At 36.2% G+C, this 214,571-nt stretch overlaps 7 protein-coding genes across 17 annotated transcripts; 3 read left to right on the forward strand and 4 right to left on the reverse strand.

Moving 5' to 3' along the window:
- Positions 1-2,777: 2,777 nt before the first annotated feature.
- Positions 2,778-21,302, forward strand: LOC117242264. The gene is made up of 12 exons (XM_033508800.1): positions 2,778-3,142; positions 6,829-7,110; positions 12,037-12,644; positions 13,462-13,588; positions 13,674-13,859; positions 14,832-15,010; positions 15,414-15,499; positions 15,577-15,796; positions 16,260-16,562; positions 16,939-17,121; positions 17,272-20,155; positions 20,730-21,302. The coding sequence occupies exons 1-12, from the start codon at positions 2,778-2,780 to the stop codon at positions 20,863-20,865; spliced, it is 5,559 nt and encodes a 1,852-aa protein (XP_033364691.1). The 3' UTR covers positions 20,866-21,302.
- A 4,670-nt stretch (positions 21,303-25,972) lies between these two features.
- LOC117242658 (prominin-like protein) lies at positions 25,973-91,745 on the forward strand. Of its 9 annotated transcripts, XM_033509524.1 has the most exons (17): positions 25,973-26,393; positions 79,749-80,016; positions 80,571-80,923; positions 81,685-81,806; positions 81,892-81,915; positions 82,373-82,381; positions 83,026-83,318; positions 83,555-83,704; positions 83,787-84,002; positions 84,150-84,705; positions 85,127-85,285; positions 85,376-85,497; positions 86,736-86,786; positions 88,224-88,388; positions 89,193-89,282; positions 91,011-91,130; positions 91,711-91,745. In XM_033509524.1, exons 1-17 carry the CDS (start codon positions 25,988-25,990, stop codon positions 91,721-91,723), a joined length of 3,117 nt encoding a protein of 1,038 aa, XP_033365415.1. In that variant the 5' UTR covers positions 25,973-25,987; the 3' UTR covers positions 91,724-91,745. The 9 variants fall into 9 exon arrangements, 8 of the variants coding, with proteins under 8 accessions (XP_033365415.1, XP_033365452.1, XP_033365443.1 ...); XR_004495314.1 differs by lacking the exons at positions 89,193-89,282; positions 91,711-91,745 and adding an exon at positions 90,376-90,432; XM_033509561.1 differs by lacking the exon at positions 89,193-89,282.
- Positions 91,746-96,679: 4,934 nt separating this feature from the next.
- On the reverse strand, positions 96,680-99,752 carry LOC117242268 (intraflagellar transport protein 56). Its single transcript, XM_033508811.1, has 7 exons — positions 99,717-99,752; positions 98,995-99,521; positions 98,452-98,701; positions 98,088-98,297; positions 97,720-98,026; positions 97,063-97,303; positions 96,680-96,968 (listed from the first exon to the last, which is right to left on the reverse strand). Exons 1-7 carry the CDS (start codon positions 99,750-99,752, stop codon positions 96,857-96,859), a joined length of 1,683 nt encoding a protein of 560 aa, XP_033364702.1. The 3' UTR covers positions 96,680-96,856.
- LOC117242794 (cytosolic Fe-S cluster assembly factor NUBP2 homolog) lies at positions 98,201-101,737 on the forward strand. Its single transcript, XM_033509730.1, has 6 exons — positions 98,201-98,320; positions 100,152-100,399; positions 100,461-100,549; positions 100,700-100,921; positions 101,241-101,394; positions 101,468-101,737. The coding sequence occupies exons 2-6, from the start codon at positions 100,289-100,291 to the stop codon at positions 101,672-101,674; spliced, it is 783 nt and encodes a 260-aa protein (XP_033365621.1). The 5' UTR covers positions 98,201-98,320; positions 100,152-100,288; the 3' UTR covers positions 101,675-101,737.
- Positions 101,738-101,907: 170 nt separating this feature from the next.
- Positions 101,908-104,146, reverse strand: LOC117242782 (uridine 5'-monophosphate synthase). 2 transcript variants are annotated; one of them, XM_033509710.1, is made up of 3 exons: positions 103,739-104,146; positions 103,134-103,614; positions 101,908-103,067 (listed from the first exon to the last, which is right to left on the reverse strand). In XM_033509710.1, the coding sequence occupies exons 1-3, from the start codon at positions 103,877-103,879 to the stop codon at positions 102,286-102,288; spliced, it is 1,404 nt and encodes a 467-aa protein (XP_033365601.1). In that variant the 5' UTR covers positions 103,880-104,146; the 3' UTR covers positions 101,908-102,285. The 2 variants fall into 2 exon arrangements, with proteins under 2 accessions (XP_033365601.1, XP_033365608.1); XM_033509717.1 differs by having other exon boundaries at positions 103,134-103,580; positions 103,739-103,878.
- Positions 104,147-104,785: 639 nt separating this feature from the next.
- Positions 104,786-107,092, reverse strand: LOC117242773 (signal recognition particle subunit SRP68). The gene is made up of 3 exons (XM_033509700.1): positions 106,889-107,092; positions 106,226-106,563; positions 104,786-106,164 (listed from the first exon to the last, which is right to left on the reverse strand). Exons 1-3 carry the CDS (start codon positions 106,980-106,982, stop codon positions 104,869-104,871), a joined length of 1,728 nt encoding a protein of 575 aa, XP_033365591.1. The 5' UTR covers positions 106,983-107,092; the 3' UTR covers positions 104,786-104,868.
- Positions 107,093-118,971: 11,879 nt separating this feature from the next.
- Positions 118,972-212,011, reverse strand: LOC117242970 (extracellular serine/threonine protein CG31145). Of its 2 annotated transcripts, none has more exons than XM_033510043.1 (7): positions 209,710-212,011; positions 147,541-147,665; positions 141,440-141,515; positions 130,334-130,426; positions 129,865-130,169; positions 126,557-126,830; positions 118,972-120,176 (listed from the first exon to the last, which is right to left on the reverse strand). In XM_033510043.1, the coding sequence occupies exons 1-7, from the start codon at positions 210,171-210,173 to the stop codon at positions 119,975-119,977; spliced, it is 1,539 nt and encodes a 512-aa protein (XP_033365934.1). In that variant the 5' UTR covers positions 210,174-212,011; the 3' UTR covers positions 118,972-119,974. The 2 variants fall into 2 exon arrangements, with proteins under 2 accessions (XP_033365934.1, XP_033365935.1); XM_033510044.1 differs by lacking the exon at positions 118,972-120,176 and adding an exon at positions 122,965-123,350.
- Between the last annotated feature and the right edge of the window lie 2,560 nt (positions 212,012-214,571).

Below are 214,571 nucleotides of genomic sequence, written 5' to 3' on the forward strand. Positions count from 1 at the left end.
AATTGAACCTACGCATTATACACGACGATAGCTCTGACTTTCTACGTTACTCGATCGAAGCTAACAGAAGCTAAAATGCGACAATTAGTAGAATCGCGAGAAGAGAGATTGGATCGACGCACCATATGCGTCAGTAGCAACGAATACGTTAAAGTCAAAAGATTAAGAAGGCGAGAGAGAAAATTTTGGAAATAAACGGTGTCGTGGATGTTGGGATACGACGAGGTATAATACGACGGACGATGTTAATAAGAAACAGTAGGTCAACTTGTGTAGAACGAGGCTAGAAGCTCCTGGCAAATCCGGTGTCAATGAGATCGATTCACCCGGCATCGTCGCTCCAGTTATTGACAGGGAACTGGACCGTCTAGTTCTTTCTCGACGACGCTTCTTGCATCCACTGCAACAACGTGGACTACGAACAGAGGATGTGTAACAATTCGTTCTGGAAAGGATATCCAGTTGCCTGGATCTCGAAGCCGGGTTATACTTCGCCGAACACTTCAGATTTTTTGTTACCAGCTAAGGAGTGGTGCTTGGAACACTTACATTTTTAACGTGTTTTTTCTACTTCCGTAACTAACCGATGATTTAACTTCTTACGGCTAAAAGAATCTCCGACAGTTTGTACCAATATGTTGGATCGAAGTATATATTTCGATTCGAAGAACGTAATTTATTGTACATAAATCATAGCACATAGATTACGTAGTTATATACGTATTTTATCGAAGGCCATTTCAGCCTCTCGGAAGACAAATTCATTAACTTTACTCCGTCAATTTTTTCCTTTCATCGCACAGCTATATGATTAATATTCGATTCTCAAGGAAGAAGGAAATTTATTTCATTTTATCTATAGTAATCACCTCGTCTTTTGGCTTAGGATGGCTCCCGGCCTCGTGTCATAAATGCGTAATATTTCGTCTAATATTCTAAGAAAGAAATATATACAAACCAAACAATCGTTTTTACAAAATACGTATGTTTAACGTAGCTGTATATATATCGTCAAATAGCAACGCTATGCATCAAAGGGTTAATAGGATCTCTCCAACTTGAGGGTTGAATTTAGAAATCATTCAACGCTTCTAAGCAATTTTATTTTCCTGTACACCTACTCTATGCTCCTCATTCTCGTATTCTATGCTTCGAGTTCAATTATTCAATTCTCCAATATATTTGTATTTGATTGTGATTCAATAATCACAGCGGAACGTTTGTTCTTATGCTGTTGGAAATACAAAAACCAGCATCGCTAAAGGACAACTTGAGCGAGGCCAGCACAAAGAACCACTTCGAGTTCTTAAGGGGAAACAGATCTACTAAGAGTAGTATAACAGACTCTATAGTCGATACAACTACGAATATAATTAAAGACAATTTTCCAAGAATGAGAAGGATGTGGATGAAAGGAAAAATATAGAGATTGGGTAGTGGGATGGGCCCTAAGATTGGCAAAGGGCCTGATTTTACACGGATCTTTCAGGCTCCCGCGCACGTGTGCCAACTATATTGCGAAAGACTTATACGGGGCACAAGGTCCAGCCATTCGCCGGTCGAATTTTTACCGATCGAAGGTTAGGTTTCGCAGTTGGGTCTGCGTACCGATCTGTGGCCCCTGTAAGCCCTCTCTCTCCTTCACCAATGTCCCCGTATCACGTCAGTACAGTCAGTTCTGCTATCACGCTACTTCTCCTTGAACAATCCTGCCTTCGTCTGTCCTGCTTTCTTCCTTTTTTTTTTTCTTTTTTTAATTTCGTCGTCTCTTGAGTTCTCCTGTCTCTCGTAAGTCGTAGGATTCGCTTTTTTAATTATGGAAATTGACGACGTCCAGTACAATGCATAGACCTACATAACGTGGAATAACTGAGAAAAACTATAAAAATGAAACCTCTCTACGGACATAATTCTTAATCTCATATTCAAGATCCCGTATAAAGATTGCCTGTCCGTATATTCCCATCATAACTTTAATAGCATAATCTCCGTGGATAATGCTAATAATATGGTTCGCAGGCTTTTAACAACCGCGATCACCTCAATCTCTACAAAACCCAAGAAAATAAGACGTTGATTAACAGAGGCAGAGGAGAACCATCCGAACAAAGACGCGCTGTCTCAGCTCCACGAACAAAGAGGAATTTCGTGAACCTACACTGGCTCACGAAGATATCTGTATGCGTTATACAATATGTTACACATATATTTTACGTGTTACATAACATTTTGAAATTCCGTTATCGCCGTATGTGTTACACGAGTAGTTCTGCAACTTCATTAACGCTATAATGAGACGCAACAGTCGTGATTATATCGGTCAAATTTGAAACCAATCTGAAATTGTATATGGAAGCTGCAAGACGTTTATTGCGAAGATATATTTACGATAGTAAAAAATTAATACGCGGCATGAATAGTCATCATCAGCTAAACTGATTATTTACCTTAAAGATATATGTAGTAAAACTTAATATACGCCAAGCATGTATAGCCATATGAAACATAATATGTGTCAAGCGTGATTCCATCTCTGTAATTACCTCAGTAGTCTTGTAATTTCCACACGTAAGACCTCAGTAAGTTTCGTGTCAAACTTTACCAACGCGGTACGTACAACTCGAGTCTCGTCAGAGAGCCAGTGAAATTTGAAAACGTTCCGTACAACTCACAAAATGCGTTCGTAGAAGGTGTAATGCACACTTTCGTGAACCCACGTACGAGAAGACAAAAAGATAGAGCAAGAAGAATACAGAATAACGACAGCGTTCTGTAGAATGGAGCAAGAATCCTGCATTGTTCGAAGAGGCTGGAAGACGACGGAGAAGCTCTTATCAGAGCAATTCGTGCGGCGTGTGGTGTTATCAGGAACGACTGTACCTGAGGATCGTGAGTCAGAACAAGGCAAAAGCGGCTCAGAGTGGAGGCCACTTCTCCGGGTTGTCCCCTCCTGGCGGGGACACGTCGCGTTCTCGGAGGACAACGACGACGACGAAGGAGAGATCGCCAGTCAAGACCCCGGCGAAGAAGAAAAGAGAGACGAGTGCGGCCGTGGCGAGGCTTACCACGAGGCCGTCGCGAGCGATCAGTTCGGTGGACGTGCAGAACCGGCACGGACGTCGTCGCCGATTGTGAACCGGCAGTGAGCTACCATAGAGTACCACGGATAGAGAGCATTAGCCGGAGGATGCCTCTTCCCTTCACTGGATAACGTCACCCGATTCCTCGTGTACGTTTTCAATTCGACCTACACTGCCGGCCATAAATATTAGGACAGCCGCTTTATCGAAAAGTTCCAATAAATTTTACTCGGAACTCTTAACACTCTTCGGGTAAAATTACGCGAACAAAATGCCAGATTTATAATCACAGCGCGGCTTTTTACGCAAACTCCAATCTTTCAGAGTATAATTAAAAAAGTACAGACTCGGTAGAAAATTGTGTTACACATCAAATATCGCGTAGGAAGTTGTATACTTTTGATGTTTTACTCGACGTGCCCCATGTAGTTTTGTTTGTCTAGTTTCGAGTTTCCTGCGAATACGTGAAAATTTTGAGTAACCCGGTATATTCGGAGTAACTGGAAAACAAATACTATCAGATGTCCTAATACTTTTGGTCGGCACTGTGTGTATTTTCATAGCTTTTTATTACCGAGTCCTTGGCTATTGTGAGTTCTTTTTTGTTTGTTCATTGAGTTTCGTTCCGGTTGTTTTTTCTTCTTTTTTCTTTCTGGTTTGTTTTATTTGTTGGTGAACGTGTGGTCGAGGTGGAGGCTCAGATTGCGTTGAGGATGGTTTTTTTTTGCTAGACTTTAGAAGGTATCAAATTTGAACGGCGACCGGGGGGAATAGCGCCAGTCGGGATTGTAAGGCAGTGGGTTAAAAGACCGGATGTAACTGTTCGCGACTTCGTGCTGCAGAGATCGCTTTTAGTTTTATTTCTCTGTCTTTCGATGTTTAGTTCAGTCAGCAATGTTCTTACAGGGTTTGTGGATTTTTTAGAAGCATTAAGTGATACAGTGAATTAATTTTATTTTTCTACAAGCTGTTAAATGAACGCAGCATTTTTTTTATCGTATCGCTTTAAAATTCTTCTCTCAAAATGTTAAGGGTAGTCGACTGCCGCGAAAACAATTTTTGAAGATGTTTTTAGTCTTCCATTTAACACCTTCGCTACTCTAATGGAACGAAACATTTGCTATAAATCATATTCTGTTTCTTGTACTTTTTTTACAAAATATTCAGTGATATAACACGGTATATCTTTATTATATTTTTATATTATTATACATATTTAATAATCTCGGTAATCTCTAATAAATAGATACGGTTCCGAGATTCTTTTACTATTTTCTACCAATCGTTCATTTATTTCGTAGCTGAAAATTAAACGAGAATAGATAAAGAAATAGCTACAACCATTTCAGACAATTCAACCGGGATTATATGGTTGTTTATACACGTAAAATACATTCTTGTTGAAACACTATGCGTTCTCTGAGTCTTCTTTGCAATTTGCCACATATTACGAACATATTACTTATACAGGGTGTAACAGAACATGTACGACCCTTTGCGGCAGCTTATTGTGCACGCAAAAACAATGAAAAAGGAAACGTATGTTGTACGTGTTTTTGTTTACGATATACGACGAATTTTCTGTTTTAATTTCCTTTGTCCAATTTCCTTTACAGAACATTCGGTTGCACTCTGAAGAGTTGCCAATGTCGTTTACCAAATTTATTAAGAAGCTTGTTCTATTCTGAACGCTAGTATTTCAACATTTTCGATACATGTTGCATATCCTTACACGATAAATTCATCGTATTTCATAAACCAAAACAGATAAAGAATACTGTTTTACATTGTTTTTTGGTGTACAGTCAGCTGCCGAAGTGGGTCCCATATATTCTGTCACACCTTGTATAACGAACACACATTACGAAAACGAAATGTTCCCATTTGTACGCTGGCGAACGTGTTAAAGGAGTCTCGTACGTCTTATTATTAATTGCGAACGACTATGAAAATTAGATTCTCTTGTTTAGTGTCCTCCGCTAATTTTTCCTGGAAAACGGCCCCTCGTTCGGGAAGACAAATTCACCGAGCGTGGAAAAATTCCTGAACGTTACTTTCGCGTTTTTTTACTTCATTATTTTTTTCCTTATTCCACGAAACGGAGCAGTTTAGAAAATCGAGGAATATCGTCGCATTAAGAACGAATTCTTCTTGCTTCGCATCGTAAAATTCGCTTTAACGATCGCGCCAGGGAAGTTACCGGGGTCTCGCCTTTTTCCGGTAAGGTCATCGGTAGGAAAGCTCGCCTTATACTGCCATTAGTATAATTAACCCAGATTTTCCCGGATTTATGGTGAACGGCGTGCGGGTCAGAGCCGTGCTCACTGTATTGTAGTGCCTCGTCCACTTCGTTGTTTCTTCACTTCTTCGGTCGAAGAAGGAGCAGCATTTCTGTCGGTTGGCATAGCGAAAAATATAGCAAATTAGCCGGTGAAAAACGATGATGTAAAAAAAGAAGAGCTGGGTTTTGTACTTACAGCCTGAGATCGATAGTCGATTTTCTTCATTTTCATGTATCGCGAATTAGAAGCTAAATATAAGAAACTAAGGAATGAAAGAGGTGGAAATGAAAGAAAATTTTAAACCTAGGATCTAAGGTTGATAAACGATTTTCCTAAATTTATAATAACTATTGAATTAATATTAACGCAACTGTGAGTGGAAAAATAGATTCTGTTGTCTCTGTTCATTCTTTGAATCGGAGAAGAAATACGATTTTTCGTGGTTGGAGTCGAAATAGAAGATCAAAAAGTAATTGTGAGAAATTTAAATTCTGAGTTTACGATGATTTAGAAGACTCGTCAGTTTCAGGGCAGTAAATAGAAATCATTACGATTGAAATGTGCGAATTAGAGAATTAAGGAACGAAAAAGAAGCGCAATATTAAATTTAGAGACTGCCATGACGGATTTATTTTTGCCATTTCTCAAAACTACTAAACGTAAAATTAGACGCTAATAATATTCCTTCAACTACTGATAAAACCAGTCGAGCAATTAGAGAAAGATCGCGGGGTATCGGTTAGTAATAACGAGACATTGTACAATATTAATTCGCGTTCTTCTCGGGTAATTACCATGGAACGCGTCGACGTATTGATTGATTGCATTCGGTGGACGAAGGAGCAAACAGGGAAGTCGAGTGTGAATATTTAAGTATCATCCGAGTTGATAATTTCAATCAGCCTTCGACTGTGTTTAAAATAGGAAACGTTAATTATTATTTATGACCGTGGCGAATGAGTAATAACTTTGCATTCTCATCGAAGGTAGTAAATGATGGAAAGAAAAGTTATAAGGTCAAGATTAGAGTATTCGAAAATTAAGAGATATAATATAAGAATAAATGTTGTACAATTTTGTATTTAAACCTGATTATAATTATCTAGAAACTGGAAATTAATAGAAAATAAAATTAATTAGAAATGAAAATATCGAAACATTGAGAAAGTTAAGAATTAAAGTTATAAAATTGCATTTCAAGTTTTTCCTAAAATCAAGTATACGAAATTACAACATGAAAAAATCGAATGGTTAAGAATTGAAGCTATCAAATTTCCATTTCAAATTTCCCTAAAATTAATCATATCGATGTAAGATCAGAACATCGGAAGAATTTGCTGAGATGGAAAATTGAAAGGTTAGAGAATGAAAACTATAAACGTTGTTTGTTTCAAATTTTATTAAAATTAATTATATAAAATTTGTAATAAAACGATGAGTTTCGTTGGCTATTGCAACGATTGTAGGGTGTACTTTCGTTCAGGAGAGACATTCGCATTTAACACGAACGGGTATTCAGGAAGCCAGAATGTCGGAGGGCTGTACGAGTTGCAGGGGTGCGAATTATGCAGGCACCACGCTGCAGTTAAGCTCGGCTTCCGGTGGCGGGTCCGGAAGCGGCTCCTCCGGATCAGGAAGCTCCTGCACAACTACAAGAAGAGTACAGGTACGCGCCAAGGTGCTGTACGGCTCTGGCAAGGCGATCGCCAGCTTGCAAGCTCAAGAGAAAGCCGCCAGGCACTGATAAGGTTCGTATCACTTAATTTTCAAAGCAACAATAATATAAATCAATCATTAGACGAATTTTTTACATGTAATCCATCCACTTTCCAAACAATTCTAACTCGTTCTGTCAACATTTCCATTATTATTTTATGATATTTAGTGCATTAAAATCATGAAAACGTCACATTCAACATGATTAGTTGCTATGTTCTGGAAATGGAATATTGACACATGTATATGCATATGACAGCTGTACAAGAAAGAAATATTTTCTTAATGGAAATTTGATTTTCATGAACAAAAATTAAATATATTATTTCTACCGTTTATTCGATGGGATAAAAAATATATTTTTTCTAATGAAGAATGCAGTAACGTGAAGATAGAGATTCCGGTGATGAATCTATTTTCTAAACATTTTCTAAACTCACGAAGAAAAATTCAATATAAGAAATCAACTGTTTATATATCGAGATAAAGTATTATGTTTTCGATTAGGATGGAGGAAACGTAAAGGTAAAGATTCAGAAGATCAAGAGAATGATATTGTTTATCAAGACGATAGAAAATATCTTGAACGACGATAAGCAAAGATTTCAAATCATCCGCTGATCCTATCATCTTAGAAAGAACAGAGCAGAAACCTCGAGCGATGTTAAAAAGAATATCTGAGAAACAACAACAAAGTAACACAGACTCTCCGCCCTTAATCTTACTTATCTTAACAAAACCCATCTTCCATTACCATCGATCAACCACCAACACCCGCTAATACCGCTCAACATCATTCATCAACTATTATCGATCTCGCCTTGGTTCCGACAAATCTTCATTAAAATTCCCTGTCAGCCAATCGAACGTACGAAAGAACCAATCATATCGCGAGGAAAGATTAAAGACCATGCATATAGTACAAGCCACGAATTACCATAGTATCGATCTCCTCTGCAAACGGCTGTCCTAACTGGAATCGGGCACGACGTCTCCTCGAGGCGTTAATCCGAGTCGGATTCGATGCTTCTCTCTTTTCGTTTCATTTCTACTCGGACAGCTATCGTTATGGTGTAAATACACGGAGGAGAGAGAGAGAGAGAGAGAGAGAGAGAAAGAGGATTCACGATCTGCCGGCAGTATATCGCGAAACATTCGATCGAAATCAAAGAGGTGAGGCCCGGAGGGCAGCCTGAGTAACAGTAAAAATCCAAGAAAAAGGTGCACGACCGGCCGATCTGGTAAAAAGAGTAAAAAGCCGGTCAATCGGCCTCCACGAGGCTTAGTACTTGGTGAACCGTCCTCGAGAAGGCCACGTATCACGAAGGACACCTCCTGCGCGCCAGTTCGATCCACGGGGAAGGGTTGAAGCGTGATCTAGGTCGAAGTGCACCCTCACAGGGATCCTTCTTCTTGACATGAATCCTACAGCTTTGTGAGTTTCTGGATTTTTATCTGGATATCTGAATCTTCCAGTCTCGTTAATCGATCGATCGTTCAGCAAATTCGCTAGTTCTAAGTCTTCTCAATATGAATTCTCTCACTCTGTCAATTTCTGCATCTCAGTCTGTCTCAATAATTTTAGATCATTCTATGACTAGTTTTAAATCTTCTTTATATGTATCCTTCCACTTTGGGAGTTTCTAAATTTTTGTTCGGATATTTAAAATTTTCTATCTGATTAATTGACATTGTTTAATGAATTCCTGATATTCGTCCTTCCACTTTCTGAGTTTCTGTACCTTTGTACCTCATTAATTCATCGTTGCGTAGTTAATTCCGTTTACGAACCACTGTTTTTTGGTTTGTAAAGAAGTATTGCTGTAGTGTATTTTCAGAGTATTTTTATAGAGGAAACGTAATACTTTAAAATTAGGAATAATTTAAAACAAATATGTACGTTCGTTATTCAACTAATTGATGGTCTATTACAGCAACGTAATAAAGTAGTAAAAGGATTAAGTGGATTTTTAGAATCGTCACTTTCCCAATTAGGATCTTATGATATTTCTATATTTTCATTCCCTTGCAACTAATTTGATATCCTAATTTTCATCATGGAAATATTTCGTTCACAATCTTTTGCTAAAATTCTGGTTCGTTTAGGTGTATTTCCCATTTAAACGTCTATGTTCCTTATCCTTGTTAATTCAACAAATTTTCTGTACATCCTTTCCTACATCCAGTAAACAAGGAAAACATGTTATGATTTTATGTTCTTCAGCATCTTACAATCTGTGGTCCCGTTACATCTCTCCGCATTCCAAATAAAGATTTGTGTTACTTGGTCATAGTACCTGGAATTTCGCCTCGTCGTTATTCACCATTGAATTAATTCCCATCAATACTACGTACTACTTACTCAGTAGTTCTTATACTTTAGCGTCGATTACATCTTGTCGTATATTTCCGTCATTTCCAGTTCTAAGTTTTACGCCCCAGTTGCTCAATACTCTCCTCATCGTCTAATGTTGATTATCCTCCACTTTCTAATTTCCTTTTTATTCATAAACACAGACATATTTTATTTTCATCTCAACCGTTCGGGAATACTTTTTACATTTTCCTTCTATAAACGTAAATACTTCATTTTCGTCGCATTTACTATAATTTTTTATTGTAATTCGATTAAATAGATATTTCAGTTTCGTTTAAACTATGATTACATACTATCGGCTTTACGCATTGCAGTCATCGTATTAGCATTACAATCAACAAGTAGAAGACTATTATGATTTCTGTAATATCAAATATCAATCTTCTCATCGAACTCTAATAGAGTAGCTCCAACTCCGATAAACTCTTCGTATTGCAAAATCAAATCGTCACTTTCGATTCCATCGATGCCATCGACTGTCAAGCGAAGTTACAAACTCGCCAAGGTATTCTACACACAGACAAATCTCTGCTCGTCCACGAAGAAAGTTCGTTTCTCGCTTGTTTACCATTCTGTATTCACTCGTATTCTCGCCGAGTAATTGACTAGAAAAATTCTGCTAACGGTTATTTGCATATTACGAATGCGTACGTACGCATCGGTGATCGATGATCCAGTTCGATTTCACCGTGACGAGAATGACGAGGCCGTTTAGAACAGAACGGGCAACCGGTATCGTCGATCGGGAGTCGATCGGTCTACCGCGATCAGTGCAATTAAATGCGGCTAACGCGATGGAATGCAAATGCGGTGGCTGCACGTGCTGCAACGAACGGCATTCAAACGCGTGCCAGAAACACAACCATTCACGTTCTGCTCTTTTGTGCGATTTATCCCGTGAGAAAGTTAATGTCACGGCCGAGAAAATGCGAAACTGAACATCACGTCGTCGTGGAACGTTTTGTGGCAATTGCAATGGAAGATCGTAGATAAAAGAGCGAAACATATTCATACGGAAGCTTCTTCATTTTCGCGTAAAAGTTTCCAATCTCGCCTAGTGAAATTCCTGAAATTTTATTCAGGGATTCACGTCGTGGCGCATGAATTCCATTCGAAGATTACCGAAAGGATGAAAAAGATTTTCAACGGTTCGCGAAAGTACACTTTTACAAACTTTCCGTGTCCAAATTGTATGAAACATTTTGAAATCTCGCGAGACACGTATATTGTGGTTATATTGCTAAAATTTGCTAAATTTACACGAGATGATTATTGGAAGCATACACGGATCACAGACAATTGTTTACTGTGCTAATAAGTCAGAATATGTAGCCAGACCATCTTTGGCACTAATTGCATGATCAATCCTCGGTAGGCTAATCGTGAGATTGATACGACAGATACGTGTAAAATCTAATTCTAAATATTTTGAAGTTCATTTGGTAATTAAATCAGTAAATGAGGATTTCCTGTGGACAACATTGTAAGCGGAAAAATGTTCAAACGTTGTTTTCTTTATCGTGTAATGTCCTACTGCTAATGTTAATGCTAATGCTGTCCTAATACTAATGGGAACACTGTAGTACAGAATTTAAAAGCTGTCTCCGTTTGTAAATAATTGCTAATAGTGTTAAAATGTGATAATCGCCGATATGTCCAACATCGCTTATCCACGTAAGACAATGTACGTGTCATTAAGCGATAGATATGCTCGAACACATGCACGTTAAATATCACCGATTTTATAATAATTTTTACTCGGGAACGTTCTAAAATATACTTTTGTGATAAAAGTAAAAAGAACATGTTGAAAAAATGTGTTTTTTATACGAGGTATAAATAGGTAAAAATAAATAGGTAATAAATAAATAAATAAATACGAGGTATAAATAAATAGGTAAATGGCACATTTAGTTTTCTCGGAATTTTCACTATGTTTAGCAAAAAAAAGGATAGTTTTGGATAGACTGAAGTAGGATTAGATGGGAAAATAGATTGAAATAGAAGATAAAAAATTTCGTGACGAATTTGCATTATCGTACGCTTCAGATCAAATAATATAAATATATAAATATATAAATAATCAGATAATAATATAATATAATCAGATAAATAATAATAATTAAGGCAAATGAATTTTGAAAATAATTTTAAGTCGCAGAAACTTCTTCTCTATCTTTAAAAATTGGATATTTCGTACTCGCAATGTTGTCTGCGACACGTCTTTAATTATACAGTTTATATGTATATACTGTAAATATAACTATATATTATATTTTGTATCTTAGTACAATTAAAGACTTTTCATGTACTTCTCGCAAAAATTCGTTGCAGCATAGATTTGAAGTTACTGTATAAGGCTAAGATTATTCGTGTTGCATACTAACTTTCCACTAAGTATACGTTTGCGATAGATCTCTTGTAACCTGTATACACGTGTCCTCATTGCTTCGCAATTTTACTATCGAAGAACCAGGACATTTTGTTGCCAACGAGATTTCAAAAAGTTGTAATATCACGAAGCAAATGGTTCTTCGAATATCATTCAGGGGTCGAATTTCAATTGAATTTTACCTTCCAGCGTCCTCCTCGTCCTTCTTTCCTCCGGTTTGTCGAAGTCAGCGACGAACCATGAGACTCTGCGATCATCTTCCGCGAAAGTATCTTCGACTCTTCGACCAACAAACGAATCCACGTTCGACGACCGATCCAATCGAGACGATGATAATTCCGAGGCGATAGAAACTTTATTTATTCCCGAGAATCTGAGTCAATACGAACAGATTCTGCTCTACGTGCGAGAATTATTTCAAGGAGTGGAACAATCTGCCGATTTGTACGATCAAGAAGTTCCGGCGAGTCTTGAGAGAAACGTAACTGATAGTACGAGCGACGAGGATCGATTTTCGAAGCTGGAAGAGCGAGTCCGAGAGTGGAATTCGCCATCAGACAGAGAAGAGGACGAGGAAAAGTATCCGCAGAGAAATCCCGAGGGAGGAGTTTCATTGGGAACGACCGTGCAGGATAATAGAATGGATGACGTAATTTCGACAGAAAGAAATAACTATGACGCTGGCTACAAAGGGAAAACCGAGCCCGACGAGGAAGACTTGTTGGAGGCGGCTAATTTTGGGCTCGATGCCATGAAGGATCTGTATACTGTTAAGGAACCGAAGCTTTACTCGATGGGTGAGATTTTTCATAGTTCTTGAACAATCGCTTTTCCATTTGAAAAGGCATAATTCTTGCACGAGATTTTAAAAAGATTCGACAATAATTGGGAAGATTTTTCGAGAGTGCAAGAGAGATAGTTTATTCATGAAATTTATGGAAATTAGGAATGTTAGAGATAATTGGACGAATTGTTGGTATTAAATATTGTTAGAAAGAAAATTATTGATTTGAATATTAACTATTACTGAAAGTTTTAGTTATATTCATTTTTATTATATATATACAATATACAGTTAATATATATATACAATATTATTTACATAATATATATTGTTTTAGTTATATGCGTTTTATTATTATATATATATACAATATGCAGTTAATATATAATATTTTCAATATATAGTTGAACAAAATAATGGAAACAACTCTTATATGTCTTTATCATGTACATGTATGTATATCCCTTTATGTTATGTATAAGTATATGACGTATAAGAAGTGTCTCCATTATTTGTCCAACCTCTGTATAATAATTAAAACACAATTATTAATTTAAATAATAGAGGTCGTTGCAAAATGTTCCAAACTCTACTTTCACATTTACTCTTATGTTTCTCATACGATTCTCACAATTTCTTCATCTATGCCCATGAACCATCTATCTTGAAAAAATTTGCAGGAAAACTGAAACACGCTGTATAAATGTCAGTTCCAATAAAATCGCCATATAAACACAAATCAAACCCACAAACTATACAAACAACGATCGACAACATCTAATTGCCTAATTACAAGGTACAAAATTGATCTTTAAATACAACTTGAACAGGTCTTTACCTGGACTCGGACAATCCTGCGAGGCACGTGGCAGTTTTTAACGAACAAACAGAAGAAGCAAGGTTCCTCGCCAAGTACGGATACGCGGTTCTTCAGGGCACCACGTTGTTCAGAAGAAAGTAAGAACACCGTCTTTTACATCTTGCCTTCCGCAACTTTGCACTCTTATTTAATCTCGAAATTTCGACGACTCGTTTGCTCAAGATTCCCAAATACTCCGGCAGACTCGCTTCTGTCTCGTCGCAGTCAAAGCAATCCACTTCAACGTGGCTGCCCAAACAGAGGAGTTCCCAACTGTCCGGCGGCCAGTTTGAGATACAGAACGTCTGATGGAAGCTGCAATAACCTGCATCATCTATGGTGGGGCTCCGCCATGTCCACTATGCAAAGGTAATTCACTAAATGAAAATCACGGGAGTAATAGTAGTAAAAAGAAGTAGGAACGTTATAAATTATATCCTTTCGTGTTTCATAGACGAGCAATCTTAAAATACAATGATACAAAATTGATTGGCTATTATACGTTACTGTATCAATCTATTTTACATCGTTGTATTTTAGGATTGTTCTTCTATAAGACATGAAATATACAGGGTGGTTGGTAACTGGTGGTACAAGCGGAAATTCTACGCGAAAAAAGAAGTCGAAAATATAGAATAAAAATTTTTCGTTTGAGGTTTTGTTTTCGAGAAAATCGACTTTGAATTTTCGCTCGGTACGCGTGCGGCACGTTATAACGGATCTCACTGTAGATCGTTGTCTCGATGGAAAAATTAAAAAAAAAAAATTTTTATTCTATATTTTCGACTTCTTTTTGTATAACGTACCACATCCCTATTTCTCTTTTTATATTATTATTTGGAATATATATATAGTGTATATACTATTGGCAGTTTTATATCTATATCTAATACAAAATAATATAAAATTGTCAATTATATCACTCATCATACGTACAGATTATTGTATAATTGCACAGATATATCATTGTACAGATTATATATTATTATACAAAATTGTTTGGTAATTTATGTTATATTCATTAGTAATTTATATTAATTTCTCTCTTCTTACTTGATGTTTGTCACTTTCCTGGACGTTTCGAAGATGCCATTGGCTTGTCACGAAATTTCATAAGTTTATCGACTATTTCTAAAAGAGTTGCATCTTCATCGCAATTAGCGATATTCTCTTCTGGCTGTAAACTAGTACAAAAATTAGGGAATGAAGAAAATTGGGTCTGCGAATATCGTGTTTCCTGCCTGTGGTATATAAATGCAGTGACTTTAATTGAACGAATAATCTAAGCTTCAGGATTAATTTGACTAGGGAAAGATAATGAATTTGATGGATGTTCGTCAGGTTCCTGCCTTCGGTTTACGATGATGGCATTCAGAGTATCAGGAAATCGGTGACAGGAAGACCACTTCCTAGCGCAAGACTAGTGACCACGGTGATTCACGAGGACAAAGATGTCCCCTTGGAAGCTGTTACTCACATGCTCATGCAGTGGGGACAGTTTGTCGATCATGATTTAACAGGTGGGAATTTTCAGCAATTTTTGACAATGATAGTTCCGTACGATTAATTATAATTACGTTTCCACAAGACTTCCTTAAAAAGTTCTACAATTTTACCTAATAAAATTCGTGCAAATCAAAGAATGATAAGGACTTGAAACTTGAGAGGAAACCAAATACATAAATTTAACGTTCCATTTTTCCAATGTGACTTTATTTAAAACGTTTTAGGAAATTAATTTGAGAATCTATTTAAATCAAAAAACGATAATCAGCGAACATTCAGAAGGAAACTAGAACTCTGTCGATTGAAACGTAATTATAGATTTCTATAAATTTAATATCTGATTTTCCTAGTCAGAATTACTAAACAATATTGGAACCATCAAGATAGAAATTTTCTCATTTCATGTGCTCCCTTTAGCCACCGGGCAAGGCAGAGGATTTAATGGCTCTATACCACAATGTTGTCTGAAATTCGGATCCGGTTTCCAACCACCGGAATTCATGGTACATAATTGCACTTATAACTCGATCCTCCACCGCTCATTAATTGATTTTTCTAAGAGTAAAATATATCTCCACAGCATCCAGAATGTTTGCCAATATCAGTAAGCAAACACGATAATTTCTTCGGTCCTCTGGATGTTAAATGTTTAGAGTTCGTTCGAAGCGGCTCAGCACCGAAAGAAGATTGTGAATTTGGCCCTAGAGAGCAATTATCACAGGTGACAAGTTATCTAGATGCTTCTGTGGTATACAGCAACAGCGCCTTTCAAACAGACTCCTTACGATTATTTCGGAATGGTGAGACTTTATTATAAATTTAATTTATCTAAAAATTCACTCAAGAACGATACTTTATATATATATTTTTTTTTCCTTTTATATTTTATATTATAAAATTTGGAAGAAGCCTAAGGCACCCAAAGCGAATTAAAATTTTAAAAGAGGACCAGTGTTGTGTATTTTTAATTATATTTAATTAATTGATTTAATAATTCGTTTCCTTAAATTCACAGGTACAATGTTTCTCGCCCTTTTTTCCTTTTTTTTTTTTTAAATCAAGCAACGAAAGTGAATTAAAACTTTGAAGAAGATCAAAATAAGTTTAATGTTAGGCTTGTTCAATTAGTATTCGTAGAAAATAATTTCATCCCGTTCATTTTGAAAATTTTTATTTATATCAATTTTAAAAATACCCAATAAGAATAAGTTTCTTAACTTCGATTAATATGTAATATTTTTATATGTAATATTATGTTCACAGGTTTATTGCAATATGGGAGGATTCAGTCGCAGAGACCGGTGCTACCTAAACTCGATGCCGATCTCTGTAGACGCGGATCATTATCCACGAATTGCTTCAAAGCTGGCGATGGTCGTCTCGGCGAGCAACCTGCCCTCACGTCTCTTCACGTAGCGTTTTTAAGGCTTCACAATAGAATCGCGACGAAACTTGCCGCGTTGAATGCTCATTGGAGCGACGAGAAACTATTTCAAGAATCCCGGAGAATCGTCGCGTCCATTGTCCAGCACATCACCTACAGAGAATTCCTGCCTATTGTTCTTGGTAAATTGAACGTTCAAATGGAAATCGAATTACTCGAACGATCCTGGTTCTTCTGATATCTATAACACTACGACGATTGGCTAACTCCGCCAAGAATTAACATCGAAATATAGTTTTGTTATTTTCGAAGAAAATTTTCTAATGTTATTTATGCATCGTCAAATAATAAATCCATAAGAGAACTCTTCACAATGATAGTTGTGACGAGGATTCTCTTCGTGATTAAAATGTCCTATTTATCGTTTGATAGTTTCAATGTTAATCGGCTATTATCGAATATAAGGAACTTGATCGGTTAGTTATTATCGGATATCAGAATTGAGCATAGTTGAAAAAGGATGTAGAGATAGAAGTAACGGTGATCGAAACATTCCAGGTCAAGACGTGATGAAAATATTCGACCTCGAACTCTTAAAGAAAGGCTATTACGAAGGTTACGACCCAACAGTGAAACCAACTGTCGCGAATGCGTTTTCTACGGCTGCCTATCGCTTTGGTCACTCTCTGGTTCAACAGAGCTTCGTCCGATTTAACAGCGATCATCAGCCAATTTTCAACAGTCAGTATTCTATCTTGGAAAATCTTCTATCAAGAAATACAATGTACAAGGAATTTCCTAATTAAAATATAAAAATTGCTACATTAGAATGCTAGAAAATCACGATATAACATAAAGTACCAAAAGTTTCATAATTTCTTCAATTTACAGATGTTTCCATCCACAACGAGTTCATGAATCCAGCAAACCTGGAAACAGCCGGCTCAGTGGATCGTCTTCTTCTTGGTCTGATCAATCAAAACGCCCAAAGAAGAGACGAGCATATAAGCGAAGAGTTAACCAACCATCTGTTTCAAACTCCAAGATTTCCCTTTGGAATGGATCTAGCTTCGATCAACATCCAACGAGGCAGAGATCATGGAATTCCCCCATATGTACGATGGCGAGAGCCCTGTGCTCTATCGCCGATAAAAAACTTTGACGATTTAGAGAGAGTTATGCCACCATCCACGGCTAGAAAGTTCAAATTAGTCTACTCGTCTGTCGAAGATATTGATTTATTCACTGGAGGACTTGCAGAGAAATCAGTGAAGAGCGGTTTAGTTGGACCCACGTTTGCTTGTATAATTGGCCAGCAGTTTAATAATATACGTAGAGGAGACAGATTCTGGTATGAGAATTCAAAGCAGGAAGGCAGTTTCACACCTGGACAGCTCCAACAAATCAGGAGAGTCACTCTAGCTCAAGTTCTTTGCTCAACTATGGATAGTATAGAGACTATACAACCATTTGTGTTCTTGACACAGGATACTCTGAAGAATCAACGTAGGCCTTGCAACGATTCTATTATTGGACAATTGAATTTAGAATCATGGGCAGAGAGAGGTCCAAAATTTAGAAGAGAAGGTATCATTGATAAAATAAAGAAGTACGCTTCAGTCAGTGCAACCACTTCAAAATCTACAGATTTATACTCTCATAACTTAAACCCTGCAAAAACAAGCGTTCAACAGCAGAACAGGATTGTCGTGAAGAAGCCTTTTGGTCCTGCAGATAATCTAACCATAGTTGTACAAAATAATGCAATTAATTCGCCTGTCTTTGTGAATGATGCTATCTATGGGTCCAATATAAAAGTGAATCCCTCGTTGGTCCAGGAAGTACAACAGAGACCAGTTTCTGAAGGATCTATGCCTATTCCAACTTATCTTCCAGCAAAACCTGTGATAATAGCGCATCCTCTAGGAAATCCTGCTTACCCTTATGTTCCATATGCTTTCAATGATCCCAATAATCCTAACCCTTTGAGCCAAGGATATAGACCTAGCTACTCTAGCGATGTTGTGTTTGATAGTTTCCCTGGAACCAGTCCAAGACCAACTTTGTACACTTATTATACCAACTTCCAAAAATTGACTACTCAGAAACCTTCTCAAGATGTGGATGCTTATATTACAAATTATAAAACTCAGGACCATGGATCTAAACCAAGCTCGTGGACTAATTTACAATATCAGAGTCAACCATCGTCCAAACCAGTTTACAGTTCTACTCAGAGACCTCAAGATGTGGACGCATATATTACAAATTATAAACCTCAGGACCATGGATCTAAACCAAGCTCATGGCCTAATTCACAATATCAGAGTCAATCATCGTCCAAACCAGTTTACAGTTCTACTCAGAGACCTCAAGATGTGGACGCATATATTACAAATTATAAACCTCAGGACCATGGATCTAAACCAAGCTCATGGCCTAATTCACAATATCAGAGTCAATCATCGTCCAAACCAGTTTACAGTTCTACTCAGAGACCTCAAGATGTGGACGCATATATTACAAATTATAAACCTCAGGACCATGGATCTAAACCAAGCTCGTGGCCTAATTCACAGTATCAAAGTCAACCATCGTCCAAACCAGTTTACAGTTCTACTCAGAGACCTCAAGATGTGGACGCACATGTTGCTAATTATAAGCCACATGATCATGGACCTGAATTGAATTCGTGGCCTAATTCACAGTATCAGAGTCAACCATCGGCCAAGCCTGTTTATGATTCGCCGGAGCACAATAATCAAGGACATGGAATCAATATTTGGCAGAAATTGCAATATAAGCCTGTGGTTTTGGTCGGTCAAACAGATTCTGGTAATTTACAGAGCTATGCACAAACTTCGAACCACCCACAGAGTTATCTAAAAGATTCTGAAGATACGTACATCAAACCTGCAAATAGCCAACATGATTACGTAAAAGATTTCGAAAATAGGTATACCACGTGGTCTACCATCTCTTCTGATAAGAAGACTGAGGATACAGTAGTAAATGATCCGCACTATAGACCTTATCAAGAACCAAATAGGAAGCCAATACAGAGTAGTTATGGATCAAGTTATCAAATTGATTTCCCTGGCAGACCTACCGCAAGCTTAAACGACAAAGGAACCACCGTCCATCCTAACGCTTTCTATTTAAGTTCCTCTGCAAGACCAATTTCGAATAACGAATATAATAAAGAGTTCAGTAGCTGGCCTGCCAGTCAGAACGATTATGATATAGCGACTCACTCGACTCCTGTTTACAGACCAGCGCAGCATGTTAGCGATTATCAGACGAGTAAACCCGAGAACTCTTATCAGAATGTGCAACCTAAACCGTCGAAAATTCACAGCGTGACGATTATCACGGCGAGTCAAAGCGGAAACGAGGTCGACAGACTCGAGAATCGAGTTACCAGTGAAGTTCCAAGACCGTTGAATACCCAAATAGCCAACGACAGAGCGAAAAGGCCTGGGCAGTATTATTACGAGAAGAACGTGCTACATCGGTATCCGGATAAGATGGAGGATCAGCCAACGTATAACGCTGAACAGAGACATAAATCAACGAGCGACGAGGTGTCGATCGATGATACTCTTATCGTGGCTTCCGTGAGGAATCAGCTTATCGATGGAAATGGCAACAATACAGACGTAAAGACAATGAGTCAGACGAGAAATGAATCGTCCGATAGCACAACAAGCGATGATGTGGATTACGGTCTCGGCGATGCTTTCTCAGAAGAGACTGAAATTCCGCCAAGCTACAGGTATACATTTTATTGTCTTTGCGTATGTTGTCTTCCTATTACGATAACGGCTATTTACAGTCGACAAAATGCTCGCAAAATTCTCTCTATTGTCACCGCTTCGTAAGATTCTTATCTTAATCGGTGTAGATAGAAGATAACGAACATTTATTGTAGGTGCTTGCGCGTGTGATTTTACAAGGTTTTCTCATTTCCCTGTTCCCTTTTTGATAGAGCAATGTAACACAGTTTCAATTTTTCGTACTTTGGAAACGTTTCGTTCTTGGATCATCAAATGGGTTTCGAAATTGCAGTTCGAGTTTCTTACCAATTTTTCAGATACTCCGGCATATGAACAAGGTCTCTTCTCGATGCATCGAGGTGATCGATAGAATAGTGCGAAGTAATTGAATCTCTGTAATCTTATCTTTATCTTTATAATACTTCGTTCAAAATTACAGTCCGGAATTTCTTGGAATTTTGAAGATTTTATGAAATACGAACGAAACTTCTCTTCGACGTAATTCAACGATTTATCGAAGCGTTGGTTCATAAAATTAGAAGAACACGATTTACATTTTTCTCGTGATTTCAGAACGAGTCATTGGCTGAACCCACATGAGGACACCAGCCTACCGTCAGCTCTGGAAATGCCAAAAATCCCGTCAGACAAAACCAGCGCCGCCAAGGAACTACCAAAACCTATGAAGCTGAGAAATTACGCCGCGTAACAATAAGTCCTCTTCCTATCTTCATTTTTACATTCGCTGAACGGTCGTTCCACTTGGTTCGCCACTGCGTAATTCTCGCGAATTAGAGAACGTGTAATTAATTTAATTCTAGACGTAGATCGTTCGCAACGTTAGTATTTATTGTTCTTTTAGAATGATCTTCACTGCGTGAAATGATCGATGGCTTTTAATTTAGCTTGTAAGTGCCGGCATTCAATCCATTGAGGATCAACATTTCATTTATAATTTCGTATTTTAGTCAATTCCAACAAGAAAGTTGTAAAACTCTATTGAATCCGTATTGTGGATCCTCAAAAATATTCTATAAATTTGCAGAAAAACTTTCTTGCTACTATCTCCTCTTCCACTTAAAAACGTTGTATCTCATTCTAAATGTTACGATATTAATTCATCTCATCTCAATTTTATACAGTTTGATTTGACGATACAATTGGACTATTTTGCAGCACTATGATGAACTAGCTTCTTTTCTCTGAATTATAGAAGTTCATTTCGTGTCTATAATTTATGGCGGGCTTGTGTAATATTATTCTATAATATTTGTTATTCTAACATATTTTTTGTATCTTGATGAAACGACGATAGTTTTATCTTTTAATTTAGATTACTACACTGTTTATCCTTAATGGGTTAATGATCATTAGACGTTGATAGTCGCGCGAGACGCGCGTTATTTATGTAGAGGAATAATACACACGACGAGGGAGTATTGCACAATGATTGCATGCGCTTAGAACGTTTCTCAAGGGTCGGATGGAATGTGTAGCCTAGTTTTATGCCAATTTTAAACCGTCTCAATGCGCCGCCTGGAACTACTCCGGACTATTTTCAGATGCAGTTCCCGTGTCACTGCGTTTCATATGCCGCCTCTCTACACCAGTAATTTTAATTACACCTTTAGCAACCTCCCTATGTTTCATCCTAACGAACCGTTCTTTAGAGTAACGAAGCATTCTCTTCGAATAGTATCGGTCGACACCGCCGTCGTTTCTCAATTAACACCGGTATAGTATTATGAAATTATGGTACTTGATCAGCGTCGATTTAATAAGCGAATCGAATTAGCCTACATTCGTCTTCTTCTTTTCGATTGTAAAACACGCTTAAATTGTAGATGATGATTATTAAATTCGATCAAAACGTTATTTTCCTCCACGTTCAACTGTGACAGTCATTGGAAATTGAACATCGATCGATCAATGGTACGGCTAAACACAGTGGGTTTCAGATCTTTGGTTTTTCATATATTCGTTAAAATATACAAACAATTTCGTTAAAACGCTTTTTTTCTTTAATTCGAACCGATAGCCGCTAGAGCGATGGATTTCACTTTTCCTCTCTTTTTTTTTTTGGTTTTTATATTAGTCCAAAGTGGCGAGTGATTTTGACGAAAGTTCAGTTCGAATAGATCGCCGTTGGAACTACGAAACTCGTTAAAATAGTGGATTTTAAACCTTCTAGTTTCTATATGAATGGAAACACGAAAGTGCTTTTAACAATTGCCTACACGGTAGAATCTCGATTACGAGAACTAATAGTGACGCATACTGATGGAATAACAGCGTTCTTTAGGTAATTGAATGACTTTGTTCTCGTACGATTTTAGATATTGAAAACGTTTCTAACAAGGAATCATCCGCAATTTTGACGTTGTTCGAAGTAAAATTAAATCGTTCGATTAAATCACGATTTGATAATCAAAATCCATTTTACATTTATTATCATCGTGTCTTAATTTCAATCATTCATGTATTACAGGAGCAGATTCACCAGTCATCTATTGCATATTTAGGTACAAATCAGAAATTTAGTATTAAATTTAATTTAATCGAAGCTTTCTGCAGATCCGAAGGAATTTCATGGTTGTTCGTTAGAGATAGAAGTTTCAGGAAACTGGCGGCAAATAAAGCTCACCAGCTACGTTACTCCCGAAGAGTAGAGCCGGTGTTTCGCATCTCGAAGAAAATTCGGTCTTTAACATGCCATTAAATGAAACGTCGAAGGCTGCCTCAATGGCTATTCAACTTGTAAGCCCCGCTTGGAAAGTTCTTACTTTGAACAGTCTGGTACTCACTGCTATAAATTATAAACCTTCCTGGAAGATACATTCCATACTTTTACTGAATCTTAGCGGAGTGCAAAGTTGGAATTTCCTTCGTCGATGGGGAAACAAAAAATCAATATTTTCTGATTCCACAACGTGCACATGAAATATTGCAGATTCCTGAAGTAACCGTTAACAAAAGAGTCAATGGGTTTATAATATTAATATCGACGATCAAGACGTTTTCTTCGAAAAGAATAGATTGGTACGTTGCATGGAAGAATTCCAATTTTTACAAAATTCGGAATTTTTCGTTCTGACTGGTATAAAATCAAATATTCTAACGATTAATTCTAAACTAAATATTCTCAGTATTCTAAACTTCAGTTTCCGTAATAAACAGGTATAGTAAATATTCTAAACTTTGATTCCCATAAAATTGAAAATTTTTAATTTCAATTCTCACAAAATTAAATATTGCGAATTGCAGTTCCCACAAAGTTAAAAATTTTATATTCTAATTGTATAAAATTAAATATTCTAAATTCCAAAAGATTCTAAGATTGAATAAGACAAATAGTAGAGCATAAATACATAAAACAAAAGAATATATTCTCATCTCGATAAAAATTTCTTTCCTCTTCCAAGAATAAGTGGCGATCCTGGTCGTATATTGCGGAAAAACAGATGCTCGATCTAAGTGATCGCTAGGCGGTGGTTTTCGGGTCATCAGAGAGCAGAGGCAACAGTCGATCGAAATGCAGTTTTCGATGTCACGACCTGGATCCGCTGTTTCTGCGGTTTGCTACGTGTTAACCGGGCTCGATGATGAGAAGCGATAGAAACTCGGAGTTTGGCCAAACCAGTTCGTCCGAAGCGACTCGTTTCAATCGTTCGCGCTGTACTTTATTGCAACACCGTTACGATATGCAATAAAACGTCACTCTTTATACTCGGTAACAATAAAAAGGTCTGCATAAAAATTGAAATAACATTTCCAGCAATCGTTTCACGCGACAAATGGCTTGCTTAAAAGCAGTTGTTACCGGACTCGATTTGCCAATTCCGCGAGACTTTCTTCTTAATTACAGGGAATGACCTTTTCCACGACTTCTTTCCCTTTTCTTTATTTCTCTTTTTTGGTTGTTCGATCAAACTAGTCCACAAAAGTGGATCTCTTCGTGAAAGCTTGGCCAGACTGGTATGGATTGGCACCAATGAAAACAGCCAATTGCAGCTATACCCGTTTCCAACATTCTGCTTCTTCGACATCTCATGGAAAATCTTTTTTTTTTTTCGATAAATGCAGAACGTGAAATTCCGGTTTAATATAGGTTACATACACTGGCAGATATAAATAAGTATTAGGTCACTTATCAGTATGTATTACGAATTGAATATTTTTCACTGCTTTCATTTTCTAGTTATTTTATTATAAATGTGTCATTCTATTCGCACTACGTGCGAAATACTAGATAAAATAAAATTTATTAGAAAAATACTTGTAAAGTATAAAAATGCAACGAGTATGTGTTCTAATATTTGTGATAAGCAGTGTATACCGATCATATTAAAGATTAGAATCTATGGAGCAAAGTGATTCTAAATATCAGCTAACGATATTCAATCCAAATATGAAATCTACAGATCATAAACGTGTCAACGATGCTTATCAGCGACTCGAAATTGAACGTCTTTAATTGCCATGATAACTTTTCGTAACACTTTGTGCCAACTGGTTTCTGCACGAAACAAATTCGCGGTGCTTATCTTTTAAGTGGATTATCGAACGATTATACAACAAGTTAAATTATTCGAAGGCAAATTGAATAGATTGATCACTTATCAAACACGGAAAAATATTCAGGAAATTCAGACTGAATTAGTCGACAAGAATTATAAAATTGTGTAATATTTATTTTACGTCACAGAATATGTATTTAAAATTACTGGAATGGAAAAAGATGGTTCACGAAGTGAAAGAAATTTTTTGAAATTAATTTCATATTAATTATGAATTTATTTTGCTGAATACAAGATGTTTCGGTGCAGTGTCAACACAAGATTCTTTTAAGTAAAGCTCTTCTGGAAAGTTGCATCAAGTCAATTAAATGACGTAAGAAACATCATTGCATCTTTCGCCACGATTCTCACGTTAATTTGCCGTTGCTCCTCCTTTTGTCTTTGCAATTACCGCAGAAAAACAATCCTTCTATCATGCCCATGACACTACAATTAATTAAAACACAATCTTTCGCGCTTCAGGAACAAGGACGCGTGTTTCAAACTTGCGGGAAAAGTCACGCCCTCTGATTGGTCCGTTCTCCAGACTATCGAGCCTCCACCAATCGCGTGAGACCGCGAAAATCAATCCTTATAACCGGTAAAAGAACCTCTATCACGTTACTCCAGAATTTAAAAATACTCAAATGGCATTCTTCAAATTACATTTAACATTATATCAATAAGAACAATGCCAAAGTAGGTTACAAATCTAAATTAATTCGCAGAACATCATACACTCCTTTTCAACAGTAAAATCTGAAAACAAGTATTCCTTATAAAATATTCTTTATACATAATTATTATGCAGAAAGCGATACAAAGTTACCGATGAAAAAAAGTATAAAGAAGATACAGAAAATTCGCGAGAGTGAACAGTAATAGTTGGGAACATAAAATATTTATTATCTATAATTATTATACAAAAAGCAATAGAAGGTAGGCGATAAAAATATATAAAGGAAATAAAAAAATGCGCGAGGATGCGTTAACAGTAAAAGCTAAGAACAAATGGATCAAGCATGTCAAAGGAACTTTTTATTACAGGAAAAAAGACATCAAATATTCCTTACAAAACACTCATTATACATATTTATTACATAGAAATTACTACACAAGACTACAATTATTACAATACGAAATCATCGATAAAGAGAGTACATAAATATAAAAAAGGTAAAGAAAATACGCCACGGGTCGTTGAACGATAGGAACGAGCGGACACGAACTACGTACGAAGCTTTGCTTCGGCTCGAGTGTGGCGGAGGAGTGGGGATGGTTCGGTTCCGCGTGCCTGCGAGACGAGCCGAGGCATCAGTTCGTAGCGACGCGTCCCTGGCGCAAGTCGCTGTCATGTTTTTCGTACTGTTCGGTGGTTTTCGGCCGAGTGCCGTGGTGCATTATGGATTCGCGGTTTTCGGTCTGCTCTCTGTTCTTCTGGTGTCGTGTCCAGTTAACTGCCAGGAGACACTGACCAATCGGATGCGGGTGATCAGCGAGGATCTGGACCGGCAGCTGAACGGGATCATGGCATCGCAGGGTATCAACTATACGAGAACGAACACGACCGGGCTGCTCTACAACGCCACCACGTATTTCAACCCCAAGGGCATGGGCCAGCTGTACAACGTGACCAACATGTTCATCGACTTCGTGCAAAGCAAGCAAGCCTATCCCGAGGGTGAGTGATAACATCGTTGGAGAATTTTGTTGCAATGGTTTATATGGTTTTATAGGTTATAGGTTATAGGGCTAGGGACAGGTTTTACGCGGCTTTGGTTACGCCCTGTACCGCGCGCTCGAAAATGGCCGGCTGCTTGTTGGTAAACAGATCGCTGTCAGAAAAAATATTACAATTGTGTAATTCCATGCTAGATGAAATTAAATTGGATTCATTCTCGAGATCTGTCGAGATTTTAAGGATAATTCGATATAGGTTTGGGTATATTATAACGTGGAAGGTTGTTAGTGGATTTTTGTGCTTAAGTACACCGTGGATAGGGTATAGAATACACTGCTGGGTAATATTGTAAGTTTATTTAGTTTTATGGAGATTTGTGTGATTTATAAATAAAGGTAGATATGAATTGTTTTGTGCAACTCGATTTACGTATTGCACCTTATTTTGAATATATTGCTGCATCTTTAAATTGCTATAACATAAAACTACTTGCAAATAACGGCAATTAATTGTACGTACAAATAGTACAAAACGTACTTTATTTCGTAGCGTATATTTTCCGAATTTTTATGCGATGAGTTGTTGAACGAAAAAGAACAAATAGCTGCAGCAATAAATGTATAAAAATTCGTAGCCTAGCTATAATACACACAGGCATGTAATACAAAACTCAGTTTCAAAGTATAGTCCTAGCAATAAATCATTGAAAACGCTAAAAATTACATCGAACGTATAATCCTATCTTGCAGTGTAAACGCGTAATTTCTTTTGAAAACACAAGTGTACTCCGAAAAGACATTTTTCTTCTGGTTGAGTTTATGTTGTTATGAGAGATTCCGAGATTGCTTTTACAAGAGAGGAACATCCTGTGATCTTCTGTTATCAATAAGCTCATTCACTCCAGTTATATTTATCACCAAGGATTTTATAGACCCCTGTATTTACGTGTTTGACCGATGAGAAGCTATATTCTCCGAAAAGTGAAAGGAAAACACGGTCGTATTATTATTATTATTATTGTCTCTGTTACTCAAATATTATTGGATTTCTCGGAGCACATATTTTTGAGATTCTTGTTAATCGATTCATTCCATTACATTCATTACATTGTACGCATGCATTTCCATTATTTTCTCTGTTACTACAAGATTCTTGTATTCTTAACGTTCCCGACAATCGATTTATTCCATTGTACTCCGAAAAATCTTAAAAAATCCAATAAGTACGTTCTTTAACCGAACAATTTTACCTCAATTTTCATCGATTATTATAACTTTCCAGGAATGAAATAACATGTTATATCTCGATGAGAAAAATAAGTCAAGAATACTTAAACAAACACAATGTATCATCTAACACAACGTTAGGCTTCAAGAAATTTCAAAAGCCGAAATTCCGAAATTCCAGAAACGATACAATGCGTTCGTCAACTCGACAGTTTTTCCTCAATTTTCATCGCGACGATATCAATCTCTACCTGTTTCGCCTTTCGATTGATCTCGAATTGGCCAGAAAAATTCCGTCCTTTTTTTTTTCACAACTCGTCGGCGTTTCCATCGGATCCGACATTTCAGGAATTCCCACGCGAAACACAGCGTCGATCGTTGGGGAAAAAAAGGCGATAACTTGCTGAACTATCCGGATCAACGACCCTTTCGTCGCGTTTAACGTAGTAGGAACAGAGGGCCCGCGCATCTATATCAATTCTAGCAGGAAGTTGATAGCGAGCGTTCGTCATCGTCCAACCGACCTGACATCGTGTCGTCTACCATACTCGTTTCACCTCTTTCCGCCTCTTCTTTGCCAGTAATGCATTACTTCACCTCTTCCTCCCTCCCTTCCTTCCTTCCTTCCTGCTATCGTTCTTCATCCAATTCTGAAGAGCATTGACAATCGAAGGAGCTTCGTCGGTGATCTATTTATTTGCCAGCGGTCTCAGTGGCTCTCAATCTCTTACTCCATTTGGCTAAAAGAAGCCAAGGAAACGTGTATCGATTAACACACGCTTCGTGGTTGCTGATGAGACAGCGTTTCCTTGTAGGAACTTTAAATCTCAGAACTTTCGGTTAGCGCGACCATTGCCATGAATTCTGTGTAATCTGATTAAGATATATTTTAATACACTATTATATATAGGTATATTAATTGATATGCGTTATACTTAAAATATATTGCTATATTAATACACTATTATACTGTATACTACTATATAAGTATGTTAATATATTCTAAGTATAACGTGCAACGTATTGTATTATTTATTATATTGTTACATATTATTGTGTATGTATTGTAATATTTAAGTACTATCAAGTATATTGTTTAGAATTATTTATTTTGCCTTTTTGTATGGTATATATTATTTATTATTGAGTATACTATCAAGTATATTAATATTGTATTAGTATTAGTATTAATATGAAATCGACTATAGTATTTAATTGTAGAATAATATACTGCACCTGCACACTTTATCTTTGACAATGTTTGTTCTATATTCGCTATGGATTTTTACAAATTTTTATGTTTTCATCAACGTGACTGAAGAATTTTGAATGCAAATGGGTTTCATGTACTAAATATTATTGTAAATACTCTATTACGTACAGATTGCCATTAAGAATAATTCTATCTGAAATAATTCTCGTTACCCATTGGTCTTATCGAAGAACTTTTCAAGCGCGAGTGCAATGAAACGTCGAATATAGAGAAAATATTTGAAAAATTCATGTCGCAAAAGTTTCACAAGATATTGCATGCGCAATAAATGCTGCGATTGCTGAATGAGTCGATAGAACTACTTACATGTATATCTACAAACTACTTCAATATCGATAAGATTTGCGTGAACAGTAAACGATCGAACGATCAATGAAAGGGACAAAAATGGTAGTTGATTCGAAAGAAATTGTTGTCGTGGACTGCCAAGCGGAAAATCGGCTTCTTACAAGAATTCATGCGAAAACGATCCGAGCGTGGATCCGCTCTCGTAATTTCGAACCATTCGAGCAACGAATTGCGGCGTCGTATGTTCGCATACTTTGTACTCACGTAGGGAAACACGCGTCTCTTTTGGCAAATAGAAAGTCGATTAATCGACAAATCAATTTTTTAATTAAATTAAATCGATTAATTGCTATCTGTACAATGATACGTTGTAGATAAGGTGGAATTACAGCTTATCTAATGTGATAGAGAATCGCGGGAAAATATTAACATAACCATATATATATGTAGCTTGAAATAATGAGACTACGTAAATACATTTATCTTCTCGTTTGTTCGTTCTATTCTAGAATTTTTTTATACAGTCGTTATCGTAATTAATCTTTTGTGTCGTGGATTTCTATGCGTTCGTATAGGAAACTTAACATACACAGAATGCGCACGATTTGCCAAAATGTACAAAATATCCGAAATATAGCACTCTGTATAATTTTTGATGGATAAAACGATCTTCTACCTAAGCTTCGTTTCTTCGATTATTCTTATAAAAATATGAATTTCGCATAAAGAGTCATCGATATCCACCTTCTTCTTATATTTATAATATCCACAAAAGTATGAATTTCTCGACTATTTATAAATGTGAAAAATATGAATTTCGCATAAATATGCACACTGTACTAATTATATTAGTCAAAAGTCGATATCCACCTTCTTCTTATATTTACTGTATCCACAAAAATATGAATTTCTCGAGTGTTTATAAATAGGAAAGATGTGCATGTTCATTGGATTCATAAAAATATGAATTTCGCATAAATATGCACACTGTACTAATTATATTAGTCAAAAGTCGATATCCATCTTCTTCTTATATTTACTGTATCCACAAAAATATGAATTTCTCGAGTGTTTATAAATAGGAAAGATGTGCATGTTCATTAGATTCATAAAAATATGGATTTTCCATACATATGCACACTGTACTAATTATATTAGTCAAAAGTTGATATCCACCTTCTTCTTATATTTAAAATATCCACAAAAGTATGAATTTCTCGAGTGTTTATAAACATGAAAGATATGAATGTTCATTGGATTCATAAAAATATGGATTTTGTATAAATATGGCAGAGTCCGATAATTATATTAACGTAGAGTCGGCAGCGACAGATGGAACTGAGAAGTTTTATTAGGCTCTCGGAGTTGCTTCTATTACTTCCGTGGTACGAACAATTGCGTCTTATTAGCAGTTATTGTTTTATGAGGCGAGCAAGCGTCGTTTCGCTTCGTTTCTTTTTCCTTTGTGTCTTCTTCGTGTTATATACGACTTCGCGTCTTGTGTTAGATCTGAACGCCTGCTAAAGTGTTACATACTGCGTTATAGATAACGATCGAATCTCGGAAGATGGTATGAATCGGTCGTTTATCACGCAGCGGTGTAGCAATGTTGCTTCCAGATTGTGCAAAATGATCATTAAGATCTGTATATCGATTGTTCGAGGTTGCGTTTCTTGATAACAGTTGGCGTGAATAAGAGAACGACGCTATCGATAAAGTGATCGACTTGAGAAAATTGCGACAACCTCGATCATTTGTGTGTCACATTATGTATATGGATGATAATAGAGTCTATCTGTGTTCTCTTTTCTTGTTTCAATAACGTGTAATATTCTGTACGTTCATCGATATGAACTCATATATGAAAACTAAGTTTTTAGTAAGAAAATTAATATGTAATAGAAAAATCCGAGTTGTTTCTGGCCGCTAAAATATATAGATATTATTTTGCAATATCATTCTTTTTGTATATTTTCCCCTTCTTATGCAAAAGATGCCATTGTTTCATTTTTCCACTTGTGAGACTTCTAATTGATATTGTATGTTTCAATTGATAGACATCAAGATATGTACATAATTATAGAGATTAGATCACAAGTCACAAAGAAAGACTTGGTAATATCTTTCTTTCTTATACATTTCCCTCCTTATGGAAATGATGCAGTTGTTTCACTTTTCCATTTGCGAGGCTTTTAATTGATGTTACAATTGTATGTTTTAATTGATAAATATCGAAACATATACATTATTATAAATATTAAATATTCTCGATGTTAGACATTCAGAAGGATTTGGTAATATTTCTCATACTTCTTCGTTCTTGTGGAAAAGTGCACTTGTTCCACTTTTTCGCTGACTGCGCCGCCTCTAATTGATATTATTTAAATCGTCTGAATGAAATTAGAAAGCCGTGGCATTACATCAAACAGAAATCGAGAAGTTTAAGGTTAGGCTCGAGTTATCTCAAGAGTAAAAATTCCAGGAGATTTATATCTACCTTATTAACGTGATTCCCCCCCCCCCCTCTCCCTCTGAACGCTTGAATTAATTATCTAAATTGTTTGGATGAAATAGAAAACTAACTTACACGATATTACATAAAGCAGAACCTAGAACGCTCAAAGTTAGAGTCGAACTATTTTAAGAGTAAAAATTTCAGCAAGTTTATTTGATCCATTTTTACATCGGAGAATTTAATAACAACTTTGACAAGACTACATTTTTTTCTCTTTCTTTTTCATCTTTATCTTTGGAATTTGAACATGATTATACTTTTTTTTATCAGAAATTAATACACAGTTCTGAAAGAATTTCCAGTGCCTGTAACTCTATCATCGGGACGCCGTAAAATCCATGAAAAAGTTGATCAAATTTAATACCTTTCTCGCGTCCCATTGACGCTCCGCTTTCTCGCTCGATTTTATTAGCGTTTTCCACGAAGAATCGTTACGTAGTGGCTATTGAATTCGAACGATCGTTCTGAATGGCGACAGTACACGCGTTATCGATCCAGCTTCTCGCACAAAAGCATCGTCAATCTGGTGTTTCCTGTACGGGCGAAGAGCTCACGTGGCATTCGAACGATGACGACGGTCTGACAGTGAATTTTCCGTCACGCTCGATATTCTCCAATCAAAAAAAGAAAAAAAAAAAAAGACTAAATTTTGTAATATCAGAAAAACCTCGGTTCTCTTGCGTAATAATTTACCAACTAAATGGCCTGCAAATTATTTGTCTCTGTGATAAAACATTCTCGTACTCTAACGAATGCCGTACACCTATTTTTCTGTCGGACTTTCAGCTCTGTTTTTAGTTCTCTATCGAACTTCGAGTTTCTGAAAAAACGCAGCGCCGCTTTTGAAAATAACATTCAATTGTTTATAGTATATTGTTGTAAATTCCATTGATTTGGAAAACAGGATTCGGTTATTTTTACTCTCTGCTCCGAGGCGAATAGCGCCCATTGTAAATTTCTAGAGAACAAACTTTGGAAATCTGGAACAAAAATTGACAAATTATTATTATTATTATTATTCACGGGTATATAACGCGCTCTGGTATACAATTCGGTTACAAGTCGTCTGCGCGTGACAATACTCTATTAATATTATACCCGTTGGAAGATTATGAGCACAAATGCGTTTCGAACGACATGATTTATTGGCGTTGCTATAAACTACGATTTCTTCCGTGTAACGTAAAAAGACGATTTTAGCTTAAGAAGAGACGGTACTTCGGGGCACATGATCGTGCTATTTAGTATTTTTTACGTGCCATCAGAGTAGGTCAGGCGTAATCCAGCTACGCGATCAAACAGCTGTAAATTTAACTGATCTTTACACGCAATAAGAACAAAGTTAGACGACTTTTGAACGAGGAAGCCACTTACGAGCCACCCTGTACTTTTCTCAAAATTGGGCAAGCGTGTTAACGACAGGGAAGAAAGCGCGATTGCGCGTAAAATGATTGAAGGAACACGGCGAGGTCAATTCGAAGATCGGCATCGTAGAAGAATCAGCTTTTCCGAAGGAAATTCCATGGAAACGCGGGAATATCTGGCTTGAGATTTGGCAAGGCAGTAAATTTCTATTTCTCGACGCATAGCGAAAGCGGATCGAAGCTCCGTCACGTCGGCAAATAAATCACGCCGACAACTTTTAATTCCGGTCCCGTTGCGAATTTTCAAACGAACCGGCCACACTTCTTTCATCTTTGCTTAATTGAAATCTGCTGCTGGACAAACGGCTGGAAAAACGCGAGGAATTTCATCAGATGGCTTATCGGAGATACATCGCAAGCGATCGAGATTCTAAATTAAAATTCGAACAAGGAGAAACTAATAAATAAAAAGGAAGATTGCAGTAATTAAAAGAGAAGATCGAAGCATCGCAATTTAATTCTTCTTTCGTTCTCTACACTTTGGATGCTTGCATCCCTTTTTTTCGCTCTTCACGCCGGCTTTAATTTATTCTTCGATTCTTAATGCCGTACTTTTCTCTTTTCTTGGCGTCCCTTCGTAGGTCTTTTCGTTGTTGCAATCCTCTTTTCTATTCTTCCTGATATCAAAACATCAGTTTTTGTTCGTCAAAATTCTATTTCTCGGTACACCACCGTCGTTCTCTTTGATATTTTTCCACTGCTCTTCCTGTCGCTGGCGTATTTTCCTTTTCTTAAATACGCTCTCAGATGTGCACTATCCGCTGCATTAAAATGAGTTTTCACGTTAAAACAAACATCCATATTTAAAAGAAAAATTCACTATTCATTAAGATATTATAATTACTACGGGTATAATTTTATACAAATTTATTCAAATGTCATGCAGATCTAATCTTTCGTCTAATTATAATTGAAACAGTGGAAGCTGAATAAAAGTTCGTTTGATTTTCTAAATAATGTAATAAGATGTTTGTACGCTTTGTATCGCTGCTTCGAATCGACAACGGCCTAACTTAAAACATGCTAATTTTAGACGAAAGGCTTTCTAAAATTTATATTTTTCTTTAAATATTAAAAACAGGCCTTGTTAGTACAACTGTCCTTTGACGCACAACCGATGGATATAAACGTACCGTTTGACACGATAAAAATAGAAACATAATGTGGAACTCGCACTCAATGAAAGCAAATTGGTCATTTTTTATTTTTTTTTTTTTTTTTTTTTTATAGATTTGTCACTGTCAATGCCAAGCAGCGATATATTTTTGCATATTGCAGATTTCTCTCTAGATCTTTCTACGCGATGACCGAAACGATTATGTTTGGACTAGACTATTTAATTTGGAGATTTTTAATGTCAATTTGTTGTTCATATTTCATGGAACAACAATAATTTCTGTTCAGTAATACAAAGTAACGTGACGTATTTTGAATTGATTATTCTGCTCACTTATAATCCATCTGTACACCAGCTGACGATTAAATTTCCCATAAACGCGTGATCATCAGTGTATAGTTAGAACATTACGATAATTCTCAGCGAACGATGATTCTCTCGCGAAACTAAAAATTCGATAATCTCAAAAGTATTATAATACCGTAATAATTATTCATAAATCACACTTTGTTTAATCTACACATCGTACGATAATCATTCGTTGCCGGACCTCGAATGACGTTTGAAACGAAATATGCATAATCTTAGTACGCATCCGACAGCCACGAAGAGACAATGCGATACGGTTGCACCGAAAAACAGAGTTTGCTTAGCAAACAAATTTCAACGGCAGACACTTGCCAGTCGCTCGTTTACTTATCGCGATAAGATTGGTGGAAAAGGTTTGGCGAGAATCGCGTGTGCTGCTAATCGTAGAAAGTAACTGATGATAATGGAAGAAAATAGCCGATAATACTACGTGCTTCAGCTTAAAAGTTTCCTATCGGTACAGTAGCTTTTTATCTTTCAAGACGATATTAAAATATTTAGTTCCCCGTTTATTTTATTCTTTTTTTCTAATTAGTTTCTAAAGTTCTTTTGTTGTGTTTCTTTTTAGTTAACGTGTCCTGTTTGTACAGCAGTTTTTTTATTTTCAAAACGACATCGAAATGATGTAAGGAAGGCGAAACAGTCCAACGAGAAGAGAATATTTTACATCGAATAAATAGGCACGAGGATGGAGTAAAGAAACGAAGAACATGAGATTTCTCGGATTCTCGATTTTCCTAAAATCGTAGATAGAACATTTCCACGAAGAAAAAGAAAATATCTGTGGCCATTGTATATTCAGATATTTCAAGTTTCTCGCGTTTCTCATTTTTTACACGGCTAAGAAATCGTAGCTAAATATTCTATATTGAACAAAGACGCGCAAAGATGAAGTAAAAAAATGAAAAACCGCGAGGGTTCTCGGATCTTGGACTTTTTTTAAAATTGTAAATAGGACGTTTCGACTGAGAAAGGCGAAATAGTCTAATGAAAAGCAAATAGTCTAAACTGTCTGTTTCGTCGGACAAAAATCTGAATAATACATGCGTGTTAAGAGAAAGCTGGCAAGTTGATATGCTGATAGGGCGCTATATACATACGTACGCTACACACGTAGTTTCTGGAAGTTTGCTTATCTCTCTGTGCCTCTTGTGCAGCAGAACGCATTAATCTGGTTTACTCAGTGAATCACTCGGGAAGTTTCGTAAGAAAGTGAGTATCTTCAGCATCCAACGTGATCCATTTCTCTCGATACATGATCGTGGATCACACTGTCTTTCTTCTCGTATAAACCGAAGATCGTAATGAACTTTTGTCGTGGACACTTTTTTAATTGTCGTTCGTATCGAAGGAAACATATTGTTGATCGTATGTAACGATATCGTACTATAGTGATACGTATTATAAATGGAGGACTATGAATCAGAAAGCTGATTTCGCAACACTGTTCCTTAAAAGTATGTAAGTCGCTATCTGAATAGATAGACGAAGTGCGACATTTCCTGAACGATAGTGAAGATACAGAGCAGAAAATTTAAAAAGTCACTCTCCTTTATCGTGATCGAGGTACTGAAAAGTTTCCAGAGAATTGTACTATCTGGATTAAAGATTCGAATAATATAAAAGGTAAAGATACCATTTGTTGTATGAAAGAGAAAATTAAAAGAAAATGTCAAATAGATAAAAGTACATTTATTTGAATAGAGGGAAAGCAACGGTGAAGAACTGTGGGTGATCAGAAAATATAGAGCACTTAGAAACACATTAGTTACAAATAGATTGGCACGATAAAAATTCATGAGAATATGAAACAAAAAGACATAGCCATATCGAGGACATTGATAAATACAAGGATGCAATATCGTGCAATAACTTAATCTAAACTTCAGCCGATGATTTATTGTGGCGTAAGTTAAAGGCAATTGCACTTGATGATTTACCGTGGTATAATTGATTCAAGGTGATGCCACAAGATATTTTATTCGAGACTCTATGATTGCGTTCACGTTTAAAGATAGTTCGTAGACAAATTGCAGGAACTCGGAATGTAAATTGTAGAATCTCGGTCGTCTAATCCTTTCGCTGCGGAATATGTGTGTATTTTATTATTATTTCGTGCGGTTATGTAAAACCCGATCGATTTAAGCTGCGTCCCAGTTGAATATTTAATTAACACAGTGGAAAACAATAGCAACTCGTCGTTAGCACGTTGACCTCGTTTGCATCTACAATGATAACGTTATATCATGATCTACCTTAATATCTGTACAGGTAAATATATGGAGGACAGAGGAAGAGATAATAATTTTTTATTTCTCAGTTTACCAGACAGGTAATATTGGAAAATATTTACCAATGTCTGAGGAAAAGCAATGTACACATTACGCGACTACGTTTTTTTTTTACTATTGTACGTGAATTAAGTCTCTTATTGTGTTCAATTATATTCCATATGATGCGATCGTATCGTCAGATTGATATAACCTTGTTGTATTGTACCTGATCGAAACCTGGTCTTTTTTTAGCTTTAATCGACGTGAATGAATTTGTCAGTAGATTTAGGTTGAAAATAGAGGCAATCGTAATTGTATATAAACATTTAGAAACATTATAAGGGCGTTAAACGATGTCTCATCTTCATTTTGAAAGTGACATACAATTCAGAAACGCTAGCTTTCCATAAAATGCAGAGGAGCATTTTTCAATTTAATAATTAGATTGCAAATATTTATGCAAGCTAATGTTTTTGTAAACGCTGTTCACAAAACGAAGCTAAACAGAATTTTGTTTCAGTATGTCTATTATTAAATTAATATTATATCTGTTACTATTATATTAAACAACATTAAATTAATATTTAAGGGTATCTGACATAAAATTTCTGCTTACATTGACAGTCTAATTATTGTATTAATATTCCATTATAATTATAAATATCAGTATAATACGTTAATATTTAATACATATCTAAACTAAATTTCTGCTTTGCCTCTATTTAGAAATATTGATATTAGAATTTACAAATACATTAACATTTATAATACGCATGTAAACTAAATTTTCGTTTTACCTTCACTTACGAAATATCAACATATTTTACATATTTGTATCATTTTACATATGGTATCTTGCATACACAACTATGAAATAGCAGTTGAAATAATAAAAAAATTGCAACACCATAAAGAGTTAAACATGGAATTTTCCACAAATCTCGTACAGTTAATAGTTGAAAATGACACGGCTACGCTTTTAATTAGACACAGGATATTTTACTGGCTACACAGTCGTTAAGCAAAATTTAATCTCGTTCAGGCTGGCGACTCGGTAATTAGTGAATTTCAGGCAGACGTTAAAAGTTCACGGGACGAATTCAGCGTCGCTTGGGAAGATGAAAGGGAGTAACGAACGTTAATTCCGAATGACAAAGTGTTGGCGAAAAGAACGTGGAAAAAGTACGACGAATTTGATTCTTCGTACGGCAAATCGAATTTTTTTCGACGTTGCAACATTTCCGTCCGTGGAAATCGCTTATCAAAAGGATTTCTGGCGCGATCCAAGGCTCCTCTCTGCTTACAAACAACATCAATCAAAAGGCTGATGTCCCCGTGACATAAAATCGGCGGTTCAAGGCTATTTATGCGAACTACACGCGTTAATTTTTTATACCTGTCAATTTAATATCCGACTTTGGAAATTTCCTCTTGTTCTTTCGCAAGAACAAACGTCTATAATTTCTATCATTTTTCTAACGTACATTTAAGGATATAAAGTTCAGATATTCGAATTTTTCGTAGAGTTGCGGCGATAGGCGAAGAAATTTATATGTCGAACTCTTTCCATAGAATTGATACGAGTTTTGTAATAAAGAGAACCAAACCATAGAACCAAATTCCAGAACTGGCCCAACCAGGAAACGAAAACAAATAGGAATTCTGAGTGAATTTATTCGAAAGTTCTTTGCATATAAAGTGCAGGAAATCTAAAGCTTCGTCCGTACGTAGCTTTGTCTCTCTGTGTTTCGAATCTTCTGCATTCACAGAGCGAGTGATCTGGCGATAGCATCCAGTTCGCAGCAATTGCAGAACGATGGTTCTTCAGAACGCGGTCACTGCGCCGACTTCTGTAAGGACACATTTCTATTTGGTGGTAAACGAAAGTTCGTGGTGACAAAAAAAGTCCATCGGGGACAAATAGACCTCATGATGGATTTTCCTATTAGGCGGTATGGGACAACAGTGTCCAATAGCAATTTTGATCGAATGGCCATAATGTCGTTTCCTATTTAGCGGTACGAGACTACCGTAACTCCGTACTCATTTCGACATACGTTTCATATTGCACTTTCATGTTGGGAAGATTTATGAAGTATATTGCAACATAATGAATCGTACGATGTTTATTTCAATCTGCGCTTATTTCAGTTCCATAATAAATAAGTAATTATACAATATAATAATATAATGTATAATAAAAACATAAAAATATAAAGTGGTCATCTTTGATAACGAGGAGTGTTGTTCTATTTTTAACGCCATAAATAAGCCCCGTACCATAAATCGTCACATTTTTGCCACTGCGGGACAAATGACCCGTAGGATTTTTCTTTATATTATGCCACTTTACCATGCAAACACGCGATTAACATTCCTTTCGTTGAGAAATATTTGATTTAATTGAGATCTTTGCTGTTGATAAACGTTCGCGAACTGAGATTCCGTAGAATCATTTCGTAGCCATGAAAATTTTTCGTACAAACATTCTCGATGGATTTTTGTTTTATATGGAAACGCGATGGCTATCGTTGCTAGTTAATATGGGAACATATACACCGTTTTGACGATACGTAAATACTTCTTGCGATTCTTACGCAGCTCTGACCACGTTCCCCGCGTTAAAAATCACCCAGCCAGAACTTATATATTTATACTCGCACGAATGAAACAAAACTCGTTTGTTAGCCGAGAAAGAAACACGACCACGTAAAAAAAGCACGGATTTAACGAACGTTGAGAAAAATGGATATTTTTGCTCGCTCTGTTCCTCGGCTGAAGTTGAGAGAAAATACTACAATGCAAGTCTTGGTTTTTGCTATTTTATTTCCTTTAAAAGACAAAGCGTAACACTTTTTTTTTAAGACTTTGTAATATTTCTAGGAATTCTACGAAAATTAACGTTTTTATTATTTTATTGCATAATCGCGTTTTATTAATTTTGCGAGAATTCCGTTTAACACACCCAGTAATTTTTAATTAGTATCTTCCGGTCCGTTATAAATGATCCAAAAAATATATTGTTGGAAAAATTGCTGCTTATGAAATTCGAACAGTATCACAATCTTCTGAATCTTTTTTTTTTTTTAATCTACCCAGAAAACTCGAAAAGTATCAAACAATGAAAACAATTGAAGATTCAATCGAAAATTATAGATGACACAGTTGGAGAATTATAATTATTATTATAGTCATTACTGTGAGTGCCTTTTTTTTGTCGTGCTACAAATTCTACTTTTATTGCAACTGCGATAATTTCAAATCCTAAGATTTCGGAGATAAGCATAAGAGCAAACAAGATACCAATTATGGTCTTTAATGTATCTTCCTTCTTAAGAAAAAAACAAAATATAATTCCTTTTTACAACTTCCTAATATTTTTAAGACTTCCATATAAAAATTAATATTTTTATAATTATTGCCAGTAATCAAAGAAAGGAAAGTATTGTCATTTTTTTATTTCGACGTGCTACAGATTCTTTCCACTGCAATTGCAACAACTGCAAATCGTAAATTTCAGAGATACGCGCAAGCTCAAAGATATTTTCTTGTCTCATTTCAAGTATCATCATACCGTTTTGCCAGCTTCTATTAAATATTCCTTGACAGATTTTTTAACATTCGTAGCTCTTCTCAACAACTCTAAATGTTCCAATTGAAAATTCGTCTTTTCAGAACGAGGCGCAATCAGAGAAAAAGACAAACGAAAAGTATGAAAAGAAATGACCTGAATGTATGCGAAGAGTATTAAGAAAGGATTTTATTTTTCTTAATTTTCGAGTACACAATTTCGATCTTTTACGATCGTAATAACAGCAGATTGGAAATTTCACTGGCCAGCAGAACAAGAAACGTTCGACAGGATTTCATGGCAATTTGTCGTTGAAGGAAAGTTCGTTTGAGCGCTTTGCGCGGCGTCGAATTCAATTCCAGCGTCGTCTGGCTCATTAACGTCCCTCTTTGTCGCCACTGTCTCGCTTCGTTACTTTCGGTCCTTCCACTCCTGTTGCACTTTGCTACGGAATACGGCCGATGAAATTGTCATTGTCGTGTCACGAATCTCGTGAAAACGACGTCTAGCCCTTTACATCGATCTCTGTTTGAACGATATCATCCCATCGCCAAGTTTATAGCTTCCTATGGTTCCAATTATTTGCTAATAGTGGATGGTCGATCGTTGGAGTTGTATTGCTAAAGAGAAGAAGAGAAGTACACAGCGATTTTAATTATAACGATTAAATCAATATCATAAATTACATTAATAATAAATTGAGTCGTAATTCATTTATATCTTGTTAAACGTAATAAAATCTATTTTATCTTATTCTTCTAACAAAAAATTCAGGCAGGCGTAGCTTTACATTCTTCGAGTAATTTTTATAACATTTTTCGAAATTCATACGCTGATGAAAGATGAACTTCAAGATGATATTTATATACCAATATTATAATTATTATACTTACATATATGTACAAATATTTGTATAATAATTTACAATTAATTTGTATAATAATTACATATTATAAAGCTAAGGGGATGGAATTAGAACCATTTTTTTTAACAACTATAAAAGGCATCCTTTTACATGAACACTTTTTACCCTATTTGCATGAACTTTTGTAAACCATCGGCTTCAAACCTTCGTTACTAAGTTGTCGAGGTAATTGTACAAACTTTTTCCGATTAGTTAACATTAGATAAATGTTAAAAAAGCTCTCGGGCTACAAAATTTGCACACCATACCCTATATTCGATTCTTTTACACGGCACGCAACAGCGTATACATCCGAATTTTTCACCGAGATTTGTCTTTCAGCAGCGTACGTCGTCCATAAAAATACCTCGACCTTATCCTCCAGGTAATAACAGGACGAAGTAACGCGAAAGAAATCGGTTTACAACAGGTAGCGTAATACCTGTATTCGTTCCTTCAGTAAAAACACCATCGATCCGTTCTATTTTCGTTTACCGCATCCCCTATCGGTGTCACGTATCAAGTGCACTCGTGTGCACGCTATACAAAAATTAATGAACGTGACACTTGGCGTACGTGCCGGTGGAAAAATACAGCGAATTGTGCGTGTCTCGATAACCAACCCTACGTCGATATGTAGTTCGATAGCGTACACGTATCGAATTCAACGAAATAAAATATCGCTTATCATTGGATGATATATTACGTACAAAAGGAAAAATCTATCGTAACGGAACGACAGCTAATAATTCATTCGCAGTAGCTTTAAATGATTTGAATGAAAATTGAAATATTTTTTCGGAGAGGTTCTAGCAATTCACTCGTCATATTTCAAATTAATTTAGTTGTTGTCGAATAGATTCTAAGGTTAGATTCATCGAATCTGTTAATAACACGATACAGTGATAACAAAATCCTCGAGGATAGGGAATAGGAAATTTGCAAAATTTGGAATATTTCTTTTTATATGTAACCTTAATTTTGTACCTTTTTGGTGTTTATAGTGGCGGCTGCTAAGCAGGGAAAATTTATTGTATTACTTACCACTAGCAATTTGGTGTATAATTATTACTCGAAATAAGAATATATTAGAAAAGTGAGATTTTGCATTCTGCATATCACAGAATGACAATTTAATGTCCTATATATTTATAGTGCCTTGAAGCACAGCAGCTTTCAAATTCGAGAAATAAAATTTGAAATTCTATATATTGCAACGTTAGAACCTCAAATCCTACATACAAGAAAAGTGCAATTTCCAATTCCACATATCAAAAACTTAAAATCTAAAATTATATAATATACAGCAAAAAAAAAGAAAAAATTGAAAAATAAATCTTTTCTCTATTTATATGGACGTCTGATTTCTGTAAAAGCGTCCCTTTCAGTATTCGTTGGATTGTAATTCCTTCAGGATCGGACATTTCATATATCACAGGCAAATACTAACATAGCCATCCAGTACATTTCGCCAAAAAATTCTGGTATCGACATACGAAACGTCTACCAGGAAATTTCTTTCACGGATGCTGGCGGAAATTTAGTCGAGGTGGAGAGACCGTTCCCATCTTCTCCGTCTGGAAACCAGTGCACAACATGTGTCTTGCAGGTGCATACAAGCAAACGAGACACTCTACACACATTGCAGCGTGTCTGTCATGCACTTGGCTCTTCTCTCCTCACTGCACTCGACTGCAGTTTGCGCGGTCCCTGTTTGAATATCCGAGGTTCAACGTGCCTCTTGATCGCCGATTAAGCGACATGAGGCGGAAAAGCTTCGTCTATACAGTCTGTAGTGTCTATAACACGTGCTGTGAAATTTTCTTCAAGCCAGAGCTCGAATTTCATCTCGAATTTTTTGACTCGAGCAACGATTGGGTGGTTTTCAAAGGGTAGTTTTCGTTTGAGCAATCGACATCAATTAAGAAACGTTGCTTCACGCAACATTTCAGTTTCAAGTCTCTTTCCCAGGTTCTTTCGTTCCTATCATTTATTTTATCATTTAGAAATTTTAGAATCTATAATTTGCAGATTCGCAAATTTTAGGATTTTTAAATCCTCAGACTTGCGAATTTTAGAATCTTTTAATTTTCAGATTTACGAAATTCAGGATCTTTCAATTTTCAGATTTTCGAAACTTGGGATTTTTTAATTTCCAAGTTTCTATATTTTGGAATTTGTTAACTTTCAGATTTGCAAATTTTCGAATTTTTTAATTGCCAGATTTCCAAATTTCCCAATCTCACATGTTAAACCTACCTAAATTTTCGGACTTGCAAATCTTTTACCGTGCATTAATATTGAAACGCGCGTAAGAGGCAAAAATCTTTTTCTAGAATATCCGTAGCGTACGCCACGAAATTTTCTTTCAGTCAGAATCTCGTCGAATTTTATTCCCCAGTTCCTTGGCTTGGGAAAAAATTCCTAAGGGGTTGTTTCATTTCGTGGTTCGATGTCTTACTTTCTATGTGTATAAGAGTCTAGGACTTGATTCCATCGCGCGTGCGTGGATTTTTGCGTAGTTTTCAAGAATACGGTTCCACTGAGTTCAGGCAGACAAGTGAAATTATACAATGGAACGACGATTCAACAGAGTTCTGATGCAATTATTTTTCCTCGACTTTTTTTATAGTAATTTCACGGAATAGTAGTTTTAAACTTACCTTAAAATTACGCAATCTAACTTGAACTCTTTTGGTCTTGTATTATTATCCAACATATTTTAAACATATATAACCACAAGAAAATAGTTATACACGTAATTTAACCAGAAGCCTCAACAATTTTTCTTTATCAAAACCGTTCAAGCAATGGCGTGTAACAATAACTGACAGTAGAAACAAAAGATTGCTTTGAAAGCTACGAAAACGAACGAACCAACGAATATACAATATGCAATGGCTGCACAAGATATTTGTACGTACATACTCTTATTTTCCAATGAAGCGATTTTCTTTTTTTGTCACATTCCACATTTCTTTTCTCGTTTGCATCATACGAGTTGTACAGTGGTCGTATAATGAATTCTAATATAAATTCATCCCGTTTTTATTATTCATTACTAACGTTATTTTTTATTAATTTTTTACTAGTTTTACTAGTTAGTTTTTGATTAATTTTTTATTAGTTTTTATTCATTTATTACTAATACATATAGCAATACATATGAATAAAAAGAGGACGGACGTACGTTGCAACTGGATATAAAAATTGTATAATTATATTACATGAAAGTACTACCGAATAATATATCAAACATAATACGCTCGAACTTAGTTAATTATTAATAAGCGCTGCAATAAATATAACGATGAACAAATGTTTGCTGTGGCCACTATAAATCTTCGTACCATCTCGATGCAACGTAATCGATATCGTGCGAGTCGTCGGGAAGAAAAATCGAGCGGCGTAAAAAAATAGCAGCCGATTAAATATGTAAGTTAGCAAAGTAAGCGACCGAATAAATGGATAAGTGTCCTAAGAAAAATACCGGCAATAAAGACAATAGTCTTAATAAAGAGAGTCGGAGAGTGCCTGATCGTTCCAGTTCTCCCCAGTGGCAAGCATCGTGTGCAGCTGTCGAGAAGAGAAAAAGGGGGAAAAAAGAAAGAGCAAAAGAGAAAAAGACCCGCACAGAGACTTTACATACTACTTATTTAATGAATGTGAGAATACGTGAGTCAGTGTCGGCGACTAACTAGGGTGTAGACGCACAATCACACGCACCACGCACATGGAGGCTGGCTGTGCGTAGCCGTGTGTAACAATATAACATACACACGAGGGCGGAAAAGATTCGAGCGAGAAACGATTCGAGGGAGAGAGAGAGAGAGAGAGAATGTCAGAGCTGCTCGAAAGGCTCGATGCGAGCCGACGAATGTTGTTTCCCTTCGTGTGACTCACGCGAGTACACGCGAGTGCACGCGTACGACCGCGTAAAATTCAATAATAAAGCGGGCAAACTTTGACCAGTGTGTTTGCCACGGGGTGACAATACGGGGGCGAGTTGTGCGTAGAATGCGGTGCAATTGTAACAGGATTAATTTCTTTTACGAGAGAGATATGAGTTTCGGATAAGGGAAGCGCAATTATAATTGACTAATAATAAACTAAACTATTAATTAGTAAGATTCATTTATTTTAGGAAAGTTGTATGGTTTATGGATAGGGGAGATTCTATAGCTTGTGGCTAAAGAAAGTCCAGTTGGAATAGGATTAAGTTATTTAAGGGAAATTTCAGAGAGTTTTTGGACGAGGGAAGTGCAATTGTAATAGGATTAATTTATCTAAGGAAAATTGTATGGTTCATGGATAGGCCAGGTTCTATAGCTTGTAGCTAAGCAAGGTGCAATTGTAATAAGATTAAATTATTTAAGGGAAATTTCAGAGAGTTTTTGGATAAGGGAGGTACAATTACAATGAGATTAATTTTACTCAGAGAAAAATACGAGCGTTTATTGGCACTGAAGAGTTGGATAGAAATCCGACAAGATTTTAATATGTGAAACGTTCAGAAGTTAAACTCATTAGCTTCGCTTTTTATGAAGCTTCAAATTTTATTACACAGACAGAGTATAATCAATATTCCATTAGATTGTAAACGCGAATAAATCAAATTCACACATATGAAAGACGAAATTCTCAGTTTTAAGGCGACATATAAAATGATGTAAAAAGACGCGAAGATACTCGTAGCTATTGATTCAAACAGAAATAGATAGAATCTGATTCACCTCAAAAAATAAACTTATTTTCTTCTCCAGCATATCAGAAAGCAGCATATATGCATGTATAGTAGCAACACCGTTCCAAATGGCCACTTTGCTGGTGAATCACCATATTTGCCCCTTACGTACATTCTTTGTAGTTCCTCAACCAGGCTCATCCACTCAGTTCCCTATTGACTCGTTTCTCATCTATGAATTCACATTCCAATTCCTTTCTCCAGGCGGACATTCGTGAAATCCACTCGGTTCTTCACGCCTTATCTTTTCACATTTCTGTTTAATCCGACCTTCTCTCCGGTTTTTTCGCGATTTTTCGTGGCACAATAACGCGCGTTTCACTCCGCGCCGACGGCCATTGTTTTTATCGTGTCATTTCCGCCGCGCTCGCGCTTTTTTCCACCCCTTTCCATGTCTTCTTTCGCGTTTTTCTTTCCCGTCTACGTCCGTCTGCCTCGTTTTTTTTCCGCATGGAAAATAGAAATTTCGGTGAATGCGCCACCAGGGAGGGGGGGCGGGGGTAACATCCGGTTTAGGGGATGCCGTCGACGTTGGCCCACGTTTTTACGTCCTACCATAAATACGACGCATCGCTCGAAACCACGCTAAGATAAAACACGAGAAATTGCAACTACGACGGAAAGTTTTATGGCGAAAAATAGAAATTTACGGTTACCTTCTTCCTACGAAATTGTTCTCCTTTGAAATTTTAATGCTTTGATACGCTATACCACATAAATGACGCGTTTTTAAAATTCACGCGTTATGCAAATTTGGACAGGTCCAGTTGCATTTTTTTTTTTTATCGAATCAATTCTATTTTTAATTTTACGATCTCTCGGATGAGAAAGAGTACATTGATATTGTTTGAAGAAAACTTTGGAACGGAATTAATTTTATCTTAAATACTACCGTGCTGTTGAGCTTGTAAAACTTGTACGAGGGACATGAAATCGTAAGATGTAGGAAAACATAGTCGATTGAACATCTGTCAAGGAAAGCAATTAGGCTAGCACTTTTTAGAAAATTGCTTTTTGTAAAATTTCTTCTCCATAACTCATTCCTTCGTCAATTCGAGCAAGGTATCTACCAAACCCTTCTTTAAACTTATCTTCCTTTTCCTCCAACGTCCTCTTTATCTTTGGAACAAATCTTCTCATCCGACATATCCATTATTTCTTTTCGAATATTTAATACTACAGAATCGAAAAGGAAAATATTCTTCTTCGATAATTATTTTCTATCTTCGATTTTATATTAATTCAATTTATTCATCGTATTAATTCAATATATTCGAATTTATATTAATCCGCTTGCTGTACAATACAATACAGTCTGAAGCTATTAATTATTTTGGAGTCCCTGAGCTATGTCAAACTTGAAAGAGTTTAGCCTGTCTAAGTCAATGTTCGTCAAACCGATAGGGAAATTAATAATTAACATCTACGTTTAGATATCCTCAGACTAATCTGTCGGAATCTGAGATCCACTTAGACGAATATTTAAAATCAACCTCGTGTGTAACAATCGAAATAAGCACGATGCGATGGCCAGTCGAAAATTGCCTTGAAAAATTCGATAGTAAATGTACTTCCACAGTCTCGTTAGAGGATTCAGTCATTTTTCACGGATTCTGGAAAACTCTAAAAACAAGAATCCTCCAGTACACTTCAGAATAGGCGTGGAATATTCGAACGATTATACCTGTTGATTCAACAAACATCGTCTTTTTTTAGTAGCCAAGCTGAAGTTCGTATCATTGTAGTCTTTGCGTACTAACAAACGTATTTTACGTAATTCCGATGATCGTTCAGTAATCTTTCCGACGAACACTTTTAAACAGCATTCATCGATTAGGCTCCACGTTTCTAGCGTCATTGTAGCAGATAAATCAACGTGATCAATGCAGTTGTCGTTTCATTTCAAAGTAAATTGTAAACTCGATAAGCAATGGAAATTGACGTACGTCCTTCTTCTCTTTTAATAAATCGGAAAATTCACACTTGCTTTTTCCAAATGGATAATAAAGAAAGGAATTTGACGTACGTTCTGAGAATTAATAGAAGAGATTAGCACTGTGAAAGAGCGGTTTCTGACGCGACTGTACCGATCGTTTAAACCCGTCCATCACCCTTCATGCTTTCCTTCGTTCTCGCAGCTAGTTCTGCACGGAGAAAAAGTCTGGAGGATGATCTCTTTGAAAGAAAGAAGGGCTGCCGATTATTTCAACGTGCGCGAATGTGGATCCGGCAACTGGAGAAAAGGGAGGCAAGCGTGAAAGCGTGCGCGTCGAGCTTTTCTCTCAGTGCAGGGTTCAAGTTTGTTTGAAGAACCTTGGATTTCTGGGTGGCGCGAGCTCCGCTTTTCATCCCCTTTTCGACAGTTAAAAAAAACAAAGAAAGAAAAAGAAGATGGAAGAAAAGAGGAAAGGAGTGAAAGAAAACGTCACGACATTCGACGTCTCTCTTTCAATTCGTTCATTGATTCGAAGTAAGAAAAGAAGAAGATGAACGAAGGTTTCGGTAGATGAAACACTATCCACTTGGATTTTCCGTTAGGATTACAATGGATCAAAGTGTTTGATGGCTTATCATAAGAAGACTTTCACGCGTAGATCGTGTGCGTTGTAGAAAACATTTAGAAACTTTATTTAACCTGTGCTGAGACGTTGATTATATTGGCGAAATTTGAAATGCATATACGACTTGCCAGTGTACTACAAAATCGGTGGACTCTATTGTATTTAGTACAACTTTTACAGATTAAGTAATTAGATCCAAGTGTATTATAAATTTGTGGTATATTATGATTACAAAAATTTGATTGATTATGAAACTAAACTGTAGAACTTGGTAAAAAAGAAACACTTCATTGGATGTACATATGCCAATGAGTTAATAATTTCTGTAGCCAGTGTATTTGTTAAGAAAGATAGTGTATAGCTATGTTAAACATATAATAAGACGAAGCCACAGAATATTCAGTCTTCTTAATATAATAAATAGTCGAGTGCTTAAACACTTTGCGATTTCTGCTTATTAAATATATACTTAAATATATACTAAATATCTTTGCAGCTTCTATGTACATCTTCAGGTTTGCTTCGTGAAATTTCAAAATGTTTCGTATGAGACACACGACATATTCATCAAATGTCTCTACAAATATTTCGACATGTTCGTAATCAACTGTATAATTCGTTTCTTCCTTGTGAAGTTTGTAGCCAACAGGGTGGCAGAAGTTAATAATTCCAGGGTTAAGTCTCACAGAGGCGAATTCGTTAGCGTGGAAAGGTGTTTTTGAAAAAGTTTAGCATCCCTCGCCGGCTCATCCTCTTTGCCCTTTCTTCTCGCGCGCAAACGGAGAATTCCATGGAGCGGAAGGCTCGAGGACATTCCCTTTTCAAAGCAGAAAAGCTTCGGATTACTTGAGCATGCACGGATCCAACCTGCTAAATCGGCAAGAAAAAGATTTATGCCGCTGCACGCCTACGTGTACTTCTTCACTTGTTGACTCGCGCTGTTTTATTCGATATCTAACGAAGATTTAATACCAGGCTTGGAATAACCTTCTCCGAGCGTATCTTTAAACTGAACGTGAGTTACTATAGCTGGAAGATTTATGGAATTTTAATTGCTCAGATTATTCATATGTTTTCGAATACTGAATATAAAAAGTGTAACTATGGCAGTGCTTGCTTATGGCAACGTGTTAAAGAACGTTAATAAATAAAAATCTGTCTCAAGCTCGGCGTGGTTTGGCTGAAAAGTAACTGACACGCTTAATTATTGTAGCGAGAAGATTTATGGAATTTTCATTATCCGGATTATTCATGTATTTTCGAATACTGAAGATGAAAAGTGTTAATGATGCTTCGTCTTAGAGAACGTTAACAATGATAAAGGAAAATCTGCTTCGAGGTTAATGTAGTTCGTCCTCGGCATAACTGATATGCTTGGTTTAAACAGAAACTCATCTGAAAATCAGACAGTCGTCAATTGTAGTAAAAGTGCATTTACAAATGAATAAGCCAAGTTTTTCAATGGAACTCAACATTTATTTCAAGAGAAAATACAGTAAATTGTTCGATCGAGATGTTAGTTGCTTTGTCTATGCGAAGGTTTAAGGGAGATTCTCGTGTAACAACAATAGAAGCAAGTGATTTTCCCGAATTTTCTTAGACTAATTACCAGCGTTATATGGGACTAGATCTGTCTGGGATGCAAATATAGTCTTAAAATACGAATGTAATATTTTTTAATCTAAAAAAAAAGGAAAGATTTCTAAAAATCACTTGATTTTGTTATGTTGTCACACTACAATCTTGCCCTAAAATTGCAGAAAGCAAGGGCGGATATCTCGACGAAACAAGTCGCGATATTTTTTAAAAATAAACTTTCAGTCTCGCTGGGAAGTTTGAATTATTCATTCGTACGCTTAATATAGCGCACAAAAATACAAGAAGCAGAGTACGGCCGGTAATGAACAACTCTGTTGTAACTTGATGTAATAACGAACGTGTTGAATATAAAATTAGAGTATAATTTGAGCACCTTTAAAAAGTATAACGGTACAGGTTAATAGTCTGAGAAAAATGTAAGGAACGAGATAAGAACGTTAATGGTCTTGCAAGAGTATCGTAAAACTGCCTAATTGAGATCCTGTATCTACGAACGGTTTCATCGAGTTCCTCGCACTAAAATTACCCGTTGCAAGACATAAAATTGTGTTTCGCTATCCGAATGGAATCCTCAGGATTTTGTAGCTCGAATAACTACCTCCTACGCTTATCTCTATGCAAGGACACGCTGAACCTTCATCCCGCCAGAGACGAGGGGTACGTATTAATTTCCTGCCATTGTGCGCATGAAGAGCATGGAAAAGGATAGACGAGACGTGAATGCAAAACGTCGTGAATAAGTGAAAAGACGGATTCATCGGCAACGTCCGACGAATACTCGAAATAAACGTCGTTGGTTGTTCGAGTCCAAAACAGTTTGCTCCCTTGTTTATCAAGAGCACGTAAATTAATTAAATGTGCGTTACGTTACCTCGTCTGTGGAAAATTATATCTTTCCAACGTTAAGAAACGTATCTTCGTATTGCGACGAAATACGAAAACAGTTTTGACAGTCTAGAAAATACGAAAGATTTTTAAAGAAACGTTATAAAATTCTTTTTGCTTGCTAAGACGAGAGCTAAATGGAAACGTAGGAATTCGAAGATTCTAGGATTTAATCGAGAAATAAAATTTTAAATAATTATTGTTAACGCAGAAATGGGTTGATAATATCGCGGCTTAAGAAAGCTCCGAGTATGCTCGTTTCAAGGTTAATTCGTTATCAATCTCGGAATGGTATCGCGAAAATTATTCAACGTTAAAATCGTCGAATTCGTCTCGAGGAAAGATTCTTTCGAATAACTGTCAGACCGAAACTTGGCAACTCGATGCGAAGAGAGACTAGAAAATGGAATTCGTTACGCTTCGTTTGGTCGATCTTGAGGAACTTTTTAACGACGTTCTTTTGCTATTCGCAGCCACTTAGTTTACTTTCGTAGATTGTCCGATAGCCACGTTATCAGGAGAAAGGTTTCGGTCGAAAGGAATTTCTATCGGTATCGGTCCAAAGTAATTAACGAAAGGATAAATGACAGACGAGCTGACGAAACGTTTCTTGCTAAAAGGAAAGATAAATAGATGGCAGAAAATCATAAGCAACGTGGAATATTATATCGAAGATGAATAACAAGAAAATTCGATTATGAAACGATTAATTCCGCTGAAAAAGAAGAGAAAAGCAAAAAAGAACATGAATAAATGGAAGAAGACTGTAATTAACATAGAATATTACATGAAAGACTAATAAGTAGGAAAGTCGGTTATAAAACAACTACTAATTCCTTTGCTTCTAAAAAACAAAGAAGAAACACGAAGAGATGAAAGATAAATGAGAGAAGATTGTAAGTAACATCGAAAACAAAAAAGTAAAAACAAAAGAGACACGTGAATAGATGGGAGAAGATGATAACGAGCAACAAATATATCGATGACCAATTACCAGGGAACTCGATTATGAAACAACTAATTCCTTTCGAAAGAAAAAGAGAACAAGAAAGAGACAAGGATAGATGAAAGCTGTTATAAATAGATAAACGGAAGATACATAAGAGGAAATCATAAGAAGCAACAAATATTACGTCCACGATGATTTACCGGGGAACTCGATTATGAAATATTAACGTGTTTCAGAAGAAGAAGAAACAGGGGTAGATAAATGAAGATTGTAAGTAACAATGAATACTATATCGAGGATCAGTAACCAGAAAAAATTGTTTATAAAACAATTAGTTCTCTTCCCTCCAAAAAATAAATATACATACATACATACATACATACGTAAATAAATACATGTTGAATTGAGATATCTTCCTTCTATTCCGAAGTCGGTATAAAAAAGACATCAACACTTTGCGACCAACCCAATAAATAAATACTACACCACCGAGATAGAATAACTCGCAAGCATTCCTTTCTCGACTAGCGGCAACCAACGCCAATTCACGCAGCATGCCGCACAGTCATCGATTAATTCAGCTGTCGAGAAACTAGATCAGAGAACGATGTGTTAAACACTCGTTGAATTCAATCGTTCGTCTAATCGTTTGGCCGATTGCAGCTCGCAAAGAGCCGATTCGGCCGCAAGTTATAAACACCTCGCCAAAAGGAGTAAAAGAAACGAGACGAGGAGACACTGTATTCGCTGGCCAAGGCTCCTTGGATTATAATTGCTCGTGAACCTTATACGGGGCGTGTTGCGATCGGAATCCGGTTCGAAGAGAGCCGACGAAGAGCCTGGTTCTAGTTTTTTACGAGGATTTACGTGCGCCGCATTCTCATTCGAGATCAAGTTCTGCTGAAGCGGCGGATACCAGGTCGTTCTGTCGTAAAACCATGAGGAGGGTGGGCCACCCTTCTTCTCCTTCTTCGCGAGAACGACTACCCATAAATTTGTCCGGCATTGTTCTCGCCGTTTCGAGAAAACTTCGCTCCAGGAACTTCTCGCCGCAATTTATGATCTCTCCTTCACCGTCGATAAGCTTTTCCAGACATGCTCCAACGTCCAGACCAACGATCTTCTTCTTCTTCCTCTTCTTCTTCTTCTTCTTCTTCTTCTTCTTTCTCTTCGTCTGTTTCTTCGTTTTTCCTTTCTGGCTCGCTTTTTTGCGCTTTTCGGTTTGGTGCAATTGATACCAAAGTCGTGGAAGTTGTGTAACACGTTGGAAGTTGGATCCTTCTGTTACAGTTTTTGCTCCAGTTTTATCGTTGTGGTTTATTCGCTTCTGTGTTTGGACAAGATGGCTGTGATGATGGAGTAGTAAAACAAGACGCGCGTAAATATGGAAAAATATATAGAATATTCAGACTATAGCGCTTTCTGCGATACTTGTTAGGTAAAACAATTTTTTAAAATGATACGAATCCGCATAAAAGTGTTCTGTCTAATTATAATTCCCCACTTTGCTTCCATTGTCTATTGGTGATTAACTATGCCAATTTTAAGCGTAACATTATACAACTCGACTTTCAAAACTAAAATAAATTAACTGAACTAACATAGAACGTTGAATATTTATCGCTCGATCAATAATCTTAGATCTATTTTTCCCATAAGTCAAACAGAGAAGCGAATTCATTGACATAAAAAAAAACAAATTGGAGTTGGAGTGAAAGAATTATCGTTTACCCAATTGAAGGACTAAAATCAAACTTTTCAACGCGAGATATCACATCTCTTATTCATAAAAGCAGAGGAACATGGAATTTTTCCGGAGATCGTGTTCGAATTATTTAAAAGTAGAGAAGAATGGCCGCCTAAAAGGGAGTCATTCCACTTGAATAGAAGAGGTTCATTATAATTAACGACTTTCATACACCGGTTACTGTACTGTGGCCTTGCCCGACATCAAGTAACCGTGTCAGCTATTTATAACGGGAAAGAATTATAATTATTGTTCCTCCTCAGTTATGAATCACAAGTGTGTTCTGTTCCTTGATGAATTTATTGTTCTACGAAGATTTGCCACCTAAGACAATTTTACAACGCATCTTATCGCGACGCACTAATGAATTTATTGCGCCGCGCAGCTTCGTCATCTATGACAATTTTTACAATAAGGAAAGAAAACGAAGAAGAACTGGATGAAAGGAGGATGTTAAAAATAGGCGGTAAAAATTGGCGAAAAATAGAAAACTTCCTTTACTGCGTGATTCTACACACACACACACACACACACTAGAGAGTAAAAAAGTGCAATTGTCATTTTTCCTGGAAACGTTGAGAAAGTTATAAAGAATGTAGTTTAAGATAAAAGCACGACCATACTTGTAAGCTCATTTAGTTGCAATTTTTCCGCCATGTTCTCCGGTTAATTAACTAGAAACTCATATTGAGTATTATTTGCAGAGATCGTTGCACGCTGGTTTGATAATCCCGAAAATCATCGGAACACGGCAATTCTTTCGTGATACAATGATTATAATCTAAGCAATTAGAAATCAGTAATTACTTATTCTACGAGTAATAAATAAACGTTAGAGCAAACTATCTTGCTATCTAATGTTAACATAAAGGAACCACAAGTTAATGTTAGGATTTTGATATTATAGAGCGAAAGAATGGAAAATTTGAATTTCGTTGTACGGATTTTTCACGAAGTTGGAATGTGTAAAGGATGCGTAAATGTTTGTTTCCACGGTCGTCAATCCCAATTCGACGAGAGAGCTAATTTTGCATACCGATCGAGAGCACGTTTGCTAATTAAATGCACAATTTATCAGGGCACATGATAACGCTTGGTTAAAACCCCACGATAGCAACAATCTCGTTTGACGTAGCAAGAAATTGCTTTGAACAGTGTAAACAGTGGTCGTACGATTTCTGGGAATACGATCAATGGACACGTACATGCACGTTAATGTATGGTAGAGCGCGATAGAAACGCGTTTGAACGGTATTTCTGAGTTATCACTAACTTTGGAACCATTCAAACGCTCTGAATTGAAAATTATTGGAAAAGTCAATTTGAAAAATTCCTACAATTTTAATTGAAAAGAATTACTTACGCTTCTGCGATTATATTTACACGATAAATTAAGAATTGAAGATTTCTTCTAGACTATACTGTAAGTGCAAAAATTAAAAGATGTTGCGTTTTTATCGTATAATGTCGTACACGCTAATGGGAACACTGTAGTATAGAATTTAACCCCATAACCTAGGATTTACGTTCGAGAATTTTGGGCCGAAAACGTTAACAAGCTATTATACAGGGTGGTTGGTAACTGTTGGTACAAGCGGAAAGGGGGTGATTCTACGCGAAAAAAGAAGTCGAAAATATAGAATAAAAATTTTTCGTTTGAAGCTTTGTTTTCGAGAAAATCGACTTTGAATTTTCGCTCGGTACGCGTGCACTTTATCACGTCTCGTTATAACGAATCTCACTGTAGATAGTTGTCTCGATGGAAAAATTAAAAAAAAAAATTCGACTTCTTTTTTCGCGTAGAATCACCCCCTTTCCGGCTTGTACTACCAGTTACCAACCACCCTGTATATTATATTATATATTATATATTATATATTATATATTATATTATATATTATATATTATATATTATATATTATATATTATATATTATATATTATATATTATATATATTATATATTATATATTATATATTATATATTATATATTATATATTATATATTATATATTATATATTATATATTATATATTATATATATATTATATTATATATATTATATATTATATTTGGGCTATGGGCTGTGCCCATAATATTTACGTTTGGTCCGATCATCTGCTGCGGGCTATGCCCGTAATATTTACGTTTGGTCCGATCATCTACTACGGGCTATGCCCGTAGTTGTAGGTTAAGGAGTTAAGACCTGTTTCCATTTAGAAATAATTACTAACAGCGTTGAAAGCAGATGCCATGAAAACTACACAATGGCAAAGTACGTATTATCTTGCTTTAAGTTGAACTTACTTAGCTCGTAAATTAGAAAATCTGTGAAACAACAAGTATGTAAATAATTGCTAATTGTAAGTGACCGAGGAAGGTTTAACTATAATTGACTATTGACTAAACTTATATAGCATTGTTAGGGTCAATCGTTGGCGATTACTGCGTGATTAATATTTATGTTGCACGTGCAAATACGTTTCATTCGGTTGCCATGCATATTATGGTAGTTGCTGCGTGTATGCACGTGGCAGGAATTCTTTCGCACGTGCCTCGAATAAATTGCTTTCCTTGAATTTCGTGGAAACCCGGAAGAAACGGAAACGAATCGCACATCCGCCATGACGTAAGAGATTTAGTGCTAATCGCACTTGCAGAAAAGATATTTCTACCGAATCAGGTTATCGGATGACGTTGGACTCGTGTACATCTACAGCAAGTCACAGTTATCTAATTAACTTTTTGGATAATCGAGAATGTATGGGATTAGTATGAAATAGGAAATGTATGTAAGTAAGCGAAATTAAAAATGTATGAAACAGTATGAAGAAGGAAATAGTATACGAGATAGTATGGTGAAATAATAGGAGGTAAAAAATGTGCGAAAAAATAAAACAATAAAAACTCTGAAACAGTAAAATCGTAGAACAAAACTGGAAAAATTGTAACTTACAGTTACGAGAAAGTAGGTTATGATAATTCTTCGTACGTTCTCACGCTACAAGATTATCGGTACATTTTATAAAACTTATCACCAGACTGCGGATTTTTAGACGCATTCATATCGTTGAAAATATAATTAAAAAGATAGGACCTCGATGGAAAATTGGTTTGCCTACCAACTATTATACAAAGCACCGTACTTTATACGTCGTATATATTTTTCCGTATTTATATGCGTTTTCGTTTACTATGATCGCGCAATTTCGCACTTGCAAATACTCTATAAATGCATCACGATCTAGTTATCACGCTGATAAAACATCTGATAAGATATCCTTCCGCCTCAATAACTTCGGCAAATTCTTTCGATGATTGTCGAAAAAATGATCGCGACACGTAACTTATTTTTTCGTAGATGGTCCACCATAAATTTCCGCGTTTCTTTTATAGTCTTCTTGTCACGCGGTCTTAACTATTTTTCAACAAAAAGTTTTATCTTTGCCTTGTCTCTTCCAACAAACTTTTTGCAAATAATTCTACGGTCCACTACATAGAACAGTCGTTTTTTGCAAAAACACGAAACTCTCGTTCCATCAGGATAGCAAGCGAGTTGTACGAGATTCTGAAGTCGCAAAGTATCATCGTTGCTATACTGCAGCACGAATCGAGGAAAATCGCGATTTTATCTCGGCGCTCGCGGTTTTCGTTTCCAAGTGTTTGCGAACATTTATGCCTCGGTGGCAAGAACAACACCGTTTTAACTGCTGGTGCAGGTGCTGCGATCGGTGAAAAGCGTTGCAGCTGGCACGTTGCCCCCGAAGAACGACGATTGCCAACGTAAGATCGTAATTGCCATCTGAAAAGGTTACTCTCGTCGACACGTTTTCGGAAATCGATTCGCGGAAAACAAACGCGCTCGAAACTCGAAACTTTCGCAATATATCGCGCGATCGACGAATTTTTATCGAATTCACCAGGAGAGTTGCAGGCAATTAGCAACTTTTTTTTTAACGAATTCACCAGGAGAACTCCAGGCAATTAACAACTTTTTTCACGCTCGACTTTTCAACTGTACTTCGTACAGAAATTTCATTTTTACGGTTCATTCGTAATTTTTGTTTTTCAACGGAGGTCGGTTGCTTCGGCGTTTCCCTCTCTCTGTTTTTTTTTTTTTTTTTTTTTTTATCAAAGGAGGTACGGAGCTTTCCTCGTTTGATAACCGACGATGAATTTTTCCCATTTCCTCTTCCTCTCTTCCGTCGTGAAACGCATCGGAAATCCCGACCCGCTGCGAACCCATAACGGTCAGGAATTCCAACTTAAATTTTCCGCAGTTTAATACCTCGCTTTTATTCGAACGATCCTGTCTCGGTGACCCTACGTGTCAAAAGTTTTTCAGCGATAGATATCATTCTAGTGCGCCAATTACCAAGCTGTGACTTCTTCTTCCTTTGAAATTCGCAGATTATTTTGCAATGAATTCGGCATAACGTCGTCTATCGAAGTAGATCGATCGGAGCGTGGGTCGTCGACTAGCTTGGAATTTTTCAAATCATTTTTTTTTTTCGCTTTACGAAGAACTGCCGCTTGGTAATCCTTGTGAATATTTTTTACGCCAGTTACCACCGTTACACCTCTGCGGAACTCGTAGAGCATGACACGACGCGAATGAGTCCTTTTCCCATTTATTTTCAAAATTCTTTCTGATACGAAAACTATAATATAAAAATATAACGTAAAAACTGTCAGAATGCGAAAATCTGCCGCCGAAATGACAATCGAATGTCGCTCTTCTTATGCGCTACGAAGTTTACGCGTGCATCAACAGGTGTGACCCACAGACAAATAATTTTCACGATGTACGATATTCTTTTACCATTTTTTACCATTTTTACTTTTACCATTTCACATTACTCGACTAACTTGCTAACGAGTAGCTTTAGTTTCTACAATTGTTGGCACGTTATTGTCGTAGCACGATGCTTGGCGCGAGCGTAGCTCCCGAAAAATCCAGACGACGCGACACAATTTCGCGAACACGCGACCGCGAAACTTTCGGGAAGCGAATGGCAGGCGACGAAATTGTGGATCGCCGTTCTCATGAACTTTTTCTTCGGCCACACGCACCAGATCATCGTTGACCACAGAGTAGACGGTTGGTCGCCTCGCCGATTTTCACGATCGTTATTAACGTTTCTACGCCGTCTTTTGATCATTGAATCACTCGTCGCGTGACGTTCTTCGCAAAGTTGATGATGTATGTCCGCCTGTTTTACATTTCTCGTTTTCGAGAGACGGTTAACAGGGCGCGTTTCACAGGCGTTAAAAAACGAACAAACACCAGTAAACGCGTCTGATTGTTTCAAATTGACATTTGTGGATTTTCAGTGAATAAAAGAACTGCGCGTAATATTTGTTGACACAACTCACTTTATGGAAACGACTCGCATATCGATATGCGTCTAGGAAAGGAACAATTCCGATAGAAAAAATTGAAGAGCATTTGTTGTAGGAAAAATGTTGCAAATATGAAGAAGTTTTCCAGGAGGAAAAGGTGACTCGTGTATCGATGTAGAACAGATTAACGAAAAAGAAAAATGTATCTGTAGAAAAGTCCGCATGTGCCACCTATTAACTGTAAAGAAAACTCAATGGTTTTTATTCCTTTAGATAAATAGCGTAGATAAAAGCCAAGAAACAGTTGTCTAATGTTTATTGGCAATTATTTTTTTATGATTGGATGTTTATGACACCTAGCATTATTAATAACTATTTAGAAAGGGAAATTGCACGTAAATTCTATATTGTAGTATTCTCATTAGCACGTGGAACATTTTCCAATAAAAAATCGAAATTCTTGAATTTCAACATTTAGCCAGTTTTCTTCAAGCTCCCTTCGATCGTGCGTCTTTAATCGATTAGGTCGAAGAAAATGGAAATAATAAGCTGAACCATTACGTTTCTCAAAGTACTGTCGCTCAATATGTACAAGTTTCCCTGTATATTACAATTACATTCGATTAATTGATGATATTTGATCGAAAAAATGATTTTCTTCTCTTTAATACGTTTTTACATACAAACCATTCTTCTTACTTTTCTTCCCTTCTTTTATATTTACATATTTTTTGGCACCTACTTCAATTTGAAGCTCGAAAGAGGCCACGCTAGAAACTTGCTCGAGAAAAGAAGCACTCTTCTTCAAATATTTGCACGAAGCATCGGGAATTTCTCTGACATGGTTGACGATCGTAGAAGGAGCAAAAGAGAATTCTGCCTGCTACTACCGTAAACCGCATCTCGGTCAAAGCTGAAAGTCCATCAACCTCGAGGCTGTCTCTGCAAGGGGCCTCTCGAATACGACGATATATTTTTTCTCTTTATTTTTTTTCCCCCCTCTTTCCTTTTCTTGAGCGCGGGCCAACTCCCGAATGAGCCGAGAGAAGTCCGAATTAACACCCGGCTAGCAATTAAAGCGACCGACATTCCCCGATGCACGAGTCACGAAGAGGTAGCAGTTCTTCATGTAGTAGAAGAAACTCACGCTACCGACACAAACGACGAATAATGAGACCGACCGTACGAGAGTCGAAATTTAATATAACGACACGGTGCATTGACTCGAGGGATACTTGGAATATTTTAAGAAAAAGATATCACTGGATAATTAAGGTAGTAGGTTACTTATAAAGGTATTAATATTGCGGAGGATATCATGGAAATTAAGTACGAATGGAGATTTTGTTCGTGAATACCTGGAATATTTGAAGAAAAATATATCTTGCGATAATTAAGACAGTAGGAGGCTACGTATGAATGACATTAAAATGCATAACGTAATTCGGGATGGAATGAAAATTGACGTGAATAGGGTTTTCTTCGTGAATATTTAAAAGATTTAAAGATCGACGTTGGTAGCTGGTGGTAATGAAATTTGTTAAACGATAGGGAAAATATTTATGGAATAAAAATGGATAATCGGAGTCATTGTATGAAAGTCGAAGCTTAATGCAGCGACGCGATGGTTCTTTGACACGAGGAATATTTGAAATATTTTAACAAAAGGGTACCTCGCGATAATCAAGACGTGAGGTTACTTGGAATGGTATTAATAGTGTAATCTGGGGATATAATGAAAATTGATGGGATTTTGTTGGAATAGTTGGAATATTTGAAGACAGAAATATGTGTGCTGATATTCAGAGTATTAGATTTTCTATAAAATATGCCGATAATATGAACGTTCGAAGGTTGGTGATAAGAAATGGTGTCAATGGAATTTTGTAGATGATAGGAAAAATATTTATTTGGAAAAGTGAAATAATGGGGCTGAGGATGCGATACCTCTAAGAATTTAATATAATGGTAGAGCGTTAATACGAAGAATATTTAGAATATTTCAAAAGAAAAAATATCGATTAAGCATTAAGGTGATTAATGTTCAAAATCGGTAGTAATGGCATTAGATAGATAATGGAAAAGCTGTTTAAAAAAGAAACAATAAGATCGATTATGTTATTCAGATCGAAACTTGATAAAACGATGGTGCATCGACACGAAGAATATTTTCGAAAAATAATCATTTCTAGATGGATTTGTCCGGAATTTAGTACGAAGACAGTAAATTTCATGAATAGAATAGACGTAAAGTTAGAACAAGAAATATCCTCAACGTGAAAAATCGTCGGGTTAATACGATATTGCTGAGCATAAAAACCATGAAAGAAAGATAATCTTCTTAGAATTTTGCAGGCCATGAAAATCATGAAAGCAAAATAATCTTTTCGAAGTCACCGGTTTAATACAGTTTCGCAGAACATCAGAACCATGAACAAGAAACAATCTTGCTGGCATCGCGGGGCTAATAGAATTTTACAGGCCATCAAAATCATGGAAGGAAAACAATCTTTTCGAAATTACCGGGCTAATACAATTTTGCATATCATCAGAGCCATGAAGGAAAAATAATCTTTTCGAAATGGGTAAGGATAATAGAATTTTGCGGATCATTAAAACCATGAAAGAGAAATAATCTCTTTAGAATCGTAGAGTTAATACAATTTTGCAGATCATTAAAAACATAAACGAGAAATAATTTTCCTAGCATCGTAGGGTTAATAGAATTTTCCGAGTGACTAAAAACACGAACGGAAGAGAAGCTTCCTGACATCGTAGGATTGATAGGACTTCGCAGATCATCAAATTCATGAAAAAAAAGTTTCTTTACAATCGTAAGGTTAATACAATTTTGCAGATCATTAAAAACATAAACGAGAAATAATATTCCTAGCATCGTATGTTTAATAGAATTTTCCGAGTGACTAAAAACACGAGCAGAAGATAAGCTTCCTGACATCGTAGGGTCGACAGGACTTTGCAGATCATCAAATTCACGAAAGAGAAATAATTTTTGTTATATTCGTAGGGTTAATAGAATTTGAAGGATCATTAAAAACACGAACAGCAAAATAATCTTCCTGGCATCGCGGAGTAAATACAACTTTGCGGAGCATTGAAAACACGAACGAAGAATAATCCTTTTGAAATAATAATATTTGTCACGAGGATGTTACCGCAGCGAGTATCGCAGTCACCGCGTTCCTATGCATACGCAACTCTGGTATAATGATGCCTGGAACGAGGCGCAACGTGACCGTAGCAGTTACCAGCTACGATTACAGCACGAAATTAACTTTCCACTCGGGACATTGGTCGTTAAAGTAATTAGGAACATGAGAAAGACAACCTACCACTAATCCACGAAACGCATACGAAATTCGTTCTTTCTTGTTCTGTTTTCCTATTCACGCGTCTATACGTCGCTGTTTACTTACTGTGCCTGTCCATAGCGAATCCTATCACACGTCTTATTTCTGAAACGTTCGAAGGAACAATTTATGAGAGAAGAAGCTCTCGGGAAGTTTCTCTCGCAGAGATTAGATTTGCAGCAGTTTTATCTTCTTCAAATAACTTCTACGAATCGCTCGATCAGTATTGTGTATCTACGCGCGCAGCTTGGAATCGCAACGTTGCAGATGCTCGCGAGCTTCTTGCTCTTTTCTATCATTCTAAAGCCATTTAGTCTTCTCGTTATTGTATCTGGACCGTAAGAAAAATTCTTTTATCGCAGACCGGTAAAAGAAATATTAAAGCCATTTATTTTCTTCGTTATTAACCTTCCGCTGGCAATATGGTTTTTCACTAACGCGCTGCGTATAACGGTTCTCTCATTCCGTGACCCGATTTCTTATTGTTTTCGGCTATAAAAAAGCTTGGAAAAAAATACACGCACGCTTATTACACTCCTTAATTTATTATACGAGCGATACTTTAGCCAGATGTTTAAGTTTTCCAGCAATACAAATAAAGGTTTTATTAATTAATCTCGAAAAATCTGAGAAAGAGTTCAGTGCCATTAGGTACAAATTCTTCGAATTTTCCAATAAATTATGCACCATTCATGAAACTGGTTTGTTAACGACCGTTCGAAATTATCAACGTAGCAGCCTTGCGTTCTTATCTCTCGCAAGTGGGCCTATCACGGAACGAACAAGTCAGCTCTGTGCAAGTAACGCTGGAACAGCGAACCAATTAGCTCGGTCTATTGTTTAACATGCAACTGTTTAATACGAAGAAAGGGGAAGATTCGCTTCATTAAATTGTTGCGAGATGAAAACGGCTCTTCGAGATCAACGAAACTACAGACAATGCATTTGGCACGCTGACTGTCTCATTTCTGGAACGTCACCGAAACTTGCAACCGTGTTACAGGTTGCTGCGGAACTTTCTTTTCTCAACCTTTCCTCTCGTCCTTTCAGCAACTGTACTTTTGCGAAAGTATTTTACGTTTCAAGTTTTCTTAGGAAAGATGATCTTTACAAAAACATTTTCGCACAGACTTATAGGTCTCAAGACACGGTGTAACGTTTATTTCAGCCAGCTTTTGATATCTTTTGTCGTTTACGATATATAAACACTCGCGTAAAAGGGCCGACTCGGATAAAAGGGTCGATTTATCCCTTGAAGTAAAGAACTGGCACGTACAAATTACGGCTACGCTCTTAGGTAGGTCTAACGAATATGTATTAGTATTGTTTCATCAATAATCGGTGTTCACCGGGATTCGCTTGTTAAAGAAGAGACTATTTTTTATCGCGTTTCATATCTTTTTTTCTTTTATGGACTATCTGCTGCGTGGTATTTTATCCATAGAACACACTGACAAAATTCATAAATATTAAAATGGACACTCTGTATATTTACGATAATTAGAAGCGTTCAAATCCTCGCGGACTTACGAGCGTAGGGAGCAACACCATCGCTTCTTTTTTTCTCTCATTTTCTCCTCTTTAGTCGCTCGCGTTATGGTTCCTTTTGTGCCTGGTTGAATGCAGCCGTGCACTGCCGCCTCCACGACAAAGGAACGGGCCACTCAGAACGTCATAAATATTGAAATCGAAAGGAGTCGAAGAGTTTGTTGGCCGCCCCGCGATCAACCCGCCTCCTCTTACGATCTACTCTCGTTTAGACCGCTGATATACAATCGGTTAATATTCATTACAGCATTACGCTGACGCGAAAATTTCGTCGTTCGTTGGCTTCATCGTCGAGCTCTTAGCCTGTGTATTTTGCAAGATCGATATGAAAAGCAAATTTCGAAACGTGTAGCCAAGTTTCGACATCGCAGATATTTCTTGCGAGTTTTTAATTCTGAATTACGATCGGCTTATGTTTGTTTTGCTTACTAATTATTCGCTAAGAATATTATAAAGCTAAAGGAGTATAGAAAGTAAGGAAATTGAGCCATTTAAAAGTTACATTAAACCGAATTCCGACATTGGAAAGTTGGAATTAGCGAGAACGTAATAAGTATTGCTTTTTAACATATATAACATATGAAATTTATATTTTATATTCATTTTCGTCTATGTCACTTTTTCCGACGAACGAATTTATAGAAACACGTTGTCTGTTTCTTGGAGAATCGAATATTTATTGGATATCTAGATAATACAATTGAGAAATTTACAAAAAGTGCACCTGACTAGCTTGAATTTCGAATTTCCGAAAACTTCAATTGCCAGCTTTATTGAATTATCAATTCATAGCGTTTCATAGAAATTTTCTACATTTTTAATGTTTCACTTTTCGGAAATTTTATTGACTTTTTTATAAAATGCGTGGTTGAAGATTCAATCTTTCTTCGTATTATTACGTTTATTTTCCACGTTTTATGTCGATTCGGTCCATTGTATTAATAATAATCAATACAATTTGACGAACCAATGTTCATTTAACATATCAAGAATTCAAAGAAGAATTGAAGGCTCGGTAGAATTCCAACACAATTTACAATTTCTTTGTCTACAAACAGCACTGTATTATTTTCAGTTCAGCAATTGGGAACGAGCATAATCGAGCAGTTAGGAAGATTAATCGCGTAACGAGTTGACCCGCGCGTGAGTCGGCGGCGCAGTTGCAATTTTCCCCGCGTGTACGATCGATCCTTTCCACGAGCACAGAATTCCTCCCTCCGGCGACGCAGGATTTTCGAGGACGCTCTTGTTCTATACGCGTTCCATCTACCCTTCCATTGCCAGTGCTCGATTTTTATTTCCTACTCTCTTTTTGTCTCTCCTTCTCATACGGTTTCAGCTTTTTTTTTAATACGCGACCCGTGCGCGTGCCCGGTGCTCGTGCACGAGCCGAGGTCGTTAATTTCTCGAGTGGTGCCGTTAGGATCCTGCAGAAGCCCGCTACTCGTAGTGTTGGACTGATACCGCGTTCATACCTATCGATAATACCTTACGGATCTCGTATTTATATCGTATCGTATGAAAAACGTGGATCAATTTACTATTTGAATAATTAGCATAGGAAAACTTTAATGCACATATCGTGTATTGTATAGGAAGTAATTTTAAATTTCGTTATCACCTTGAAACCTCATTAAAATCGCAGTGAAATGGAATTTTCATTATTATATCGGTAAAAATTGGAAGCGATAGATAGCATAGAACATTTTTATGTACATATTGTACGTGTTATGCAGAGTATTTTGAAATTTCACTAACGCTATGTATTATGCGAAACATTTTGAAATTTCATTGGCATTATAATGTCATGATTATATTGGCAAAGTTTGCAAGCAATTTGGAAATGTATAGAAAGATTGCAAGATGTAGTACGTTACAAACGTATAAGATAAATGAATAAAAGGTATTCGAACGCCTATAGAAATCATTTATGAATGTATCATGTGTTTTGTACGAGACATTTGGAAATTTCATTCGCATCATAGTGCAATACGGTCGTTGTGATAATATTGATAAAATTTGAAACCAATCCGAAGATGTATGTAGAAGTTATAGGATACATATTGCATGCATGTACAAGGCACTTAATAAAAATCATAAAATAAATGAATGAAAAGTATTATGACACTCACAGAAATCTCTTATGAATATGTCATATATGAGTGTGATACGAAACATTTTGAAATTGCACTGTCATTACAACGAGACTCGACAATCATGATTAACATTGATAAATCTCAAATTAAATAAAACAATGTATACTCCGTAATCTCCAAAATCAATAATGTATTTAAAACAGTCAATTATCCATATATACGTTAGCAGTAAATATTTCATATCTTCTATATATATATATTTTCATATTTGTTTCAAGCTTTATAAACAGCGTAATCATGATCGCTCGAGTGTATACCATTGCGATGATAGTGAATTTTGAAAATGTTTTACATAACACATACAACACATACACAAAAGTCTTCTATAACAAAGTGTCCAAATACTTTCGTGAGTCACTGTAGCATATCAAATTGTTTGAGTATCATCAATTCAGTCCCATCACTAGGTACACGAGTCGCTGATTCATCCGTGCTCTCGCAGGTGATCTCATCGTCTTCTTTCATCGTCGAGTCCACTGAACCGGTGTTTGTTCGTCTCCCTCCATTTTTTTTCTCCCTGGTCTGTTCCCTTTCGTTTTGTCTAGGTGTTAGGGGAACCCCCAGCTTCCGGTAGAATAACGTTCTCGCAACTCTGGCTGCGGTTTTGTTCCACGAAGGAGAGATACTTTCTGTCCTGTGTTTTGCGGACTTCTCGGTTACTTTCATTCCGCGCGTAGGTTTTCTCATCTGGTCTCGATGTCGTAACCTATGGAAATTATCGTTCATCTGGATATAAGTCGCAGTCTTTTGCGACGTCCGATATCTGATAGTTTCCTCTGGTCGTTGCAGATTTCAGCCAATCTTTTTGGAAATTCTTTTTAAGTAATTTTTCATATTTAATGTGACCGATAGATAGAAGCGCGATTAATTTTGTAAGAGAGATGGAAACGAGAGATTTTCCACGTTTCGATTTTCGAACCAAATTTAATTTTTGTAGTGTTCAAGTTTTAGTAAGCAAGTTGCGACTTTTTCATGCAAACTTCGAAGAGATCGAGAAAGTAAGAGAAAAATGGTAACTGGAACTTTAAATAAGCAATATGCAAAGTGAAATAAAGAATATATAAACGAAAAATTTTCAGGATTTCGAATATTAGGCTGTCTCATAAATTTTTACTTTGTTCTCTAACTTTTTTCTCTGACTTCGTTCTTATTTTTACCAAACCTTAGTATTTGTTAGTTACCCACTTTCGTAGTTACCAAGTTTTAACGAGCGAGTGTAATTTTCTAATGCGAACTTCAAAGAGATTGAGAAAGTAAGGGTAGAATAGAAACCTTGAATAAAGAACATACATGCACATATACGTGGATCTGTATGTTTCGTGAATTTCAATAAAAAGAAGAAGGAAGCAACTATGGCAACTGAATATATTAATTTAAAGTCATCGATGCAAGAAATCGTTCTAAAATTTTCGTTTCAAAAACAAAAAAAAAAAAGGGCCACGAAGATTTTGTAAATTAGAAACAGAAGCTTTGCATTTCTCAGGAAACGGAAATTTATTTTTCCATATATAACGTCACAACTTCATATTTTCTCATAAATATTATATCATAAACATGTTATTATGAATAAAACATGTCATTATTCTCTCTATTCTGCATCATGTTCAACTTTTTCCTTATAATTTTTAGTAATATATAACACTGCCCGTTATCACTCACTATGCCAGTACTAATTTGAATTAAAATTTCCTGAGTTTTACAATAATTATAGAAAATTGAGGTGTACAGCGAACTTTTCATTTTTACAGTCTAATAAACTGTAAAAGTTCGTAGTACCTCGATTTCTTGTAACTACTGTGAAGCACGAGAAATTTTTATTTGAATTAATACTGACATAGTCAGCGATAAAAAGTGCACATAGGAGCATACGAAAAAGAGTTAAATTCAAAATTTGATATTGTGAAACACAACTGCCCTAAATGAGCAATAATAGAAAACGAAAGAGAAAATGTTTTGCTGCAATTCCAATTTTCTTTTTTTTTTTTTTTTTTTGTTGAGTTAAAAAACGATTCAGTTCTTTATTCTTTCATCCTTTCAAACATTATTTATTTCTAACTCACAAGACACAGTACGATATTCCTTCCAGATTATCTTTTTCCTTAAATACACGTCATTCCAATGAAACTTGTCGAGGTTGAAATCAGTCCCGTTACTTCTCGTCGTTACATCCTTGATCCACGTTTCTCTTACTAATCGCGTTAAATATTACGTCTGTCTCGATCTACGAAACTTCCATACAAAAAGAATTCCGAAAGGAAATCAAATATCTACATCGTTACTTGTATGACTCACTGTATCAGCTTCTCAGAAGTTGAAACGATTCAACGCCACTTTTGATCACTTTCGCGATTTCATCGAGCACCAACGTGATTAACGTTCGATTTTCAGGAAATAAGTGACTCGCTCTTTTGTTCATCGACAAACAAACAGAGAAAAGAGAAGCACACGGTATCAGTAATAGTAAATTCGGAGACAAATTTTGAAAGATAGAAATTGTAAAGTGTGATCGCTTTTCTCCGTTTTCCAGTTTTGAATTTGACCAGTTGCTTCGTTGCCTCTGAATGATTTACCTACGTAACAGCATGAATGAAAAAGCACACGTAATCTGTTTGCCGGGCAAAACTTTCGAATATATGCTCGATGATTGGCGTTGCATGTTTATTTCTTGCATTATGTTGCATTCGTATCTCGTTACATTCATCGATAAATACGAGTCTATGGCGCATTGTGCAAGCAGCGGAGCCGCGTGGGAAGCGTTAATGACTTTCTAAGCGCTTACATATTCCTAGACGAAGGACAGTGGTGGACGGCCGCGATTACCGGAATGGCCTCGCGGTGATTTTACCTCGTTCCAACCGGAGAAAGCCGTATTCCACTATTAGGCCTCGTTCCGAGACTCTGACTTATAACCGCGTTACGTGTTAGGTACCGTAATATCGCCTGCCCTTCCTATCTGCATAACTGCCTCCCTAAATTATTCGCCTTTCCACGTGTAAGACCATTTTTCATTCCTTATTTGGACGTTAGAAGGAGAATGGTTAGGTGGAATTCGCGATGTACGCATTGCGGTCGCGCAAATTGCAAAATTTTTATCCTCGAGCTGTCGAATTCGCAAACACTTGAATTTTCAAGCTGTCAGATTTTTAAATCTCCAAACGTTTAAATCTTATCGTAGAATCGTGCGGTTTGCAAAGTTTCGGAATTTGAGATTTCCTGACTCCCAAGTCGTCTGATTAAGAACTTTCGAACCTTCCGAATCTTAAAATATCCAAAATTCCAAGCTTTCGAATCTACGAAACCTCGAGGTTTCGCGTTTACAAGCTGCGAAATGTCGAGCTTTCAAAACCTACAATTTTTCAAGAACTGCGGATCTCCTTAAAACGCGTCATCTTCGGAATATCTGAGATTGCTTTTCCATCACCTCGCCGTTCAGAATCTGCATAAATCTAATATCAACTGCCATTTGAAGTTCTATAAATACGCAAAGTTATATTCGATCGAACGTTTGTGATTCTATAGATACACGCATTTACGTTGGAAGGTAGCGAGAAATCATGTCTCTGAAATACGTAGACACGTTGTATTTCGTTATCGCATAAGAGAATGGTAAAAGAATGCTTTTCCACATGGTCTGCTAGATGACAGATAACATTAGACAATTCTAAACTTGGATTTATCGTCTTACAGCGTTATGCAATACTTGTAGCACTTCACCTGGAGCTTTATTGGCTTCCTTGATACAAGTACACCCCTTTTTTCCTATATGTATCACGCTTCCCTGATCGTGTAACAGAAAACCATTGCCTTTGTCTCGTTCTCCAATTCAATCTCTTTATATCCACGATTAAAAAAAGAAACGCTAAAAATAATTAATTACAAGAAAGAATAGAATCCTGAGTTTATAGCTTCCTTTCTTTACTTTTTTCCGTTGTTTTTCTTTTCATTTAAACTTGCCACAACTCACCGACTACTCGAACGTTCCTCCACGTCCTAGGATCACGTTTCCTTTTCGGACAATATACCGGAAGCTTGGACCAGACCTCTTCGTAACATGTCAGTCTCGCCTCAAACCTTGCCGTGTATTCAACAACCGAAACAACGTGGAATTTCGAACATCGTCAGCTAACACATTTACTTTATCTACAAAATGATAGAAATTTATTGACAGAATGTGAGAAACTAATTTGCTTCTTATCATTTCATTAAGAAGGCAATCGTTCGTCTTTTTTTAACTATTTTTTATTACCTTTTAAGTTTATTTAAAAAATCATTAGAATTTCGCAATTTGTTTGATGCTCAAAATTTGCCAAAGAAGTTGGACCAGGCTAGCGTTATGAAACGAATTAATTTTTTCAAACCTGTTCGAGCGACCGAAAGAGCTTTCGTCGTCTAAGAATGTTTGCAAATATTTAATCCATCCTTTTTGGTAAATTTTAATCTAAGCTATGTTGAGAAGAATTATACTTTTGAAAAAAAGTGTAAAAATGTTTCGTAAAAAAGTATTGCTGTCTCTCGTAGATTGAGAACCACTGTATTTCGATTTCTGCTACGAATTATTGCAACATCTTCACATTTCCACGATTGTTTAAAATACTCGAAACGAAAGTTCGGGAGAAAGATTGCAGTTCTAACAAAAAATGATGAATTGCAAATGTATCGATTGTTCCACTAATTATCTCCGATTTCTCATCTTCTCCATTTGTTCACGCCTTCCCTAAAAGCGTACATCTTAAAGCTTCCTTTCGATTTATTCGACATTCATCGATCGATAATGTCGCTTAATCGCGAGTCGCGAGAAGAATAATTTGCAAGAAATTAAGCGGCGATTTACTTTAATCGCAACGTCGATAAAGATTTCTCCTAACGACTCGAGCACCCGTTTGCACGTTGAATAGTCTTGTTTCACAAACGAAGGCGCGCCGCGGAAAAACAAAACGAAAAGGGGGCGAAAGCTGCGTGACAAGACTAGAAGCGGAAGTGTCTTGGGGTTTTTAGTCAGGGAGGAAAGCGCGAACCACTTTGTCCTCGAAAATAATGAGATGTGTGTCTAGCGGACCTTGGAAAAACGAAGCAAAGGGAAAAGAACGACGCGAACTCGAGTTACAAATCATGTGGATCCTCTTCAATGGACTTTTTTCTTCACTGCCGTCCCTCGTAATTTATCACAAAGGTATTTCGTTACCCTGGTATATCGAATTTCTTGTCTGTAAATGAAAAACGCTATCGTTAAATGAAAAAGTAATTGAAGCAGCAATTTTTATATCACCAGACTTGTTTTTTATTTAGTTTCTGGATTAAGTACACAGTGACTGAAAAAAGTGTTGGAACACTTGTAGAAACATTTTACAAATATACCAAGTGCGTTTTATGGTACATTTTGAAATTATACTGGGAGACTCGAGTAACATGATTATCTTGGTACAGTTTAAAACAAATCGGAAAGTTTATAAAATGTATGAAGGTATATAAAGGTTTCGCGGGAATGTCAAATTCTGAGTTTAACATTTTTTTTATATGCTCCTGCGTGTGCTCTTTATCACTGATGAAATTTTCTGATTTTCTATTGAAAATTACAATTCATAAAATTACAAATTAATAAACGTAATATTCAGTGGAATCACGTTTAACATTCATTATATGTTCTAGATAACTATTCATGCTGTATTTTCATTTTTTATTACATATATTAGTAATATTTGTCTATTAAAAATTTCATAATTTTTATATACATTTTCAGATTCGTTTCATATTATACCAACATAATCATAACAAGTGTATTTCGTTATGATGCTGATGAAACTTGAAAATGTTTAGTATAAGAGACATGATATATTCATAAAGGTCTACATGCCATAATACTTTTTATTCCTTTATTTTACGTGTTTTTTTTTATTTTATTTTCGCAACATAATCACGACAGTGCTAGTGAGATTCAAAATGTTTCTCACAGCACATATACGTGTAATATGAACATAAAAGTTTCCTATGGTAAGTGTTCAAATACTTTCGATAGCCGGTGTATAATTCTTTGTAAGTTTGCGATGAGCTAATAAATCGATAACATCGCGTATCAACGAGCAACCAAGTGGAAATATTCGATGAAAATACATGCTGTACCAATATTTACCGTACTGAAAGTTAATGGATTTCTTCATTACAGTAATAGCGATCGCCTCCTTTGGGATTACAGGAAAGAAGGTTCGGATAATAACGTGAAAAGCGACTCGGTTGGGCGGATTTAAAACCGTTTCCCCTTGTTTTTCGTTGCTTCTTTAATACACTGTGAAACAGCCTTGACTCTTAATTGTACTGGAAACCTTCATACCTCAATCGTTTTCTTGGTACGGTAGAACTTCAGCTACCAAAACATAGATTAATACAACAGTGTGTTATCTTTTTCTATTTCATCGAAAATCTTTCTTTCAAAACTGCTCGTGCCATGATCTTAGAATAGAATTTCCAACGATATTTGAAAAAAGGATACGCGTGGACGACCAAACATACCATGGACTTTATTTTAAACTATCAATTTTTGTAAATTATTACGTTTCAGATATTAAGCTACTCGGATAAGCTCCACAGTATCAATGTTCGTAAAATATCAATTTCATCTAACACTGAAATATCAATTTAACAAAATTAAGTTGAAAATAAACGAATTCATTCGAAATCCAGGTTATTATCTATCAATGTTTATTATTTAAACAGCGCGCGTTAAGATTAGCTCGCAGAATTTTATGCAAATTATGTTTCAGAACGTAATTAAGAAAATAGAACCTAGATGGAAAATCGTTTTACATACAATTCCTCGCTCTAGTTATAATTAATTTAATCTACTTGCGTTGATTTTAAGATAAAAAGTAAATATTCAAGATAAGAAGTTTCGCTTTCGAAACTTTCGTCAAGATAAAGAAGATAAGTTGATTATTAAAATGCGAGGAATACTTTGATTAGATATTTGAATTAGATTTCTTAATTAGATTATCTTCGTCGTTTACGTGTTCAAGCGTTTCATCAGAAAGCTGATCTTCCGCTAACGTTGCTGGTTAGTCCTCGTGCATCGTTGTGAACCGGAAATCGACTGAGCACGGAGGTCGAGGTTTTCTCGTGTTACAAAGCCATGGTTACGGCATCGTGTAATGGTATTAAGTACACGAGAAATGACAAATAAAAATTATCAACCACAAACAATCGAACATTTTTCCGATTTCTCAAACAAAAATATCAAATTCAAACGTTAATATATTTCATCATTACCAGATTTGGAGTTGTCGAAATAAATATTTTTTTAGTAGTATAATTGTAAAACGAATTCATCGTTTATTATAGAAATCTTAATTGTGTAATTTTAACCTTATTCGTCATTATCTTAATTTATAAATATCCTTCGTACACATAATTAGTATTTGATTGATATAAAATCGATAATCTATCGTTATTGAAGGAGAGCAAATTCTTGTTTATCGCAAGAATTTCATTTCGCTAATTTTAATCTTCCTCGTTGTTTTTCCAATATAAAAATATCCCACGTGTATATAATTGGCAAATGATTAATATAAAAATCTATTGTAGTGAATAATAAAGAAGATGGGTCAAAGAACTGCGGTTGGAAAATCCTTTGAATAATTAAGGAAGGGCATTACAGTCAGGTGAACGCTCGTTGCACCGGTGCAACAGACTCACTGTCGTCCAGGGTTTCGATCGATTTCCCAGTCATTGACCTCCACCGTGATTATGCTAATACCCTATCGTAGGTTCCTATCGTGATCTTTTATAACATCTACATTACCAACCATAAGCATGAAAACAAAAAACAATTTAATCTTTTTCCACAGCTTTTATCTTCTGGTTATTATTTTGCAATTTTTCAAATGTTTTTCTAGTTATTATTATAAATCAAGTGTTTCAAAAGTATCATAGCTCGGTGTAACTGAGCTGTCTATTAGAATTTTCTGTTTTTCCTTTGTTTTCCCTTTTTTCTTCGTGTTTCTCTTTATTTCGAAATAATCAACGAAGGAAACATTTGTACAAATTTACGGCAAATAGTATTTTTCTTTTATCTTCGTTTCTTCTTAATTCGCTGAGTTTAAGATGTTTCGATAAATTAAAAATTTTATGCGAAGTGGATTTCGTCGAAGCAAGCGTCTTCTGGTGGAAACTGGACTTCCTTTAAATTCACTCTGCTTCCTTTCGCCAGTGAAGAGGATTTCAATGCGGTTTTGCTTAACAGATTACACAGGAGCCTTCGAGAGACGTACTAATTTATCAAACAGCTCGGCTTTTTCGAAAGTTGGTGGATAGCGGACAGCAAAAGTATGAAAAGGATCCACAGGCGATACAAATGTCCACTATCTTGGAAGTTACGGCGATACCGGTAACACAGCCAAAACACGCGAAGGGAAAAGTAGCTAAAACGTGTCGTGAATAAACACCGCTTTCGTACAACTTTTCCTTTAGGAAAAGGAAGGATGAGAAATATTAAAGGAATCCATTCTTTATGTCTTAAGAGATGAATTTTGGTATTTCTATCTCGCGAATCGTGTAGAAAAGGAAGTATTTGTGGAGGAACGTAGAAAAATAGACTTCAGAAGTGGATGTGCAATGTTGCCCATAAACAAAGCTGAGTCAAGACACTTACTCGTTACATTTGTTTGAAAACTGGAAGGAATTTTATTTTATTTTATGTTTTAGATCATACAGGTACATTGTTACAAATAACAGACATGCATTTCAAAAGTGATACTATTCAAAGAATTTTTTTAGAAATATTGAGGAACTATTTGGTAATGTGCAAAAAATTATTTGCTGAATATATAATGTTAGGAAATAAAGGAATAAATCCTGGAAAACAAATATTAGTTGTGTAATTTTTCATTTAGATTTTTAAAAAACCTATCACAAGATGTATTTGTTTCAGTGAAATTTTCTTTACAAAAAATCTTGTATTTATCGATAGATATTAAACTCTGCTCGGGGCATAAATGTTTTAAATTTTATAATTTCACACATTTTTTAAATATTTATCAAAATACCTTATCAAGATTTTATCAAGATTTATCAAGATCCTTATCAAAATACCATGAACTCTATTTAGGAATTAACAAAGAAAAAAGAGGATACTAATTGCTGTAAGTTTCTTAATGTTTAAAAATGCGTTCATTTATGATGGTTTTACACGTCGCAAACTTTCAACGGAAACACACATCGTCGACTATTCCCCCAGGAACGATTGCAAGAACAAGCACTTCCCTGCGTTCCCCTGATACAAACTCGCATATAAAAGCGTTAACGACGCTCTTACTGCTCGCGCTATTATCACTCACTATCACTGACTAGCTCTCTGTCCCACAATTCGTAGAATTGGTTCGCACTGACCTCCACTAAATTGCCCTGTTCACCACTGAATCTCTTTTCCGTCAGACGTTGAAACAATCTAACCGAGGTTTTTCAATTTTCGTAGATGAAAATCATCGTGAAAAATACGTATAAAAGACGTATGGATAATTTAACCAAAAGAATTATTCAACCAGGAAAAAGCGAACACGTAGTAACAGTGGTTGCAAGCTTTCATTCCAACATTTGTTCGCTAAATAGGATTAACAGAACCGTAAAAAATTAATCAAAAGTTTGTCGCAAAATATCTACAGCGGTGTGAACAATTTTTCGCAACTTCTCTTTACGTTACGACAGATAAAGAAATAAAAAGACATTTGCATACGTTCAGGGCTTTTTCATGTACGATTATGTTAATTATCATGTATGATATATCATCATAGAAAATACTATTCCTCGGTAACTTTGAGCTTCTCGACATCATTAACAGGATGTGAAAAAATTTTCAGAAATAATTCGATTGGTGGATATATTGGTAGACAGCTCACAATTGGTTCTATTTGGCCTTTGATGCAGGATAATTCTCTACCATACAGTGGAAGTAGAAAGCAGATCATTCTCATTGTTATTGTTGAGAAAATACAAAGTATAGCTAACATGAGGAAAAACAGAAAAAATACGAATATTAGTGTTCGCATTTTAATGACTTCTCATCGATAAAAAGGCAGAACACTGCAATCACTACTATGTATATTTCTCTAGCTATGGTAACACGAAGAGAAGTATACTTTTTTGCATCGCTGTAGGGATTTTAGGAAAAAATTTTGTTTAATCTTTTACGGCCCGGTTAATTTTATTTAGCGTTTAAATATTGGAATGGAAGCTCGCAACGAGTGTAACTGTGTTTATTTTTTTCCAGTTGAATAATTCTTTTGGATAAATTTCCCCGATTGGATGCACCGCAGTGGAAAATATTTCGTTGCGACCGATTAAGCTTCGAGTTCGACTCTGTAAATTAAAATCAACTAGCCGCAGAATGAAAAAATGGATGAACTGCTGCTCGAGCCACGAATTACGTGGCTCGTTTCGATCTGACAAAATGCCCCACTTTTCAAGATATTTAAACATTACCCTCCTGTATCGATATTGTTACTATATCGCAGGGATAATATTTCTTCGAATAAAATACCAAATTTTTTATTCCCACAGTGCATCACGCGTGCAAATAATACAGAGCTGTAGCTGTTTTTTTTATTTTTAATTTCATCGCAAATAAAATATATAAAATGTTAGATACGAGTATTATTAACGTTTTACTAGGCTGCCGAGTTTTATATAAATTCATATTTTTGCGAATACAGTGTCCATACGAGCGTATGAATAATACAGGAAATTCAATTTAACATAGTAACATATAAATATTATAAAATATAGATAATAATAGTATGATATAATATAATAATATCGTTTTAATTGACATGATACTTTAAGCATATCCGTCGTCGTTGTTAGGGACATGTTACACGGCGAATTATTGCCTTTCATATCTGAATCAAAAAGATAATTTTTCAACAAGACAATGCTCCTATTCATCTAGCTGCCACGATAAATATGTAGTTTCAAGATTTCGGAATAAAACCACTACCATGGTCAGCATTAAGTCCTAATCTGAGCCCAAACGAGAATCCGTGGGGAATTCTAGCAAAAAATGCTTCACGGATCGAGAGAAGCCAGCTACAGAAAATATCGTTGAATCTAAAAAAAGGATAAAATCCGTGTGGGCGGATATTCAACACGAAGCTTCACATAAGTTTGTGTATAGTATACCTGACAGATGTAATCAAAAGTAAAGGAAAATCCAAGAATCTATTTTTCAGAGGAAATTTAATTTTTTCCACACTTTGAAAGAGGAACATTCTTGTTCCTTGTATCTTCGGTTTTGTTCTATAATATGAAATTGCATAAACCATTTCGTCAACTTTTGTTTCAATATTACGAAAAATCTAAAATATACAAATATAATGATATAAAAATCTAAGAATAGAGTTGAGTTTATATTTATTCGCTATGTGTGTGTGTGTGTGTGTGTGTGTGTTGTACGTAATATTTTACAATATTAATTTCGTTGGTCGGAAATAGAAAAAGTGAAACGAAGATTTATATTTGGTATGGAGATTCGAGGTAATCGGCTAGTAAAACGCCAGGAACAATTCGTATGCAAAAGGAACCCTTATCAATACGTCGGTACTAGTTTCTAAACGTAGTGCATCGCAAAGTTACTGGTGCAAGCTGCCGCTTGGCATATCGAGGAATCACGCGAATTCATGTGCACCGGTGGATTTATTGCGGTCGTAGTCTCCGCAAAAGCTGCATGAAACGGTTTAACCTGACCATGCCGTGCATTCGATTCTAACAGTACATGTCGTTCAAGGCGACATGTCGTAGTAACTGGACGATTGCATTCGTGACAGATTATCTTTCTTATTTTTACGAATGCAACTGGAGAAATGAAAATAAAAATAGAGATTTATTTCACTCAGTGAACATATCATAATGACCGCTTTATTTGGAATATTTTATATGTTTTTATGTAATAATATGCATTCTCTTCATATGTGCAGCCTCAAGTTTCCTGTAATTACATAAACATTCGCCAAGATGCTTGTCAATTGTGTCGTGGAAAATTTTCTTCCTATTCCTCGTCTTTCTTCAAAATTTGAAAATATTTCAAACTCGCAGAAACACATTTCTAGAATATCCACTTGCGGAATCTTTTCACGAATTTACTGTATTTACTTATATGAAACATTTTTAAATTTCGCTAGCATCGTAACGAGATGCGACTATCGTGATTATATATCGATAGTATTTGAAACCAATCTGAAAATATACGGACAAATACACAAGATATGAAATGCTAAATCGAATAGATAAAAAATAGTAAAATAAAGCTACATTCCACAAAATTCACAAGTTTCCCCTTTCCTTCGAAATTGATTTTTTAAAGACAAGCTTAGAGAAACAAGCTTAGAGACAGATTTTTTATTAACAAAAGCTAAGCTTCTAGGGATACATGGATTTCTTTCGAACGGTTATACTAATCGTTTGACGAATGCGTGTTGCGCAGGATAACCTTGACGGTCATGTGTGTCCTGTAGAATGTCTACCGCATGGCGCATCGGAAAATCAATGCAGCGGTCCACGGGTCTTAATCCATCGCCGACCGGTCATCGACGTTTGATCCATTTTTCCCAGGAGTAACTAGGAAATAAATTTCCCTCCCTCCGTTCTCATTACGTTCACCCTTCGACCTGGCAACCCTTCCTGACCTACGTCCTACATCCGACCGTGTCCTCGTTTTCTCCGTTGTTCTCGCCCTAAAAAGCGGTATCGGGGTTGCAGATGGAAAATATGCTCTTTAATGTCTGTTCTCCGCTGCTCCTCCTGCTCCTCTTCTCTTCCCTTTCACCGATTGTTCGCTCCTTCCGTGCTTCACCTTTTCTGTTTTTTTTCTTCGTCAATGACGCGCTATTTTTAAAAAAATAATTTTAAGTATATAACCGGGTGTCCTATTTAACTCTGCCATGCCTGATTACTCTGTTATTTGAGATGATAGAAAAAATATATTTGCGACAGAAATCGTACGGTATCGAAAGGGCATACCGTGCCTTTTTTCTTTTTTTAATCTCGCTATGATCTTAAAATATCCTGTACAGGTGACATTTAAAAATTTTTTATTACATATTCTTGTAGCTGACATTCAGCCTTTTTCGAAACAAATTCGTGTCTTCTACCTTATCCACTATCGACATATAAATTTTAAGATTCTCTGTTAAAGTCATCAGTCTTTGAAATTCTAAACTTTTAAATAATTAGAAATAACAACTTTTAAAATATTTTTAATCGTTAAGTAACAATAACTCTACTTGTTACTCTCCGTACTTCAATTTTCCTTCCCTAAAAATATTTATACAGAATACCAAGAACAAATTTCCAGCTGGGTTTCCATTTTTCCAACTGTATTTATAAAAATAAGGAATTGCAGAAATGAATACTCGGTCTAATGATCTTCTTTATAAAAAATTATTATATATGATGTTTTGAAACAAATTAATGGATATTTAGCTCTACCAGCGTGACAATGATCTTCCTTTGTTGCAGGAATGTTCACTGTTGTGGATGGTGTACCAACGTTCCAGTATTCTTTGGCCCAATGGAAAATAATCGCGACACATTACGGTGGATTGGCTGGCCTAACGTTCGTTGGACTTCTCCTGGCTGCGATTTTACCCTGCGTAGGCTTGTTCTTCTGTTGCTGCAGGTGTGCTGGTCATTGTGGCGCCAGAAGTCAACCCTTTGACAAGAAACACGATCATTGTAGGAAAGTGATGCTGAGCATGGTGCTCATTGCGGTCGCTACTATTATTCTGTAAGTACTTCCTTTTCTTACGATTTATTTTAATCAGACTATATATTCAGAAAAAGTTTCTACACATAAAAATATTCAAGATATAGTCTTCACGATACTTAATGGATGAAATAAACCTTAGTAAAAATATGGATTTCCACGAATATCCACGATTTAATTTCAATTACTTCCCATTTTCAAATAATATCGCATTACACGGTAACAAACATTAAATAAGTTAAATGGATTTTCGATAATGAGAATTACTCTCGAGTTTTCAGTTAATCATTGACCCAAATAAATAGTCGAACGATATTTCCTCTCATTAATCCCTCTCCAATTTACAAATTTAAAATAAACTGATATATATACTTATTTCCTTTTATATTTGGCCAATATGCATTTCAAAGGAATGTTCAAAGGAATATCCGTATCAATAAATAATGTATCGACAAAAAGATAAATACATCCAATCAAGAGTAATGGAAGCGAACCCAATCGAGAGAGCTTTCCAATTTGTTTATTCCCTCGATAAAAGACAACACGACGAAGCCACGGTTCGATGTAACTTTCAGGTTTGGCGTGGTTTGCGCCTTTGTAACAAACGAGTACATGCAGGATGGGACCAAGGAGTTTCCTAACAATGTGAAAATCAGCCTGAAAGACGTGAAGCTGTATCTGAGCAACACAAAGGAGGCGATCGATAATCTTCTCAAGACTAATTTCGATGAGCTGGAAATTAATCTGAACAACATCCTTCAGGCCAGCGGTAGAATCGTCACTGAACAACTCGCTGAATACTCCCACGCGGTCTCGTTGACTAATCTAAGCGACATTGTCGCTGGCCTGGAGTCCATTAAAGAGGATCTGAAGATCATGCAGACCATCACCCGCGATCTAAGGACCAACGCTAGTCAACTGGACATCGGTACGGATTCCTCTGATATCATAGATATTAGAGAAATCTCAATAAAGAATTCTATTGTTGATATTTAATTTTTTGTAGTATTCTAGGAAATTCGTGTTGGAAATTTCATTTATATGTTTTTGGTGCCAGAGATCTTCTCGATTTTTAATGACCTTGCCGTTCTAGGGAACTATTACTCGAGATATTGTTTATTTTCTTGATGTGAGAAGTTTCCTCGATTCTTATCTGAATAATGACTTTTCAGAAATTTTTATTCAAAAATTGTAATCTTGATACCGGACGTTTTTTTTTATCTTTATCTAATCGTTGGAATATCGATAATATCCCGAGTACTTCAATTACAATCGTACAATCCTATTTATAAATATTAAAATATCTGTTGACCTCGTTTAAAACATGATGATTGATCCAAATTGTATTTGTACAAGATAACGAATTTAAATTGGAATTGTAAGAATTGAAGATGAACGAAATAGCCAAGTTTATAATCATTTGCAACGTGCGTTTAAATAACAATATATAAAATATGATAGATTATACAAATTCTAAATATTTCAATACTTCCCGGGTAATTTATTCGGATCATATGAAATTCTATACAATCTAAACTTCCAAATGAATCGACAATTCTCAAAGATTTTAATAATTTCCTATTAATATGGTCAGATCTGCCCTTGTTTCCCTATAAGCGTTTCAATACTTAACAAAGGTGTGAATATTTTAATAGAACGATATCTTAGCAAACTTTGTATTCGTTCCAGTTGTACGAGGTGTTAAAAACAATCTCCTTCACACGCTCGCGGCTTGCAAGACGCAAAATTGCAAACAGGTGCTGCATGATTACAAAGTGAATCAAATGTCGGTTCAAGTGGAGTTCGACAAGGTATTCTCCGCTTTTGTTGCATCTGTTCGTCAATCGTTATTGTTCGTCATGCATCTAATTTTCTTTTTCCTTTACATGCATACAGTACATGGACCGATACTTCCCGAAGGTATGATGATTATTATAAAATCCACTATTACTCGTTCGGTTTATTCACATTAAACCGCGATAGAAGTTGTGACATCATTTCTGCATCAATTCGATAGTAATACACTACTTTCTTTTGTCTTTTACTTTCTAATTTATTTATTTACCTATTTATTTATTTATCTTTTGTCTCACTGATACTGTAACTTTATACAAGAAGGAAAATGAATCTTAATAAACCTGTCCGATTTGCTTGTGTTTCTGTACTAATCAAGTAGTAGACCAATGGAAATTAGACAATCATTTTTCTGTTTTCATATAATAATAATTTTAGTAAAAGTAAAACTGAGCGATGTTACTATACATTTAGCGGTCTAGCAGACGTAGTTTGTTTTCTTAATCTTATGGATGTCCAGCCATTGGTTTACGAATAGAATTATTGTGTAAACTTATCTGATTCCATGCTTACCACCAAATAGCTTCAGTCTGTAAGTCATAAGCTAAAGCATGATCAACTTTCGATTATGTGTAAACGTTCGATATGTGTATCGTTAATTGACAACCTCTGTTAAGTGTGTGACGTCTAGAATGATTTCGAATTATTGTCCTTACTTTAAACCTAGCCACGAGGAAAGGAGACTTACATTTTTTAGAAACAACTCATATTTAATTAAGCGTGTAACACACACGGAAAATGTCTAGAAGGAATGAAACGTTTCCTATTTTGCACTGAGTTTTCTCTTACTACGTTTTTCTGAATTGAAACCTGTCGAACACATCTTAAACGTACTTTGTTTCCAGCTGAGCACTTTATGCATTCCGTCAGTCTGCTACAAAGAGCTTTTAAGAGACTTGATACATTTCAATGCACTTTTCAGTTACACACTCTCTTTCTCTCTTTCTCTGTTTCTCTCTCTTTTTCTCTAACATACCGTTAACATTAACATACCTGGGGATTGGCCATTTAAATAGACACAAGCATGACACTCTCCATATCGATACTCTGACTGTTCTACAATGTTCTCATTTAATGTGTCATCTCAGGCGTAATCGTTCTTTTTCCGATAGATACGAACAATCTTATTTTTATTTTGATCATTTATATCGAACGATCGTACATGATTTTTTCCAGTTGCCAAACGTCACATCCGCTTTGAACAACATCACGATGCTGATGAAAGGCAACATCGTGTCGGAAGTGAGCCAGGGCAAAGAGTCGTTCTTGAAGATTCAGAAAGACATTCAACACGCTGTGAACCAGACCATTCCTGTCGTGAGCGCGAGCATTAGAAGAGTCAGCGTACATATGGATGCTTTGGCGAAGAATATGACAGTGCTCCTTGATAGGATAGGTGTTGAGATAAACGAGGACATGAAGGGTGTAGATCATGCATGGAAGCACGTGGATCAGTATATACCGTACAGGTGAGAAACAATGAAAAACATTTTATTTGTATTGTACATTTCGTCCGAATCGTTTCTGCCCTCCTCGAATATTTGCATATTTCTGTTCTATTTTGTTCGAGTATTTGAACATTTCTATTATATCTTATCCCAATATCTGAATATTTCTCTCTGAAAAATACTCAAATATTCCGTATAGATTATTTGTCCCCCCCCCCTCTCTCTCTCTCTCTTTCTAACATGTGTATTTTTTCCAGATACTATCTTGGTCTTGGAATATCAGGAATTCTACTAACAGTTTTAATGTGTCTGACTTTCGGTCTCTTCTGTGGCATTTGCGGAAAGCGACCTGATGGATATGGGGACGATTGCTGTAACAAAGGATCTGGGGCACGATTTCTTATGATGTAAGCTTTTAAAAACGTTGCTAAAATTGTTGTATCATTTGGTGATTCGAGATATCGGTAACATTTTGCGGAATTTTTCCAGGGCTGTTTGGATAATTTTCCTCTTAACGAGCGTTCTAATGGTGATAACCGTAGCACACATGGTCATTGGTGTTCTTGTTCAAAGAGCTGTATGTGAACCTTTGAAGAATCCGCAGGATAATAGGATGTTCGCCCTAGTTGATGAAATTGTGCAAATCAAAAAGAAGCTGTATCCACAGAATCCTAATGCTGACGTGAATATGAGCTACATAATCACGTAAGTGTATAGTAAAAAATTATTAAAAAATTATGAAGATTATAAAAGATTATCTACGATCGAAGATGCTTATTAACCGCTATTTGCATTTCCCCGTCTCTCACATTATCAAAGATAAAAAACAGTTCCATTGTTTCTTCATGACAGACACTGCCATCGAAACGAAACATTGTACAATGTACTGAAGGTAGGCAACATCTTCGACATAGGCTCGTTACGCGAATACGCCGGCCGTTACGACATCAACAACACAATCCAACAATTACGACGCAAAATCAGTCTCTCACCTGGTGTGGTGATCCTCACGGATAGTGCAAAGTCGAAATTAAACGATCTTGCGCAAAGTGGTCTCAGTGACATCAAGTTCTATCAGTATGTGGAGATCCTCGCTGATAATATCACGAACATCAACCTGGAACATCTAGCGAAACAACTATTGGATGTGTCAGCTGAATTGCCCAAGGGGCAAGAGGACATTCGTGTCAGTTTGGAGAAAAACGCAATGGATCTGGCATATTATCATGACCAGTTGGTGAAACCCATGGGAATGCTTAGCGAACAGTTGGTTACAAAGGCTGTGACACTCGAGGAGAAGATAAAGTTTAACCACAGTTCGATGGCAGAAGCTATTCATAATCTGGTTAACGAAGTGACGAAGGCGCAGCAGTTTTTAAATAAAGACGGGCCAGAATACGTGCAACAAGTAGGTTTTAAATATCTCTTCGTCAATTATAATTGCTAACAATATTTGGAAAGACATTAAAGTTGACGGATATCCGCGAAAAAATATGGAAGAATATCATTCAGCTTTAGAATAAGCTCATGGAAAGAGAAAGTATTGAAGCATTTTTCATTAAAAGATGGATAGACTTCTAAATTTATAATCACATATTGTCCATCATCAAATACTAAAGTTTTTTACTTTGTTAAAAGTAGACATCTTAAGAATCTTAAGCATTTTCAGAATAATCACAGTGATAGTGTAGGAAATGAAAGTACACAGTATAACTGAACAATTATTTATTTTTATCTTTTAAGTTACAATCAAATGTAGGAAATATTTCAGAATATTTAGATAGTAATTTCAAAGTAACTGCGTCACAATTCGCTTTTTTTTATTATAGCTGGCAACCAAATTTGGAAACGCTTTCCTTCGTCAAGTTGACGACTTCCTCGAGCTAGTTATCCATCACGCGCTGATGGACGTAGGAAGATGTGCTCCAGTCTCCAACGCGTATAATGCAACGCTAGTCGCAGGATGCAACCGGGTTCTAGATCCATTCGTAAGCAATTGATCAACTTTCTTCTGTATATAATCATTCTTATAAATTGCAAAAATTACAATGTATCATACTTCTACTCGTAATCCACAGAATGGTTTCTGGGTGAGTGTGGGCTGGTGTCTAATTCTCTTCATCCCAACCATAGTACTTTGCGTGAAACTGAGCGCGCTGTACCAAAAATCGGATCCCTATCCAGGACCTCTAGTCGAAGCGTAAGTTTCTCTCATTCTATATCGTTCAAACCCAATTGATAGATTCAACGCTATTAAATGTTTCCAAAATATAATTAGATATCCGGTGCATGACGATTTTAAATTCCCAAACTGTCCTTTGTTGTGAGATCGGGATTATTTCATATCATTCGTTAAATCGAAAAGGAACAGAAGAAATTGCAGTTCGTTCAAAAATTTAGTTTAGGGATAACCAATTGGCTTGATTATTCCGAAGAAATATTAGGAAAATTAGAAACAACAATACATCCACTTGAAAACAATCGCTTCTATGATTTTCTTCGCTAATTTCTGGCCAGCAGATTCTGAGCACCCTCTATGTAGAAAGTGTTGACAGCCTTCTGTCTCAGTCTGGTAGTTAATCGAGCTTCCATATTATCCTCAGCATGCACATATTCGCGCTTGCGATATCTTTCTTATCGATATTTTCTACTCGGCATGAATCATCCTATCACTTTGTTTAGCGAGTCTCAAAATTGCATCGCCAATTCTCAAATCGATGAACGCGTTATTCCTTGTAAGCTCACCGCCTTTATTCTCAATTCTATCTCGGTGTGCCGTGAGCTATCAACTAATCGTTTTCTGATTTTTGTCGCGTTTATCGTACATGTCTTCTTTTCGCAAGAACGTATCACGAAAGAGGAGAATAATAATGTTTGGCTCGAAAACTCTGTCCTTCGTGAAAATTATTCGATCGTCCGATATCTTCAATATATTTCTAAATTTATTGTTCTATATTTTTCTGACTAATTACCTACATAAAAAAGTCTAGATTTACCTTGCAAATTAACTAAATACATAAAAAGTTTGAAGTTTATGGATTCTTAGGCCGATAATTTCAATTTATACGTCGAAGAGCTAAGAATCGCTGTGATGTACTTAAGTGAGTCCATCTGCATTTATTATTATAAAAAATTATATATATTTTGTCGAAAATTATATATATTTTGTTTGAAAACATATCGAGTAATTGTTAGACTAATGGGATAATATTTTCAAAATTTGAAATACATAACTAAGTACGAATTCTCAAAATCTTGACTTGCACCTTACATCACTATGATTTTCAGCCCGCGCACTTCCATGTTAATTTGTAAATTTATATAAGACGATCGAATTTTCTTCATTGTACCAATGCAGTAGTTCATATTAAATTAAAAGTAGCTGTCTAATGTGTGGAATGGTTGTTGGAATCTAACCGCTAACACGCTCCGTTCCAGTGAATATTTGTATGACGCGTACGCAGACAGGGATAACATACCCCTTACTCAGTAAGTATACAACAAGAACAGCCAAGTTGCTCGCATGTTGAATTATGTTGATCGTATAGCACGTGAATCCTTCATTAACGCTGTGAACACAATATATTTGTTCATTTCACGTTCCACTACTCTTCACTCCCCAACTTAAGATATTTCGCGATCAGAAAGACACAGTGTACCGGGGGAAATCGTGTAGTGATTTGATTGATTAGAACGATTTTACCCTTTGTCTGCATGATTAGTTCTAACACGACGAGCACTCTAGCTAACGTATTGTGGAATCAGAATTACTTCCTTGAAGAAACTAATTGTAGAGGGAAAAGGAAAATTTAGAACCTTTCTAAAAAACGGTTCTATATATATGTGATAAATATATATATTTCAAATGATCTTTCTACTCAATTACTATCTATTTAAAATTTTTCAAGGGTCATTATAATTATTAATTTAAACGTTGCTAATGTTAAAACGTTAGAACTGAAACTTGTAATACAATTTACTCAATTCGTTATTCCCTCTTGTGGATCCTTTTTCCAGAAAGTTTCTCAATTGTTAAAACAACAAAATTCTGTGATCTATACGCAGTATGACACTAAATGCAGATCCCACAATATCGTTTCAATTACATAGGTATAAAATCTTTAAAATATATAGTTAATCATCTGCTACTTGAACTTTGATACCTTCTCGACTTTCTTGTATCACATGTATTATATTACGTAATATGTAAACTGAACATGTTTGTGCATTTATAGGAAAATTAACAGATGTAGAAATACACAGATTACTTATGACATGCAAAAATACATATATAGAATATCCAGAGTACGAATATATGAAATATTCAGAAAGATACAACATTCAAAGTACATTAGATATTATAAATATACACATAAAACTTATCCAAAGGATATCAAAGGTATCCTCTGCTTAACTTCTATCTTTACAATTGCATTCACAAATGAAATTTGCATATAAGCATGTACATTATTAAGCATGTACAAACATTGAAGTATATACAATTTGCATATACATCTGCAGTCTACTAAACAAACATGTAAGTCAGTGATTCAACATTTTATCATCCCTAATATATTATGTGAATCAGTCAAGAAGGTGTTAAACATTTAATGTATCTTAATATACTAACGCTCTCGCGTTTTTCGGAGCTTTTAACTAGTCGTGTGAAAGATGGAATTTTTCTTTCTTACACACAAACACATACGCACACACACACGCGCATACATACATACACACAGGAACACATGTACGAGTTTAGTGGCGTGGCAGCTAGCCCTTTGTCTCGTGTACCAAAGCTACTTAGGAGATTAATGATACACGTAACACGCAGAAACAGCTTAGCAAAATAGTACACTCTCTAACTCGCATGACGAGTGCCCCGGAGACCCGTGATTTATTCTACTGAAACGTTCATTTTCCTTGCAGTGTTCACGACAAGAAATACGTGTCACACAGCAGAGACCCTTACGCAAAGTACGAAAGCTACGATGGTCCAGCAGGTGGATACAGCGAACGAGAGAGAGTCCCGGAAGCGCATCAGAGCACGTCCCACTATCATCATTATTCCAGATACTCTGACGTAGCGCCGAAGTAAGTGTTGGAACAAGTCACTTCGGATCTGTCGGTCGTAAACTTCTTGAAGCGAGAGCATTATTCCTCCTTCGTGAGATAAAGCACCTCGAAAGAAATTATATTGAGAGATAGCTTGGCTGAATCATAGCGTCGTTTTGGGAACACACTGAATGTGTGATTTATTTCTTTATCGTATGAGGATCACAGCAGGAAAGCGTGATAAGTATATTTTTGTTGGTTTTTTAATTTTATCCGTTAAGTTCAACGACGCGAGTCTTCTAAAAATAAGCGATGAATTAGCAGAATTTCATGGAAGCCAAACACACGTTTATTAAGTCAAAAAATATTTCTGTCCATTTTCTGATTTTACCTGGTAGGTTCAAGCATGCAAAGCTTTTTAAAAATAGCTGGTAAATTGGCCGAATTCGTTAGAGTTCTTTAGAGAGACGCTGTGTTCCAAAACGAAGTTCAGTCTACGGCTTTATCAGGGAATATTTCGAAGACAGGCGCTTGTTTGAAAGAATAGTGCTGCCGCTTTAAGGTTCTCTTTTTCTATTCATTTCGGATCGTCATCTTGCATTATTTGAATGAAGATGGAATGGAAAAGAAAATAAAAGTCTGTTAGTGTTGTCCATATCTAGCGAAGCGAAGAATGCGTTCTTGGGGGTTGTCAGAAACCTCTAGGGGTTGTTTCTCGCGAGTATCGCGAGCTACCACGCTCTTGAACGATTCTAGATTCAATAGGTGTCTTTTTGTTTGAGATCGACGATTTTCTCCTTTCATTTCTCCGGTTCACTAGTTCATCTCTGGTTTATTTTACAGTTCCACCCCCACGTGGCGAAGCCACGAACATACCGCCCCCTCCAAAACAGAACCTCACAATAAAGTCTTTAGCATATCCGTAGAAACGCAGTAAGTCTTGCAAAACATCCAATTTGGACCGAGCAAAAATCTTAAACACAGCTTTCTGTGACACGTTACGCAATTTTCTTCTTATTTTACTTACAAACTTATTGTTCTCTCGGTTCCTGTATCTCGGCGCCTGATCTCTCACCATCACCGATCTTTCATTTATCTCTCTTTCTTTCGTTTCCTTTTTCTCGTTTCCCTACATCGGTGAGCAGGGTTCCCACTCATCGCGCGAAATTCTTTTTCTCACCTTTTTTGTTTTCACCGATTCTTCCGAACCGCTCGATTTAACTCGAGGATGGGATCAAGCTCTCTGTATAGAAACTCGCACGATACTTGTTCAGGTCAGTGGCGATATTTCAAATTTCAACAGTCCCAATGTAGTTGTTTGTAAGTACTTGTCGAGCCACGTACGACTCGAATTGTATATTCCCTATTTCTCTCCCTACTTGTAAATCGAAACGGACAAAGAAAACATTTTACCGATGTCCCGTCTCTTGTACTTTGTATGATAACCTAATTATAGATAAAGTATCTCGTCTTTTCCCGCATCGTATTTCTCTACCACCAACCATCGAAGATGTATGAATTGCATGATCTACCTTGTACAGTATTTATCATTGATGAATCGAACATCTTGAAAGGGTCAAGTAGCTTCATATGAATGTAAAAAATTGAGTATTTAAAATCACTTAGAATCACTTGGAATTATCCAGTTTAGAAATTATTAGAAGTATCTACTTGATTCATTCAATAACTCTGGTAAATTAAAATAAACGAATAAAATAAATTTTATTCATCCATTTATGTTGCTATAAATTTTACTTTTATCGAATAAAATATATCGTTCACTCTTGTTGAGTATTTGTAAAGGGTTCGAGCGTATCTTGTTAGATTCAGCGCGGTCCGATCCATATCATAAATAATGATACTGTTATCGAAATGAAAAAAAAAAAAAAAGAAAGAAGGACAGAAACCTATAAAAGTATCGTTGTGAGGTGCAGAATGTTGTTGACACCATGCAAGTTATTCTTGATCCCGTCCATACATCTCATGCAACCCCGTTGGTCACGCTTTTTTTCCCGGTTATTTCCAGGTGAGTGGGAACCTTGCGGGGGGGCAACTTCTCGCGTCTCTCGATACGCCTCTGCACGTAAGTCGCAAGACAGATTGTTATCAATTGTGTCTCCGTACTTCTCGTTTTCCTTAGTTCGTTCTTTTTGTTCAACTTGTTTGCGTCGCAAGCAAATAGCTTCGCTAGAGCTTTTGCAGGAATAAATAAAGAAAAAAAAAAAAAAGAAATTGTGTCAGGTTGTTGGTGATCGTGATGATCGAATAAAGTGACTCGCGTGGTATCAGTGTTATACCTACACCGCCATTGCCACAATCAGTCCAATCGTGTTCGATAAAACATACGTATACAAGGATTTTTAAACGAGCATGCGTAAAAGTATTATTACGAATTCGAGTCACTTTTCTTTTCTTTATTTCACAGGAGAATCACGGTATATAAAATTTACTTTGATTTCGCTTCAGCAGCTTCGTCATTCGTTTGTTCGCTAAGGCATACGTACGCTATGGCAAAAGATAACTCTCTTCGAGAATATCTTTTATTTTTCCTTTTTTTTTTTTGTGCTCGTTATTCGACACGTTTGACGAAGAATAGAGAGTAAGCTACATTATTCAAATTTCTCCTGCGTGGTTTTGCTGATCGAAGAGGTATTTTTTCAGAAATTGTGACTTCCCTAATGGTGGTCCTCCTGGATACCAACCAGCTGCTGCTGCCGCTCCTCCTCCGCTTAGCACGGAATACGAGCGACCGCCTCCCTATTATTATTATCCTGGGCCAGGGTGAGTTGTGCTGCAGTTTTTAGTACTTCAATATTCACAGACGTGCGTTTCAAATAATCCATACTAATTGGTACGCCATGAATGTTCATGCAGATTCATAATTTTCTGAACATGACTAAAGAAATCGAGTCTAGATAGAAATTTACAAACACGCACTTTACTTTGGATATATATGAAGGCCACAGGTAAAGAATATGATCAATCGCATTTCCTGTCTTCTATGAAAGCGCAATTTTAAAATTCAATATATGTTGTGAACCAATAAAAACTACCTTCCCTCTTGACTTTGGCATTATATGTATTTTTATCATCTTCCTAAACATTTAGAAAAATGAATCTATCATATTTTTCCTGTGTGGTCTTCACATATTTTTACGTACTATGTGTATTGCGTGCATGTTTTCTATATGCGTTTGAGTACTTCGAATCGCTGTATATCGTATTAGTCACTCGCATAATGACAGAAAGCAAAATTTATGATATACTCGATATTAAATTTATATTAAATCGACATCAATGTAAGAATGCTAAACCTTCTACTAAGAAAGTGTATAAAAGATGCTTTCCTAATGATTTTCAGGGACACAAATTAGGAAACAAGTGCCGTGGCATGCACAAAAGTAGCGCTGAGTAGCGTGGCTACCCACAGTCTCACCCGCAGTTACAAAAGGACACTCAAAAAGAAAGAGAAATCCGGATGCAAGCGAGACTATGTCTAATTTGTAGCGTTCCTGTTTGAGCGTGCCACGGACCGTGCGAACGGCGAAATCAATTAAAGACCAAGTTTGATACACAGACTGAGGTAGGCTAAATGGATCCTTCGGCGAGCCGCAAGTAGTGTGATCAATGTGTGCGATTCGTTTCGTTTAGTATTATTTTTTAGACATCGTGCGTATCACGAGAAAAACGTTACATTATATCCAATACTACTCTTTTTTTCTTTTTGCCGTCTGCAGTTTCTCTCTTTTTTGTTTTGATAGCGCTTGGACGTTTTTTTCCTACCTTCTTTCTCGTTTTCTTTTTTTATTTCATTACTCGCTTTATCTTTGTATTATTATTATTTTTTTCTTTTTTTTTTTATTACGAGACGAACTGTAATGAAGCGATGATTTTCATCGTATGTGCTGTGTTAATCGTTGGACAATCGATTTCTAACACGACTGATTATATATCGTTTACCACCGTTCTTTTTGTTTTTTTCTGCGATATTTCTTCCATCAAATGCCATCGTGACCAAGGTCTTTTCTACTATTATCATCGATCCGCCTTCGAGATTCGCGCGTGTTGTGTCACACGCCGAAATTAATCCTTAACTCTCGAAAGCGCATCGATTATTATACGTTTTATCGTTGCTTGAGAGGAATCCTGAAACTCTGCAAGGAAATTTTTCTGTGAAACCCTTAGTTCACCTCGGATGTTCAGTTCCTAATTATAAATACACAGGATTGAAATCATCGTCTGCATTAACCAGTATTAATATTAAAAAAAAAAAACGTTCATTATCGTGCCTCCCTTGTTGACCCACTGGCGTACGCTTCTCTTTCACTGAACAATCTCTCTTCGTTCAGAAATTAGCGAACGTGTATATAACATTCAGCCGCTTGTGTCTTATGAATTTTCACCGTCTTTTACGTGAACTGCCTACCAAGGAACAACAACTAAGTACACAGAATGACTATGATGACAAATGGCCCTGCGCCAACACGTGGATGAGCCGTCGTATAAAAAGGAACACGTGCGATCGATTCGAGCATGAGTCACTTATTTCTACGTTTATTATAATTAATCATATTATTATATAAAATTATGAAGATATCATAAGTTCGATTAACTAATTTCTCCAAAGCAAGCACAAGTTAGAGTATATTGCACGAGATATTACTGTACTCGACGACTTCCAAACTGTATTAGATCATTTGCAGCAAGGAGCGTACATGGAGATTCGTTCATGAAATTCTGTTCGACTCTGAACGACACACTGCCCACTTGAACGAGTCGCGTTCAACAAGAAACTTCACGTAGAACATCGAATCCTCGGGTTACATCGATCGCACACTTTCCTTGTAACGAAATATTCGCGAAGATTTCTCGCAATCTCGAGCACTTAACAACGCCATATTTAAATGCCAAACGACACTCTTTAAAACGTGGACCGTGGATATCGAACGTATACGCTGCTGGTTCGAATTCTACGGCCCGCGTGTCCTCGATCTTGCTGGATCGTTCGTAGATATAAGAAAATTCCGGAACCAACTTCCTCTTGGTCACACGCCGGAACCGCTCGTTCCACGATGACGGAAGTTAGTTTCATTGCAAGATCACCGCTGCAAAATACTCTATGTACATGGTTCTTAAGTAGACGTTTTTTCTTACTATTAACTTTACCGTGTAATTTACCGATCTAAGCTCCTAGACATTTCCACGTCGCATAGAGAGGTTGTACGCGTGTTCATTCATGTGTCTACGCGACGACGAAATGTCTTGACGAACATATGCAACATCCGTACAGTACTTCGATCGTGAAGGATGAACCTTTCTTCGTGGAAGTTGTCACTCCCATTTTAGAGAAGCTCGTTCTTCTACTCTGTAAGTTAGAGGCTGCTTAGGGGACGGTGAAACCTCCCGCCAAATGAAAGTCTTTTTGAAAGCTCTGTAGTACGATTAGAATAATTAACTCTTTGCAGTTCAGTAATCTCTAGACTACAGATATTTATACATTTATGAGATATTCGAAGATATCCGGAATTTGGAATTTAAAAATGTTCGGAATGCATGTTCATAGTCTGTAGAGATACACAGAATATCGAAAGGCTTCCATTGCGACTAAAATTTCTTCCTCAGAACTCGTCAACGCGAAAACTGAGAACTACACGTGACGCCATCAGCGCGGCGTCATCAGTGGTCAACGTGTCGACACTTGTCACGTGAAACGAGCCTCTCTGCTCGTTTCTCCAATCGTATTCGCAAACTCAAGAAATCTGCGGTAAATATCTACAGTCTAGTGGTTACGTTTCATCTAGGAATATAAGTAAAGCGACAAATGCGACAAACATCTAGTTTTTAAAAACCGTGAATCAATGTACAAGCTCAATCTGTAAACGACTGCAAAGGGCTAAGCGGAAGTTAAGCGTTTGAAATTTCGAATTTAGATACTTTAGGAATTGAAATACCCATTGGTACAAGCTCATAAGAATAGAATAGAAGAGTCTGAGGTGAATTTGTACCAATCGGTGTGCGGAGTCTCTTGTTCGTAGGTCGATGATTTCGACGATAAGTTTCTAAGTGTTTCTCACCACTTTAGAATCCAATGAATTACTGTACCGCAAATGGGAGGCATCAGGATGTTGCATTATCCGTAGAGAACCTGTTTCACATAGTCGTTGCTATTGCGTGCAGCGAGTTTTAACGTTAACATTATACGGTAGATTACGCCGCCCATGCGACGGTCTTTGGTTCGGCCGTTAGCAGATTGCCAAAAAGAAAAAAAAAGAAGAAAAAGAAATATGAAAAAAAAACGCAAAAAAAAGAACAAAAGGATACTTTCCTCGTACGTTGTATGAAGGCGTGAGAAAGTGGGAGCACAAAATCTTAGAATCTTTTAAAGAAAATAAAAACAGCGTAGATAAGAGAAGAGAGAGTAAGTGAGGATCGCGTGAAAGGTAGATCCATACCTCTGTATGATTGTCGTATAAAAATAGGGAGAAAGAGGAACGAGAGAAGGAAGCTGGCGTGAGGAGAACACGATTTTTCCCGCTCTATCATTAACTGTATTAACATACACATTTAGCATAGTGGAAAGTAAGCTACGTTTTTAGCGTAATATCGACGGAAACACAGATATCATCGTTGTTGTATGTATGGGAAATTGAGGAACCGTGATGTCCTTTTCCTTCCTCCTTTTTTTTTTCATTGTCTAAGAATGTTAAAGAAACACGTAATAATCGATTGCTGTGTGTGGACACGCAAGACTATTTTATCCGGTTGACTATATTAACCATGTCTCGTAACGAAAAATAAACAGAGTCGCATGAAAACGAGCCCGGAGAACGAGTGCCGTGTGTAGAGATTCGTGTCAATCGGTCGCGAATCATTGAAAATGATAAATTACGATTGTCGCGTGCCGTCGAAAGGCACCGCGGAAACCAATTTTTCTGGTGCTATTTTTATATGGGATACGTAGCGACGATTTCATGTCGGGCACTCCTTCTCTACATTTTTCTGAACGTGTCGTATAAAATATGACATGGGGACTTTGAACCGTTGTGAAGAAGGAACACTCTTTTTACCGCCTTCTAGAAACCACGGGACATAAATTGAGAGTTTTCTATCATTCTTGCGGTCAGTTTACCTTTCGATAATCTACGTTCTCATTTTTGTTGGATCGTGTCTGTTATTACAAAATTTCAGCAATATCTTAGGAATATTTAGAAATGTCTGCCTCTTATTCATAGTAGTCGAATTTATACGGTACAATATTTTTGTAGAAATTTATTCCAGAACAATATTTTTTAGAAATTTATTCCAGGCTAATATTTTTTAGAAATTTACCCCTAACATTTGGTACAGTTCTAGTAATAATAAAAATAATGTGTATATTTTCGATAGTAAGTTCGTATGCATTGCATTAATAACATAATCCTGTTGAATCACACACTGCTGCAAAATCGCAAATAGTGAATGGAAATCTTTAAATTTAATTCAAAGATTTAACAAAAGTTGTCTCATTAATTTATAGATTTCTTACATGATTTTAAATGAATTTATGTCATTCAAATAGCAATATACGAGCTTTAAACTCATTAAACACTAGTGAATTATTGCCTTCTATACAACTAAAATTTATTACAATTAATATAGACTAAAATAATTAATTTTCTATACTTTGATTTGTTTCAACATATCAAAATATATTAAAAAAATTAATTATTTTAGCTTACGATTTCGATTTCGAGCATATATCGTCTGCATCAAGCCTAAATATTTCGATAGAAGAATAAAGATCGATTTAATAAATACGTAGTTCTCTAAGTAGTATGAGAATTTAAATGACAGATACGGCTTACACTTGAAGACGTAGATTATCATCAGGTGATATACGCGTTTGAAATGATTTATTATATAATTAAAGATATTTATACTTTGAAAAGGTATCGTTCAAGAGTTTCCTTGCATTTTCTTATCTGCTCAATATCTTCGAAACGCCCATAACGTTGAGACATGGGTGTTCTTTTTCGTTTCTTTTGCTGAACTTCAGCAGCCATTCCATCGGAATTGTTTCATAGAAAACCACGTAAGGAATCAAAGATATTGTTGGATTCTCCGTGACTCTCTAAAAAACGTATTCCGTTCCGAAGAATGTCGAATCTTTGATCGGAGATGTGCAAGTATGCGTATGTGGTGTATGCCATCAACTATGGTGTTTTTACGATTCACCGATTGTGTTTGTTAAAATTAATTATTATTATTATTATTACTATTACAATGATTATTATTATTATTATTATATTATAAAATGAGTGTATCACAGTTTAAATATATCTATTTTATATTAAATCATCAACACCGTGGTATCTTTTGCCTGTGGTCTTGAATTAGCATATACATAGTTTACACAGGCATATTACAAGATGCATTAACATTCCATAGCTGTTCAACGTGTTTCAGATAAGGCTTAACGTTTCAGGCTTAACGATAACGATCAGTCACTGTCCACTCGATTCCTATCATCAACAATTAATTCTGTTATCTTTACCCCATTTACGCATCACTCGAATGATCTGTTCCACTTGTGAGTTCGAGGTATTCTTCAAAACCTGTACGACCTCAGGTAAGAGCTCTCTAAAAATGACATTAAAAAGGAATTATATATTTGCAAAATAACGAGATGCTTTTTTATGGAAAAAAAATGATTCTTCAAAGTAAGAGCGCTCACTTTGGTTGCCTTTCAGCTACAATATATTGAAAAGTGCCGCAACAAGCACCACGTTTCCCTTCCCAATTTTCTGGACTTGGATCCATTCGTTCCAACATGTCGAACGCTTTTGCCGCATACCAAAATTCACCGACTTTGTAACAATCATTCGCGATCAATTGAAGCAAATTAAACGACTCCGTCGTCGTGTCCATTTTTAGATACAAGTCCCAGGCTAACTGAGGTTTCTTGTTCATTATGTCTAAATCAGAATAAGAAAGAATAATATAGAAATAATCGACTCGATTTTCATTGAGGAATTAAAGAAGGATTGAACAATTAAAGCAGACTTTTTGTTATAAATGAGACATCAAGAGCAAAAGTGTAAATGACTAATCTTTCCTAAATATGAACTTCTCCTGTTAGTCTGACTTAAGAATTTGCACTAGTCATACAAAACGAAGCCAGTCGTTGCACTAAGTATTTTGTACTCGTGTCTAATTTAGGTAATGAATTACTTAATTTGCCAAATATCGAAGTTCACTTTTGCTATCAATACCTCAAGTACGATATAATTTGCCTTCACCAAAGTGGAATTATTATCTATGCCTTGAGTACGACTCGATATTACGTACAAGGCAAGGTATTAAGATTAAACATTATTTCTCGATCACTCACAGCAGTGCGCCAATAGGCTGATATAAATGTAATCATTCTTGTATTTCTCATTTCTTATGTTTAAAAACGCCTCTTCCGCCTCTTTGAAATAACCCGCCGCGGCCTGTGCCTGAGCGTAATTGAAGTTGAAGTTGTCTTCGTTGGAGAAGTAAGTTTTTATCGAATTCAAATACACCAGGACTTCCTCGAACTGACGATAGAGGAAGAAACAGGAGGCCATGCATTGTCTGCCAGGTATGGTATCGCATTCTGACGCCGAAGAGCCCACTAATTGAAAGTATTGTTGCGCCGTCTTTACGTTATCGCGCTAAAAACAATTTTCATAATTAGCTCACATAGTTTGCATTTTAGTTGCCGCAGAAACTTACGGAATTCGTTTCCTGACCCATTACCGCGTTGACTATCCCTTTCAAGATGTACTCCTGTGGGACAGCTGGTTCAAGATCTTTGATTAATTCGAACGCTTCTTGCACGTTGTCTTGTCTCAAGTAATAAATTACCAGATTCAGTCTGGCTTCCGGTATAACGTCCACTAAATTCGGCAAAATTTGCAACGCACCTTCTCCGCCCTTAAATACCTAAGATAAATTAATTCTTTTACGTATGTATTAATTATAAATTTATTTTACTCGAATCCATAAAGATGTCCACGATTTGGAAAAATTCTGTGATGTTACGTACGATTGTATTGTGATGTATAAAATGGTTCGAATATTTTCTAACGTTACGTACGACTGTGTTGTGACGTATGAGATCGTGACTGAAGCTGAGAGAGTTGGACATCTTATCTATCAGCTGCTTCATCTCATTTTGCGCGGCGTTACCATTGTACAGGCGGAAATGATTGCAGGCTTTTAAGTTTATGGCGATCGCACTATCAGGATACTTTTGTAAATAAACCTGAAGAACTTCTTGCGCCACATCATAGTAATCCAATTTGTAGTAGCACAAGGCAACGTATACATTTAACGCGAAGTAATCTCTGTAAAAGGAACATGGTCGAGTAAAGCTTTCGAAGATAAATCGTATAGAATTGTCTTCGGTTAGAAAGAATTATTCATATTATGGGAATAACAGGAAAAGGATGGAGGAAGTGGGTACCTGGAACTTCTTAACTCTCTGATCAAATGCACATCGGAACTTTTATCGCCTAGATTTTCGTTAATGCTACATATACTCGAATCGTCACTATCAAAGTCCCTAAAGATAATTTTAATTTGAAATATCGATATTCCAATTACTTATCAAATAGAATAAAGACAGTTGGATAACAACCTGTTCTCCAGTAGGATCTTTTTATAAACATCGATAGCCTCTTGATAATGAGCCCGTAAGTAATGAATAGAAGCCAAACTAAGTTGATCTTCGATCATATCCTCCAACATATGATGGTATTCCATCAATTTAGCTTCATTTCCCATCTTGTGCGCTAAGTGAAACAACAATCTGTTCTTCAATTTACTGTGTGGAGCATCTTCGAGAATTTGTTGAGACTCAGGGTACATGCCAAGGTAGAAATAACAACATGCTAAGTTCGTCGACGTATCCGCCGGTGCTTGATCTTTCCTTTTTAAATTCTCGTAAATTTTTGATGCACGTTTGTAGTCTCCTAAGTGAAAAGCGCAGTAGCCCATCCATAATTCGGAATTTACAGTAGTTTCTGAGGTATTGTTAAACTCCAAAAGTGTCAAAGCGCCGGTGTAATCGCGCTTTTCCAAAAATTCCTCTAATTTTGGTGTTCTTTTGTCTGATGCGGACTTTCTCACTCCTTCGGAAGCAGCTGGCTTCGCTCTTGATAGTATCTGTTACGAGTATTCAGTGTGAAAAAAGTTAAAATACTTTCGTTGTAGGAAAATTTATAGAGTGAATAAAATATAAATAGTGTAAAGGGTTGAATGTGTATATGAAAGTGATTTTTAAAACACTGACGAATAATATATTTTAAAAAGAAAAAAGAAAATACGATGCACGATGCAATGTTTACCATTTTTAGTCACCGTTGCTAATAGATACGGAAATTTATTGATTACCATATGGTTGTAAAAGCGAATACAGACGCTTTGTTTAGATATAAATCTCTTTTTTGCACAAAAAACTAATTTACTAGATAAAATGAAATTTTTATGTTACAAAAATTGTAATTGCGTAATTTAAAAATTTGAAACTAAAATTTTTAATTCTTTTACCTACAGGTGTCAGTTCAGTGGCGATAGAATTCCCGAACTTTTACTTAACAGTTAATGGTTCCTTTATTTTTAGAAATGTATTCATACAAAAACAGATAAATTTTGCAACTCAAAATGTTTGCATTATCGTCAAACTTAAATGCATGATTACTAAAAAATAAATATTTTATATCTATGAGATGTATGAACGAAATAGAAAAATTTTTGATCTTTAGTGTGTATGAATTTGAATGGACTGCATTTTAGACAAGAAAAATTGGTAGTTGAAAAAATTCTCGTTTGACTGGAACCACGTCAAATTGATAGAAAACAAAAATTGTCAGAACGCGACCGACTGTCGTGGAGGTTACATCGCCGGTGGTGTTTGCGTATTTCTTTTCGTAATGTTGGAAGGTGTCAAACATGTTTTATTAGTGCTTTCTGGTAAAGGTGGTGTTGGAAAATCAACAATCAGCACACAATTGGCACTTGCGCTCAAAGAGTCGGGTTTTCGAGTAAGTTTGAAAAATTTTTTGAATTGTAGGTTAGATTGCTTACATATCAAAAATTTTATAGGTTGGTTTGTTAGACGTTGATCTCTGCGGACCTAGTGTGCCTTATCTGTTGAATTTGGAAGGCAGAGATGTTCATCAATCATCCGATGGGTATTAAATATAATTACCATTTATTATTATAAAAATTGGAAAATTTTTTGTAAATTTTTTAAAAAGATTGTTACGTATTTTCTTCGTGTTTGAATATATTTTTCACAAAATATTATTATCTACTTATGTTATTGTTATTTTATTACATAGATGGATACCAGTATTTGCAGATAAAGAGCAAAAACTGGCTGTCATGTCGATAGGATTTTTATTAAAAAATCAAGATGAGAGTATTGTTTGGAGAGGTCCAAAAAAAACTGGAATGATTAAACAATTTTTGACTGATGTTGTTTGGCAAGATATTGATTATTTAATTATTGATACACCACCAGGAACTTCGGATGAACATATTACAGTGATGGAAAACTTAAGGTAAGATTTCTTACTTACTTAAGTATTAGTGAGATAGTTAAATACTTAAATGTTATGTGTCATATTAATTGTGAAAAGAATTTCAAAAATATTCCATAGATTTGTAATACTCCTGTCATGTGCTTTTGGACTCTCACATGTGACTATGATTAATCATCATGTGACATTCAAATGAAGTGTATTTCTTGTTAGATAAGCATTAGTCATGAGATTGATAAGCTTATACACACACTCTGTTTGAATGCATGTTAATGAGGATATAACATATAATGATGTATCAGAATGAGAATTAATTATATTCTGCTTTTTGTGCTTTCAGAAATGTGAAATGCGATGGTGCACTGATAGTAACCACCCCACAAGCAGTTGCAGTAGATGATGTTTTACGAGAAATAACATTTTGTAGGAAAACTGGAATCCATATATTTGGGATTATTGAAAATATGAGTGGCTTTGTCTGTCCATCATGTTCAGTTAGTATAAACTATTGTCATACATTATAAAAGCAAGTTTTTTATTTCAATTTACAAGGAATGCTAATTCTAGGAATGTACAAATATATTTTCCGCGGGTGGAGGAATAGCTCTTTCAAAAATGGTGAATGTTCCATTCTTAGCAAAAGTGCCTATAGATCCACAAGTTGGGAAATTAGCAGCAACTGGCCAAAGTGTTCTGGTAACATTACCTGATAGCCAGGTAGCGCAAGTATTCCGAAAACTAGTCGAAGAACTTACTCAGAGCAAGGAGGCATGAAAAATTTGATCTCGTATGCACGGCATTCCCAGTGAAATACAGTACTTGCTCGTGATGACAAAATTAAGTTTGGCCCTCTGCAAACTATCGCATTTTTTATTTCCTATTAAGACTAAATAAGGTAAATTGATTTGAAGACAAGAACACTTAAGTTTTGATGAAAAATATAATTTCATGACATTATAATAGATATACGAAAATGTAAAATATCTGCATTACATACAAATAATATATAGGATCGCAAGGGGTTCATTTAATTGCATTTTGTACAAAAGAGGTAAAGTGAACATGTATAAATATAACGATTTTTATATGGCAGCATTTATAGGAAATATAAAGAGTTTCTTGCACATTGCAAAGGATATACATATATGTACATGTAATCCTGTATCATTGTTAATGGGAACAAGTAAATACACTTTAAAGCTTTTGTACAAAAATGTGAATAGATTAATGTACTATTATATAATGTATATACATCGAAATTTGTGCATCGCTCTATTTACTTATCTTTTTTTTAAAGTCGGTGTTACTCAATTATTTACGGTTTTTAACTGTTGTATACATATTCGAAAATAAAAAAATATATTTTTCCCCTAGTCTGATGTTTATTACGAAGTTATTCGTTTTATGTAAGCTGTCCAAAGTTCTTCCTTGTATTTTAATGTGGCAGCCAATTTATCTTCCGCTTCGGTAATACCTCTACCCACTACAGCTAAGTCAGCTCCAGAATTAACAACAGATTCTGGAGTGTTGTATTGCTGTCCCAAGTCATCGGAACTTTTCAATATTTTTACACCAGGTGTCAATTGAATAAGTCCCGGACTCGAGAAAATATCCGATTGACAAACAACTCCAACTACTATATCCGAATTTTGCGCAATATTTATAGCATTCTGCACATATTCACCAATCGTCAGTGCTCCTTTGGAGGACATTTCTGCTAAGATAAATAGACCACGAGGTTCGCTTATGTTTTTTAAACTATTTTTGAAGCCATCTATGATACTTTGACCTGCGATCGCGTGCACCGTAACGACATCTGCCCATTGGGCAATCTTGTAAATCCCTTTTTCATACTGTAAACATACAGTATTGCCGATATCAGCAAATTTTCTATCCTCCATCAATAAAAAGTCATGCTTTTTAGCTAATTCTTTTAAACGCTTGATGAAATTATCACTAAAATCTTCTAATATATCTACATGAGTTTTTAACAACACTATATGTGGTCCTACTAAATCAGCCAACTCTATAACAGCATCTGCTTTAGTTAGATCTGCTGCTAAACATATAGTGGATTGCTTTGATTCCATTAGATTAAATAACTTAGAACCAATTGCATTTTTGCACCTACTGGCACGAATATGAAATGGCATCATCAATCGTGTGTCTGAAATTTTTTAAGGTGAAGTACTCAAATTATTTAATACTTAAAATATATTAAATATCTTTTTACCTGGAGAAATGATTGGTGCTTGGGATATTAATAAGTAATCAGTCACATCTTTAACAATTTTGGGAGAAATTTTATTAGCTTTCAAGAGGTATGTCATCAGTTTTGTGGTTGTATAGAGACTCCTCATCAAAATACCATGACTCTCTATATTTTTTTTACCATTTTGTTCTCTGTCAATTACCACAAAAGCTTCTGTTACTTTTAGACCTTCCCTTCTTAAGATATCTGCTGTCTCTAAAATACTGCTACCACTTGTAACTACATCCTCGATAATTACACAACTATCTCCTGGCTTAAAATTCCCTTCTATAATTTTCTTTGTACCATATGTCTTTGCTTCCTTTCTCTTAATTAACATGGGCACATTAGAATCTATAGAAATCAATGTTGCTAATGGTAAAGCTGCATAAGGAACACCACAAATTCGTGCTACGTTTGGACATTCTTCTACAAATAGCAATAACATTCTAGCCAAACGAGTCTGCAGATAGCAAATGTAAATATAACAAATATAAATTATTACATTTAGATGCATACAAATAATTGTAATTACTATAACAATAGTACTTACCATTATTAGATTAGATTATTAGATTAGAACTTACCATTATTTTTGGATGAGAGACTAATACTCTTAAATCAAAGTATATTGGTGTTTTTAGACCAACTTTGGTCACAAATTCTCCAAACTTAAACGCTCCTATATCAAAAAGATTTATAGCCAATTGTTCTAATTCAATATCCATGTTATTATGAGTTCTGTTATTAGTTATTCAACTAATCTTGGGGAAAAACAGGATAACACGAGATTATTTAGTAATTAAGGTTAATCATATAACTTAATGTTATAGAACTTTTTAGTTTGTATTTTATTTCTAATGTATTTCTAATTTCGCTTAATATAAAAATAAATTCAAAAGGCGTACAGAATAATTACGTTTAATATAAAATAGTAATCTCGTGATTCGTAATTATCACGTTCTCACTTTACTTCACGATATGCGTATCAACAAATGAACAAACAATATTTGGTACTGGTATTAAATAATTTTCTGGAAATCCAAACTTTAACGCGCGCGGATTTGATGTTAATCTTATTTTTTCAAAATAAATTATTTCAAATTAATTATTATTCAAAATAAAATATTTATAAAATATTGTCTCAAAAATAAGTAAAATGTAGGGATTTTTTGTCATTTATAGCGGTCGCGGAAACTTTGGGATTTTAAGAGAGGTAAAATGACTTAAGAGAAACCGTTTACGATGTAGTGAATTTTTAGATTAACTAATTGCCGGTATGAGTTGCTTTAATAGTAATCGATGCATCGTAAACCCTATCATGTTGGTCTAAATCTTCAAGTAAGTCGGTGAAAGTAAGTCTCATTCTGTTAATTTTGTCTATTTGAATCGTGAAAGTATTTAATCAGTTTCTTAAACTAAAGGTCCCTTATTCTGTCATACAAAAAATTCTATCCTGTTCAATTAAATGAAAAATATTTTAAAAGAATATAAAATTGTTCAAATAATGAACAAATGATTAGAATAAAGGAATTAAACATTAATAAAAAATCAAGCACATATTAATAATATCTTTTTTATTTTCGTTATTCAATATTGCTGTTGTTATAAGAGAAAACTCGGTTTTTGTCAAGCCGATTGAATATGGTAAAAATACATTATCGTACTATGTGCGATAATATCCAAAATTGAATGTTTCTTGAATGTTTCCCCTGTTTTATTTGTTACCCCAACCCCAAAGGCCTTTAACAAATCCTGTAAGACCAGCTTGACCTCCTTTTTTAGTTTGGTTACCAAGTTTCTCACTCAGATCAGGGAATTCAACCATATTGAAGGCTAAATCAAAGAACAGTGGTTTGCAGGAGATAGGTTGCATAGATGGTGGCAATTTGTAAACATTAGGTTGTTTTGTAAGAAGCGCACTATCTTCTCTGTACTCGTGTAAACGTTCATGCAGCGGTTTCTTTGTTTTTGTATATTTATTAACACCAGATTCCTCTTCTTGTCCATCTTCTAGAACGCTATGTGCATGTGCTGTATACTTGGCACCTTCTATAGAAATTTCTAGCTTTTCAAGAGCTTCTTTCAATGATTCCGGAAGTATTTTACCATATTCTAGCGCATCTTTTGCATGTTGTGTAGATCTTTGATACAGGGTCATGGCTTCTCTCCATCTGTGAAGATTTGCTAGTGATTGTGCCATGTAATAACATTTAAAAGCTCTGTATCCCTTTGTTTTAGCTTCTTGCTCGCGCACAAACTCTTCATCATCCTGTAGCTGTGATATTTCAACAAGATTGTGAAGTGCTGCCTCATATAACCGCACGATATCTTGTGGTTTTGTTTTAGCAGATTCTGCTGCTGCATTGATCAATGCTAAGTTTCTTTCTAGTGTACGAGACAGTCTGATGTATTGCAAATATGTAATTAAATGCTGTGGAGGAGATAGCTTGTCATTGTCCTTATTTTTTAGCTCATTTTTGAATAAGTCTCTTACAGCTGAAATAGCATCTTTGCAATCTATCAAGTGCGCTTCCAGTAAATCAATCTTAGCTTGATTCGTAGCTGCTTTCTCCAATGTCTGGTTTAGTCTAGAATCGGCGATTAGAAGACCAGCTGCTCTTGGTGGAACTACACCGCAGGACTGGCCCCGCCAGGTCACTTCTTCGGCGTTTATTTGTTTCTCTCGAGTTTGAGCTATCAATGAATCTAAACTAGCTAACAACTCGCCACTTAGTTGTCCTCTCATTTGCATTAAATCATCTATAGCAGTGGTATCTCCTATGTTATAGGCACAGTATCTAAGACTGGGAGCAAGCTCCTCGACGCGAGCATTGTACATTACTTGCTCAGATTCTGGTAGTGCAGATGCCAACTTCCCATATACCACCTGAGCCTTTTTCAGATTCTCCATTGCTTTCTTCCATAGTTGCAATTCAAAGTGTAGGGACCCATGTATCCATGCTACATATGCTTGAGCTTCTAATTTTGTCCTTGCATCGCAATTGACACTCTGAAAAGTATATTTACCATTGAGAAATCAATCTGTTTTAACATAGGAAAATTTAAGTTACCTCTATCAGTTCTTGCAACTGTAAAGAATATGTAGCAGCTTTCCTCAGTCTTGATATCAGGTGAAACTTCTTTCTTGGCTCTGTATTAGACTCTTGACGCAATTGCATAGCATAACTCCAAGCACGTTCAGCCATCATTAGGGGAACTTGTAAAAATTTATCATCTGTAACCATCATAGCTGTTATGTCTCTTCTCTTAAAGTGACGCTTGTCTCCTTGTGGGACTTTTAGAACTTTTCTAAGGCGTCTCAGCCTTCTTGAGCAATATCCACGGTATCGTTGATAGTCACCATGCCTCAACCCATGTTGTTGCTGTGCTTCTTTTATTATTTTTAGAACTATTCAATCATTAAGTAACAACATATAATTCACGGATGATATATAAATGTAGTAATTGCTACATCATGCTTCATTAACACAAATATGTCAAAAAGAAATCAATAATATAATAAACATAAATAAAGACAATCTGTATATGGAAAAAAGATAACTTTTACAGCTTTTTATTTGTAAATTTATGAAAGTTATTATTTTAATGTAATTCGTAACAATGACATATATTCGCAAGTAAAAAAGACAGGAAATGACAAATATAGGTTAGGAAATAACATATGGCGTTGACAGAACTACTTTTGTGAATAAAAAGCTTTTTGGAAAGGATACTTTCCATCGAATACGTCTTCTGCTCCGTCGGTGTCGTGTCATCGTTTATTTGATTTTTCTTAAACGAATCACTACTTTTTTCTTCGACGACCATCGTATAACCACGTACCCAATTTTCACCAAGTTTTTCAACCGCAAATTCAACAATCACAAAATAACTATAGCTGTTGCTTGGTAGAAATGGTACAATTCACATCTGAACATTATTTTATCCGGCGGCGATTTCGAATCTATGGCAATATAATAATAATGAATATAAATTAACCAAATATGAAATTATATATATTTAATATTATGAAACTTTTATTTTTATTATTACTATTGTAATATCGTAGAATAGATTTGAATTGGAGATCGATTGAAAATAGAAAAAACCGTGTACGTCGTCCTTCTGTGGTTCGTTTACATTTAAGAGCGCCTATGTGACTAAAGTCACCTAGTTCTTACAGAGATATGAGAAAAACAAGAAACAACGTTAGAGCAGAAGGACGGTTTCGTGTTTCAAGGGCGGATGACCGAGAGGTCAGAGTATGCGAGTCGAAAAGCGAGTGTGTTGCGAGAGTCAGAGCTAATTGAGTCGTTGAAGAGTAGAGTCGTTAGAGGTTTCGAGTTGTCGAAGAGTAGAGTCGTTAGAGGTTTCGAGTCGTCGAAGAGTAGAGTCCTGAGAATTGATAGAGTTGTTAGAGAGAGAGAGTGTGTGTGTTAGATTCGTTGTGACGAGAGTGATCAAATAACTGTAAAGTTATTTGATATAGATACGAGTATTGCATTTAGTTTCCGTTAAATAAATATCGTTCTCTGTCCAATTTATATCTGTATATTCAGTTTAATATTAATAAATTGTAAGTAATCGAAAAAAATTTCTATCCTTATTTTTCGATATTACACTATTGTTATTATTTTTGTAATAATTAAAATATATTAGTAACTGTAATTATTCTTCGCATTATCTTACACTATTAATATTTTATACCATTCTTGTTGTATAACCGGCATTTCTGTTTGTAACAGGTAAAATATTGGAAAGTCAGTACATCCCAGAGCATCACAGAGAATAATTATAGGACGACTGCTGATAGGACTAAAAATTTCTTCAACCCGCAAACACTACTTTCAAGCGTGACATAGTTCTCAGTAAAAGAAATGTAAATATTATATTATATTCTTTATATCATATTGCATATCTGTATGTAACAACTTATTATATACACAATATATACGTTATTATACAATAATATACACATTTAAAGGAGTTATACATCCAATACAGCATAGCTTACAAATAACACATACTACTACACTATAAAAATAAACATAATGTAAATCACTGCGTATTTTCTGAATTTCATTGAATAATACAATACGTCAAAGAGAATTTTACTGTCTCGTCATTTACCCTCGACTGTTATCGTATCCAATCTCCCTCTCTTTCTGTTGTCATTTCTGCAGCCAATTCTCATAGAACACTGCCCTACCTGTTTGTATAGCTGCTCGCATCCTCAATCTTTGTCGCACACAGTCTCTGTCTCTTTCTAGCGCCCATTGAATAATCCATTCATGCTGTTTATTACCGTCGTCTTTGTTCAATGCTGTGTACGTACGTGTATATTATATCCCTGTCCTTGTTGCACACTCATGCCTTCGTCGTCCCACTTGCAGCTAGCGTCTGTCCTTGTCACACACTGATGCTATCCTTGTCTACGAACGTCTATTGTGTCGCCATCTACTATCCGTTGCACCAACTTAGGGTTTCGACATCTCCCACCAGATGGCGAAAAACATACTGGTATATACCTGTCCTTGTCGCACACTGGTGCTCTCCTTGTCTAAGGATGATCTACGTGCTGTCATCTAACAAGAGCGGTAGGAACTGCAACTTGGTATACCCGATAATAGATGACAGCACATGGATTGTTCGTAGACAAGGAGAGCACCAGTGTGCGACAAGGACAGGTATATACCAGTATGTTTTTCGCCATCTGGCGGGAGATGTCGAAATCCTAAGTTGGTGCAACGGATAGTAGATGGCGACACAATAGACGTTCGTAGACAAGGATAGCATCAGTGTGTGACAAGGACAGACGCTAGCTGCAAGTGGGACGACGAAGGCATGAGTGTGCAACAAGGACAGGGATATACACGTATGTTCATAGGATTGGACAAAGACGGCGGTATTATACAGCAAGGAAGAATTATTCAATGGGCGCTAGAAAGAGACAGAGACTGTGTGCGACAAGGATAGACGATGCGAGCGGTCATACAAATAGGTAGGGCAGTGTTCTGTGAGAATTGGCTGCACGGATGACAGTAGAAAGAGAGGGGGATAGTGCTCAATAAGGATAGACAATGCAGAGGGCCATAGAAATAGATGGCGACAGCTATGTTCCAGGAGAATGGGCTGCATGAGCGTCAATAGAAAGAGACATTGATTGTGTTTGACAAAGATAGACGATACGGGCGGCAACAGAAAGAGATAGGTAAAGTGTATAACAAGGACAAACGTCCGGAGTATAGTTTCTCTGTTTAATTAAGCTGATTTTTATAATTATCCTTGGTCATTTCTCGCTATTTCCGAATCTTTCGTATTGTTTAGAAAATTTATTTGTTTATTTATTCGATGGTTATTTCCATCGATGATGTGAACATGAACGAAACTTTTCTAGTCCCTCGTATATGTATTTGTGAAGATGGCGAAGAAGAAGAAGGATTGGATGCGATAATAATCGAGGGTAAGTGACTGTAAAATTCTCTTCGACGTATTGATTCATTCAATGAAATTCAGAAAATATGCAATAATTTACGTTACGTTTAATTTTATAGCTTAGTAGTATGTGTTACTTATAACCTTTGCCACATTACACGTGTAACTCCTTTAAATGTGTACATTATTTAATAGTAACGTATATATTGTGTATATGACAAGTTATTACATACATATGAGCAATGTGATATAAAGAATATAATATAAAATTTACAGTAGCATTACTGAGAACTATGTCACGCTACTAATACTACCAACATATTCTTCATTATAAACCATTTAATTCTACCTTATGACCTTTCTTTTTATTTATGGTATAACTATTTTAAAAACATAGCTAGACGCAGCTGCATGATCACGCGATGTATATAAAAGTATTTTCTAAGGGATACTTGCACGAGAACGTGTCCATTCGAAGAAGAAACATCGTTTGCTTTCTGCCAGTGCTTGCTGATTATGTAAACGACGCGTTAGAATGCATTCCATCCAAATGTTCGACATTCCTGTGGAAACTGCACCTTTCAAATGTTTCGTGCGCTGCTGCGTACAATCCTTACGATCTTTCAGATCCTTTTTTAATATATCGTCCTTTTAGACGATCATCGTTGCCTGCAAGAAATTAGCATTTTCTTTCTGTGAAAAGGAAATGGAATCCGCGTGAAATTACGTAAAAATGTAATTTTCACCATAAAAAGCGAAAGTATTGTTAGATTATAACGAGTATCATAATCGTTGTTGAATTAGTTAAGTTTAAAATACCTGATTGTATTTTGTATCTAACATTTTTTTGATTTTGATTTTCAATAGAACGAAATTGAATAGAAGTTTCAAAAATTAAACAATTTAACCCAAAATTACTATGGTTCCCATGGTGTAAGGGGCAAGAGGAACCAGAGCGCTGGGAAACATAAAGGAAAAGTTTTATCTTTAAGGGAACTTCGGAGAGGAATAAAGATTGACAGAAATTGTAATTTAGAGTTGGTGAGGAATTCTGGATTTTTTATCGTTCGTTTTATCGGTAAATTTAATTTTGTTAACGTTCGAGACTCTGGGAGGAAGTAAAACTTGACAGGGGCTATAATTTATAGTTAGAAGAAATATTTATTCGAGATATAATTGATAGATTTAGTTAAACTTTGTTGAGATTTCATTGTCAAGAGATTCAAACACTCTATGGTAAGGTTTAGTGAACTAATTGGAGAATATTTAAAAGGGGAGAAATTTTCTCATTTAATTTAATAAATTTGTTAATTCATAAAACATTACAGTTTTTAAAAGGGGAACCTAAAAGATTGTAAAATAATTTTACAAAGATTTCTGATTTTTCCAATATCGTACATAATATAATATTTGCGTGGAAAAGATTTAAACGATACGCCATTTTGCAAAAAGAGGCAGATGGAAATAAAGTTCTTTTAAGCGTTTTACGAATTTGAATTTGATATTTTTCCTTTGACTTCTGATTCCAAACTAGAACTGTATTACCCACTTTTATAACGTGTACATTAATGGTTAATGAGGGACTTGATATCTCGCTGCTCCTATTTCTTTCCATCTACGAAATAATATATCGTCCATCTAAAGTTTTGATCAGAAGTTACTTTCAGCTGCTGTTTGACATTTTATTCTGACACGACAATGACTTTTCAAGTTTTAGAAAAGACGAAGAAAAATTCGACACTTCAGCTGTATGTATGTGTGTGTGTGTGTATTATTTTTAGAGTAACATCAACATTTTTCGATTTTTGGATAAAAAACATTTCTATACGTGAACAATGACAAATTTATTATTTTCACTGGTACTTTCTGGTATTTAATTAACATTCGAAAGAATGAATTTATTAAAACAACAACAGAACACCATATCACTATTTTGTACCTTTCCGAGGAAAATAATTTATGCACACTGCTTGTCACGAGTACTAGAACATCTACTAGTCGCACGCACTTGCTGACGAATTAGAATAAATTGTATTTTATTTAGCATTTTACATTGTAAACCGCGCATGATGCGTTTAAAATAATTAGAAAATAAAATCCGAGAAAACCGTACGATATATACCAAATATCATAGCGTATTGTAATGCTCGTAATCGACAGTGTACGCACTGAATATCGAAAGATTTATACTCGTGAAAATATTCTATACATCTTGGAATATTTATTCACAATGATTAATGTCTTTTAAAATTATTCTGAAATTGAAGAAAAACTAATCATACGCCCGTATACGTCAATATACCTCAAGAGGTTCAGGTAAAAGAATTCGATAAAACCATGAAAATGTATGCTTTGTTACGATATTGGAACTTCAACGTTTTACTATATGATATTTCAATTTCCAGAACGTCAAGAGGAAAGAACGAAGAATTTAATTAAAAATATTATCCATGTAACATACCGTAGAATATTATCTATATCGAATATTCAATATCAAATATTTTGGAAAAATTGTTAACTGTACGGTATCGATGGACGAAACTCGATGGGATGGATCTAAAGGGTAGATTAGTAGTAGAGGTTCGTTCTACCGGAAGTTATTATTTGCAAGGCGTCGCGAGATCTCAATGATCCTCCCTGGAGATGAAAGTTTGCTGGATTTTCGAAAGACTAACGGGAGAGGTGTGTTCCGCCCGAGTATTCCTCAATTTTCGAAAAGTTTTCGGCGCCGTGCTGCGTGGAAATTCGCCAGCTTGCTGCCTGCAGCGAGGACAAACCTGAAACACCTCGAAATCGTGGCGAAATCATTCCAACGAATTGCTGGAACGTTAACATAAACGCCGTGTGTCTTTGAACGAAATCGCGCAAGTTTGTTTCCTCGTGACTCGACGTCTGATCAGCGCCTGACCTTATCTACTTAACTTTATACTAAGTAGCTACTTGCAATTGAACGAAAACTGGAATTGTAAGCTTAGTCGAAAGTGAAGACTTGCATGACCGTATTTCTTGCAAAAAATAGAGCAAATACAGTACTTGTATTTATTTAGAGGATTTTCTTATAAATTTGATTAAGCTAAACAAAACATTTACGACTAGTAAAATGTTTGAATATGAAAGCAGACTATTCCTAATTGAAGTGAAACTGGAATAGGTGATGACAGCGAAGAATTGACTGATTGTACTTTTTATACAAGTAAAGCAAATAGAATACTTGAATTTATCTAGAGGATTTTCTTATGAATTTAATTAAGCTAAATTTTGGATATTTGAATATTCAATAAGAGGGGAACAAATTATTTTTTAAACGAAATGCTAGATTATTCTGGAATAGGATTTTCTGATAGTAAACAAGATTTCTGTTTAGTTACTAGCGTGGGATATCAATATGGTAACGTCTTCATAAATGATTTGATGTATTTGAATATGCAAAGTTCGAATGTGGTAGATCAATCGATCACGGTAATCAGATTGAAGGGAAAGCTGTTTGGAATAGGAATTTGCGAAGAACAAAATGTTTCTAAAGCCGTAAGTATATTTTCTTTCTATCGAGTTGAGATTCTCAAGCTGAACTTTCAACATTCTTCTTTGGAAATTCCCCGTCTCGATTCAAGTTTAAAATATTATATTATTCCAGTTATTATTGTTAATATTATAGAATAATTTTATTAACATTATATATGATTTATTGCAGTATCATAGAATAATTTAATGTTCACGTTTCAAATGCTTCATTATGTTAGCTGTCATTATTGATGTTATAGAATGTTTTAATATTCAGACGTTATTAATAATATTTAATATTCTATTATTTATCATTTGGAACAACTATATCTCCTAAATGTTATTGGTTCCAAAAATATGAAATATTCTATTATTTAGTAATTATTTAATATTATTTGGTAAGTAGATAGAACAATATTCTACCGAAGTTTTACTCGTTTAATCATGTCTTCAATGATATGAACTTGTATAAAAGTTCGCAGTCCAATCATTATTATACTATTACAGTATTGTAGGATACTTTAATATTTCTTTAATATCTCATTTCAAAACTAGTTGAAAAATCGTGAAGTATCGTTCGATACAATTACATCTCTGTATCGTAGACATTGTTGACTCCAAGGGTATGAAATGAAATAGTAGTTAGTTATCCAGGGGCGACTTTTCTTCCCTCGGACAAATAAAAATCTATATCAGAGTGTAAAAAAGAGAGAAGGAAGAAAGCAGAAAGTTTGTTGGACTAACATTTCTCCCAGTGAGAAGAAAGTTGAGAACGTCGTCGAAGATCACAAAGGGACGAACATTAAGGGGTTGATTTATGGGGAGCAGCGAAAAACTCACGGTCCAATGCGCCCTGATAAACATTATCCACGTTTCTCTTCGATTCTTTTTTCTCTTTTTTCTTCGATTTCTTCTTCGTCTGCAACCTCTTGCCCTGAGGATTCAATTTGTAGTTTAACAAATTTCAAAATTTCCTGATTAATTTCGAGAGAGTGATGATACCAGGTTAACGTGGATATAATTGAACTTTCGAAAAATTGAGTTTATTATGCGGGGAATATTAAACGACGTGTCAAAATAACCGATTTATGATTGGAATGCTTATTAAAAAGAAAAAAAGAAAAAAAACACTGTGCCAAAAAATTTTTCAAGAGGAAAAGAAAACTTATGCATTAATGTAGTGTAAATTTAGGAAAAAAATTAATAATACAGTGTTTTCTACAAGCATTGTTCAATTCTTCACAGAAATTTTATAGATTTATATTTATACACCTTGCTATCCTTCTATATATGTATTCAATATTTTCCTGTACCATTATCTATCCCGAATTTAACAATTTCTTCTTAATTATTAACGTATCTTAATTATTTATTAACATATCCTACACGTTGTAACCAATATCACTGTACAATTATTCTTCATGTATCTTCAATTTTAATCTCTTTTTACTCGAGTTTTCACACTATCGATCCTTGATGATTTATAGTCTTGAAAAAAAAATTCCAATTGGGAAAAATTGGAATGGAATGAAAATTAATTTGGAAATACAATAATATAATATAACGATATAACTGTGTACTTTTAGAACAACAGAAAGCAAGATTTATTCATCGAATAAATATTATATTTGAATATTATATTTGAGTATTTCTGTCTTTATCAGAAGAACGATTAGAGAATCGTCGAGTTGAACGATATAGAGATATCTACATTCGTCTAGATGGGAAGTTCGAGCTGTCAGGAAACAGACGTTCTGGCCAGGACGTTTAACGTCATAGGCAAAGCCGAGATTGCGTAATTAACAGGATATATCCTTCCCAATCCAGCCCTATGTCGGTGGCAAGGGGTTCCACGTCTTGCAAAGGGGGATTGAGATCGTGTTACGGTCCTGTCGGTTACAGGAACCACTTGCTAAAGCCGCCTAAGACGACTACCAAGATTGATTGGAATCCCGAGTTCCACACGAGCTCCTTTGGCCACAGAATCGATTGTTTTTGAATTGTAATCCCTTTGATACCCTGCCAGTGCAGTTGCTGCAGATTTGATAAGGTGGCTTCCAAGTTAAACGAAAGAAACTGGTACAAACGACCAATTATCATACGTAACGTTTTATATATTAGTCGCCTGTAAGTGGAGTTTTCTTTGCTTACGACGACATGAAATTATGATACAAATTATGGTTTACTCTTATTGTTGTTGTAACGTGAGGAATAGTAATTGTAATGAATATAATGATATAATATGATACAATGATAATGATAAGATATGTGTGTTAATTAAGTACAGAAAATGGAATTTGAGAAATATTGTAGATATATGCTTACTTATGAATATACGAATATTAATGTTGAATATCGAAAGAATAAACGGATGACTTAATTTCACAAGCTCCTTTTTCGCGAGAACACAGCGAGTTCCAAGATGTGTTTACAACTCTAGTTGTAAGCAAATATTTTCATGCTAAAGATTGCATTAAATATTACGTATATCGACAACTGATCGTCGAAATATTCTTTCAGCATTTACAAAATGTCTTGTAACTTCCATGAATGTAAACGTTTTTAAATATATCGTTATGATTATCGTTATGATTATTATTACGATTATCGCGTTTCATTGCAATTAGAACGAAGTTTGAAGGAGTTTTGTATGACATAAATAAAATATGCATAAAAGCTCTCTATAAAAATATGTTCCAATACATTCGTCAGCTACTCTACGTAATTATAAAGTTAAAACGAACAGAGAATAGCGAATTTCTATATTAAATGCGTCATTAAATTTTGTTACCTAATTCTTTGAAGGTCCACAGGCTCCTCCAAATATTTTCGAACTCTCTGGAAATATTTTCAAACCCTACAACAGCGTCGTTTCCTCGTCTTACCATTGAACGAAGTAAAACTTCCGACACGATTATCTAATAATCCGTTCTCGTAAATGCATCTTGATTAAAAGCACGGACAGCGTAAGAAATGGAAAGTTTCGAATGGATGCAGTTCTACTCGCGCGGTTTTATTGATCTTCCGCGAAAATTCGCCGTTTACCTTTGCACGTGAAGGCGGAAACTTCGTTCGTGGAGGGCGAACTTTCGTAGGAATAAGGGTAGCAGCATTGTGAATAAAGTGCCAGCTTCCTAGAACTTACACGAGTCGACCTGTATCGCCACGTGGAACGATCTCGAGGAGAATACTCGCAGAAAAATAATATTTCCAGCGAAGATCATCGTCGTAAAGAAAGTTCCATCGGAGATATCTTCATGGATGGGTTGATTCACGCCATAGAAATCGACGGAAGTGACATTATCTTTTTATTGTACTTGGACTTTGGTCGATTATGATTTACAAGTTTTCTTCATTCTTGATGAAAAATCGATAGCATGACAATTGATAAAATGATTTTTGTATCTTTTGCTACTTGAAGATTGGTCTATGGTGATTCACAAGTCTTCTTCGTTGTTAACGGGTAAATCGAAGGCGTAATTAAATTATTATACTTAAAAAATAAGAAGGTTAAACATTAATAAGACGATAAAGTAAATAATTTTTGAGAAAATGATAATTCGACGAGCAAACGCTGTTCTTCAAATTTTTAATTTCTGCAAAAAATGAAGAAAAATGAAGTAAATTCGATTCCTAGATCGCGGATATTTATGCAAATTCATATTTTTATGTAGATAGTTAAAAAAAAAAGAAACTTAGTTAGAAAATTGTTTTAACTGGTGTATATTGTATGTATACGTCGAGGTAGCGAAATCATTTAACAAATTACACTTTGTAGCTCAATTTTTAATTATTTTCTTGAAGACTACATCTCTCTTGTTCTGTTTATTATTATTATTACTTACTTTCTTAATCTTTAGATTATTTTGCACAGATTACTTATCACTTTAGATTATTTCCACAATTTTTTAGATCGACCAAAAGTTATTAAGAATATCTTGTACCAATTTCCTCAAACGTCGCTTCCCATTTTTTCTGACAACTTCCACAAGTGTTTCGTTTCGTGTCATCATTTTTAATTGCTCTATTTAATATCGTGCCGCTCGTTCCACAAACTATTTTTGCGGCTTAGTTTAAATTAGTCACACTGCCAAGTATCTTTTGTCCTTGAAAATCTCTCTGGAAATATTCGTGAACGTTTTACGTTCCTTCGTCGTCAATGAAGAAGAAATTGAAACCGATTGGTCGATGAGTTTTGTGAAAAGAGGGACTGAAAATTCGATGGAGAGTCGAGTCATGGTGTAGCACGAAAACAAAACGTTTCAGAGAACGTGGTTAATAATGGAGGCTGCCAGGCCGGATAGCCTGGAAACTCTTAAATTCTGGCTCACGACGTAATTAAAAGACCTCCTGAATCTTTCAGATTCGCTTAATGAAACTCCGGGAAAAATTGATTTTTACCCGGTTGCTTTGTTTTCCTTTCATTACCGGTGTCTCTTTCCCGAACGATGGAATATCGGTTAATGCACTTTAATCTGAAATCCAATAATTCGAATACTGCTAATACGTAGAAAATCGCCGAGTTAACGGAAAAATGATCAGGCGTTTCTTCCTTTTAATTTCAACGATCTTTCGTATCTATCGTAGTAAAAATTGTAATAGCGTAAGTACGCTGTTATTTAAAAATTTATATAGACACTTTGGATGGTTTGTAGTAGCAATATATGGACATTGATAGAATATATAATGTATGAATATATAAACGGATTGCATAAATATATAAAAGATATAAATTGAGCAATCGATAGATGGATACACTACTTGTTAAATTTAAATTTTAATGATTCAATTAATTAAGGTATCTCGTTAAAGTTCCGTAAATATTAAGCTTCGTTAGGATTTTCCTACATATTGATGATTGAATTATAAAGTTGAAAGATTAATGACTATTATTTATAAATGTGGAACAAGTATCTTCTTTATCGTATCTGTACCTTAGAGACCCAGATAGTCTGGGAATGAAGAAACTTCACAGAATTTTATTATAAATTTTGTTGGAAAATTGTTCCGTAATTTGTTTAACTTTCACAAATGGCAGTATTTCAACGGTTAAAATCAATATTATTGCGTTATAATATAATAATAAAATAAGAATACATCATTTTACCAACAGATAATTCTTACTTATGATTCTGTTGTTAAATTGCTAATAAACATAAGCAAGTGCCCAGGTACTTTTAGTAGTATACTTAAAGGAAAGTACTTGAATTTATAATATCTTCCTGCCGAGAATTCTGTACTTCTTCTAAGCGTGATGAAGAGCGAGGAAGTCATAGTTTGATCGGTAACGTTGTTAAAACGGCAAGTTCAACATGATATTTAAGGTCCTGGACAGAAGTTTCGGAACTTTCCAGGACATTATAATATTAAATTGTGCATAATTAATATCGGAAAACTTTTTATATTTATCTTAGTTTGTTTAAGACGAAGTTTAATCTGCAGAGTTACCAAAAGTGGGTAGAAATGAAATTGTATCAAGCACATATTTTGTTAATAGACTGCGGATTTTTATGCATTTATGGAATATTTCATGATGCGGAAATTGTACAGAATGCAATATGTAATAAAAATATATAAAATACCTGAAGCACATTTAGGTTCCATTTTTTATCGATATTCACAAAAATATGAATTTCCATAAAAATTTCGAATGAAGGATTTTGTGTTTATAGCAATGAGAGAAAAATTGCAAGTTTAAAAATGGTCTAATGATACTCGGATAAAATTTTAATAATTACGTCAAATTCTTCGTCAAAATTCTTTCAATGAAAGTTATGTAGAAGATCCACAGTACGAATTACTACTTGAAACGAAGGAAGGAAGTAACGAGGAGGGGATTTCCATGGTTCTGAAGACTGATGCTAATGAAAATACATCGAGGGTTAGTTCAACAGAGCTTTTTTTCTTTTCCTCATAGCCCAAGAAAGAAAGAAAAAAAATAAACACTTACAAGTTACAGGTGCACTTTGGGAACATTCACAGTAGTACATGCGTACGAAAAGCACACTTTAAAAAAGGCTGCTTCCACGCACACGCATAGCGTTCGCCACGGATAAAACACACTCTCTCTTCACGCAATTTTCTGTTCGCAGGTGAAAACTGGATTCTCGTAAAAAAGTCCGACGCTAGATCGCCGAGCAGGAATTGCGTTGTGTCATCGCGAGGAACTGTGGCTCAGAAAATCGTTCGTCTCGTCCAGGTAAACGACAAACTCAGCGATAAATCGTCAACCCTTGGACCTCATCGTTGAGCGAATGATCCACGAATCCTAAGGAAACCAATTTCTCAGCCGACCGAAATAACACGTCCGTCGACATGAGCGATGAAAACGCAGATTTTGTAAAATATCCACGGCCCTGACAAAAGCGATATCGATTTCCTTCCTTAATCTTATATACACAGAAAGCAGAGCGTTTTTATTTTTTGATCTTAACTCTCTTTCACGTGCGTCGCTTATAATACATACACTATGTACAACCTCTTTGTACAAGTTTCTCTCAAATAAAAATAGAAGGATAGAATAAAAGAAAGTAACATTATTCTGCATTAGAAGACAACAAGAGTAACAATTTCGTAAAAATCTACCAAATCAAATCGAAGCACAATATTTGATAATTAACGTTGATCGATAAACAACAAAGTATCTTGTCAAAGATAAGATTCACTTGACAAGAAGCGTCTTCCAAAACCATAAAATATATCGTCTTCGATCTTGCTATCGTTCGATTGTTCACTAATCGTTTCTTTCCTTTTTCTTTGTTTTTACACATGTCCTCTTTACAATAAACTACACTCTATCAGCGTTAAAAATTTCTTAGCTAGTTCTTTTTTTCTTATTCGTATCTGTTAATAAGAAGTTTCTTTTTCACTGGCACACGAAACGGCTAGGACCCAGTGTCTTCGGTTTTCTCGTGGACGACTTGACTCGAGTCTTCGCGATTCACACAGTCTCTTATCGCTTGGAGAATCACACGCACCCTCCTGTCCAGGGCTGCGAAATGGGGTTCCCATAGAACTGGCGCCACGGGATCCTTCGCCATGCTTCTTCGCAACGCTTCGCTCAAGGGGTCTGGCCCGTTGTGAAATCTGAGAAACAAAAAGAAAGGAATGTTTCAATTTCTGGCGATAAAAGGATTTAGTTCTCTCCTCTTATTCCTCGTTGATATGAACTCCTATGTTACAATGAAAACATTCAAGCACGTGTTACAGCCAGACTGTGGATGTTTAGGCAAACAAACAACATGTGGATGTTTATATCTTTCTGCCGAAATAATTAAAAAATAAAATCTACATAGAGATTTGTTTCATCTATTCAATAAATATTACTTTCTCGTTTTTGAGTTTATTTAAATGATAACAGTTTAATGATAATCACGATGTTCGAATATTTTAGTGAGCTAATGTATATTAACGAACAATGAAGCATTATTATTAATCGCCAACTTCTGCTCTAATTTCTCTTCTATAATCGTTCACTACCTTTCTGTTGAATTTTCAGTTCCACGTTTATCATACTTTTATCATAATGAATTTTATCATTTTAATAAACCGCATTACTTATCGGATCGTTTCACATTAATAGAAATTTGTTATTTATATAAGATTTCATTATACTAAAACACAGATTCCATTAAGTATGATAATATAATTTCATAAATATAGAACTCTAAACTCTATTTGATAATTTAATTTTAATACGAAGTATGAAGAATAGAATTTAGAAGGAACGGTATTAGATCGTAACATGAAATATTCAACTTCGAACGAACCGTGCTTCACTAAATCCCAAAAAAGGATTCTAGAAAGTAAAAAATAATTCTAGAATACGCAAAAGAAAAGGGCTTAAAATTATATATGAAGCAAAGAATTCTTTGTTTTATCTACAGAAAGATAACGAATTCTTTGGCCTAGAAGGAAAAAAAGAGAAAGAAGCATTTAGAAAATACATAAACGACCTAATAGAAATGGATTGCCAACGCAAGAGTTAAATAATACACGATAAATTGCAACGTTGCGGAGCAAAGACCCAGAGCAAATTTGAAAACCCTTACGGGACTACCTTAACGCTCTAGGTCTCAAACTGCTTAAAATAAAATCCCAAAGATAAATCTTTTCTCTCTGGACGGAGGTGGTAGAATATTTGAACAATTCGTTCATGGTCTGTCGCCGAAATTCTCTTTCAAAAGACCACGCCACTGTTCTCTCCCTTCCTCTCTCAAGAAAGACCCGGTTGATCCTCGGTTTTCAATATTCACGGGGAATCAAAGTAATTCGATCGTTTTTAATAAACATGCAAATCCACGGACGTAGAAGTCGTCGGAACTCGAAAGATTAAAAACGTGACCCCTTCCTCTCTCCTTCTTTCGTCTCGTCACTGTCTGGCACATTGATCAGCGTGCTCGAGCGTGAGGCGGCAGAAATTTTTCAATAAAAATGCAAATGCCCGTAATTAGAAGTTGGTTCGGCGGTAAGACACGTATCTTACTATCTATCATCGAGAGAACTTCCCACCTTCGTTTTGCCGCGACACCTTCTCTCTTTTTCTTTCTTCCTATCTTTTCCTTCCTGTCCCATGTTGGAAAAATTATTTTTCCGGTTTGAAATTTTCCACATTGCTGGAACCATCCTGCGAGATTTCGAGACGCGGTCCGATAATAGAGGATCTGGCTCTTCCTTGCGGAACAGGCAATGAATAAAGTATCGACTAAGCAAACGGCTCGTAGATGATACTTATGGCGTATGTACAGGGTGAACTATTTGATTTTCAGGCTTCTTCAGCAGGAATGTCTCGGATTAGATACATTTTTGCGGTGTTTGATCGATGATCTTTCGTGGATCTTTCGAAATCTTTCGAGACTTGTTTTCTTCTAACTCTCATTCGTTCCTCGTGTCAATCTGACTCGCTTTTCCGATAAAAGATCGTATTATTCGGCTACATTTATAGAACAATTTTCCTGAAACTTATTGGCTCTGACGTGCGAATGAAGCGTCATATTTCTAAAGGAGAGTCAGTGTGAATGTATGTGAAAGACAAAGAGTAAAATTAGTTATTGATCTTTTCATTTTATTGATGTGTTACCACTGTGTCGATTTGACACAACAACAAATATACATTTTGATTTCTTTGAGGAATGAAATTACATTATTAATATTCTTACGCGTGTTCACGATTTTGTTGATACTGTTTTTTATTTTTAATTGTTTTTAATTTCTTCTAAGTGGTCGCCATCGAAGAGAATGTGTTTCATTGCAAGATTTTGGTTACATAGGGTACATCCAGCTACAGATTCTTTTGAAAGTAGATAAGTCGAGTAGATAAGTAGATAAGAATCTGGTGTGGCTAATTATCGCACGTGTAATAACCACTTGGTCTCGTTTGTTCGGGAAACTGGTGTCCGGTTTGTATTTATATTTATACCCTTCTGCGTTTCCTCTACGTTTTGCTGCTGTGAGAGTTCGTAGTATAATCGAGCTTCTCTGAAATAGTCGAGAGTATTTTTATCTCTGTATCTATTTAATCTTCAGCACTACTAGAAATATCAAATGATTTGTCAATAGCATCTGATTGCAGCAGTTGCAGAACTGGTTCTGATTCCTTCGACAGATATTCATGGCTAGTTCTTCAATGTCTAAGTCTGTATCTTATCAAAATTATTCTCTCTTACCTGTTTATGTAGAGAATGGAGATTTTTTGGTACAAGTTTTGTATCATATTGTGGAACTTGGGTCGGTTGGTCGAGTTCTATATCCCACTTTATTCTTCTCTTTCATTGTTGTGGATCGACCTAAAAACGTCTTAAAGTCTTTTTTTCTTCAGCCTTCTTATCGACTTCTCCGTGTCATTAAATTTTAATGTTAGATAGTAGAATTTTTTTCACACTTGGAGATTGAATTATCGACGATTTACAGAAAAGCGAAGAGAAGCACAAGTAAAGAAAATGTTGGGTGATTACATATGATCGATTGATATAATGGTTTTCCAACGGGACACCCCGTATATGTGGGTTTGTGTGTATACTTAAGGGCATATTCTGGAAGAAGCACGCGGATAAAAGTATTTTTCTGGCTGGCTACTTCTCGATGTCACAGGGGAACGTAGAAAAGCACGCTGCTCTTCGCCGAGAGAAGGATAAAGACTTGATCGAACAGCTTTTATACCATTTGAACGATTATGGTCTTCGAGGGTATTGATGATCCTGAACGACAGATCCTTTTAATATTTACCGAATCGAAACTCCAACAGAATCCCATCTTCTGAAACTTTAACATATACTTTTTAAACAATTTTTTAAAATACAATTACATTATAATTCACACTTTCACTGCTATTCAGTTATTGCAATAATTTTGCTTTGAAACAGCTATTGTATTGTTGGTTTTATTTACTACTACAACATTATGTAGTGATAACTATTCGGTATTGTTATTCACTGATTTGATTGATTGATTATTATTATTATATAATTGGATTGAATATTAAATAGTATTGGATTAGTCTAAAAATTGGAAACTTTTGATATTTGGTGAGATTAAGGAAAAGTAAAAAGATTCTGGAAAGAAAATTCGTAAAGCTATTCGATATATACATATACCGTAGTATATCTGCACATACTGTTTAATAAAAATTTTTTTTAAACCAATAGAAATGAATAACCTTCAGTTTTTTTTAATTTCTCTATGAAGGTAACTTTTCAAGGTAACTTAATAATTATTAATGAAGCTAGGAGATAGCAATGCTATTTTTAATCAAAGAAACATAGAATGAAAAATAATGAACGTAACGATATATGTAAGAGTGTATCGCTTCTGGGGACGGAAAATTAGATTTCAATAGTAGTGAAAGTGTCAAACGATTAAATTTTATCTTTCTCAAACCATTTACAAGCGAAAGAAAAAATGGTGTACTTATACTACTATAAAAGCTGTTTCGTTTTTTCTTCGCCTACATTGTTATTACAGCGCATAAAAAGGTAATAGAGAAATCCTATGCTCGATAATATGAGAAGAAATTACGAACACGATCCTCGACAAACTGTTATTCCAGCTAATCAAACATCATGTTACGTTATAAATGCAACGATTTCGTGAAATATATTTGATAAGAAGGATACAGTATAGCCCTATATGTGTTTCGTATTAACGCAGGTTGGAATAGTTGAATGGGAACTAAATGAAAACGAAATCATAATGAAAGAGAAGTAACCATGACTGACACGATGAAGTAGCTGCAATGAAGTACCCACAGGATGCAATTATCCTATGATATCAGGTTTAATGGACAACGTGTGGGCTTCTTCAATGCGTCTTGAACGACCAGCACAATTTCATTCAAGAAGATACTCTCTGTTAGCTATGTTCTACGATAATAAGCAACTAGATCAAACTAATACGAAATTAACGATACTCTGGGTTCGATTTGCTCGTATTATTACACGATTATTAAGAGAAAAATAGTTAACATAATTACTAGTCTACGTGAAGATGAAAAGTCACGAGACATACAAAATACTGTAGCCACGCGAAGAGTAAAAAGCAAAATACGATGATTCACTTTCACGAATAGAAACATTCTGTGTGTCTTGTTTCTAGTAGGTTTGTTAAGTTATTTTCAGAAGTGAAATATTCGAGACACGCGTGCTAGTAAATACACCAAAACCCAAATCAAACCCAAAGAAACATCAAAGAATCTAATAGTTGAAATTATCTTGACATTTTCACTGTTTTCATAAAGAATTCAACAAACGGATTCCGAGCGGCAGCATATATACATAATAGCTCAAGATGAACAGCTGAGCGAAAACGAGAAGGATAACTGGAGGCCGTAAAGGTTTAAAGAAATCAGCGAATCCTGGGAACCGAGATCCAGATTACCGCGTGGAATTCAATCTGCGAAACGAGTTATCTCGATTTTTATCGAGACAGTGGCAGGTGTCGTGCTTGTAGAGAAACACGCGTGCCGGAGATTCTGGCGAAGAAGATATCGGCTACCGGTTTCGACCTAGCGGACACGTAACGACGGCCTAAGCAGCGTGTCGGACAGATCGATAATCGTTTGCTGTTATCGTGCATCGGTCATTTGGTGCACGTACATCTACACGTACGCTCGCGGACACACACAAAAATCCAGGTACACATTCGTGGAGATGTGTGCACGCGTGTGTAGCTACGCGTGTCGACGAAATCCGCTCTCGTTGAATTTATCGCGGCCGTAAAAAGCCTGGTCCCCGTGAATTCGCATCAAAGCGGAGATTCACGAGCGATGCTGGCGACGGCCAATTCTGGTAAAACGTTTCACTCCGAAATCCGCCTTATCCAGCCCCCCGGGGCCACGGCTCGTAAAGTTTCCCCAGCGTTTCCCTTTTTCGAAATCCGCCGAGAGGCCATCCAGAGAGGGGAAGGGAGCCCCGCTCTGAATTGTAAATTCGACCCAGATCGATCCTCTACGCTCTCGCGACACCAGCCCTCGATACGATCGTACCCACAGCGTCGAATTAGAGCCACGTCCAGATCCACGATCTTGCCTTCGTTCTATCTCCTGTTCCCTGTGGCATTGTGTCGATTGGAGAAATTAATAGGAGATCGGATAGACTGATTTATGGGTGGAGATGTGCAGGCGAAAATCGAAATATTTGATGGATTTGTTAGAAAGAGTAGAGGTTTCTGTCTATACAGTGGCTAAGGCCAGTATTTTTACCATCCTTGTGTTTATTATAGCGATTATACTATCAATAATTAGTACACGCTGGTAAAATCGAGATACATATTGTTATTATAAATTTTCTTCTTCGTCTTCTTTTACGTTTCAAGCAGCATCTATATTGTGGTCATTAGCGACGATGTTTGAGTTGTGTGAGTTAGATTTTGTTGAACATATTGATTTCCTTAAGGTAGCTTATTGTATTTCTTATATAGTCTCGTGATGTTAGAGCTTTGTCTGGTTTCGTGTTGTATTTTTGTCTTTGGTGCTTTGTTCTTCTACACTCATAATTAAGTGATTAATGGTTGGTCTTGACAAGGGGATAGTGTGGTGGAACTGTTTTTTTGATTAACTATTCGTGCGTTACTTTTGAGCATCCGGTACGCCAGGCCAGTACATTGCTTCTATTCGTATCGTTGAATGGAATTTTGTTGCTAGAAATGTTATACTACGTTGTAAACCGTTGCTCCTTCGGTTAAAGTTCAGATTTTCTCCCATCCTTCTTTTATTGCTGTTTTTGTTATTTTCATAATATATGCACACACACCCACACATATACACACGTATATATATTATAAATAGGAGTATATAAAACTTCAAGTATTCTACTTATGAGGAGGAATGTCAAGCAAATCCTACAAAACAATAGAGTTTCCCTACGTAAAGAACGTGTTCGCAATAAAACGAATTTGATACAATAATAGGAACTGGAGCGAAATTATCCGAATCCAAGTTACGGAAGAATTTCTATAATACTGAAAGAACTTACTTTAAAAGGGTGCTTAGAGTTGTTTGTCTGATCATGCAGCACTGTAAGATGGGGGCCAAGATAGAGATCTCATCATGGAAAGCTCTGCCAAAACCTCTACCGTGATCCAAGTGCAAGGGGAACGTGTTGTTGCCGAAAATCTTGAACGTCTCGTAATGGTGTCTGTCCATGTTTCCCATAAGGAAGTCTAAGACGGCCATGTCCATTAGATCCAGCAGCCTGCGACCCTCGTGATATGGTGGAATTTCTTTTACCAGGGAACAGTAATCGGAATCTGAAAGCATACAAAAATAAAATATTACTAAGTTTTAAGTTGTATTTATTTTACAGAATATTAAAATGGTACTATAGCGTGGGAGGTTGGTATTAAACGAAGATTCAACTAAACTTAATGAAAATCAATTATAACTTAAGAGTATTTCAAACTATCGCTTTTCATCGTGAAATTTTAATGTTTGATGGATATATATATATATTATGTAACCAGGTTATACATGGGTTATGAGAGCTACGGAACTTTTACATTTTTAAAGCTTCAGACTATCAAATATTCAGCGATCCGCTCGATAATATACCCTTAACGATAGTAGTTTCTTTAAAGCTCTAGGTTTCAATTTATAGCTTAGTATTTAATTAATATATAATTAATTATTGATAGCAAGAACTACTTTGAAACAAATGCTGCAGTAAATATTGTATAAAATATACGTATAGAGTGACTCGGGAATCCATTTGAATACTTACAGAAAAATATAAATACTTACAATAAAACATTTCGAAATTATCACTGTAAGCATCACACGTTTGTTACGATCATACTTCTCGAATTTCAGACCAATACGAACATGTATCCTCTATTTTTATGAGATTTCTATTTGTAAAGCAATTTGTTCAAAATGAAAAAATTAAAACAACTGGACTCGTCATGTTCTTTCCATGTGCATTTCGAAGTCTGTAAAACGAAGTCTATAAAAAGTTATCGTTAGAAGCAGAGAACTCACCACCTTAAACCAGTTTTTGTTTTATCTCGGTACAACACCTGGTTCCCGAGATATCGCCGTGCGAAGCAAGTATAATTTTTAATAATTCGATATCCCTGTCTCTGTCGCACTCACACGCCGACCTACCGCAATCCAGATATCGGTGCAGCGAACAGTGAATGATGCTGATTTAGCGTTTTTTCACTGCTACTATTAAATCGTTACGTACACAATCCTTCGAAAAAAGTAGGTCACGGCGATTTCCACGAATTTTGACCGTCATGCATCTTATCGCTGAACTATCGACTCGCGATATCCCGGGAACCATTGAACGTATGTATCGACTTCAAACAAAGTGCATTATAAAAAGAGCGTGCTCTGCTATGTACCGAGTATACCCAGTGGAAAATTGGTTGGATATTCCGGATGGATTTTGCAACCGGTTAAGACGGAGGGATGTCATGATTTTGATCGAAAAACAATAAATGTAAAATTGTTTTAGAAAATAGACTATTTTAAATTGATAATGAAATTATAATTTATATTAAGACGTCTTGAGCTAGTCACGAAAAATTATCTATGTTTATTTGTGCACAACCGTGTATACATGTATATAAAATTATTCAGAAAATAACACTAAACTGACGTAGCTAATATTCAGGAAACTACACTAATAATTGGTGACTAGCATTTAACCTTAGGAAAGAACTGACGTTTAGATGAAAGAAGCGGTTGCGCCAGTAAAACTTCAGAAAAAGATGTAATAACAAACATGACGTAAAATCGTGGTCGTAGTAAAATGCACAAAACTCGTCGTAAATATGAAGAAAAACATTGCCGAACTATACCAGCGACAGATTATAGATTTTGAAATAACGTAGAACTACATCGCCGGCAACCAGCCAAAAACTTATAAATGACGTAGAACTACGTCAGTGGCAACCAGTTATAGATTTTGAAGTGACGTAGAACTACATCGCTAGCAACTACGGTGGCGAACAAAAGAATGTTTATAAAATAAGAAATATAAAGACAACATAATTTTGTGAATTAAAACGATGAATATATGTGATATATATATCATAGAATAAATGACTGTTATCAATATTGAAAAATATTTTGGTGAGTATGTGGAAAAGGATACACCTCACCGGTTTCGATAATCTTGAAATATATTGCCAAGGTCAACATACTTAAATTAAAAAAAACTTCAATACAATTTATGTTACGACTATACTTCACTCTGGAGTAGGTGGGCGCGTTTTTATATAGTCCAACCTAAACTTAACTCATTGACGAGAAATACGACTATTTTTAATATCGTATAAATAAAAAAGAAGAAACGAACGTGCTATAGATTAGGCCAAAGTGATATACTTTTTAATGAGTCTATTGCTATATGAAACGTTGCACTATGTCTTCGCCTGCCTATTCGTCACTTACATACAAATAATAATTAGAGTCAGCAGATATATACACATCGCTATTTGGCACCTATACCGGTACAACTTAAAAAATGTAAACCTTAGAGGAGGGTTTTTTTTCTTTTTTAGACAAATACACAAATTGCATGAATTGAAATAAATAAAACTAAATTTTTTACAAAGAAATCTACGTGAGTCATCTCAATGACATTACAAGACCGACACTTGTAGCGTCACAAAACAACTGAAGATGAGTCAGTGTCGCTGTAAAACCAAGATCAGGTTGATAGCGACATAAGTAATAATTTTCCCTTCTAACGCAAAATTGAGGGAGTTATACCGTTTCATATGATAAAAGCAGAAACATAATGTAGGCTTTCTTTTTGATAAAAGAAAATATGAAATTTGTCAAGTTGTTCCATTATCGTTGTCAAGCAGCGACATGTCCTCCACACGTAACCTAATGACAAAAGTATATTTGCTAACATATACAAATAATAATAAGTCAAGTAGTAATCCAATTTACAATACAGTTGGAAAATGGCAATTGCAAAATGGAAACAAAAATTAATTCATGACGATCGGATACTAATCTGACGCAACCTACAACTCGTTGATTTATCATTTTTTATTTATATTAAAGATAATTAGCATCAGTGAGTTAAATTTAAGTTGAGCTATATATATATAGGGATGATATAACCTTGACGTATTTCAAGCTCATTGAAATCAGCCAAGTGTGCTCTTTTCTACATAATTACAGCAATCGTTGATACAGAAAATTATTAAAATGCACATCGCATCAGTTTTCATCTTTCTTTTGTTGCTACTTAAGGATGACGTAGAACATCCAACCGCTTGTGAATGTGTTAATAAACTAGATTCGAGGGAAGAAAAATCTCACCGTGCTCCCACTGCGCCTTCTTCCTCTTGTGATAACTCCTGCGCCATGGATGTCGCCAGGCCTTCCTCGCAACGAAAGATTTATCCGGCAAGAACGCGGCGAAGCTCCCTTCAAGGGTGTCCGGATTTCCGCAAATCGCGTGCGCCGTATCGCAGTAATAACTGCACTTGCCGTGGAAGCAGATATTACCGGCGGGGCTGACGAAGAACGTCTTCAGCAGCTCGCCGTCGGCGATCTGATAAATCTCTGTCGTTAGGTTCAACGTTCTACCGGTGACTGGCATCGCCCTTCGGAATCCCAGTAGTCTGCAACAGCGAATCGTTCGATGAGGGCAAACTTTTCCACGCTCGTTCCTCTTGGATCCAAGAAAATATACCGATAACGTTGATTAATCGGAGATCTTGTTTTTCATAGATCGTCTTTTTCCTTTCTTTTTTTCTAATAAAATTTCGATCGAATACTTGGTTACCTGTCCAGATGAAACGCTGCGATCTCTGCTGTGTGTCTCTCGAAGTCCGTGAAGTAGAAGTGATTTGGTAAAGTTTGCTGTTCTCGTGGAAACCTGGTACATTAATGAGAAAAAAAGAGATAATATTGAATTGTTAATGATTCAGAGGAGTTGGAATAAATAAAACTTTGGTATTCTCTTGCTACGAATTTAGGTGGTTTTTCATACGGATAGGACGCATTAAGAATTATAACGATGTAAATCGAGGTTGGGAAAAATTAGAATTTTCACAAATATCGTCGCTTTGGTGGCGTAGTTAATTAAGGTATAATTAGATTGCGGATGTTTATGCATTTATGGAAAATTTAAATATGCAAAAATAACCAGAATGCATGTGACATTCAAGTAAAATGCGTAAAATATTCAAAGTAAAGTAATCGTTATAATTTTAACGGGCGAATCAAATTCCTATTTAGTTTCCACTCCTTTATATAGTTTATAAAATTACGAATTTGCATAAATTGACACGGTTCCATAATTTGAACAAATATGATGAAAAAGAGTAATCTGACTTATACCACTGTGATTTTCAATTAGCCACAAGCTTTTCTGAAAAATTATTGCAATGCTATTTACACTTCAATTTGTTTGAAACATTGGAATAATAAATAAACGGCAACAAAGAAATTTGATTAATACATTCAATTTCAATCGCAAATGAGAGAAACGTGCAAATTATTTGTAAATTTTCGTAGAATACAAGATTCAGGTGTATCTGAGTCAAATCAAGAAACGAACGTTGATCTAGAATAACGTAGAACGTATTATCCGATGGAAATGTTTTTCGCGATTTTCCACCTCGATCGTGGGACTCGTGGGAAATTCCTTGTTTTCTCGGAAATATTTTCCGGTTCAAGGGCATCGTCGAGACCCAATGAGAATGCACGAGCCTCTCTCCACGTGGAAAAAGAAAAAAAAAAAAAGAAAAGAAAATACACGGAAGAGAAAGTAATTTCCACTTTCGCGACAATGTCAAAACACTCGCGAAGAAATCTTCCCATAATTGAACACGACAATCTTACTCTATCATCTTCATTTTTCATTTTCACTTTCTCGAGGGAATAACTCACGCTTTATTACCACGTTCTGAATTTCATTCAATCGAAATTTCGTAATTGATTCAAACCGAGATTCAGATAAGAGAGGAATTTTCATCTCGGTTCTACGATCGTTCTCGTTGCCTGAAAAATATTTTGCTCGTTCAAGGCCGTAGCACGTACAGCTACGCGACAGTTTCGAGATGTCGGAATCCAGAAGCAAGCGATTTCTCGAGAAAACATAACCCTACAGAGAAAGAGAAGAAGAAACGGTTTTCTCTTCGTTTTCTCCCGTCCCTCTACCTCGTTTCCGGTTCTATCGTGAAAGTCGACGGCGATAAATAAAAAAAAACCGTCTCCGGGGAATCCTTCTCGTACGTGTGCACCTTTCCTTACGAAATATGGCGCTAGAACAAGAAACCCAGAATTCCGTGGATCTACTGACGTTGAGCGAGTACGTGCTACGCAGGCTCTATAAGAATGTAAATAATGGGACAAAACTTTCAGAAAGAGAGTGTTTGATTTTAAATGTTTATGAATTAATTCTAAACGATGGTATCAGTGGGTTACAGATAACCGTCATAGTACATATATAGGGTTTTTCCGAAACCATGATACGAGCGGTCGGATGGTGATTCTACGTGTAAAAATACATCGAAGAGAAGAGTAACAGCTTTTTCGTTCAAGGCTTCGTTTTCGAGAAAAATGGGTTTGCAAACTCGTCAGCTACCCGTATCATGTATTGACTGATAGTGTTGAATTACGAAATTTTTGTTTCTGCTCGTGTCAATATTACTAATCATGGGCAATGTCACAATTCGTTAATTGGTTTACATTACATTATATTACATGATAACAATACGGTGGTCATGAATAGTATTGGCATAATATCTATTATCGTATTATATTATAATATTTATTATTCTTAAAGAAATTCTGGTTTAGAGTGCCATTTTTAGGAATTTTATTGAATTTTTTCCATAGAAACCACGATATTTCTACTAGTAAACTTTTGCATACACATGTTTGATAATGTTTGAAGGACATTCATCTTTCTTCTTAAACGAAAATGATCGAACTATTTTAAGCGAAAAACTTACGCGAGTTATGTAAACGTCATTACGCGGAGTTCTTTCAAAAAGAAAATCTCTTACTAGTGTCTGGCACGATTCTGATTATTCTACTTATCTGAAAGGGAAAAATAGAAATACGTCTATGGTATGAACGTACACTTGACTCTCAGCAATTAACTATCTCTACTCTAATTAGGTTATGAAATAAAAAAATGTTTCTGTCCGCGTATTAACAGGATTATAAAAATATTCCTAATTTCTTGTATTTCGTGGTCGAGGATGAAAACACGAGTAATTTGAAATAAAACTATCTTTAATCTCGATACTTAGCAAACTTTTTGCATATTGCGATCCAATATCCAAACTTTTACCAACTTTGAATCAAAATTCCAGTGAGAATACTGAAATACTTTCGCTTCTCATTAACCCGATTCGAACTTCGTTTTATCAGTGCCTGGCGCAAATAATTCCTACTAACCATTCAGCAGACTCCTAATCAAAATGATTTTTTAGTTTCCCATTTTTTAATTACGAACCGAATAATCGTATTACCATCTCGTTTGATGTAATGGTATCCAGTAACTACGAAACTATGTAATTAGCAAAGGCTGTGAGGTTGATGATAACGGTAGAAAAATTTCGAACCAAAATTTTTCAATTAAATACAAGTACGTTATATTTCACGTCTCTGTGGATTGTTTATCGGCGAATAAGAGATGAAAATCAAATGAAAATAGCAAACAAGTTTTCGCTTAATATCTAATAATAAAATGTGGATCTTTATGCAAATTTATATTTTCATGGTAAGATAAAATGAAGAAAAGAAGCCTAAATTGTGATTTATACTTAGAGGTAGTAAGTGTTATTTCGTTAGAAAATTGATCATCAACTTTTATTTCCTCTAGTAACTTTTTTTTAATACATTGAATCCAATTCCCCCCCAAATTCCATGTCAAATAATTTCCCAGGAAATTACATACATTTTTATGCACTCGTGACGAATGTAAAGGTGTAAGCGAAACAAAGTACTATGCAGGTTCCCTTCATAAAGACACGCAATTGTATAAAAGTCCGTCGTCTACGTTATGAATTTTATCAAAATTGATAATTGCGCTCGAGGATGTTTCTCATAAGATAAAAAGAATCGTCAAATTTCTGCGGAATATCGACTACGGAAAGAACGAAACAAGGAGAAGAACGCTGGGCGGAACTTTTCCAAGCAGGCTGGGCTAATTAATACGACGGTCGTGCGGTAATTAGCCCGTAATTTGCATCCGATTAAAAGTTAACTGGCATCGCGAGGCTGCCAGCCAACCCTTGCTGTCTGACCTTCCGACTTCGCGGCATAATTCTGTTTACCAAAGGCTCCTTCCTTCTCCTTAGCGAAGCGAAATTTTCTACCGGCTGGCAGCAACGAGGTGCGCGGGAAAGATAACCAGTATTTCGTTGGAATAATTGCGCGGAATAAGACCGGGGTCACGGCTATTTTATATTCAAATGAACCGGTTCGTACGCGATTTATTCCGGGGCAAATATTAATTGCATCGTCCACTGTTGAGGACCTACAGATTTATAGGTCAGATTAGAGGAATTGCTTTTCTTACAGGCCGTCTCGAAAATCTGGGATATACGAGCTTCGGTTTTTCTTCTTGCCTCGTTTCATACCGCAAATTGATTAAAACCCTGCTACGATTCTCGAATATCTATGTGACGAGTACGCTCTCATTTTAACGAACAAAAAGAACAATGTTCTAAGACGTTTGATAAAAGATTGGAACGAAGAGTCGTCGTGTAAAACTACATTTTTTAATTAACCTTTAATAAGACTTCTTTCATATTTTCTCCGGATTGAATGTATTTTTCAGTGTTAGAAAAAAATGAAAGTGACCGAAAGAATTTAGTTGAACTTCTGTGATGAGTCTACTTTTATGTCAATATTCTTGACAAGTAAACTTCCTGTTATATTATTTATTTATCGTAATGAAGTATTTTATATTACGAAATAAGACGAAATAAAATGATTGTTAGAATTTTTAAATGGGGTATTACCATACGTACTTTTATATATTAATGGTTGTTTTTTTTTTTATTATCGTATTTAAAGAAGCATAAAAATGAATCATATTTGCTTGAATTATTTCTTCATTTTTTTCTATGTTTTTTTAATACATAGTACAGAGTTCGATTATTGAAATTTTTCGAGTTTGAGGTTTTGAACCTGTATATATTTTGCGTGTATTCCCCTACAATTTTTCGTGCACGAGCAACTTTATACGAGTCACGTATACGTATACACGAGTGCTCGAGATTTTTGTGAAGCTCGTAAAACCAGTTCCATTGAAATTTGCTATATCGTGAATGGTCAAACGCTAATTGCGGCTAAAACTAATGATGTAGGTCGATGGTAATTATTGCTGGTCGATTAGTCGACCGAGTGGTGGAAAGCGAATAAAAAACATCCGACCTACGACCAGCAACTTCTTTTCCTCGGTTGGTTAAACTAAACATGCAAAGCGTGAACAATGATTTAGTTCAATTATCGAAGTATAGAGAATGCTTTCTAGCTGACTCATGCTTTTCAAAGACATTTATTAATATCATTCGCGGTTCTTTTGACGAGATAAAGTTTAGAAAAGTTGGCCGAAGTGCAACGAGGAAGATTATCGAAATTTGTTAGTAAAATGCGAAAAAAAGAGAGGTGTTTTTAATAATGGAGTACACGGGATTCAGACGCTAAAGTTTCGCGGCAAATTTAATAACGCGAACTTCGCTAGCCGCAGGAAGGTGGATAAGAAGGAAACTTGTGTTTCTCGCAAACCATATAACCAGCAATTTTATTTTTAATAATCGCTTTAGAAATTGTTGAGGAATAAACAGACATTTAAAGAATGTAAGATGTATGGAAATTGAAAAATAGAAAAGATATAAGATTTTTATGCATGTCCAAAATATTTCATTTTTAGAAACACATGTTTCAATAAATTCTAAAAAGAATGCCTTTATACATCGGTGTACATACGAACGTTAAAAGATTGAAATCATATGTGGAAGAGAAGCTTCTCAGTTTTAATTATTTTATAATCAACATTGTACTTTGATGAGCTTTAATTCATTAAATGATGAAACTGGCGGTAATTTAAGCGCGTTATATTTTCTTCGCAAAAACATGGAAAGAAATAAGCTTCTTAGAAGCATGACGCAAAAAGACATTTCAATCTAACATACAATTACATATTTACAAGCAAACAGAATGGTTCAGAAAACCTGCTAAATACTCCAATATTTCTTCATCCCTACAAATCAGCGTTTCTTCCTCTCCAAAGATCAAATACAATTTTCCATTTACAAATATAAATATGTTAATTAGAAAAAAAAAATAAAAAATAGAAGAGAAATATAAGAAAGTGGCACAACCTAATACACCAGCCACCTCAATCTACATCTATTTGTTCTTTATCGTTCGAAATCATCGTCTTTTCTGCAAAAATAAAATTCGCAAATATAAAAATGTTTATGGAAAAGAAAGAAAATATGAGAAAGCAGTATTACTTAATACATCAGTCACCTCAATCTTTAGGTATTCCTACTTGATCCCCTGAAATCACTGCCTTTTCTCCAAAAATGAAGTATAATTTTATGTACATCCATGAATATAAAAATATTTATTAAAAAAGGGAAAAAAAGAAATATAAAAAAATAGTACGACCTAATACACTAGCCACCTCAATATCCCTACCATGACCACGTCAATCTTCATCTATCCCTTATTTATCCCCCGAAATCGCCATCTTCTCTTCAAAAATAAAATCCACAGATATAAAAAAAAAGTATATATATATATATACACGTAAAGGGAATATAGAAAAGTAGTACAACCTAATACACTAACCACTTGAATCTCCATCTACTTCTTCTCCATCTTCCGAAATCGCCGTCTCTCCTCCAAAAATGGAAATAAAAGTCGAATCTGGCAGCTCGAACGAAATCGAAAATCACCGTTCAGATTCAACGAGTAGTTGTTCATCTGCCCGAAAATCCAAAGCTCGCAATCAAAGAGCCTTGAAGCGGGCGTCGAATAAAAAGAAACCGAGCGAAGAAATAATTTCGCGAGAAGGAACGTCGTCGTGAAAAATTGTCCATTCAATGAATCTCTCTTCGTTCGAGAGTGGAAAAGGAAAAAAAAAAAAAGAAAAGGGAAGGAACACGAAGAGCGAAAGAGAAAGTCAGAACTGGTTCGTTTCGTGAGGAGAGAAAGAGGTGTCCTCTTTAAACGTATAACGAGAGCTTATTGCGGGATTGGTGGCGCTGCAGACGCTGGCAATTTTGTGGAATTCCAGCTTTCTTCCTCCTCCCACCCATTGACACCCAAACGATTCCAGCCCTTTTCGTAGCGTGTCAGAGGATGGTCCAAGTCCGGAAACTTTCCCTGAAACTTATTGCCGAACTTATTACCGGAGTTTAAGCCGGCCTTGGCCACTTATCGTGGAATCTTCGGCCGACCGGAAGTTTAAAGGGCCAAGTGTGTGCACGGAAATGGTTGGAGGAGGTCGAACCCCCGGGAAGAGACAAGAGGGATAAAAAGGAGTCGCAATAAGCGTCCCGACGAGCCTCACTTGTCTCGAATTTTCTCTCCACTTCGGGATATTACGTTTTCTCTTGCTTTATTCTTTCGCTCCTTTCCCCGGTTCTTCCGGTTCCGGAACACGGCGATGGGTATTTGCCGCGAGTAACGAGGGGCTGACGAAAATTATCGTGAAAAATCGCGCGAAATTAAAACGCAGTGGATACACAAAGAAAGAGAACCGATAATTGGAGAATTAACCCTTTACGATCGTATTTATTGGATGGAATTAACTTTCATTGAACGAATTCCAATTACATGATCTCGGATGCGATGTATTGAATTTATTAATTTTCTTCTTTGAAGTTTAGATACATTTAATATAATTGTATCTCTCTTTGTTTCCGTTTTATACTGAAAATTGTATCTTATACTCTTCTATCGTGTGACATGTTTCAGAGTTTTCAAGGCGTCTTTCAGTCTACAATTCTATTTCATTGTCACTCGTTTATTATTTGTTAGATGTGATTTATTGGATGGAATTAACTTTCATTGAACGAATTCTAATTATATGATCTTGGATGCTATGTACTGAGTTTATTAATTTTCTTCTTTGAAGTTTAGATGTATTTAATATAATTGTATCTCCCTTTGGTTCCGTTTTATACTGAAAATTGTATCTTATACTCTTCTATCGTGTGACATGTTTCAGAGGTTCAAGGCGTCTTTCAATCTGCAATTCTATTTCATTGTCACTCGTAGATAAGTATGTTCTATATAGCTCTCGCTTCTTTAGTTGTGTAATTATGTTGATAAAAATATAAATTTGTACCGTAATGATTAGTCACTCTGATAATTCCAGTTCTTGAAGTTTACACATTTTTTTCGTTGGAAAATAAATGTAACGCAAACGAAAATTGGATGACGATATATCAATTTGGATGATGTTTCAAGAAAACATTTCATAAATATATCATACATAGAGCATGATAGAATATAAAATTGCTTATGTACGGAACATAAAAATGTCAAAAACGCTATGAATTTTTCGAACAGTTAAAAAAATTTCTTAAAAACCTCGATACTTCGGTCTTGTCTGTCGTTTCACTTGTAGCAGTCAGTTATCTCTGGCGAGCATAAATAGTAGTCGTAATTAAGCAGTAAGAAGAGCAAAATCAGGCTTCTCAGAGTTGCGAACGAGGGTGCAATGGGCTCGAAGATAGGGCGAGGAAAGTTTGGTATTTCGAGGTCGCAGCCAGAGCGAAATTACTTCTGCAGTTTGTTCGCGACGTAGCTTTTCGTCGCAATCCCACGAGGCTGGATTCGAAATACACCTCGATAAGAACGAGAAATTAACGCGAGAAACATCGGTCCTCCGCAACTTCCTGTCGACGCAATTGACCCGTATAAGTTAAGAACAGCTCGTATCCGGTCTGGCAACGTGCACAATTTATTCGAGAGGAAACAAAGCAGCAATATCTTTTACGATTGAGATCTACGACGATAATAGACAATTAAATCTATTCTCAGACAGGATAATTAACTCTGCCATTCAATTTCGTTCAGGATTTATGATTTATGACGATTACGGTGATTTACGATTAATAAGAGAGTGCCTTCTTTTTACTGCAAAAGGTGATTTAAAGAATCTCAATTCTTCGCCACTTAATTTTCATAATCTTCCTAATCTTATTGTTATCATCAATTTCGATATTTGTAAAATAATCATCGAAGAAAGAATTTTCTATGTTGGAACTAATTTTCTGTTATTTTGAGTAGAAAAAAATACTTGTGTATATCGTTCTCGAGTCCAAATGTAGAGAGCAATTTAATTTATAGATTTGTTAATTTATACCGACGAAAACAGGACGAATTTATTTTGCAATCAAATATTTCCGATCAAATATTTTCCGAAATCCCGCTGTACACAGATTTAGAGTCTTCTATAGTAAAGTGATCAATTCTGTTAAATAAATTCATTAACAAACTAGTAAACCCATAAATGTAATTACTTGGAGCATAGAAAAAGGACAAATTATTTTACTTGTCGTTATATTCTAGCTGCAAACAAAATACTGCTGACATAGAAATTTTGTTTTCGAAATATAAAAAAGAAAAGAATAAAATTTACAATTCGTTTCTTAGATTTATAACTCATTTTTCATAAGTATCATAACTTTAGTGAAACGAGAGGGAAAATGGGCGAGTAGGAGGTTGAAACTGCGTACAATAAAAAAGAAAAAAAAAAAAAACGAAAAGAATGAACGTGTCTAAAATGTTTTGCGACCCTCGATGCTCGTTTCCTCCAGTCTGCTTAAGCTGGGAAGTGTTCTTAGGTTGAAAGACAATGGGAGGATGTGACGTATCGCGTTTTCTGGAGGGAAAAAAGGGAGAGTGGGCAATGATAATTGAGTGGAAGAGAGGCAAGGACAGTTGGAGTGGCTCTCGCACGGCACGAGGCACTTGGCCCTCCACTTATGTAATTGTGCTCGTAATCCCATCCACGTAACTTTGTCAACCACGTGGCAAGAAAAACCGCAGGCCTCGTTCCTTTCTCTTACTCTTCTTCTGTTCGCATTTAGCTGACGAATCTTTCTCCTTTTCAAGAAGGAAAGCGTAGGAAGACCTGAGAATAATTTCGTAATAGCTGGCTGGCTAATAGCTTTTTCTTGTAAAATGCTTGAAGCAAATCAAATTTGTTATTTGAGTCACCGAGAAGAGAAACTGATCGATTTCATAATCCTTAAAACTTCCTCAGTAACAGTGGAAAGATACGATTAATTTAGCGCGGATATTTATGGAAATTTATATTTTTATAAATGGAACTAATGAAATGGAATTTAGGTTGAAATTTGTTTCGTGCATTAGACACTGAGTATTATAATGAATATTCTATTCTGGAAATTTTCTATAATTTTGCATATTATATGATTTCTATGGCATTTTTATATCTTTAAATTCTCTGTAAATGCATAAGAATCCTCAGGTCAATAGATAGTATTTAATTTTACAAAAATCAACGTAGTAACTTCAACGGAGTTGTTCAGTTTGGCTGCTGTGTGTCTTAATTATGATAATTGTATAATATATATATTAGTACAGCATCCATAATATATTCATAAGATGTATCTTCAAGTTTAAATGCTTTCACGAGCTTGTGTATCTTCAAACTGACGCGACTGTAAAGCTGGCATGCTGTTCGTATGCAACAGGCTCAAGATTGAGGATACAACCAACTATGTTTATTGAGTTTGAGATTTATACATATACTTCCGTAGTAATTCAAAGTAAAAGGTGGAATATTATTGCTTGAAAAATATTGCAAATATATATAAAACTTCTATAGGCACATTGTAATATTCAAAGTAAAAGCTGGAATATCATTGCTTGAAAAATACTGCGACTATTTGTAAGAATTCCGTAATAATTACAATATTCAAAGTAAGAGCTCGAATATTATTGCTTGAAAAATGCTGCAAATGCAGCAATTACGTCCCTCTTCACGCAACAAATTGGATTACAAGTTTGATATATTTTCAGCATTGCAACAGCAAGACGTCCCTACTGCAACAACTTATAAGTTCTTAGGACTCAACTTCAGAGGATTAAACGGTGTATAACTCGTACTTGGAGCGCTCTCGCAAGTTTAGTGATCAAATAAATTGTTAATCCTCGGAACTAACATCCGATTCGGACGGAATTAAATGCTTTCGCTCGATTTTATCTCGTCGAAGACGCGTTTCGCGGATTCGATTCTCGTCGAAATAATCCTTAGTAAATCGTGTCCTAAGGAACTCTCTCTACCTCTCTCTCTCTCTCGCTTATCTTCATTCTCCAAGTTTCGAGCATTCATTCGTTAGACTAAGCAGCGCATCCCACCTATTCGTATATCAAACGTGACTCACATGCCTGCTGGAGATAAGCGGACAGCTTTCAAGAAACTCTCAGTTTTAGTCTTCGACCAATTACGTAAATATATGAAGAAAATTTGAGAAAAGTAAGAAAATGAAAAAATGAGAAAAACGAGGATAGTATTCGAAGTATACTTTGTTCTAAGTAACTTCATCGTCTTTTTTGTTAATATATATTAAGAAAAATTTTAGATAGTAAAAGCAGCCTTTTTGCGATCATGTCATTACATTTTACTTGATGAAAATAATTCAGTCGGATTTTATTTAAAAGAAGTTCTAATTTATTTACTCGGAGTATTCTAAATACTAAACCGGAAATTATCCTAAAATTTGTTAAATGTCTATGTCGATACTTTCCTCATGTATCAAATGTTAAAGCAAATGTTGCTTTGTGGAAGATCAGAAACGAAGATTGCATTATTCCTGGTTAACGTTCTATGTAAGATTGACCTCTTCTTGGAAAGATTTAAATCCATTCGACTTACCTCATAGGCTTGAAGAGAGCCTGCATGTTCGAATAATTTATTTGGAGTTTCAGTTGCGTGCCGCCCTCTTTTTGAACTGCGAACAAAAAGGGAAAATACAAAGTCAGAATGGAATCAAACTATTTACTCTCTAGTCTCGCGGAAAGATATCCGATTATTGGATCGAGGTACATGAATCTCCGACTCGATTTCCTCGAGCTGAACCGGAGCAATCGAGATTTTCGATTCAATTGGTCTTAGTGCGATTAAGTCGCGTTTAATTGCGCTCTCGTCGTATACCGATACGGGGAAATAATCAACAGACACCTCTACGCAGCGTTAATCGAAATTCTCCGTTCTAAGTTAAAGTGAAGACTAAATCTCATTATAATTCCAATCATTTTGTTCCCTTACTAAGCATATGAAATTTTATTTCCTTTAGCTGTACAGATATCTAAAACATCTACAAAAAATCTAATAGGTAATTTCCCCAGTTTAGATCATAGTTTTTTAATCTGATTTAAAAATATACTCAAGGTGTTTTATAGATTTGTACAAGCTAAAAACTAAATCCAAATTACGGACAAGAGAAACTGATACTAAAAGAAACCAAACTGGAAAAAAATGAAAGATGCACAGTTTAAAAATACATTCAAAATGTTCTACAAATTATACAAATTAAAATTAAATTTTATCCATCGAAAAGAAAACGTTAATAATTCAAAGTAGAAATTAACAAAATAAGATAAGGATCCAAAGCAGAAAAGGAGCGAAAAAAATATTTCTCTGTCAAAGATAGTATTAAAATGCCATGTGGAGCATGCAGATAGGGTAAATTTATTTTAATCCAAAGTTCCTGGATGATATAATTTCGCGAGTTTTTATGACAGAAGAAAAAACGATGCGTCCCGCAAAGCTCGAGCAAGTTGAACGGGAAAAATTTCTTGGCAGAGACGTACGGAATGTAATATCGATCGTGCGTCGTCCACTGTGTCAATTTCATAAATGATATATGCCTAATTTAGGTGCCAGCCGTCTGGGTTACCCGCGGTCAATTTATCATACAGGACAATTAATCGTCTGCCTGCCGTCGCGTAGCTGGAATTATTGACTCGAACTACTTAGATCCTGGGTGCTCGAAGCTTAAACCGCCACTTACTCGGTAAAAACTAATTTACTCCTATTTTTTTTTCAATTAACTAAACCGCCCTATGATTCCGGCATTTTCTTCGAACATTCATTTTATTTATGATGAAGTGAAAGTGCTAAGAAAATGACTATTGCTATTCGTTTTATAAAAATAGTTTACTCTTAAGGTTATATAAATTATCAGATAGATGCTTCATCTTTGGAAATTTGTTAGAAGCTTCGAAAATTTTTCCTGTCGTTCAACTGAGATTTGTTCCATACTTAAGTTAAGAATGATAGACTGGAAACTTAACTATCGTTAATTCTCACATTTCTTTTTATTTTATAAAAGAAACAAATTAACGTTCCCTCTTTTCTATATCGAGTTATCAAATGCTTTATCAGTCATTACTTACGTCAGGTGTGTTAACCATGTTGCAATTTCTTCCCACTGGTATCCATATTAAATAATGAAATGGTTGAAAGGACAAGTAAAAAACGTGACGTGTATCTAGGTAATTAAAATTGGCATTGAAACTTGAAAAACGACGTTGCGCAACGAAAGAAACGAGAAACCTCTGTTGCATAGCTCATTACCATTGTTACGCGATTAAAAGTCACGACTTCGCGGAACATTTCGGTCACTGGTTTCTCGGAAGCGTTTCAATTTGTGTCAGATGTTGCTTTACACACCGGATACCCATCGATTTTCGAACTTGATTGTGTGAGCTGGTTTTACCTTGAACTCGAATAAAGTTCAAAGGTCGCGAAGAGGGAAAAAGAGGAAAGTTCGGAAAAGCTGGCGTAAGGAAAACTCTGGGTGTTTATCGACTGCTACTACCTCATCGATGAGTCAGATAAACGTTTGATAAGAAGTCTCTTAAATTGTTTTCCAATAAATGAACGAATTTCTGGATATTTTCTGATGACGTTAAAGATTTGATACATTTGAAACGTCTTGATTGTTTAATTCACGAAAATTTGCTTCTTGATTGACGCTGTTTTTTCTCAAAAACAAACGATTCAATTAAAATGCTGAATTAAATGTCTTTGAAACGCATGGCCAGGCAAAAAAACTTTGATTAATATCAAGAATTGTCAGGTTAAAAATTCAAGGAGTCCTGAACATTTCAATACGTTAACCAGTTAGCTGTCGCGATCTCTTTAAAAAGTGAGTGCCTAAAATGTATCGCATTCTTCACACTATATACAAATTTTTCATAATAATTATTTATATATTTTTATCAGTTCTTTTTACTTCTTCTTAATCTCCAACTATTCAAAACATCATAAAATTTACAAATATATTTTAGTTTTCACTAAAATTGCAATTTTACGCACGACGAGTATACTTGTTATAACACAGAATATTGTCATTTCTTCATGACGAATATACTCGTGAAAAACTGCTAACTGATTAATTTACCAAAATTTCATTCCTCGGTTTGTGCTATCTTCGTGGAAAACCATCAGCAGCTATTGAAATTCTGATAGTCTTCGACTACTATCGAATAGAAGATCCGATAAATTCCGAATATTTCGATCTATTAATTTACTGAAATTCTCCAACAATGTTTGTATTTAATTACCATATTGTATTAAATTGACACTATCTGTTTTAGAAAAATAAACGATAGGAAATTAGAAACGATAAGTTTTTGAGGACCGTGACCTGATAATACCACAGCTCAGTTTTCATCGTATCGAGTGACGAAATTCACTCTGAAGTAATTTAATTATTGTCTAGGAAGTTGGATGGGGCTGCTTTGTTACCAAGATACCGGAGCACCGTCTTTGTCCTGTTCTCCCTTCTGATCGCCGATCTCATTTCCTTCACGCCAGCCCGATACCGCTTAATAATTGCATCTCCGTCGACCAGCCACTGGTTGCCGTTGATTTAACTTCCTCCTGCTACCTCTGCATCGTGATTTGTTCAACAAACTATCGCATCGACTGTATACTATCAAAATTACATCGACCCACTCGGCTTCGGTACGCGAAACTTCTCAGTTTGTTAGAAATCTTGCGACCCGGTTTCTCTACGAGATGTTTGAAAAGTCCACTTCGATCTTTGATTAAATTTTCTTTCACCCTTTCGCCACCACGCGTCACGCATATACGTGACGAGTTCTAAAAGCCGCTCGAACTATCTGCTTATCATTTTTTATCATTTTCAAGATGTTGAAAATTCGCAGAGAAAAGAGAATGAAGACGTTTTCTCTTTTACGATTGTTGATATATCTTATGGTTTCTATTGATTTTGAATTTTATTATTGAAAACTATTAAAGATGTTACGTTTTATGGTTTACGTTAATCCGTGATTTTATTGCTGGGAATTATTTGGGTCGCTATGGCTATATGCAAATTCAAAGGAAATTTTCTGCAAGAATACGAATATCAAAATATTCTACAGTCTATTTTATAGTTATTAATAATATGTCGGCGCTTGCGGTCAAATTATTCGCGAGAATTGTACAACTTGCGAATGAGTATTAAATAAATAATTAAAAATGCCAATCATTAACTGTATATGAAAATATACTAATAATTTTATTAAAAATTGTTCATTTCCTATGCATCAATCGTCAAATGCAAATCAATGCTCGTCGATGTCGAATCCATTTAATGACGAAACAACAGGAAAAAGTAAAAAAAGAGAAGCACGACAAATTTCATGGATTCCATTCCAGTTCGAAAAGGAACAAAAGGTAAATCAAAAGCCTCCAACAATTGCCATTCGATTCGCCACTGAAAGAATGTAAAACGAAGAAGAAAGAAATAGAAATGTAAGTGGTACACGTATGGTGAATAAAAATAATCGAGCAAGAGTGGACATAATGATCGAAGCGGAAATTGAGCGTGCGACATAGTGCCAGATCTAATTTTAAAACGTTACGCTCCGAAAGTCTGTGAGAGCTGATCTTCCTCCATTCCTCTCTCTCTCTCTCTCTCTCTCCTCTCCTGTCTGTCTATTCTGCTCTTTCCGTAGGATCGGACGATCGCGCGGCATTGTTAGTCAATGAACCGCGTAGTAGCAATTACTAAGCACAAAGCCACGGCCACAATAACACCGGTTAATTGTCTGGCTTCATGGGCCGGAGAGAAATTAATTCCAACAGAGAAGATTATTGCGCCACCGTTTCCAGATTAATTTTATGCCGGCTCGTCTAATTCCCTTCTCTCCCCGATCTCCACCCTTCCCTCCCTCCTCCCAGCTCGTTTCATTTGTTGCGTCGGCTTCGTTAGCTCCCTGGCTCGCGACGATGGAACGAACGGCGATGGGAACACGCGTTTCACTGTCTGTCACGGTTTTGTTGTCCACCGAATGGACGATTATCCCTTCATCGAATGGCCCATTATCCTCTATCGAAAAATGGATATTACAAAGATAATTAGCCAATTCGATACCGTGCGAGATCTCTTTTCACGGTTCATTTTTGTCTAAATTACTTTTGTTTGACTTCTTGGATACTTAATTTATGAAAAATGGCACGTTCTTCGACGACGAAGGAAATTACTAGTCTACTACAGATGGTGGAAAATCATGAGTAACGAGGGATACAGAGATTAATTAGCCAAAATTTGTATCATATATATAAGGCAACCGATAGTTTCTTATTAAGAAACAAACGCGATATCAATTTTCTGAGCAAATTAACCATTTACTTAAAGATCAATTAAAGGCAATTTCTGTTATAATATAGAATATTTGACTTCTTCCTTTCGAGAATCTAAAAATGGCAAAATATTTTGATCAAGCTAATGATTTATCTGAAGATTAATTAACAACAATTTCAAAAGATAATTCCTTTTTTCAAAGTAACAAAGGAATATTTATTGAAGATTAATTAAGAAGAATTCCTGTTTTACGGCAAAGGCAATTGGCTTTTTTCTGTCAAGAAATAAAAACAACAGAATTTTCTGATCAATGTAAGAGATTAATTGATAGGAATTTCTGCTATATTGTTGAACACACCTGATTTTTTTCCTCTCGAAAAATAAAAGCGACAGCACTTTCTCATCAACTTCATGATTTATTTAAAGGTTAATTAACAGATATTTCCGTCGTAACATAAAACACTTGACCTTTTCCCCTCGAACAATAAAAACGACAGAACTTTTTAATCGAGCTAATGATTTGCTTAAAGATTAATTAATACCAATCTCTGTTATATACATAAAGGTTGTGTTTTTCTGCAAAGTAACAAGGCATATTATATGAGAACTCAATTAATAGAAATTTCCATTATATATAAAACGGTAGAATTTACCGATCAAGGTAATAATTTAGCCAAATCTTTTCCCTCTTTGTACATTTTTCCGCGGAACGTTGTATCGACTGAGAAAAGAATGGAGGAAGGAAGACGTCGATTTATTTCGAGCCACGTAAAATTTAATAAACGTCCACGTACGGGCTCCGCTGGCTTACCATCTATTATTTTGCCGTAGGAAAAATTCCGGGCACGATTTGCGTGCACTGTCGCTCGAAAATTTATATTACAGTATGTTCGATCGCGTAGCATTACTCGGATGTTCGGGAATTTCGATTATCATGCGCTGCATTGGCTTGGAACGAAGGTCTGACCAGTGGCGTCTGATTCTACTGAGCATCGCAATTCTGTTCGTTTACGAAGAATTTCATAAATCTACCCGGCTGGTAATAAACGTAAATTGGCAATAGATCTATTTGCCTTAGAAAATTAATTTACAATCTTCGATTTCATTCGTTTCAAATACATTACGATAGAATTGCATTTAACCTGAGACCATCGAAGAACGAACAATTCATAGAAGTTCGCCGATTCTCTCTACTGTTTATGATTTTTCCTTCGTATAATAACAAATTACGTTTAAACACGTAAATTCAATTAGCAGGACTTTATCGTCCCAAAAAATTAAAAAAGTTACTGACAGGTTTAAAATGCATCATCGATATCTCGCAAATACGAATTTTGTTAAAAGAGGGAAACATTTGGAAAACAAAGATACTCACCAACGTGAACGATAGGCTTCGTCGCGATTTCGTGCAACAATTGGTCCACGTACTTCGAGTTCTGCGGATATAGTTCTGTCCTGGAAATTTGTAGGTGAAATTTCTCCAGCGTCGAACTGTTCTTCCTAAAACAAACAAGAAACGCTACGTCAGTCTATGATCTAAGAATCACACGTACATCGAGCAAACCTTAAAAAAGAAGCAAAACAGAGTACTTGATAATATTCAATGATATCGTACCATCAGTCAGTAACATGGAACTACTAATATTCAAGAATTCGAAAGAAAATCAGTTACAAGATCTGTGCTATCTTGAGAAACATCTTCATCAGAGATTTATCAAACTAGAAGAGCTAACAGAGACGATTAATAACGAAATTATTATAGCATGAAATTCGGTAGAATCGACTGAGAAGTGATACTAAATTTTTGGCCGATGGTGTAAGTTCAGAGATGCTGAATGTCTGGGTTACATGTGTGACGGTTCAAAAAACGCAATTCGTGGCCTTTTAAAATGCATGGGACATTGTCGACACGAGCCTGACCCCTCGTTTCACGCTGGATCTAAGGGCTCCCCGCCTGTCTGATAGGCTATCCCATAGCGAGGAAGGTGTTTCCCATGGCGGTACGTGAACACCGTTAAGGCGTGCTTCTTGGCTTATCTCCGGCTGGAAGGGTTTAGTCGCGTATGCGTGACACGTGTCCACGATAACGTACATTTCCCTGTTACTTCTTCAGTCCACTAAAATGTCATCTTTTTGCTCCCTTTGTCGCTGTCTGTCTTTTCTTTCTTGTATTAGCTTAGGTTTAGAATATCCGCGGTAAAATTGAAGAAAAATGTGTAACACGTACATTATCTCAAGAGAATTTTTGACAGCTGTAGAGGAACATCGATTTCTGTTAAACTTATTATTTTCAGGGATATCTGCAGGTCGTTAAAGTATCCAATGTTTCGCAATTGAAGGCTTCGTAAAAGTCAGGATAAATGACAGTAAATTATTTCCAGCGAATGGCATTGGACATACGTGTTAAGATAAAAAATTTATTGGATGGCCTTCGTTGATATTCGAAGCTCGATACTATCATATCGAAAAATGGAACTTCGTGGTAAATAGATTTAATGTGATAGATAGGATTTATTCATTTACGGGAGATTTGATGGCGAAATATATAGAATGCTTACGGTATGTAAAAATGTATAAAACATAAAAATTAAAACGTTCGGTATAATATACGACGAACGAAACTAATCACTATCCAGGATAAATTTCTACAAAAATTTGCCACCCAGTATATTTTTCTTTTACCTTTTTCATTTAGTACCCAACTAAAATTAAAACTCATCGTTCGATTCGATTATGTCTTGACCACCTCAGTAAACTACGAAACACGCTACAAACTTTCCAAACGACCCAATAATTTCAGTTCGACTATGCTTCAACCACATTTCCACTCGATTCTTTATCCTTTTGATAGATCCATAGATTGAATCTTTACGGCGGGCAATTTTTCACTCCTTATTCGTCTAGTTGACAGTTTATAGGTAAGTGTTGCTTTAAAGAATTTCTTTTGTCCTGTGGTTTGTAAAAGAGGGTCGAAACGGAAAAGAGAAAGCTTGTTTCACGATGGTTGATCTACTGTTTCAGCGGAAAGTCTTCATCCTTGTTCTCTTCCTTTTTCCGGAAAGGAAGTCGCAGAATGGCTGAGCCACTGCTTGCCGACTTGCATACTGATCGTTCGACGACGCGTCGCGCTCAATCTTTTGAATTATCTGGAGAATCAAAGGAATGGCTGAACTTGCTGTAGATGCTGTTCTCGACTTATTCTTACAGAGCTGTAGCGATTCGTACCTTTTTCCTTGTAACGTCTGTAGATTTTTTATTCACCATAGGTTCTTCGTTCGTTTCATTGGTCAAAAAATTGAAAAAATCAAGCTATAAAAATAACGAATTGCAAAAATTACTTATTTTTTCATGTATACTGACTCACGGGGCGACGATAGTGGCATAGGACAAAGTAGAATAAGATAGGACAAACTAGCAATAAGAAGTAGAGGAATAAGTGTCATAGTGTACACGAAAAATAGTATTGTGGTATTGTGTACAAATTATGCACGGTAGTAAGGCTGATAGGTGGTAGCCATTCGAATCTGAAAGGCAAAAATTAAATAAAATATACACTGATTTGTCAAATGATTGAAACACTTGTGAATATTATTTATGAATATATTATAAGTGTCATACATTTTGAAATTATATATTGTACATGCTGTGTATACATCATTCGTGTATATATTGAGCCAATATATTTTTTATTCTAATATATATAAATATATACATAATTTTAAAAATGTATGATACACATAGTATATTCATAAATAACGTTTACAAGTTTCATTACAAACAATTCATTAATTTTAAAGTTTGAGAAAATTCATAAACAGAAAAATAAACAGAATTTTATTACGATTTTATCGCAAACAGAAGAGTAGTAAGTATTAAATAAATCATTTCGGACGAAGTTTTGTGAAAGATGCTGCAATATGCGTTTTAATAATGGCACATCCGATCTGTTTAGTTTAGTTCATTTTATTAACAGATAGGTAAAGTAAAATTTACAGACGATATAATAATTTTCGTTAATATCTTAGTCACGCCGAAGAATCAGGCCACGAAAGTTCCATCTCGTCGCAAGTCCGATGAAGTTAGCTGCGATATTGAAATCAGCCCGAATGAACACGATTTACGTCGAAAACACCTGACAGCCTAAACTTTCCCAACTCGGAAGTGGAAATCTCAATCAGTCTTTTTCCCGTGTTTGCGGAATGGTAAGGAAGAATTACCATAAAAACTCCAACAATCACAGCTAACCACAATCTTGACCAACTTCGTACAAATAGTCTTTAAAAACCCTGTGATTATCATCTTGGACTCTTCCATTCAAATGGTGTAATATTCTCATCTAAATGTCCCAACAATTATATTCGATATTAACCTTCCACTTGTAATATGGGTTGCCGAGTTCCAGGCGAAATTTTCATTGTTTAATCTCTCCGAAACGAAGATGTCGGAGGTATTTATTTTTATTGCAAAAGGGTTTAAGCATTTGTGCAAAGTACGGCTTATATAGTATAGTAAATTATGGACTACGACAAGTACGTCGGAATTTTTTCAGGTTCTTTTAAAGACCGAAAATAAGAAGAAATCAGAGCCAAGGAATGAAAGATCCAGGATGACGATCGGGTTAGTGAAAAACGATATTCCCCGAGAGTTAAGAAGATTTATGATGAAAAATATCAACTAAATTATTTATAACGTTAAAACGAATAATACGGATTTGTAATATTAAAATGTATAATGCGGACATATAATATAAAAACATGGTGAAAGATATAAAATAAAGCTTCCTTAATGCCGTTTCCATCTAGAAGCTCCAATTTTCTATGTAATTTATACCAAATTTCTTCCTCCTTGATCCGTTAGATAATCGATGATAAAACAAAATTCGGGGACGGATATCGACCACTAAAAGTTGAAACGCTGGGAAAAGCAACAATTCGTATGCAAACTTAATATTTAAACGCAGCCACGTTTCCGTTTGACATTAAATTCGATGGTTGCTGGTGCAATTACTATAAAACACTCGAAGGCCGAGTCGGTCGGGGCCAATGAGGGCGAAAAATATTTCCGGAATTCCATACATAACAACTATTCAGACGTTCGCCTCGTAAATTTTATAGGAATCCGGTGCGGCAATAACGAGCTTCAGGGACGCTCGTAAAAGTTGCTTTTTCCTGAAAACTTTATCAGCCATCACGGTCGGCCTCGGCGCGCGATCTATTAAAATTAATCAGCACACTAATTGTCACCTTAATCATCCTGCGTCTTCCCCTCTCTACCCATTTCCCCTGTGTGCCATTATTGCGACTGAGTTACGCAACGCGTCTCGTTTTTTCCCCTGTGGAACTTTCCCAACCAGACAATGCGGAATTCATTTATTCATAACAACGTATCTGGGTCTCCGAAACGACGAAAGATTATGTTACAGTGATGATGGTAAGTTGACCTGGTTTTTCGAGTCGATCAACAGAGAATAATTATTTTTCCAATCGCTTATTGTTCACTGTGATTTATAAGAGAATTAAGTATCTCGGTGTGTTGTGTATGTGTGTGTGTATGATTGTGCAGTGATTCGTGAAAGTATTTGAATATTCGAGCTGCTGAACTAATTGACTTTGCCTTTTATTAATTTCACTGTATAAGTGGACGACTAATATTCGGTTTTCGAGAAATGAATAATTTAACTTCGTAAGATCATTCGTCCAATACGACCGATAAACAACGATCGATTTTAAGCTAAATTGAGAAACAATAATGTTCGTAGAATCGTCACTTTCCTGTATTTCACAATTTACGAAGTTGACATCATTTTTTACATTTTCTGGAATATTTCCAGACTTTATTAGTAACGAGATTCGTTATATCGCCGGATGGATGTTTGCGAATTCAGGGAAAATTTTTAATATACAGAAGACGCACGAAGAAAATGCACATAATGGACAAAAAATATGCCAAACACCAGTAAAAATAATGTGAATTTCCATAATTACAAAGACTAGAATGGGAAACGTTCGTAAAGATAGGAAATTTGCATAAATATCCGCAATATAAGCGTAATAATCGTGTCTTATTACATCCTTATGAAAGTTTCGCATGGCGCGATGAAAGTTCCCACAAGTTTCGGAATACTTTCGCGGGTCGCTGTAGTTATGTTTTCTCGATATTAATGCAAACCATGAAAAGGAGAGCGAGGCGAGGCTTTTGCAAGACAAAGTCGATTTAAGTGAGGTCAATGTATCTCAAGAACCTTCTTGGCGAATCGACTTTATAGAAGGAATCCTAACAAGGGCGTGGATATCACGACACCTTAATTAACCAACTTCAGAGATGTTTGAAGGTGCTTTGAATTAATTGCCTCAGTCCTTCGTGTATACCATATCTATAGACGAGAGTCAGACTAAATCAAGTCTCTCTTCTTTTCGAAATTGAGTCATTATACATTATATAATGTATATGTTCTGTCGCAAAAATAATCAAGAAAAACTGTTAGGTGCGTTCAATATCATGCAACAAAAACAAATTCTGTAATTCTTTTGTTTTTTTTGTAATTTGTTGATTATAACGCTGTATCTAATGATCTAGCCGCCATAAAAACTTCACATAATGATAACGAAGGATGTATTTCTATGTGACAAAAATTTCGTATCGATGTCACCACTGATTTCTTCAAGTCTTGAAAAGATCGTTTTTTTTTGCGATAAACTGTGTGTATATCATCTTACTTTACGTTTTTTCGTGTACTTTATCAGAATAAGAAAGGGAATAGGACTGTCTGTCTAGAAGGATCTAACCAATTCAAGGAACAGATTGTGTTAGAAAATTGCTTTTTAAAAGCTCGTTTGGTGAAGACAATTTTCATCCCTGGTGAAGTCGTTGTCCAAAGAAATTCCAGTTGAAGGTTGTGCTGTATTTAGGAGGCGACGAAGCTTTAAACTGCGCTATAGTGTCTACTTTCGCACATAAGCTATATGAATATGTGGAGTACATTTCAGTGTAATTTATAAAATATTAAAAAAAAAGAAAGCATATTACCGAACAAAATATACATATTTCCTTATTTTTTCATCCCTTCCTTTATTTGTCCTCCATTCTCTCTTTTCCTCTTTTTCTAATTTCCCTCTCTCTTGTTGCATCCCTTAATCCCCTCCATCATCTCCTTTTCTATTTTCTCTTTCCATGACTTGCCTTCTCTTCAAGAAGAAAATAGTTTTAGATTTTTGATATACGTAGGTAAATGAAATGTATTATTTACAAGGTGTATTTTACATAATAAATGCGTAAATATCACTTTATGGTGGAAAGCTCTGTTAAAAAATAAGAAAAAAGAAATGTTTGGTTCAATCTGTCTCCCGGATGCAGATATCTAACCGACACTATCTTGATTACGCTATCTCGAAGGCGGAGGAGTACTTCCGATCAATTTCAATTATCTTATTCCTTCTGTAAATATCAACCACGACAACAATCATAAAATGTCTTAAAAGCAACTTTTCTTTACACCATTCTTTTACACCGTCGTTTATAAAGAAAATTAATTTCACGAATCTCCAAAGAAATACGAATCTCGTCTTGAGTGTCCAAATACAAGTAAATATCGTGTAATTTCTATAAGGAGAATTTCACACAATATAATCGTCACAATCGTGTCTCGTTATTGCGTCAATGAAATTTCAAAACATTTCATGCAACACGTACGGCATGAACATGCAAGATTTTTATGGCGTTCGAATACTTTCAACGACGGATGCATATTCTTTCGTTTCAGAAAAAAGCACGGACAGCCTTTCGACCGTAGAAGAAGAAGATTGATGAACAGATCGGTATATACTTTGGACGGTTGGTCACAGTGATCACGAAACGACCTCTGCCATGCTAATCTCCATTGTCCACTGCACCATTAATTCCAAGGACCGTCGTGTGCTGTTTTATAAATAACGTCAACCACGAACAACATATTAATGTGGTTATGATTCACTTCGATAATGTCATCTCTCGCTAACGTTCCAGAAAACGGAAGAAAAGTCTTCGTGTTATATCAGTGGCTAACGAAAGTATTCGAGCAGACCTCTAAAACAGAATAATTTCTTTAACGTTGGATCAAACGTGATCGCGAAGAAAATAGACCCACTTGAGCTTATAATGAAAATTAAAGAAATATATTTCGTGACTCCGATCAATCGCAACTTTTACAAAACTTTTTCGACGCATCATCCAGTAAACTAATCGATCTAGCTTCTTAAAAAAACTCGAGTCTTTTGGCCCGATATTAAAAAAGTTATTCCGTTTTATAGGACGTTGAAATGCTTTCGTGAGTCACTGTACATATACGGTGACTAATTTCCTTCCATGGAAATTCGTCATCGTCGCTGCGATTCTCTTTTTGCTTCCGTGCATAATTCTTTTCGCGATGAAACCGACGACGTAGTAAGATACGGAAGCAATTTGGCTTTGCATACGCTAATTAACGTAATCTTGCGAACTGCAGCTGGCGTGTGAGAACGATACATTAGACTTCTATGAGCACGTCATTTTATCGCGTGGTTTGTAGAAACCCTATGAACGTTCTTTCATGATCCTTGACAAGGGAAATGGTTATCGTTCTCCATGAAAGCGTTCTACAAGATGAAACACGAAGAAAGAAGAGAAATTAATTTTATAACGTTTTTAAGTATCTTAACTCTTCAGTCACTGCGGATTAGGTTACGATGCAGTACAGGAGACCCTGTTTATTTTTATATCTATTGATATTAAACAACAGCAAATGAATATAAAAGCATCTAGCATTGTTATTTTTTGAACAACTTGATACGTATTAATATTCAATTTTGCAATTCCTATTTATACGTAACACTATACATTTTTCATTTCATCTAAAAAATTTAAATTATATTTTCTAGGGAATTCTCCAATTTTCTAAGAGTCCAGATTTGTTCATTTATATTCCTACCAATACGAAACAACAGCAAATAGATATAGAATCTTGTGGAATTTTTACTTTTCCAATAACTTGATATAAGTTGATATTAAATCTTGCAATTTTCGTTATATATAACACAATACATTTTCCATTTTATCTACAGAATTTAAATTCTTTCTAAATTCTAAACTTAGATAGTTCAGATTTGTTTATTTATATCTCGCTCATACAGAACAACAGCAAATGGATATAAAACCTTCTGGAATTTCTGTTCTTCGAATAACTTGATCTACATTGATATTAAATTTTGCACATTCCGTTTATACGCAGCACCATAAATTTTCTATCTTACGTTGCACAGGCTAATCCAACAATCCAACTTCTAGTAAACGATCTAAAGAAATACGTATCGTGTGCAAACATACTCATCGAGTAGAGAAAATGACTACGAGGGTAGAAAATGTGTCGAGACGTGTATCTGGATTTTTGCTCGTTTTCTTCTTTCGAAATCTGCGTATACTCGACTACGTTGTTCCACATAATGCGTGTGCCTCCATTCCGCGTAGATGCGTTTAATATGCATGTTGCTGTACGTATACTCCCGAGGATTAAACTCTGTGCCAGGTCAAAGCATCGAATTACCTACGTAACTACACGGTGATCTCTTCACCGTGGCGTCAAAACTCAACATAATTCAACACTTGTGTTCGTCCTAACAACTTTCAGAGTTTTTACCAAGTTTAAGAGACAATCGTACGAGTTGGAGAAGAAATTTTAATCTGTACTCTTCTTTGCTAATTCCTACGAAAGTAGATGTAAATCACATTTCCAATTACTTTCTCGTGCAAGGATTGTCGTCGAACAGGATCAATCTTAATAGAAACAAAAAATTCTTCGATCTTTAACTTGTTTGTATTTCCTTATATTACTAAAAGTATGGTAGTTTAGTCGAGAAGTTTATAGATCTACGGTGATTTACACAAATATTTGAATATGTATCATGAACGTATTTCATAAATATATTATGCGTTGTTTAAGAAATTAAACAAAAATTCGTTAGCAATTCATTATCATCTCTATTAGATCGTCCCTAAAGTTTCTTTCGTTCTATAAGAAAATAAATGCACAATATTTCCTGCTTTATCCATTTTGTTCTATTACCACAAAATTATTACTACATTTTGTAGTAATAGAACAAAATGGATAATACACAATTCAATGAAATAATATAAAACAAAAAATTTGCGAAAGAAACTTTTGAAAGGCGACCTAACACATCCGTAAGATTACTTGTCACGAAGAACTGGCATAAATAATCGTAGCTTTGCAACTAAACTTCCACAGATAAATAATTTAATTCGCAACAGTACTACATCTATTCTCCTAATCTATATTAATCGATCAGCACGTTCTGAGCTTTTACATTCGATTGTTATTATCTAGCAATAAGAAACCAGAAAACATTCAGACTCATAAATTATCAACAACGATCGAGTATGCGGCACAGCTTGTAATTACTAAACTCCGATGCTCCGTGAATATGCTGAGCTGATTCGTTATTTATAAGAATCACGTTAATTCGTTTGCGTTCCCCTTTATAGATTCAGACCGCGATGCCGCGAGATACGTCAAGCCGGCAGCTACGTGTATTTTAGTCGCGGGTAATTTCGTGGGAAACGCAGGACGGACGAGGGATCATCTTAACATTCTCCGGAGATAACCGCTTGCCTGGATTCTGTTTCCAATTATCCCCTAGGCGATCCTCGCGTCTAGACGAGGCTTTAATTCATAATACGATTGGACGGAGTCTCTCGCGACGGATTGGAATCATTCTGAAGGACGTTCATGGCGTCTTTGGTAATCGGATATCAGCACAAAGATGAACGCGGGGTCCGCATCGATTCGTTAGGGGGATTAATTTTAATATCCTTGAAACTACTGTCCTCTACGCGTGCAGGCAAAGGAGACCAATGCCGCTCGTTTATACGTAGTATGGAATTGTCTAATTTTATAATTAATTTAATCATCGTGTATGACGAAATGTTTACTGTGTTTCTTACAATTCGTCTTTTCTTTCGATAAAGAAACTACGCTTGCTTTGGATAGATAGCTAAGAATTTTCTACCACTTTGAGATATGGCTAGATGGTTCTTACGAAGAGTTTTGAGAAAAAGAACTTTCATGGCAGACGTAACATAAAAATGACGTAGTATACGCGTTCGATAGTCATCGAAAGACTGCGGATTTGTACGTACTTATAGAAAATTTCGAGCTGCGAAAATGTACAGGATGTGGGAAATATGCAAAAAATAAATAAAACATCCAAAGTATGCAAGAATCAGTTTTTTGTCTAAATTAAAATCGCAAAAAAACATGAACGCGCGTAAATATCAGCGGATCTGCACTCGTGAGATATACTCACATTCACCGATGCTCATTTGCGCATGTAAATACAGCTTCAAAACGACAATAAATGTCACTGCATAAAATTCGCCACCGAAAAACGTATAAATCCTATAAATTTTTCAAGCGAACTGTGTATTTATAATTCCTCTAAAAAAACAAAAAAGAAGAATAAAAAAATAAAAAAATAAAAAACTACAAAGCAATCGTATCGAAAGTTTCGTGTTAATTATTTCCTGTTAACCCAGTAAACCAATTTCCAATGGAGCGGATATACACGCGGGAAAATGAAAATAGAAAAAAAAGGCTACGTGTGGCGCAGGCATTGGTCGGTGATGATTTTTGGCGAGGGGGTGTGAAAATCGATAGGGGAGAACCGACGGCCACTGCACATATTGGCCAACCGGCAATTGATGAGATCGTTAAAGTAGGCACACCGTGCATATCTAGTTGGGGTTTCATACAATTCGTGCAAGTGTACACGAGCCTCTGTACGTGTACCTGGTCGCGCGCTTCTGTGTGCACAGGTCAGAATGCACACAGTCTACCTCAATATGCAGTGATCACTAATGCAATTTCATGGCGCATGCACGTGCAGTAACGAAGGCTTAGGTCACGCTTTCATATACACTGACTGATTACGTCTTGCCTGTCTACGTGCAGCCGTGTAACTAGGCTGTCCGAGTGTCGTTTTATGAAAACGATTCCGCGCGGAATCGAACTAGTATCCAGCCTGTTCGTCGTATTAATTAACTTTCTTGTTTAGTTTCGTCGGACACTGCGGTCCGAGCTCTTCTCCGACTTCTATGAATTATTTTTAGGCAAGAACGTTAGCTGTCGCTAAGGTTATACCGGTCTATTTCAAAATTATATCGATCTATGAAATTATGCTAGGCGACAACATCGCACGTGACGCGTCGCGACGCGTAACGTTTAATTCGCAACTTTCTTCCCGGTTGATTTTCAGCATCGAATTTCAGTGTTTGACGTTGAGAGTTCGAAGTTTATAAAGTACGATGTGAGCATATAAAAAGGTGAAAGTGAAAAGTACTTCTGACGATATAAATAAAATTTTCTTCTTTTTATACGTTTCAAGTATCTCACATGTTTTGTTTACCCAAATAAAACGCTATGCTATCCATCATAGTATTTTATTCTGCGCAATGATAATGTCAATTTAGGAATAAATGTAGAAATTCATGTTTCACATCTGATGAAAGAGTTATGAAAACAAACGTGCGAATCTGTAGTTCGCCACCGAATGAAGGAACTGAGATATTTATAGTATTCACAATAAAACATATTCTGTCTAAATCATAGAAACAGTTTACGTATCTCTGATTTATTTACTCGGCCTAGTTAGTTAACATATCACATCTACTGTTCTTTTCTTTTTTTTTTCATTTTTCAAAATACGTTAAAACATTTGAAATTCGCCCTATTCCTTACCTTTCAAGCAAAGTTACGTTACGCAGGACTGTTACGAAATAACTAAAATTATTTCACACTAAACGAAAACGACAAAACAAAAACAGTTAGGAACAACCTAATTATCATTTTATTCTCATGGGAGAGGAAAAAAAAGGGAAGGAGTGTTGCATCGATACTTAACTGAAATATGCAAATGAAGCGGAGCAGCTTGGTTTCCCTGGTAATATCCGTAGGTTACTAGAAACGAAACGGACGTCTTTTTTCTTTGGACGGATGTTCTTGCGAACAGGACAGGCCGCGAAATTCACACAAGAGGAACGGGACAAGAGACAAAAATTGGGAAACTTCCCGGAAGCTTCGGTTTCTCTCCACTGGTCTGGAAAAAGTTCCTAACGACAGCCTGCACTTTTATCGGAGTAAATAATTATCGGTTGCCTGTTCGACTCGCTCGCTCCCTGTATATTTTTCTCTTAAAATGAAAAGAGAAATTCAGCAATCGAAGCCTGCCGGTGTAAAAACAATCAACGTTGAACGAAGTCGCTCGTTATCGACGATTGGATGATGGATGACGTCGAGATGTTCAGAATAGCAAAACAGTGATACGTTTTGTTTAGAAGAAATCCAACGGAAGAGTCTCTTGATCTTTGCTCTCTGTTTGCCGGCATCTTATCTCGAGAAATTTATAAAACTGGCAATTAACCTTAATCGAGTTAGCCTTGACTGATGAATCTTATCCACGGACTGACGTTTCTCGACGTAAGGTATGAAAAAGAAGCGACGTCACGTGAAACCAAACTAGCACCGAGATGTACAATAAACATCATTGCCAAGATTCCCGAAGCTAAACAGAATTAATTGAATCTTGAATATTTGAAACGCCATATTAAAGCAAACTATTGCTAATAAAATTGCATGGACGTCATACATTATCTTTGATTTAAATGACGTCGAGTGGAGTTTTAAAATTCATTCTCCGAACTAACTAATTTCGATCGTACAAGACTTCAAAATTTCTTTCTTTCTTTTATCCGATCCATTCTCAATTTCCTCTAGCGACAGATATTACTGAACAATGGAACAAACATCGTCAAACTTCATTCCCTAAAATATAATCTAATATTCAAATTTCATACCGAAATTCTATTCTGAAACTAAACAAAACCAACTCCATATACTAAAACAAATCAAATTCAAATGACGATGAAAATTGATTATCATGTTACATAATCAATCCTTAGACATAGTCAAGCTTCGTTCCTTCTGTAATTCCATTCCTCCATCATTCTATGTAATAAAACATTCAAGCTTACGTAAAACCAATTGAAATTTAAACTGCCTTGTCTCTAAGTTAATCAACTGCAACGATAAGAAAATTTCACAATTCATTATCGTTTCCTGTACGATAATAATTAATTCTCAACGTATTCTAAGATCCCTCATATAGGTCGAACTTCGCCCCCTAAAATAATCCATTTTGATGATAAAAAATCAGTGATACGCTTCGATATATAAGCATTCGAGCGAATATATAGGCGTCTGAAACTCGAACTCCAGTTCCTAAGCTAATCCATTTCACTGATAAAGAATCGATAATACACTCTCCGTTCTCCGCGCGCTGAAAGAATCTGTCTACAACGAAATAAAAAAAAAAGCAGGAGAACACGATCAAACTTATTGGCTATAAGTGAATTATCAAGTGAGCGAAGAGAGTCGATTGCTTCTCCTTTGAGACGTATGATCCTGGATCCAGGCAAACGAGCCCGGCCTGATTAGGTGGATTGTCTGATTAGTCTGTTTCCCAACGAAAGGAGAAGGGGTTAGCCGGAAGTCAAGGAACAATCGCGAGTCTTCCGGTGTGGCTGGCTGCCAGCGTGTACGCGAACAAGCCAAACTGCAAACCGAATCTTCCGCCGTTAGATTGAGTTCGGAAACACGCGCGCCAGTCGAACTAATCTCGCCCCATCCTTAGACAGGTTGCCACTTGCGAAGCATCCCCTTTCTCAGCCGTGTCTGTAACTCCATCAGGGACTAGGATTTAAGCTTCGTTCGCATGTACGAGCGATCGCTAGCCAGCAGATTCGAAATCCACAGGCTGGACGTACGCTGAATTTCTCCGAATCCCCGGTCTTGAGATGAATCTTCAATGAAGATGGATCCCATTTCCGCTTCTATGAACTGACAAGTGTTATCGAATGGACGACGCTTTTGGTTTCTTAGAGTTCACAGGTAACGTCGATGATTTTCAAGCAAGTTTCACGGTACTGGCAAGGTTTCAACGATGCTGATGGAGTAGTTGAAGATCGTTTGAGACGCGAAACGTTTGCGAGGAATAATTGGAGTTATTCGATGTTCCTTGGATCGAAAATTTCCAATCTCTTTCTCTGTTTTAGCTACCGTGTATTTCCTCGTGCTTCTTTGGTCGTTTTTGTTGGTTTTTAATTAGAAAATGTCAGGAATAATTCTCTTCATTTGGATCGATTTTTGACGACGCAAGTTTAAGCTGTTACTTTTCTAACTTTGGGGGGTCAGAGATTGAACAACGAAGAGAAACCAAGAAAACTGTCGGCTCAGATCCATTGAAACTGAAGACGCTGAATGCAACCGAGAATGATAACCAATTCCAGTTTCGTGATTACAGATATTTCAAGTCGTGCAATTAGATAGTTACACTCTGAACCTGCCAGTCTCGTAATTGCTCGTATAATGAACCTGTATGCATCAAGAACCATACTGGCAATTACGATAATTACGACTTACGCGAAACTCTGATTTCGCAATGAAGTAAATTTTGCATGACACCGTACAAAGAGACTAACAAACAAAAAGAGAAGAACGTGATACGGACGCGAACAAAACGCGAATAATCTAATCTCAAACCGTACGCATCGCAGATGCAGGTGTTGCAAAGTGACGCAACCCAAACAAGTGTCTCAGAAAGATCGAAGAGATTACAGAAAGATTAGGGAAAGCTGGCAAAAAGACGAGAACTCTAGGAAACGATAATCGAATATTGTTCTTGGAATCTTTCGATTCTTATTCCTTCTATCTTCGGAGAAATCTTTAGAGATAGTAACTTTTGTCAGACATACACAGCATTGAATTATTTTTGCTTGTGACGCTTTTGAAGCGCGCGATACAACGAAGGCCGCAGGTATTCCGGTCTCTACCGGAATCTTAAAAAGAGAAATTGGAGAAACTATAAAGCACGGAGGGTAGCTAATGGGCAGCGGCACTTACCACTGAATTTTTTAGAGTGGCTTATCCACGTGCTGTTGAAGAACAAAGAAGGCGTGAAGCCAGCACGAGGAGGAGGAAGCCAGGGGAAAGGGAAGCGACGGGTTGTGAGAGAGCGGAGAGCCACGAAGGTGGCGTTCATTTGTTATTCATAGGGTCGCCATAGCGCTGGCACGTCGTCGAACAGGTTTCGAACACGTTCGCCAAGAGGACCACGAAGCCCGCAAACTCATCCGACAACTTCAATTACACAGATCTCTTCTGATCGCGAGCCGTCAGCTTTCGAATATATGTATTTCGGATATTCCATAATTGAAAAGTTTTCTCGAAAAAAGAAGAAGTTTCGTAAGAATGCAGAATGCGGAATTAAGTAAATTAAAAGAGCTTTTATGTCTCATACTGTACGTGTTATATGGAGAGTTGATTTTTGACGAATTTGAGAAGACGAAAAATTTACGTATACTTCAACGTGGACTTTCGATTTGCGAACAATTTAAATATTAAAACGTTCATTTGTCTTAATCGATTGAAATTTTATTAATAGGTGGAACTGCGTGGTCATTTATTTCGATAGCGATGTAAGTTCATTTCCTGTAATCTGCATCCGGTTCAGTCGAATGATCGATAATGAGAAGCAAATGACAACGAACGTAATTCTAACCTTTGTACCCGACAATATTGCGCGTGCGGATGTGAACAAGTTGTTTAAATACGATCCAGTAATATACTCGTAAATTATTATTATTATTATTATTATTGCTATCAAGTTAAATTGTTATAGTTAAATATAATTATCATTACGTTTAATGTATTATTAAATTAATAATAGTCTTACATTTATATCGGATCGTATCAAAGTGCAAATCTAAGATTGCAGAAAGATTCGAAGAAATATCACATGTTGTCGTTATCTTATTTTCTTTTCTCCATGAATAACCTCGTATCAACAATCGGTATCTGATGACGATACACGTATATATGTTGTAGTCTGATATTATAATATTTATTTAATTTCACTCTATTTATTTTCAAATACCCTACAAGATATTTCCAAAGAGAAATAATAGATTAAAGCATAAAATATAGATTTAAATAATTTAACCAATTGTACAGTCCACTAACTTTAAAAGTAGCGTAAGTTCATTCACAGTCCTGAAAAAGGATAATGGCCTAGTTAATTTTCCAAGTAGCTATTTGTGCAATGAACTCGCTTGTACTCAAACAAATAGAGACGTGGACAAACTAAGTAGACCGTATCAGGATTTTTCAATCGATGGAAACGCGAACACTTGGATATTTCAAAACAGAGAAAAATACGCTTTCACCACTTTCAAAATGAATGATCCATATAAAATATTCCGGAAGTTCATTAGATGGATAACGAGAGACCACTGTCATGATTATATTGGTCAAAGCTGAAACCAATTTGAGAATGTATATAGAAATTGCAAGATACTGTAAATCTATATTTAATTCATAAAAATCAATATTAAATTCTGGAGAAGACCCATAAATCTTTTCGCAGAGTCTTCCACGACGTTCTCTTTTCCTTCCAAACGAAGGAGACCATAGAGAGTAGCTTCCCTTCGCGAAAATGAAATGCTAACACAGTTTTAATAATAACACAGGCCCGTGTGGCAAGGATAACGGTCCTCGCGCAAAGAAGCTAGATTAACCAATTAAAAATTGAACTGCCAATTGAATTCAGCCTCTTTCGCGTTTATCGTGCGAAACACGCGGTATCGTGTATCACAGGCTAATTATCGATCAATTGGAACGAAACGACAATCGAAAGGTCGGTTAATTACTTTGTTTAAAGGTGCGTCGATCAACGGAATCGTGCAGTTACCGCGCGTTAAAACCCGACATTTATCACATCGAACGTGAAATTACGATAGATAAGAACAATAATTATCGATAACCGCGAATGTGTCGATAGGGTAGAAACTCCATTAATACGTCTCTGCCTGCACGTAATTACGCAATATCGAAAATCCAGCGAAACTATAACCGTATAATGCCTCGAAATTAACGTGATCTAACGAAATTACGGGTAATGTAATATTCGATTAATGAGTGACGTATATATACCACGAACTGTTTAAGATGAGAATGGAGAGAACGATGCACAATCTAAGCCACGGCTAACAAACGATGAATTAAATACCAAGCGAAATTAGTAGTTGGAACGAATCAATATTTACTAAATTAATACGAACGAAGAGAGGCAGGTTCATTAATTAGCGAGCAATTGCCCGGTGTGCTTCTCAAAAGCATATCGCTGGGCCAATAGAATGATTCGTCCGCCAAAACTACACTCGAATCACCACATACGAGTTACGATGATAGAAACTATGAATCCGCAGGTCGTGCATAATGAGAGAGGAACCTCTAAGAACAACTATCGTGATTATATCAGCGAAATTTGGAACAAATTCTAAAATATATATGGCAGTCATCGTGAATGCATTTACCGTTTAATCGCAAAATTTTCGTTCGTTTAATTACTAAATTATATATAGAAAAAGTCATAGTGGAACATATTCAATTTTAATGATCCGAGGAATCGATAACTTTGAAGAATATTTCTTCTCGACGAAAATTGATGTCTAAGAATATTCGAAAAAGATATGTCTCTATCGTTAACAGATTGCGGATGTTGTCGTGTGAATACAATTAAAAAGAAATGGAATCCAAACACGGATGCTTCATCCCCTAAATACTCTAAAAAGTATTATACTTTAGATATTTCATGTGTATCATATGCATTTTTGCATCCTTAAATATCTCGTAAATGCATAAACATTCGCAGTCTCATCATTAGTAGAAAAGTGCTTGCAAAAAACACTACGAGTGAAACAAGTTTCTCATGAGGAAAAGGAATCTTATGCGTGCACTTGGCTCACATTCACAAAAAGGGAAAGTGTATCCGTAGGAAAACCTGAGCGTGCCACTTGTTTGTTAGTTGTAAAGAAAACTCAACGTTCCATTCGTTGAGATAAATGGCACAGACAGAAGTCAAGAAACAATTAACTAACGTTTATTAGAATTTATATTCTTCTCTATGGAGGCGACACTGTGACACCATCTTCTAACATTATTAAGTAACTATTTCGCAAGAAGAATTACACTTAAACTTTAGTATTCTCATTGGCGTGCAGAATATTTTTCAATGAAAGATGAGAATTTTTCAATTTTGTCATTTTCGGTGCTATTTACAAGCACTCTTTAACGAATATGTTCCACGAGTCAACTTAAATCAATTTGTTAGAACCCCATCTAAATCTAATTAAACCCAACCTAAGCATCTCCAGTACATTTTGAACGTTAAGTAAATTAAATAGAAATTGAATGAATTAATTAGCGAATAACTTATCCGATGCACTTGTGGAAAATACATCGCTAGACTACTAGAACGATTCCTTGACCAGAACTACTCTCGAAACACCACAGACGAAACATGACGATGTAAATTATAAATCAGTCGGCCGTACATTAAGCAGGGACCTTAAGAAGGCTGCATCGACCTCTTGAAATCGTTCTCCTACGTCTCGACGGCTTCTCAAAGGCGCCATGGCACCGTACATACGAAATGAGCTCCAACCCTTCAAAATGCGCGTGCACACGACCGGAAGTTAACCCTTCGAGAAATAAGCCATCGAGGTCGGGCCATTATCAATCTCTGATTTTCTTTTTTAGAACTTCTCCGTTTCCCAACGTTGGACGTTCATGGTACAATAAAAGATCAGTAGAAGGCGGAATTCAGAGAAAATTTTTGGATCGTAAAATTTCATGGTCGGTATTAGACTGCGAGATGTTTTCTACAGAGTTCAAGAATTTGGAAAAAACGCACCTTGAAATTTGCCTATTTTACAACGCTGAAAATTCTTCGATATCAAAAAGTTGAGGTACTTCAGTAGAATTAATAATGAAACTAGCAGATAATTTAATATAGTAGTCACAGTTAGAAAATTGATTCGTAATTTCTTATGAATAATTCATCTTCCATTTTACATGTCTTTGATGTAAGTCATCAATTGTAATATACTTGTCTTTAAATCTTAAGCAAGTCTCAATCTCCACGAATAAATTAAAACAACCTGTCTGACCACTAAATTTCAGATATCCATAGGAATCAACGAAAGATAAAAATAAAATCTAAACATAGATTTCCTGTTCGAAATATTAAAAAGAATATTATGCAGAATATTATTTCGTACACATTTGCATGCTGCTTACACTCTGTACAATCGTGTACCCTTAAATTTTCCACAAATGCATAATTATCCGCATTCTGATCATAAAGAATATACTATACTTTAGACGCAACATATATATTTGCATATTATACACGTTGCAGTTATTCTTGCACACATTTCAATTCCCCATAAACGCGTAAATGCCCTTAGCATGCTAATCATCAACGCATGCCAGCGTTCCAGCAGATTCCACAACCTGTTAAACCAGGTCAAGGAATCGGATAAACGTACGTACAGTCGGAGCCTGTGTCTCTAACCATAAAACAAAACATCGACGTTTAACACCTGTCGAACATCTGCCGCTACGAGCGACAAATTTTAACGGTGACACGGGTCGTACAGATTTTATTAGAAGGCTGGCCGACCGTCTGTTGAATCGAGTTAAAGTTAGCATGGGAACGAGCGGAGATAAGCCATTGGGAAGGACGCGGCGCGTGGATGTCGGCATTCCCTGGCAAGATTTATCGTTCGAACAAAACGGAGACAAAGACGTCGTCGGGCGGAGGCCACGTATTTTACGGGACATCAGCAATTCTCCTGGGCAAATATGCCTGGTTGTTTGTTTTAGAGGCGGTTCGCCGCGATTCAACGAGCGCCCGCGCGACGTACACGCTTCGTCCTCGCTTCTCTTCGAGTCTTCGCGAACGAAGGCGTGATCCACGAATTCTAACGAGGCTGTGTGTGCAAATTTATGCGCCTCGAGTGCACCGTGCGTTCCAAAGTTCCGCTCGAACCTCGACATCCTCTCTCTCTCTCTCTCTCTCTCTCGTCATGGTCGTTAGACATCTAACAGAGAACCTTCGAAAAGCTCCACTCGGTTGCTATACGCACATTAGCTTGTTCGAATGTTTGGAACATGGGTTTTAAATAAAATGAATATAATTGTGGGAGAGAAGATTTGGACAATTTGCGGACGCAAGTATCCGAGCAGGTGAGATGTTTTTCAGGTTTGCAGGTAAAGCGCGCGTGAGCTTCCGAGAAAGAGAAGAAATGCTTCACAAGGGCAACGAATTTGTATTTTGGTTTGCACGAGTTAATTAAAATGAGGGGATAATGTATGGAATATTTGAATACAAATTATGAATTTATTAATTCAATTCAGAATCTTCTATATATGCCTCAAATATACTATAAAATCTGAATAAACTAATCGATATAATCTGATTGTTATACATATTCATTAAGTGTAGTATAAAATATGAATAAATTTATTAATTCAATTCAGATCTCGTTATATATGCCTCAAATATGCTATACAATCTGAATAAACTAATCAATATTTTTGATTAAAAAAATGCAAACTGATATAACTTTGATAATATGACTACTAACGAAAACATTAAAAAGTATATGGAGTAATAGTTAATATAACGGGGAAACGAGTATTTATCCACGTAATTAGCAAAATATCATTCAAATCTTCAGAAACACACTATTCAAAATGTACACAATTCCTATTATAAGTGTTAGGCATTTATCATTTTGATCGCCCTGATACATCTAGTGTTGATCTAAAATTGATATAAAAATACAATAAAACATACCCGATAAGGGAGGACTACAGGGGTTGAACAAAATATGCAAACACCTCTTGTACATAAGAGGTGCTTCCACTATTCTTACCATTCCTTTGTATGTATAGAAAATAGATAATAAGACAGAATAATAAAACGTGTCAGGGGATTGGAGTATCAAATTGACGACACGACAGGAAGAAGATTTTTTAAAGAAATCAGATACAATTATAGTGGAGGAGGTTTGAAGAGTTTGAGGAGTTCGGATTGCAAGGAAAGGGAATGAGAATGTGACTCGAAGAACCTCACGGCGAGTTCTGGGATACCCTACAGATTCGTGAAGCAGTTTAGGAAATCCCGAAGGATTCGTGAACTAGTAGTTAGGAAGTCTCGCTAGATTCCTGAATCGATTTCAGAATTCCTCTGGGATATGTGAATCGTGTAAGAAGGGAAAAATCTGTGGACCAATTTAAGAAGTTTGCAACGACAGATATGTCGTAGCTTAATAAGTAACCTTGCTTTCGCTTAATTATCCGGTTAATTAATTTTCTTCGATATTCTTTGATTTATATATGATTGATCTGTCCCCGATAAAATAAAGTAACGAGACCTTGTATCTATTAGAATTTTTATAGGCTACATTTAAAAAAAAATCGCGCTGATGACGACATTTCTGTTATTCCTTGAATCATTGTTCTATGTCCCTCCTTTAGAGAACCTTCAATTAATCGATTACATTCATTTAAATGCGTTCAATCGTACAAGAATTAGCTAAATTACTTTTTCATTCCAGAAATATTCTTTGCAGCTAAAAATAATAGAAAGCACATCTCGACAAGGTAACAAGATTATTTTCGATGGCCACACTAAAAACGTTGAAGGGAGGAAGTCGACAGTGAGAAGTTGTCTTTATTATTTAGGGGATTTGTATTCTTTGTAAGGCGACGTATGTCACGGAATCGAATTTGCACAAAAGGGAGAGACGTTCTCACCTCTTCGCATTGATATTCCCGTACCGATAATATTTCCCTCTGATGCAGTCCAGATCTGGTAAGTGCACAATATGCATTATGCATGCCCTACTGATATCGTCGTATACACTGGGACGATGGTCTACGATCGTCCTGCATCGACCATCTAAATCATTCATTCTGCCAGCTATTTTCACATCTTTTCGCAGTGACTACTGTGCTGTTAGAAAAATAAAAATAAAACGGCGCATGATTTAAATCGATATTTGATGACAGATATAGAAATATGACAATTTTTCAGCTTGTCCAAATTATAAATGAAAACTAGTGCTTAATTCTGGCGGATATAGCGACACAATTATCGTATTATTTCTATTTCCAGTGAACATATCGGTGTAATGTCAGTTTGAATATCAGATTTTAAATATAAATGAGCAGAAATATGCTTCGATTGTCAAAAATCTAAAGTGCAAAACACAAATAACGAAATTTTGTTCAATGTGGACTCAATGAAGATAGTCTTTCGTTCGATCTAGAAAATTTCTTGCTGATCGATATAGCTTTGTTTGGTCCCGTTAATATAAAGAATAAAAAGAAAACGTGAACCAATTCCTACTATTGTATACCAGTAGCTAAAGTACTGGTAAATTCACACGCTACTTTGGTCAACCCGATTTTACAACACTCCTGTCAACGACACTTGTCTCTGACATGCCAAACAATACCTAGCTTTTATCTACAAATCGAAATAACCAGTTGAACATGATAAAGAAGAACACGAAGTCACGTTTCCTAGCTTTTACAGAGAAACAGGTTTAACGATTCACTACGCTTTTAATCAACCTCGTATTACCAAAATTCCGTCTGTATATTTGATTTTGCAACTGAACACATGATTTCTCGTCCCATTCGAAATCTTCGAACTCCCATTCGAGTTCAAACATTTTTTATCTTATAAAATACAAGTATTTTTGACTTCCATAAAATTTGCTCGATTTACCAACTATTTTTCATAAACCTCCATTTTTCGACCTGACAGATAATTTACACTTTCATTTGATTACCTATACTTATTATTGTATTGTTATATCGTGTTACATTGTATCACTATATTTATTTTATTTACACTAAAATTCTCCCGTTCAATCGTAAAATGACATTAAAAAACCAGGAAATGAAAAAGATCTGCCAATCATATTTTTCTTCCGTAGCTTTTAATCGATGAAATCTTGTCTAAAAAGAACCTTCGAAACTCTTAAACAAGTCGACGGAGAACACTTGTTGCGAGAAAGCGAATGAACAACTGGAAAATAAAAGGAAGAGGCGGATTTATTTCTCCGAGGTTTGATCCTATCAAATTCGTCGGATAGTTAATCCACCAGAGAGGGATGAAATTCCGAAAAGGCGCTCAGCCTACAATTTCTTTCATCACGATGAACAGACGAAATACAAAAGTGGCATTTTCACTTTGCCATTGAATAGAGTTCCTTTGGCAAGCGCCTCCTCATGCATATGGATCAGCCATTCATCATATTTTGACGGAGAACGTTCCCACTCTCGCGCTTCTATCCGGTATTAACACGGAATAATTATGTCTGGTTCGTCTGCTGGAAATCAATCGATGAAGTGTCGATTTTATGCAACGGGTCGAGTAATAATCTCGCGCTGCTTTTTTATTCAAAGTTGCTCGATTGATCACGGCCGATCTCACCGTGTAACAGTGTTTGTTCTAAAGTTCCAGTCTAAAGTTTATGCTTACGGATCAGAATATTTTCGATTGGTTGAATACATTCTTCCCTCCTTTCTCTTTCTTTTTCCTTTTTTTTTTTTTTTTTTTGCGAACACTTTTGTAACCAAATTTTGTCCTAAAAATGAGGTTTCTTCCGCAAGAATTTTCATAAAGATGCATATTTCTGAAAATTCCTATGTACGTGCTTCCGTAGCTTTTATCACGTAGAGAATGGAAATTTTTGGTTCTTTTCTAAGTCACGCCAGTTCTGAAAAGTGCGCATCGTCAGATAGAGTGTTCGCTCCAACGCCGTCATCTTGTTGAAAAAGAAATAAATAAATAAATAAAATAAAATTTGTTCTTCACTTATCGATAGTAATGGAACGAGTGTCATCAAACAGATTTTCTATCGTGTTTGTTATTTAAAAAAGGTGTGACTTTCACGCGTTTGAGATATCGTGCCTTCATAATCGTGTTCTTCGTCAACTGATAGAAAGGTCTCCTTTTTATCTGAAGATCACGTGATGATAAAATCACTCTCGTAAGATTGTTTTGTTGTTCCGTAGTTTTTATCTGCTGCAAGGAAATTATGCAGTGGTCTCTTATCTGATAAAGAACGAAATTGTTCGAACCTCTTATCTCGTTTCGCTGCTCTTGATGATTGTGATACACGTGCCGCGAGATTGTATTTTTAGAAAATTGCTGTGAAATTCTGCGAATGTACAACGCTTTCAATTAATTCTCAGCTTGTTCGTAATCTCAAGGAAAGATTAAAAATCTTCGAGGCGGAAATGTTAATCCTCGAGATCGAGATATCTACCGTGTTCTTTTATATGTTTCAAGTATCAATTACGATTTTAAAATATTTTACAAATCAATTATACGCTTGAAGTGAGATAATTATTGCACTATATTTCGCAATATTTAATTTATTTATCGTAACTTGGCGTGTAAAAGGATTATAAAAAACATCAGATAAATGTTATAAATTCCTTCTCTGTTATTTTCTGTCATAAAAATTGACAATTTCAAAGCGTGTTATTATATTCGAAAAAATCATACGTTCAACGATGGATAATTAAAATTCGGAAAGTTTCGTCAGTCGTAAAAATTACGTATATTAAAAAGCGAGCAATAATGAATCGTGTATAAAATCCGTGAAACACGTTATCATGGTCTTATTATCAATTACACACGAAATTATCAGGGCAACACGTTACATAAATTTATTATGAATATGCATGCGATCCGACGTAACTTCTCTTCATCACTGATCAATGCAAATTGGATACCACGAATTAAGCGCAAGATGACAGGATGGCGAGATTGCAACAACCGCAGGGCGATCCAATGTCGTATACGCCATAGGATACGGTCCCATTCCCAACACTTCCTCCCATCTTTCCCATTCTCCAAAATAATAAATCGAGAAAATCATATAGATTTATAGAATCAGAGAAATCCCTTGAATCTAGTACGATTCCAAACACGTATGTGCCTTGTGAAATAATTTTTTACTTTAAATGATAATTTTATAATAGAAGCATCTTCTAATTACTGTCAAGCTTGCAAAAAATCTTTTCTAAAAGTAATTGCACGTGGTTTGTCTACGACGATAAATTTTTCGAGTTTGAATAACATTTTCAAGTAACAAATGATTTATTTCCATGGGTTTGTGTATCGCAAAGGGATGTTATAAATTATAGTAAATTGCAAAGTGAATTTTATAAAATGATAGTTACAAATTACACAAGCGTGTTTAAATAATTTTCTCTAATTTACGCTATTTTTTTCCATTTTTTTCCACTCTTCTCTATTTTCCAATTTTGCAGTTGAAACTAAAGCGAGACAACAATTGACGTTAATGTGAAAATTTCTGCAACGATGAAATTTTTCGCAGATGGCAACAATTTGATGACACTCCCTTCCGAGCGAAAATTTGATTTCAAACCCTGATCAAAATTTTAAATATACATTTCTTTTGTTCGCGCTTGCGTTTCAAGCGTTTATGATTGATGCAACTGCGACGTGATTAAATTCATTATCGAGGGAAATAAATTTTAAGAACGTTGAACGCGAAACTGTTTAACGAGTCGGTGATTTCCATCGAAATCGCGATTAATCGAGTCGTTCGACGGTTTGGAAACGTTAAGTGTCTAGAGGCTTGGAGCTAGAAATTGATTTCTGCGTCGACGAACCGGAGACACGGAATTTAGCGAATAAGCTGCTCCACCGGAGAGAAAAAGGACGCAATTTCGACTGTTCTTCTGTGACGCTGCGAATCGATTACTCGAAGAACAAGGCGCACTTTTCTTCCAACGAAAGGGTGAAGTCTCGGCAAAAGGAACGCGTGGAATTTCAATTTCCAGGGCCCACCTATTGATAAATGCCCTCTCCATTAATTGTTTTGTTGAGTTTAACCCTTTAAACTTCACGCTACATTAGCGATTCATTTATTCTAGCCGTCAGGTTAGCGATTTGTATTATCCTTTAACCTTTAAACCTTTGTATGTATGCATTTTCTACTAATTAGTATTCTAGATTTATTGTCAAAATAAAATGATTTTATTATTATTTAGATTTTTTTACAGATTATATTGTATAATAAAATTTTGAGAATTTGAACGTCGAGACATATTTAAATTTTTGAGCTATATGTATTATTCGTTTTTTAGCTTCATACATAATTAGGTTACGATTACTTTCTGCCATGACTTGAAAAAATATAACGAATTTATTTACTATATTGGCGAGAAGATCCATTAGTATAATACGCAAGGAGAAAGATAGTAAGCAAGTAAACGAGTAATCAATTAATTACAACTTAATAGCTAAGATTATTTCTGGCTAGTACGTAATTAACAAAAAGTGACTAAGGAAGCATTTGAATAGAATTTAAATACGCAGGATTACTAACTAATGAAATAATAACGAAAACAATGAATTTTTCCTAACGATAAACGAGCCGTTTAAAAGGCATATTAATCAATTTCGTAAATCGAAAAGCAGGAAAAGACGATGATATTCTAAGCACCACTTTTTGAAATTCACCTTAAATCGCGACAAATTATAGAAATAAATAATTTTAAAATGAACAAAAACCGACATAAATGAAGTACGTAAGAAGGACGATGAGTAATAGCAGCGAACAACTGGTTTACATCGTTTTAACTCTCAACCAGTTGAATATTTCTAGTATTTATCGCGAGATTTCCGCTAAGAAAAAAGAAGAGAATGAAACTTCAATCCAGAATCAATTTAATTTAGTAATGTAACCTTAAGATAAGAAGAAGCTGTGAATCTACTCTAGAAGCTTATAAGATCACAATTTTCCAAGATTTCTGCATCGATTCAATAACGTACTCGATTCAATCTGTCGATGCATCCATTTTACTCGCCTCAAGGAAAAGCGAGGGATAAGGAAAGTGAAATTTCTTGATATTTTTTGTTGGCTGGCGAAGGAGCCAATCGCAATCGAATTTATCGAAAAATGAGTCGATTTGCTTGTGTAAAGTGATTACCATAAACGTTCTATGGTGGTTACGGAAAGCCTCGAGAGTTATAGAGAACGTGTCGTCCGTTGCTCCAACTTCCGCCAGCCACAATATTCACCAACCTCTGTAAACATCTGTCGGCTCTTTGTAACTCGGTTTAATCGGAAACTCGTTTAACTGGCGGCCAATTTTTTCTTCTTGAAATACCGTGGACGCTTCGAATATAATTATTCAACTTTGCTTGTCGACCAACGCTTCTCTTCCAAGCTGAAAATGCAAATATTAAGCTCTTCCAGGCTCGGAGTTATTGGCTGTTTCCAGTGAAATTTGTAACATTCAACGCATTCTATTTTCGCCAGGTGGTCCACCTTTCACGTTATTTCGTTGCATTTTTCGTGACTTATATCGTTGATTTAATAGAAAAATGACCGAGTTGAAAAGAGAAAAAAGAAATAAACCTCTTTAGCAGTTTCCTACAATTTGGCAACCATCTTCGAGTCGAAAATAGTTAACATAATCTTGTCAATTATCTGTGTTAATGCTACAACGATCGATTATCACGATATATTACAAGATCAATCTCGTTGTCATCGCTGTTACGTTAAATTCATTTTCACGAACAGAGAACAAGTTTTATGAGCTATGACGTTCTTCCTACTAAGTAGTGTAAGTAATTTATTAGCATAAGCAATTAAGTAATATAGTAGCTTTTTTACAACTTGGCTAAAATTTCGGGGTCGAGGGTGCTTAATATAGCCTTGTTAATTATCATTTACTTTGTTAATATTTAATTATCGTATATTTATATATGTTAATTATCAATTTCATTATCTAAACTATGACATTCCACCTGTTAAATAATATAATTTTGTGAAATGCCAGATTGATGGAGGCAAATACTACTTGTTCATTGATTTTCAGTGGTCGTTCAGTTTTAGTTAAGCTAAGTAGTGCAATTTAATTGGATGATTATGATGCTCCTATTGTGGGAGATTAATAGACAAATACCATTTGTTCGTTGATTTGCAGTGGTCGTTCACTTTTAGTTAAGCTAAGTAGCGTAATTTCGTCGAACGATTATTTAGTATAGTAAATTACTAGAAAAAAACTATTTGTTCATTGATTTTTGATGGCCGTCCACCCTTCATGCTACTTTATTACGTTCTTCGCGATTCACATTGTCAGTTTGCTATATAGGTGAGCGACACGATTAAGAAAAGTGAAATTCTCTTTTTCTCCGGTGAACCAGTTTGAAATAGAAAATCAGGAAATTAACTTCTTCTCGTATGCTATTCAAATGCTATCTGATACACGTAATTATCCGATATTTCCATTATATTTAATCGCTGTGCTAGAAATATCCAGTTCGCTGCCTGAACACAATAAAATCTACATTTTGAAAAGCCTCTGCACGAATAAAGACGCATCGAGGGCCAGCTGTCAACGAGTTTTATACGACTGTCGAATAGTTGATGTCGTCGGGTAACGCGTTAATTAGGAATTAATTGAGCCCCGGCCAATTATCGATCCAGCGTATTTCCGGTGTCGCGAATATTCTAATATTTATGCAATTATTCAATGTAACAACGCGGCACACTTGTCAAGTTCTCGATTTCCGCGACACTTTACACCGAAACGATTCAGTCCTCGATCGTGTTCCCTCGTTAATTGCCCAATTAATTAAGCGTTATTGACGCGTGCAAATGTACGTGCAAACACGACACACAACTCGTGCATAATCTTTGCTCTACTTAACGGCCAAGCGGTTTACACAGATTTACACGCGAGACCTTCGATAACGTTCTACGAAATATTTTCCACCGGTTGATTAATTCCTCGTTCGTTACTATAGAAAATTTATATGCTAAAATATTCCGGCGATATTTTATTAGCCAGCCGGTGTTCTTCAAACTATCCATCTATAACGATAACAAGTTTCTACGTTATCATGCTGCAAGCTTCTGTTTCTGGGAACAAAATCATTGTAAATGCGCGAATTATGGAAAATTGGAAAACTCCTATCGTTGATTTATAGCTTAAGTCGATTTTTAGAATATAGACATATGACTATGAATTCGACGTAACGATCGTAATAATTAATTCGATATAATGTGACACGATTTGAAAGTTACATAAGTTATCGTTTCGATATCTATTAAATTTTACTTTTATCTCTGTATTACTATGCTATTTTATTCCGCTCGGTATGTTACGTTATATTAGTGCAGGTCAATTTATTTACAAGTATATCGCGTGGCTTTGTGTACTTACGGAACATTTAAATTACCATGGATCTACCAGATTTATGATATTTATATTGTACAAACATATCGTTAGAATATTTAGAGATCTGAATTTCTATTTTAAAATTGCAATAGAAGTGTACGTAAAAAATGAACAGGTAATTTTCTAATGATAATCTAATAGGCGAGGTGCATTTAGAAAAATTACTAGCTGTTAGATTTTTATTCAAGAAGGAATGCAACGATCAATTATAATTCTATTGTTGTAAGAGAATAATTCTTGAACTAAAATTCTGGTTACAAATATGTGCGAACGTAATACGTAGCTGTTGTCGGAATAATAAAAGCAAAATTAATTCGCTTATTTCAAGGATAGCTGATAAAACACTGAATCAACGTAACGGTTGAATTTCACGCATTTACAGCCGGGGAGTACAGTTTGAATTCGATTAATTAACGACGCGCGACATCGTACCGGTTACAGTATTTATTGATTTTCCGCAAAATTTGCAATTAACCGACTCCCTTCCCCGCTTTACAGAAATTAATTTAACCGCAAGATAAAATTACTCTTCGATTATTCGCTGTACATGTATGTAAGCCAACGACAGAACCTGCCAATTTGAACAAAACGAACCGATAACAGATTTGATTAATTAATATATCGTAATGACAGCGCGTCGTTAGTAATAAAATATATTTCGATAAAAAATGTATTTGTAATCAGAATTACTCGCAACACGTAATGCATAAATCGCATTTATTTCATTTTGAAATTCAAATGAAAAATTATGGAACACGTTGTTATTTATAATTTTCTACTATTTTTAAGTACTTTCGTTAAGAGTTTCGAAAATTTGTACTGCGTGTTGTTGTTGTCTGTTTAGCTAAGTTGCTAACGTAAATTCTCATTGTAGATTGCCATTGCAAATTGTCAATATAATTTGTCGATATAAATTGTGAATGTATAAATCGTCATCATATAACATATTGCCAATATAAATTATCCATATAAATCGTGAATGTATAGGTGGTTATTGTAAATTCTCAATAAAAATTGTCAGTGTAAATTGTCAATGTAAATTATGAATATGCAAATTGCTACTGTAAATTGTCGATATAAATTGCCAATATGTAAACTGTTATCGTAGATTCTCAATAAAAATTGTGAATATAAATTGTCAATATACCTAGGTTGTCATCGCACACTGTCAATATAAATTGTGAACGTAAATTGTCGATATACCATATGTTGTAAATGTAAATTGTCAATATATACTGTCAATGTGAATCGTCGATATAAATTGTGAATACGTAAGTCGTCAATAGAAATTGTGAATCTGTGAATTGTCAGTACAAATTGTCAATCAAAAATTGTGAATGTAAATTGCCAATATACCTATGTTATGTCAATGTAAACTGACAATATAAACTGTGAATGTAAATCGTCGATAATGTGAACAATGTAAATTGTCAACAATGTGATCAATGCAAAATGTCAATAATGTGGTCAATGTAAATTGCCAACGTATATTGTCAGTGTAAATTAACCGTATACGTTGACGATACAAGTTATCGATATATATAACATTCTATCGAAACTGGCCGATAGAAACCAAAAACATGCGGACGATTGTCCCTATTGTTAGTGAAACTAATAAACTTCACGAATTCGTAAATAAGTCAAACTGGCGCGAACCTTGCCACCTGCAGGAACGTAATTTGTCAGTCCAACAACCTAATTGAAATATTTATCCCGAAAACTCCGCACAACTAAGTAACTTTCCCTCGATATTCACCCCAAATGCTTTGAACCAAATAAATTTTTCCACTCGGACCTCCCGCCGATACTCTCGTTTCCATTTAATTTCCAACATACTTCGATCGATATTGTATTTCCGGAAATATTTCAAGCGTAATTAGAGAGCCTTGCGCTCACTTTCCTCTTTGAATCCGCGTTGTCCTAATTCTCGCGGTGTATATAGAGCGTCGTTGCGGGTTCCGTGGCTCTTTTGAAAAAGTTTTTGCGCTTCTTTCAAGAGGTCGTTTCGAGTCAATAGGCCATCCGACTTGAGGATTCGGCCAGGCCAGCACTGGAGGAGCCGTGCAGAGGACAGAGACGGGGACGAGGAACGGAATGGTTCAAATATTTGACCAAAGGGTGACCACATCGAGAGAGCGTAGATGGCTATCTTTAAAATTCAGTGCTCCTGTCGGTGTAACGGGTGTGTTCAGAAGTTCCCGCCATTTTCTGCTGGCCTCTGTCCACGAGAATGGAATTTCGGAGGTAAAAGCTAGTCGAAGATGCTCGGTGAAACCGACAGATGTCGAGATAACTATTGGAAAAGTTTCAAGATGGAGAAACTTGTCGAAAAATTCAGCTGGGTACAGAACAATTCTCGTATCGATGTGAATCCTGACTATCGAGGGAGATTACGCTATACGCTCCAGTTCAAAGTGTATTTCATCCTATTTATTAGAGTGTACAGTGTTAGATACACGTAACGATTAATCGTAGGCAACCTGCAGCGTTTATGCCTGAAACTCGAAATTTCCCTCGTAAATTTCTTTGAAGCGAATCTTCATTGCTGCGAAGGAACGTTCGAAACGTTTGACTCGAAGTTTCTTCGTCTAGCGTTTGTGAAGACTTGGATAGGTATTTCAAAATTTTGTTAGAATATTTTGATATTCTAAAATGGTACAAAAAATGGCGGATATCAACGATATAGTTTGGCTGTGCAAGGAACGAAGAAATATGTTAAAACATTTGTTACGTTTGCCGAAGAACTCTGACAAATTTTATACTTCACCATTTCCAAGATGATAAAATCCAATAACATCCTCATGTAAACCTAAACAAAAACGTAGCATGGAATAAAATAAACTATATACTGTATGTTAAAGATAATAATAAAATAAAAATAATTATGCTATAAATAATAATAGTAATTTGACGTCGTATTCATCATCTCTATTTTCTTTCTCTGCGTTTCTTTTTTTAATGAAAAGCATGTTCAATTTTCCCACGTTCTCCGATCGAGATCGTTAAAAATGATGTTTTACGCAATTATGCATAACCAGATGAGAAAACGATAGCCAAGAATGACTGAGGTAAACGAACGTGGGAAAGAAATAAACTATACTTCAATACGACTACTGTTACTTGGTAAAATGTAATATTCGTTCTGTCTGTTGAAACAATTAATATTATGAAAATTAACGAGGATCGGAGTATACGAAGTATTATCCAGGAAATGATTATTCCATCGTATAATAAATACGTGAAGCAACGCGAGACGCGCCTGATCCTTTGATAATATTATAATAATCGGTTCAAGTGTAACAAGCGATCCCATGTTAATAAGAATGATTAACATATCGTGAAAGATCAGTTCTCACAGAGTTCAGCACGAGTCAAGGGCTATTTATCAAATGCTGAAAGAAATGAAATCCCTGTTACGTTCTCTGCAACCGAATTGTATCGTCCAATTGTTGAAAGGTTTCTGAACTGCGAGGAAGACGTAGAAAAAGTTGTTGATCGAATGTTTCGTTTCAATTTTACGTCGAAGATTTTCCGCAAACATTAAAAATGTTCGTATTTATCGAAACGAGAATGAGATTAGAATATAAACATTCGACAACTGCGACGGTTTTAAAATACGCTTTTAAAATAGAAATCTAAAACAGCCGGAACACACGAGATATATTGAGATGAATGTTCATTGCGAAATAAATCGAGCGTCGTTGGAAAATATGTTGGAAAAATAGGACGACTCTTGAAGGTACAAACTGGTTAAAAAAGTGTTTAAGAAAGAGTGGTCCCGACGAAGAGAAGTTTGATCAAGACTAAGAAGTTTTGGCAGCAAGTAGCATAGTCGATGTGCTAACTTCACGGAGAACTTTGCTGTGTGCCTCTTACCCTTTCTTCAAGGCCGTCATGGTCGCTGTTTACTAGGGTTGCTATTGTCGAGGTGAACGAACTCGTAAGTTCGTGTAAACAAATCAATTCCGCAGTAAAAATTACCTATTTGACTGACTATTTTCTCGTTCTTCCCTTCTTCTTCTTCGTGATTGATCAAAGTTTCTGTTCTTTTTTATTTCTCATTTCTAAAGTTGCAATAACATACGGGAATAACTAGCGATCATACTTATTTACATGGAATTGACATACATATAGTGACACATAAATAGGGAAAGTCCGTGCGTCAAATTCAATTTGGTTTGTAATCATTGCTCGAAATAAAATTTTGGAAGCTTCTCTATGTTTATAGTTGGAGCAGAAAAAGAAAATGTATTTTTAAATCTTATGCTATAGAAAAAAGATAGAAATGCTGTTACATTAGATCAAATTAAATCTGTCGGAATTAAGTAAAATAGTCAATCTTCTCTTGGAACAAAAATAAATAAACAAAAAAAAAGTTAAATACAGTGAATATTCCTTATTCACTTTACCAAAAAATATCCGAATGTTTCTATTTCTACGCTCCAAGTACCCATCGATCATAAAGCCAGCACATGAATAACGAATGAGTATAAATAAGAAATGTACGTGTATTTATACAAGATTTTCACAAAACACTTGACTCTCGATCCACTTGATACGTTATAATGAAAATACAAATAAAAAAAAAAAAATCGGAGAAACGTCAGGGAGCTTTAGCAAACGAGACTACGCGCTCGTTAACAATGGAAAAGAGCATAAAGCGTGAACGAGAAACGTTATGGAATCGCGACGAGGCGTGAAAGATGCGTCGTGACGCGTTTAACACGAGTCGAGAGGCGAAGAACTCGGAAAGGAAATCCATTCATGAGTCTGATTCCAGCGCCACTGACATCGTAACTCTCTTGCTCATCCTTTTCCTGTTATTTCAACCCTAACTCGCTCCAATACCATCCGTCAATGGATCTTGTCCCTTTTTACTCTGTTTCGTCCTTACACAGAAGCCTTTGCCTATTGAGTCTTCTGCGACAGTGCAAGGAAGACACACGAGAAGAATTCGTTCAAAATTTCTTGAAATCGTCAAAGAACAACGACGCGCGTATACATCGAACAGACGACAATGATACAAAACCGATATTTGCTTCAAAACACGATATATTTATACTCTATACATATAACACTCAATTTAATTGGTCTAATTTGGTATTGTTCGATTAGTTAACGGTCAACCGTAGAGCGTGAAAGGAACATTTTTGCAAGTACTTGTTTCTCGTTGGCCTGGCACAAACTCAAACGTGATTCACCAAGACAACGTAAGAGAATCACGTGTCAAAAATTGGTGCAACTTGTATGTTCTGCCCCATCTACCGTATTCACTCGATCTTGCACGCTCAGGCTATCGCGTATTTCGCTCGTTACGAAACCTCAACAGTAAGAACTTGTGTTCTTTGGAACACCGGGAGAACGAATTGGTTTCTTTTTCTCGCAAGACCGAGCAATTTCACGCCGAAGGAACAACCAAGTTATGACGAACGCGGCGAAAAGTCATTGGCGAAAGCGGCGGTACGTAGATTGAAAACGATATACGTAAAGGAGAAAACATCTTTCAGTTTGACCGTAAAAACAGAACGAAGGTCTCCGTTCAAACCAATTCTAATTGTAACTTGTTAGAAAAAAAAAAAAAAAAGAAAATCAAGTTTGGTCCGATTTTAAAAAAGTTACTCTGTTTCAAAGGGCGCGTGTGCGTTCAGTCTTGCTCGTCGCCGTAAATGTTGAAGCGTGCGGTTGAAACACTACGGTGACCCGTAAAAATAGAATGGACGAACGAGATCGTAGCGAACGTAACAAGCAATTATAATTAATATGCCCCCGACAGGAAATCACCCCTGGCATTTTGCAGCCACCTTACGTGGTCGTTCGTGTGTGTGTTCGCGTTTGTTTGCTCGGCTATGGGACGTGTTCGAGGGGAAATCAATATGCGAGGCGATGTGTGTGCGCACGTGTTTGACAAACGCGCGATTTTCCTCAATTCTGCATCACGCGATTGTTCGTAATGATTTATTCGACCAAGAGCACCGAAGAGGACTAAGTTCTGGGTTAGGTTTCGTGTATGGAAGAATGTGAACGATTTGCTCATGTTGAAACCTTCAGCTGGATTACCGTATCGGCTCTCGAAATGCAAAACCAAACGAGAAATTGCAACATCTGAACTTGCAATTTCTTTTCAAATTTTTCGGGTACATGCGGTTCGTGCACGTGTGTGTGTTTAAATTTTCTTTAATTCGAAAGATACGGTGAACATCTATTTTGGCGAATACATTATCCTATTTGGTAGAATCTTTTTCTGATTTTAATAATACTTTTGGAAAAGACGCTGCTAATGGACCGTGCCATTCATCTATCGACTGTCAAAATCATCATCTATCAAATAACAGCGAAGAACGGAGTAAGTAAAGATTTAGTATAATCCAGAATAACAAGATTTATCCGAAAATAGTAGTCGTGACGTTATTCGTTAAGAGCGCGTTGAAATCAAAAATACGGTGCTTGGATGAAATTTAATCGAATGAAAATCAACGTTGAACTTACTTCTGAGTAAATTTGTACTAAGAAAATTTGACACGTTACATGATACGACTGAGTCTAGGAATCTTTAAATCTTATTTTGAAATTTGTATTTACTGAAAGATAATTCGCCAAGAACGGATATTCGAATAATGGAATAAGTGGGCAGTTTAAAGAACGATTTTTGTGGTTAACGAGATAGCAAGGAAAGGGGGCGAAAGGGAACGTGACGAGACAAAAATCGCGGCGTTTTATCACTGGCGCCCTGTCACTACGATTTCCATTAGTTTTTTCCGCGCTGATTAACAGCAAGTGCATGGCAACGTGAAACTCGAGAAAGGGGTAATTAAAAGGCGACTGGGTAAATTATAACTTTCGATTACGAATGGATTTTCAATTTCGCGCCGGTGACTACCGTGTGAACGCGGAATTTCCAACTTGAAAATTAGTTTGCAGTCGCGTAGTTGCAAACGCTTTAGCAAATAGGTCAACGTAAATAAAGCCTTTAGGACAATTCATTACATATCGCAGACTAACGCTGATAACGAAAATGTTTCATGTTTACCCGATGTTTCTCGCTTATACTTTGGCCTAACTTTTCCTCCTTTTCCTACGAATCGTTAAATTTGAATTTTCTAATTGTATATAATATTCCCACGAAAAATACCGTGTTATCCTCATCTACGCACAAGTTGTACAAATCTTATCAACTGAATTTTTCTGATATTTTTAAATAAATCATATTTCAAATTTCTTTGACTTCTTAATTATCATTTCTATCTTTACTTTTTCGACAATGAACCTATTTATCGTTATATATAGCTGAAGCTAATGTACAATAGCTTTGGCTCAGGATAGTAGTATCTAAACTTATAAGGAGAAACTGTTCGAAATTATTCGTTGTATGATTGCAAAGAGAATAATGAAAAATTCTCAACGCTTCTTCCTCTTCTCCTATGCTCTATGTCCACATTTATCTCATTAGCGATCGTTTGGTTCGTGCTAATTAGATTTTCTTGAACACATATTGACTCCTTTCAGGTAGCTTATCGTATTTCTAATGAGGTCTTGCTATGTTAGCAGGTTTGTCTGGTTTTATGTGATATTTCTCTATTTGGAGTTCTATTCTTCTAAACAATCTAACGAAACTAAATTTTATAGAAGAAATATTTGTATGAGATTTAATGTCATCAAGTTTTATACGAACCACGCTACAACTAGATCTTGAAGATACATATCTCACAGAATCTGCGTGAATGAAGAATCTGAAGAGTTGAGATAGACATCACACGTGTAACTTAACTTAACGTTCTCGACTTCGTTAATACAGTTTCACAGACGTTAAAGGTCTTATCTTTTTACTTGCTTCTTATTTCGCCCGGTATTTTCAACATTAGCACATTGAAATTTTCTGAATGTGCCTTGTCACTCATCAAGCATCGCTTATCTACGCGTCCGTATCTCAGCATCGTTCCTATCCATTTACGGTAGTCAAATAAATTCCTACAAGGAAACGAATCATGAAAAGGAAAGGCACGTGCTTGTATAAATCAACATCAACGAGTAGAGAGATGCTTTTTATAATTAGTTTCATGACACGACGTTATCAAACTTTACATTTTCCCCTTGAAAATCAGATTGAAACGTATCAAAAGGATAGCTAGAAAGAAATTCCGAGACTTCCCGACTTTAATCTGCTACTTTGACAATTAATACAGCGTTAACGCTAGAATTACCAAAGGTCAAAGCAGCTTCGGTTAAAACGATCAATTTGTAATTTTTTATACAAATTTCAAAGATTTATCCGGAATTTTCCTGATAATTGACACCGTCATAATAACAAAATTTTGAAAACGTGTGGAAAGTTGTACAAAACGAGGAAACTGACGAATTCGGGTTTGGTAAACAGAATGTAAAACCATTTTACACATTGACAAGTACCAGTCATTTTGACTGGTATTGGTATAAATAGCCATGATACAAGATTATTTTGATTTTGAATAAATTAAAAAGAAAAAATAAAATTTTTATTTCTTTAGTTATCGCTGCAAAAGTCATTACATCATTGCGGACGAAAAATGTAACACGAAGTAGGAATTTTAAAATAAAATTGTAAAACCAGTCGTTCTGACTGTGTGGTAGTTCTAGTTTTAAAACTTATTTTTCCTCATTATGTACTTACATATATATTTCTTTTAAGTTCTATATACTTTTTTGTATAACTTCCGTTTCAATTTCTTTTTTAATACAAATTCTACAGTTTAGTCATCGGTGGATCTAGTGTTAATAAAGATCGTTTACTATACAGAGAACCCGCGATAAAGAAAGAAAAGAATAAAAGAGAAAGAAAAAAGATTTTCGCGTGTTTACTCTTACACGATCGGCTCGTCCATTTTCCGTGGCCAAGTTCCCGCGGAAAGGTGAGGCGGAAAAATGGTGGAGATGGCTCTTTTTATAGGAGCCACCGTAAATCGATGAACAAAAACAAAATTTCAAGGGAATTCAGTACTTCAAAAGGAGGACTTTGCCGAAGCTACCGGAGTCAGAGCTGCGTAAAGAGAAAACAAGAAAAGTGGAAAGGAAATCTGGGCCGCTGTCGAACTTTGTTTTTTAATACAGTCTTTGGCGATTGGTTTAATTAAAAGCTAGCTGAGGACAGCTTTCAAACGAGTTTATAAAATTGTATATGTCATTTTCAGGATAAAGTGGATTCGTATTTTTCAATCGGTAGACTTCCCAAGTTCGGTGAACAAATAAATATTCAGAGAATATATTTTCCAACGCGCGTGAAGTTCGTACGCTTTCCGAGCGTCGACATTTTTCAAATTGCCCCGACAAATTTCGTTCGAGCTCGCAAAATTGATTGTCGACCTCTCTAACTTGGTCATCAATCACCTCGATCAAGAAATAAATATTCACTGGAGGATAATAAAATTTTGTTAAACGTGTATTACACGCTACTTTTATAAGCCTAAATATTCTGAAGCTTCGATCATCAAAGATTCCAATCTCATAGTTCTTGTTACTACCATTATTTTATGGATTATTATACTGCGGATTTTTATGCATTTCTACGGGACATTTGAAAGCAGAAAATTGCGAAGAAAAATATACGAAATGTCCAAAATACAGCGCCTTTTACAATATTCGGTAGGTAGAAGAACTATCTTCCACAGAGGTTCTGTTTTTTTAAACTATATTTAAATTATACCGAGTGACTCGTGGACGATCGACTGCCAGGTGATTTTACGCGTAAAAATGAGTCGAAAAGAAAGAATACAATTTTTTCGTGACGTTTTGTTACGGAGAAAATCAGTTTTCAAAGTATGACGAGTATATGTAAAGTTAGCTAATTTCGTATAAACTTAACAAAAGCAAATAATTGACGAGAGGTTAAACTACGCGTGAAGATAAATAAAAAATGTAGAATAAAATCTCTTCACAAGATGCTTTGTTTTCGAGAAAAGTAAATTTAAAAGTATATCATGTCCGTGAACTGGTAGTTCTGAACTGAACGTGTTCAAACTTTATTTTCTTGAAAATGAGCGCTTATAAGGAAAAATTTTATTTCGTGTTTGTGACTTATTTCCTTGTATAATAACCTCCTGCCGATACCTAAACGCATAGCTAGCCTGTATTTGACCAAGTTTAAGTGTACTTGGCAAGTGTTCAAACTCGATTTTCTTGAAAACAAGGCCTCGAACGAGAAAATTTTATTCTTCCTTTCCAAGCCATTTTTACACGTACAATCACCTCCCGGTCGATCGTGCACGAGCCACGGGACACTCCGTATATTTTAACTGACTGAAGCGGTTCGTAGATTTCTAATAAACGAAACAAGCGTATCAAAAACTTAAAAATTGCGAAACTTCAATGAGAAAGAACTCGGTTTCTATGTTATTACTACTATAAAATTACGCATTCTGATCAATCGAATAGAATTGGTAAATTTATAACGAAAAAGATAAGCCTGAAACCTGCGTCAAGGTAAATCTTGCCAGAAAATACCGTCAGCTTTATCTACAAGATACATTCTACTCCAAGATAGTCTTCAACCCCTAGACAGCATGATGTAACGTCAAGCATCGCTCAAGACGAACTTTACCAATACGAACTTTCTCAAAAAGGATGCGTCTTGCAGACGTAGCTAAACAAAGTCTAGACTACGTGGCGACAGCTTCGGGACAAGTTAAACTTCGTAAAAATAAAATTCAATGGTTACTTAAATCTAGATTCGTTCGTACGAACTGATATTCAGCTGTGCGCCTATAAATCGCAAGACAGTAGTTGCCAATTTTGAACGTAAACTCTAAGCTTGTCAAGTATATTATTGGAATTTGGAAATGGAATTTAAATAGAAACGTGTCTCATTCCTTAAATGTTGTGGCACGAATGATTTACTCGAGATATCGTGTACTATTACGTACTTTCGCGTTATTACGTATTTTTTCATATTTAAACCTTCGATAAATTTGCATAAACGTTCGCAGTCTACTTATGTCAGATTCGTCTTAAAAATTACGAAATACATTTATTCCGATTTTTAAGTTTAATGTAGTGTATATGTTAAATGCTCATGAAATATTGATACTCAATATCTAGACTATATGGATGTTTATGCAAATTTATACGTGTATGAATTATGAATACAATTAAGAAGATAGAATCTCGGCAGAAATATCCTTCGCTCGCTGGATATTGTTAACAGCATCGTAGTTTGAAGACTCAAAAACGCACAGAATACACCTAATCAAATATGTTAATATATGTTTGAGAAATTTAAACCAAAAAATATTCAAATATTCAAATATCGTCGATCATAAACGCATATACACCCGCAGTCCATTATAACCGATATAAAACGACAATAAATCAGCTGATATCATTAACACGACAACATACAAGAGTATACATCTCTCATCTTTCACAAACTTTCGTACGCTGTATACAATGCGATACTCGCTTGAAACAAATCACTTAATCATCACTATGCAAGATGAATAAACCTTTCTACAAAGATGAACATGCTATGATGGCTGTTCTGATAGCAGGCTAATCCCCATGAATGTATCACTGGTGACCAAATATCATTGAAAATGCCTTTCGAAGCGTGTAGCACGCAGAGAATCGTGCAATGGAAAACCCAGGCAATTTCAGAAGCCCGTCTAATTGCGGATGTGTTGGCAGACGCGTACGAATAACTAATCAGTACAAATGTCACCGGTTGTGTGCACTGGCTGCATGTACACACGTTCGCAGTTCCGCAAAGCGCGCCTTGTGTGTGCCATTGCAACGACGAATATGCCCAGCACGTGCAACTTAACGTCGCCTGTAACGAGGACACCATCGAATCTGTTCGACCGCTCACGGTTTACTGCTTCCCCTTGTCCCTGACCATGCTGTTTCCGTTCAAATACCGCCAGCTTATTACCCGTCCATCCCTACGCAACCAACTGGGTCACACAACTGAAATAATCAAATCTCCTCCAAGAATTTGCGTAAAATCTAATGAAAACGATCGACGATTTGTAGATAATTTTTTGATGACATTGTTGGAGATTCCGTTCGAGTTTTTATCGTAGTTTCGAATAGGCGAAAGTCGTTGGGATGATATTTTAGATCGGAGAAGAAATATAATTGACAAAGGATTCAATAAAAATTTGATGATTTTTAGGAGATTCGAATTCCTAAGAATTTGATTGAAATTTAGCGTTTGATGTTTCCCCGGAAATATTTTAAGGGGATGTGCAACCCTAGTCTAAAAAAAAGAAAAAAATAGTGTAAATTTAGCATTTTTTTTCAACTACAAATATTTTGTAAAGGATCAAGAATTTTATGGCGAACTTTAAACAACATCTAAGCTCTGTGTCTGTATTTTTTTTATCAGATAAAATTAGAAAATGACCAAATGCTACGACATTTTCTGACTTCATATCCAGCGGAACCTTGTTTTTGCTCGTAGCCAGCGGTACATGTGACTGGATTGTACAAAGTAAAAAGTCTGTGTGCAAACTTATACAAAAATAGATTATCTTTGATACAGCGTATGATTTTTCAATAATTTTGAAAAATAAGAAAATGGCAGCTTATTAAGGACGATAGTTTATTTCTTCGGTGGAAAAGTTCAACTTTGAAGATTTATAAAAATTCAACGGATTACGACATTACAAAAATTGCACGTTGCATTGTAGATAACGCTATGCAGAATAATGCGTGAAAGTTTCAAGTTAATCGGATGAGGAGTTTCGGAGATCTAGCGGGTGCAAGGTCGAAAACTATAATTTCGAGAAAAACGCGCCAAAGTTTTAAGTAGATCTTTCCCGGAAATAAAAGATTAAAGAAATAGAAGACACTGGCATTCAGCATTATTTTTTAGAATTATAAAATACCCTTTCGCCACGATATTCTACGCATATCAGGCTTGAAACAAACACAAGAAAGAATTTCGATTTTCTGAAGCCGACGTAATTGCACAGCCTCCTAAATTGGGCAAATATATGTAAAACCAATTTGCTGGCTTTTAGAAGGTTCGAAGTTCCCGGGACTTCGATTACAATTTTAAATTGTAAACAATTCAAATTTTAAAGTTTAAAGTTTTTTGCGAAAAAGTACAATGAAATTTCGAAAGTAAAAAATACAATGAAATTTTTAGCAGACTTTAAATGCCCCAAAATCCGATTCAAGCTTATTGCGAGATATCTCGTACTATATAATATTCGCGATGTTCAGACTCAAGATTAATTCGCAATCAACAACTGGCGATGTTACATTGTAAAGAAACGATATTAACGAAGAGGTGCGTGGGAAATGGGAAGAAAAAAGCGGTACTCGAACGTTTATCAAAACGATGCATCGTGTGTATGGTCGGTGGAGCACGTCTCTCATTAAACGTATCTCAGCAACACAGTGTAATTAGAAGGGCGGTATATTTACGACGACCAGCCGGAAGACGCGGCTTAATTTGATCATGGAAAACAAATCCGCGCCTACCGTGAAATGCTATGCATCCGATGGAAATGTAATCTTGCGAGCTGTCCGCGTAATTAAAATACTTCTACCCAATGGGCCTCGAGTTTCGTGAACGAAACACTGCCGAGAAATGTTATTCGTTTGGATGTTTGATAAAGCTTTATCGTACACGATGTTTAAGCTTTATAGAAAATAAAGCCAAGACGGTATCAAGTATCGGAATTCTTCGTAGATATGATAACACACGGAACGTTTGTGCAAACCTTCTATGGATATTTTTGTACGACGCATTTGAAATTTAATTAGCGGTGTGTCGAGGCCCCATAAAACTACCATGATCGTACTGGTTAAATCTGAAACGAATTTGAAAATATATAAAAAGGTACAAGTCGTGTATTGCAAATATATACATAGATATATTTCGCAGAGATTATCAGAGGACTTAAACAGTTAATAATTTGTAATATCAGTAACGCGATATATAACGAAGCTATAGTGGTTTATCGATTGTTATATGTTCAATGATAGGATACCAATTTTTTACTGAATATATATTTGCCATATTTATATTGGCTAAAAATCTGATCAATTTTATTATATCGATAATGAGAGTGTCAAATGTTTTATATAATGCACATAACACACACGTAAAACGTGTCCTTCGATATCCGCGCAGTAAGAAATCAGAAATTTGCTAGCAATATTTTTTTAGTCTTTTCTTCTTTTTTTCCTACGAAAATTGGACGTTAGACAGTCGAAGCACGGCGGACTTCCATTTATCGAGACGAAATTTTACCTAGTTAGCGCATGGTTGAGTAAATTCCTGACGATTGAATCCACTTATCCGAACGCGAGCTTCTATTATTTGAACGAATAATAAGAAGAAGAAATATTCCAGCAACTGGATCTCACGTGAAAACACCAAGCATCCAATGGAATTCGCAAAAACTACCGCACTTGGAGTCGTATCTTGGCTAGATTCCATTTACAGGCAGTGGTTAAAAATTAACCAAATAAACAACTAAGAAGCGCGCGCATTTTTCCAACACCGCGGAACAGGTTTCTGCCGGTGAGGCCAGAGAAACGATGACAAATCGGAAATTTATGTAACGAAGGCAACATCCGCCACGCGACATCCTGCCTGTCTGGTCTATTATATCTGTTTGATCGGCGAGACTTGCTCCTCTATAGTCTTACGCAATCGATTGTTCGACAGACCAGCCATTAGCACATTTTTCTTGTGTTCGTTGTCAACCTCGTTCCGCTCGATATGAAAACAGATACTGTTGAACCGGAGATGGAAAAAATTTGGCTTTCGACTGGTTTGAAGAGTAACGCAAAGAGTACCGTGGAAAAATCTTGAACTTTTAAAGACACTCGATATCCTTCAAAATACTGTCTCTAGAAAATATAAATTGACTAGATCGGTTGGTTTATTATATTTCTAATTATATTTTTAATTACGTTTACCGATTCTATGTTACAAATTACTGGATGCTTTCCTATAAATTATTCGATCTTGCTATGAAAATTATCCGAATTTAATATGAATCGTGTATTTCTCATTTTAACGTCTATCATATAGAGATGTTAACCGGTGACAAAGTAATTGTATAAAAAATCACTATTCTCTATATTTTGAATTTTCTATGGGCGCACAAATGTCCACAGTGACCTAATCATTACGAAAAATTGTATACTCGTATTTGAAAGGGTTTTCTAAAACTATACTCGACAACCACTGCGTTATTAATGATCGCAGAAATAAAGAAAAAGTCAAATAGCTTTATCGGACTATAAGCGTCAATCAGTCCGTAGATATTTTTGTCCCGACTGCGTTTAATTTTCATGCTTATCCAGTCGAATTTCGTATTCGAATTTCCAGTATTCGTATTTTAAGCATGTTCTTGCCTATTCTTAATCCGTCTTATCTTCGTCGATATATTTAAAAAATAATCGCGGCGTATAATTTCTCGAGAGACTATTAAATACAATTTTAAACGACGATACTATTGGATTCTTGGAAGAGCTGGTTCCATCTTCATTACGAACATTTATCAAGTAAAGAAACGTTCGAATACACGCGCGTAAACAAGCTGCTGTCGTTAAACGGACATTAAAGAGAATTAAGGAGAAACATGGAAATTCATCGATGAAACATATCTCTCATATATCTGAGAAAGAATCGTAGCTGAAACGTACACTTTCTGTCTCTATGCGCTGAATATATTTAGAATATTTTCGAATATTTTAATATATTTTAGAATATTTATATTCATGTCCTAACTTCTATAATATTGACAAGGAATTAAATTTTCATCGTATTATTATATATAAAAACTATTCGAATTTTAATCACCCTAAGAAGCATGATTTTCATCGTATTATTATATATAAAAACTATTCGAATTTTAATCACCCTAAGAAGCATGCAAAAACTATTTGAATATTAATTACCCTAGAGAACAGTGAAAATCTATTTGAAGAAATACATTCGCAAAAAAGAAAAAAAGAGGAGAAAGATGAGAAATTTTTCACGAGAAGAACTGCTGAAATTATAGATGACGAACGGTCTAATTCTACTTGAATCTTTCTTAACTTTCGTCACGAATTGTTCGAACTGGATACATGTTAAAAAGTGCAGGTTTACCTTGCACCTAGACGTTAAGACGAAGGAACTTTTCCAAGTTCTCATATTCAGGAAGATCCATGGAACGCGTTTCGAATTTATTTAAATTTATTCATTCGAGGAAATTATTCGCGCAACTGTTCGCACCCGTGAAACTTCATTTTACGATAATATGCATGCGAATTTCGGAACAAAGGAACCTTTGACCGGCATTTACGCGTCGTTGAACGGACGAAACATTTCTTTGTGAACGATAGAGAGGAAAGAAAAAATATACGAAAAAATATATTCGAATGCGAGCGTATGTGCGTGAAGTTGGACGGTAAAAGGCAGGTAGAAAAAAAAGATAGAAAGAGAGAAAGAGAGTAACTGATGCATCAAGTTTTGAACGCGAAATGTTTTCGCAGCATCCAACGAGCTCGTAGCCGCAGAAACGCGATATTGCCTTTTAGCTGACGATAGGTCTTTCTGGAGAACCGGAAAAGTTTATCTCTGATACGCGGTTACTATATTTGTCTGCAAGTATTGCATTAACAAGCGATTGCGCCACTGTTTTTAACTTGCACGAAAAAACCAAGATTCTATCGAAGTAGAATATTCTTTCTACTTACGAAATTCGATGAACTTATTTTTCTTCGTTTATTATATTATGCGTGTTATGTAAAACACTTCGAAATGTCGTTGGTACTGTAACGAGACCTGATTATCAGGATTACATCGGCGAAGTTTGAAACCAATCTGAACATGCGTATAGAAATTTTATTGGAAATAAAGATATATTTAGGAAATTGAAAGAAAAAAGAGACCACCAGCCTATAATCCTTTTCCCAGAAAGCTTTCGATTCTCTTTTAAAACGAAGAGCATAGAGGAGTAAATCTGGGATTATTAACTTCCGTTACACTGCTAACTAGAAGAGATCTCAAAAGAAGGAAATAATTTATAATATTAAAATATATTATTATTATACAAATATTATTATATTATATATTATATAAATAAATTATTATATATTTAAAATATTCCAACATTTGTAGAAATTTTTTATGAATATGTTATGTGTCTTCTATTAAACATTTTCGAATTTCATTACTACTATCCTGACGTTAGGTCGTAATTAGACTATGCTATATTATTATAGATTATATATTATACTAAAACGAGTATTATATACTGTAATTAAGATTGGTGAAACTTGAAACCAATCTGAAAATACGTATACAAAATTACAAGACGTTCCACAGAAATTACAAAGTGTTTAGACAGTTAATTAATCGCTATATCGATAGTTATCACATTTAAGTTAATTTGAAATGAATTTAAGATGAAATTAAAATATATCGTGACAGGATAATCACCGAAAAATATTCCATCGCAAGCTCATGTGGTTGTCGTACGATACTACTGATTGAAGTATCCTAAAATTAGTTACTTAAATTAGTTATAGTAGAAACCAGCTGCAGAGAACGGAAAAGCAACGCAAGCATGAAATTGTCAAATAACAAAGAATAAATAAAAAGCTTGGACTTACGTCAGACGGAAGAATAAAGACGCTCGAGAGAAAGGTAACAAATTATTCAGCAAACTGTATTCCCAAACAGCCCCGCTCGACTATAAACGATTCTCAATCCAGCCATAACATTCCTATTTCCCGTGCAAATACGCTTTATTCCTCCCACATAAACAACGAGAACCACGAGCAGCCATTTCATAGTTGTTCCGTCTCGTATCTACAAGCGCGCGCGTGCACAATTTTCTCCCATGTTAATTTCAAATTTGGGTACTCGTCTAGAAAAAAAGAAAAAGAAAAGACAACGAAAGGGACGTAGAAATATTTCAAAGCATCTGCGAATTTTACTTTCTCCCTCGAGCGAGGAATTCGCGTGGAATTGCGTGCCATAAATTTGTCGAATGCCAAAATGGATGCCGCCGTGTCAGAAAACAATCGAATTCACAGGGAGCCGAGGGGAGAAGGAAAGAAAATGGTGTCACGGTTATTGGGTCGTTTCATAACGCGCGGCAGTATGTGGGCAAACTTATTCCTCACCGATAAGACCGCGTTCTCAACACAGACGACAGCTTTCGTTCATGCCAAAACAAAGGGAAACTGACAGACGCTCGGCCATCTAAGAGGAAGGTAAAGTGGATTCTTCGGAGCTTTTGTTCCAGTCCAAGTATCGTCAATAGTTGTTCCACGTGGCGGACTAGCCATCGATAATGCGGTAGCCTTCGCGATGTGGTCGAATAAAATTGGTTCAGAAACAATGCTGCGTCAACCACATTCTTATCTCGTAATTAAGAACGAGCCAAACCAGTACGATCACTGTAACTGCACTCTGTCCATAAATCATCTTAATGGCGGTAACATTTTTCAATAGAAAATTAAACTTGGTCTTTGGAAACGAGATTGAAACGTGCTGAATCAAAGATGTTAATTTGCATCATCAGTTGTGATACTGTGAGCTACTGGCTTAGTTCTGTACGTACACTGTGCCCTATTAATTTAAGTTTAGGTTAATTCTACTGTATCGTAGCGTATACCATACAGGTCCAAAATGTATGGATAGTACTATTTGAGTTTGCAACTTGACTTGTTGCATTTTACGCTATTTTATATTATTTTGTTTATCGCTAATGGTCGTAAAAGATGCTTGACGCAGTCGTAAATAAGATACATAATAATACAGTTGCGTCAACATTTCGTTTGTAATTACTTTTTTTGATTTTATGACACAATAGTTGTATTCTCGAATTCTATTCGATGCATATTTTAATTACGGGGAGGAATTTTAAGAATGTCTTCGATATTTTCCTCGAAAATTTATTCCTTTTTCCATCTAGCGATCTTACGATCTTATGAAGAAATCGAAGTATTTTACATCACTGTGATAACCTATTTTTTCCCCAGATACAACTTCCAGTTTTACTAGCGAAAAGAATCTCCTCGTAGCAAGAACAGAAATAACAGTTCTTTGAACAACACTCGCCACCTTTAATCACGAAACAAATTCGATTTTATTTGGAAGGGAGCTGGGGAGAGGATCAAGGTCCCAAAGGTGGGAAACCAGACGCTGGATGGCTCGTGAAAAGAGCGTTGATCGTCGAGATGGGATAGCCGAACAAAAGTTTTTCGTGAGTGGAATCGATTGTAAAAACACTGGTCCCGGTTGCGCAAATGATCGCGCGAATAAAAGGGAGAAAGGGAGAAAGGAAAAAAAAGGAAAAGGGAGAAAAGAAAACGCGGTCAAGACCGATCGATCCTGCCAGATTAATTACAATGCAAATTGATTGCCGCTACTTTTTCGCCGGAAGCAAATTGATTTTCCGTTAATTAAATGTCGCCGTTCGACCCGATCCTAATTAGGATTCTCTCTTCGTCAGTCGGTACTACAAACCGAGATGTGTCCTTCCATCTCTCTTGCCCTCGAGCGATTCGATTCAAGAGCGTCTCTCTAGAAGAGAGATCTGCAAAGCTTTCAAACAGCTTTTCCTCTCCCGAGCCAGAAGAAGCCACGAGAAGCAGAAGAGCAAGACGGACGAAGAAACCGGAAAGAAGACGACGACCAAGTAAAAAGCAAAAAGAAAGAGGTAAGGAATCAGAAGAAGAGGAAGAAGGATAGAAATAAGAAAGAGGAACGTAACGGTGAATGGAAAGCAGAGAGAAATCCAGCTTTCCGCACGAAGGACGAGCCTCGTCGAATAATCGATGGACCTGGAGGATCGGTTCGACCGCACTGGTGGCTTTTTCCACCGTGGAACGAGTCGCAGGTCGGATGTAACGGAGAAACCGAAAGTGCAAGAAAGAGGAAATATATATATATATATAGTTTTTAGTAGCGTGCCGGAGAAGGAGAGACAAGGATAAAGCTAGGCTGAGAGACGTTGCTGTTCCGCCCTGGAAAACAGAGGTGCATTTCTCCCGAGGAAAAGCCATTTTCTCGCCTCGCGCCGCTTGTTTACCTCGGCTCATTTATAATTTCCACTGCACGCTGGCTGCCTCTTGTTTACGACGTCTCAACGAATTCTCCAGCCGAGTCGACGATTCCACCCCGTTCACCGCGTCGGGATACAGCCAGTTCGATTCGAAACTTCCGTCGACCCCCAGTTGTTAACTTCGCTTACCAGACTCTCGATTAGCCAGTTGAGAGACAGACTCGCTGTTACTTTGTACAAGTGCAAGTGCAAGTGGAGCGTGCTGCGGCTCGGACGCGCCAGATAAATTTTGTTTTGACAGAGACACGCACGTGCGTTGGAATGCGTCGAATTGTGCAGAGCTTTTTGTTTTTTATTTACGCTTTACGAGATTTCAGAGAGATGAAGCTTTTAGGTCTCGTATATGCGTATGTAGAGTGGAGCTGGGGCATTTTGATTCGACGCTTCTGCACCAGTTAACCGTATAGTTGCGTACTATGTAATAGTTGAAACTTTCGAATGAATAGCATTAATAATGCACTGTAAAGTCGAACATAAATTATAATCGCTTTTTTATTTGATACTTAACTCGAATCTACATTTAAGCCAAATGTAATCTCAACTTGATCGCAAAAAATTAACGAGAAGTCTCGTTTATCGATTAGCGAGAGAATTTCTCTGAATTTCAGCCAATTTCTTGAATTTCTTATCCGAAAGGAATTCGATCCCCTCCTTCCTTAAGAAATTCCTCTTTTTCCTTCAAATTTACCGCGCGACACTAATTGAGCTACTCAAAAGCCGAAGATTAAAAGAGACCCAAGACGCCCAACGCTGAACAATATGAAAACCCTGAAAAGAGATTTTCGAGGTTTAACGTCGAAGCAGAAAACCTTGCTTGACTCTTTCAAAAGCAAATCTTTATTGAACAGTTGGGAAAAGTTGTGTTATATATTTGCAAGTACTAAAATTGGCCTGACTGAAATTGATTTGATTTTATTAACTTTGCCATAAATATAAAAGTTCATGGTTAAGAAGCGACCCACTTACAGATACCTACAGGGTGTCTTCGAAAGCATGGTACAAACGGTTGGATGATGATTCTATATGCAAAAATAAATTGAAAAAGAAGAATAACATTTTTTCGATTAATGCTTGGTTTCTGAGAAAACTAAATTTGGAAATCAGTCGGGTGTCCGTGCACTAAATGTAAGTTTCGAGGTATCCGTGGTTTCTAAACAATATAACTAAAGTACTAAAGTTCTAAAGAAAAATAGAGTAATATCCTTCTTCGTGAAACCATTCCAAATACAGACACGTTCACACACACACACAAAATCATATCAACACACACAAAAAAGAAGTCGGCTATCTCGAAACTCACAATCAGAACGCGCGCACCCGACGGATCTTCAAACTTATTTTTCTCGAAAACGATACCTTAAACGAAAAAATGTTATTCTTCTTTTTCGACTTATTTTTACATATAGAATCGCTATGCGGCCGCTCGTACCATGATTTCTGAGACAGTCTGTACGCGAAACAAATCTCCACGTAGGGTTCATCTCTTCAATAGCGCTCATAAAAATGTAATTTACGTAAACCTGTCCACATTCTATCTATTATTTATATATCTTCTATCAGTTTCTTAATAACTCGTTAGAATACAACGTTGTATACGAAATACAGAACGTCAAAGGTTCAATATCGTGTCAAAGCAATCGATAGTTACTTCGGATCCCTTTATTCCTGGAAAGTTATCGGTGAAACAGAGTGGTGACAACCACCGCGTGAAAATCACGGAACAAGTAACATCCGTCCGGAAGTGGAAGACGCGTACCGTCGAAATGGATCCGTTCTAGTTTCGAGTGTCGCGATTTTACCGTGACAAAGCGGCGTTCTGTTCGTTAGCAATGGCAATTATTCGACGAGAAAGGAAGCGACCTAACGACAACGAGCGAAAACGCCTTCAAACAACAAAGCCTCCATCTACGGCTTGAAACCCTTCTACCTTTCCAAATTCAACGAGATTTGATGCTGTTTTCTACTAAGAGAATCGCTTGCCCCTCTACCTTTTGGTGTTCTACTTTCTCATGTAGATTTATCTGAATATTAACAACGTGACGGAGTAAGAGTTTTGGCAAAGTTTCGAATCTTCAGGAGAAAATTATCTTGTACTCTGTTTGGAATTACGATCTAACACATTCGTGCCCGGTAATTGTAGCGAAATCTGAAAGGATGAAACCGCAAGGTAATTGAGACAGGGACTAAAATTTTGAAATTTTAATTTCAAGCGCTATACGTTTCATTTCTTTGAAATACAATGGCTGACGGAAGAAAGTTTGAAAATGATACGCCACGAATTTTAATAACTTCTGTACTTACATTTTTTTACCATGTTGGTGATATCTATTCTATAGTATATATTGCGTTTATCCATCACTCCCACTATATACATATGTTCATAAAATAAAAAGAAAATAAAAGAAAATGAAAAGGATATTTTGAACAAATATATTGATTTCATACAAGTTATTTAGAGACAAACAGGATTGGTACTTACAATGCTTGCAAATTCAGTTTTCTCAACAACTAAGGGATGGGACATACATACAGGCTTCTCTACAAATACTATTTCGTTGCTCAGGAATTTTCACGATACTAGTTCGAAAAAATAGAAAGCTTTCTGAGATCTTACATTTGAGATCGTACGATAATCGAAAGAAATCAAATTTGGAAAATAGTCTTAAGTCACACAAGTCCTTTCTCTCTGCTAAAAAAATGTCTCCAATTGTACTGCATAGACTTACTTCAGTTATGAGAATGCAATAATAACACGTCGATTTTATCAGAATATTCTGCAATTAAATCGCATCCTATTAAAAAGGAAACGAGCATTTGGATACTTCTCGTAAAAAGACGTGGAAGAAAGAGGGGGGAAAATATATCGTAAAGGTTGCAGAGAGCATCCGTGAGCATCCAGACTCGTGGCCTCGTGTTTTTCTCCTTTTGCTCGTTTTTCTTTGCATCACGCATGCAACCTGTACATTCTCCACGGCAGCCAACATTGCAGGATATTTTTCACGTTGGCCAGATCCGACGATTTAAAAGGCAATCCTGGCGACTCGAGGTCGAAAGGCCGAGTTGACGAAAATTAATCGAACATAGCTCTCTGCGACTCACGGAATCCTGATTTCTAGTGGTTTGCCCCGTCGAGAATCGAAACAAACGTTCGAGAGATTGGAACACTTGTCGTTTGGGGACTCGCGGGAGACCCGGCTTTCCCAACCAGCTGGTTTTCGTCGGTGTACTCTGTAACTGACTGAGATATTAGGCCAACCACCGCTCCAACTCGTTCGTTTTTCGGCAGATTGATTTTTCGCGAACAATTTTCCACTCTGTTGTCTCTGGTATCGACAAGATTGTTGGATTTAAGATAGATACACATGGCTCGCGAAAGTACACGAACGCTTGGACATATGCACGTTATACGGAACATTTTGGAATTTCATCGACACTGTCGTGGGACTCGGTGTAAAGAGACACGAAGACTGGAATTCGGTGGACTACCTTTTTAATTAAATATTTTCCTTCTTTTTAATTCGACGAAGTAGAATGACCAGAATCGTAGTAGTCATGAGACTTTTAACCAGCTAACCTCTTTGAAAAGTCTGTACCTAAAATGTGTCGCTATAAGCAAGCGATGACGAGTATACTCGTCACCATACAGTACGTGTGGTTGTTGTAATATAGAATCAAGTTGTAATGAAATGACTGTTTTATTTTCTAATCTTATAACTGCAATTTACTGCAAATTGTAACTACTTTTTACGTATGACGAGTATACTCGTCAAAAACAACTAACTGGTTAAGAACCATGTCGATTTTGATGATTTCACCTCAAAAAGAGTTTGTCAACGTTACTGACATGGAGGAATAAATGTGTCAAATTCCAATGAAAAATATCGTGTAGATTCTTAGCAAAAGATTCTAAATGGAACCTAAAATAACACACTTGAATATTTTATAAATCAGAAAACCGAAACATCTGAAACTTGATATTTTGATGGATTTGATAATCCTATAATCTGCGAATAAAATTACGATAGTTAATGAAGTCTCCTTTAAAATATACCAAGAGCTTCAAATATATATGAATTTCTTCTATCTAGGAAGACATTTTAAACGAATATTTGCAAAAAGTTCTCGATACGTTAAGAAAATATAAAGAGTACAGTTATTACAAAGATGCATAGAGTTTCATCGTGTTCCATATATCATTTGTATTATTTACGCGACTAAGCAGGTTTCTCCACACTATGTTCAATATTTTCATCGATTTGAACGCCTATGATACATTTCCAGCGTCTATCACAAAATTTCTTTACTCCATTTCCTCTCGCTTTCTTACTTTCACATCTATCTGCGTCTTTACTGTCCGCGATTCTTCTGGGAAACGAACGATATAGGACAGAAAGTTACTTTCGAAAGCTCTACATTTCCGCGTGTTGCTGTCACTGGGTGTAAATAACGTACGAGGTTTTGTTCACTAGACACCATTTTCCTCGACCGATTCGAGATCCAGTTCGTTCGAACAACCGGTATTTCTAGTTCATCCGGAAATTCATTGGTATCGATTTGATCTCTGTTTCGATGATTACATAATTTCTCAATGATGTAATCTTTTAACGTTTTTTTTCAAAAATCATAAGCTGACGTTAAATTTGATAGATCCGTTCGATAAAACTACGCCGAGAGTATAATTTCGAGTTAATATAAATACGATGTGATTTAAAGTTTCTTAGAAACTAAGAATATAGTTAGAAAAAAGAAAAAATAGGTAGTTCATAATTTTTTATTAAAATTTGATACACCCTTACGACGATGCATTTTTAAAAATTCGAACGACCTTTGGTAAAAGATACGAAGGAAGGCTTGCTTTTCAGATTACGTATTTTTCTTGGTTGTATAATTCACTGTTAATTTAAATAGAAGCTTTATGTGTACTTCAATCGCGTTGTATGGTTGGTCGTATAAGCTTCTGTTAATTTCACGCTGTTCTACCGTTAAAGATTCTATTCACAAGAGGTCGGAACTGTCTGTAACGAAGATATCACACGGTAATTGCACGCTATTCGCGTACCTCAGCTGGAGCCACATAAACACCTGTCGTGCACCAATGCGTAGGGAATCACCACGGGAATAGCAAACGCTCCATACCAAAGAGAAATTGTTCACGATCTTGCGACGAGGTGGTCGATTAGCTTCATCGATCGCGGCAATTCCCCTTTCGTTCAAATTTATGATACACCGCGGTATATATGCTGCTCGCCATAATGGTCGCCATAATTATTCAGGCATTTCTACTAATCTTAGGAAAAACTGTTTCGAACGTGAGAAAGCGACTAATTGTCAGTTCCCAGGTGGAAACAAATCGCGATAATGAAAATGCCAGAAGATTTCTCGTTTATCAGAAACTTCAAAGTCCTATGTAATTTTCTGCGATAACTTTTCAAAGAAATGAGCCTAAAGCGTATGTGAGTCGCATGCATTCGTTCTACGCTGGTCGGACAATAGCAATGTACAGGGTGAACCACGAATCGTGATCGGTAGAGATGACTCTGTTATTAGCAGTCCGATGGAAAATGTTCGTATGAGGATAGCACGCTTTCCAGAGAGCTTCAACGTAATTATAGCAAATTTTTTGTCGACTCTTTCTTTTCTCGTGACTTTTCAAGGTAACCTTGAATTTTTTGCAAATGAACCTATCATCTCTTTACACTTGTCTGTTAGACGATTTTAGTCGGCGAAAAGATTGCTATAATCGCGTTAAGGCTCTCTAGAAACCACGTTGTACTTTATAAAAACATTTTCCATCCGACTGATAATAGACGGATTTGTCGCTTGTACTAAATTGACAGGTCAAAACAGCACATTTATTATAACCATGCGAACATCGTTCGAGCAAGAGGTCGACTCTGCGACAAATACGATCACTGCGTGCATTCACGTAGAAAATACAATCAGATACTACGTAGTATCAGTTTGTTTTACGCGTTAATTTCGAAAGTTCCAATGGTTCTGTTTCATACGTTAACTGGAAAAGTAATTATATTTCAGGCTGACCTTTCAAGACGTTAACCGAGCACAGACTGGAAGCTCGTTTAGACGAACCCATTGATCTAGCCGAGCAACGAGTAGCCACTTACTACGAAATAGTTTAGCGCGCAGGAAATGTACCTACAGTTACCGTAAAATCAACTAGAACAGTTTAGTTACAGATTTGATTAACTGATACTGAGTGGTGCAGCAAGTTCTAACGTCCGCGCCACTCCGCGCACAGTAAGTTACCAGATGGCTCGTCACTCCGCTAAAATCGTTGCATGTGCGTCTGCACGAACCTCGACTTCCGTTCCAATCGCTTTATCGTCCAATTAGCGGAAAAACCCAGAAAAATATCGGCCACCGTTACAACGAACACCCTGTATATCCATTGCGTCCGCCACACGAGCAAGCATTCGTACACGCGAACGCCTACCAAACTACGGCATCGCGAATGTACACATTATTACCGGTGCATTTACATGTGTATAATAGCGTGCAGCGCGCGCATACATTCGCCCGATCGTCTGTGTGTACACGCGCGGGCAAACATGCATAATAGCGCATTATTGGGGCCGAGTTAACTCGTGTGTCGTATCGATTCATCGACAGGAACTTTCGAGCCGGGTCCAAACATCGGTGACTTCAGGAGCGTACGACGCAACAAAGGGTCTCTGCGAGTCTACAGGCCGAAGATGACAAAGGTGGCCGAGCCAAGGTGAGCCGGATGTTTGCTCGGAAATAATTCATCGTCCGCAACTCGGTCGAGTCCGCCAGGCCTGAATTCAGGTGACAGGAAGTAACCTCCGTGCGCACCGTCAGTCCGCTCTCTCCCTCTCTTTCTCTCTCTTATCAGCCGCTGATAATTTCAATGGGTTCCTCGGCGGAGGCAATGAATTTGGCAAACGCTTGGGAATAATTTTTGTTAAGGGGATTAAAAAATATTCTGCAAAGTCTACGAGTTGGCTCTTAATTATTCGCGGATTTTCAGGCAGAATTTACGTTGATTTTCTGAACATATAGTTAAAGCTGGATTATCGAAACTGTAGAATCAACAACTGGAGAGGTAAAATGCGAGAATATTCGATTTTGAGAGGGATAGGGAGTGATTTATTGCTAATGGATCTTTTTATTTCTTTGTTTCACTCGCAGGGTGATAATTCACTTGCAGAGTTCCTTGGTTTAGGCGATAATGATTCATAAGGGGAATTATAGAGTATTCCGTTTCTGAACGTAGTTGGTAATGCATCCATGAATCTTATTCCTTTTTTCTCCTTTTTTTCTTTCGTTCAGTTATGGTGATTCGCTGGTAATTTTAACGCGTTAGTAGATTCTTCCATTACACTCGATGGAATCTATAGAACACTGATTTTTAAAACCGGTTAACGAGTGAAACCTATGATACAGGTGATGTATAAAATAATGTATAAAATCTATAATAAATCGCAAAATAATTCATAGATTTTTAGGTGAACCTCTGAATCAACCAAACGGAGAGTTGAGAAAGAATGTTCTCTCGATAAAAAGCATTTCGCCGCATTCATCACGCAGCACAATCGTAACTGCAGCGTTTTAGTAAGAATCGATTAAAAAGATTAAAGAACATTCGATTATAGAATTTCAACAATTATTCGTTCGTTTGATAAAAAATTCCACGTACTCCATTCGCGATAAAGCCAGTTCGTCCTCGAACATATACGACGTGTGCAGAAAAAGATCACTTCTATTACACGATTTCACCCTCGCAACGCGATTCACTCGTCGGAATCATCCTCGAACAGCATATGCAAAAATAGAGCAATCCTGTTACACGATTTTCACCCTCACGACGTATCTCGATGTAACCCTCTGCCCCCGAAATTAGCGCAAACTGGTCGAAACCTTCAAATATTAACAAACCCCCTGTACCTCCTGTGAAACTACATCAAGGGGAGAAGATGTTAGGATCTCATCCGGAATTCTCTACCCCTAAAATTGCCGCATAGTCGTCGAGATCATTTTCGAACAGCGTATGCAAAAGAAAAATAAGAAAGAACAACCCTACTACACGAGTTCTCCCTCGCCGCGTAACTCAACTAAAATTAGCCCTAAGATTAGCAAACATTCGTGGAAACTGTTGGAATATTAACCAACCACCCGTATCTCCTCTGACACCACATTAAGAGGGGAGCAGGTTAGAATATTATTCGGTATTCTCTGGCCCTAAAATTACCACGAATTATCTCGTAGAAATCATGGTGGAAAATCTCACAGCGTGTGCGAAAAAAGAACAATCATGTGATGCGTGATTTCACTCTGTCAGACGTAACTCGACGTAACCCTCTGGCCCAGGAATTAGCAAACACTCGTCGAAACCTTGGAATATTAACCAAGCCCTGTATCTCTGTGTATTTGGAATTACACTAAGAGCAGAGGATGTTGGAAAATCATCGGGTATTCTAGGTACGCGCCTAAGCGAAACACCTGTCACGAAAGAGGGAAACTTGAGAAGCAGCTTCGTCTTCGAGGTAAGCACCGTAGGAAGACCACAACTCTCTTATTCGAGGCACACATTCGACGCCAGGACGAAGCTTCGAGAGAACGATTGCACGTCGAACGTTCAACCCGGGGTCTTGAATAAGTATTCAAGCAGCACGAAGTGTATCTGTCGCTTAGTGTATCGCCGTTGGTTCCCGTGTAAACGATCCGGTTCGTGTATATGCACAGTAATGCACACACGTAACCTATTCAGAAGCGAAGTAACCTCCGAACAGCAGACATTGTCGACGCTTCTGCGCCCGCGAAACAATGCTTTATTCCCTAGACACCCTAGGGTCACTAGAGCTGTCTATCGAGGCAAGGAAGCTTACAGCGTGCAACCAGGGAAACGTTCTCTGTTCCTTGTTTTCCTCGTCCAGAACTGTGATAATACGCGGCGGAGACTACGTACTCCCCGTACAAGTTTTTCCTCAGATCGATCCTAGACCAGCAAATGCAATGAAAAATGCAGTCTGACTCCGTGGCGACGCACCCTATTCCTGCTTTGTTCTCAGCTTTTTTTCTTTCTTTCTTTTTTTATTACTCCGGATCGGTGAATATTTGATACGAGTTTTCTTTCTTTTTGCCTCGAAATAAGAAAAAAAGGAGAAAATTTCGTACGATCGCTATTAAAGAGATTTCACCGAGGCGGTTCTTTGTTGTGGGAATCTTTTTCAAAAATAGTACTACATCGGTATTCATTGGTTTTTCGTTAATAATAATTATAGATAGATCGTATTAATAGAAGTTATATTTCATTGATATACATTTGGTAGATTGTTATAAGAATTGCTAAGAAGGAAAGAAAATGTAAAGATACGTACGCCTGCAGCTACAAAGAAATGGGATAAATAAGATATTCCTCGATTAGATAGATTTTATGTGAGAATAGTAAATGCCTCGTGTGCTCTTTTTAGGAAACGCGAACGAATTTACTACGTAATTAAGAATATTTGCAGTCGAATTTCGAGGATCGAGTTCTGATTTTCAATCCAAGAGGAAAATTTCTTTTCGCCAATCGTTAATAATAGAAACTATGCTTTCGAAGTTTAGAGTTTCGGAGCTGTGCATTGAACTCGTTGAATCCATGACTGTCGATAAAAAAGCTCTGAAATAGTTCCAAAGTCAGAGAGAGAAGTGAACGAAAAAAAAAAAAAAAAAAAGAAAGGGAATAATCGATACTTGCTAAATTAACGGGAAAGAAACGTCGATTGGCTACGCGTGCATTGTTCGTGGCAATTAGTCGCCCTTCTCGCTGGGGCGAGTTAGGTCTCGATGAGAAAAGAAACATCGAGGGGGTAGAAAGAAAGAAGAGAAAATCCACGTGCGGGTAAACGCTCGTGTTTCAATCGATAGGATTGGCCAGTCACTAACAGACTAAAACATAACCGTGTAAATTAATTTGGATTTAATTAACACTGCAGGAAATCGATATTTAAAATTAATTAGCAAATTGTCGACCCGATAAGAGAGGGTATCGAACTGGGATTTTATTATGTTTATACAGCGTACAATGAGTGGTAAAAATATTAAATAGCATAATGCATAAGCAATTGTAATTTTCAGGAAAAATTAACATTTTGGATATCCTAACCGTTAAATGTATAATATTGCCGTTTAGTGATACACATTGCCTACGAAAAATACGATATTTGCACACGTTCCTATTTTTCAATCTATTTATTACGTTCTACGTTTCATTTTTACGATAGCAATGTTTTAATCATGTGAAAGTGCTCTTACGATATGAAATTTAACTTAATTAACTTGATTAATATTAGCATATAAATTCTACGATACATACAACGGTGTGCAAATTTTGCATATCGACGATAATACGTTCGAACGTACGATCATATACCTAACGAGTAGTTAAGTAATAAAACACCGATACGATCGAACAGACGTACTATTCATCTACTAATAAACTGTGTTCTACTTTGTACCGTTCTGGGAAATTTTATGCATCAAAGAGTTCAAATGAATTACGAAACTGTCGTTTCGACAAGAAAAAAAAAAATATAGAAAAGCGAATTTGCAAGTCAAGTGCCACCACGTGTATATGCACGTGTACGTCGATCCTTGTCGAATGGATTTGAGCGATGAAAATATTTAATAGAACACACCCGTCCGTACACAGAATCATGAATCACGCGGATTCCTTCTATCACCGGTATAATTACGTTTGCCGTTGGACAACCTGCTTGCACGAGAGAGCACGTTCTGTATATGTGTAGAAGCACAATGCACAAGCATGTACCAAGTGCATTCTAACGCGATATACCAACGTGACTGATATTTGCTTGTCAGACAATAAAATCGCTTAAGCAGAATGGATTAGCGTTCGAAGAAGTCAACAGGAACGATTTAGGCTTAGATTAAGCAATCTTCATTCACCAAGGTCGACTACGATATTTCGCTTCGATCGAAGCCGTAAAATATGAGAAACATCGATTTGTGCTTCGTTTCGTGCAACGTGAGAGTCTCAAGGTCGACAATGAGACTTGCACGATTAAAGTAATTAATTTACGAAGTGTATAAATAGAAGAAATTTTATTTCCGCCCCCCCCCGTTGTATTATGTATTTTTTATTTAAGATAAATGGATATCGTAATTAAAAAATGAAATTAACATTTATCGATCGTGCGAATGTGAAACAAATTAAATTATACTGTGCGCTTTATGTAATAAGTTACAACGTCTCCAAGGTTTCGTTAGAATTCTATTTTGTTAAAGTTTATGATAAAAATTAGCAACAAGTCTACAACTAATAAACGAGGGAGTATTTTTCATTTTGTGATATTAAGCAGGAAGGATATGAAAAATAAAAGAGCAACTAATTTAATCGTCGATGTAATCAAAATTAATTAAAGCGGCAAGAAGAAAAATTCGATTCCTCTAAATCGTGAACGATGAAGTTCAGTTAGTGGACTGCTATTTTTACAGATTTTTGAGAAATTTAAACGCGAGAAAATAATCCCAAACACATAAAATAATCAAATTACGTGTACCATTTGCTATGAGATGCAATAGGTAAAACAAATCTCTCTGCTCTGTCTCTACCTTTTCAATCCTCTTTACAAAAGTACGAATTTTCAGAAACAATTCCGTAATCTACTTTCCTCAGTTAAAACATAGGTCCGAAGTTGCGTAACCTCAATCCTCGTTCATCAATTCGGTTCTACGTATTATTTCGCCGGATAACGAGAACGAGACTGGAGGTCGAGGAGGGAACAACATGATCCAGATATCACCAGTCGCGCCTCTTATCAGTCTATTACGACAGTAATAACGTTCTTGATTTCACCGACATACAGATCGAAGCCAACACTACCAACCTACCGACGAACACATCCGCAAATCAGACTCACACGATGCAAACTAACAAACAATCTGTTCAAAAAAATCTCTCGTATGAACAATTTCTACGTTTCGAGGGTTCACGGGAAAAAGATGGAATAATGTCTATTTATTCTTTTACCATTGAAATGCGTTACACATTGCTTAGAATTGCAAATAAACATCGAACATGACGCGGAATAAAATGAAGAATAAAACGCTCTATTTTGATATAATATCTATGAGAAAATATGAAGATACGACACAGACACTGGAAAGTCAATTTTCGTTTTCTTCCCCTATTTTCCTCATCCCTATTTTCGGCCATCTTTCCATTGGAAACCTGGTTCGATGTTGGAACGACGATTTTGGTTATTTTAAGCGATTCCACTAATTGCTTTTCTCCCCGGTGCTTTCTATTCGATAGGGAGGAAACTTTTCCAACGAGGAAACTAAAAAAAGTAGAAAAAGAATGAAAGAGAGAAAAAAAGAGAAAAAGAAGACCATCGAGTTTCTGTTTGAAGTTCCGTGGAAAATCGGTTTAGGAGATTTCAACGAGGACCGAGCAGGTGCGAGATTTAAACTTGCTACTTTCGACGGTATTTCGGTTAATTAGGTGTCGCGTTGGAAATTCCGCTTTATCTTACGGACGTCGTATACACTTTTACAGGATGGAAAATTTTCACCAGTCGTCTCACCTCTGTTATTATCAACGTCGATAAGGATTTCATCGCTGGTGGAAATAACAAAACTCTCAAAGTCGTCTGGGAAAACGCCTGTCAACTAAAAATGTATCTGCAATTCAACGTTCGATAACGCTTCGTCATATTATCTTTGATACCCTCTTTTTCTTTTGATGATCTGCTTTCCATGCGATTGTTTGGAATTACGTTCATTAAGAATACGTCGATCTACTTTTTATGTTCGACGTTCCCTTCGATAATTTGTTTGCTCGTGATTGACACGAATTGATAAACCTTCGGTTTGTTTCGGTCGCGTTAAAATTACAGTGACCTAGTTTGTCAATAAGTCATTTGTTTTCAGATACTAAACGCTAATTACGTATTCGAGTAATGAAATAGTGCTTCACAAGAAATGGACTATTATAGCTATTATTAATTAACCTTGATGTTCTCTTCGCTACTATGTTATTTTCGTATCCCTCTGGATATCTTTTATTATTTTCTTTTATTATTTTATCCGAATGGAGCACAAATGGAGTACACAAAAAATAGTAAAATGGCATTGAATGCTAAAATCAAATATTTCCAAACTATTTATATCTCGATAATATCTACTGAAACATTAGCATCCATTTCAGGTCATACAAACCCAAGGACGACAGGATTAAAAAATATAATATTTCAATGAGAAAAGAAAGACTCACTTTGGACTGATTTTCTTCATCTCCCCAATCGTAGGATTGTACGTATGGTCTTCTCCACTGATCCTAGCTACTCCTTCGTAAACACTAACACCATAACCTTTCTCCACGAGGTCCACCAAATCCCGGAAATTATCATGCACCTCTGTCTTCTCGGTCCTCGACTCCCTACCTACGTTCTCACCATCCTTTCCACTATTCTGCGTCGTGCCGGACATATCACCACTGGTCTGCTCTTTACTTGCATTCGTTCGTTGCAAATATCTCCTGCGAAAGTTATAAATCGTACCGGTATTCGGGTCGTCTCCGACCCGAACACGCCCATGGCTGGGTACTAAATGATGTCCACTATATCCAAGATCCATCTGCAGATCCATCACCAATAGAATAGTGAACAATATCGCGAAGGCACTCAGGCCTAGCATCAGTTTGTCCCGGATGCGAATCATCCTGATTGTGAATTTCATCTTCCAGTCGTTCCAATCTGGAACTTTGCAGCCAGATCCGATGACTTTCTTCTTCTTCGCCGATCTTCCCTGACCTTTGCTCTCGTTATTTTTACCACGATCAGCTGTGATCACCGAAGCAGACTTCAGGGCCCCTTGGTTGTCATCTCTTGCGTCAGATTCTAAGTCACCGAGGTTCACGCGAATTGTCACGATGCCTGAGTCACCCAGAGCATCGTTCACCGAGGTAGACTCTATCCTGAGGTCAGAAATGACACGTGAGCCGTGCGTTGGCTCGCAGACAGGCGTCGAAGGGTGACGAGTCGCGTTCTCGTCCAGCCTGTTCGCGACTAGCCGCTGTTTACTTTGTTCTTCCGCAGGCTCGCCGTCTCGCAGCTCCTCCTCGTCCCCACCGCTGCCCGCGAAATTCGCAAGTTTGCATTTTACGAGCGACGTGAGCCGCGCGTGCACTTCGTCGCCTTGTATTCGTGACTTCCTTGCCGGAACGTGGTTATCGCCTGACCCGTGCGTGCTATCACGCCTCGACGAGAGCCTCGGCGACCTCTGAACCTGCCAGTCGTCCGGCGGTGGCGATCGTTTCGCTTTCCACGACGTCCACTCTACCTTGTCCCGCCACTCCAGCGACCTTGACTGCCCGCTACTCGACTTTCCGCGATTGCAAATGGGTCTGACGAATCTTCTATGAGCGATAGGCGAGCAGTCTACCGTCACGGTGTCTATGGAGACTTTGGAGATGGGGAATCCCACGTGGAACTTACGGTGAACCTGCTCTATAGCGTGGACGAGGCTCTCTTCGCTCCAGGATCTTCGTTGGCCTGATTGCAACGCCTCCAGAAGCTTCGTGGATTTTTCTAGACGTCTTCTAATGAGAACACGTTGCTCCAAAAGTCGGAGGTTGTTCTCCGTTCGAATCAGATCCTCCACGTCTTCTACCGAGACGCTTTTAGACGAATCTTCGTTCTCGACAAAGTATGTCGAGGAGATTTTAGTTGTTGATTCGTTCAACGAGTGATTGGTTCTTTCAGTCTGAGGCTCCTTGTGAACCAGCAGAAAGTCATCCTCTATGAGCTCAGCGCTTGGGCACACGACAGAAACGTGAATATTATTAGGTTGCTCAGGATCGATACCCGTGGAAGACTGTTTATTGGTAAAATCGGGCTCCAGAAGTCTCTGTTTGGACTTCTTTCTACGGACTGGTGCCACTGGTCTCTCTTCGTCCGTAGACTGAAACTTTTTTCGTAGAAGAGGACTCTTTTGAATATTCCTGACCAATCTCTCGCACCCTTCGGTAATATTATCCTTCGAGCTTCTTACCAATCTTCTGAGGAAAGAATCGCTCTTGTGTAGCTTGGAGCGTGCTTGTGCCTCCTCCTCAACGTCCTTGGAGCAAGGAGCGTCTAGACGTTCTTTCTCTTCGCTGGATTTCCTTTTTACCCTGAAGGTATCAGGATTTTCTTCGGATTTCCTCGACTTTTCTCTGAAAGTGAACTTGAACTTAGGCCTGTCGAAGTTGCGCGACGATTGCACGCGGTCGCTCAAGCTCTGCTTGATCTTACCGACGTTTCGTCGTGCCCTGAACCGCGAATCCTCATCCCTGATCGAAGAGGAATCGACTTCGACGACGCTGGAGGTTCGAGCTCCTCGCGACCTTGACCCGCTATCTTCGAATGTCTGGCGGCTTGAACGTGTCGTCTCCTCTGTGGAACCACTTTCGGGACATCTCCTCTCGTCCAGAGTTTCCCTCGGTCGCGAGACGCACCGGAAGCTTGGAATTTCGAGCGCGAATCGCGAGATTTGACCGAGGTTCCGCGAACGTCGACGTTTTGGCGAGAGTCTTCTTATCTAAGTCACTAATACACTGGTTGGCTGAGACTCGAGATGTTTGTTGAGTGTTTCACGGGTTCTGGAATGTTTCAGACGTCGGCCTGGATACTGTCAGCCTTTGGACTCCACTGCGCCGCGTTCTGGAAAATAAACAAGGCGGGGATGTTAGGTCGCTGACCAGATGCGAATCTCAGAGGGTGATGCATCGGTCAAAACAATCGCAGCATCGTTTTCTGGATTAGTTTCAATCTTACGCACGCTTCTTGCGTTCGTACGATTTTTTTAAATTCTTGTTTTAAACTAAGCTATTGTCGTAATTGAGGTGTCGATTTATCGCGTCGTTTGATTGGTACGAAGAAATTATTTATAGTAGTATCACGTCCTCTGATTGTTTTCAGCAGTGTGTATTGAATTTGTTCGTATGAAACGTTGGCTTTTATTCAAATATTATATACCGACTCAAAGTAAATTTTGCCCAATCTGATGTACTTATTTTCCTAATGGTAAACTTTTGTCTCGTTATTATAGATTTCTAAGAATTTTCTAAGAATATTGTCGGGAGTTGTTAGTACATTAAACGAAATCTGAATGGAATAATAATTGTTTTTAATCTGCTTCGGAATAAAGAATATTGTTTTTCCAATAAGATGAAGATGGAGAGCGTTTACACTCTATTAAATTACTTGGTTCCAAAGTACTGCTTCCTTTTATGCACGACTATAAATCTTGATATTTGCACTTTGTCATGCAAATTTAATGGATCCGACTCGTTTGAACAATATTCTCCGTTTGGTTTATAGTAACATATGAACAAATGTTCGATCAAACATGGTAATACGAAACCAACTAAAAGTAATTACATCTCAGGGCTAGGATAGTGTTATCCCGCTTATGAATGTTTCAATCTTCTAATAGAGAAATAATAACTGTCTTGTATATTCTCCTAACACACTGAATTATTTTGAGTTGCGATTTTTAAAATACGCGAATAACAATCGTGGATTCCGATAATCTATCAAACGTCCATTTTAATAGGTGCAACTATATACATTAAAATTGTCCTAATGTTTTTCTAACACTGCAATGAATTTTTTCCATGCAATCGCGAATGCCACTAATCAAATTTTGGTATAAGAAGATGTGCTTAAAATAGACAAGAAATCTGTTTATCAAGGGATCTATGTAACTCCAATTATCACGCCGACTACTGCAAGCGCAATGAAACCCGTATAGCCTACATAAAACTTGAAAGCTAACAAAGAACAAAAAAGAAAGAAAAGAAAAAGTACGATCCTTCGTGCAATTGCTCAAAAGAAATCACTGCGAAACATCGGAGAACAACCTCGGCGATCATCAACCCCCGGCGACCATTCCGATCGTTTAAAAATAAATCACCGCTCTATGGTATAATAATAGCTTGGCAGTGCGCAATGCTTTTTATCGAATTTCCTGTGCAGGTGCATACACACGAGAAATTCACTGGGTCAAGGTAGGGCCTTTAAGGGGATGCTCCGAGGTGTAGGTGGCCGTAGCAGGCTGAAAGAGGAAAGATATCAACTGCGAAATAGAGTGACGGTAATGGCATGTTTCGTGTTGCGAGAGTGGCCATTACAGTTATCGCAAAAGTCGCGTCATAAAGCCGTTGTGGTGGGAGGCTAGCTTAAGGGGGAAAGAGAGAGAGAGAGAGACAGAGAGAGAGAGAGATATCGTAAAGGTTCGTTCCTTTCCTGTCTTTTATATCGCGGAAGCATCGTTGCACCGAACCGCATAATTTAATATCGCGCATCGACCTGACTGCATTAAGTTCAATAACCGGAAAAGGAAGGCTGGCCCCCATCGAATATTCGTGTCGAGGGGTGGTTAACCCTAGGAACCACATTCGATGGATATTCCTTGGTTTCTAAATTGATCCTTCAGGCGATTACACAGGGTGTTCGATCAAGAAAGATGTAATTGACGCGAAATTCGTTATTAAGCAATTAAGTTCGTATCTAAGTGCTCGCAGACAGGCAAGAAAGGGGAGAATTTAAGTCTCAAACGAGAGGAAGAAGTGCCGGTACCAAATTTGAGACGGCAAATTTAGAAATTCATGGGATCTAGGTAAAGTGCTAGTTGAAGAACTTTTGAAGAAGGAAAAAAGAAAGAAGAGGAAAGAAAAATTTCATCTATTACGAGTTCCATGATAAATTGATACTTTACACGATTAGAAGAGAAATTTGAGACAAGAAGTTGTAATTAATAGCAAGTTTGGTATTAAGCGTTTGCCTTCGTACCCTAAGAGAGATTAAAGTTTCTGGAAACTTGGAAATTTTGATGACTTGCCATGTACAACGGGGCACGAAAGAAAGTTTAAAATTCATACCTGTGTATAATAACTACGTTATATATTAATACTAACTTTGTTATACTAAACATCTTTTACCATATCGCTGAGTCACGTACGTTATATCTATTCATAATTTATCTTATCGATTATAATTCTTTTCTAAAATTATAGCGCCGCTCGTCCTTTAAATTTTCCTTTATTAAATCATCTTCTACCAACAAACGTAAACGCAACACAATGTAAAGTAC

This window comes from Bombus vosnesenskii, unplaced genomic scaffold (assembly GCF_011952255.1).
Source record: "Bombus vosnesenskii isolate JDL3184/JDL3185 unplaced genomic scaffold, Bvos_JDL3184-5_v1.1 scf7180000013265, whole genome shotgun sequence".
NCBI lineage: Eukaryota > Metazoa > Arthropoda > Insecta > Hymenoptera > Apidae > Bombus > Bombus vosnesenskii.

What these genes read in the sequence shown, in the direction of transcription:
- LOC117242264 (XM_033508800.1), top strand. Translation starts at nt 2,778, where the DNA reads ATGGAGCAAGAATCCTGCATTGTTCGAAGAGGCTGGAAGACGACGGAG. An exon ending in TCCAACCACCGGAATTCATG is followed by an intron (nt 15,500 to 15,576) that starts GTACATAATTGC and finishes ATATCTCCACAG; the next exon opens with CATCCAGAATGTTTGCCAAT. An exon ending in TCATCAGCCAATTTTCAACA is followed by an intron (nt 17,122 to 17,271) that starts GTCAGTATTCTA and finishes TTCAATTTACAG; the next exon opens with ATGTTTCCATCCACAACGAG.
- LOC117242658 (XM_033509524.1), top strand. Translation starts at nt 25,988, where the DNA reads ATGGTTCGGTTCCGCGTGCCTGCGAGACGAGCCGAGGCATCAGTTCGT. An exon ending in GCGGTCGCTACTATTATTCT is followed by an intron (nt 80,017 to 80,570) that starts GTAAGTACTTCC and finishes TGTAACTTTCAG; the next exon opens with GTTTGGCGTGGTTTGCGCCT. An exon ending in CCAGGACCTCTAGTCGAAGC is followed by an intron (nt 85,498 to 86,735) that starts GTAAGTTTCTCT and finishes GCTCCGTTCCAG; the next exon opens with TGAATATTTGTATGACGCGT.
- LOC117242268 (XM_033508811.1), bottom strand. Translation starts at nt 99,752, where the DNA reads ATGGTAATCAATAAATTTCCGTATCTATTAGCAACG. An exon ending in TTCCGTATCTATTAGCAACG is followed by an intron (nt 99,522 to 99,716) that starts GTGACTAAAAAT and finishes TACTCGTAACAG; the next exon opens with ATACTATCAAGAGCGAAGCC. An exon ending in TCATACGTCACAACACAGTC is followed by an intron (nt 98,298 to 98,451) that starts GTACGTAACGTT and finishes AATTTATCTTAG; the next exon opens with GTATTTAAGGGCGGAGAAGG.
- LOC117242794 (XM_033509730.1), top strand. Translation starts at nt 100,289, where the DNA reads ATGTTGGAAGGTGTCAAACATGTTTTATTAGTGCTTTCTGGTAAAGGT. An exon ending in ACAGTGATGGAAAACTTAAG is followed by an intron (nt 100,922 to 101,240) that starts GTAAGATTTCTT and finishes TTGTGCTTTCAG; the next exon opens with AAATGTGAAATGCGATGGTG. An exon ending in TTGTCTGTCCATCATGTTCA is followed by an intron (nt 101,395 to 101,467) that starts GTTAGTATAAAC and finishes TGCTAATTCTAG; the next exon opens with GAATGTACAAATATATTTTC.
- LOC117242782 (XM_033509710.1), bottom strand. Translation starts at nt 103,879, where the DNA reads ATGGATATTGAATTAGAACAATTGGCTATAAATCTTTTTGATATAGGA. An exon ending in TCTCTCATCCAAAAATAATG is followed by an intron (nt 103,615 to 103,738) that starts GTAAGTTCTAAT and finishes TGCTATCTGCAG; the next exon opens with ACTCGTTTGGCTAGAATGTT. An exon ending in AGCACCAATCATTTCTCCAG is followed by an intron (nt 103,068 to 103,133) that starts GTAAAAAGATAT and finishes AAAAAATTTCAG; the next exon opens with ACACACGATTGATGATGCCA.
- LOC117242773 (XM_033509700.1), bottom strand. Translation starts at nt 106,982, where the DNA reads ATGGTCGTCGAAGAAAAAAGTAGTGATTCGTTTAAGAAAAATCAAATA. An exon ending in GAAGACGTATTCGATGGAAA is followed by an intron (nt 106,564 to 106,888) that starts GTATCCTTTCCA and finishes ATGATTGAATAG; the next exon opens with TTCTAAAAATAATAAAAGAA. An exon ending in AGTTGCAAGAACTGATAGAG is followed by an intron (nt 106,165 to 106,225) that starts GTAACTTAAATT and finishes TATACTTTTCAG; the next exon opens with AGTGTCAATTGCGATGCAAG.
- LOC117242970 (XM_033510043.1), bottom strand. Translation starts at nt 210,173, where the DNA reads ATGAAATTCACAATCAGGATGATTCGCATCCGGGACAAACTGATGCTA. An exon ending in GAAGCCTATCGTTCACGTTG is followed by an intron (nt 141,516 to 147,540) that starts GTGAGTATCTTT and finishes TTTTGTTCGCAG; the next exon opens with TTCAAAAAGAGGGCGGCACG. An exon ending in GCAGCGTTTCATCTGGACAG is followed by an intron (nt 130,170 to 130,333) that starts GTAACCAAGTAT and finishes TCGCTGTTGCAG; the next exon opens with ACTACTGGGATTCCGAAGGG.